The following is a 273,112-nucleotide window of genomic DNA, read 5'->3' as shown; positions in this document are numbered from 1 at the left end:
GAACACAATTCTAGTATATACCTATATAATGGTTACTAATGTGTATACACCATGTATGAACACAATTCTAGTATATACCTATATAATGGTAACTGATGTGTATACACCATGTATGAACACAATTCTAGTATATACCTATATAATGGTAACTGATGTGTATACACCATGTATGAACACAATTCTAGTATATAACTATATAATGGTTACTAATGTGTATACACCATGTATGAACACAATTCTAGTATATACCTATATAATGGTTACTGATGTGTATACACCATGTATGAACACAATTCTAGTATATACCTATATAATGGTAACTGATGTGTATACACCATGTATGAACACAATTCTAGTATATACCTATATAATGGTTACTAATGTGTATACACCATGTATGAACACAATTCTAGTATATACCTATAAAATGGTTACTGATGTATATACACCATGTATGAACTACAGCTAGAAATTACTTGATAAATATGAAACCAATCTAGTTTATAGTTTTCAAAAAGTAAAAGAAAATATTAGTTTTACCAAATTTAGGGACACAGGACACAGTGCTAATATCAAGGTGAAAAATAGTATCACCAGTCAATGTCATTTTGTCAGCCATTTGGAATCAAATAGCGAATTAAATGATATGCATCTACCCATTCCCACTGTAAATATTATTAGTATCACGCTTGAATTTTTAAGTAAAGTACAGTATCTGTGGTAGAGGGAAATTAAAATTTTCACTACAAATGCACCCAACAGTGTTCCACCACATCAAATGGATTTCTTGGAGTTACAAGAGTTGTAAAGTAAGAAGTTGTGCAAGCTTTGTAATATAGGTCAGTTTGCAACATGCCTTCCCTGATGTATAGTTCATAGTGTAAATAAAATGTACTTTTTCTGAACCAATTTGATTGATGCTTGGAGTTTAGATAATTTAAAAATGTGAGGTTGTGCTTGTAAGTCCGTAAGTGGATGAAACATTCCCAACAAATTTGGTGGGTTCCTTGGTATTTCGGAGCTTCTCCCTTATCTGCTCATAAATAGATTGGCATCTAATAGGTCAGTTTTGGTATCCATTGGCAACACCATGTCTGAATGTAGTTCTTGTTGTTGAAAGTAAAGTCTTTGCAATGGTAAAACATATTTAATAGGTCTGCAATTCACTTTGTAGAGATATTATGCCCACATCGCTGGGGATCTTGAGTATATAATAATACTTTGATCATGGATGTTAAATATATGATACTTTGGTCATGGATGTTAAATATATGATACTTTGATCATGGATGTTAAATATATGATACTTTGGTCATGGATGTTAAATATATGATACTTTGGTAATGGATGTTAAATATATGATACTTTGGTCATGGATGTTAAATATATGATACTTTGGTCATGGATGTTAAATATATGATACTTTGGTCATGGATGTTAAATATATGATACTTTGGTCATGGATGTTAAATATATGATACTTTGGTCATGGATGTTAAATATACGATACTTTGGTCATGGATGTTAAATATATGATACTTTGGTCATGGATGTTAAATATATGATACTTTGGTAATGAATGTTAAATATATGATACTTTGGTAATGGATGTTAAATATATGATACTTTGGTCATGCATGTTAAATATATGATACTTTGGTCATGGATGTTAAATATATGATACTTAGGTCATGGATGTTAAATATATGATACTTTGGTCATGGATGTTAAATATATGATACTTTGGTCATGGATGTTAAATATATGATACTTTGGTCATGGATGTTAAATATATGATACTTTGGTCATGGATGTTAAATATATGATACTTTGGTCATGGATGTTAAATATATGATACTTTGGTCATGGATGTTAAATATATGATATTTTGGTCATGGATGTTAAATATATGATACTTTGGTAATGGATGTTAAATATATGATACTTTCGTCATGGATGTTAAATATATGATACTTTGGTCATGGATGTTAAATATATGATACTTTGGTCATGGATGTTAAATATATGATACTTTGGTAATGGATGTTAAATATATGATACTTTGGTCATGGATGTTAAATATGATACTTTGGTCATGGATGTTAAATATATGATACTTTGGTCATGGATGTTAAATATATGATACTTTGGTCATGGATGTTAAATATATGATACTTTGGTCATGGATGTTAAATATACGATACTTTGGTCATGGATGTTAAATATATGATACTTTGGTCATGGATGTTAAATATATGATACTTTGGTAATGAATGTTAAATATATGATACTTTGGTAATGGATGTTAAATATATGATACTTTGGTCATGCATGTTAAATATATGATACTTTGGTCATGGATGTTAAATATATGATACTTAGGTCATGGATGTTAAATATATGATACTTTGGTCATGGATGTTAAATATATGATACTTTGGTCATGGATGTTAAATATATGATACTTTGGTCATGGATGTTAAATATATGATACTTTGGTCATGGATGTTAAATATATGATACTTTGGTCATGGATGTTAAATATATGATACTTTGGTCATGGATGTTAAATATATGATACTTTGGTCATGGATGTTAAATATATGATACTTTGGTAATGGATGTTAAATATATGATACTTTCGTCATGGATGTTAAATATATGATACTTTGGTCATGGATGTTAAATATATGATACTTTGGTCATGGATGTTAAATATATGATACTTTGGTAATGGATGTTAAATATATGATACTTTGGTCATGGATGTTAAATATGATACTTTGGTCATGGATGTTAAATATATGATACTTTGGTCATGGATGTTAAATATATGATACTTTGGTCATGGATGTTAAATATATGATACTTTGGTCATGGATGTTAAATATATGATACTTTGGTCATGGATGTTAAATATATGATACTTTGGTAATGGGTGTTAAATATATGATACTTTGGTCATGGATGTTAAATATATGATACTTTGGTCATGGATGTTAAATATTTGATACTTAGGTCATGGATGTTAAATATATGATACTTTGGTCATGGATGTTAAATAAATGGTACTTTGATCATGGATGTTAAATATATGGTACTCTGGTCATCGATTTGTTTGTTATTTATTCACTTAAATTCAATGTTTCATTTCAGTCGGATATTTTTAAATGAAGCCTTCTGAAAGCCTCCAGCCACTGTCTGTGGCATCTGATCAATGACCATGAATCTTAAATGAGAAAGTCCAAATAAAGTAATAATATTCGCATAGATTATGTAATCTTATGCAGGCAGATATACATGAAAGAGGAAACAGATTTAGGTTTGGTTTGCATTATTCTCTAAAAACAAACATACTAAGCTACAATGATTGAGTAATAAATAAATATAAAATTTTAGAATAAATTACGAATCTGGAAATATACATAATATGAATCTGAAAATATACACAATAGAATCTGAATAGATACACAATATGAATCTGAAATTATACATAACAGAATCTGAATAAACAATATGAATCTGAAATGATACACAAAAGAATCTGAATAGTTACACAATATGAATTTGAAATAATACACAATAGAAACTGAATAGATACACAACAGAATCTGAATAGATACACAATATGAATCTGAATAAATACACAGTATGAATCTTAAATTACACACAATAGAATCTGAAATTACACACAATATGAATCAGACTAGATACACAATATGAATCAGACTAGATACACAATATGAATCTGGATACACAATATGAATCTGAATAGATAGACAATATGAATCTGAATAGATACACAATATGAATCTGAATAGATACACAATATGAATCTGAATAGATAGACAATATGAATCTGAATAGATACACAATATGAATCTGAATAGATACACAATATGAATCTGAATAGATACACAATATGAATCTGAATAGATACGCAATATGAATCTGAATAGATAGGCAATATGAATCTGAATAGATACGCAATATGAATCTGAATAGATACACAATATGAATCTGAATAGATAGACAATATGAATCAGAATAGATACACAATATGAATCTGAATAGATACACAATATGAATCTGGATACACAATATGAATCTGAATAGATACACAATATGAATCTGGATACACAATATGAATCTGAATAGATACACAATATGAATAACTAGATAACATCATATTAAGATATGATTTATTGCTGAGAAAAGTTTCAACAACAGAAATGAACAGTATAAATCACAAACATATTTATTTGTTTTAAATCAAGAATATATACAAAACTGAAATAAATTACAGTGGATCAGAATATTAAAATGGGTACAACACAATTTCACCTCAATTAGAAGCAGCGAATAAACAAATGTGTTAGCGTAAACAACTGGATGTAAATGCAACATGCTATTTAATTTTAAGAATATTTACATAAAACTGATACTGAACCACTACAAAGCTAGTAATTCCCATTGACCCATTCGACATAAGCATGCGATGGTTGATTGAAAGATGAGTTTCTAAACAATACAGTGGATTTGTAAGTGTACTCTATTTACAAGTCATTGTCAATGACATATTCCCTGTTTATATTTAGCTGATTTCATAGATGAAGGATGTCCATGAAGTTTCATTGCAACAAACAAATTGGATGAATATGTAACGATATATTCGCATTTGGATCAACAAAATGAGTGAAAGGTTACACAATGAATAGTAATGTGATGTTCAATGTTGGAAAAATTGACCGGGGCATGCACAACCTGCCATCAAAAGTTTTTTGATATTTTCTTATTAATCAACATTTTAGGTGTCAAAATAGCAACAACAAAAAACATTTTTTGTCATTCAGTGTTCACATGAAATATAGAAAATACTGAAAAAAGAAAGAAATATGCTTTAACATTTTAAGGGAACTTTTCACCAATTGTCAGATGTAGATTACACCAATTACGATAATGATGAAAGTATTGCAATTTATTATTAAGAAATTCATTTCATAAAATTAAGGTTTTTCCACATATTTTTCAACTTTGTGGATAAAAATTAAAAAATAAATGAGAGTTCAACATATATACACATATAAAAAACATAATTTGTACAATACACAACTAGATAAAAAAAAAACTCAGATATGATCTATTTTTATCCAGATATCTGGAGTATCTGGACACGTATTTGGTAAAACAGCTGGTTCATTGATAGAACTACTTGTCTGCAATAAACTGTCATCTGCGTTCTGTACAGGTCTATTGGACGTAGTCTTTACTGTGTTGTCTATCCCCACTATTTGATCGGCATGACAACCTGACTCCACAACCAATGCTGGAAGTTCATGAGTCTCTAACGACCGAGAAGACTGTTTTTTACCACACCAATGGCAAGGCAGGGGAATCTGTCCCCACTCACCCTGGGGTCCTAACATTCGACACAAAGATTGAAAATAAAAAGTTGAATAGAACCAACTGACTGAAATAATTAACATAAGAAAAGTGCCAAGCTGTGAATAAATGAGTACACTTGATGACATCATCAGAGCTCCAGTGACGAATGTAGTAAATGATGCCATCGTTATGGCAGAACCCATTTGTGAGATTGAAAACACTACACGCGATTCTCTGTCATTATTAGAAGCAAGTTTATAGGCAACACTGTAATGAACAGTGAAATCTATGGAAAGACCTACAGCAATGGAAACACTAATAGACTCAAAGATATTTAACTCCCAGCCTAGCAACACTAGTGATGCTACAGTTACAACTATAATTCCTAATATACTTAACAGAGAATACATACTTAATAATATATTACGTGTTGTTAATAACATTACAATAAATACAATTGCTAAGGACGTTAACAGTGCTACTATTGTACCACTTGATAAACTCTCTTGCAATGCAAAAAAATCAAATACATTGCTCACAAACCATCCATGTCGCAAGCCTGCAGGAGCCATTTTTATTTGTTTGGAAATCCAGCTGTCCGCGGAGTCCCAAAACGTTTTGATAATATCATACGAATAAGTCCATGAATAAATACTTTCAAATTCTAAAATAATAGCTTTGATGGTGTCATTCTCACCAAAGCGAACACCAGGAGAATTTGAAAACAAACTAAAATAAGGATTTGAATCTAATTCTAAAATAGCTACTTTTAGACAGTGTGTGAACGTTTCTGGATCATACGGAAAGCTAGATTGTTGACAGCAAGGTGACATATTAATCAGATCACCTTGTACATTTCGACGCTCACATGACCGACTATCCATCCACCATTTAAACGTTTCAATCAAACAATTTTCAATTTGTACACCCTGTGATGTGAGAATAAATGATTGATTTCTCAACTGTGCACAGAAATTAAGTAACCATTCTTGTGACGCAGCAGTTGAAACATCAAATGTTGACGTAAATGTTACATTTCCAAAGTTATCTGGATCCAAATAGTCGCCATTATCATTGGCTTCAATACCAAAGACAACGCGTACTGGTGCTTGGCCATATATCTCCTTATTTTGCACATTTTCAAAGTGAAATCTGTCTTTGTACTTGAGTTGATATGTTTCTAAAAGGTGAGATGATGTAAACAATTGGAGATCATTCACTGTTGGTAGAGAAAGTTTCGGAGTTACAAAGACCACTATAAAACCCCCAATAGTGAACAGTGATAGCATGATTAGCCACAAGTACCGGAATTTGATCACTAACCATGGAAGAAGTTTATCAAAAAAAATCCTTCCAGTTTCTGTGAAAAAGAAGGATATTTTCCGAACACCTGTACAGCATGTACTAACAAGTAAATTTTTCATAATGGGGGAATGTTCTTTGCAGCATAGGAATGCAGAGCATATATCATGCAATGACACTGCAGCCGGTAACCATGTCACTGTCAGAATAAAATTACATAAAATAGCTATGCCTGTATAGATGGAAAAACAGCGAATAGATGTAATTGGATTGACAATGTTAGCAAATAGTGCTGCAGCAGTAGTAAAACTAGTGACAAACATTGTAAGAAAACCATGCCGTAATGCTTTGCCAATTATAGACTCTTTAGTGCTCTGTGCATTGGCCTGTTTAGTGTGCTTCCATATATCACAGTAAACAAAGGCATCATCAGCACCAATGGCAATCAACAAAACAAAGGCAAGCATATTCATAAAAGGAAAGAAAAAGATCTGTAATACAACCGTGTAAATAAAGTATGCAAAAATTAGAGAAAAAAACATGGAAAGTACAGCCATTAGAACGATAAAAATTGATCCAATGTATAACCACATGAAAAGTAATATGGTACAGGCAGCAATTACCCCATATTTAGAATCTTCTAATAAATAGTCGGAAAATATGTCAGATTTAATTTCAAAATCAAGGGAAGTGACAGTACTTATACCATCACTGACAGGTTTCCCGTCTGGAAAACTTTTCTGAAATATTTCAATTAGATCATCATTATACCTATATACAGGCAACACTGTAATAGCGGTTTTTACTGTCCCTTCTGATGGCTTAAAATTGATACTGGTCAGAAAATGAAAAATATTGTACACAATATTATACTTGGCACAATAGGTAGGAACACTGCATTGAGATGTCTGCCAACAGTCATCATGCAATGTACCATCGTTATAATATCCTTCACAATTCAGTAAAGTCTCTAACATCTTATCCACATCCTCATCAGTAATATTTAAGCATGATGATTTCCCATTAAACACAGCAACAGAGTTTCCTAACGACCAAGAAAGACAAGGAGAATCTAACGCTATCAGCTCCTCTTCTAATGAACACATGGACTTCATTGCACTTACAGTGAATAGATTAACATTAGCAGTTGGTCCAAACACCATCTTTGCCATATCTACAAAATAAAAGTACACCATGTCAAAAGAGTGTCTTGGTCAAATTTGTGATTGTTTGTTTCATGCTACATGACCTTTGTTAAACAGATTTTGTGACCCCTAACTTATTAGTAAACAAGTCATTGTCGATGACATAGTCCCTGTTCAATTTTTAGTGACTTTGTAAATGTTGGGGGAGTATTTAGCATGTTAAAAATTTGGTGTTACTTTAAATAGCTTTCTCCAGGAATAAGATCATTTTCTCATATCACACAAAATTGTATAATCCACAAATAAACCAGTCGGACTTTTTGAATCAAATAACAAAACAAAACATGTGTATTGTTCATACCAAAATCAGTTGTCTGAGAAATAATTAAGGACAAATACCACTAGTCAACCAGTTTGAACCAAATCACACAACAAATGGGAATCATAGGAATCAGTAATCTAAGTTTTGTTTGAATGAAATTGGCCAAGGCAGTCAAAGGTCATCAAGAAAGCTTTTAAAGAACTTCTGTATGTTGATGAAATTGGATGAAGGCATATTATTAAGTGAAACAAGTAATGAGAATGTACAGTGAGTCCCTGTTCTGTATTAAATACAAAGTCCATCACTAGTAGCAATTATGGGGATTATTTGTGGCTATAGTTATGTATTCTGTTGTTGCAGAAAATATTTGGTTCACTGGGTGAATGCCAGCATTATACTGAATTTAAACAAATAATGTGAGCTTTATTAGAGCATTAGGCAATTCAACAAACCATGAACTGTAATTTATAGAGCACCCCCCCCCCCACACACCAATGGTGTACAAAACATCTATATCTTTAATGTAAAGTCACATTTAATCCTGAAATGACATCCTGAATGTAGTTTAACACTGAACTAATTTGTATCTTGTTGCTGCAAGCGTGTATGCAGTGAGCTGCCTTGTAAAGAATCAAAGTTGTATACGTGTACATGCAGTCAGTAGACTGTGCAAGCACAATCATAGATTAATTCCAACATGTCTGAGACAGATTTTAAGCAGTTAAATTTCAAACTTTCTGTTGACAGGTGTATACATTTTTTAGAAACTCGCATTTGTCAAAAACAAATTGACGTGCAACTGTAAACCAGTATGCATGATCATGATACAAAGTTTGAATAAAATCCATCTCTCAGAACCTTTTGCGGACAGAATTCAGCAAATTTTAGCTCCAAAATGGTCACCAGTCGGCCATATTTGATCAAATTGCATATATTCATCAATATACATTATTTTTATGTTCAGTTTGAACAAGCTTGGTCAAAGCTAGTCTGAGAAATGGCTTAAGACGCACAGACGGGCCGAAATTAATAGTCCCAGATTTCAGACTACACGTACGTCCGAAATGGGGACTAAATACGAAATATTTAAAATTAGTTTATGTATTCACACCCTATTGAGTCAGCAGTCGATATCTGTTCCCTATATAAATCAGTTCAGTATAGAAAGCTAGCTGTTTTCAAGAAGTAGTTGAAAATGACATTTTCACAGATGACAGAAATGAGCACTAAAATTAGAGATTTGAAGTTATTATTGCGAAATAAACAAGTCTGATAGCGGTTCATTCAAGGTACCTACATATACAACCTACATATACAATATTAAGGCAATCAGGTGTTTTTCAGTATTCACTAAAGTTTGAGTTCCTGTCATGAAATAAACAAATTTCAACGCAAACTATACAAAGCATCAAAGTAGTTGCACAAACAACTTTCAAAAAAAAGTTGAAAATAACAAAAATATTCACTAAAATTAAACCAAGTTATCATCATGATATGAACATATCTCAAAGTGTCTTCCTGCAAAGTTATGAGAAAATGACAATGATGACAACAACCAATCAGTAACATGAATAGCTCTGATCGACTACATCAATGGGGAAGCTAATGAACTCCCTATTATCATAAAACTTACCAGAAAGTGAATGAGAGGAAAAGCAAAAACTCTTGTTAGTTGTAGCATATTCAACATTGCTTTCATAGCTGCTGTTAAATGCTCTTTCATATTCCTCATTTATTTCCGAATAATCAGAGAAGGAAGAATCATCAAGTTCATTTTCGTAATTTTCATTTATTTCCTGAGCATACTTGGTAGGATATAGTGAGAGTTCCTCGCCATCTCTAGTACTTTTCACAAGGTTATCCCAAGATATATAACGATTACTGACTGCTGTGCCCCGAGGTTCAAATCCCTAAGAAACAAAATCAAAATCAATGAGTTTATTAGCCTTTTTACCACCAGACTTTCTTGCCCACATTTTTCTGCACTTTTTTTTCTTATATTCTTCAATAATTTTAGAAATAAATTCTAATTTTGGAGCCAACAGACAAAACTTAATTCAATTTTCAGTTATTATTTTGCGAATTTGTGATGAAAAGAAGGAACTGGTGCTGAAAATGTTAGGAAGCGGTCACTAAACAGAAAGTCGATATATCATGAGTCAAATATGAGTATTGTACAATTCATTGACATGACACAGTCACCATCTATTGTGAAATAAACAAAACAGAAATGCTACATGTGTGTATTAAAAGTTACAATGTCAAAGCAATGTACATTGTAATCCATAATATTGAAATTGACAAGCAGAAAACCCTACCCATCCTCTCTGTATATGTGTGTGTGCATAATCCCAGATAACCAATACATATACAAGCTACCGTACTCGAACGTGTTAGCGCTCATGCCCAGGCAAGTGCCCATCCCCCACTTTTGCGCAATTTTTATATTTGGGGTCACATTTGGCAAAGCGCCCACCCCTTCAAAATGCAACTAATTTAAAACTTGGTCTTGCGTAATGAATCTTGGTAATCGTTTTTATACGATACAGTATGGATATCGACCGCTGTGAATACGTACACCACGGTAACCGTGCGTAAACTACGCTTTGACTATGACCTATTAATACAAGTAAAATGCGGTAAATATTTCATGCCATATTCAGTTTACCTCTCAAAAATGGCTAGTTACTTGTGGAAAAACCATGTCGTTTATTCGCTGAAATCAATTCCAACGGATCGTACTTCGACATCGATTATTCACTCCTGCATTGCGTTACCGGAAAGAATTGCGTTGGTACAACACAGCACTTTAATTTACCTGGAATTAATTTTCGCTGAAATGACTTTTTATTTTTATATTTATTTTCACTGATTTTTGACAAATTGAATGTAAAATATAGGAAAAAAGGTATATAGATTTTATTTTCACTGAATCATTCCTTCAGCGAAATAGCAAAAATTAATTCCAAGTGAAATTGAAGTATTTTTAAGTAATTAATAAAAATGACAATAGCTATTGTTGTCACCAAATCAACTGAATACCCGCTGATAAAAGTAGGCCGTAAATAACATACCACGTGCAAATACATAATGTATTGTTGGATCTATTTCTGATTTATAATTTCTCATCATACCACTGACCTAATGATCTGAATAAACTGGATACCATGTTAAAAAAATTATTTTTATTACATTTCACATGAAAAATTATTCAATTATATAAAACATTCACAAATGTAAACCAAAAAGTAATCTGATCTGGATTATATCCCAATGCATGCATATCATGTTACAATGAAATCTGAGATATTACTAGACGAAGAATAACCAATTATAATTATCTTACAAATTAGCTAATTAATATGCACAGACTTGCATGAAAAGTACATTTTCATTAGAAATGCAAGATGTTTACTTACCTTTTGAGGATCAGAGAAGTCCGGTAAGTCATAAAAAATAGTGCTGATAACGGCAGAGATTGTTACTAAGATTACAGTTAATATAATAACTATCCATGGATAACGCGCCAATATTATCGTATAACTGAAATAAAAACAAAATTAGTTGATAAACTTGAAATACCGGTATGAATTGATTTTACTGCATTATAAATAATCCTACAATATTTTTTCTTAGCATGACATCAGTAGCCACAAGTGATTATTATATGTGTAATGTATGTTTGTACAGTCTCAGAACAATGGACTACATGGAAATATGACTGATATCCCACTGAAAAACAACCATTTTATAATGCACAAATTCCATTGTGTATTTAACGTTAAGACCATGCGCATATAGAATTATGTTGTTATTACATACAATAGTAATATACAAGTGACCTGAAAATATAGCAGCTGTTTCAGCAGAGCAAGGTCTTACAATAATAAGTGTATGCACAGTTACATAAACATTATATTGGAGATAACCTTATATCTTATTTATTAGTGTTTCAATTCCATGTTATTACTGATTCCGATAAATTTAATGGTATGCAAGGTTTGGATTCATCAGTTCCAGCTATAGGATATGTGTGTGAATTAGTAGGCTTACAAGTTAAATGCTCAAGTGCTGCTGAATAGGTGATTTTCCGTACAACGCATGAAAGACGCACGTCGAACGTCCGCCGCAAAAATAGAACGATTTGATTTTGAACTCGAATTTCTTAATTTCGTAGCTCACATCGACCGGCCGATCTTCGACAGAGCAATATTGCTTTCGAATAGTCTTACTTAATCAAAATTGCCTATCATCAAATGTGGACAGCACAATATTAAGCATGGAAATGTTCCCAGAAATACTTTCGCGTTTGTCGAATCCCACGCGATGTTTGACGCCACTACGACGCTATGACCTTTGTTTGTCCTGTTTTTACGTTTGATTTCACGCATAACGCGTGATTCTCGCAGTGAACGGAAAATGGTCAATTCAGTACGGACAATAAATGACAACAGTCAGTACTGAAAGATCATCTGGCAGGTGTACTGGCTTTGCTACCAGGATTAGGTAGGTTGTCTTTCACTAGTACTAGTATACCATGATACTCATATATTAATAGCCTAACTAGTACCACAGTACTGATATATTAATAGTAGACACTAGTACCATAGTACTGATATATTAATAGTAGACACTAGTACCACAGTACTGATATATTAATAGTAGACACTAGTACCATAGTACTGATATATTAATAGTAGACACTAGTACCATAGTATTGATATATTAATAGTAGACACTAGTACCATAGTATTGATATATTAATAGTAGACACTAGTACCATAGTACTGATATATTAATAGTAGACACTAGTACCATAGTACTGATATATTAATAGTAGACACTAGTACCACAGTACCAATATATTAATAGTAGACACTAGTACCACAGTACTGATATATTAATAGTAGACACTAGTACCATAGTACTCATATATTAATAGTAGACACTAGTACCATAGTACTGATATATTAATAGTAGACACTAGTACCATAGTACTGATATATTAATAGTAGACACTAGTACCACAGTACTGATATATTAATAGTAGACACTAGTACCACAGTACTGATATATTAATAGTAGACACTAGTACCACAGTACTGATATATTAATAGTAGACACTAGTACCACAGTACTGATATATTAATAGTAGACACTAGTACCACAGTACTGATATATTAATAGTAGACACTAGTACCACAGTACTGATATATTAATAGTAGACACTAGTACCATAGTACTGATATATTAATAGTAGACACTAGTACCACAGTACTGATATATTAATAGTAGACACTAGTACCACAGTACTGATATATTAATAGTAGACACTAGTACCACAGTACTGATATGTTAATAGTAGACACTAGTACCACAGTACTGATATATTAATAGTAGACACTAGTACCACAGTACTGATATATTAATAGTAGACACTAGTACCATAGTACTGATATATTAATAGTAGACACTAGTACCATAGTACTGATATATTAATAGTAGACACTAGTACCACAGAACTGATATATTAATAGTAGACACTAGTACCATAGTACTGATATATTAATAGTAGACACTAGTACCATAGTACTGATATATTAATAGTAGACACTAGTACCATAGTACTGATATATTAATAGTAGACACTAGTACCACAGTACTGATATATTAATAGTAGACACTAGTACCACAGTACTGATATATTAATAGTAGACACTAGTACCATAGTACTGATATATTAATAGTAGACACTAGTACCACAGTACTGATATATTAATAGTAGACACTAGTACCACAGTACTGATATATTAATAGTAGACACTAGTACCACAGTACTGATATATTAATAGTAGACACTAGTACCACAGTACTGATATATTAATAGTAGACACTAGTACCACAGTACTGATATATTAATAGTAGACACTAGTACCACAGTACTGATATATTAATAGTAGACACTAGTACCACAGTACTGATATATTAATAGTAGACACTAGTACCACAGTACTGATATATTAATAGTAGACACTAGTACCACAGTACTGATATATTAATAGTAGACACTAGTACCACAGTACTGATATATTAATAGTAGACACTAGTACCACAGTACTGATATATTAATAGTAGACACTAGTACCACAGTACTGATATATTAATAGTAGACACTAGTACCACAGTACTGATATATTAATAGTAGACACTAGTACCACAGTACTGATATATTAATAGTAGACACTAGTACCACAGTACTGATATATTAATAGTAGACACTAGTACCATAGTACTGATATATTAATAGTAGACACTAGTACCACAGAACTGATATATTAATAGTAGACACTAGTACCATAGTACTGATATATTAATAGTAGACACTAGTACCATAGTACTGATATATTAATAGTTGACACTAGTACCACAGTACCGATATATTAATAGTAGACACTAGAACCACAGTACTGATATATTAATAGTAGACACTAGTACCATAGTACTGATATATTAATAGTAGACACTAGTACCATAGTACTGATATATTAATAGTAGACACTAGTACCACAGTACTGATATATTAATAGTAGACACTAGTACCACAGTACTGATATATTAATAGTAGACACTAGTACCACAGTACTGATATATTAATAGTAGACACTAGTACCATAGTACTGATATATTAATAGTAGACACTAGTACCATAGTACTGATATATTAATAGTAGACACTAGTACCACAGAACTGATATATTAATAGTAGACACTAGTACCATAGTACTGATATATTAATAGTAGACACTAGTACCATAGTACTGATATATTAATAGTAGACACTAGTACCACAGTACCAATATATTAATAGTAGACACTAGTACCACAGTACTGATATATTAATAGTAGACACTAGTACCATAGTACTCATATATTAATAGTAGACACTAGTACCATAGTACTGATATATTAATAGTAGACACTAGTACCATAGTACTGATATATTAATAGTAGACACTAGTACCACAGTACTGATATATTAATAGTAGACACTAGTACCACAGTACTGATATATTAATAGTAGACACTAGTACCACAGTACTGATATATTAATAGTAGACACTAGTACCACAGTACTGATATATTAATAGTAGACACTAGTACCACAGTACTGATATATTAATAGTAGACACTAGTACCACAGTACTGATATATTAATAGTAGACACTAGTACCATAGTACTGATATATTAATAGTAGACACTAGTACCACAGTACTGATATATTAATAGTAGACACTAGTACCACAGTACTGATATATTAATAGTAGACACTAGTACCACAGTACTGATATGTTAATAGTAGACACTAGTACCACAGTACTGATATATTAATAGTAGACACTAGTACCACAGTACTGATATATTAATAGTAGACACTAGTACCATAGTACTGATATATTAATAGTAGACACTAGTACCATAGTACTGATATATTAATAGTAGACACTAGTACCACAGAACTGATATATTAATAGTAGACACTAGTACCATAGTACTGATATATTAATAGTAGACACTAGTACCATAGTACTGATATATTAATAGTAGACACTAGTACCATAGTACTGATATATTAATAGTAGACACTAGTACCACAGTACTGATATATTAATAGTAGACACTAGTACCACAGTACTGATATATTAATAGTAGACACTAGTACCATAGTACTGATATATTAATAGTAGACACTAGTACCACAGTACTGATATATTAATAGTAGACACTAGTACCACAGTACTGATATATTAATAGTAGACACTAGTACCACAGTACTGATATATTAATAGTAGACACTAGTACCACAGTACTGATATATTAATAGTAGACACTAGTACCATAGTACTGATATATTAATAGTAGACACTAGTACCACAGTACTGATATATTAATAGTAGACACTAGTACCACAGTACTGATATATTAATAGTAGACACTAGTACCACAGTACTGATATATTAATAGTAGACACTAGTACCACAGTACTGATATATTAATAGTAGACACTAGTACCACAGTACTGATATATTAATAGTAGACACTAGTACCACAGTACTGATATATTAATAGTAGACACTAGTACCACAGTACTGATATATTAATAGTAGACACTAGTACCACAGTACTGATATATTAATAGTAGACACTAGTACCACAGTACTGATATATTAATAGTAGACACTAGTACCACAGTACTGATATATTAATAGTAGACACTAGTACCACAGTACTGATATATTAATAGTAGACACTAGTACCACAGTACTGATATATTAATAGTAGACACTAGTACCACAGTACTGATATATTAATAGTAGACACTAGTACCACAGTACTGATATATTAATAGTAGACACTAGTACCATAGTACTGATATATTAATAGTAGACACTAGTACCACAGAACTGATATATTAATAGTAGACACTAGTACCATAGTACTGATATATTAATAGTAGACACTAGTACCATAGTACTGATATATTAATAGTTGACACTAGTACCACAGTACCGATATATTAATAGTAGACACTAGAACCACAGTACTGATATATTAATAGTAGACACTAGTACCATAGTACTGATATATTAATAGTAGACACTAGTACCATAGTACTGATATATTAATAGTAGACACTAGTACCACAGTACTGATATATTAATAGTAGACACTAGTACCACAGTACTGATATATTAATAGTAGACACTAGTACCACAGTACTGATATATTAATAGTAGACACTAGTACCATAGTACTGATATATTAATAGTAGACACTAGTACCACAGTACTGATATATTAATAGTAGACACTAGTACCACAGTACTGATATATTAATAGTAGACACTAGTACCACAGTACTGATATATTAATAGTAGACACTAGTACCACAGTACTGATATATTAATAGTAGACACTAGTACCACAGTACTGATATATTAATAGTAGACACTAGTACCATAGTACTGATATATTAATAGTAGACACTAGTACCACAGTACTGATATATTAAGAGTAGACACTAGTACCACAGTACTGATATATTAATAGTAGACACTAGTACCACAGTACTGATATATTAATAGTAGACACTAGTACCACAGTACTGATATATTAATAGTAGACACTAGTACCACAGTACTGATATAATAATAGTAGACACTAGTACCACAGTACTGATATATTAATAGTAGACACTAGTACCACAGTACTGATATATTAATAGTAGACACTAGTACCATAGTACTGATATATTAATAGTAGACACTAGTACCATAGTACTGATATATTAATAGTAGACACTAGTACCACAGAACTGATATATTAATAGTAGACACTAGTACCACAGTACTGATATATTAATAGTAGACACTAGTACCACAGTACTGGTATATTAATAGTAGACACTAGTACCACACTACTGATATATTAATAGTAGACACTAGTACCACAGTACTGATATATTAATAGTAGACACTAGTACCATAGTACTGATATATTAATAGTAGACACTAGTAACACAGTACTGATATACTAATAGTAGACACTAGTACCACAGTACCGATATATTAATAGTAGGCACTAGTACCACAGTACTGATATATTAATAGTAGACACTAGTACCACAGTACCAATATATTAATAGTAGACACTAGTACCACAGTACTGATATATTAATAGTAGACACTAGTACCACAGTACTGATATATTAATAGTAGACACTAGTACCACAGTACCGATATATTAATAGTAGACACTAGAACCACAGTACCAATATATTAATAGTAGACACTAGTACCACAGTACTGATATATTAATAGTAGACACTAGTACCACAGTACTGATATATTAATAGTAGACACTAGTACCACAGTACTGATATATTAATAGTAGACACTAGTACCACAATACTGATATATTAATAGTAGACACTAGTACCACAGTACCGATATATTAATAGTAGACACTAGTACCACAGTACTGATATATTAATAGTAGACACTAGTACCACAGTACTGATATATTAATTGTAGACACTAGTACCACAGTACTGATATATTAATAGTAGACACTAGTACCACAGTACTGATATATTAATAGTAGACACTAGTACCACAGTACTGATATATTAATAGTAGACACTAGTACCATAGTACTGATATATTAATAACAGACACTAGTACCACAGTACCGATATATTAATAGTAGACACTAGTACCATAGTACTGATATATTAATAGTAGACACTAGTACCATAGTACTGATATATTAATAGTAGACACTAGTACCACAGTACTGATATATTAATAGTAGACACTAGTACCATAGTACTGATATATTAATAGTAGACACTAGTACCACAGTACTGATATATTAATAGTAGACACTAGTACCACAGTACTGATATATTAATAGTAGACACTAGTACCATAGTACTGATATATTAATAGTAGACACTAGTAACACAGTACTGATATATTAATAGTAGACACTAGTACCACAGTACCGATATATTAATAGTAGACACTAGTACCACAGTACCAATATATTAATAGTAGACACTAGTACCACAGTACTGATATATTAATAGTAGACACTAGTACCACAGTACTGATATATTAATAGTAGACACTAGTACCACAGTACCGATATATTAATAGTAGACACTAGAACCACAGTACCAATATATTAATAGTAGACACTAGTACCACAGTACTGATATATTAATAGTAGACACTAGTACCACAGTACTGATATATTAATAATAGACACTAGTACCACAGTACCAATATATTAATAGTAGACACTAGTACCACAGTACTGATATATTAATAGTAGACACTAGTACCACAGTACCAATATATTAATAGTAGACACTAGTACCACAGTACCGATATATTAATAGTAGACACTAGTACCACAGTACCGATATATTAATAGTAGACACTAGTACCACAGTACTGATATATTAATAGTAGACACTAGTACCACAGTACTGATATATTAATAGGAGACACTAGTACCACAGTACTGATATATTAATAGTAGACACTAGTACCACAGTACTGATATATTAATAGTAGACACTAGTACCACAGTACTGATATATTAATAGTAGACACTAGTACCACAGTACTGATATATTAATAGTAGACACTAGTACCACAGTACTGATATATTAATAGTAGACACTAGTACCACAGTACTGATATATTAATAGTAGACACTAGTACCACAGTACTGATATATTAATAGTAGACACTAGTACCATAGTACTGATATATTAATAGTAGACACTAGTACCACAGTACTGATATATTAATAGTAGACACTAGTACCATAGTACTGATATATTAATAGTAGACACTAGTACCACAGTACCGATATATTAATAGTAGACACTAGTACCATAGTACTGATATATTAATAGTAGACACTAGTACCACAGTACTGATATATTAATAGTAGACACTAGTACCACAGTACTGATATATTAATAGTAGACACTAGTACCATAGTACTGATATATTAATAGTAGACACTAGTAACACAGTACTGATATATTAATAGTAGACACTAGTACCACAGTACCAATATATTAATAGTAGACACTAGTACCACAGTACTGATATATTAATAGTAGACACTAGTACCACAGTACTGATATATTAATAGCAGACACTAGTACCACAGTACCGATATATTAATAGTAGACACTAGTACCATAGTACTGATATATTAATAGTAGACACTAGTACCATAGTACTGATATATTAATAGTAGACACTAGTACCATAGTACTAATATATTAATAGTAGACACTAGTACCACAGTACCGATATATTAATAGTAGACACTAGTACCATAGTACTGATATATTAATAGTAGACACTAGTACCATAGTACTGATATATTAATAGTAGACACTAGTACCATAGTACTGATATATTAATAGTAGACACTAGTACCACAGTACTGATATATTAATAGTAGACACTAGTACCATAGAACTGATATATTAATAGTAGACACTAGTAACACAGTACTGATATATTAATAGTAGACACTAGTACCACAGTACCGATATATTAATAGTAGACACTAGTACCACAGTAATGATATATTAATAGTAGACACTAGTACCACAGTACCGATATATTAATAGTAGACACTAGTACCACAGTACCAATATATTAATAGTAGACACTAGTACCACAGTACCGATATATTAATAGTAGACACTAGTACCACAGTACTGATATATTAATAGTAGACACTAGTACCATAGTACTGATATATTAATAGTAGACACTAGTACCATAGTACTGATATATTAATAGTAGACACTAGTACCACAGTACTGATATATTAATAGTAGACACTAGTACCACAGTACTGATATATTAATAGTAGACACTAGTACCACAGTACTGATATATTAATAGTAGACACTAGTACCACAGTACTGATATATTAATAGTAGACACTAGTACCATAGTACTGATATATTAATAGTAGACACTAGTAACACAGTACTGATATATTAATAGTAGACACTAGTACCACAGTACCAATATATTAATAGTAGACACTAGTACCACAGTACTGATATATTAATAGCCTAACTAGTACCACAGTACTGATATATTAATAGTAGACACTAGTACCACAGTACCGATATATTATTAGTTGACACTAGTACCACAGTACTGATATATTAATAGGAGACACTAGTACCACAGTACCGATATATTATTAGTTGACACTAGTACCACAGTACTGATATATTAATAGGAGACACTAGTACCACAGTACTGATATATTAATAGTAGACACTAGTACCACAGTACTGATATATTAATAGTAGACACTAGTACCACAGTACTGATATATTAATAGTAGACACTAATACCATAGTACTGATATATTAATAGTAGACACTAGTACCACAGTACCGATATATTAATAGTAGACACTAGTACCATAGTACTGATATATTAATAGTAGACACTAGTACCATAGTACTGATATATTAATAGTAGACACTAGTACCACAGTACTGATATATTAATAGTAGACACTAGTACCACAGTACTGATATATTAATAGTAGACACTAGTACCACAGTACCGATATATTATTAGTTGACACTAGTACCACAGTACTGATATATTAATAGTAGACACTAGTACCACAGTACTGATATATTAATAGTAGACACTAGTACCACAGTACTGTTATATTAATAGTAGACACTAGTACCACAGTACTGATATATTAATAGTAGACACTAGTACCACAGTACTGATATATTAATAGTAGACACTAGTACCACAGTACTGATATATTAATAGTAGACACTAGTACCACAGTACCGATATATTAATAGTAGACACTAGTACCATAGTACTGATATATTAATAGTAGACACTAGTACCATAGTACTGATATATTAATAGTAGACACTAGTACCATAGTACCGATATATTAATAGTAGACACTAGTACCACAGTACCGATATATTATTAGTTGACACTAGTACCACAGTACTGATATATTAATAGTAGACACTAGTACCACAGTACTGATATATTAATAGTAGACACTAGTACCACAGTACTGATATATTAATAGTAGACACTAGTACCACAGTACTGATATATTAATAGTAGACACTAGTACCACAGTACTGATATATTAATAGTAGACACTAGTACCACAGTACTGATATATTAATAGTAGACACTAGTACCACAGTACCGATATATTAATAGTAGACACTAGTACCACAGTACCGATATATTAATAGTAGACACTAGTACCATAGTACTGATATATTAATAGTAGACACTAGCACCATAGTACTGATATATTAATAGTAGACACTAGTACCATAGTACTGATATATTAATAGTAGACACTAGTAACACAGTACTGATATACTAATAGTAGACACTAGTACCACAGTACCGATATATTAATAGTAGGCACTAGTACCACAGTACCGATATATTAATAGTAGACACTAGTACCACAGTACCAATATATTAATAGTAGACACTAGTACCACAGTACCGATATATTAATAGTAGACACTAGTACCACAGTACTGATATATTAATAGTAGACACTAGTACCACAGTACTGATATATTAATAGTAGACACTAGTACCACAGTACCAATATATTAATAGTAGACACTAGTACCACAGTACCGATATATTAATAGTAGACACTAGTACCACAGTACTGATATATTAATAGTAGACACTAGTACCACAGTACTGATATATTAATAGTAGACACTAGTACCACAGTACTGATATATTAATAGTAGACACTAGTACCACAGTACCGATATATTAATAGTAGACACTAGTACCACAGTACAGATATATTAATAGTAGACACTAGTACCACAGTACTGATATATTAATAGTAGACACTAGTACCACAGTACTGATATATTAATAGTAGACACTAGTACCACAGTACTGATATATTAATAGTAGACACTAGTACCACAGTACTGATATATTAATAGTAGACACTAGTACCACAGTACTGATATATTAATAGTAGACACTAGTACCATAGTACTGATATATTAATAGCAGACACTAGTACCACAGTACCGATATATTAATAGTAGACACTAGTACCATAGTACTGATATATTAATAGTAGACACTAGTACCATAGTACTGATATATTAATAGTAGACACTAGTACCACAGTACTGATATATTAATAGTAGACACTAGTACCACAGTACTGATATATTAATAGTAGACACTAGTACCACAGTACTGATATATTAATAGTAGACACTAGTACCACAGTACTGATATATTAATAGTAGACACTAGTAACACAGTACTGATATATTAATAGTAGACACTAGTACCACAGTACCGATATATTAATAGTAGACACTAGTACCACAGTACCAATATATTAATAGTAGACACTAGTACCACAGTACCGATATATTAATAGTAGACACTAGTACCACAGTACTGATATATTAATAGTAGACACTAGTACCACAGTACCGATATATTAATAGTAGACACTAGAACCACAGTACCAATATATTAATAGTAGACACTAGTACCACAGTACTGATATATTAATAGTAGACACTAGTACCACAGTACTGATATATTAATAGTAGACACTAGTACCACAGTACTGATATATTAATAATAGACACTAGTACCACAGTACCAATATATTAATAGTAGACACTAGTACCACAGTACTGATATATTAATAGTAGACACTAGTACCACAGTACCGATATATTAATAGTAGACACTAGTACCACAGTACCAATATATTAATAGTAGACACTAGTACCACAGTACCGATATATTAATAGTAGACACTAGTACCACAGTACTGATATATTAATAGTAGACACTAGTACCACAGTACTGATATATTAATAGTAGACACTAGTACCACAGTACTGATATATTAATAATAGACACTAGTACCACAGTACCAATATATTAATAGTAGACACTAGTACCACAGTACTGATATATTAATAGTAGACAGTAGTACCACAGTACTGATATATTAATAGTAGACACTAGTACCACAGTACTGATATATTAATAGTAGACACTAGTACCACAGTACTGATATATTAATAGTAGACACTAGTACCACAGTACTGATATATTAATAGTAGACACTAGTACCATAGTACTGATATATTAATAGTAGACACTAGTACCACAGTACCGATATATTAATAGTAGACACTAGTACCATAGTACTGATATATTAATAGTAGACACTAGTACCATAGTACTGATATATTAATAGTAGACACTAGTACCATAGTACTGATATATTAATAGTAGACACTAGTACCACAGTACTGATATATTAATAGTAGACACTAGTACCACAGTACTGATATATTAATAGTAGACACTAGTACCATAGTACTGATATATTAATAGTAGACACTAGTAACACAGTACTGATATATTAATAGTAGACACTAGTACCACAGTACCAATATATTAATAGTAGACACTAGTACCACAGTACTGATATATTAATAGTAGACACTAGTACCACAGTACTGATATATTAATAGCAGACACTAGTACCACAGTACCGATATATTAATAGTAGACACTAGTACCATAGTACTGATATATTAATAGTAGACACTAGTACCATAGTACTGATATATTAATAGTAGACACTAGTACCATAGTACTATTATATTAATAGTAGACACTAGTACCACAGTACCGATATATTAATAGTAGACACTAGTACCATAGTACTGATATATTAATAGTAGACACTAGTACCATAGTACTGATATATTAATAGTAGACACTAGTACCATAGTACTGATATATTAATAGTAGACACTAGTACCACAGTACTGATATATTAATAGTAGACACTAGTACCATAGTACTGATATATTAATAGTAGACACTAGTAACACAGTACTGATATATTAATAGTAGACACTAGTACCACAGTACCAATATATTAATAGAAGACACTAGTACCACAGTAATGATATATTAATAGTAGACACTAGTACCACAGTACCGATATATTAATAGTAGACACTAGTACCACAGTACCAATATATTAATAGTAGACACTAGTACCACAGTACCGATATATTAATAGTAGACACTAGTACCACAGTACTGATATATTAATAGTAGACACTAGTACCATAGTACTGATATATTAATAGTAGACACTAGTACCATAGTACTGATATATTAATAGTAGACACTAGTACCACAGTACTGATATATTAATAGTAGACACTAGTACCACAGTACTGATATATTAATAGTAGACACTAGTACCATAGTACTGATATATTAATAGTAGACACTAGTAACACAGTACTTATATATTAATAGTAGACACTAGTACCACAGTACCAATATATTAATAGTAGACACTAGTACCACAGTACTGATATATTAATAGTAGACACTAGTACCACAGTACCAATATATTAATAGTAGACACTAGTACCACAGTACTGATATATTAATAGTAGACACTAGTACCACAGTACTGATATATTAATAGTAGACACTAGTACCACAGTACTCATATATTAATAGCCTAACTAGTACCACAGTACTGATATATTAATAGTAGACACTAGTACCACAGTACCGATATATTATTAGTTGACACTAGTACCACAGTACTGATATATTAATAGTAGACACTAGTACCACAGTACTGATATATTAATAGTAGACACTAGTACCACAGTACCAATATATTAATAGTAGACACTAGTACCACAGTACTGATATATTAATAGTAGACACTAGTACCACAGTACTGATATATTAATAGTAGACACTAGTACCACAGTACCGATATATTAATAGTAGACACTAGAACCACAGTACCAATATATTAATAGTAGACACTAGTACCACAGTACTGATATATTAATAGTAGACACGAGTACCACAGTACTGATATATTAATAGTAGACACTAGTACCACAGTACTGATATATTAATAGTAGACACTAGTACCACAGTACCAATATATTAATAGTAGACACTAGTACCACAGTACTGATATATTAATAGTAGACACTAGTACCACAGTACCGATATATTAATAGTAGACACTAGTACCACAGTACCAATATATTAATAGTAGACACTAGTACCACAGTACTGATATATTAATAGTAGACACTAGTACCACAGTACTGATATATTAATAGTAGACACTAGTACCACAGTACTGATATATTAATAGTAGACACTAGTACCACAGTACTGATATATTAATAGTAGACACTAGTACCACAGTACTGATATATTAATAGTAGACACTAGTACCACAGTACTGATATATTAATAGTAGACACTAGTACCACAGTACTGATATATTAATAGTAGACACTAGTACCACAGTACTGATATATTAATAGTAGACACTAGTACCACAGTACTGATATATTAATAGTAGACACTAGTACCACAGTACTGATATATTAATAGTAGACACTAGTACCACAGTACTGATATATTAATAGTAGACACTAGTACCACAGTACTGATATATTAATAGTAGACACTAGTACCACAGTACTGATATATTAATAGTAGACACTAGTACCATAGTACTGATATATTAATAGTAGACACTAGTACCACAGTACCGATATATTAAGAGTAGACACTAGTACCATAGTACTGATATATTAATAGTAGACACTAGTACCATAGTACTGATATATTAATAGTAGACACTAGTACCATAGTACTGATATATTAATAGTAGACACTAGTACCACAGTACTGATATATTAATAGTAGACACTAGTACCACAGTACTGATATATTAATAGTAGACACTAGTACCATAGTACTGATATATTAATAGTAGACACTAGTAACACAGTACTGATATATTAATAGTAGACACTAGTACCACAGTACCAATATATTAATAGTAGACACTAGTACCACAGTACTGATATATTAATAGTAGACACTAGTACCACAGTACTGATATATTAATAGTAGACACTAGTACCACAGTACCGATATATTAATAGTAGACACTAGTACCATAGTACTGATATATTAATAGTAGACACTAGTACCATAGTACTGATATATTAATAGTAGACACTAGTACCATAGTACTGATATATTAATAGTAGACACTAGTACCACAGTACCGATATATTAATAGTAGACACTAGTACCATAGTACTGATATATTAATAGTAGACACTAGTACCATAGTACTGATATATTAATAGTAGACACTAGTAACACAGTACTGATATATTAATAGTAGACACTAGTACCACAGTACCAATATATTAATAGTAGACACTAGTACCACAGTACTGATATATTAATAGTAGACACTAGTACCACAGTACTGATATATTAATAGCAGACACTAGTACCACAGTACCGATATATTAATAGTAGACACTAGTACCATAGTACTGATATATTAATAGTAGACACTAGTACCATAGTACTGATATATTAATAGTAGACACTAGTACCATAGTACTAATATATTAATAGTAGACACTAGTACCACAGTACCGATATATTAATAGTAGACACTAGTACCATAGTACTGATATATTAATAGTAGACACTAGTACCATAGTACTGATATATTAATAGTAGACACTAGTACCATAGTACTGATATATTAATAGTAGACACTAGTACCACAGTACTGATATATTAATAGTAGACACTAGTACCATAGTACTGATATATTAATAGTAGACACTAGTAACACAGTACTGATATATTAATAGTAGACACTAGTACCACAGTACCAATATATTAATAGAAGACACTAGTACCACAGTAATGATATATTAATAGTAGACACTAGTACCACAGTACCGATATATTAATAGTAGACACTAGTACCACAGTACCAATATATTAATAGTAGACACTAGTACCACAGTACCGATATATTAATAGTAGACACTAGTACCACAGTACTGATATATTAATAGTAGACACTAGTACCATAGTACTGATATATTAATAGTAGACACTAGTACCATAGTACTGATATATTAATAGTAGACACTAGTACCACAGTACTGATATATTAATAGTAGACACTAGTACCACAGTACTGATATATTAATAGTAGACACTAGTACCATAGTACTGATATATTAATAGTAGACACTAGTAACACAGTACTGATATATTAATAGTAGACACTAGTACCACAGTACCAATATATTAATAGTAGACACTAGTACCACAGTACTGATATATTAATAGTAGACACTAGTACCACAGTACTGATATATTAATAGTAGACACTAGTACCACAGTACTGATATATTAATAGTAGACACTAGTACCACAGTACTGATATATTAATAGTAGACACTAGTACCATAGTACTGATATATTAATAGTAGACACTAGTAACACAGTACTGATATATTAATAGTAGACACTAGTACCACAGTACCAATATATTAATAGTAGACACTAGTACCACAGTACTGATATATTAATAGTAGACACTAGTACCACAGTACCAATATATTAATAGTAGACACTAGTACCACAGTACTGATATATTAATAGTAGACACTAGTACCACAGTACTGATATATTAATAGTAGACACTAGTACCACAGTACTCATATATTAATAGCCTAACTAGTACCACAGTACTGATATATTAATAGTAGACACTAGTACCACAGTACCGATATATTATTAGTTGACACTAGTACCACAGTACTGATATATTAATAGTAGACACTAGTACCACAGTACTGATATATTAATAGTAGACACTAGTACCACAGTACCAATATATTAATAGTAGACACTAGTACCACAGTACTGATATATTAATAGTAGACACTAGTACCACAGTACTGATATATTAATAGTAGACACTAGTACCACAGTACCGATATATTAATAGTAGACACTAGAACCACAGTACCAATATATTAATAGTAGACACTAGTACCACAGTACTGATATATTAATAGTAGACACGAGTACCACAGTACTGATATATTAATAGTAGACACTAGTACCACAGTACTGATATATTAATAGTAGACACTAGTACCACAGTACCAATATATTAATAGTAGACACTAGTACCACAGTACTGATATATTAATAGTAGACACTAGTACCACAGTACCGATATATTAATAGTAGACACTAGTACCACAGTACCAATATATTAATAGTAGACACTAGTACCACAGTACTGATATATTAATAGTAGACACTAGTACCACAGTACTGATATATTAATAGTAGACACTAGTACCACAGTACTGATATATTAATAGTATACACTAGTACCACAGTACTGATATATTAATAGGAGACACTAGTACCACAGTACTGATATATTAATAGTAGACACTAGTACCACAGTACTGATATATTAATAGTAGACACTAGTACCACAGTACTGATATATTAATAGTAGACACTAGTACCACAGTACTGATATATTAATAGTAGACACTAGTACCACAGTACTGATATATTAATAGTAGACACTAGTACCACAGTACTGATATATTAATAGTAGACACTAGTACCACAGTACTGATATATTAATAGTAGACACTAGTACCACAGTACTGATATATTAATAGTAGACACTAGTACCACAGTACTGATATATTAATAGTAGACACTAGTACCATAGTACTGATATATTAATAGTAGACACTAGTACCACAGTACCGATATATTAAGAGTAGACACTAGTACCATAGTACTGATATATTAATAGTAGACACTAGTACCATAGTACTGATATATTAATAGTAGACACTAGTACCATAGTACTGATATATTAATAGTAGACACTAGTACCACAGTACTGATATATTAATAGTAGACACTAGTACCACAGTACTGATATATTAATAGTAGACACTAGTACCATAGTACTGATATATTAATAGTAGACACTAGTAACACAGTACTGATATATTAATAGTAGACACTAGTACCACAGTACCAATATATTAATAGTAGACACTAGTACCACAGTACTGATATATTAATAGTAGACACTAGTACCACAGTACTGATATATTAATAGTAGACACTAGTACCACAGTACCGATATATTAATAGTAGACACTAGTACCATAGTACTGATATATTAATAGTAGACACTAGTACCATAGTACTGATATATTAATAGTAGACACTAGTACCATAGTACTGATATATTAATAGTAGACACTAGTACCACAGTACCGATATATTAATAGTAGACACTAGTACCATAGTACTGATATATTAATAGTAGACACTAGTACCATAGTACTGATATATTAATAGTAGACACTAGTAACACAGTACTGATATATTAATAGTAGACACTAGTACCACAGTACCAATATATTAATAGTAGACACTAGTACCACAGTAATGATATATTAATAGTAGACACTAGTACCATAGTACTGATATATTAATAGTAGACACTAGTAACACAGTACTGATATATTAATAGTAGACACTAATACCACATTACCAATATATTAATAGTAGACACTAGTACCACAGTACTGATATATTAATAGTAGACACTAGTACCACAGTACCAATATATTAATAGTAGACACTAGTACCACAGTACTGATATATTAATAGTAGACACTAGTACCACAGTACTGATATATTAATAGTAGACACTAGTACCACAGTACCGATATATTAATAGTAGACACTAGAACCACAGTACCAATATATTAATAGTAGACACTAGTACCACAGTACTGATATATTAATAGTAGACACTAGTACCACAGTACTGATATATTAATAGTAGACACTAGTACCACAGTACTGATATATTAATAGTAGACACTAGTACCACAGTACCGATATATTAATAGTAGACACTAGTACCACAGTACTGATATATTAATAGTAGACACTAGTACCACGGTACTGATATATTAATAGTAGACACTAGTACCACGGTACTGATATATTAATAGTAGACACTAGTACCACAGTACTGATATATTAATAGTAGACACTAGTACCACAGTACTGATATATTAATAGTAGGCACTAGTACCACAGTACTGATATATTAATAGTAGACACTAGTACCATAGTACTGATATATTTTAATAGCAGACACTAGTACCACAGTACTGATATATTAATAGTAGACACTAGTACCAGAGTACCAATATATTAATAGTAGACACTAGTACCACAGTACCGATATATTAATAGTAGACACTAGTACCACAGTACCGATATATTAATAGTAGACACTAGTACCATAGTACCGATATATTAATAGTAGACACTAGTACCACAGTACCGATATATTAATAGTAGACACTAGAACCATAGTACTGATATATTAATAGTAGACACTAGTACCACAGTAATGATATATTAATAGTAGACACTAGTACCACAGTACCGATATATTAATAGTAGACACTAGTACCACAGTACCAATATATTAATAGTAGACACTAGTACCACAGTACCGATATATTAATAGTAGACACTAGTACCACAGTACCGATATATTAATAGTAGACACTAGTACCATAGTACCGATATATTAATAGTAGACACTAGTACCATAGTACCGATATATTAATAGTAGACACTAGTACCACAGTACCGATATATTAATAGTAGACACTAATACCACAGTACTGATATATTAATAGTAGACACTAGTACCACAGTATTGATATATTAATAGTAGACACTAGTACCACAGTACCGATATATTAATAGTAGACACTCGTACCACAGTACCAATATATTAATAGTAGACACTAGTACCACAGTACCGATATATTAATAGTAGACACTAGTACCACAGTACCGATATATTAATAGTAGACACTAGTACCATAGTACTGATATATTAATAGTAGACACTAGTACCATAGTACTGATATATTAATAGTAGACACTAGTACCACAGTACTGATATATTAATAGTAGACACTAGAACCATAGTACTGATATATTAATAGTAGACACTAGTACCATAGTACTGATATATTAATAATAGACACTAGTACCACAGTACCGATATATTAATAGTAGACACTAGTACCACAGTACCAATATATTAATAGTAGACACTAGTACATTGTACCACAGTACCGATATATTAATAGTAGACACTAGTAACACAGTACTGATATATTAATAGTAGACACTAATACCACAGTACCAATATATTAATAGTAGACACTAGTACCACAGTACTGATATATTAATAGTAGACACTAGTACCACAGTACCAATATATTAATAGTAGACACTAGTACCACAGTACTGATATATTAATAGTAGACACTAGTACCACAGTACTGATATATTAATAGTAGACACTAGTACCACAGTACCGATATATTAATAGTAGACACTAGAACCACAGTACCAATATATTAATAGTAGACACTAGTACCACAGTACTGATATATTAATAGTAGACACTAGTACCACAGTACTGATATATTAATAGTAGACACTAGTACCACAGTACTGATATATTAATAGTAGACACTAGTACCACAGTACCGATATATTAATAGTAGACACTAGTACCACAGTACTGATATATTAATAGTAGACACTAGTACCACGGTACTGATATATTAATAGTAGACACTAGTACCACGGTACTGATATATTAATAGTAGACACTAGTACCACAGTACTGATATATTAATAGTAGACACTAGTACCACAGTACTGATATATTAATAGTAGACACTAGTACCACAGTACTGATATATTAATAGTAGACACTAGTACCATAGTACTGATATATTTTAATAGCAGACACTAGTACCACAGTACTGATATATTAATAGTAGACACTAGTACCAGAGTACCAATATATTAATAGTAGACACTAGTACCACAGTACCGATATATTAATAGTAGACACTAGTACCACAGTACCGATATATTAATAGTAGACACTAGTACCATAGTACCGATATATTAATAGTAGACACTAGTACCACAGTACCGATATATTAATAGTAGACACTAGAACCATAGCACTGATATATTAATAGTAGACACTAGTACCACAGTAATGATATATTAATAGTAGACACTAGTACCACAGTACCGATATATTAATAGTAGACACTAGTACCACAGTACCAATATATTAATAGTAGACACTAGTACCACAGTACCGATATATTAATAGTAGACACTAGTACCACAGTACCGATATATTATTAATAGTAGACACTAGTACCATAGTACCGATATATTAATAGTAGACACTAGTACCATAGTACCGATATATTAATAGTAGACACTAGTACCACAGTACCGATTTATTAATAGTAGACACTAATACCACAGTACTGATATATTAATAGTAGACACTAGTACCACAGTATTGATATATTAATAGTAGACACTAGTACCACAGTACCGATATATTAATAGTAGACACTCGTACCACAGTACCAATATATTAATAGTAGACACTAGTACCACAGTACCGATATATTAATAGTAGACACTAGTACCACAGTACCGATATATTAATAGTAGACACTAGTACCATAGTACTGATATATTAATAGTAGACACTAGTACCATAGTACTGATATATTAATAGTAGACACTAGTACCACAGTACTGATATATTAATAGTAGACACTAGAACCATAGTACCGATATATTAATAGTAGACACTAGTACCATAGTACTGATATATTAATAATAGACACTAGTACCACAGTACCGATATATTAATAGTAGACACTAGTACCACAGTACCAATATATTAATAGTAGACACTAGTACATTGTACCACAGTACCGATATATTAATAGTAGACACTAGAACCATAGTATTGATATATTAATAGTAGACACTAGTACCACAGTACTGATATATTAATAGTAGACACTAGTACCACAGTATTGATATATTAATAGTAGACACTAGTACCATAGTACTGATATATTAATAGTAGACACTAGTACCACAGTATTGATATATTAATAGTAGACACTAGTACCACGGTACTGATATATTAATAGTAGACACTAGTACCACAGTACTGATATATTAATAATAGACACTAGTACCACAGTACTCGTATATTAATAGTAGGCACAACATGAGATTAAAAAATTCTGGTGGTAGCATCTGCTTTTCTATAGATTTCATTTATAAAAGGTTGCATTGTGCTTCCATATACAATGTGAGAGACAGTGTCTGCATAACTAATAAGTAAACATTGTTGGCTGCCAACATTTACAAAAAACGAACAACAAATGACTTCTAATAAATTGTAACAAGACAAAACAATAAATAGTGTCAACAACTCAGAGGACAGAATTAAACAACATTACCTGCGAGTTGGCTTTGAGTTGATGGGAATTTTTAAAGCTGGCTTGTATCCAATATACCGTGGATTAGAAATTAACCTGAGTAATTTATCCCAGTCTTGTTCCATTGCCAACTACTGTGGTACCACAGAGTAAATGTAAGTCGTAATTGTATCAAAGGAATGACATATCTTTACTAAATACATGTACACTACTGCTACATGTTATCAGAGTCTGGCACACCAACTAAACCAACACAACGATTGTATTGAGAAAGTCATGGTAATTTAAATAACAATAGAATCTAACCCTTCATTCATCTCAGCTATTGTACATAACTGTGGTGAATAGTTAAAACAACTGACAGGATCCAAACCAAGTCAGACAAATTTATTACACTGAATATACACAGTATAACAAAACTAAATTTTATATATTGATACTGGATTTGTTATTGCACTATTAGGTCAAACAGGTTTTCACAGGTCATGGTCACCAGCAAACATACATGCATGTCACTATCTATCCACAAATTAAAACTTACCATTGCTATAGCCTATATGGTAGGAGCTTCAAAAAAAGTAATATTTCAGGAACGTAACTTTAGAATTTAAAAACTGCACATACAGTTTCAATGTTGTTAATGTTTTATATTGAATGGCAGCCAGTATGCATGTATAGACATGTATAAACTGATTCAAGGACAAGTATAAACAATACATAGGCACAGAATACATAGGAATCCTGAATTGTATTACAGAATACATAGGAATCCTGAATTGTATTACAGAATACATAGGAATCCTGAATAGTATTACAGAATACATAGGAATCCTGAATACTAGTAGTATTACAGAATACATAGGAATCCTGAATTGTATTACAGAATACATAGGAATCCTGAATAGTATTACAGAATACATAGGAATCCTGAATACTAGTAGTATTACAGAATACATAGGAATCCTGAATTGTATTACAGAATACATAGGAATCCAGAATTGTATTCCAGAATACATAGGAATCCTGAATAGTATTACAGAATACATAGGAATCCTGAATTGTATTCCAGAATACATAGGAATCTTGAATTGTATTCTAGAATACATAGGAATCCTGAATTGTATTACAGAATACATAGGAATCCTGAATTGTATTACAGAATACATAGGAATCCTGAATAGTATTACAGAATACATAGGAATCCTGAATTGTATTACAGAATACATGGGAATCCTGAATTGTATTACAGAATACACAGGAATCCTGAATTGTATTACAAAATACATAAGAATCCTGAATTGTATTACAAAATACATAGGAATCCGGAATTGTATTACAGAATACATAGGAATTCTGAATTGTATTACAGAATACATAGGAATCCTGAATTGTATTACAGAATACATGGGAATCCTGAATTGTATTACAGAATACATAGGAATCCTGAATTGTATTCCAGAATACATAGGAATCCTGAATTGTATTTCAGAATACATAGGAATCCTGAATTGTATTCCAGAATGCATAGGAATCCTGAATTGTATTACAGAATACATAAGAATCCTGAATTGTATTACAGAATACATAGGAATTCTGAATAGTATTACAGAATACATAGGAATCCTGAATTGTATTACAGTATACATATGAATTCTAAATAAATTAGTTTGTCTCTACTGAGTCAACCGGGAGTGGTGCTCTTGTCACTTTGTCAATCTGCTAGTTCTGCTAAACATGGTGCAGTGGCAGGCAGTGGTCTCCACGGTGCTTTGTCTGTAGCAGCTAATACTTTGTGACAATTTCCATTAAAAAACATTCATCAAAACAGTCACAGGTAGACTTTCAAAAAAATGTTTGTCATAGCAATCGCTAATACCAACTGACTGGATGGAATGTGTATTTACATGAAAGACATGTCTGGGTTTAATCTGAGCAAGTAAATAAACATTAAATAATATTTCTAGTTATAAATAAAATAAGCCATATTTCCCAGCAGATATTTCATGACCCTATAAATAAAAATAAACCTATTGGTACATGGAACCACATTTATTTATGTGACAGACATAACATAGCCTGTAGGCTGATATAGCTCTACTGTTTGCAAGTTGGTTTGAAAATATGGTCATGAAATGAACTAATCTGAAAGAAATCTACCTGGGGCACCTGCATACAGTATCATAGCAATTGGAATAGTCAATATTCTCTAACATCATGATAGCGGTTTATTTTATGGATGTTTTTTATGGAGTTTATTTTCACTGATTTTTTAAGTTCAATGTAACATTCAGAAAAAAGCTATATTCACTAGATTTTATTTTTACTGAATCATCAAGTAGCGAAAATAATGTATTTTAAATGATTTAAAAAAAAAAAGGTCAGGAATGTAAACTCGACATATACTTAAAAAAGGTATGAGAAAAGGAGACTATAATATAATGTATCACTTGCATGCTGACTTACAGGTCAGGCCTGTCAGGAAGCCAGCAGTGGTTTATAAAATCAAAACAAAGGCATATCAACTTTTCATCGTTGGGGGCACTGTTCACATTATCATTAGTCTCAATAACATTATTGTACGTGGGTGATAGTGATAACATCAAGAAGAAAGATCTGGGGTATCATATAGATGGCACTCGTAGAATGTAACTATAAACATTAACTAATAAAAACACTGCTCACAAGGTAACCATTGACGATTAACCCCAGAACATGTGTGTGGTGACTAGGACTACATTGCAAGACTAAACCCCCCCCCCCCCCCCCCATCTTACCATGATAAATTAAGCTTTTGAATATTTAAGACAGGATGGTCATCAGCCCACATATGCATGAGATAGGGGTCACATATCAACAAAGATGGCCATTTTGAGTATTGTGCGGATCAATGTTACCAAGATATAACTAAGTAATTGATGGGATGACTACAATGCAATCCTGACTGCAGGATCTATGGTGCTGTTTGAGTGGGTGGACAATGACTAAATATAACTTCAAAAATACACTAACTTATAACAGTTATATTGTGTATATTAGTAGTTGCTAAATTTATGGCATTTATGCACTTAGTTCTATGTATAAAAATGTTTTATTTCAGTCAAATTATACTTCATATCTTGAAAATTTGGTTGTCAACTTGGTTGACATTTCATAGCCATTGATAAGATAATCAAATTTGAAAACGGTCAGATAAAAATTGTTTTAATTATTGTAACCACAAGAAGAAGACAATTTTATGTGAAATTTAATGAATATCTTGAAAAATATACATAGAACATGTATCATAATTAAATTGGTTAAAATAATATCAAAGTTTGAAAGAAATAGGATAAAAACTGTTTGAGTTATTTGTAACCACAAAAAAAATGTTTTATGACAGGGACAAAAATAACGACAACGACGACAACAACAATGATGAGGACAGACATTTTCCTCTCATATACTTTCTCCTTCATCTATGATGATACAAACAAAGTAAAAATGGTTCTGGGTGGATGGGTGGAGCCCAAATTAATATTCCCAGATTGCAGACTTTGTTCAAAATGGAGACTAGTTATCGCAAATACAGTATGTGACCTTCACACAAAGAATCTGAACATGTGTGAATAATATTGCTTGAAAAATTAAAATGAGAACATACCATGTCATCCTGTTACCACAACTCTGGCAGCCCGAGAGGCTGGCAATGGCATGACACTATTCACCTGTAAATAATATATCATAATGAGTTTTTTAATGAATTTTTGTATCTTGCATATATGATTGAAACTACTGACTGTTGAAATTTATGTTTAGTACAAGTAACACATGCATATACATGTCTACTAATGGGTAATGTCTGTATTCCCCAAAGACTAGCATGAATACCATAATGAAAGCAAATGGCCACCAAGTGGTCATTTTTGTTTGAAAAAAATATGATGTGCACCTCTGTATGCATGTCCTAACTGCTTATTGAGTAAAGAATATTCCTGTTTTGGGTATGTTAATACTTGAACGGAAAGCGTTGTTGTTTTTGTGCCAGGTTTGTGTAAGTTTTGTATCTGGAACAAGTAGTCAAGAAAGCATTTGTTTATGGCTAAAAAACAGACAGACAGCAGACATCTGTTTTGTGTCCAAAATAGCATCTAGTTTGTGTGTGTTTAACGAAAAGTCTGAACAGTGGTTGATTATTTTCAAATAGGTAGATAATGCACATCTCAGGAACCAACCAGGTTGTGCCAGGGCAGCAGCATATCTAGATTTGTCAGTTTATGTTTGAATTAAATGAGTGAAAAAAATAATATTGCCAGAGACTGATTTTGAGATGTTTTATTTTATTTAAAAAACACATAGTTACATTCATTCTCCAAATCATTATTGAGATATGTAAATTATAGTGCAAAGTTAAAAAAAACCATGTGGTTATGGGAATAATGTTGTAAACTGTAATGAGAACAATTTCCAATAGATAAATGCTGTATTCTTCAAGTTTAAATAATACTAGTAGTCATTAAAAGCTCAACAGATTGGAAGAAGTGATAACAAAAATACGAAATTAATAAATCATATCCACAGAATCTATGTGCTTTCCAAAACTGTCATTAGAAATAAAACATGAGATGAATGGTTAGCTAATGATTGCAAATAATAGTGGCATTCACGTTAGAGATTTCGGCACTGAAAAAAATTGATCTGGGTCCCATCAATTTGTTGCCTGAACGCTCGGCCCAAGCCGAAATCACGCCCTCGGTGGTAAAGTTATGAGAAGATAAGCTGATTCATACTAGTATGAAATGTAGATATATATGGTCGGATGCTGTAGTAATGAATAAAAAGAATGCGAACCATGGCCAGTGACCGCTATTTTCTTGCAATGCTACATTGACGTGAAAAAATAATTGTTTTTTGAATCTTCGAATCACAAAGGATTTTTGGCACGTGTCAAGATCCCGATAGTAGTTGTCAACTGAAGCAGTTTCAATCATTTGAAAATCATTAGATATCAGCCAACATTGATCATTGAAACCATATTGCCCAAAACATCTGGTTATATCGACTATATTGACTAAAGGGCTATGATTACCTGCTACCTTTTCCTGTATATTACATTTATCATTCAGCTTTCTCTATTTTTTTTTATTGGGTCAAAATTGTGTTGTTTACAGTTCCAGCCCATTAAAACTGACTAATTAACAGAGTAATGACTGCTCATAGTCCGTGACATTTGAATATATTTGCATGACTAATGAACTAATTCAACCATCATAACTACATGGAGGTTGATGTCATGGAGACCTCAGAGACGTCAAAAAGTGCATAGATTGTAGACTAGTTTTGTATTGGGTGAAAATGCAATAAAAACATACATACAATGTAACTACCCAAAACATAAAACTAACTACTAGTTTGCATAACTATTGTTTTCTGTCTACCATGTTTTCTTTCTAGTATCCTGTGAAAAAAAACATAAATTTAATCAATACATATGCATTTAAATTTGTTTTTTAAGTTACAATTATTAAAAAAAACATAGTGTAACTAATACAACCTTGCCTAATTTCTAGATTAAATAACAAATGTATACTGTGGAATATTTTATTTTCGCGGTATTTTATTTTCGCGATTTCAAGATACCATTTAATTTTCGCGGAGTTGATTAGAAAATTCGCGGGATTAACTTCCAGGATCAACACTTGCCCAGTTGGGCAGGAAATGCTCCAGATTTTGATTAGTGAAAGCAGAAGCTACTTAATGTTTGAATGAAAAATAATCACACCTTCCTAGGTCTAGACATCGATACAAAAGTCAGTACCTGTTTTAATAATAGAACACATTAACGCCAAAGAACAAATGTTTTTACCTTTAAAAAACAGTGATTTTCATCAAGTTTGTCAGTTTAATTTACGTTCGAGTACTGTATACACCATGTCTCTGTTAACGAACTGGTTAAAGCAAGTTAATCCACCGTCATCCCCGGGTCTCGGTCTTCCTGACCCACGTGAAGAAGTATCCCTAAAGCCATCGAAGCTGCTAACACCACTGTTGAACAAAGTGTTTCTGTGTCCCGCAAACGAAAACGTGGTGACTACAATTTTTATTCTGATGAAGTTCGGGCAAAAATTGGACGATCGGCTCTCGAAAATGGTGTCATGAAGACTGTTCGAAAGTTTAGCAAAGATCTTGGAAAAAAAATGTCTGAGAGTAGCGTCAGAAGCATGAGAGATTCTTATGTAAGGAAACAAAAACAAGATTCGAGTTCAATTGTCACAGCTTTACCGAAGGGTCAACGGGGTCAACCACTTCTCATCGGCCGTGAGCTCGATATCAAGGCGCAGCAGTGGATTCGTAAAGTGCGTGTAAGTGGTGGGGTAATAAATACAAGAATTAGTGCAAAAAGTCGATAGAATAAAACTTCAACAGTACGGGGGAACAGTAAACATTAGTAAATCCTGGGCGAAGTCACTTCTGAAGCGGATGAATTTTGTAAAGAGAAACGACATGAAAGGGGTAAAGAAACTTCCAAGTGATTTTGACGATATCAAATTTGCGTTCCTCCAACGATTTAAAAATGTGGTGTCTGAACATGATATTCCGAATGAGTTGATTGTTAATTGGGATCAGATCGGTGTTAGTTTGGTTCCTGGCGGAGAATGGACTTTGGAAGAATGAGGAAGTCAGCAAGTTACAGTGAATGGCATTGACGACAAGCGGCAAATCACCGTACTGTTGGCAATCAGTAAAGCAGGACATTTACTGCCACCTCAACTCATCTATGCTGGGAAAACTGAACGTTGTCACCCAAAAGTAAATTTTCCCGAGTCTTGGGATATCACACAAACCACTTCTCACTGGAGTAATGAAGATTCCATGATTCGGTATGCAGAGAAAGTAATTGTGCCGTAATCAACGCACTCTACTTGCCCTCCAAGAAAATCAATGAGCTCTGTGTTTGTTCGATGTTTACAGAGCCTACCGATCTAAAGAAATGCATGAAATACTGCAAAGAAATCATATACATGTGGTATATATTCCAGTGTGTTGCACCGATCGACTACAGCCATTAGATTTGGCAGTCAACAAAGAATTCAAAGACGAATTAAAGAACTGTTTCCAGTCTTGGTATGCAGACAAAGTTACCGAGTCACTCAACAACAGTGTAGACGTTACAGGTATTGACGTTAACCACGTAGATCTCAGTACATCGCTGATGAAACCATTGCATGCTAAATGGTTGATTAAATGTCATGAAATTTTATCCAGTCGTCATGACATTGTCGTCAGTGGATTTACACAGGCAGGACTTGTTTAAGAAAATCGTGTAAAATACTAGTATTGGCTATGAATAATTGCCCTACATCAGAACTGAACGAACTTTTGAAATTGTGAATTAATATTGCCATTTTTTTACTGTACTAGTATTTGTATGTATAAATATTTATGTAACGAAAATAAAACTTAATTTTGTCATTTAATAACTTGTGTACTGTTTTAGAGTGTGTGTAGAAAGGTAGCGTGTTATTCACTACGATCCAATATGGCGGCAAGCTGGCCTCATTAATTATTCATGAGATGCTAAAACAACACTTCGCGGTGTTTTTATTTTCGCGCTAATTTCCCTACCGCGAAATAAGCGAAAATAAAATCCCCGCGAAAATAAAGTATTCCACAGTACATGGATACAAACTAATGACAGACATTTTTCCTTAATATATCTTTGATGATATGGTCAAAATTATAATGAGCTACATATGCAACAAAATTGCCCTTGAATGCATTGAATGGGATGTGATCAACAGATAGAGTTGATGTTCCCAGCCATAACTGTGAGTTATATAGCATCTTCATTTTTTAGAAAGTGTTTATTTTTCTAGTTGGACACTCAAGTTACGGTAATCATTATAGTGAAACAATAAATCAGTAGATTTGCATTCAACCATAAATGTTTTCATTCATGTGAATAGATATGTAAATTTACTTTTTGATGATGTGGTTAGTTTTTTTTCTCAGATGTTCTTATTTTGATAAATCACATGTTATGTTCTGTTTGCAGTTTATGATTACAGTTTAAGCACAGTCCCTCTATCCCCGGTCTGGAAATGACTAGCGTTCTTTTGTCTCGAACCGCGGTGCGGGTAAACAAACCGTTCACAACCGGGCCGAGGGAGTCAGGAAGTTAGACAGATTACAATACCGTCAAAATATTCATTAAAATCGGAAAATTTACCGTCATGCAAAGCGATACCTCATTGTATGACTTCACTTTGACTTCAAATTCGGGCAACCACAACGAAAACAAACATGTAAACAAAATTATCACTATAAAATTTTTTTTTTTAACGGTGATGCGCATCAAAACCAGCCTACCAACTCATAAACATCCAGTTCCTACAATGTAAAGATTAATATCGGGAATTATGTTCATTTTCTAGTTTTAATAGGAAAAAACTTCGCGTACCAACATGCTGACACCGCTAAACAAATTTTGTTAAAATGGCGTCGTTCATGTTAACGTAGTCGATCGAAAAACCTGTGATATTTCTGATTCTTGAGGGTTCATAACAGTTCGAGTCAACTATACAACAACTAATGACTTTATTCTATGCAAAAGTATATAACAATGCTTCAATGTTTGTATATAAATGATTTTTTAGCACAGAATTGAGTACATTGTCATTTCAAAACGTCGCCATTTGCATTTACGATCTAAAAAGCATCCATAAAAGTCGCTCAATTTAACATTAATAAAATGCGGTGTGACAAATAACAAATCAGCCCACCAATTTTTAAAGATATGTTTCGATCATAAAATGTCAAAATCGAAGACAATTATTGGTTTCGCGCCGAGAAGTATGGTAAATAAAATAGAGTTCATTTCAATCACCCCAAAATCAAAAACGACAAATATCTGGGTAAAGGTATAAAAAATTTTTGCGAAAATGTGTCGCTGCTGGTAAAATAGATGAATTAGAGAACTACTCGCCGGCTAAAATATGACCTTATGCAAATATCCTGATTAAAAAGTTATGTGAAAAAGCACGAATTCTGGAATAAACAACTTAGTTGTAAAAAAAGATACATAACACTGACGATGTCAAATCATGTACTGATCATGTGACAATGCTTTGCCCACACCCGCAATGCACCTTTGCCAGGGAAGGAGGCCAATTCACACCTAATACAATGACCGTTTCCAGACAGGGGATAGAGGGACTGTGGTTTAAGTTTGTATATGCTCAGCTTCATGGCTAATTGTCCAAGGTGTGAACAGTTTATTTACCTGCAACCAGCCCTGGGACAATAGACTACCAAGCGCTTTCAGATGAATGTATGACTTTAGTATTCTCAACATATTTTTTGTCTTTTGTAGGACATTTTTCATGATTTAGCACTATGTTTGACACAATGCAGCATTCATTCAAAGCCACCTTTGTACTAAACTGTATCTCCCCTAGAGGTTGATTGACACCTGTGCACATGAACATGTAGTCTGAATGTTTGTTGCAATGTGTTTCCATGGTGACAATCTAGCAATTTATGTGGACAGGTAGTCTGTTCATTTCCCATTTTCACTGATAGGTTAAAATTCATGTCTTTTATTTACCAGGACCGAAACGTCTAGAAATCAAATAACCCCAGAGATATTTTCACTATTACATATTTTCTCAATTTTGAAAGACTCACACATTTGTCTCGTGAAATTAGAGCAGGTCACAGTGAACACAATTATGCATGATCTGACAGACCATCATTTAATTGTAAAACGAGCAGCTAGTGGTCACAACATTGGAAGATAAAATGATGTCAACACGAAAACAGGCATCTTCCGAAAGGGGGGTACAAACCCGACACAAACTAGGCCATGATCGTGGCACACGAAATTTGAATAAAATCGTCCTGTCCATCTTCCCCAGGAAGGTTTCCGGGGAAATAGTACATGTGATCGTAGTGACAGAGAGTCAAGACCACACAGAGTATTATTGATCACACTGTCAGTCATGACCACACTGACTGGGTAGGTGATCACCTTGACTCCATGTTTACAAATAATGACCTGTACGTCTCACAAATGTCTTAAAAAATTGTAAGTAAGTCCCTCACCTGAAACGCACAGCATCACTTCCATCGACGTTGACGCATGCCTCATCTAGTTTATCTGCAATGTTTTGTTATCGCGTTTGAGATTGAGGACTTTTCCCCTCATTCCTTATAGTGCCGCAACAGAGTGCATCCGGTGTCGTAAAATGACGTGACTAAAGGAGAATATCACATTTAAACTATTAAGTACTTAGAATTGGTTAGTAATTATGCTTCTGACTTTATGTTGTGATAATTATTATATTACTAGTATGCTAAAACAGCTTTGTTCTAGAATTGTTTTGTTTAACAACAACAATGTTGAGTTTGATATCTAATACAATAGCAATGTCGGGTTTTCTCGACTAGACGAGGTGGCCGAGTGGTTAAGGCGATGGACTGCTAATCCATTGTGCTCTGCACGCGTGGGTTCGAATCCCATCCTCGTCGCCATATTTTTCTCGCAATATAATTTTTTATTTTTTTTTTTCATTTTTTCTGATACAAAATACGTCAGACTACTAATATTGCTTCTGTCGTTTTTTTATAAAAGTTTTTTTCACGAATGTTGCGTGCACAACTATACTATAAAGTATAACCACCCCAATAATTTCAAATCAATAGTAATTATTAACAAATACTTCGGAATTTCCAAGTAAATACCGTATTCCGCGTAATTATCCTATTCGTACTGACACTGAATAGACTGTACAGTATTAGTATGTATAGTATTTAGTGGCATATTTCTTAACAACAACCTCCAAGAGATATCTTCCAAGCCATAATATGTGCATTTCGTGACACGTGACAGGAAACGACAACTGTTTATATATACAACTGTTTACATCCTCACTTAGGGATGTTATCAAAATTCCATCTTCCAAACGTCACTACCGTACAAAATAATGAGCCTAATAAGTCTAAACCCAAACTGGTTACTAGAATGTTTTTTTTTTTCTTGATATCTAATAATGACCCAATTTTAGTATTTCGGTGCGTATTTATTATTTAGCTTACTCGATTTACTAATTTAAGAGATTGTTTAGAGGGTCTATGGTTAAACCGTTAATTGTAAGATTGGGGTTGGCCTGGCTTCTTTGTTATGCAGATCATCATCAATGTTTGCGTCCATCGATCCGTAGTACTGTATTTGTTTAGCAAGTTCATGAAATAATTCATTTATTAAGTTTAGTACTACAGTTATAATTAAGTTAGCAGAAAGTTATTGCCTAAATAAGTAAACTACTGGACTTTTTGTTATCTGGAGGTGGTTTAGTAGTAACCGTGACCAACATATACCGATTATATACCGTTGTTTGAATAGTTCATTTGAGTCACAGTAGAGATTTCTGGTTATCACTAACTTCATGCATTATCAAGATGCGTACGGTTTTACCGGTTTACGAATTGCCAACCAAATAACTAAGTTAGTGTTTTTATATTTCTATATCACTTGTAAATTAAATATAACAAATAAAATATTATTGAATGCGTGTTACTTGTGGCAGAGTTCCAGAATGATTAATAGTGTCGAGTCATCACACGCCTTTCCAAAACAAAAACTACCCCAATTGCAGTTGTAATAATCAAAGGTACTTAATTTTAATACTCTTCTTACTGGTTACAAAATAAAAATGAGAAAAAGAGTGAAGCCCAAACTAGGATGCTAGTTTACATTGGCGTTTACATTGGCGATGACGTCATGAAGTTCTCGCATGCGCAACTCGACAAAGATGGAGAAATGCTTTATTCTCAGTTACTATTCTCATGGTTTATGATGGTGAACAGCATGTACAGTCGACGTGTGGGTAGCGGTACAGAAGGACAGTGGAGAGTATCGATAACCCATACCCTTCGCATCTTAGCAGCGTTCCCCTTGACAGCCTTTATTATCTGCATCGTACTCTCATTGCTCACCGATTTCGAGAAGTCGGTCAGCACACATTGCAGGGTAGGTCCACAGTCACTTGAGGACTGGGAATTAGATTCAATTATTCAATTTTTTTTGTCTCCCCGGTTGTTCACCGCTAGACTAGTCTAACAAGTACATCCTTCCTTTACATATTTTTTCATTCATGCTTTAAAGTGGTGGCGCTCTACTTGACAACCGTCAATTTCTCAGGAACCTGACGATCTCCCGAAGATACGGGTTGGTGCCGCCCGACTGGGGTATTCTTTTCACAGCAGTTGGTATAGAAATAGGTATCAATATTTACACGTTTATGGTCTAGAAGAAATTCTTAGGAAAACGCCTGAAAACTGCTTTCCGAGCCGTCATTGCACTTCGTTTGTTTCCCAACTGATAGTGCCATATGTATTTTGACCTTTGAGATACTTTATTCTTGACGGAATTAATTTTCGCCGAAAAGAATTTTTGGGTGTTTTGTATGGAGTTTATTTTCAGTCGAATGCAAAAAAGGTATATTAACTAGTGGGTTTTTTTTTCTCTGAATCATCCCTTCAGCAAAAGTAGTGAAAAAAAAACTATTGAATTCCAAGCATAAATTTAGTATTTTACGGTATATGACATTTTGTGGCACAGTGCATGCGTTTTGCAATACTGAATACAGAAGTGGGTTTGTACTAAAAACAGTGATTAGTTGCTGAAGACAATACTTGTACATGGACGTCTATGGTGCGGAATGAATATGTCCTGAAACAGGGCCTTATCCTCGCTCAAAAAGTTTCATTAAATTTATTCAACCACACTCTGAACCCCAACAAAATATTGTTTCTGCCCAATTAGCCTGCACTATACTAAAAATTGGGTTTCTTGTGCTATTTTGTGATCATATCGCAATTTGCATGACTTACATGTGATCTTCGCGTAATTAATTCACATAATTAAGCCTTGCATACCCTACCTAATTTTATAAATCCTTGTCTGTACCTTAATTGTGTGTACATGTTTCAAGCTGCAACCACCACTCTATGAAGTGTTCGCTGATTAGATGATATAATGATCAAACTCATTAATATTTTTGAATTGGTCATTTGGAATTTAAACAGCCATTTTGATTTACAAAATATTCTATTCATAAAATGCTTATAACATATTCCTAGGTTTCTGTTGTTTACTTGCAGTACTGTCAAATGTTTAGAATGTAGATTCAAATTCAAACAAAAATTAACTTGTGATTCTCTCTACACCTAGTGACGAAACACTTTTATGACTTAAATTGGTGACATGTAAGCCATCAATAAAGTTTGAGAGATTTTACTTATATATATACACTATATTATGACAATGACTAAACAAATTATTTTTATTTGTACTTCATTGCTTTCAATGATATGTAATTTTGACATCACAGAAGAGTTCTATCCCTAGAGGGCGCTATTTTATAGGAATGATAAAGTCATTACAACTTACAACAGTGAATCTCAAAATCACTGCTGTGATTGGTTAAATGGTTAAAACAGCATGAATCATTTTTTTTACAATACAACCTAAATTTTATTCTATTTCTTTCTTGGGTGTGTTTACATGAAATAATGGTAATTGTGATAGACAACAAAAATTTGCATTTAAATTTAAAATCCATAAATTCTCCTTTAAAAACCAAAACTTTGTGAAAAAAAGATTTCTTGGAATCAGTTTTTGCCTGAGACAATTGCATCCTGAACAGATTAGCACAAAGTGAAATGAATTTTCAATTTCTTTCTCGTCAAATAATTGGCAGACTCAAAGTGAGCAATCATTTCTTGTCTGACCACAATGTCAATTTCTAACAATTGACTGGCACGTCGTAACGTTTTGTTTTGTCCAGTAAATAGTTCTCTGTAGTTAACAATGTTTTATAAATACACACTGTAAGCTGTCAAGAGGTGCACAATTTGAATTTAAACCTTTCCCAAAACCTGGACTAGGCAGTAAAACACTGAATATATAAATAGTACTGTTTTGGTGGTTATACATATAATAATATAATGAATATTTCATTGGAAACATATTTTTATGTTGGCATGAATGCATTATTGCTGATCATTTTGATTTTAAGATTACTTCATTATTTCAACATTATTCCAGGATGATGTAAACCATCTACCTAGTATCAGTGCAGCTATATCATTATCACCACAAAAGTATATATGGAGATCAGCCATTGCTATACATACGACTCCACGACTGCTTGTACTTTATATAACACATGTCTATTATAAACAGTTATCACAACACATCTTATTCAATGGTTATGGTCTTATAACATCCATCACTTTCATCTTTGGTATAGTGGAAATTCTTTCTCTGCTTGGATTAACAGTAATGTCTTCTGATGAGAACTTTGGTAAGTGACTTCATATGGGGTGGAGAAAACAGTATACACAACTGATGCAGTTATTGGAGGGGACCAGTATACACAACTGATGCAATTACATGTACATGTATTAGAGGGGACCAATATACACAACTCATACAATTATTGGAGGGGACCAATATACACAACTGATACAATTATTGGAGGGGACCAATATACACAACTGATACAATTATTGGAGGAGACCAATATACACAACTGATACAATTATTGAAGGAGACCAATATACACAACTGATACAATTATTGGAGGAGACCAATATACACAACTGATGCAATTATTAGAGGGGACCAATATACACAACTGATACAATTATTGGAGGGGACCAATATACACAACTGATACAATTATTGGAGGAGACCAATATACACAACTGATACAATTATTGGAGGAGACCAATATACACAACTGATACAATTATTGGAGGGGACCAATATACACAACTGATACAATTATTGGAGGAGACCAATATACACAACTGATACAATTATTGGAGGGGACCAATATACACAACTGATACAATTATTGGAGGGGGCCAATATACACAACTGATGCAATTATTGGAGGGGGCCAATATACACAACTGATGCAATTATTGGAGGGGACCAATATACACAACTGATACAATTATTGGAGGGGACCAATATACACAACTGATACAATTATTGGAGGGGACCAATATACACAACTGATACAATTATTGGAGGGGACCGATATACACAACTGATACAATTATTGGAGGGGACCAATATACACAACTGATACAATTATTGGAGGGGGCCAATATACACAACTGATGCAATTATTGGAGGGGGCCAATATACACAACTGATGCAATTATTGGAGGGGACCAATATACACAACTGATACAATTATTGGAGGGGACCAATATACACAACTGATACAATTATTGGAGAGGACCAATATACACAACTGATACAATTATTGGAGGAGACCAATATACACAACTGATGCAATTATTGGAGGGGACCAATATACACAACTGATACAATTATTGGAGGGGGCCAATATACACAACTGATGCAATTATTGGAGGGGACCAATATACACAACTGATACAATTATTGGAGGGGGCCAATATACACAACTGATACATTTATTGGAGGTTACCACTCAAATTTAATGTTCCCTGCATGTGGTCCATTATTTAAGCAATCACCCACTGTCTGAGGCGGGTATACCACTAGATATTGCACTATTCACGACATATGGAGTGAATTGTGCAATATCGAGTGGTATACCCGACTCCGGCGGTGGTTTATTAGTCCCCGTTCGGACGGAGTCCGAAAACGGGGACTTATGTTTTGCCCTGTGTGCGTCCGTGCGTCCGTGCGTCCGTGCGTCCGTGCGTCCGTGCGTCCGTGATCACCTGTATCTCGAACATGCATGGACCGATTATGTTCAAACTTCACTCATACATCACACATTATATGGGACATATGCACATGCATTTTTTTCATGATCCGATTAACGATAGCCGAATAGCGGCCATTTTAAGGCCGAAAATGCATCAAAATGGCACATTTTCACCATTCCGGACCCGGATCTCAGTTATGCATGGACGGATTTCGTTCAAATTTGGTACATACATTAAACATAATAGGACCTTGATGCACGTCATTTTTTTTTTCGGATCAAGTTCGAAATGGCCGACTGGCGGCCATTTTGTTTTAAAGAATTCAGTTCTGGATCCGTATCAGAGACATGTCTGGATTGATCAAGTTCAAACTTCACACACACAAGGTACATCATGTCACAAATATGTATGTGCATTTGTTTCATGATCCCATTAACGATAGCCAAATGGCGGCCGCTTTAAGGCCGAAAATGCATTGAAATCGCACATTTTCACCATTCCGGACCCAGATCTCAGTTATGCATGAACGGATTTCATTCAAATTTGGTACATACATTAAACATAATAGGACCTTGATGCACGTCATTTTTTTTTTCAGATCAAGTTCGAAATGGCCGACTGGCGGCCATTTTGTTTTAAAGAATTCAGTTCTGGATCCGTATCCGAGACATGTCTGGATTGATCAAGTTCAAACTTCACACACACAAGGTACATCATGTCACAAATATGTATGTGCATTTGTTTCATGATCCCATTAACGATAGCCAAATGGCGGCCGCTTTAAGGCCGAAAATGCATTGAAATCGCACATTTTCACCATTCTGGACCCAGATCTCAGTTATGCATGGACGGATTTCATTCAAATTTGGTACATACATTAAACATAATAGGACCTTGATGCACGTCATTTTTTTTTTTCAGATCAAGTTCGAAATGGCCGACTGGCGGCCATTTTGTTTTAAAGAATTCAGTTCTGGATTCGTATCCGAGACATGTCTGGATTGATCAAGTTCAAACTTCACACACACAAGGTACATCATGTCACAAATATGTATGTGCATTTGTTTCATGATCCCATTAACGATAGCCAAATGGGGGCCGCTTTAAGGCCGAAAATGCATTGAAATCGCACATTTTCACCATTCCGAACCCGGATCTCAGTTATGCATGGACGGATTTTGTTCAAATTCGGTACTTACATTAAACATAATAGGACCTTGATGCACGTCATTTTTTTTTTCGGATCAAGTTCGAAATGGCCGACTGGCGGCCATTTTCTTAAAGAATTCAGTTCTGGATCCGTATCCAAGACATGTCTGGATTGATCAAGTTCAAACTTCACACACACAAGGTACATCATGTCACAAATATGTATGTGCATTTGTTTCATGATCCGCTTAGCAATAGCTGAATGATGGCCATTTTAAGGCCGAAAATGCATTAAAATCACGTATTTTCACAATTCCAGAACCGGATCTCAGTCATGCATGCATGGATTTTGTTCAGATTTAGTACAATGTGTTGTACATATGCAGGTGCATTTCGGTCATGATCTGCTTTGAATGTATATGTCACTCAAATATGAACGGAACGGGGACGTGTCATTGACAATGACTTGTTGCTATTATATTGTACCAACTTCATTTCTGTAGCATTTTCTACACTCTCGCCTTTTTATAAAATAGGAAAGAGACGTTTTCGAACAACGTGTAATGTGCATCGGCTGGTCGACACGATGATTAGATGAAATGGGCCCTGGAACCAGTATTTAATCTTTTATCACACACTCGCACTCAGTACACAGAAACGCACAGAACAGCAAGCTTAGATATCATCACAATCAAAGGAAGTTTATTTCTACAACGCAAGAAACTAGCAAATAACTAGAAATTTAATAAGCTGAACAAGCTGAATGCTAAATTTACATATGAATAGCTGTGAATAAATTATCATCAGCAGAAATTACAGGCAACGCGCACTGTGCGCCATTTTTGAAAACATGTGCTGTGGACTTAATATCGTTGTCGAATTTTCTATTTTGTGTTTGTTATGCTGACATTAATTGGTCCACTAAAGGCGCAGTTATGGAACAAAGCAGATGCTGCATGTGTACTTTGATTGTGGGTATTAGAAATAGAAGCGGTGCCAGATTCTGCGGGAGGTGGTCCAGACGCTACTATGCCGGTGTTTTCTGGGGTACGGATGATGTTGTCGGAAACACCCGCTTCGATCGCTACGGTCACTTCTCTATCAGAGGATTTGTTTTTATACTAAAACTGCGAGACAGGATACTGGATATTCCTTGACTCTGATTATTGGTGACTTTGTTAGTGTAGGACCGAACACTAGCTTCGTTTTTATGTGCCGTGAAATACATAAATGTGTCTGATTTCAACTCCTGCTGAACGCAGTGCACGCAGTTGATGTGTATGAATTGTCAACAAATTTGCTGCTATCGAAATCTCTTTCATCATAGATTCCAATTTATTTTCACGAATACCAGACTGTGTCAGTGGGTGTTACATTTACACGGGGCCCCTGAAACAACGCATTTTGCAATATGGACAAATACATTTTGAAATGCTTCAACAGGACAATTTTCGCCGCCCGTAACATACATTTTAGCCTGTGTTTCCAGCTCCCGAACATGATACTCAGCCATGTCTATGTTGCAGACAACGAAAACATGTCGCAAAGAATAGCCTGCAAAAATTGTAGGTTGTACTATTTTTTTTTTATTTAACCACTGCCAAAATAAAATATGTATATATTATCTTCAAATCATGCTATCAATATTACCCCAAAATTTCCCTAAAATTTAAATGCCTTTCCCTTTATTTGTTTACAAATTGAACTTGTATTCATACTCTGGGGCCTTATTTGGAACACCATAACTGTACATTATGCTCTATTTAACCATGGCTTGCATAAATTAAAACAGTCTCCCAACCAATCACAATGATGCATTGATGGCAGTGATACACTGCTATAATATAATAACACATAGATTTTCACAATATAGTTATCTACCTAGTCAATTTATGCATATATATATTTTTTTTCAGATGCTCACGTGTTTATGTTTGTATCATTTATTATATGCTCAATGTGTTACATGTTGACAAAGATTGTACAAAGTATTGTAATAAAGAATAAATCATATACAGCCTGTCTGGTAAGTATGTTTTACTTACTGCTAGCAAGATATCAAACTTACATAATACATAAACTTGTGTTGGCCATATAGAATATTTATAACTTGTAGTACATACTTATTTGTTATCTCTCACAGACACACTATACTACAGAGAAGATGGTTATTTTATTTTTGTCTAACATAGCATGTTTCTTCATTAGCATCTATTATTACTTCAGACACAACTGGTACTGTGAACATGGAGGTATGTGTCATATAATCTACACATCAAACAATTTCATTGCCCGTACCATCAAAGATGGAAGGGAAAGGTATATTAAGGGAAATATTTCTGTCCGGTGTTGTCATTGTCGTCAAATTAGGCACCAATTAGGTATTTGTAAGATATTTACATCTATCAAGGACATTTGGTAGACTGTTGTTTCAACCCCAAAACTTGTTTGTATTCAAAATTAATTATGACAATGCATATTCATATTGAATGCAAAAATATGCTTTGACACAATACAATTATATTTGTTTAGTGAGTGGACTAATATGCTGCTATTGTCTCTTTCAGTGTACACATTGTTTGCAGCCTGGGAATATCTTGTTGTAATTACTAACATTGCATTTCACTGCATTGAAGGAGACATCCTGCATGGTGTAACTCTTTTAACCTTTGGATATTGCAAGGACAGGACATAAAGCCGCCAGCATGGTATTACTTGAGGTGATATCTGATTCATCAAGTAACCATTTGCCTATGAGAGCCACAATTACCGGGGTAGATAGCTTGTCCACACCATTATATTGGGCAGCCAGCAGACAAGCTTTATCGGATGAAATAGTAACTGCTGATAGTGACTCGTTTACCAGAAACAGCAGGGAACTTGTTAATTGCATTTAAAAGCAATGGTTACAAAAGGCTCTGTTGTTGTGTATTCTAGTCTTCTACTGGACAGATGTGAGACAATATTAACTTTATCAGTGGAACAAATAACAAATTTGGGCTATCTTGATAAAATTGTCACAATATCATTTGTAATTATGGATTACAAATTTAACGAGTGTCCTTTTTATAACTACAGTAATAATTTGAATGGACATATAAATTATTACTTCAACTTAGAATGAACTGTCATTATGATGTAATAAATTATGATGTAATATTATTATTATAGAACTTTTACTGGAGCATCGTATTTATTCAAAGTCCATAAATATTTGAGAAAAACTTGTATTGACCAATTGCCAGCCATGCTTTTTAGGAAACAATGTTGTGGTTTACACATCCCATAATAGAAGATGCTATGCCAATTTAGTTTAGGAATTTCTTTGGACTGTAGAGACCATGCTTGTTCTGGCAAAGCTCAATACAATTATATCTTAGTCTGTGAAGTATTACTGTTATTCGCATTTCCAACATGGAATTCATCCTTTCTTGAAGCCCTGGTTAGAAGACTTCTACTGGTAACAGACACCCTATATGGTGGCAAATATTAAATATGCAGTTTACTTTGAGTTTAGACAGAAGCTTCAGCAATGTTGCAGTGAGAGCGTTTATAAAGAGGTTGGGTCTCTTTAGTGTCCACCATAAAAACATAAATAGGCAGTGCTAAGTTTACTTACCTTGGACTCGGGTACACAATATAGTTTGACATAGTGACAATTTGAAAGATTCGATTGCACATAGCTAATAATGGAGCTTAACCGCATCAGTGTACTCGCACTTTCAGAATTGGTGAAAATGATGCAACTCCATCAACATTCGACAGTCCATCTGTCTTCCGTATATCAAATCACAACTCGCTCGGCTCAAAATGTCCCGCAATCATTTTTAATCAGTCAATTTCATACAATAACTTTGAATCATTCAAAATATATACTAACATGAACCAAAATGTATGATAGCAGCCCAGTAATAAAAAATGAATGTAAAATACAACTTTTTAGCTTTAACTTTGTCGAGCGGAGCTTATCATATGAGTGATTGTTCGTCGTCGTTTGTGTCAATGTTTTACTTTTTCAACTTCTTCTTGAAAACTACAAGCCTGAATGCTTTGATACTTGGTGTACATGTACCTTGGGTAGACCTCTCTCAGATTTGTTCATTTCATGATGATATCTTCAATTCTCTAATTTTGGTGAATATTTTTGGTAAAAAGTGATATTTTTGACTTCTTGTTAAAAACCGCAAGTCCAATTGCTTTGATATTACTTATATAGGTACTACATGTGGACCTCTCTCAGATTTGTTCATTTTGTAATGATATCTTCAATTCTCTAATTTTGGTGACTATTTTTGTAATTTTCGGTAAAAAGTGATATTTTTGACTTCTTGTTGAAAACCACAAGTCCAATTGCTTTGATATTACTTATATAGGTACGACATGTGAACCTCTCTCAGATTTGTTCATTTTGTAATGATATCTTTAATTCTCTAATTTTGGTGGTGACTATTTTTGTAATTTTCGGTAAAAAGTGATATTTTCGACTTCTTGTTGAAAAACGCAAGTCCGATTGCTTTTATACTACATACATAGGTACTACATGTGGACCTCTTTCAGATTGTTAATTTCGTGGTGATATCTTTAATTATCTAATTTTGATTGTTTTTGTCATTTTTGGTGAAAAGTGATATTTTTGAATTTTTGTTGAAAACAGGAAGTCCCATTGCTTGATACTATACATATTGTTTATTTTCTAAAGATATCTTCTGTTCTTTAATTGAAATGTGGATTGCTAACAGTGGAGCTATCTCAGCCGAAAGGCTGCTTGTTTAGATGTACAACTCTCATCACACCATCTACTACCAATGTCACAATTCCTCAATTAAGTCCACAAAATCACATATCAAAACATAGTTGGTTAAATAAGGGTTACAGCTAGTACTTCACACCAAGAAATGCACGATCTGAAAGGTAGACATCGGTACATCTATAATTATTTAAAATAGAATGACACTTTTTGTGGTCTACAGGTTGGTTATATTTCTGTATAAGCTATTCTCATCAATAAATTGTATAAAATATACAAATCATTGAACATTTGGTCGAAAAATGAATATTGTCAGATGTGTTGCCATGACAACAATTATATATACGTACAGTATGCTACCATGTTCTAAACTTTCAATCAATTTAAAGTCATACTTTAGAAGTTGTAGATAATAGTTTGATCAAAATAATGACTGATGTCACACTTCAATCATAGTCCTTTGCTGGAGAATCAAGACTACATATCCAAATAAAAAGCAACTCCCCAAGTAATCGTACCATGTGCTCAAACAATTTTGCCATCTGTAAACCAACACTAAACCAATACCAATCTAAATAGGGGAGTGTCTTGTAGCCAGCAATACCACACCAACACATACAAATACTGTTTTGTGATTTGATTTTTTTTATTTGTCATTTATCGGATATGCCATGACCAAATTTGTTTGAAGTTGTGTATAAAAACTAGACATAATGCACATGCACTGCAATTTGTATTTTCACTTGATTGATTTTTAATTGACTTGTCATCAACTCTTTTTAGGGCATGCTTGTGAAGGTTGTGTAGAAAAAAATGATGAGTGTATTTAATCACCAGTTAAGTGAAAACTTACATTAATTTTTATGGACTGGATACGGCTTTTGTGGTCAAAGGTCAAAGTGTGACACATAAGCCATACGACGAAAGGCAACAAAAGCCGTATCCAGTCCATAAAGTTTTATCATATACCTTATTGGTGTAATCACAATTTTACCACAGTGTGACCTCAAACATGCGACGTAATTTAGAATGACAGGTTATGTTTTGATGGAAAACAAATGGGATGTGCCAGGCATGATATGGGATATTATTGCCCTGATGCAAAGGCACATTTCCCATAACATTAGTTGGCCAGGCAAAACAAGGTATGTGATAGAATTTATACTGGTATATCATCAATGGATCAAAAATGAATGTTTTTCACATAGTCATGACAACTCTTTCTTAAATTAAATCAACAGTATAAATTCATGTTCTCAAGCATACAAAAAGTTGTTTACTAAAATACAAATGGGATGAAAGCCTTTCTTGACTTTGGATAATCATCAAACTTCTCAATATAAAACCTGTAAATAACAAAAAATAAGCTTCAGTATGACATGACTACTAGATTCCACTGTAATTTAGTACATACCATTTAGATATAACAAACAATATGACATCTTACAATTCTAACAGTATTTGACAATATTTGATGTTGTTCTTTATAACTTACAACAGTCCCGTCACTGATTGATTGACTATCAGTATTATTAGCAAATATTGCTCTTGTGTTGTCTTGTTGCTATGGTAGATCACACTGCGTTTATCAGTATTACTGCCATGCTATGCTTGGAGAGTAACTGTGTTTACCTGTAGTCCTGTCATATGCTAGCTATGCTTGGAGAGTAACTGTGTTTACCTGTAGTCCTGTCATATGCTAGCTATGCTTGGAGAGTAACTGTGTTTACCTGTAGTCCTGCCATATGTTAGCTATGCTTGGAGAGTAACTGTGCTTACCTGTAGTCCTGCCATATGCTAGCTATGCTTGGAGAGTAACTGTGTTTACCTGTAGTCCTGTCATATGCTAGCTATGCTTGGAGAGTAACTGTGCTTACCTGTAGTCCTGCCATATGCTAGCTATGCTAGGAGAGTAACTGTGTTTACCTGTAGTCCTGTCATATGCTAGCTATGCTAGGAGAGTAACTGTGTTTACCTGTAGTCCTGCCATATGCTAGCTATGCTAGGAGAGTAACTGTGTTTACCTGTAGTCCTGTCATATGCTAGCTATGCTAGGAGAGTAACTGTGCTTACATGTAGTCCTGTCATATGCTAGCTATGCATGGAGAGTAACTGTGCTTATCCATGTTACTGCCATATATGCTGTGTATACTTGAAGAATAACTATGCTTTGTGAGTAACTATATTTACCTGTATATTTACCATATGGTAGGTATGCTTGGCATATTATCAACTTTGCTTACCTGTGGTGCTGCCATGCTCTCAATCCAACATTGCATGCTGTGAAAAATGCAAAAGCCACTGCCTGCAATGTACAGCATGCCAATGCCCAACCACACCATTCCAATGTCTCACCAAAGAAATTAGGAGCTGAAACAAACTGGAACATTCCACCTAGAAGAAAATGAACAAATCTATGTGAAATATGTATCAGTAAACAAAGAACTATATAGCCCCAAATCAGACAATCTGCCACAGAACTCAACTTGTACATGTGAAGTTCATACAAACTTTTCGAAAGATGCAATAAAGTTATAATTATCATTATTGCCAAGATTATTTACAGCTTTCCAATGTCAGCTGTTAACATATACAGTGGAGGAAAATGTGCCACAATCATGACATAAAAAATCTAAACATGGACAGGAACTAATCTGTGGGCTCATTTGCTACTATGGAAAAACAGTAAGTGAAATAGATTTGTGACAAACCAGCAATGGGATTATTTACTATAGATTAACCAGGAAGACTACAAGAATATACCTTTGGGAAGTTTATATCCAGTTTCACCAGGTTTCCGCAGATTTCTTAAGATGTGGTCTGAATGGATATTGATTGCCATCCCAACAAAGAAAAGTAGACAACCTGAAAAAAAAGACTCATCGGTGAATAATATTTAAATCATGTATTGTTAATGTACCAGTTTAAACAATATCTGTAAAAGTACATCTGAACAATGAGAAGACTTGTAAAACTGTACATGCCTGTTGATTTGGCCACCAGTCAAAAGTTTAAGCTTTTTGTACCAACTGTAAACAAAACTGGCCCTGGATGTTGACATGAACACATGGATGAGCGAGACAATGACAATACAGTCAATAACATAGCAATGAATTGATAGTGACACTGGTACTTATCTAAACATCTACAGTCAATGACTTAGCAATGAATTGATAGTGGCACTGGTACTGATCTAAACATCTACAGTCAATGACTTAGCAATGAATTGATAGTGACACTGGTACTTATATAAACATCTACAGCCAATGACTTAGCAATGAATTGATAGTGGCACTGGTACTGATCTAAACATCTACAGTCAATGACTTAGCAATGAATTGATAGTGACACTGGTACTGATCTAAACATCTACAGTCAATGACTTAGCAATGAATTGATAGTGACACTGGTACTGATCTAAACATCTACAGTCAATGACTTAGCAATGAATTGATAGTGACACTGGTACTGATCTAAACATCTACAGCCAATGACTTAGCAATGAATTGATAGTGGCACTGGTACTGATCTAAACATCTACAGTCAATGACTTAGCAATGAATTGATAGTGACACTGGTACTGATCTAAACATCTACAGTCAATGACTTAGCAATGAATTGATAGTGACACTGGTACTGATATAAACATCTACAGTCAATTACTTAGCAATGAATTGATAGTGGCACTGGTACTGATCTAAACATCTACAGTCAATGACTTAGCAATGAATTGATAGTGACACAGGTACTGATCTAAACATCTACAGTCAATGACTTAGCAATGAATTGATAGTGGCACTGGTACTGATCTAAACATCTACAGTCAATTACTTAGCAATGAATTGATAGTGACACTGGTACTGGTACTAAACATCTACAGTCAATGACTTGATCGTGACACTGGTACTGATCTAAACATCTACAGTCAATGACTTAGCAATGAATTGATAGTGGCACTGGTACTGATCTAAACATCTACAGTCAATGACTTAGCAATGAATTGATAGTGACACTGGTACTGATATAAACATCTACAGTCAATGACTTAGCAATGAATTGATAGTGGCACTGGTACTGATCTAAACATCTACAGTCAATAACTTAGCAATGAATTGATAGTGACACTGGTACTGGTACTAAACATCTACAGTCAATGACTTAGCAATGAATTGATAGTGACACTGGTACTGATCTAAACATCTACAGTCAATGACTTAGCAATGAATTGATAGTGGTACTGGTACTAAACATCTACAGTCAATGACTTAGCAATGAATTGATAGTGACACTGGTACTGATCTAAACATCTACAGTCAATGACTTAGCAATGAATTGATAGTGGCACTGGTACTGATCTAAACATCTACAGTCACTGACTTAGCAATGAATTGACAGTTGCACTGGTACTGATCTAAACATCTACAGTCAATGACTTAGCAATGAATTGATAGTTGCACTGGTACTGATCTAAACATCTACACAGTCAATGACTTAGCAATGAATTGATTGTGGCACTGGTACTGGTCTAAACATCTACAGTCAATAACATAGCAATGAATTGATAGTACACTGGTACTGATATAAACATCTACAGTCAATGACTTAGCAATGAATTGATAGTGGCACTGGCACTGGTACTGATCTAAACATCTACAGTCAATGACTTAGCAATGAATTGATAGTGACACTGGTACTGATCTAAACATCTACAGTCACTGACTTAGCAATGAATTGACAGTTGCACTGGTACTGATCTAAACATCTACAGTCAATGACTTAGCAATGAATTGATAGTACACTGGTACTGATATAAACATCTACAGTCAATGACTTAGCAATGAATTGATAGTGGCACTGGTACTGATCTAAACATCTACAGTCAATGACTTAGCAATGAATTGATAGTGACACTGGTACTTATCTAAACATCTACAGCCAATGACTTAGCAATGAATTGATAGTGGCACTGGTACTGATCTAAACATCTACAGTCAATGACTTAGCAATGAATTGATAGTGACACTGGTACTGGTACTGATCTAAACATCTACAGTCAATGACTTAGCAATGAATTGATAGTGGCACTGGTACTGATCTAAACATCTACAGTCAATGACTTAGCAATGAATTGATAGTGACACTGGTACTGATCTAAACATCTACAGTCAATGACTTAGCAATGAATTGATAGTTGCACTGGTACTGATCTAAACATCTACAGTCAATGACTTAGCAATGAATTGATAGTTGCACTGGTACTGATCTAAACATCTACAGTCAATGACTTAGCAATTTGAATTTGAAATGCAATGATGTTCCTTACTAAATACAACTGTATTAAATAATCCTGTCATATCAGTTACTTTACAAGATTTACAGGTATTGATACATCAAAGCAGTCACGTAGGTCTACTTTAATAATGGTTTGTAGATACTTACCAATAATGAAAGCTGGATTAGATGTCCAATTCCTACCATAAACAGCATATTGTGTCAAAGTTCTACTTTGCATAAAACCATTATATGAACAGAAAAAAAGTGCCAGTAGGAATGGAAAAGTTGGTGTGGGTTTGCCACCTCGCATGATGAATGGAAAAATTAATGTTCTAGGGGAAAACAAAATAAGGAACAACAGGGTTCCATGATTTGTACTTTTAGGTAAAAGTAGTTAAATAATGTACACAGTACATATGATCATTAGAAATGACGAACATAAAAAAAAAACATATGGACATTGAAGAGACACGTTAGTCAAAGAAAGAAACAATTGAAGTTTGACTGGCATATCTGTGGGTGACATTTTCTAAATTGAACACTCAATGCTATAAACTGAAAATCATATTTGAAGTAACTTTTGTATATGGTTTAAATTTAGCTTTTGCGACCAGTTAATCAGTGCAGATTTTCTGTACAATTCTATAGATTCCTATGGATTTTCTACAGAATTTCTAAAGAATTTTATAGATCTTCAATAGTTTATTAATGGAGTGTGTTGTACAGATTTTCTGTAGAATTACTTATAAAAGAATTTGTGAGAAATTGTATTAAAAATTTGTACTTGTTACAGTCTGACTATTTGCAAATATCAGTAAAAAAAAAAATTATGATGTAACATTCATCAATTCTAAAGTGTCGTATATATAAAATTAGAACAAGGTGTCAAAACTTCATTAAACTCTATATAAATCCCATAGAAATTCTACAGAACATTTTCATAAGGGTGGGTTTGGACTGGCTATGGTCTAACTCAAAAACTATTTGCTCATATTAAAGGTCCACCCAGTATCAAAGCAATTGAGATGGTTGTTTTCAAGAGAAATTTGAAAATAGCATTTTTTACCAAAATGACAAAAATATTCCCTGAAAATAGAGAATGGAAGATATTGTCACGAAATGAACAAATCTGACTGAGGTCTACCCAAGGTACCTACATACCAAGTATCAAAACAATTGAGCTGGTGTTTTCAAGAAGAAGTGAAAATGCAATCGTTGATGAACAACGGGCAATCACCTATATGAACAACTCTGCTCTGTCATTTAAGATAACAACAGCGCTAAAAAAATAGTTGCTAAGTGAAATGTAAATTGCGTAACCAGTGCTTGAGATGAAAAATGGAATTCTGGATAATTAAAAACAATATTTTGATAGGCTAAATGATCTCAATTTTATTGGTAGACAGAAACTGATATCAAATTCACACATTAAGACACTCATCTCATTATTAACTTTAATTTATCTAATTTATTATAAATCTATTAAATGCATTACATAGTCAATGTGCATTCACTAAAACAAAATGTCCACCAGTCGGCCATCTTAAGTCCAATCTGACAAACAAAGTGATGTGCATTGAAGACCCATAAAGTTTATTAAACATGTATGACTGAGATGCAAATCTGGAATTTCAGAAATGCTTGATTTTGATGAAATTTAACATTAAAACAAATGCAATTCAGCCATCTTGAATCAGATAACCAAATAAATAAATATGCACATGTGTGACGTTAGGTATGATGTATATGTGAAGCTTGAATGAAACATCCATACATAAACAAAATCTGATTTCCGAATGATTGATTTTGATAAATTTTTAACATTAAAATTGCGTCAATTCAGCTCTCTTGAATTGGATCATGAAATGGATTATATAAAGGCTTTGTGAAGTTTGAGATGCAGGTGGTGATGCATGCACACAAGCCCTTGTTTTCGGACTGTGTCTGAATAGGGACTAATAAATAAATATAAATTAATATGAGGTTATTACGAGGATACCTCAAAGTATGTACGAAGACAGTACAGCGTGTGTATCGACCGACATGCAGCGGAGGTTGCTGCGAGGGCGTACTGTCTGAGTGCATACTTTGAGGTATCCTCGTAATAACCTTATTATTATACATCTACATACATCACAGGAATGCCGAAATCCAGAAAGTTTAGAACAGAGTCAGCGACCTTCTTTGTGTGGAGTCTGGTCAAACCCTGGGGGCTGCCATGTTTGTTTTTATTATTGAAGGACGCTTACGCACGTAATCATTCCATATTTGGAATTTGCATTTCCTAATATGGTAGGATAAAAATACCCTGTAAATACTGATAAATTACGGCACGCTGTAACTTATGGCGTTACGGTGACAGATGTATAATAATGTTAATTAACACAATGCCTATTGGAGCTTTTTTAGACAATAGAAATTAACAATTCATGACTAACCATAGGGGCTTTCAGCATACAAGGTTTTAAAATATAAAATAACATTACATTAAGTGTACTTACCTGTGAAAATAATGAATAATAAATAATCCTAATAACATATTGTTAACATTACTGGATACAGAATCGTATAGAGTCATTACAACTGGTGTGAACAAACATGGTAACTCTTGTATAAACCAAGCCATCTTTGGGTTCAGACCAGGACCCCATACACTGCTACTATAACGTCCATATGGACTTGGGATGAATATTAATGCCACTGCAGACATGGCTCCACAGAGAATCATTATTATTGCCATGTAGTATAAAAGATCTTGCTCAGCATGTGAATTATTTGGAAAGTGAACAAGTGTTTCTTTAGCGGCATTGAATATTGTCTTCAACATAGTGACTACAGCTGTCGGACTTCTTGTACCATACTGTAATAAATAAGTGAATTTTACCTATAGGTATAACCATTAACGATAAATTTATGTATCTGAAGGATTTACAATTCAAGCTAATGCGAAGGTTTCTGTCTACCTTTCATCTAATTCCACCTAAGAGTACACCATTCTTTACTCACTTGTTTCACATTGAAGACACCGAATGGAAGAAAATATTTCTTTTACCATTTGCTGTCACCATGGAAACAAAACTTCAAGAATTTCAATGGAAGATAACACATAATATCCTATACAAAAACTCCATACTACATCACAATGAGACCTACTCTTACAGCCTCTGGTATTTGTACATTTTGTCACTCCTACACATGTTTGTCAATTGTGAATATGTTAAAAGCCTTTGGACTACATTGTGTGATCAATATGGAACAGATTTAAGAATCCCAGGTGCTCTCACATGTAAACAAATATTATGATACTCTGTTTTCTAAGCTATTGAATCATCTAATTATCATTACCAAAATGGACAATTTACAAGTAAGTTAAAAAACTGTTTACCCTCCTTTAACATGGTTAAAATGAACATACATAAAACAACAAATTGAACACTATATTTTAATTAAGTAAAATAAAACAAACCTCTATTTTGAAAAATGGGGAAATTTTAAAATTAGGTAATGTTTTTTTTTTCTACATGGTATTATTGTCACTCTTGTTAACTGTTTTTGAAGGAAGTCTGGCAAAACATGGCACCACCACATCCAGCTACTTTATTTTATTATTTTACATGTATATTTATATACTCAAAAAAATCGCACATATAACGAGTCTTTAAGAACCATAGTCAGGAAGAAATTTGGTTTGTCAAAAACGCATATTTTGAGAACAGAATTTCTTTGTGATATGTAATTTTAACTCTTTGTTATGATTTGAAATGTAACAACTTCTGACAATATATATAGAATAAACTGCGATATATTTATAAAAAAAAAAAACTGTAGATCAATAACATTAATAAAGACTTTTCATATATGCATACTTTGTACTATTTTTCAATGAAACATGTCTTTTGTTTGTTTTAAGTGATGTTGGATTATGTATTACTGTAGAATGCTTTATTTTCGCTATTTTCACTGAAGGAGTGGTTCAGTGAAAATAAAATCCAGCGAATATATCTGTTTTCCTATATTTTACATTCAACTCGTCAAAAATCAGTGAAATAAAATTCCATGAAAAACAAAATGTCTTTTTAGCGAAATTTAAATCCAGCTAAAATAAAGTATTTTACAGTATATGATACCGGTATATGTGTATATGTAAATATATGTGTGGTTGGGGGGGGGGGGGGGGGGCTGCATTTATGAAAATTATGTCTCCTATACTGATGAAAATCCTACATGTTTCTATTTATAGTTCCTGCAAAGCATATGCAAGTAGTTTACAAGGGTACATGAACCATGTACAAGTCTGATCTACTAAATTATATTCCTAAATTGTTTGTTTTTTTCAAATAGTTTAATATAAAAATAAATCATCCTGTCATTAGTAGTTCCCTAAATATAAAGTGATGAAACACAAATAATGGATTAAACTCCTATTCTATCAATATTTTTTAGATGATTCATAGTATTTTGTATCCATTTTCAAAAGCTTTCACAATATATATACCACATTTTGTGACTAAGTATACCTATAAAAAATGTGCAGGCATACATAAAAATAATATTATTCTTTATTTATCAGAATTTAAAAATTCTGATAAATAAATGCAGTAAACTAATCCTCACATAGTGTGTTATATTAGTATGTTAAATGGTTCATTGGTCTTAGGTTTCTGTCCCAAAAATATGTTCATTTTGGTGAAAACAACAATTAGAAGTAATATTTATCTCTAGATTTGAGAAGTTACTTGTAGCTTATATGTGTTTGATTTTAATTTGAGAGGTGTTTAAACAAAATAAAATAGGGGGCACAGCTGGATCTAGGTCATATTGTTTCGAAGTTTCGAAATAGGGCAGGAGTCCAAATTATGAACACAGACTAGTACTCTACACATTTGAAATCTGGGGAGTTGGGGCTTTGTTTTGATTTCAATATTGTGACGTAAATTGTAACTGGAAAGTACTTGGAAAAGGGAACAGAGCCCTGGATGTGTGTGTGGAAAGCACACATGTTTGGATACTTTGCCACCACTCATTGCACATGTTTATTTTTAGACTGCTGATACAGTAGCTGGATTGGGGTGTCAGCAAAATTTGATATACATACGTCCTGTTTCCCCTTTGGGATAATGGTATGTCCCAGATAGTGGTGTGGTGATTGTGAAATACTTTGGAATGTGCTGAGCCCAGTGTTGTTGGCAATGAAAATAGATATGACATCATTGACCCGAGTCTCCTACTTTAAATTGGTAGAGCTTGGATTAAAAGTGGTTTATTCCACTACCAAAATTGGCATCCTCTGTACACTGATTTGTCGACTATTTCGAGATAACCAATCATTTCGTTATATACATTTTATTATTTGCATGGCCATAAATTAACTAGGGTATTTAAAGTTGAGACATAAGGGAAAATCTCTAGTCAGGAAGGTAACCTGACTTGGTCCCACAACATCCTGAGACGCTGATTCCTGACTCCAGTGAGCTGTACCCTATACTGTGGTACACATGCAGACGTGCTGTGCAGTAACCCCTGCTGATCAACAGGAACCACTGAAGCTCACTGCCTGAACTACTCCCGTTGTACCGGTGCTACCAGTAGCAGCAGATAGCAGTGAAGTTGCCGATACTCCCTGGACACAGAGCACGAGTTTAAATTGTAGTGCAGCTGCTGAGACAGTGTGCCAGATACGAAGGAACGCAACCAGGTACATTGCTGTTAACCGGAGAGTGGAGTGTTCCTTGCAGCCTCGATCAAGTCTTTTTAATTCTATTTATGTACTGTATACCCCCACCCCCTGCTGTTATTTGTTCATTAAAGTACAGGAAACCGTATATATTGTGTTGTGTTAATTTGTTATAATCGTTACTGGTATATTTCTTTCTCTGCACAGTCTCAGTTGTGGTGATATACATTCACCAAACGATCCCCACCCCGTGACAGCGGACGAGCTGAGAGGGAGGAGAGTTATTAGATAAGCACGCTACCAAAGACAAAGACTATTAGACCGGTATTAAAAACAAGCTCCCCGATCCTGAATACGGTGTAGCCCCATAAAGGCCCCCCCCGCATTTAACGTCACATTGGTGGCAGCGGTGGGATACAACTGGTGCAGAGGAGGTGAACCAGAGAAAGCAGATCATGGCGACTCCAGATACCGATCCAGATATGGCAGAGCAGATTCCAGTAGAGAGTATCCAGATTGAACCAGTAGCTGATACAGAGCCGGGAGATGATCAGCAAATTTTTGTTGATACATTAGGAGAAATAGAGTTTGCACAAGCAGCAGCTGGTGATATTGCAGAGTTTAAAGAGCCAGAGGAGACTGAAAAGGAGGGGGTTGTGCAGCCAGAGGGTAAAGCGGATGAGCTGCCGCCACAGGTGACACCAACCTCTGGCTATGGGACCCAAGAAATTAGTAAAGCTGAACTGTTGACTGGCAGTAGAGTTACAGTGGAAAAGCGGAGTAAGCCAGCAGTAGCCGAGAAAACAGATATACCATGGAGGCTGGATACAGCCACACCACGGTACCGATCAGCACTGAGAGGGAGACCAGCTGACAGAGCAGATGACCTCTGGCTTGGGTACCCCCGGGCACAATCAACTGGCAGACGGCTGACAAACCCCCCCTCAGATTTATTTGGGGGAATAAAAGAGGATCCAGAGCCAGTTGTTAGACCAAAGCTGCGCAAAGAAAAAGCACTGAAAGGAGAGGAGGCTTTCCGGCAGAGGGGCATGTATCCTGTGACGAAGCCTAATATAATTCCAGAAAAATTTAATGGGAAAACACCATGGAGAGATTACAAGGCCTATTTTGAGCAATGTGCACTTGTAAATAATTGGGATATGGCACATAAGTCCAGGTATTTGGCAGTGAGTCTGTCCGGTCTGGCGCAAAAAGTGCTGACCCAGGAAGCAGATGGTGGAGAAATACCGTACCAGGAGTTAGTCACCAGACTGGACAGGAGATTTGGTCCCGGTGGGCAAGCAGATACATATGCGGCAGAATTGCGGATTAGACAGCGCAAGAAAGATGAAAGTTTGCAAGAATTGGGTGAAGCTATACGGGAGTTAACAGAGATGGCCTACCCCGGTATGGATCCTGCTTCCCAAGAAAGGCTAGGCAGGCAGTATTTTAAGAATGCCATCCCTGAAAAGGAAATAAGAGACGGTATATTCAGAGCAAATCCAAAAACATTTGACCAGGCGATACAGGCTGCATTGGAGACTGAATCACACGTGATGTCAGAGAAAAGGAGATTGGCTGAGCGGTGCCCCAAATTTGGCAGGGTGCTGAATGCTGAAGGTGACTCGGAGATGGTAGAACTAAATGAAGGAATAAAAGAAATGGGGGTGGGAAAATTCCAACCAACCCAGATAGGAGAGCAGTCATTCGGTGGAGGGAAAGATAAAAGACCAAGAAGGTGGGGCCAGATGGGAATTGAGTGTTACAGATGCGGAGGACGAGGGCATATTAAGAGAAACTGCGCAACTCCACCAAACGGGTATGCGGGAAACGAATCACGACCAACCCCAGGGGCCAGGGCTGGGTCGGGAATGCAGACAGGCCCAGGCAACCCCAACAAGCAGTAAAAATGGTGCAGGGACGGAGGGGACAGGGTACGCAGGCAGGGGAGACAAAACTAGAGGAATCAGACACAGTGACCCCCCCAGCAACTGAAAGTAGACCCCTGCCTACCGTACATGACTATACAAGGGCAACAAGTGGTATATTTGTGGCAGGCAGAATAGGAGGATTACAGGGATATTTTTTAATAGATACAGGGGCATCAGGAACCCTGTTGTCAAGAAAACATTATGAGCGTATACCTGAGATGCAGAGACCTGCATTGGAAGCCATGACGACTCGGATCCGGCAAGCAGACGGTACCTTGATGAAACAGCATGGTGGAGCTAATATGGAGGTACGCATAAGTAAATACAAAACCACAGCCGATGTGATTGTAGTGGATATGGAGACTGATGCAATATTGGGGATGGAATTGCTGATTACCTTAGGCTGTGTAGTGGACATAAAGAATCTACAGCTGAAATTTCTTGATGAAATAGTCCCATGTTATGACTGGAAGGCCCGTACTCTTTGTGCCAGAGTGGTGCTGAGAAAAGCAGTTGATATTCCTCCTGGCAGTGAAATGTTAGTACGATGTGATGCTAACAGAAAGATCCCAGGCTCTCGGCAGGGAATGGTGATACCAACAGATAGAAACCCGATTGCGGAAAGAGGAATAATGGTGGCAAGAGCGTTAGTATCAGATTGTAATGGGGTAATACCAGTACGGTTGTTGAATGTAACCCCACACCCGATACATGTAAAACAAGGCACTGCGGTGGGGATGTTGGAGCCGCTATCAGAGGGGGAAGGTGTGGTTACAGCAGAGAGGGATAAAGAAAATGAGGTACCACTGAAAGAAAAGCAACTGCCAGAATATTTGCATGATATATGGAGGCGGAGTACAACAGAGCTGGATGACGGTGAAGCAGAAAAGGTAGCGGCATTGCTGATGAAGTATGCAGATGTATTTTCCAGGGGTGATGATGATATGGGGTGTACCAATCTGGTTAAACACTCCATTAATACAGGTGAGGCAGCTCCTATTAGGCAACCCTCAAGAAGACTACCAATTTGGCAGAGAGAGGAAGCGGGGAAGCAGGTGGAAAAGATGCTGAAAGCCGGTATTATTGAACCAAGTTGTAGTCCCTGGGCTTCACCAATTGTGTTAGTAAAGAAAAAAGATGGTGGGACAAGGTTTTGTGTTGACTACAGGAAGCTGAATGATGTAACAATTAAAGATGCGTATCCAATTCCCAGAATAGATGACTCTCTGGACAGTCTGTCAGGCGCTTGCTGGTTTTCTACCTTAGATTTAGCTAGCGGTTATTGGCAAGTCCAGTTAGATGAAGAGGCACAACAGAAAGCTGCTTTTGTGACCCGTAGTGGTCTGTATAGTTGGAAAGTGATGCCCTTCGGCCTTTGCAATGCGCCCTCTACGTTTGAGCGGCTTATGGAGCGAATAATGGCTGGATTGCAGTGGGAAATACTCCTGTTATATTTAGACGATATTATTGTATATGGCAGAGATATTGATGAGGAGTTGGAGCGTCTAGAAATAGTGTTAGGCAGATTGCGGGCAGCCGGACTAAAACTCAAGCCAAAGAAATGTGACCTATTCAGAACCAGTGTAATGTATTTGGGTCATATAGTGTCGAAAGATGGGGTAGCCACGGATCCAGACAAAGTTAGGGCCATAAAAGAGTGGCCAACGCCAACAAGTGTGAAGGATGTAAGAAGTTTCTTGGGGACAGCGTCCTATTATCGCCGATATGTAAAAGGATTTGCCAGGATAGCAGTACCTTTGCATAGATTAACGGAGAAGGATAGAGTGTTTAACTGGGATACCGAATGTGAGATTGCTTTCCAGGTGTTAAAGGAGTGTCTGATGTCTGCCCCAGTACTAGCGTATCCACAGGAAACAGGAGAATATGTGCTGGATACAGACGCAAGTGAAACAGGTATTGGTGCTGTCTTATCACAGGTCCAGGATGAAAAGGAAAGGGTGATAGCGTATGGCAGCAGGTCGCTTAGTAAAGCGGAAAAGAATTATTGTGTCACAAGGAAAGAATTGCTGGCATTGGTGAATTTCGTGAGATACTACAGGCAGTACTTGTATGGCAGGAAGTTCATCATAAGGACTGATCATGCAGCTCTAAGGTGGTTGTTGAATTTTAAGTGTCCAGAAGGGCAACTCGCCAGGTGGATCGAAGTCCTTGGGGAATATGAGTATAAGGTAGTACACAGGCCAGGGAAAATCCACGGGAATGCTGACGGGTTATCAAGGAGACCATGCAGGCAATGTGGTTGGCAGGGGGAACATAGCGCTGTGATTTCCAGGGCCGGAGAGTATAGCAATGAATTGCAGGATACTCCCACTTGCATGAGGGACACAGAAAAGGTGAATATGGGAACAGGAGTAAAGGAAAAAGGAATAGTGGACACCAGGATGGTGGACACAGAAATGGAGACCCAGATACGGTCTGTCAGAATTCAACCAGAGGTGAGCGGTGATCAGATAAGGGAAGCCCAGGAGGCTGATGCGGATATAGGGCCAGTAAAAAGGGCGAAAGAGGGCGGAGTCAGACCAGGTTGGGAAGAGATTTCACGGTTGGCGCCCGCCGTGAAGGCATACTGGGGAAGCTGGAAGCAATTGAGAATAAAAGAGGGCATTTTATATAAGTATAGAGAATCAGAAGATGGGAAATCGGGTTGTTACCGATTAGTCCTACCGAAGAAATACAGGAAAATGGTTCTGCAGGCTTTACATAATGATGTGACAGCAGGACACCTGGGTATTACAAAGACTGCGGAGAGAATAAAGCAGAGATATTATTGGTATGATTTGGGGACTGATGTGCAGTTATGGTGTCAACAGTGCACCGTTTGTGCAAAACGTAGTGTTTTACCCCGAAGGCATAGGGCACCACTGCAGCAGTATGGGGTAGGAGCCCCAATGGAAAGAATTGCCCTAGACATAATGGGACCATTGCCAGAGACCCCCAGGGGGAATAAAGTTATCCTGGTGGTTGGTGATTATTTTACTAAATGGATAGAGGCATATGGGCTCCCAAATCAAGAAGCAGAGACAGTGGCGCATACATTGGTAACACAGTTTATTTCACGGTTTGGTGTTCCTAGAGAAATACACTCTGACCAAGGGCGGAACTTTGAATCCAGGTTATTTGCAGAAATGTGTCAACTATTGGGTATGAAAAAGACACGCACAACAGCCGGGAATCCGAAATCTGATGGTTATATTGAGCGGTATAATAAGACATTGATAGATATAATTGCCAAGTATATTAAGGTGGATCAGTCCGATTGGGATTTGTATATTCCCATGGCAACAATGTCCTATAGGAATGCGATACAGGAATCTACCTCATTTACACCAAATTTGCTGATGCTGGGAAGAGAGATTACACTCCCTATCGACTTGACGATGGAAACGGATGTACCTGAGGGAGAAGAGACAATAACAGATTATGTGGAAAAGCTGAGGAATAATTTGCAGTGGATACATGAGAAAGCTAGAGTTAGGTTGCAAGGTAGTGCAAAACGCCAGAAACGACAGTATGACCAAAGACTTGCTGGGAAGCAGTTGCAAAGAGGCGATTTTGTGTGGTTATTTGACGCCACGAAAAGAAAAGGGCGCTCCCCAAAGTTACAGCAGAGATGGCAAGGGCCCTTCATAATAGTGGAAAAACTGTCAGATGTTGTTTATAAAATACAGAAAGGAAAAGGTGGTAAAACGAAGATAGTGCATTTCGATCATATGAAACCATATCAGGGGGAGGAAATAGCAAGCTGGCTGACGGACAGTGAACCCGGGAAGGTGGCAGAAGCTGAAATTAATTTATCCGAGTACCCTGAATTGGTGACACCGGAAGCGGTATTTACTGACTCGAGCAAGGCAGGCCTAAATATAACTCAGTTAAATGCTGAACCGGAAATACGACGCGAGGCCCAGGGAGGTGGTAACGGGAAAAATGACATGATAAAAGATGAAGAAAAACTCACCCCAAAAGACACGACGAAAGATGCAGGTAGTTCAAAGCAGCCAGGAGAAGCAGAGACGCGAAGGAATCCCCCCAGAACGAGAAAAATACCTCGTCGGTTTCTGTATTAGTAAATAGGAAAACCAAGATGGCACCCGATGACGTAGCACATCGAGGGCGCCCTCGGAGGTGAGTTAAAAATAGCCCAATTGCTACGTCATTCATGCATACTTAATTTATAGAATCCGCTGACGGAGGAAAAAGTTTTTAACTTTCAAAGTTGCACGCTTGATACATCCTGGTGACCACTGCTGAAAATTGGAGACCCGCTTGCATTGCTAACGTGGAGAAAGACGTGAAAGGAAAGAACAAAAGAAAGAAAGAATGTCCGGCGGCAGGAAAAGAGATTGGGATGGCGAAAGGAAGCGTTGGGAGAAAGAAATGAACTTGAGGAGGTGGGACAGTCAACAGCCTGATCCGGACACCGTAACCTGTGAGAGATGTGATGCAGTTTTTAAGTCTAGGAGGCGAATGAGAGACCACATGGAGCGGCATCATGGGAATGCAACCGGCGGGGAGGCGAGCCGTAAAGCTAGGAAAGAGAAGACGGATGGTGAAAGGGATGCAGAAAAGCCGTCTACATCGTCACTCGGGGTAGCAGTTGTTGGTGTGGGAAAGCTGCACAGTTATACTATACCCCGAATCCGAAAGTCCCAGGAATGGATGCAGGGTGGGCCCCAATGTCGGAGGGTAAGGAGAGAAGAAGAGAAAGGAAAGTCTGGAAGGACGCCGCCAGAAAGACGTCCGACAGTCAGATCAGGGGGAAAGGATATAGAGGCAATGAAACAAGCGTACGTGAATGCCTGTGAGCGAGGGGAGGTGGAACAGGAATCTGACGGGGTGTTGGTATCGTCGGACTCGGAGTCGAACCCAGAGGCGACGCAGGGTGAGGAGTATGCAGCGGGAGTTAAATATCGAGACGTGAGCACACAGACCCCGGAATTACAGAGATGCTGTGCTGGAGGTTGTGGGGGTGGAAAATTGAGAGTAAAGATTAGAAACCGGTCCGAGTGCGTTTTTGTTGATTTGGAAGAAAGCACGGACTCAAACTGAACTGTGATAAACTGTGAAGTGCACTGCCCTGTAAAAGTATTTTTAACTATATTTATAATCTGTTTTTAACTATATTAACAATCTATTTTAACTATATTTATATGACATATATATTTCTATTTTGATATGACTAAAAGTTTACAAGTAGATAAATCGCACTTGTGCGTGAGTAGAAAACAAAGTTATTATTTATTGTTCTATACTTGTTGTTATTCGATATTTGTTTATTTTATTCTTTTGTTATACCCATGAAGTACAGTCTTTAGTTTGTTTTGTAACCAGAAACCAAAGAGATCTCAAACCGAACTCGTACTGCTGGGCTGCAGACCAGCATTGGGAGTTTGGGGAGAGTGGACAAATTTATCAATAAAGTGGAAGCCGAAGTTAACTGGACTGTGACTTTTTGTCCTTGATTTTATGTACTACTTCAATGCCACACCAATGTATAACCCCTTTGAATTTCCCACAACAGTTTACGTCTGTTTAAAATGCTATGAAATCAACCCCGGTGTGTTGAACTCAGGGGGGGATAATGTGACGTAAATTGTAACTGGAAAGTACTTGGAAAAGGGAACAGAGCCCTGGATGTGTGTGTGGAAAGCACACATGTTTGGATACTTTGCCACCACTCATTGCACATGTTTATTTTTAGACTGCTGATACAGTAGCTGGATTGGGGTGTCAGCAAAATTTGATATACATACGTCCTGTTTCCCCTTTGGGATAATGGTATGTCCCAGATAGTGGTGTGGTGATTGTGAAATACTTTGGAATGTGCTGAGCCCAGTGTTGTTGGCAATGAAAATAGATATGACATCATTGACCCGAGTCTCCTACTTTAAATTGGTAGAGCTTGGATTAAAAGTGGTTTATTCCACTACCAAAATTGGCATCCTCTGTACACTGATTTGTCGACTATTTCGAGATAACCAATCATTTCGTTATATACATTTTATTATTTGCATGGCCATAAATTAACTAGGGTATTTAAAGTTGAGACATAAGGGAAAATCTCTAGTCAGGAAGGTAACCTGACTTGGTCCCACAACATCCTGAGACGCTGATTCCTGACTCCAGTGAGCTGTACCCTATACTGTGGTACACATGCAGACGTGCTGTGCAGTAACCCCTGCTGATCAACAGGAACCACTGAAGCTCACTGCCTGAACTACTCCCGTTGTACCGGTGCTACCAGTAGCAGCAGATAGCAGTGAAGTTGCCGATACTCCCTGGACACAGAGCACGAGTTTAAATTGTAGTGCAGCTGCTGAGACAGTGTGCCAGATACGAAGGAACGCAACCAGGTACATTGCTGTTAACCGGAGAGTGGAGTGTTCCTTGCAGCCTCGATCAAGTCTTTTTAATTCTATTTATGTACTGTATACCCCCACCCCCTGCTGTTATTTGTTCATTAAAGTACAGGAAACCGTATATATTGTGTTGTGTTAATTTGTTATAATCGTTACTGGTATATTTCTTTCTCTGCACAGTCTCAGTTGTGGTGATATACATTCACCAAACGATCCCCACCCCGTGACAGCGGACGAGCTGAGAGGGAGGAGAGTTATTAGATAAGCACGCTACCAAAGACAAAGACTATTAGACCGGTATTAAAAACAAGCTCCCCGATCCTGAATACGGTGTAGCCCCATAAAGGCCCCCCCCGCATTTAACGTCACAATATTTTATTTACAAATGTCTATTGATCGATAATTTTTATATTGAATTTGTTTCTAATTGGTTATATTGTACAGTCTCCGTTGAAATGTTTTTATATATGCTATAGAGATAGTATCTCTAAAGCCACGACCTCCTCCCTAGTTAGGAGAAACCCTTGTATACAGTCTACTATAATGTGATACATACAATGATACAGGTCAACACGCCGCGCCCGGAATACCATAAACGCCTAAACGTTGAATACGTACCGATATTTCTGATATAAGTTACACAAATGACGCATTCCTCGGTAAGTTACGGCTATCACGTCTACATTGCGATCATGGTGTCATACGACAAGGCATCCGATAACAATTCATCCGATCATCTTCACCGTCCCAGTCCCGGAAAATAAAGAGCGCCACAGACGGCCTAGATGGGAGAAAATTCTCGTTGCGTGACCGCATACACGAGATTTTAGCCATGGTGATTAAGTTCGCTATTTTCACTTGTTTGGGGTTTTCACTAAATTTAAAAAAATCAGACGAGCAGGATAGAGTTATTATTATTAACATTTAATAAATCCCTCAAATTATAACATAGCCGAATTTGAGTCTGTGCGAAAAGAAAGACAGCGTTAGATGTACATAAAATAGAAAGTGATGGTTATCATGGACGTTATGACCACTTATATGTATTGGGCTTACAATTAAAATTGGATAGCAAAGAGGTTGAAACAAATTATTTCAAATATAGCAAATGGGCCAGCCTGTTTTAAAGAACGAACCACGGTTGGCGAATGGACTATGAAATATTAGTATACAACTTAGGTACATGGATTCTCTGTCTAGTATTTTGGTATACTAGCTGTGGACTTTTGATAGTTTTGAATCAGATTTTATGTTTGAATCAATTAAAGCTTACACTTTTAGTGCATAATTTTGGGATAGGATACAATGCTTTTATTAACACCTTTCAAGCAGTTTTATGAATAAGAACTGGATATGATGTTGAGCGAGGTAGCGCCGTTCGTTTGATTAGCCATCATGGTAAATAACTAAAGTAAGCAAATAACACCGAATAAATAACTATTAGGAATACTATTTGACAGTGTCCAGATGATCCGGCCTGTTTCAGAATGATGAGAAGTTAGTGAAAGCCCTATTTCTCTTTCTGGGTTATATATTTCATCTGGGTTTTGGATTTGAAAATGGAACAATCGAACCATTGTTTGGAATGAAATGGCCAAAAACTGCATATGAGATTAATTACACGTTTTTCGGGACTGATTGTGATTTAATTTGAAATTGGGACGCCCACATTGATAAATTATATATACATATATAAACTAGCCTTATGGATGTGTATCTTACAAAGAATTCTGCGCCTGACTACTGACTTTAAATAAAGTAAATAAAAATAGATGACATATTAAGAAAATGCAATATCACCAGTATAACAAATGAATGCTCTCCATACTTTGTGTACCAATATATGGCTCTTTCTTTTTTAAGTGATCTAATATATGTAACTAATATTATTCATACATTTTTGGAAGGGACTTGTCTATTGAAATATTTGCACTACGTAAAGCGCAAGATAGCATAGATTATGATGTATATTTTAAGTTCTTAAACTTTCCCTGTAAATGTTTATTTAATCATTTTTGTACAAGACAGGTGGGAATAGGTCTGTCTTTCAGAACGGTCGAGGTACAATACATGTAACTTTTAATTGTACGGGCAGTGAAATAATAACAATTCACTGTAATTCATTGCATTTAAATGTAATATAGAGAATAAATTACGCCGCTCAGACGTGATCGTGACAGTGACCTACCGCAAATGTGTTGTTTATTTATAATTATATACATATCTGGTGTAGACCTCATTCGGCCAGACACATACCAATTACGGTATAGAGGTACTGAGACCAACCCAAAGGAATACAAACCAGCTTCGCATAGATAGTTGAGCGTTTTTCCTAAAAAGCAACAGCAATGGCGCAGGTTGTCGGAGTGTCCACCAATACACCGTCTCCGGTCGGGTTGTCAGCACAAATAAATTATGTTGCATTTCTATCAAGAATACAATTACTATGGCGGCACGGCAATACGTCACCGGCCAGTGACTGCAAGCCACTAGCATGAGAAAGCTTTACAATGTCGTGATACATAATATAAATCATGATATAATACGATAAAATATGTGTTTACCATATATTTGAAATTTATGATTATAATACGGTATAATATACGCCCAAAACACGCAGGTTATCATAAATGATTTTATTACATCGTTTGAAAACAAAACGCGTACATGCTATAGCTATAGTAACATATGTCCTCCGAACGAAATTGAGCTTCCCCTAGCCTAGGTGGATACATTTATATTAAGTTCTAAAAAGTGATTATAAAATGTCACATATAATTGTATCAAACACTGTCAAATGTTTGCGATTATTGAGTAATACGTACGTGGTTGCGCCTCTACTATTTCATAATGATGTTTAAATGTTATAAAAGTGTCTCTCAAATAAATATAACTCTTTAAAATGTGCGGGTAATTTCATTCCCATCATACCCGTACACGTATACTTGTTTTATTAATAAAAACATCGTTTATAGAGAAATGTTTAAATTTATCATGATGAAATACCTCACTAATTTATTTATTTATTAACACACAACATCCCCCGGAGGGGATGAAACGGGTTACAAATCAGATATTAGTAAAAGAAAAATAACTACATAAAAAGTAACAAAAAAGCATAAAAAAGAAGATAAAAATTAAAAGCATATTCTTCCAGACGTCCGTCTTTATTTTGAATCCAAGCAAACCAAAACATGAATACAGGTATAACAATCAAACCTACTGAATATTCATTTATTAACGCATGACATGGGGGTATGTTACGTAACACCGAGAATCACGAAAATCTGAGCATCGACAATGAATCATTGCCATCCTAAATCTAGTAAGTGATTAGATGATGATGTCACTTCCGGGAATAAAAAAAAACAACGCAGCTGAGATCTATAGATACTTGCATTTATCGGATGGCGTATTCCGCTGATTTTCAGTGATTTCCTGTTAATAAGTAACTAGCACTACTAACAAGCACCTTATCTCTGGAGTGGCATTTTAAAATAACGTTTGAGCATGGTAAAAGAAAACAATGTACCCGATAGCATCCATAATTCGCAGAACAAAACACCGAACGTCAACTACTCGTCGGGTACGGCTGGCGGCGCTGACAAAAGAGTGAACAACATGGCGACGAACATGAAAAACAACAAGAAATGGGTGCGGTTAGCGACAGTTTTCGCTTATGTGCTCTCAGTTTCGTTAGCTGCAATAATACTAGCAATATACTACAGTTTCTTCTGGAAAGGTGAGATGACATATAATGCAACAGGAGGCACCGACACCGGAGATGAAACTGCAAGTTTAACAACTCCGTCAGGAATACCCGCAAGCAAGGATTTATAGGAATGAGTGTATGCAAGTCTGTAATATGCAGTAGAAATTTTACGAGAATTGTAGTCACGCAAATTGCGAGAAGATGAACACATCGCACAAAGTGTCAATATGGAAAGTCTTCCACCTTTAACCGCCGTGATCGTGGTCTCAGACTACTAATGAACAGAGTCGAGCAACACCTATTGTTAAATCTGGATTACCAGAGGTCCTATATATCGCGTGCATTTCATTAGCGGAAGATGTGGAACGTACTCGTTACTTGTGTATGTGGTCCAACTAAAGACACTGTAATACATATACAGGCAACTGCGGTCTTTTCTTTAATGCAACCATATACCTTAATATGTTTTAAGATCTATAATGCAACGTTCTCTGAGATACGAATGTGATTCGAAACGTACGACGATCACGATCACGTTCAAATATTCCAAAAGTTACAAAAATATTCAAAATCCAAGAAAACAGTAATTATGGTGGACGAATGTCCAAACAAAATATTGCTAAACACGCTTTATAGTTCAAATGCCCAAATAGTGAAGATGTTCGTTTAAGGTTTTCATCCCGGTGAGAAATTTTGTTATAAAAAAATATTGTGTGGCACTGGGCGAGGTATAAGTACAGTTATACGACAACCACTTCCCATTACTTTTATTTTGGTATTTTCAGATGAACAAAATACAGAAAATATTATCAAGTTGTGGATAGCAAACAACTCTTAATGTATATATATACCATGAAAGGACGTTTTCGTTTTAGTAGTTTGATATCCAGGAATTATAATTTTATCCTAAAAAAACATATGACATATCAAATAAAAGTTTTTATATGGAATAATAGTATTCAACAGTATTGTCCTTTTCAATCTTTCACTTCGCGATTTTTAGGAATTACAACTTGAAACTTTAAGTAATCCATTCTCGCAATGCATTATACTCAAGGTATTGGATGTGCAAATTATGCTCTGTCATAACGAGTAGAAACAAAAATAACATTTTTAATTAAAAAACTGTAGTTGTGGCAATTGTCATTATTACTCGTTCTAATCCATTCATTAAATCTCTTTTATCTCCACGATTAAATCTACCAGTTTGCCTTAGCAGACCTGGTCTCGGACATTGCTTAACAAGGGTTTTCGATTTGAAACCGTAGACCACGACGTTTTTATTCATAAGCAATACTTATTTCCTAATACAATTCTGTATCGGCAATGAGTTTGAGAATGGTGAATTGCTGAAAAACACACGTATCGTCGAAACACTCAAACGTGTGACCAAAACTGATGGCAGTTTTCACGTGTACGAGTCACCAATAGAGGACGTTCAATCAACAAAATGTCCTGGTATAACCATGAACCACGCCACGATGTTAATTGGAAGTTCCACATAACACAATTTTGAAAACTAGTTGCCACTAAAGTTGGGGAAATATCCGAAATCAGACATTATATTCTCAGTTAATTTCTGTGCACATACTATTCCTCTCAATATCTTGACATATCTTTATTTATTTATTTATTTATTTATTTATTTATTTATTTATTTATTTATTTATTTATTTATTTATTTATTTATTTATTTATTTATTTATTTATTTATTTATTTATTTATTTATTTATTTATTTATTTATTTATTTATTTATTTATTTATTTATTTATTTATTTATTTATTTATTTATTTATTTATTTATTTATTTATTTATTTATTTATTTATTTATTTATTTATTTATTTATTTATTTATTTATTTATTTATTTATTTATTTATTTATTTATTTATTTATTTATTGTTCCTTGACCCAAGTTAAAATGCAATGAAATTGGAATTCCCTACGAAATATACCACGAACAGATCACTCTTTCAATTTATTTATTCATTGCTTGTTTATTTATCCAAATCAAAATAAAATGTCTTGATTGGTATGAATACTGGAAATAGATAAGACCCAAATCAGATTGGTAATCAGAATGTTAGTTCTCAACAAGAAAGCAACAAAGTAATCAGATTAGTCTCTCAGGTGTTAGGATTGGAAAATGATATTATATCAACTCACTCGTAGCATTATAACTTATTGAAGTAATTCGAATCCACCGAATCCCCAAGTATGTTCCTAAATTTGCGTATTATGTTTTTGAATCTTGGAATTTATAAATATTTATAAATAAGAAGGAAACGTGTGGTATCATAACTCAGTATAGCAGAAAGAGGGAAGTCGGGAACCTAACGACATACTTGGTAGACCCAGATATCAAGACGAGGGAATTCATTCATTCTGGAATGGGAATCACGATGTTCACGTTACAAGACTCTGAACCTATATGTCTGCCTGCCCGTCACATTATTACAACCCTAACATAATTACCATACACTTCACACTGATGACGTCGTGTAAAGGAGTTAGCCAATCAGTGGAGGTCAGTTGATGACAACACCAGGGCACTGTTGTCGCACATAACATCTTCTAATATCTTTGTATAAACAATATATTTTATGTACATACTGTATATGTGATAATTCGTTTAATGATCAAAGATTGTGATAGGCATGTATGTACTTGTTTCAAGAATAAAATTACACCCATATTTGAAACGAAAAAGAGAGTTGTACAGGATTGTGACTTGAATACTCCCTCTAGATAATGAATTACTAAATCCTATAAAATAAGTTCACTGTTAATCTCAGAAACAAAAAGATGGCCTACAAAATGCACTAGTTTAAATAGTTTTAATAGTTTAGAGGTTCATTGTCATAAATGTAAACTCCAGGTAAATGAACACTGACAAAAACAAACAAATTCTATTATGATGAATTAATATTACCTGTGTAGAAATGCACAATTACCTGGGTATAAATATAAAGTCAAATGGATGCTACACTGAAGCCAAGCAAAATTTAGCAGATAAAGCAGCCCGAGCAATGTATTCATTAAAACAGTTTCTACCATCAGAAACAAATTGTAGAACTTTCTTCCATCTTTTTAAAAGGTGTATTCAGCCAATATTATTGTACGGGTCTGGAATCTAGGGAAATGATAAATTTCAAGACAAGTCGTTAACAGAAAAGACGCAATTGACATTTTTACAAACAACTACTATGATTGAGACAAATTTTGGCAAATATTGCATGCAGAGCCTACGTGAAATGTATAGCGTCACGGTGATGTGTGTTTTGTTGAGTAGTTGAATAAAGATGGAGATGTTGACTGATGTTGGCGGAGCTTAGACTCTGCCCGGGAGGCATTGAACTGAATATATTGCGTTAATAGTTATTGAAATGAACGAGTTGCTATTCTCGAGATTCATTGCCAGGATTTGACAAACGGAGAACAATTCCGAGTAACCAAGAGATGACGACGAGAAGGACGAATTCTCCGTCGCATATACGTGCATGAGACTCATGTCCAACAAGACGCAGTTACCACGGTTGTGGTGCTGGTTATTTGTACTTTTGTGATAGTCTACTTACAAATTAACATTCAATAACTTTGGTGTAAATACAATTAGCATATTACTTTTCCAGAAATTAGATCATTTTCAGCTAATACATCAAATTTATTTTCTTTTGTTATTACATATAGTTTTTTGTTAGTATTTGTATTACCAACTTCAATAATGTGCATCTCAAAAATCAGCGCTACCAGTGTGTATGAATGTTTGGAATTAATTTTTAATTGATTTAATTAATATTTTCTATCTATTTCATGTTTCAAATTTCTCAACACCGTCCGTCTCAAGTTTTCTTTGATATTAAGGTTCAATCCTTTTAAAACTAAAGTCCACTTTTGTCATCTTTCGTAAAAGACAACTATGGGAAATCATAGATGCAATATATTGCACCACATATTTGGCGGGTTCATGCTAGATCTTGAAACCGTAAAAAAAAAAACTTGGTGTGAAAAAATAACTCTGATATTTATCCAGCTTCAAAAAAATATATGCAAAGTTGATCAATGGGAAAAACATAATAATAATAATCAATAACAAAAACCAAGTCCTCAAATATAGTGGTCTGTCCCTAAATGATAGTGTGAATGCATTAATTATTCAATGGGTTTTAATTTTGCTATTTTCGTTGATTAGGAATTGGTCATTTAATTCGGCGGGGGTCGGCAGATTCCTTTTTGCCAGCTGTAAATCTCAGTTGACCCTCCCCCTATCAAATAAAAAAAAGTATTTTAAAACATGCTGACCCCCCTGAAAAAACAAAGAAACATTAACAGTTTTGGCTCTGACATGATTACAAAATGTATTAAAATATCATGGTTTGCCATAATTTTGACATAATTTTTAGTGTTTGCATTTAATAGACCTTAGGAGGGGAGGGGAAGCATAAAGCCAAAAAACAACTACAGAAACTTTAGAAAGGCTGCAGGAAGGAGGGGGGTATCTATTCTGCTAAAAATAGTAAATAATTGCGAAGCTGTGGAGTACTCACTTGATAAACGTCCTTATAAGATAGGAAAAGAAGATTTGAATCTAGGCGGTTTGAATTTAAAATATCTTTCATATCTTATAGACCAGGAATGCTTTACATCTGTGCTTATGAAAACAAAGGGAACTTTGATTTTTGCTTAAATTTGTGTTGGGTTTTGGTATTTTACAGAGCTAAACATGCATATTTACAAGTTGAAAAAACTATTTATTTATTTTTCATCATTTATTTTAATTTATATAACAACATTTTCACAAATTTAACTTTTTTGATTTGCTGAACAAAAACTGTCACAGCTCTTTGTACTAATTGCTGTGTTGTCTTTCCGTCTCCTGTTATAATTGGATAAATCCAGTAAATATCTTATACAATGGTGACTTCAGACTTTAAATAAAATAATCTGATATCAGCAGCCCATGGGATCATGTGTTTACAACTTAACAGTATAATTGGGGTTCAAGCCGCATTGCATAATCTGTTAGTTATTTGGCAACTTCAACCCTAAAATATTTAGCCTATAACTTTTTTTCATCAAAAAATGTATAGGCAATATAGGTGATAGTTATTATTGAGAACACATTTGTACGATTAACTTTTTTATCTTTTGTTCTGAAATAAATTTTAAAAAAATATACGCATAAGCGCGTTTGTGAATTCCTAAAAACATGGTGACCCCCTATTCACGATATTAAAAACAGGGTGACTCCCCCTATTTGCAAAATCAAAAACAGGGTTAACCCCCCTACTGATCGACCGACCCACCCCAGGCCGAAGTAACTGTCCGAACCCTTAGTGAAATAAGCTAAATGGAATTCACATGTTATCATGTTAAACAGTAGAGCTCATTGTTTCACCAGCAAAACTCCATAAATATGCTCAAAACAGTGAAATCAAATACCAGAGAAAACAGGGTGTTCTGTGCAGTAATTTAAGCGCATTTTTACATTTGTCCCACTCAACATAATAATGAATTTCAGAGCCCATAAAGCAAAATATGTAGGTTCAACAATGAATCCTCGGTGTCCTCATAATTAATGAGAACGAGGACGAATCCGATGATGTCACTTCCGCGAGTAAAAAATACACACACAAACGCAGCTGAGATCCTGTATAGATCATAGATGCTTGCAGTTATCGCACAGCGTATTTCGTTGTTTATCAGCGAGAGATTTCATGTTAATAAGTAACTAACACTTATTGACAAGCACCTTATCACTGGAGTGGCGATTTTAAATAACGTTTGAGCATGGTAAAAGAAAACAATATGCCCGATAGCATCCATAATTCGCAGAACAAAACACCGAACGTCAACTACTCGTCGGGTACGGCTGGCGGCGCTGACAAAAGAGTGAACAACATGGCGACGAACATGAAAACCAACAAGAAATGGGTGCGGTTAGCGACAGTTTTCGCTTATGTGCTCTCAGTTTCGTTAGCTGCAATAATACTAGCAATATACTACAGTTTCTTCTGGAAAGGTGAGATGACATATAATACAACAGAAGGCACGGACACCGGAGAGGAAACTGCAAGTTTAACAACTCCGTCAGGAATACCCGCAACGCAGGTAAGCGTAATTTAATATAGTCTCGTACAAAAAACATAGCAGTTTTGTATTCCGTTGTCAACAATGTCATATGACAGCCGCATTCAAAGTGAAAATCGTAGACAATTTGATTTTTGAAGCAGATGTTGAAACGATAGCATGAGATTTTTTTTGTAATTGCCTGTTAGAATTTTTTTACTAGTTTCTGTATGCGAAGCACAGAGGGGTCGATTGTCGTTGTTCTACTGATATCTCAAAGCGTGTTCATGTTTATTCAAATGAAATTTGATTTATTTGATTATTAATTTTGGTTTTGTTAAATTTTTGAAAATAAATACAAAAAAAAGGTACATGGATTGGCCAACATGTACACATTAGATATAAAGTCAACAGACACAGTCATCAAGATTTTGCAGTTTTGTAAATCGAATACTCTGATCATTAATGTTGGCATGTACACTTGAATACTGTACATAAGAGCCACCCCCACCCCCCACATCCAGTCTGAAAAAAAAAACATTTAGCCAAACTGGTAATTTCCAATCACTGTTTTGTTGTGAATTTCAGCTTTAGTATACAAGTACTGTTAATATGTGTTATATCATTGCGAATAGATAATTCATTCAAAACTTCAAAGTTTAGGTTTTGTTTGTAATGACATTAGGGAAAGTTCAAACTGAAATTTTGCTTTGTACTGTACAAGAAAACACGATTTTGAAATCTGAATATCCTGTGCTGCCAACTCATCTTGAAATGCCTTTTCTTGATGTCATTTGTCATGTATATGTCATTACGACTATACTGTGAACTCGAGAGGGCGTCCTCCATATGACACTTGGCCCCATATATGTACATATAGGTCACGTTTTCATAAAGCAACATGACTGACACTAGTCGATCTTTTCATTTTGACAAAATAAGAGCAATAGCATGCTTCTTGATGGATTCCCATTAAAGTGAATGTCAACTGACTAACTGACTAACACATTACCTAGTGAACGCCTCCATAAATAGCAGATATGAATGAAATAAGACTGTCAGCAGACTATGCACTAAGCTAGTTGCTTAAATAAAAAATTTTAATACATTTTAGCATGAATGCCTCATGACATTGCTAGTGCTGCCAATCGCTTTTCAATCGAATGAGTTCTGTGGTCTGTCCTGAGCTGTATATTTGATGTACATACTGTTGATGATAACATTTGTAGTTAATGGAATGACATTAATTATTTTAATAATAAAACAGGCCATTTAGCCAATTTTTTTTAGCCACTTATTAGTTTAGATTTTTGGTGAATGAGTAACAAGAGCCTTGAAAAATAAAACTTTATGCGAGACTGTTTGTCAACTGTTTGTTCAATTCCAAAATATTTGCTTCATAATCTCTAAAGTTGTGTGTTTAACTTTTCTCAAAATAATCAATTCAGATTTGTTAACCAAAGTTTTTCTGGTGTGGCACATGCGCATGGAATAGCAGTTTTGCAAGATAGCTATCAAATTTGCTACCTAAATTACAAAAGGGCTAACTGACACCCTAGCAACATTCTGCTCACCGAAAATATATCGCTTTAAAGTTTGTTTATCAAACAAAAGTAAATGTACAATTATTTCATCTAAGTCAACAGTTATTAATTACTTTGGCAATAAGTCCAAACAAAGGTAATTCTCATATTCATATGCAATTGCATCTTCCAACCCTACTAGTATGCTATAAATGGTATGCCCAGTCTAGACTCTCTGTACAGCGCGAAATATAAACTCGTTTTAGGAATGCAAGTGTTTCGCAACATTTTCTAGACAAGTTAAAGGATTTAAGCATTTAAGAAATTATAAGCTATGATTTGGTTTATAGTGAAATATCAAAAAAGGAAGGCATGCTACAATAGGTATAGCCGTGGTTTTGTGGCACTGTGGTCCGGGTAGGGCTTCGTCTGACCGTAAAACTGTTGCGTCGGTGTACAGGACGGACCCTAACAATGCGGTGCCACTCTTTATTCGCATAGTGGTAAACATAAAGAGAGTATATATTTCTGTACACCGTCCCGTGAAACTGGCTTGAAGAACAAAATTGATTTTTCGATTTCAACCAAACAAAATTCTGTCAAGGGAGGATTACATTCTACTGATTCGGCAACAACTTGGATTTGTTATGTCTTTATTTTAAAATTTATTTTAAACCCTTTTTGATAAAAAAAAAATATTTGATGCTGTGCAATTTCTGCCAGACTTTGTCTACTTAAGAACAATGAAATAACACTGTCTTGTGTTTTCTGGGATGCATTTTTACAGCAACTACTGAGTAGAACTACTGAATACAAGTTTATCTTTTGAGTTCCGGGGTTTCCCCAACCAACCTGCCTTGGGAGAGTGGTCTTTCCACAGGGAGCACAGGTTTATGAAAATCGATATTATGTATTTTAACAACAATTTGGCGTACAAATTCTTTTCATTTCAAATAAATAGTTTAATATGTGAATTACTACATTGATTGTGTACATTAATAAGGCACATTATGCATTTATCAAGTTTATTTATGCGTGTTCTCATCCAACCTTTCAGATAACGATACGGTCGAAATCCCACACAATCCCAAACCGTTCTTCCAAGTGTACGTGCCAAGGTTTTTGCAAATCAGTTAGCTAGTTTGCTAATTAGGTAGCAAATTTGATAGCCATCTTGCAAAACTGTAGTTCTATGCGCATGTGCGCCACCAGTAAGTGACTTGTGAGATTCAACAGGCTGTGTTTGATTGCACAAATATTGACATGTTTACATGTAATGATAACTTACAAATCCTAAAACTTGCTGTGAAATTGAATCTCATTCATTGGAATTCCTGACCGTAGATATTGAATTATCAAAGATTTTGCCTCTCTAAAATTATCATTATGGCAATAAAAATATTACAAGATGGATATAACTATTACATGATGAATATGTATGTTTTCCCCTCTAATTTTGATCAAGGATGGTGGCTAATTTACATACTGTTAGTGTGGAATACTTTATTTTAGCTGGAATTAATTTTCACTGAAAAGGCGTTTTGTATGGAATTTATTTTCACTGATTTCCGATGAGTTTAATGTGAAATATAGCAAAAAAAAGTATATTTGCTGGATTTTATTTTCACGAAATCATCCCTTCAGCGAAAATAAATTCCAAGCGAAAAAAAAGTATTCTACAGTAAAAATTAACACATAATTTACATAATTTATTCATATTTTTTTCATTTTTCGTATTATGTTTAGTTTTATTATTTAGAGCGAAAACACAAATCATGGCCTAAATAATTTAAACAAGAAAATCAATATTATTAAAAAGTAGACAACTGCTGTCTGTTGTACAAAAATAGTGGCAAAATATGTAAGGCCAAAAAAAAAATTGTTTTGTTGCCTCCAGTGACCGACCAAATATTATGAAATATCGGGTCGCGTTTTTTTTTTTCCATATACCCCTGGCTATTTCTGATACCCTTAGTTTTCACGAGTTTAAAAAAAAAAAAAAAGTCTGACCGACCGACCCCAATTTTTCAATTTTCCGACTAATGAAGGATTCTCGGTTATTTAACAACAATTACAACTGCACTGTTTAAAATATCCCTGGCTATAGTGGAAACTGAACATTGTGACGATCATGGAAGTCTTTAATCAAATCGAAAAGGATCTACCCACAATTTCAGTTGTCTTGACGTAGCGTTATGATTAGAGTGCCCCCAATGGCAGATAGGCTACAGTCTGTGAATAAGGTAGATCAAAAGGGCACCCGCCATGATGGAAAGCAACCTGAACCTTCTGATACATTTTTGTTATTGGAATATTGTTTTCAACATCAGCTATGGCATGATCAGTGAATTACAAAGACTTGCAACTTACAACAAGTACATGCCATCCAAATAAACTTAGCACCTTCTGACTTCTATTGGTTATGACTTAAAAGAATAGAGAGGACGCATCTCATAGAACAATAACTGCAGAAATCATAGACAATTTAGTAAAGGTGTGGAAATCAAGCATGTCAGGCAAGCATGGTGGTCTCTCCGAGCAGCACGGCAATACCACGTTTTTGTGACCTGGGGAGAACACTGGTAATTTTACAGCACATAGGAAAAAGCATTGTTGATGGGAGAATTACAAAGGCAATCACTGAAATTACAATTCCAGGGATAGACATTAATTAGGAAAGATGCTCATTGCAAAGTATTTAATTAAAAAATATTTTTTTTTTCAATTTTCTTTTCACATATACCTTATGTTTTAGGCATTTGAAATCGGGGTGGAGTGGAATATCAAGAAATTTAGTGAATATTTTTTTTAATCACATTTTTTTGCAATTCTATCGCATTATGCAATTATTGTTGGATATTTATTTTATTTTCATTCTAAAAATCTTGGAGCCTATCCTAGCTTAAGATCTGTGCCAATTTATTTAGTACCTACATTTGTACTACTGCGGTGGTGCAATATCTTCTGATTCTAGATGACAGGTTATTAATCACAAAACAGGGTGATTGTAACATTGCAGACAATCTACATGCTTCTATTTAATAATTTATGCAAATCATATTCAAGTAATTAACAAAGATGCCTAATATTAAAATAGAAGAAATCATCCTCTCATTGGTAGTTCCCTAAATATAAAGTGTCAAACTCAAACAATGGATTGAACTCCTTTTCTATAATATTTATTAGTTTGCAGAATATATATACCGGTACCACATTTTGTGACTAAGCTTACAAATACTCAGGCATAGATAAAAAATAAGTTTGATAAATAAACTGTAAACTAATCCTCACATAGTGTGTTATATTAGTATGTTAAATGGTTCATTGGTCTTAGGTTACTTCACAAAAATATGTTCATTTTGGTGACTTGTTTATTGTTTTTAATAACAAAACTTAGTAATATTTATCTCTAAATTTGGGAAGTTACTTGTTTACATACTGATAAAGGAATGCAATTGAAATTCTGAGAAACATAAATATCCTGCATGTTTTAAGGAAAGGAGTGTCTAGACAGAACACACAGAGAGACTACTAGTATGTAGCCATGAATTCCAATACATTTGGTTGATGTTAATTACTTTAAATGCAAGAAATCACACTAGTTGTTGGTATGTGCCACCAGCTTGATGAAAGATTCCCACTGATAAAATATTATACTAGCTGTACCTTTGATAAGATCCCAATCATTGTTTTTGTAAATTATCAAACTAAACAAACTGTTGAACTGAATACATTTCCCCATTGATTTCAGCAAGATTGTAATTTTTGGAAGATAAACTGATTATTGAAGAAGAATTTAAGCTCATTGGCGAAATAGTTTACCCATTCATGCTACATCTTGTCTCAAATGTATTAGCTACATACGGTAACTGTACATGACTTGGCCAAGTGTGGGGTACCCATAACATCAACAACAGAAGGTGAAGCTATACTTTTCAGATCCTGATGGAGATTCATGGCATGCATGGGTTAAAGCATTGGTATAATTTTTATCTGTATTTGTCAGGCAATAGTATGTCAATGACAACACAGCATGTTTGAATCTCATTGCTTTCACCCATATATATCATTTTGATATCAGAAGATGCAACTTGCTGTAGGATAGATTTATTCATGCTACAAGTCACAAATTCAAACACAATGAAACATTGGCAGTGGAATTATGAATTGTATTGTTATCCATAACGATCCTAATTCAGACTGTTGTCTCCTCTTCATTGTTATGCTAAATAAGTGAGCTCTACTGTTTATCCTGAAGCTATAAAGTAGAAGGCCCCTGGGAAAACGGCAAATTGACGAAAAATTGGGGGGGGGTTTTCGATACTAGTGTTTTCATCGACTAGCATCGTCCAAATTAACTTGAAAATTGGCCGTTATGCCCGGGGTCACTGATCACTCTTGGGTGCGTTTAGTAAGTGGAACAGCATTCGGCCCTGCGTTTCACATGAATATTGGTCAGTACATTTTGGGGTAACGAAAGTACTAGTATATTCTAAACTAAGTTTCAAGTAAAAACTAAAACAACTGCATTGCGTACCAGCAAATAATCATGGTCGCACAATCCGGTCATGCTGCGTTTCACAATTGTTGATTATTACTATTATGAGTGATTATAATAACGTACAAAAAAAGAAATTCGTTGAATTGTTATGAAATTCAAATAAAATTCAAAACCGTGAGTCAATGAATTCAGTCGCATATAAACGCTCAATGCTGTCGGGTACCCGCCATATCTTTATCTTGAACGAGTTGACCTAATAGGTCAAATCGCTAATTAACCAATCAAAATGCTGGATGATGCCAACGTGTTAAAAATTACCTTAGCTCATTTAAATATGTTAATGTTTTTGAACATAATGCAAAAGAGATTTGCTGATGTTGTAATACAATCTTTTGGCTTGGATTTTGATGGGGAAGCGGCATGATTTTTTTTTTTCAAATAAAAAAATAGTTGTTTTCAAAAGATAAACTGAGCTTTAGAAGAATGCTTTATCATTGTTTACAGTGATAACAGCTCATTGTCGAAACAAAGCTTACCCATTCACGCTAGTAACAATAAACACGCTCTTCAATAAAAACTTAAATGGACCATTTTAGGCATCAGGAAAGATTGAAATGTCCGAAAAATCACGCCAAAATAAACTACGGAACTCATTTCAAAGTGGAGGTACATTAACGTTTGCGACCCTTTTCAGGGCCACTACATCCTTCAGAAAGGGAACTACCGTTATTCACATACCAAACAATTTTGACAGACAACTACGGTAATGGTTGGAGAAGGCTGCTGCTCTATAATGCTATGGGGGGAAATGTCCAATAAATAAGGTGGCCCTGCTCTATAATGCTATGGGGGGAAATGTCCAATAAATTAGGGGGCCCTGCTCTATAATGTTATGGGGGGGGGGGGGGTTCCTGCAATAAATTAGGGGGCCTGCTCTATAGTGCTATGGGGGGAACTGTCCAATAAATTAGGGGGGCTCACTATAATGCTATGGGGGAACTGTGCAATAAATTAGGGGGCCCTGCTCTATAATGCTATGGGGGGAACTGTGCAATAAATTAGGGGGCCCTGCTCTATAATTCTATGGGAAGAACTCTGCAATAAATTCAGGGCGTCCACTCTATAATGCTATGGGGGGAACTGTGCAATAAATCAGAGGGCCTGCTCTATAATGCTATGGGGGGAACTGTGCAATAAATTAGGGGGCCCTGCTCTATAATGCTATGGGGGGAACTGTGCAATAAATTAGGGGGCCCTGCTCTATAATGCTGTAGGGGAACTGTGCAATAAATTAGGGGGCCCTGCTCTATAATGCTATGGGAAGAACTCTGCAGTAAATTAGGGGGCCCACTCTATAGTACTATGGGGGAACTGTGCAATAAATATGGGGGCCCTGCTCTATAATGCTATGGGAAGAACTGTGCAATAAATTCAGGGCGTCCACTCTATAATGCTATGGGGGGAACTGTGCAATAAATCAGAGGGCCTGCTCTATAATGCTATGGGGGGAACTGTGCAATAAATTAGGGGGCCCTGCTCTATAATGCTATGGGGGGAACTGTGCAATAAATTAGGGGGCCCTGCTCTATAATGCTGTAGGGGAACTGTGCAATAAATTAGGGGGCCCTGCTCTATAATGCTATGGGAAGAACTCTGCAGTAAATTAGGGGGCCCACTCTATAGTACTATGGGGGAACTGTGCAATAAATATGGGGGCCCTGCTCTATAATGCTATGGGAAGAACTGTGCAATAAATTAGGTGCCCTGCTCTATAATGCTATGGGGGGAACTGTGCAATAAATTTGGTGGCCCTGCTCTATAATGCTATGGGGGAACTGTGCAATAAATTAGGTGGCCCTGCTCTATAATGCTATGGGGGGAACTGTGCAATAAATTTGGTGGCCTGCTCTATAATGCTATGGGAAGAACTGTGCAATAAATTAGGGGGCCCTGCTTCATAATGCTATGGGGGGGGGGTGTGAACTGTGCAATAAATTTGGGGGCCCTGCTCTATAATGTTATGGGGAGAACTGTGCAATAAATTAGGTGGCCTGCTCTATAATACTATGGGGGGGGGAACTGTGCAATAAATTAGGTGGCCTGCTCTATAATGCTATGGGGGGAACTGTCCAATAAATTAGGGGGCCCTGCTCTATAATGCTATGGGAAGAACTGTGCAATAAATTAGGTGGCCTGCTCTATAATGCTATGGGGGGAACTGTGCAATAAATTAGGTGGCCTGCTCTATAATGCTATGGGGGAACTGTGCAATAAATTTGGTGGCCTGCTCTATAATGCTATGGGAAGAACTGTGCAATAAATTAGGGGGCCCTGCTCTATAATGCTATGGGGGAACTGTGCAATAAATTAGGGGGCCCTGCTCTATAATGCTATGGGGAGAACTGTGCAATAAATTAGGGGGCCCTGCTCTATAGTGCTATGGGGGAACTGTGCAATAAATTAGGGGGCCCTGCTCTATACTGCTATGGGGGGAACTGTGCAATAAATTAGGGGGCCCTGCTCTATAATGCTATGGGGAGAACTGTGCAATAAATTAGGGGGCCCTGCTCTATAATGCTATGGGGGAACTGTGCAATAAATTAGGTGGCCTGCTCTATAATGCTATGGGGAACTGTGCAATAAATTAGGGGGCCCTGCTCTATAATGCTATGGAGAGAACTGTGCAATAAATTTGGTGGCCCTGCTCTATAATGCTATGGGGGGAACTGTGCAATAAATTTGGTGGCCTGCTCTATAATGCTATGGGAAGAACTGTGCAATAAATTAGGGGGCCCTGCTCTATAATGCTATGGGGGGAACTGTGCAATAAATTAGGTGGCCCTGCTCTATAATGCTATGGGGGGAACTGTGCAATAAATTTGGTGGCCTGCTCTATAATGCTATGGGAAGAACTGTGCAATAAATTAGGGGGCCCTGCTTCATAATGCTATGGGGGGGGGGGGGTGAACTGTGCAATAAATTAGGTGGCCTGCTCTATAATGCTATGGGGGGAACTGTGCAATAAATTAGGTGGCCTGCTCTATAATGCTATGGGGGGAACTGTGCAATAAATTTGCTGGCCTGCTCTATAATGCCATGGGGAGAACTGTGCAATAAATTAGGTGGCCTGCTCTATAATGCTATGGGGGGAAATGTGCAATAAATTAGGGGGCCCTGCTCTATAATGCTATGGGGAGAACTGTGCAATAAATTAGGTGGCCTGCTCTATAATGCTATGGGGGAACTGTGCAATAAATTTGGTGGCCTGCTCTATAATGCTATGGGGAGAACTGTGCAATAAATTAGGGGGCCCTGCTCTATAATGCTATGGGGAGAACTGTGCAATAAATTAGGGGGTCCTGCTCTATAATGCTATGGGGAGAACTGTGCAATAAATTAGGGGGCCCTGCTCTATAATGCTATGGGAAGAACTGTGCAATAAATTTGGTGGCCTGCTCTATAATGTTATGGGGGAACTGTGCAATAAATTAGGGGGCCCTGCTCTATAATGCTATGGGAAGAACTGTGCAATAAATTAGGTGGCCTGCTCTATAATGCTATGGGGGAACTGTGCAATAAATTTGGTGGCCTGCTCTATAATGCTATGGGGGAACTGTGCAATAAATTAGGTGGCCCTGCTCTATAATGCTATGGGGAGATCTATGCAATAAATTAGGGGGCCCTGCTCTATAATGCTATTGGGGGGGGGGGAACTGTGCAATAAATAAGGTGGCCCTGCTCTATAATGCTATGGGGGAACTGTGCAATAAATTAGGCGGCCCTGCCTATAATTACACTAATTATACTTCAAAATTGAGATTATGCGTGTATGGTGGTTTTGTATGTTGAGTTACAATTCAGACTGCACCAAGATGATTTTTTAGAGTCTTGTCTGCCAACATGCCTGGACTGATGGCATTGACAAATTTGACTTGTTTCTGATGGACATAATGTTACCAAATTGAGTTTCTACACACATGTACACAAGTGGTAGCTAAAATTAGAGTGCCTTTACACAATTCACTTGTTTAGATGCATGTACATTTATTTATCTTCATAAATTGAGGACAGAGGTGAACCATTGCAATTTTCTACCAGCATTTATGAACCAGTGTTTTACTACTGCTGCTTACATGCAATGCTAACATACAGTTGAATACATATCATATCTTTAGCAAACATTATGCAACCTGTAGGCCTGGTTATTCACTAGCCATCTCTCAAGTTCTTGTGTTGTCAATATAGTTGCCACAGTGCTTTTTCCAAATCAAAGATCACATTCACTGAATTCCCCACTTATCATGATTTTTTTAGTAATTTTAAATGTACCCCATTACTGTTTTATGTACCTACAACATTATTAGCACATGGTAGTTTTTTCTAAGCTCTACTTCTTTTTGCTTTATTTACAGGCTTCTTGAACGTAACTTGCTGACAAGTCTAGAGGAAAAAGGAACATTTGAGATTGCTGAAAGACTAAATAAGAATATATTGCTTACTGGATGTAAATATTGAGAAGACGTGTCTTTAACTTTACATGGAATAATGACTAATATTTATACATATAGAAGACTTTACTAAATCTACTTTTTGTTAAAGAATGAAGAATGTATCAAATAGATCATTAAAAAAAAGTAACCAAAAACTTCAATACATTCGTACCTTGATGTGCCCTGGTGTTTACTGAATACCCAAACACCCACAACTATGTAAGTTACACCAGTGAAAGTTACAATATAGTAAAACAAGGTTTTTTTTGTAATCTGTAAATATGTGATAATTTTTTTACTCAGGAAACTGCCAAAGCTTGTATGTGTACTACAACTGTTAGGTCTGTTGACATTGTGGCAGGTGTGCAAGTATGTGTTACAGTCTAAGGCTAGTAACACACAAACCATGTCTTTTATATTTGTATTTATTCATTTCTAACATGTCTGAAAATTTAAAAAAAATTATAATATCTAATTATGTTTCTTTTTTTCTAAAACTGCCATCAGAAATATTTGTAATCCATTTGTTCAGGCATTCAGGCATTCCTACAAATCTTACTCAAAAATACTTCTTTAAGGTAGTTCTGGGGTATTAGAATGGATATTCAGATTTCCCTGATTTTTACATTATAGTTTAATTTTATGCTGTTCACAAAACTCGCATAAAATATATGGTCACAGAACTACTTTTCACGCAAGAAATTGCTTAACCTTTTCACCACCAGACTTTCTTGCCCAAATTTTTTCTGCACTTTTTGTTTGTTCACAATTTTTCTGGAAATGAACCCTAATTTTTGAGCCAACAGACAAAATTTGAGTCAGTATTTAGTTTTTACACAACAAATTTGGCTATTTTGTCCCAATCTTCTGGAGAAAAGTGTATACTATAAATTGTAATTGTGAGTTTGTGATGAAAAGAGGGAACTGGTGGTGAAAAGGTTAAAAACCATGAAAAGGGTGATATTTGAGCCATTTAACGTTTGTTCTGATGGAGAAAAGATCTTATCATATCTGAAGATATCGCTTGACATACAGTGAAAAAATGGATAATTCTGATTGTCATGAATTATTAGAGGATTCTGGGAATGCTATTTATTTTCTATGAAATAATGCCATATGGATTCCTTTGGAAATTGTTTCAAGGATGCTATTTTTTGGCATTTTGTCGCACGATTTACTCTGAAACCATGATTTTTACGGGTAAAAATACAAAAAAAAAAAGCTATGGTACATGTCCAAATCTATAAGTAGCACTTTTGAAATATTATGATACAATTCTCACCCTATTATGATAGAAATACCCATGAATATCAATTTGTTTCTGTTTTTGCCATCATAGTGCCATTAAAGAGAAAATACAACATATACTTTGTAATCCTAGTTAATCATTTTGTACAAAACTAAGATATTAGTATCACTATTTACATGCAAGAAAGCAATCAATCTATTGGAATACATGTAGTATATGGCATTTGTATCACCATGGAGATACCTGCATGGTATGTCTGGCAATGTTGCATGCTATCCACTTTCATAAACAGTGTGTTCAAAAGTCTTTTTAATTCCATTGTAATGTTAATTAATCTGTAAATTTGTTTGTCATTGATTATAGATATGAGATGGTGAAAAAGATGATGTACCAATAATATTGGTATATGATGAGGGTTGTGGTGATATCGTATTTGTATGAATACAGTAAATGTATCATGAATGTTTATTCCAATGATATATTCAACCCAGCTATTTATAGACTACTGTACAATATCTTTTTACTTGGAATAAATCTGTGAAAATGTACATTTTCCAAAATTTTTACATTAATGTCCTGATTTGCACACAAGCTATCAAAATGTATTATAGTAAACCATTCACCTGGTTTTGTTACCATGGGTTACCGGTATATTGTTTGTTTTTCGGCAAGTATAACACATGAAAATTGGTAAATTTAAAATTTTCAAAATCAATGTGTGTGTGTGCATTGTATCTTTCTGTATGACGAAGGAAAATTTCTTGTGGTTGTAATAACTTAAAACAGTTTTTATCGGATCTTTTCAAACTTAGATATTTTATAAAAGTTTGGAATCTGATGTTTGTCTTGGTAATAATTACGAATTGTATTTGATCATCTGCAAACTTGGAACTTTTATCTAACACTATGAAATGTCAAGCTGGTTTTGGTTTAATCCGATTAAAATAAGATCTTTTTTTTTTATTCTTTTAATTATTCATTCTATTTTAATTTTCTGACTGCGAACATCCAAGTATCCTAACAACCGCTATAGAAGATCTCATTTGTGCGATCTCAAATACCCACATTAGTCAACTAATCAGAGAAGGTCTGTGTTTACTGTATTTGTGATTGGCTATTGAAGTTTGCAAAGGTTGAACAAGATCTCTTTTACAGGTTGTTCAGACTTTTGGGATTTCGTGATCAGACAATTATGATAAATGTTGGGGAAGAAATTGAAGAAAAATAATAAAATCAAACAATGGACTAATTGAATTAGGAAAAAATGCAAGAAAAAACCATTTAAATTTTAATCAGATTGATTTTGGTGTACAATGTAAAGCCTTCAGGTTATCAGTTAAAATAAAACATTTGTTACACGTAGAAATCATCTCCTGCTTGGTGAGTTAATCTATAAACTGCCTGATGGGAGTTTGCCCACCTTTTGTTTTAATCTATAAACTGCCTGATGGGAGTTTGCCCACCTTTTGTTTTAATCTATAAACTGCCTGATGGGAGTTTGCCCACCTTTTGTTTTAATCTATAAACTGCCTGATGGGAGTTTGCCCACCTTTTGTTTTAATCTATAAACTGCCTGATGGGAGTTTGCCCACCTTTTGTTTTAATCTATAAACTGCCTGATGGGAGTTTGCCCACCTTTTGTTTTAATCTATAAACTGCCTGATGGGAGTTTGCCCACCTTTTGTTTTAATCTATAAACTGCCTGATGGGAGTTTGCCCACCTTTTGTTTTAATCTATAAACTGCCTGATGGGAGTTTGCCCACCTTTTGTTTTAATCTATAAACTGCCTGATGGGAGTTTGCCCACCTTTTGTTTTAATCTATAAACTGCCTGATGGGAGTTTGCCCACCTTTTGTTTTAATCTATAAACTGCCTGATGGGAGTTTGCCCACCTTTTGTTTTAATCTATAAACTGCCTGATGGGAGTTTGCCCACCTTTTGTTTTAATCTATAAACTGCCTGATGGGAGTTTGCCCACCTTTTGTTTTAATCTATAAACTGCCTGATGGGAGTTTGCCCACCTTTTGTTTTAATCTATAAACTGCCTGATGGGAGTTTGCCCACCTTTTGTTTTAATCTATAAACTGCCTGATGGGAGTTTGCCCACCTTTTGTTTTAATCTATAAACTGCCTGATGGGAGTTTGCCCACCTTTTGTTTTAATCTATAAACTGCCTGATGGGAGTTTGCCCACCTTTTGTTTTAATCTATAAACTGCCTGATGGGAGTTTGCCCACCTTTTGTTTTAATCTATAAACTGCCTGATGGGAGTTTGCCCACCTTTTGTTTTAATCTATAAACTGCCTGATGGGAGTTTGCCCACCTTTTGTTTTAATCTATAAACTGCCTGATGGGAGTTTGCCCACCTTTTGTTTTAATCTATAAACTGCCTGATGGGAGTTTGCCCACCTTTTGTTTTAATCTATAAACTGCCTGATGGGAGTTTGCCCACCTTTTGTTTTAATCTATAAACTGCCTGATGGGAGTTTGCCCACCTTTTGTTTTAATCTATAAACTGCCTGATGGGAGTTTGCCCACCTTTTGTTTTAATCTATAAACTGCCTGATGGGAGTTTGCCCACCTTTTGTTTTAATCTATAAACTGCCTGATGGGAGTTTGCCCACCTTTTGTTTTAATCTATAAACTGCCTGATGGGAGTTTGCCCACCTTTTGTTTTAATCTATAAACTGCCTGATGGGAGTTTGCCCACCTTTTGTTTTAATCTATAAACTGCCTGATGGGAGTTTGCCCACCTTTTGTTTTAATCTATAAACTGCCTGATGGGAGTTTGCCCACCTTTTGTTTTAATCTATAAACTGCCTGATGGGAGTTTGCCCACCTTTTGTTTTAATCTATAAACTGCCTGATGGGAGTTTGCCCACCTTTTGTTTTAATCTATAAACTGCCTGATGGGAGTTTGCCCACCTTTTGTTTTAATCCCATTGAATTTGTTCGGGATTATAACTTAGCCAGTGCTATATTACAGAAAAATATGAGGTGATTTTTTGAAATAATACGATGCGTTTTGTACAGCTACATGACAGTGCCTGCATGGAATTGTGGAATTTGAGAACAAATACAAGCCAGTGGCAAAATACAAAAAGCGAGCACATTCTCAAGACAAATCTCAAAGAAAATAATAGTGAAAATGTAGAGCAATGTCTTGTGGAGTCAGACTACATGATGTATTTTTAATTATGTACCATATTCGGAACATAATCCCAGAATGCACCATTCCTCTGTGCAACTCTAAACTTGATAACTGCTTGGAGATTTCCAATGATCATAGTTCAATAAAGGGTTGGCTAACTAATCTTGTCAGAGCATAGGAAGAACATTGCAAACTGTTTTACATACCATTGCATAAACCATGGCAACCACTTGGCAGGTAGACTCAGGCTTGTGTGATGGCTTGTGGGTTGGTATGAATAGTCAGTGGCTGTAAAACTTGATGGAACACTGGTATAATTTTTCCTGCCAAAAATTCTAGACTGTATTTTACAAAGTTGGGAACTTTTATGCAATTCATGTCATGTCAAGGAACCTTGAGATTAATATAGTACATGTTTAATTAAATGTACAAAATCTTCCCAAGCATTTACTCAATCAGATAATCACCAGTGTGATAAATGGATAACCAGTCTAATCCTTCATGACTAGATTCTCATTAGACAATGCACTATGTTTTTAGTTTCATCTAAAAATTATAAACATGCTTTTATTTTTTTTTCTTCTATTTTTTTGGGTGCAAGAAATAATTCATTGTTTTTATGTTTACATTAGATACACTTTCATTTACATACATGAACACTTTTCTTTGCTTATTGTGGACAGATTTTATAACACTTTCTCTCAAGTTATAGGTATATATAGTCCAATATTAGTTTTCCAATATGTAATGATTGATTTGTGTTGATTAATATGCATTATTAATCTTGTATTAAGGTATCAGCACATACACTCTCCTGGGGGGGGGGGGTCTATAGCAAGTATTTCCCGCCAGTAGAGCTCTTTCGACTGATGGGTAATTTTGAATGACAGAAAATGAAGAATTGATTCAGCACTCTTAGTCTCTGGAACTGCTTTCAGATTATCTGCTTCAAACTTTTCGTTTTAGGATGACATTCATCTTTGATACATGAAGAGAGTACTGGATGACAATGTGGTCAATTATATGCCAGAATATACAAGCTAACAGTGCATGGAATTGTCATGCTAAATTAGACTTTCAGATATTGGCTTCACAATTTTAGTATTGTTTTGAAATGGCCTCATTTTGAAGGGTCAGCTCATGTACAGCAAGGTGAGATAGGTTGTGTGAATATCTGCAGACTGTCTGCTCTCCTATGGAGTGGAGATAGGTTGTGTGAATATCTGCAGACTGTCTGCTCTCCTATGGAGTGGAGATAGGTTGTGTGAATATCTGCAGACTGTCTGCTCTCCTATGGAGTGGAGATAGGTTGTGTGGATATCTGCAGACTGTCTGCTCTCCTATGGAGTGGAGATAGGTTGTGTGGATATCTGCAGACTGTCTGCTCTCCTATGGAGTGGAGATAGGTTGTGTGAATATCTGCAGACTGTCTGCTCTCCTATGGAGTGGAGATAGGTTGTGTGAATATCTGCAGACTGTCTGCTCTCCTATGGAGTGGAGATAGGTTGTGTGAATATCTGCAGACCGTCTGCTCTCCTATGGAGTGGAGATAGGTTGTGTGAATATCTGCAGACTGTCTGCTCTCCTATGGAGTGGAGATAGGTTGCGTGAATATCTGCAGACTGTCTGCTCTCCTATGGAGTGGAGATAGGTTGTGTGAATATCTGCAGACTGTCTGCTCTCCTATGGAGTGGAGGTAGGTTGTGTGAATATCTGCAGACTGTCTGCTCTCCTATGGAGTGGAGATAGGTTGTGTGAATATCTGCAGACTGTCTGCTCTCCTATGGAGTGGAGATAGGTTGTGTGAATATCTGCAGACTGCCTGCCTTCCTATGGAGTGGAGATAGGTTGTGTGAATATCTGCAGACTGTCTGCTCTCCTATGGAGTGGAGATAGGTTGTGTGAATATCTGCAGACTGTCTGCTCTCTTATGGAGTGGAGATAGGTTGTGTGAATATCTGCAGACTGCCTGCCTTCCTATGGAGTGGAGATAGGTTGTGTGAATATCTGCAGACTGTCTGCTCTCCTATGGAGTGGAGATAGGTTGTGTGAATATCTGCAGACTGTCTGCTCTCCTATGGAGTGGAGATAGGTTGTGTGAATATCTGCAGACTGTCTGCTCTCCCATGGAGTGGAGATAGGTTGTGTGGATATCTGCAGACTGTCTGCTCTCCTATGGAGTGGAGATAGGTTGTGTGAATATCTGCAGACTGTCTGCTCTCCTATGGAGTGGAGATAGGTTGTGTGGATATCTGCAGACTGTCTGCTCTACTATGGAGTGGAGATAGGTTGTGTGAATATCTGCAGACTGTCTGCTCTCCTATGGAGTGGAGATAGGTTGTGTGGATATCTGCAGACTGTCTGCTCTACTATGGAGTGGAGATAGGTTGTGTGGATATCTGCAGACTGTCTGCTCTCCTATGGAGTGGAGATAGATTGTGTGGATATCTGCAGACTGTCTGCTCTACTATGGAGTGGAGATAGGTTGTGTGGATATCTGCAGACTGTCTGCTCTCCTATGGAGTGGAGATAGGTTGTGTGGATATCTGCAGACTGTCTGCTCTCCTATGGAGTGGAGATAGGTTGTGTGGATATCTGCAGACTGTCTGCTCTCCTATGGAGTGGAGATAGGTTGTGTGGATATCTGCAGACTGTCTGCTCTCCTATGGAGTGGAGATAGGTTGTGTGGATATCTGCAGACTGTCTGCTCTCCTATGGAGTGGAGATAGGTTGTGTGGATATCTGCAGACTGTCTGCTCTCCTATGGAGTGGAGATAGGTTGTGTGGATATCTGCAGACTGTCTGCTCTCCTATGGAGTGGAGATAGGTTGTGTGAATATCTGCAGACTGTCTGCTCTCCTATGGAGTGGAGATAGGTTGTGTGAATATCTGCATTGGTCTTTTGAACAGAATGTAAGTTCCAGTCGTGTGTTCTCTGCCAAACATTGTATTACAAATTATACAATACAAATATACATTATGACCCTGTAATCATAATCTTTGATTCATGTAAGCATACAGTTAATGATGTGTAACCAGTGTATATTTCTAATTAAAGCTATGTTAATTAGGTCAGGTGTGATTGACAGATTATTGACAATTAAGGAAATAAGCCCTATTATACCGGTACATCTGTTTCATCTGTTAGCACCGTAAGTTAGTGTGCCCATGGAGGTACCTCCATGGTGTGCCATATTTTTTTTTTTGCCATATTTTCATCCTACCATATTAGGAAATAAGGAATGATTATGCACACAAGTGTCCTCTGATAATGAAAACGAACATGGCTGCCACCAGAGTTTGACCGGACTTCACACAAAGAAGTTTGCTGATTCTGTTCTAAACATTTTGGATTTCAGCATTCCCACGATGTATCCTTGGAAGGAAAAGATGTATAATAATGGTTATTACGAGAATACCTCAAAGTATGCATTCACAGTAAACTGCGCATCGATCTCTGCTTCACTCAATCCTCCAGCTGTACTGTCTTCGTGCATACTTGTGTGGTGTTAAAATAATTTTAGTCATTATGTTTTATTGTTTACATTTGATTGATCAAGGCGTGTATGAAATATGGCTTTGTGGAACTGCATTCGTTTAAACTAGACCAGTCAGCCATTTTGGATTAGATGGTGACATAAATGATGTATTTATGTGTATATTTTGATCAGTCCAGGGATGTTGAATAATGTACTAAGTTTGAACAGAATCCGTTTATGCATAACTGAGATTGTGTTCCGAATAGTGAAATGTGTGATTTTGATGAATATTTGGCTTTAAAAAGACTGCCATTTGGCCATCTTGAATCGGATCATGAATCAAATAAATGTGCACATGTCAAATATAACATATGTATGAAGTTTCAACTTGATCAGTCCAGGCATGTTGGATATATGAATCTGGAACTACATTTTTAAAAACAATATGGCTGTCAGTTAGCAATTTTGAAACTAATCCTAAAATATAATTACCTGCATCAAGGTTCTATTATGTTCAATGTATGTACCAAGTTCATGACTGAGATGAAACACACAGGTCAATCCACAAGGCCATGTTTTCAGACTTCTTCTGAAGTGCAAATCATTTTATTCATTCAGATACACAAACAGTAGTAGTTTCCAACATTTTAATTGTTAATCAAAGTTAAGGAAGTACAAAATTAAGTTTGCTTGTAAAAAAATTAATGCATAATTTAGTAAAACATGATTTCAAATACCTTCTCCTAGTAAAGATAAAGTTCATATGAATAAGCTATAAACTGACTAATGGCTGAATATAACAAAACTAATCTATCAAGATAAAATACATAAAAATATTGCTTTTTTGGCTTAAAAAATGAATATCTGGTTGCAATAAACAACAAGTATTAATATGGTCATTTGTTGGAATACATCAAATTTAGGATATGCACTTCCAACAATTATGTTGACCTGGTAACCTCATTAAAACCATAGACAACAATGTAAATAAATAAAGAAAAAGACTTTATTAGCATGCTATTTTCTACCTTGCTGCTCCAGGGTCATAATTTGATATTACAAGGACTTTTACAGAGTGAATCCACAGAATGGTAAAAACTGGTAACAACTGAGCTGTCAACATTTTAATATTTCCAAGAATTCTTTTGTCTTTACATAGATCTGCAGCATGACAGCTTGATGAAGGATGAAATGTTTTTGAAAAGTGGAACAAAACTACAAATGAAATATCAAGTCAGAACATCATTTGAGTGATAATAGAATAAATTGTCATATGCATTCATTGCCAGTTTTTATTATTTTCCAACATGATCAGAACTTCTGTGAAAAAGTCTATGTTAAATTTCCATTGTAAAAATATAACCCTGTAACTGTGAAACCACTGCTTGCTAATTCATCATAAAACATATCTTTTATAGAGTACTTGGATTCTACAAATTCACTGAAATAAAACATGGTTGAAGGCAGATAACTGCATATACAGGAATTAGGTTCCTAATAGAGCAACTTATGGTTAAGTGACTAAGATCTGTGTTCTAAGAAGAATCTATCATTTAAGAAGACTCAAATGGGTGTCCCTTCAGTAGTTTCCGCTGATCTTTCTAACTGGTTAATGAAAAATAAATAAAGATTTTTATTAAAAAGTACAGACTTTTATTATCCAAAATTATAATTTCCTTTAATTAAGGAGGTACATAACACAAAAGTTAAAATTATGTTATTTTCTTTAATATAAGATTCTAAAAGTTGTGTCTTTGTTTGAATTTGTGTAATAGAACAAATGTAGCATAGAGTGTTACTAGAAAAGAGAAAAATACGCATGAACCATAAATTATTTGACTTCAGTTTTATTTTATCAGTTTACTTAACTTCATACAACTAAAATATTATTATTCCCATGGTAACACACACCCCCACCTAAATAGTTGACAATGGAATACTCCAATACACCCTCTACCAAATAGTTAACAATCTGGCATTCCAATAGTGACACACATGCCCAACCAAATGGTTACAACCCCCACCTTAATAGTTGACAATGAACTACTGTAAAATACTTTATTTTCGCTATTTTCATTTTAGGAATGATTCAGTGAAAATAAAAGCCAGTGAATATACTATTTTTCCTATATTTTACATTAAACTGACCAGAAATCAAAGAAAATAAATTCCATACAGAACACCCAAAAAACCTTTTCAGCGAAAATTAATTCCAGTGAAAATAAATTATTTAACAGTATTCCAATAGTAACACACATCCCTACAGAAATAGTTCATAATGGACTATTACAGTAATGACACAGCATTACCCAGTTTATAATGGAATCTTCCAATGATGACACACCTTCTCTACCCAAATAGTTCATAATGGAATCTTCCAATTGGGACACACCCTTACCCAAATAGTTCATAATGGACTATCCCCATAGTGACACACAACTGTCATTACATTGCATCAGATTTTGTGCTATCACTAGAGGGCGCTGTTGGATCAAGCTCTTCTCCACACTCAGTGACATCACTCTTAGTTTCTGCCTGTTTTACAAATGAACATTCATCTTTTCCTTCTTTCTCTCCATTTTCATTTTGCTCAACTACATTGGCTTTTGATATTTCAGCTAAGTTTTCTGGTTCATCTGTTTTTTCTTCTTTTTCTCCATTTTCATTTTGTTCAACTACATTGGCGTTAGGTATTTCAGCTAAGTCGTCTAGCTTATCTGATTTTTCTCCATTTTCATTTTGCTCAACTACACTGGCGTTAGGTATTTCAGCTAAGTCTTCTGGCTTATCTGATTTTTCTCCATTTTCATTTTTCTCAACTACAATTGTACTAGATATTTCAGCTAAGTCTTCTGGCTTATCTGATTTTTCTTCTTTTTCTCCATTTTCATTTTGTTCAACTACATTGGCGTTAGGTATTTCAGCTAAGTCGTCTAGCTTATCTGATTTTTCTCCATTTTCAATTTGCTCAACTACAATGGTATTAGATATTTCAGCTAAGTCGTCTGGCTTATCTGATTTTTCTCCATATTCATTTTGCTCAACTACAATGGTACTAGATATTTCAGCTGAGTTGTCTGGCTTATCTGATTTTTCTTCTTTTTCTTCAAGTTCAATTTGCTCAACTACATTTGCTTTAGGTATTTCAGCTAAGTTCTCTGATTTTATATCTGGTTCAATCTCAGAATGAGAAGCTGTTTCTGCAGATCTGTCTGTTCCTATGGTATTTGTTGCTAAGCTATGAGTTGGAGACTCATCCTTGCCGACAGACCCTCCATTATTACCATTTTTTGCATGTTTATCATTAATAGACTCTTCTGTTTCTGTGGAGTCAGATTTATTTTCTGTAAGAGATAGATTAGGCACAACATGGTCTACTGCACAGTCATCTTTTTTTGTTGTTGTATCACCACATTCAGATCTTCCTTCAGGTCTTTCAACATTATTTTCAGTATTTTGGTGTAATTCCTCACTTTCTTTATCAATGGTGTTATTTTCTCCAACATCATGGTTTCCATCCACTATTTCTTGTTGGGCAGAGCCTAGATCGGGTTCTACTTTACTATCACACCCAGCCTTGACTAGATCGGGTTCTACTTTACTATCACACCCAGCCTTGACTAGATCTTGTGCCAAAGCAGCTTCTCCTGGTTGATCAGAGTCAGCACTTTTGAATGATTCAAAAGAATCACCGGTTTCACTCACATCTTGTGAATGTTCAGCAGCCAAATCAACTGCTTTCATATCTTCAATAATATCACTTACATCTACATCTTCAGAAACATTTTTTGTGCAATCATTTTTCTGCTCGTTTTTATTTTTCGTCTTTTCAATAAAATGTTTGTCAATGATAACCATATGATGTGACACTTGTTCATCATCCCACTCCAACTCCAACTCTTGAGCATCTGCATCAAGTGAAGCTTCACTTCCCGATTCCACCTCAGCTGCCCAGTCTTCTACATGTACATGGTCAGTTGGTGTTTTCAGAATACCTGGAGACACAGGTTCATCTCCGGATATTTTCCCTCTTGGAGAGATGCTTGGCAACGAAGAGTCAGAATCTGTGACCCAATCTTTGCTGGAACTAGAACTATTTCTTTTATTCTGATTAGTTGCAACAATTGTCAGCTTTGGAACCCTCTTGCGAGTGACATTCTGTTTCTTCTCTCTTTGTGCCTGTGGTGAATCAGACCATTCTGCAGATGGTACAGCTGTCCACTTTTGATCTGTTGACAAACCAAAGACAATAAGATGAAACATGTCTACAAAATCATATAGATGGAGAAATCAAAGATGCATAGCAAATGCAATGAGGTACAGCAAATACGAATGCATTACTAGATATGGATTGAGAAAGCAAGGAGGAACAGCAAAGATGAATGCATCACTAGATATGGATTGAGAAAGCAAGGAGGCACAGCAAAGATGAATGCATCACTAAATATGGACGGAGAAAGCAAGGAGGCACAGCAAAGATGAATGCATCACTAAATATGGATTGAGAAAGCAAGGAGGAACAGCAAAGATGAATGCATCACTAGATATGGATTGAGGAAGCAAGGAGGAACAGCAAAGGTGAATGCATCACTAGATATGGATTGAGGAAGCAAGGAGACATAGCAAAGATGAATGCATCACTAGATATGGATTGAGAAAGCAAGGAGGCACAGCAAAGATGAATGCATCACTAGATATGGATTGAGGAAGCAAGGAGGCACAGCAAAGATGAATGCATCACTAGATATGGATTGAGGAAGCAAGGAGGAACAGCAAAGGTGAATGCATCACTAGATATGGATTGAGGAAGCAAGGAGGCACAGCAAAGATGAATGCATCACTAAATATGGATTGAGAAAGCAAGGAGGAACAGCAAAGATGAATGCATCACTAGATATGGATTGAGAAAGCAAGGAGGCATAGCAAAGATGAATGCATCACTATATATGGATTGAGAAAGCAAGGAGGCACAGCAAAGATGAATGCATCACTAGATATGGATTGAGGAAGCAAGGAGGCACAGCAAAGATGAATGCATCACTATATATGGATTGAGAAAGCAAGGAGGCACAGCAAAGATGAATGCATCACTAGATATGGATTGAGAAAGCAAGGAGGCACAGCAAAGATGAATGCATCACTAAATATGGATTGAGGAAGCAATGAGGTACAGCAAATACGAATGCATTACTAGATATGGATTGAGAAAGCAAGGAGGAACAGCAAAGATGAATGCATCACTAGATATGGATTGAGAAAGCAAGGAGGAACAGCAGAGATGAATGCATCACTAGATATGGATTGAGAAAGCAAGGAGGCACAGCAAAGATGAATGCATCACTAAATATGGATCGAGAAAGCAAGGAGGCACAGCAAAGATGAATGCATCACTAAATATGGATTGAGAAAGCAAGGAGGAACAGCAAAGATGAATGCATCACTAGATATGGATTGAGGAAGCAAGGAGGAACAGCAAAGGTGAATGCATCACTAGATATGGATTGAGGAAGCAAGGAGACATAGCAAAGATGAATGCATCACTAGATATGGATTGAGAAAGCAAGGAGGCACAGCAAAGATGAATGCATCACTAGATATGGATTGAGGAAGCAAGGAGGCACAGCAAAGATGAATGCATCACTAGATATGGATTGAGGAAGCAAGGAGGAACAGCAAAGGTGAATGCATCACTAGATATGGATTGAGGAAGCAAGGAGACATAGCAAAGATGAATGCATCACTAGATATGAATTGAGAAAGCAAGGAGGCACAGCAAAGATGAATGCATCACTAAATATGGATTGAGAAAGCAAGGAGGCACAGCAAAGATGAATGCATCACTAGATATGGATTGAGAAAGCAAGGAGGCACAGCAAAGATGAATGCATCACTAGATATGGATTGAGAAAGCAAGGAGGCATAGCAAAGATGAATGCATCACTATATATGGATTGAGAAAGCAAGGAGGCACAGCAAAGATGAATGCATCACTAGATATGGATTGAGGAAGCAAGGAGGCACAGCAAAGATGAATGCATCACTATATATGGATTGAGAAAGCAAGGAGGCACAGCAAAGATGCATGCATCACTAGATATGGATTGAGAAAGCAAGGAGGCACAGCAAAGATGAATGCATCACTAAATATGGATTGAGGAAGCAAGGAGGCACAGCAAAGATGAATGCATCACTAAATATGGATTGAGGAAGCAAGGAGACATAGCAAAGATGAATGCATCACTAGATATAGATTGAGAAAGCAAGGAGGTACAGCAAAGATGAATGCATCACTAAATATGGATTGAGAAAGCAAGGAGGAACAGCAAAGATGAATGCATCACTAGATATGGATTGAGAAAGCAAGGAGGCATAGCAAAGATGAATGCATCACTATATATGGATTGAGAAAGCAAGGAGGCACAGCAAAGATGAATGCATCACTAGATATGGATTGAGGAAGCAAGGAGGCACAGCAAAGATGAATGCATCACTATATATGGATTGAGAAAGCAAGGAGGCACAGCAAAGATGAATGCATCACTAGATATGGATTGAGAAAGCAAGGAGGCACAGCAAAGATGAATGCATCACTAAATATGGATTGAGGAAGCAAGGAGGCACAGCAAAGATGAATGCATCACTAAATATGGATTGAGAAAGCAAGGAGGAATAGCAAAGATGAATGCATCACTAGATATGGATTGAGGAAGCAAGGAGGCACCAGCAAATATGAATGCATCACTAGATATGGATTGAGGAAGCAAGGAGGCATAGCAAAGATGAATGCATCACTAGATATGGATTGAGAAAGCAAGGAGGAACAGCAAAGATGAATGCATCACTAGATATGGATTGAGGAAGCAAGGAGGCACCAGCAAATATGATTGCATCACTAGATATGGATTGAGAAAGTAACGATAAATACATCATTAGAAGTTGTAATTAATACAGGCAATCTAGGCATCAACTAACAAAACGTAATTGACCATGCTAGTTATTGTCGCAGGTGAAAATTATGCAATTTTTGGGGGAAAGCTAGTTAGAAATCATTCAGGTCTGGTAGTCAGTAGTACCCACCCACCTGATTTTGGTGGTTTGCCTTTAAGAGTAGCAGCAGGGGAAATTCTAGGTCCACGGTTATCAAATCTACCGCTACCTATTCTGTCACCTGCACCAGGAAAGAAGGTAGAGCAATGCAAGAAAAGACGACAAGAGAAAAGACTGAATAGAGTTCAAAGAAAAGAGAAACTAACATGAAAAGAGTGTACATACAATCTGTTGAAAATAATGGTTTGCAAGACAAGATTACAAGACACTTTGGTCTGAATATAATATGGATTGCAAGACAACACACACTATGGTCTGAATATGAATATTTTATATTTTATGAATATTTTATGAAATACTCGTTTTCATGAATATTTCCAAAAATAGATATGCCAGTCACACTAAAATTGTACTGCATTGAATTTTCCTGTATTAATAATATAACCTAGTTTGAATTACTTGTAATGAGTTATCTTGTCAAAATAAAGTGTTGACATACATTATAACCCCTATAGTGCCACTTCATAATCATTGTGGGCAAGGTAATAAAATAAACAAATAAATAACAGTTGAAAATTAATATATAATCTCACCCCTTGTATTTGGACGTGTTTCTGACTTGGTATTGTCACTGTGGAGAAAAAAAGAAGAAAATATTCTGAATATAACATGCTTGGAAAGACATTTCCACACTACTATTGCTACAACATGTACTATAAGAAGATGTGAAACAGCACAACAGATTGTCCATACCCATATGTCCAAACTTAGACAGTGCAATCAAATGACCTCCTATGACCACAGCAAGCACAAGACAACCAACCACCAGGATAATTTTTAAACCTAATAATGGCTAACTTGACCAAGACCTTGGTGCAAGAGGGATGATATTATCATATGTGGTGGATATTTGTAAAGGGATGTAGTTTAGAGATAATACAATTCTACATACTTATTATGCTTGGGTTTTTATTTTTAAAATGTTGTTTGTGACAACTCCTGAAAAAGTCATGTCTTTGTAAACTCATCAAAATAATGGTACAATTTTTTTAAATATTATAATATTTAAAATATCCTCTCAACATAATTTGAATACAAGTTAGGTATGTCACAATAGCTATTGACATGACACATGAGTTGAATACAAGTTAGGTATGTCACAATAGCTATTGACATGACACATAATTTGAATACAAGTTAGGTATGTCACAATAGCTATTGACATGACACATGAGTTGAATACAAGTTAGGTATGTTACAATAGCTATTGACATGACACATGAGTTGAATACAAGTTAGGTATGTCACAATAGCTATTGACATGACACATGAGTTGAATACAAGTTAGGTATGTCACAATAGCTATTGACATGACACATGAGTTGAATACAAGTTAGGTATGTCACAATAGCTATTGACATGACACATGAGTTGAATACAAGTTAGGTATGTTACAATAGCTATTGACATGACACATGAGTTGAATACAAGTTAGGTATGTTACAATAGCTATTGACATGACACATGAGTTGAATACAAGTTAGGTATGTCACAATAGCTATTGACATGACACAGGAGTTGAATACAAGTTAGGTATGTCACAATAGCTATTGACATGACACAGGAGTTGAATACAAGTTAGGTATGTTACAATAGCTATTGACATGACACATGAGTTGAATACAAGTTAGGTATGTTACAATAGCTATTGACATGACACATGAGTTGAATACAAGTTAGGTATGTCACAATAGCTATTGACATGACACATGAGTTGAATACAAGTTAGGTATGTCACAATAGCTATTGACATGACACATGAGTTGAATACAAGTTAGGTATGTTACAATAGCTATTGACATGACACATGAGTTGAATACAAGTTAGGTATGTTACAATAGCTATTGACATGACACATGAGTTGAATACAAGTTAGGTATGTCACAATAGCTATTGACATGACACATGAGTTGAATACAAGTTAGGTATGTCACAATAGCTATTGACATGACACATGAGTTGAATACAAGTTAGGTATGTCACAATAGCTATTGACATGACACATGAGTTGAATACAAGTTAGGTATGTCACAATAGCTATTGACATGACACATGAGTTGAATACAAGTTAGGTATGTTACAATAGCTATTGACATGACACAGGAGTTGAATACAAGTTAGGTATGTCACAATAGCTATTGACATGACACATGAGTTGAATACAAGTTAGGTATGTCACAATAGCTATTGACATGACACATGAGTTGAATACAAGTTAGGTATGTTACAATAGCTATTGACATGACACATGAGTTGAATACAAGTTAGGTATGTTACAATAGCTATTGACATGACACATGAGTTGAATACAAGTTAGGTATGTCACAATAGCTATTGACATGACACAGGAGTTGAATACAAGTTAGGTATGTCACAATAGCTATTGACATGACACAGGAGTTGAATACAAGTTAGGTATGTTACAATAGCTATTGACATGACACATGAGTTGAATACAAGTTAGGTATGTTACAATAGCTATTGACATGACACATGAGTTGAATACAAGTTAGGTATGTCACAATAGCTATTGACATGACACATGAGTTGAATACAAGTTAGGTATGTCACAATAGCTATTGACATGACACATGAGTTGAATACAAGTTAGGTATGTTACAATAGCTATTGACATGACACATGAGTTGAATACAAGTTAGGTATGTTACAATAGCTATTGACATGACACATGAGTTGAATACAAGTTAGGTATGTCACAATAGCTATTGACATGACACATGAGTTGAATACAAGTTAGGTATGTCACAATAGCTATTGACATGACACATGAGTTGAATACAAGTTAGGTATGTTACAATAGCTATTGACATGACACATGAGTTGAATACAAGTTAGGTATGTCACAATAGCTATTGACATGACACAGGAGTTGAATACAAGTTAGGTATGTTACAATAGCTATTGACATGACACATGAGTTGAATACAAGTTAGGTATGTCACAATAGCTATTGACATGACACATGAGTTGAATACAAGTTAGGTATGTCACAATAGCTATTGACATGACACAGGAGTTGAATACAAGTTAGGTATGTTACAATAGCTATTGACATGACACATGAGTTGAATACAAGTTAGGTATGTCACAATAGCTATTGACATGACACATGAGTTGAATACAAGTTAGGTATGTCACAATAGCTATTGAGATGACACATGAGTTGAATACAAGTTAGGTATGTCACAATAGCTATTGACATGACACATGAGTTGAATACAAGTTAGGTATGTTACAATAGCTATTGACATGACACATGAGTTGAATACAAGTTAGGTATGTCACAATAGCTATTGACATGACACATGAGTTGAATACAAGTTAGGTATGTCACAATAGCTATTGACATGACACATGAGTTGAATACAAGTTAGGTATGTCACAATAGCTATTGACATGACTCATGAGTTGAATACAAGTTAGGTATGTCACAATAGCTATTGACATGACACATGAGTTGAATACAAGTTAGGTATGTCACAATAGCTATTGACATGACACATGAGTTGAATACAAGTTAGGTATGTCACAATAGCTATTGACATGACACATGAGTTGAATACAAGTTAGGTATGTCACAATAGCTATTGACATGACACAGGAGTTGAATACAAGTTAGGTATGTCACAATAGCTATTGACATGACACAGGAGTTGAATACAAGTTAGGTATGTCACAATAGCTATTGACATGACACATGAGTTGAATACAAGTTAGGTATGTCACAATAGCTATTGACATGACACATGAGTTGAATACAAGTTAGGTATGTCACAATAGCTATTGACATGACACAGGAGTTGAATACAAGTTAGGTATGTCACAATAGCTATTGACATGACACAGGAGTTGAATACAAGTTAGGTATGTCACAATAGCTATTGACATGACACATGAGTTGAATACAAGTTAGGTATGTCACAATAGCTATTGACATGACACATGAGTTGAATACAAGTTAGGTATGTCACAATAGCTATTGACATGACACATGAGTTGAATACAAGTTAGGTATGTTACAATAGCCATTGACATGACACATGAGTTGAATACAAGTTAGGTATGTCACAATAGCTATTGACATGACACATGAGTTGAATACAAGTTAGGTATGTCACAATAGCTATTGACATGACACATGAGTTGAATACAAGTTAGGTATGTCACAATAGCTATTGACATGACACATGAGTTGAATACAAGTTAGGTATGTCACAATAGCTATTGACATGACACATGAGTTGAATACAAGTTAGGTATGTCACAATAGCTATTGACATGACACATGAGTTGAATACAAGTTAGGTATGTTACAATAGCTATTGACATGACACATGAGTTGAATACAAGTTAGGTATGTTACAATAGCCATTGACATGACACATGAGTTGAATACAAGTTAGGTATGTCACAATAGCTATTGACATGACACATGAGTTGAATACAAGTTAGGTATGTCACAATAGCTATTGACATGACACATGAGTTGAATACAAGTTAGGTATGTCACAATAGCTATTGACATGACACATGAGTTGAATACAAGTTAGGTATGTTACAATAGCTATTGACATGACACAGGAGTTGAATACAAGTTAGGTATGTCACAATAGCTATTGACATGACACAGGAGTTGAATACAAGTTAGGTATGTCACAATAGCTATTGACATGACACATGAGTTGAATACAAGTTAGGTATGTCACAATAGCTATTGACATGACACATGAGTTGAATACAAGTTAGGTATGTCACAATAGCTATTGACATGACACATGAGTTGAATACAAGTTAGGTATGTTACAATAGCCATTGACATGACACATGAGTTGAATACAAGTTAGGTATGTCACAATAGCTATTGACATGACACATGAGTTGAATACAAGTTAGGTATGTCACAATAGCTATTGACATGACACATGAGTTGAATACAAGTTAGGTATGTCACAATAGCTATTGACATGACACATGAGTTGAATACAAGTTAGGTATGTTACAATAGCTATTGACATGACACAGGAGTTGAATACAAGTTAGGTATGTCACAATAGCTATTGACATGACACAGGAGTTGAATACAAGTTAGGTATGTCACAATAGCTATTGACATGACACATGAGTTGAATACAAGTTAGGTATGTCACAATAGCTATTGACATGACACATGAGTTGAATACAAGTTAGGTATGTCACAATAGCAATGGATATGTCATGTTACAACCTTTGAGAATTAGTACACCTCATATCAAATAATCAAGAACTTACTCATTTTTCTCCCTATCCCATTCTCTCTTCCATTCACCAGACTGTCTTTTATGTCTGAGTATTCTTTCATTATCTATCTGTTCACGTTCTGCTTTCCAGTTACTGTACTCTTTTCTTTCTCTGCCTGTCATGCTCATTGTCATATCCATTTGTGATTTAGCACCAGGATAAAAATAATTCTGCAATAAAAAAAAAATGAGATGTAATTACAACCCCGATGCAATGACGAAGAATTCAACACTGAATTGGTTTTTATTTATTTATAAACTACTATTTTGGTTTTTATGAGAACAGTTGCTGAGAGAAACACCCATCAAACACTCCTTACCAATGTTGTTGTCATCTACTTCATAGTCTCAATGCTTAGAATTACATTTATGTATACAGTCATTAAATAGGTCATCTTCCAAAAGAGGTTAGATTATTTTGGTCTGCAAAAAGGTGAATTTTATGACATGGAACTGCCTAAAAGTGGTCACTATTGGCAGATGGTCTACATATACAAAGGTGGTCACTATAGGCAGGTGGTCTTTGTATAGAGATGTTCACTATAGGCAGGTGATATTCATATAGGGATGTTCACTATAGACAGTTGGTATTCATATACATGTAGAGGTGGTCACTATAGGCAGGTGGTATTCATATAGAGGTGGTCACTATAGGCAGGTGGTATTCATATAGAGGTGGTCATTATATGCAGGTGGTATTCATATAGAGGTGGTCACTATAGGCAGGTGGTATTCATATAGAGGTGGTCACTATAGGCAGGTGGTATTCATATAGAGATGGTCACTATTGGCAGGAGGTATTCATATAGAGATGTTCACCATAGGCAGGTGATATTCATATAGGGATGTTCACTATAGGCAGGTGGTATTCATATAGAGGTGGTCACTATAGGTAGGTGGTATTCATATATGGATGTTCACTATAGGCAGGTGGTATTTTTTATATAGAGGTAGTTACTATAGGCAGGTGGTCTTTGTACAGGGGTGGTCACTATAGGCAGGTAGTATTCATATAGAGATGGTCACTATAGGCAGGTGGTATTCATATAGAGATGTTCACCATAGGCAGGTGATATTCATATAGGGATGTTCACTATAGGCAGGTGGTATTCATATAGGGATGTTCACTATAGGCAGGTGATATTTTTTATATAGAGGTAGTTACTATAGGCAGGTGGTCTTTATATAGAGGTCGTCTTTGTACAGAGGTGGTCACTATAGGCAGGTAGTATTCATATAGAGGTGGTCACTATAGGCAGGTAGTATTCATATAGAGGTGGTCACTATAGGCAGGTGGTATTCATATAAAGATGTTCACCATAGACAGGTGGTATTCATATAGAGGTGGTCACTATATGCAGGTGGTATTCATATAGAGATGGTCACTATAGGCAGGTGGTATTCATATAAAGATGTTCACCATAGACAGGTGGTATTCATATAGAGGTGGTCACTATATGCAGGTGGTGTTCATATATGGATGTTCACTATAGGCAGGTGGTATATTTTATATAGAGGTAGTTACTATAGACAGGTGGTCTTTATATAGAGGTGGTCACTATAGGCAGGTGGTCTTTGTACAGAGGTGGTCACTATATGCAGGTGGTATTGATACTCATACCAAACAAAACAATGTTCCACAGTAACTTACTACATGTGATACTTATGCAAAACAAAACAAAACAATGACAAGATAGAATTCTTCAATGCTATTTTGTGAGATAGCTAATGGTATTAAAACACTTCAATAATAAACCGCAACCCCTAATAAAATCAAGCACACATAATACTAATACTGTTAAAGTATGAGGGTCTTTGCTTACCTTTCTATCTGTATGTTGCCTAGCAACCTGCACTTTAGCATTATCAAAACTGGCTCCTCCCCAGTTTCGTATGTGTCTACGACTTTCTCCAGAATCACTGCGTCTTTTGTCTTCTAAAAAGCTATAGCCTTTTGAATGTTGACTTCCCTGTTATATATTGAAGAGATATATTGAAGAATGACATTCAGCTTTCCCCAGTATACTATTATACAAATTGTTCATAGGTATAACAACAAGCAGCCTGTCGGCTGAGATAGCTCCGCTGTTAGCGATGCACATTTCAATTAAAGAACAGAAGATATCATTAGAAAATGAACAATATGCATAGTATCAATGCAATGGGACTTGCTGTTTTCAACAAGAATTCAAAAATATCATTTTTCACCATAAATGATTGTGGTTTTTAACAAGAAGAAAATATCACTTTTTACCAAAAATTACGAAAATATTGACCAAAATTAGAGAATTAAAGATATCATTACAAAATGAACAAATCTGAGAGAGGTCCACATGTAGTACCTATATATGTAATATCAAAGCAATTGGACATGCAATTTTTTAACAAGAAGTTGAAAATATCACTTTTTACCAAAAATGACAAAAATATTCACCAAAATTAGAGAATTGACGATATCATAAAAAAAACAAATCTGAGAGAGGTCCACATGTAGTACCTATATATGTATCGAAGCAATTGGACTTTTAACAATTTTAACAAGAAGTCGAAAAAGTAAAACATTGACACGGACGACGGACGCCGAACGACGGACAATCACTCATATGATAAGCTCCGCTCGACAAAGTCGACAGCGAAGCTAATAAAAGTGAGTGTTTGATGTAAGGTGATCATTTGGGCATAGCAGAAACAAAAACTACTGAGCACAGTGCAGTTTGCCAATAGTACTATCATGAATGGGGAGTCTAGTTCATTAGTAGTACTAGGATGACTAGGGAGTCTAGTTTGCCAATAATACTGTGATGAGTAGGGAGTCCAGTTCATTAATAGTACTAGGATGACTAGGGAGTCTAGTTTTCCAATAGTACTATGACGACTAGGAAGTCTAGTTTGCCAATAGTACTAGGATGACTAGGTAGTCTAGTTTGCCAATAGTACTAGGATGACTAGGGAGTCTAGTTTTTCAATAGTACTAGAATGACTAGGGAATCCAGTTTGCCAATAGTACTAGGATGACTAGGGAATCTAGTTTGTCAATAGTACTATGACGACTAGAAAGTCTAGTTCATCAATAGTACTATGACGACTAGGAAGTCTAGTTTGCCAATAGTACTAGGATGACTAGGAAGTCTAGTTTGCCAATAGTACTAGGATGACTAGGGAGTCTAGTTTGCCAATAGTACTATGACGACTAGAAAGTCTAGTTCATCAATAGTACTATGACGACTAGGAAGTCTAGTTTGCCAATAGTACTAGGATGACTAGAGAGTCTAGTTTGCCAATAGTACTAGGATGACTAGGAAGTCTAGTTTGCCAATAGTACTAGGATGACTAGGGAGTCTAGTTTGCCAATAGTACTAGGATGACTAGGGAATCCAGTTTGCCAATAGTACTAGGATGACTAGGGAGTCTAGTTCATCAATAGTACTATCATGACTAGGAAGTCTAGTTTGCCAATAGTACTAGGATGACTAGGAAGTCTAGTTTGCCAATAGTACTAGGATGACTAGGGAGTCTAGTTTGCCAATAGTACTATGACGACTAGAAAGTCTAGTTCATCAATAGTACTATGACAACTAGGAAGTCTAGTTTGCCAATAGTACTAAGATGACTAGGGAATCCAGTTTGCCAATAGTACTATGACGACTAGAAAGTCTAGTTCATCAATAGTACTATCATGACTAGGAAGTCTAGTTTGCCAATAGTACTAGGATGACTAGGGAGTCTAGTTTGCCAATAGTACTAGGATGACTAGGGAGTCTAGTTTTTCAATAGTACTAGGATGACTAGGGAATCCAGTTTGCCAATAGTACTATGACGACTAGAAAGTCTAGTTCATCAATAGTACTATCATGACTAGGAAGTCTAGTTTGCCAATAGTACTAGGATGACTAGGGAGTCTAGTTTGCCAATAGTACTAGGATGGCTAGGGAATCCAGTTTGCCAATAGTACTATGACGACTAGAAAGTCTAGTTCATCAATAGTACTATCATGACTAGGAAGTCTAGTTTGCCAATAGTACTAGGATGACTAGGGAGTCTAGTTTGCCAATAGTACTAGGATGACTAGGGAGTCTAGTTTGCCAATAGTACTATGACGACTAGAAAGTCTAGTTCATCAATAGTACTATGACAACTAGGAAGTCTAGTTTGCCAATAGTACTAAGATGACTAGGGAATCCAGTTTGCCAATAGTACTATGACGACTAGAAAGTCTAGTTCATCAATAGTACTATCATGACTAGGAAGTCTAGTTTGCCAATAGTACTAGGATGACTAGGGAGTCTAGTTTGCCAATAGTACTAGGATGACTAGGGAGTCTAGTTTTTCAATAGTACTAGGATGACTAGGGAATCCAGTTTGCCAATAGTACTATGACGACTAGAAAGTCTAGTTCATCAATAGTACTATCATGACTAGGAAGTCTAGTTTGCCAATAGTACTAGGATGACTAGGGAGTCTAGTTTGCCAATAGTACTAGGATGACTAGGGAATCCAGTTTGCCAATAGTACTATGACGACTAGAAAGTCTAGTTCATCAATAGTACTATCATGACTAGGAAGTCTAGTTTGCCAATAGTACTAGGATGACTAGGGAGTCTAGTTTGCCAATAGTACTAGGATGACTAGGGAGTCTAGTTTTTCAATAGTACTAGGATAACTAGGGAATCCAGTTTGCCAATAGTACTAGGATGACTAGGGAGTCTAGTTTGCCAATAGTACTAGGATGACTAGGGAATCCAGTTTGCCAATAGTACTATGACGACTAGAAAGTCTAGTTCATCAATAGTACTATCATGACTAGGAAGTCTAGTTTGCCAATAGTACTAGGATGACTAGGGAGTCTAGTTTGCCAATAGTACTAGGATGACTAGGGAGTCTAGTTTGCCAATAGTACTATGACGACTAGAAAGTCTAGTTCATCAATAGTACTATGACAACTAGGAAGTCTAGTTTGCCAATAGTACTAAGATGACTAGGGAATCCAGTTTGCCAATAGTACTATGACGACTAGAAAGTCTAGTTCATCAATAGTACTATCATGACTAGGAAGTCTAGTTTGCCAATAGTACTAGGATGACTAGGGAGTCTAGTTTGCCAATAGTACTAGGATGACTAGGGAGTCTAGTTTTTCAATAGTACTAGGATGACTAGGGAATCCAGTTTGCCAATAGTACTATGACGACTAGAAAGTCTAGTTCATCAATAGTACTATCATGACTAGGAAGTCTAGTTTGCCAATAGTACTAGGATGACTAGGGAGTCTAGTTTGCCAATAGTACTAGGATGACTAGGGAGTCTAGTTTTTCAATAGTACTAGGATGACTAGGGAATCCAGTTTGCCAATAGTACTATGACGACTAGAAAGTCTAGTTCATCAATAGTACTATCATGACTAGGAAGTCTAGTTTGCCAATAGTACTAGGATGACTAGGGAGTCTAGTTTACCAATAGTACTAGGATGACTAGAAAGTCTAGTTTGCCAATAGTACTAGGATGACTAGAAAGTCTAGTTTGCCAATAGTACTAGGATGACTAGGAAGTCTAGTTTGCCAATAGTACTAGGATGACTAGGGAGTCTAGTTTGCCAATAGTACTAGGATGACTAGGGAGTCTAGTTTGCCAATAGTACTAGGATGACTAGGGAGTCTAGTTTGCCAATAGTAGTAGGATGACCAGGGAGTCTAGTTTGCCAATAGTACTAGGATGACTAGGAAGTCTTGTTCATCAATAGTACTATGGTGACTAGGAAGTCTAGTTTGCCAATAGTACTAAGATGACTAGGGAATCCAGTTTGCCAATAGTACTAGGATGACTAGGGAGTCTAGTTTGCCAATAGTACTAGGATGACTAGAAAGTCTTGTTCATCAATAGTACTATGATGACTAGGGAGTCTAGTTTTCCAATAGTACTAGGATGACTAGGGAATCCAGTTTGCCAATAGTACTAGGATGACTAGACTGTTCATATTCTTACCTCATTCATTGACTGTTCATATCCTTACCTCATTCATTGACTGTTTATATCCTTACCTCATTCATTAACTGTATATATCCTTACCTCATTCATTGACTGTTCATATCCTTACCTCATTCATTGACTGTTCATATCCTTACCTCATTCATTGACTGTTCATATTCTTACCTCATTCATTGATTTTAATTCTTCATCCATCATTTGTATATTCTGTTTCCTCCTCTCTTCTCTCTCCTGTAAAATAAGTCACAGTAAATGACATAGTCCCTGTCTGTGTCATTAGACATATGCTCAAATAATAACAAATTTGACCCAAATAATTAGTGTCAGTATTCAATAATAAAAGTTGAAATGCTATTGAATTATAGAAAAAAATAACTTCTATTAATATATACACAACTAGCAGCTTTACACAATGTATATTTTTTGGTTTTATGGCAACAAAAGCTGCAAAATGAATAACTAGATAAATAACTGTTGTAGTAATTTATATATGATCCTTGCCAATGCTCAGAACATGCTACATGTATTACACACACTTTATAAATCTTATATCACACTGTCACTCATTAGAGATATCAAATTATCAAATTTAAGATATATAGTTTTGTTTAGGGACGACATCAAAAGATCGATGTCGGATAAAAAACTTAATTCTTTTAGTTTTTTCCCAAAACCCCCCACCCCCACTGAAACTTAATTGATAAATATTGGTCATGGCATCAGACTACATTCACCATTAAATACAAATTGATAATCGGACAGCAGTATGGCATAGCAGTTGGTTGTTGGCGGAATATACACATGCGAAAAACGAACTACAAATACTCCAAGGTTTTTTTTACTTCATTAAAAAATAAAATCATTTTTGTAGGATGGAAACTTTTTGAGGTCAAAACCCCCCACCCCAAAACTAAGGCAAATAAGTTTTTTATCCAACATCGATCTTTTGACGTCGTCCCTTATAGTAATATAGAAACATAAACATGTCAGAGCTATAGATTCAGAAGTTAATTATGATTTTTTTAACATTAACGTGACTGACTTTCAGTCATCTTGTATCTGATTGTCAAACGAGTACATTTCCATATTGAGAGATATGGCACTAGAATCACATTCACTAAAACAAAATGGCCACCAGTTGGTACTATTTGAATCTCCATCAGTAAAAATCCAAGATCCTGTTCCGGAATGCCAGAAATGCTTGATTTTGATGATTTTTCAGCACAAAAATGGCCGTCATTTGGCCATTTTGAATCAGATCGTGAAACAAATTGATGTGCATATGTATTATATTATGTATGTGTGAAGTTTGATTGTAATCAGCGCAGGCATCTCTAAGACAAATGGACGCATGCACAGATGCACACACATAAATAAGTCCTCGTTTTCAGACTGCGTCTGATCGTGGACTACAAAAGATGTGCACCTGTAAAACCAAATATGTATGATCATCATACAACTTTGATCCAAACGGGCTCAGTAAAAAATAAATATATAGACAAGGGGTGTTTTCCATTTACATGTACGGAAAATTCTGATGGAGAAATAACCATGTACTCATTAACCATCAGAAATCATTAAAACACTTGTAGTCTGACGTTTATAAAACATTCAAATTTGGGTTGCACAACCATGAGAAATTTCATGTATGTATGGGGGTCTAAAAACTCTGCAACGCGATTGTGCGACTCGCCGAATGTCGATTATTGCACTCTGCGACAGGATCGCAGTGTCACTCTGCGAAGAGCATGATTCCTATTGGTTGGTTGGTCGAACAGCGCGAATCCCAATGGTCGATGTCCACCGCAGGCCTTATAAAAAATTAAGTTTTAAATTGTAAAAAAAGGTATGGTAAAAAAAGTGTGTAAACACTATGTACCGGCGACATGCCGCACTGTTCGGTGATCGGCAAGCACATGGAAGACAAATTGTGGGACCAAACAAATGACACATGGTTTACGGTTTTTAGACACATCACACCGCTGGCTAGAAAAATTAAATAGTGTAACGTGCACGTTGGTTTTGACTGCCTATTTAATACGGTGTTACGTTATCGCCATCTTGGAGTTGTAAGGCTTCGTCCCGATGACTATGCTCATTAGCATAGGCGGCAGCTTCAAAGCGAGTGGAACGCAGAGTACTTTCCACGCGTTCTGCAATGAATGTTGTACGTCTTCTTTGACTTTGTTGAGAGCATCAAGGAAAATAATTTGCATGCAGTGAAAACAAAAATCATTCACGACGTGCAACGTTTGCCATGACAGCAGTTGATAGCAATCGTCTGCCTTCGTTTAGATCATAAACGGACTCAAGACTTGTGGTCTACGATCGATCAGCTGGTATTTTAACCACCAGAAATGAAATACTTTGTAACAGTTTCTTTAAATCAAAGCCAAATTTCGTTGGTTCATATTGATCTTAATTTTCCAATAATTGATAAAACGGTTACTTTGTACCTTGATTCATCATCCCAGCTTTTCGAAATTTCGGAAAGACCAGTGCTCAAACGCTAACACAACTACCGTTTCGTTAATATTTGCACAATGTTTATACCATGTGTATGTATATGTATACTACCGGTAATACTCTGTTGTTGACGATTCTGATAGAACGGGTGACAAGCTTCCTGTCACAAACAATGCATATTTATCTAACGTCCATTGTCAGCATTGTTACAGTCAAGACTTCGTCTGAGAAATCTTTTCATTTTCTAAGTTTATATTCTATTTTAATAACACCAACTTACTAACGCAATGGCGATAAAAAAAGAAAGCAAGGACAGCAATGACAGACGATGCAAAGACAAATCTGCAACTCAGGGTCATATTTACTAATTTAGACTTGCCTGCAGCCTGTTGTGATTACGATGCAAAATTACAGGACTTTTGCGTTCACCCTTCGTTTATGCAATTTATATTTATTTTTTAAGAATTTTTCATCGGAATCGCAACAGATAGCAAGCACGTCTAGGTTCGAAAGGGACGATTAGGCTGAAATATTCGCATCAACGCGAGAGTTTCAACTACTTAATCGATGACAACACCGATACGTGAGGCCGGTGATCAGACGAGGAAGTGAGTACAGGAAATCTGTTGCTCTTCGATATCGGCCAAATAAGCAAAGCCATCGTTTCCGTGTATGCAGAGAGCGTGCACTCATCTAATTTTCCGTTGACACTGCCATTTAACTAGTAGTTTTCCATCTTCAGCAGTAGTTTCAATTCATTCACACAGCCTTACGTTTTTTCTCTCTTAATATTCTTAATAAAACGATATTGATTGCCTAGAAACAGTTTGACCCGCTACACACTTTATTTGGGAATTCAAAGTGATGAATATAGTCATAACAAATTATACTTGCTAATGACAAAAAAAGAAAGTAACATCGTGTGCCCCGGACTGTGCGAAACGTACTTCACGCTCTACTCGCTTTGAAGCTGCCGCCTATGCTAATGAGCATAGTTGCGGACGAAGCCTTACAACTTCAAGATGGCGTTAATGTTACCAGCTCCCTGATGTTACACCGTAACAAGGCACCCAACACCAACGTGCATGTGTTTTGTAACCCCTCTCATCCCCTCCGAGGGATGTTATACATGTTAATAAATCAATGTTAAATACTTGCTGATTACCGAACCGTGCGGCATGTCGTCGGTAAATACTGTTTCATATGCTGCTTGCATGAATGAATACTAGTAACTCAAGACCTTACGTGTAACTCACTGGGTTTATTCTGTATAGTAGGTAAACAAATACAGACCATGCTGCGTCCGTCACTGACTCACAAGAGAGTACATGCACAGTACTCTAGCTACTTAATATTCATAAGAGCGGGTCACAGTTCAACATAACATCTTGTTACAAATACTTGTTTACCATAGTTCGCGAGCAGTCGGCGAAATAACCATTTAAAACTGAACATTTCTATAAGGCATGCTGTATACCCTTACATCGATCGACCATTGAGATTAACGCTTTTCGACCAACCAACCAACCAATGGGAATCGTGCTCTTCGCAGAGTGACACTGCGATCCTGTCGCAGAGTGCAATAATCGACCTTCGGCGAGTCGCACATTCGCGCCGCAGAGTTAGTTTTTAGACCCCCATACATACCTTGAAATTCATTGCAATTATCATAATCAGCTCAAAAAACCAAACATGTTTAGACAAACTTATGTTAACAATCATATAGAAGGCAGGATGTTGTTTGAAAGTTTTATATAATGTTGACCATTATGGTGGGATATATGGTAAAACTTTAGTGTCGGTGTAATCCCATCTCACACAAATCATGAAATGCTGGTTCAAAATATTCACTGCCACGCTAATCATAGAGATAAACCTTCATGTGCTAATCAAAAGTTCAAGTTTTGCTGCATTGTTTACTGACGGATATATACATCTCATGACAATCATACCATTCTTTCTTTTTCTTCTTTGGTCATTTGAACAGTTCGCCTTGCCGTACCACCTTCACTTTTCGAATCATCAGTATTCAAAGATACTCTCAAATTCTGAAAATGAGATTAATTTTGAAATACAATCATATTTCTCATATTAGTGAGTACTGAATTAATATTCCATACTATCAAGGATTTACAATGGTGAAATAAAGATTTGTATCGCCAATTGTGTCACGGAAATGCGTAAACAGAAAAAGTGAGATTATCATTGCATCAGTTGCATACACTCATCTTTTAAATCCTTGATATTATAAAAACGTATTTGTTACATAGTAAGTGTGTGAGTTCACATCATGTTATGTTTATTACACGTACATATATCCGTTGTCAGGTTGAGATAAGATTTGATTGTTACTGTACATCTAAGGAGCAAACATTCTAATTACAAATCTCATTAGTATACAGAATGCATGTTACAACTATTACATAAAAAAAATTGCTAAAATGACATATTACTAACATCCCCTGGCATTTTATATCGTACCCATGGCACTGAAAATGACCTACACATGCTTGTGTTAATGACATGCATGGTAACATTGCCATGGTTACCTTATGATGCATGCCATCAGACATGATGAGCCTCTTGCGTTTATTACCAACTAAGGAGCTGTTGGTCACAGTTATAGTCAACCCCTATTGGATGAGAACAATTAACAAATAACTAATAGTGACACAAAATGATATAGTCCCCATTTATAATTCTAAAAAACAACAACGAGGGCAGGCATTTTCCCCTCATGTAATGCAGAAATGTGTTTCCACCATATTGGATTTTGCAAAAGATGGGATGGAAATTGAACTATAAAGGGTGTTTGGGGAGGAAACTCATATCTATTCCGTCCAGCCCTGTGCTAACATCAACTGTAAACATCTCCTGTTTTCAATTGTATGGTTATATTGTTTGACTTTCAATTAATTTTATTGGGAAGATTGTTTTAGAGATTTTTACTGTTTTTAGCTCCAAGCTGTCTATCTGTAGAAATCTTAGATTAAGGTAAGTTCATCCAATATCCAGAAAATATAGATACATGTTTTTTTTCCCACTGCGATATGGAAAATAACGTAACTTAGAATGGCATCTATAAACATGATAAGTAGCTAAAAATTGCCTACTTTATGCAAATTAGGTAATTAAAATAATAAGGTCAGTGGATAACCCCAAAGCACCCTTGTACTAAGTGTTATTTGAATAATATCTTAGGTACTGAAGATATTTGCATAACACGCCTATAAATTGGCTTACTTACTCGAACTAAGTAATTAATAAATTATTATTAGTAAAAATATTCGCTAAACTAAATAGAGAATTGAACAAATCTGACATTATTTCTCCATCCAAGGTACCAACACACCAAGTATCAACACATTTGGTCTGGTAGCTTTCAAAAAGAAGTCAAAAATTGAATTATTGATGGACGACAGACAGACAGATGACAGAAAATCACCTCATATATGAAAGCTGTGCTCTGTCATCTTTGATGACAACATAACTAAAAAGATATTATTGCATTCATATTATTGTTATTTCAATCATTTTCCAGTCATCTCTGAGAAATAGAAGGATAAATACATCATAATGATGAAAGAGAAGAGACTGATTAACCTACCACCATTGGATTTTCCTCATCTACGTACGATAATTCAGGTGATGTGGGTGATTCTGGAGGCCTGGAAACCCTTGAAGGACCCCTCCTGCCAACATTATCACGTTTTCCACGATATCCACCTCTTCTATTAGCAGAATGTTCAGTTCTGCCTGATCCAACTCTCCTTGGAGGAGTTTCACCTTTTGATTGGGACATAATGTCATGTACTGATCTTCGTGGGGCTTCATTGCTTCGGTTCTGTCCTGTGATGTCATTAACTGATCTTCGTGAGGCTTCATTGCTTCGGCTCTGTCCTGTGATGTCATTAACTGATCTTCGTGGGGCTTCATTGCTTTGGTTCTGTCCTGTGTTGTCATTACCTGATCTCCGAGGGGTTTCATTGCTTTGGTTCTGACCTGTGATGTCTTTAACTGATCTTCGTGGGACTTCCTCAGCCTGCTTCTGACCTGTTATATCAGAAATGGTACGTCTTGGTGCTTCCTTGTTCTCATTCATCACATCAAATCTGTTATATCGTGTTGTATCTGATTCAGATCTTTGCATAGGAGATGAGTAAAACTGTTTGTAAAAAAATATAAGATCAATGAAAGCTAGAAGCTGAGCTTTGAGGTACAAATACAAGGCATGACGTGGACAGCTGAAATGAGATACCAAGCTTAACAAACACAAGTTTGAACATAAAGTAAACAGTCATGCCAATCAGAGATAAGGCTCTGAAACTGCATTCATTAAAACAAAATCTTACCAGTCAGCCATTTTGAACTCAATCTGAAAACAAAAAGACATGCATCAAGGTCCTAATTTTCATCACAATTTTGGACCAAACAGTTATTATTTTTTGTTTTTGATCAAGAGGTTTGCCATTTTTTATCTACATTACATGTGGATTAATTAAGCTTAAAAATAAAGATTTGACCAAGTACAAGTGAGAAAACAGACAACCAAGGCAAACAACAAAGGGGAAGAAATTATGTTCCATGCAACATCTTGTGTTCTATTACAAAAGTTTTAATTAAATGCCTCTGGACGTAATTTTAATAAAGTAAGGTTATTTTCATTAGGTTAGTGCTTAATTTGTTATACAAGACTGGTAGATGTAGTTGCCTGGATACAGTGATGGGAATAAATGTTTGAAAAAGTCAGCAACAATGCTTATATCTGTCATTATAAATAATATTTGTTTCTCACTGAGGGGGGGTGGGTCGCAATACCACTCATCACAGCATTTTGTTTCATCTGTGAACAATACTAATAAATGGTAAAATAGTTTAGTGTGATTTTTCAACTAGTACAGTACTGGTACAGAATGTGCTGTTGAGGTATAATAAAATTGAGGAAAACACAATGTAAAAAACCTAATTTTAAAATCAAATCAAGCATCAGTAAACTATGCTACTAGTAATGTCAATTCCAAGTTTGAATGAAATCTGTCAAGGCATGCATGCAACATGGCACGCAACAATGTTGAATTCAAGTATTTTTTGGAACAAACATAGCAGCAAATTGGTCCAAAGTCAACAAAGTGTAAAACAAATTGACATGCATATGTATACTATAGACCAACGAAATCCAATCAAATTTAAAAATAACAATGACACTCATCAACACTTTTCCATAAGATATCTGAAAAATTAACAAATCGTTGGACGTATCACAAAATGTGGGTAATAAGTTGACATGCCTGTTTAGGTGATCCTCTGCCTCTTCCTCTACCTCTTCCTCTTCTAGTGTTTCTGGATCCTCCTCTATAGCTACTTCTACCTCCTTCACTACTCCTGCCCCCTCGGTTACCAGGTGGTGGTGATCTCACATAATCCTCATCTCCTCGGTTACCAGAAGGGGATGATCTCACATAATCCTCATCTCCTCGGTTACCAGAAGCGGATGATCTCACATATTCTTCATCACCAGGATGGTGAGGTACAGCAGCACCACTCTCTATAGCATATTTTTTATCATCTTCAATTTCCTGAAAAAAATACAGATTCCAACTAAAAGAGAATTCAAATCTCAATGAACACATAAAGGCATAAAAATTTGTTCAACATGCCAGGGAAAAAAAGTTGGATAGACAGATTGATGGATGAATGTAACATTAAATCATAATTTTGGTTTCAGACTATATTCAATAGAAACTAACAACAAAGTATGTCCAAAACTTGAAAACATAAATAACATGGCCGATAGTCTGCCATTTTGAATTAAATCATACAAAAAATAAGCATTTTACAATACACAGTCCCTGTTGGGTATTTAAGACCATGAACACATAAAATTTAAAACATAAAAGTTACTTGCTACAGTAATATATATAAAATAATCCAAACAACTATCAGTTTTTTCAACTTTACACATGCTTTGTCACGAATAAGTCTAATTTTGACATCTACTGTGCATATAGAACATGGCTGATGAGAAAGAATCCCAATTGTATATAATGAAGAAATATCATCTTATATAAAACACAGGGAATGATCAATATTTTTTTCAAAACAACAATATGTCCTAAGTCTGAGACCTGTCAAATTATCTGATTTTTTGAAAATATTTTTGTGCCAGGCGACAGTTCCAGACATTGAATGTACCTGTTGTCTCTCCTGACTTTTTATATGTAAATAGCAAGTGCCAGTGCAGACATATAGTGCATTTTGTCACATAAACCATATTACAGTTTGGGATTTCATGACAGGGCTGTCTGGCCATCTCTCAAAATATGTTTTTTTTTTATCATGCTATCCTGGCATCAATCAGGGCTATTCAACACAAACACCTGTCATCTTGCGTTCCCCTCAAAATTGCATTATGCACCTGTGTAGTAACACTGGGATATACTGATCTGTATACACCTGTGTAGTAACACTGGGATATACTGATCACATAGCTGTCTGTATGCACCTGTGTAGTAACACTGGGATATACTGATCACATAGCTGTCTGTATGCACCTGTGTAGTAACACTGGGATATACTGATCACATAGCTGTCTGTATGCACCTGTGTAGTAACACTGGGATATACTGATCACATAGCTGTCTGTATGCACCTGTGTAGTAACACTGGGATACACTGACCACATAGCTGTCTGTATGCACCTGTGTAGTAACACTGGGATATACTGATCACATAGCTGTCTGTATGCACCTGTGTAGTAACACTGGGATATACTGATCACATAGCTGTCTGTATGCACATGTGTAGTAACACTGGGATATACTGATCACATAGCTGTCTGTATGCACCTGTGTAGTAACACTGGGATATACTGATCACATAGCTGTCTGTATGCACCTGTGTAGTAACACTGGGATATACTGACCACATAGCTGTCTGTATGCACCTGTGTAGTAACACTGGGATATACTGATCACATAGCTGTCTGTATGCACCTGTATAGTAACACTGGGATATACTGATCACATAGCTGTATGTATGCACCTGTGTAGTAACACTGGGATATACTGACCACATAGCTGTCTGTATGCACCTGTATAGTAACACTGGGATATACTGATCACATAGCTGTCTGTATGCACCTGTGTAGTAACACTGGGATATACTGATCACATAGCTGTCTGTATGCACCTGTGTAGTAACACTGGGATATACTGACCACATAGCTGTCTGTATGCACCTGTGTAGTAACACTGGGATATACTGATCACATAGCTGTCTGTATGCACCTGTGCAGTAACACTGGGACATACTGACCACACGTGCACAATTCCCAGACCAAACACTTGAAAGATTGGACCTTTCCATTGCACAAATACTATACCTGGTGTCTTTTCATAAGGCGTTCATTTTTCTTCTTCATATCTTCAATTTTTTTATTTAGCAACACTTCTTTCTCTTCTTTGTTCAATATGTCCAGGAATGTGAAGTCATCCATGGCATCCAATCCTTCGATTTTCTAATCAAATTAAAGAAAAGTTTGGATGAAAATAGACAATAGTCACAATGAAATGAAAACGATCAACAATTCTGTTGATTGTTACGGTAAACAATGAGCATAGAGTAACTTACCAAGAGTTGAGACAATATTCAATTATTACATATATCCCGTACTACAGATAATGGTATTGTCTACAACTGTTTAATGTTCTTGGCAATATTTGCATAAAACAAACTTGCCAAGTACTATTATGGAATCCCACAAATATTTTTTGTGTAATTTAAATAACAACGCCTAAAGTTACATTCTTGCACACCGGAATATCAATAACCAAGAAATAACTATGCAAATTAGTGTCATTCCCATTCAGAAACCAGATGTGTCCGTTGTCTGAGGCAGCACAGTACAGTTTTGAAAGGCACCAAAACCCACATTGAAAGCAAATGAGAATGTTTGATGTCAAGTCTGGGTTAGCATTTTGGTGTAATTTTAACTCACATTTATTCTCATATCAAATTCAAAAATACAGACAAAGAGGCCTTGTGTCACAAACGCCTATAAAATACACTGAATTGTTTTTTTTAGTAAAAACTTTTGTTCTATTCCTGAAAAACTTCTGAACAATTAATTTTAATTATTTTAAATCAGTTCAACTATCTAGAACCAAGAACAAATCATTAAATTCTATACATGTAGTTTATGTATGGAGCCAAGATACTAATTAGAATGGCTTAGTTGATTACCAAATTTATTTTAAAAATCTATAAATTGACTAATTATTATGGAAAATAAATAATTATATTGCAAGGATTTGAATTAAAATCTAATTATAATTAATAAGGCCTGCAGATAACGTTAAAAAACCCATATACTAAATATCATTCTGCATGAACATAATAATTCATAACTTTGAAACTTACACCTGACGCCATGCTGGAGATAAAACTCCTTTCCATTTCTTCTAACAACTCTTTCAAATCCTCTTCTGTTTCAGCTGCAAATAAAGAAACAATTCTAAATCATACAAAAACCTATGAATTTGTTATTCCATCATACGTACATGTACAATTGATAAAAAACAAAACAAGGTATATACTAATTCATTTTCTCCACACAAAAAAACCAATTATGCAGCATACATGTATCTAGATTGATGGGAATCAATATATACGCTCCGAAGAAATAAACTAACCCTCCACAAGTTTCCTGACTTTAAACAAATATTGCTGGATGAGGAAGAGTACCCCTGTTGAGTACTTTTATTTAATTTTGATAGCAAAGGAATATGTATATCAATGCAGGTACAGAGAACAAAAGATAAATTTTATTGCATGAACCGGACAGTAAATGATATGTCAATACATCCAAAAGATAGAATAGTATAGCCACAAGAAGAAACAAGTTTAACTCTCATACCAAAAAAATTAAATTTCTAAAATGTCAGCATGGGTAAGGCATATACTAATCATCTTCAGCAATTGTTGAACCCAGAACAGCCTATGTGAACTTTCACCCCTTCACAATGTCTAATATCTCATCATTTTCAACAACATTTGTAACCAGGTGATTTATACGCCATCTCTTTTGTTTACGGTTCACGCATGTTTACAACATGGAGGTATAAACAGATGCCTCTATGTTTGCAGTGACTAGTTGGCAAAAACCAGTCGATCACACCCAGAGGTAAACTGACGACGTTGTTCGATGACATTTTCACTAAATATGTCCCTGTTAATTAAACAACTTACGGACAATGTTGTTACAGGATATCGCAAACTAGTGCCAATCAGCAAGTGACATTTGTTATCAGACAGTGATGTCACAGTACAATAGCCAATACAAACTATATTGACTTTGAAAGTATGCTACAAATAACAAATTTGAAATACAAACAAGCAGCCTATTGGCTGAGATAGCTCCGCTGTTAGCAATGCACATTTCAATTATAGAACTGAAGACATCATTAGAAAATGAACAATATGTCTAGTATCAAAGCAATCAGACTTTAATACAGTTTTTAACAAGAAGTCAGAAATATCACTTTTACCAAAAATGACAAAAATATTCACCAAAATTAAAGAATCGAAGATATCATCACGAAATGAACAAATCTGAGAAAGGTCTACATGTAGTATCTATATATGTAATATCAAAGCAATTGAACTATTGGTTTTTAACAAGAAGTCGAAAATATCACTTTTTACCAAAAATTACAAAAATATTCACCAAAATTAGAGAATTGAAGACATCATCACAAAATGAACAAATCTGAGAGAGGTCCACATATAGTACCTATATATGTAGTATCATGGCAATTTGACTTGCGGTTTTTAACAAGAAGTCGAAAATATCACTTTTTACCAAAAATGACAAAAATGTTCACCAAAATTAGAGAATTAAAGATATCATTACAAATTGAACAAATCTGAGAGAGGTCCACGTGTAGTACCAATATATGTAATATCAAAGCATTCAGACTTACAGTTTTTAACAAGAAGTCGAAAATATCACTTTTTACCAAAAATGACAAAAATATTCACCAAAATTAAAGAATCGAAGATATCATCACGAAATGAACAAATCGGAGAAAGGTCTACATGTAGTATTTATAAGCAATTGAACTATTGGTTTTTAACAAGAAGTCGAAAATATCACTTTTTACCAAAAATTACAAAAATATTCACCAAAATTAGAGAATTGAAAATATCATCACAAAATGAACAAATCTGAGAGAGGTCCACATGTAGTACCTATATATGTAATATCAAAGCAATCGGACTTGCGGTTTTTAACAAGAAGTCGAAAATATCACTTTTTACCAAAAATGACAAAAATATTCACCAAAATTAGAGAATTAAAGATATCATTACAAAATGAACAAATCTGAGAGAGGTCCACATGTAGTACCTATATATGTAATATCAAAGCAATTGGACTTGCGGTTTTTAACAAGAAGTCGAAAATATCACTTGTTACCAAAAATGACAAAAATATTCACCAAAATTAGAGAATTGAAGATCAACATGAAATGAACAAACCTAAGAGAGGTCTACCCAAGGTACATATACACCAAGTATCAAAGCATTCAGGCTTGTACATGTAGTTTTCAAGAAGAAGTCGAAAAAGTAAAACATTGACACGGACGACAACGAACAATTACTCATATGATAAGCTCCGCTCGACAAAGTCGACAGCGGAGCTAAAAAAAAAGCTGTGTTCTTCTACATTTATACATGACAATTGAAATGTCAGCATTTATATTCTTCTTTTCACTCTAGTGCAAGTACACATGTACCAGTTCTACACTGGACTAATGACTTGGACTGCCAAACAATTTAACATGTGTGAGTTTCTAATGTCTATGTTGGCAAAATGTAAAACATATATCGCAATAACAAATTATAGTGCATTGTGGGATAGTTATGACAGATTGTGGGAGCAGACATAATTTATGATTGGCATAGTTGAGTTTCATTCGGTCATAACTATTCCACAATATATTTTGATTTGAAATTGTAAATATGGCTGCCAGTCAACCATCTTAGCATTGTATTGTAACTAATCAACTATTGTTGATATGCTAGCACACAATTGTCTGTGAACCAATTTTGGACTTAATTAGACTACATGAATTTGAGATACATATGTAAGCCAAAATGTGAGAAAAAGGATGAAAAATGCCAGTTTTCATCAAACAAAGTGGCTACTAGGCGACCATCTGGGGCGTATGTATCAACCTTGCACCAGGATTATTGTATGCCTGGAAATTCACAAATATATCCAGAGTGACACTCAACGAATGCAGTTGAGTACTACTTGATGCAACATAACACAACCTAATGTAAACAGACTTCATTTGAATAGGAAACTAACTCACTAATAGACACAGTTCATTGGTGTAAAAAAAGAAAGAAATTTAAGTATAGACACAAGAGAGAATTATTATCCTACAAAGGTTCTTTTTTTATCTCAAAAGAACATAATTAGGCCAGGTATATTGTACCCACAGTTAGCATGTAAGTTTGTATATGCATGCTAATGTTTTAGGTGCATTGTACTCACAGTTGGCATGTAAGTTTGTGTGTGCATGCTAATGTTTGAGGTACATTGTACCCACAGTTGGCATGTAAGTTTGTGTGTGCATGCAAATGTTTGAGGTACATTGTACCCACAGTTGACATGTAAGTTTGTGTGTGCATGCTAATGTTTTAGGTGCATTGTACTCACAGTTGGCATGTAAGTTTGTGTGTGCATGCTAATGTTTGAGGTACATTGTACCCACAGTTGGCATGTAAGTTTGTGTGTGCATGCAAATGTTTGAGGTACATTGTACTCACAGTTGGCATGTAAGTTTGTGTGTGCATGCTAATGTTTGAGGTACATTGTACTCACAGTTGGCATGTACGTTTGTGTGTGCATGCTAATGTTTGAGGTGCATTGTACCCACAGTTGGTATATAAGTTTGTGTGTGCATGCTAATGTTCGAGGTACATTGTACCCACACTTGGCATGTAAGTTTGTGTGTGCATGCAAATGTTTGAGGTTCATTATACCCACGTCAGTTGGCATGTAAGTTTGTGTGTGCATGCTAATGTTTGAGGTACATTGTACCCACACTTGGCATGTAAGTTTGTGTGTGCATGCAAATGTTTGAGGTTCATTATACCCATGTCAGTTGGCATGTAAGTTTGTGTGTGCATGCTAATGTTTGAGGTACATTGTACCCACAGCTGGCATGTAAGTTTGTGTGTGCATGCTAATGTTTGAGGTACATTGTACCCACAGCTGGCATGTAAGTTTGTGTGTGCATGCAAATGTTTGAGATTCATTGTACCCACAGTTAGCATGTAAGTTTGTGTGTGCATGCTAATGTTTGAGGTTCATTGTACCCACAGTTGGCATGTACGTTTGTGTGTGCATGCTAATGTTTGAGGTTCATTGTACTCACAGTTGGCATGTAAGTTTGTGCGTGCATGCTAATGTTTGAGGTGTATTGTACCCACAATTGGCATGTAAGTTTGTGTGTGCATGCTAATGTTTGAGGTACATTGTACCCACAGTTGGCATGTAAGTTTGTGTGTGCATGCTAATGTTTTAGGTGCATTGTACTCACAGTTGGCATGTAAGTTTGTGTGTGCATCCTAATGTTTGAGGTACATTGTACCCACAGTTGGCATGTAAGTTTGTGTGTGCATGCTAATGTTTGAGGTACATTGTACCCACAGTTGGCATGTAAGTTTGTGTGTGCATGCTAATGTTTTAGGTGCATTGTACTCACAGTTGGCATGTAAGTTTGTGTGTGCATCCTAATGTTTGAGGTACATTGTACCCACAGTTGGCATGTAAGTTTGTGTGCGCATGCTAATGTTTGAGGTGCATTGTACTTACAGTTGTCATGTAAGTTTGTGTGTGCATGCAAATGTTTGAGGTACATTGTACCCACAGTTGGCATGTAAGTTTGTGTGTGCATGCTAATGTTTTAGGTGCATTGTACTCACAGTTGGCATGTAAGTTTGTGTGTGCATGCTAATGTTTGAGGTACATTGTACCCACAGCTGGCATGTAAGTTTGTGTGTGCATGCAAATGTTTGAGGTGTATTGTACCCACAGTTGGCATGTAAGTTTGTGTGTGCATGCAAATGTTTGAGGTACATTGTACTCACAGTTGGCATGTACGTTTGTGTGTGCATGATAATGTTTGAGGTGCATTGTACCCACAGTTGGTATATAAGTTTGTGTGTGCATGCTAATGTTCGAGGTACATTATACCCACGTCAGTTGGCATGTACGTTTGTGTGTGCATGCTAATGTTTGAGGTACATTGTACCCACACTTGGCATGTAAGTTTGTGTGTGCATGCAAATGTTTGAGGTTCATTATACCCACGTCAGTTGGCATGTAAGTTTGTGTGTGCATGCTAATGTTTGAGGTACATTGTACCCACAGCTGGCATGTAAGTTTGTGTGTGCATGCAAATGTTTGAGGTACATTGTACCCACAGCTGGCATGTAAGTTTGTGTGTGCATGCAAATGTTTGAGGTGTATTGTACCCACAGTTGGCATGTAAGTTTGTGTGTGCATGCAAATGTTTGAGGTACATTGTACCCACAGTTGGCATGTACGTTTGTGTGTGCATGCTAATGTTTGAGGTGCATTGTACCCACAGTTGGTATATAAGTTTGTGTGTGCATGCTAATGTTTGAGGTTCATTATACCCACGTCAGTTGGCATGTAAGTTTGTGTGTGCATGTTAATGTTTAAGGTACATTGTACCCACACTTGGCATGTAAGTTTGTGTGTGCATGCAAATGTTTGAGGTTCATTATACCCACGTCAGTTGGCATGTAAGTTTGTGTGTGCATGCTAATGTTTGAGGTACATTGTACCCACGTCAGTTGGCATGTAAGTTTGTGTGTGCATGCTAATGTTTGAGGTACATTGTACCCACAGCTGGCATGTAAGTTTGTGTGTGCATGCTAATGTTTGAGGTTCATTATACCCACGTCAGTTGGCATGTAAGTTTGTGTGTGCATGCTAATGTTTGAAGTTCATTGTACTCACAGTTGGCATGTAAGTTTGTGTGTGCATGCTAATGTTTGAAGTTCATTGTACTCACAGTTGGCATGTAAGTTTGTGTGTGCATGCTAATGTTTTAGGTTCATTATACCCACGTCAGTTGGCATGTAAGTTTGTGTGTGCATGCTAATGTTTGAAGTTCATTGTACTCACAGTTGACATGTAAATATGTGTGCGCAAGCTTAGTGTTTGAGGCGCATTGTACTCACAGTTGGCATGTAAGTTTGTATGCGCATACATGTACTAATGTTTAAGGTTCATTGTACTCACAGTTAGCATGTAGGTTTGTGTGCGCATGTATCCACAGTTAGCGTTTAGTTTGTGTGTGAATGTCTTGTGTTTGAAGTATATAGTACCCACAATCAGCATGTAAGTTTGTCATGTACATGTACAATAACTGCTTTAAATGGAGAACTTACCCTTGTATTTCTTTTCTAAGGGTTTGATTGGTTTATGGTGAGACATCAATAAATGGAATGCCCTTGAAGGGTAGTAACATCACAAGCTGGGCTATAACAACAATATGTAACAAAAACATAAATGAAAAATAATATAAGCAAGTAAGACCCTTTCCCCCAGAATTAGAAATCCACCTAACCTGTCTCAATTGACCTCATTTTTATGTCAGATTGCATTGTTCCAAATACTTGTAGCAATGTCTCAATGTCAGATTTCATTGTACCACATAGCAAAGTGTGTCAATGTCAGATGTCATTGTAGCACATACCAATGTGTATCAATGTCAGATATCATTGTACCACATACCAATGTATGTCAATGTCAGATTTCATTGTTCCACATACCAATGTGTGTCAATGTCAGATTTCATTGCACCACATAATAATGTATGTCAATGTCAGATCTCATTGTACCACATACCAATGTGTATCAATGTCAGATTTCATTGTACCACATACCAATGTATGTCAATGTCAGATTACATTGTTCCACATACCAATGTATGTCAATGTCAGATTACATTGTACCATATACCAATGTGTGTCAATGTCAGATTTCATTGTACCACATACCAATGTGTATCAATGTCAGATTTCATTGTACCACATACCAATGTATGTCAATGTCAGATTTCATTGTACCTCATACCAATGCATATCAATGTCAGATTTCATTGTTCCACATACCAATGTGTGTCAATGTAAGATGTCATTGTACTCAATAGCAATGTATGTCAATGTCAGATGTCATTGTACCACATACCGATGTGTATCAACGTCAGATTTTATTCTACCATATACCAATGTATGTCAATGTCAGATTTCATTGCACCACATACCAATGTGTGTCAATGTCAGATGTCATTCTACCACATACCAATGTATGTCAATGTCAGATTTCATTGTACAACATACCAATGTATGTCAATGTCAGATTTCATTGTACCACATACCAATGAATGCCAATGTCAGATTTCATTGTACCACATAACAATGTGTATCAATTTCAGATTTCATTGTACCACATACCAATGTATGCCAATGTCAGATTTCATTGTACCACATACCAATGTATGTCAATGTCAGATTTCATTGTACCTCATACCAATGCATGTCAATGTCAGATTTCATTGTTCCACATACCAATGTGTGTCAATGTAAGATGTCATTGTACTCAATAGCAATGTATGTTAATGTCAGATGTCATTGTACCACATACCGATGTGTATCAACGTCAGATTTTATTCTACCATATACCAATGTATGTCAATGTCAGATTTCATTGCACCACATACCAATGTGTGTCAATGTCAGATGTCATTCTACCACATACCAATGTATGTCAATGTCAGATTTCATTGTACCACATACCAATGTATGTCAATGTCAGATTTCATTGTACCACATACCAATGAATGCCAATGTCAGATTTCATTGTACCACATAATAATGTGTATCAATTTCAGATTTCATTGTACCACATACCAATGCATGTCAATGTCAGATTTCATTCTCCCACATACCAATGTATGTCAATGTCAGATTTTATTGTACCACATACCAATGTATGCCAATGTCAGATTTCATTGTACCACATACCAATGTATGTCAATGTCAGATTTCATTGTACCTCATACCAATGCATGTCAATGTCAGATTTCATTGTTCCACATACCAATGTGTGTCAATGTAAGATGTCATTGTACTCAATAGCAATGTATGTTAATGTCAGATGTCATTGTACCACATACCGATGTGTATCAACGTCAGATTTTATTCTACCATATACCTATATATGTCAATGTCAGATTTCATTGCACCACATACCAATGTGTGTCAATGTCAGATGTCATTCTACCACATACCAATGTATGTCAATGTCAGATTTCATTGTTCCACATACCAATGTGTATCAATTTCAGATTTCATTGTACCACATTCCAATGTATGTCAATGTCAGATGCCATTGTACCACATACCAATGTGTATCAATGTCAGATTTCATTGTACCACATTCCAATGTATGTCAATGTCAGATGTCATTGTACCACATACCAATGTGTATCAATGTCAGATTTCATTGTACCACATTCCAATGTATGTCAATGTCAGATGTCATTGTACCACATACCGATGTGTATCAATGTCAGATGTTATTCTACCATATACCAATGTATGTCAATGTCAGATTTAATTGCACCACATACCAATGTGTGTCAATGTCAGATTTCATTGTACCACATACTAGTACCAATGTATGTCAATCATTGTATCCATTCTACATATCCCTACACATACACATCTACCAAGTCCTGCACATTGTACATGGTGCATACTAATTTTTAGAGGGTAACAATGACAGACTACTATTCCCACATAAAAAGAGAATACAAGTCCATGAATAAGTTATAAAGCCCCACTCAACATTATATTCTGTAGTAAATCCAAAACATCACAGGTTACAGTAGATACAATTTTTATGATGTACATGTACACACACATCAGGTCTGAGAAGCAAGGGTGAGCAATGGAACACATTCAATCCAAAATAGAGACAACATCATGTGACCAAACATTAATTCACATAGCCCATAGATAAATACTACTAACCAAATTTATAATATTTTCTGTTGAATATGTTGATCAAACCATGTGACCAATCACAATGAGCTTGTCACATACATGAATGAATCAAATTTTGAATCAATGAGGTGAGCGACTCCTAATATTTTTTATCAATGACCTTGATATATGGTAGCCTATATGGTAGCCCATATGATTGCCCTAAAACTAAAACACAATAGTAAAAAAAAATGGAAGAATACTGGTATAAATGATAACAATAAGGCTCTGAGCTCTAATGTTTGAAATCACATTCTGGTCCAAAGGATGTTGCATCCCAAAAAATAAAACAGTTTCATGATGAGTTTATTAAGTTTTTTTAAAGAAACTTACAAGAACCCTATAACATTTTATGAGGGAATTTATGTTGTGATCGGTGTATTGCCTACATTACCCAGGGTTACTAACCTTGTGATAATTTTTGCTAAATTGAGTCATGATTTTATGGATTGGAATTATATAACTTCATGACAGAGATGAATTATTCATATGGTAAACCAAGGATTAGAGTGAAATTGCTTGATGTACTGTAAACACAAAAAGACAATTTTAAGTGAAACTTACAGCTCTGTCTGAAAAATATTCATACAATCAAAGATTTCTAAGATACATATGTATATGGGTATATAATTTCCATAACCATGTACAGTGATATGCGATAAAGTGTTAGTGAATTCTCTTGATTTGCGAACATTGAAAGTGATCCCATTCCATGCATGTTTTTTGAATCTCTGAGATGAACACTAATGAGTTTTTTCAAAAACTCACTTATTTGCACCAGTTCTAGAAATTGTTTGTACCAATTCATGTAAAATCAAACATTTTCATACCTTCATCTAATACATGTAGATCCTTGAACTTAACCAAGAGCCCAAACAATGACAATAACAAAGACAGACATTTCCATTGGAGTTTCAAGGTGAAAATATTTGTTTATAAAAAAGTTTTTGTCATGTCTACATGAAAGTCAGGTCAGATAAGACATCTAAAAATTTATAACCCATTCATGCAACTGTTTTCATTCAAAACCACACAAAGTAAAAAAAAGTGCATATACATACAGTGAACAGCAGAAAGCTGGACCTTAGTTAACAAATGCATTTATAAAAAAATTTAAGTATTTAAGTCAAATATTTAATTGGTTTTAGAGCTTAACATTGTCTGCACCTACACGAAAAGTGTGCGTACATGATTCAAATGACATAGCAGCTGCGATCGTTCACTTATTCAAAATGAAGTGCTTTCTGATTGAATGATGTTCAACTAATTCATTAATATTAATTACTTCCACACAGAAGCAAAGAGCGCAACAACATCATTTGAAAACATTCCAATATTATTCAATGAGCCAAAAGAAATCTTGTTTCAGTTTGAATGGCAAAATTCATAAATATTTATGAAGGAAATGCCTTTGTTGTGATGAGAGTACTATTTCTGTTTGGTCTAACAGGCATTTTGAATTATAAAATGTAAATAACCACTTATAACAACCAGGTTTCTGCTCTTCACTGTAAATCAGAACACACATACAATGTGTAACTGCCATTTAATCTGTCATAACATACACGCCTTACCTGACTTTTGTGTAATATTCTACTGAATATTTCTGCACTATTTGTTTAAAACTCTGATTTCCATACACATAAACACTTGAATCAACTGAAATATCGCACAGTTGGCAACAAAACTATTCTAAGTTAACATGACACGACTAGTGATGAAGCGACCATGCAATGTACTACACTGTCATATGTTAATCGTAACAGCTGGGCATCGTACATGTACATGCGTAACAATTTCTCCAGATTCCATCCTCATATACAAGTTACATTGTATACACCCTCAAAATAATATTAATGAAAGATAATTAATTTGTTCTTTCGAAAAACAGCAGCGAGTTGTGTGTTATGTGTTATACAGAATGTAACACTGCTCGCTTTCAGTCCAAGCTGCAAATACTAAATGTCTGGTCGAGTCCAACGACCCTGGTCAACGACTGTGCATGCCAGAATGTAATCGCAATAATATTGTTGATAAATAATGCAGTTCTTGTCAATTGCCGAGCGGTTATAGTGAATGTAAGCGAATATATATAGCAAGCGAGATCGATTCAATATATGTTACTATTATAAACATACCAGGCTTGATATTCCAGGTTTTCTTGTTTCGTATTTAATCACAAGTTGTCTAAGTATGAAATACCACTCACGCCATAGTTTTAACCATATTATGTAAAATAGGGTGCCCTTTTTTCCGGTGAATGGGACTCTGGGATATTTAACCCCTTAACCAAGTACTAAATCATGTGTCATTTCCCTTGAATTTGGAACTTGTCCGTCGCCGGCATTTGCAATGCAGTATATTTAAAAACCTTTCCTGCTCCGTGATCGTTGTCACACTGACGAATCATTACTATTTTGGCAATAATTTTTGTAAGTATTGACTGTTAACGCGATGACGTTTTCAGACATATTTAGTTTGCTATCTGTGGGTGCGTTGTGAATCTTCTGTGTACAATGTATGATGTCATTATCAATTGGAAATTGTTGAACTACATGTGAACTGACCCCGGACTGACCGTACCAAAAAAAACTTTATTTGCCGGTCATTGTTTCTGTTATAATTTCTGACAGGTAATCGGAATACAAAGACTGCGTTCACAATGTCAATATCAACCAATTTAATTTGTTTGGAGGGGCATGTCGAGCTTATAATCAGCTGATGACTATTTTTCACGTGACTATGGTACATATCGTTCACAGAGCGTCACAACGTGACGTATCACTAACTGATAACTCACTCTAAAACTCTATGCATAATCATTATTTTAGCTCCATGGCATAATAAACGTCAACAGTCTGTGTATGCTTGAGAAATTCAGACAGGATAACAATTACTCGCGGTAATGACAATAACACGGAACTCGTAAATAAATGACTGAATGTTTATTTTGATAACAAATTGCTGAGATTAAGAACAGTAACATTTCTGCTGATTTCAAAAACCATCATCGACTGCTACTGCAAATGCATATTCATCATCGTCTACGCTGTTCCTAATTAGCATAAATTAGCATATGATTAGTATATTTTTTGAAGAAGAAAAAAATAAAAGAGTTATCTGTTGTTTTGACACTCAGTACTGGTCATGTGATAAAAATGATATCATCTGATATCAATAGTTGGTAGGGCTTTTTTATTCTTGTGGCGCCATGGGTTGTATTATCTTCTTCGATTTGTAGAACATAATGTCATTTGTATCAACCTGCTCCGCAACAAGTGATATCAGGTGATAAACTTACTGCATCTGTTTGATTTGCTGACATAAATTATATATTTGGCATAATAGTTATGTGCTCTGAACTAACATACCTGGATATTTGGTGGTGGTGTGCATGGATATGTGCGATAGCATAGTGGTGCTGCCAATCCATGCAATTACATCAGGCTTTTGAAAATTATGCATTTTGCTACCTTTTATATATTTTCTTGAGTTGCACTCCAGCGCCATCTTGTTTGTTTGCTTTGAACAACGAGGTCAAATCCAATGCTTGCCATATCATTTATCATTTGTCATATTGTTTATTTGATTGATTTTTGATTAGACGAATGACACCTGTCAGTTTGTTACAAAATATCAAAACAGGACTGGTTGAGATGTATGAATTGGGTCAAAGGTAACATCATGACAATTCAGCACCTCAATGAGTTTTCTACATCTCTTGTATTGAATTCAATACGACTTGATACAGCTTGAATAAAAGGGAAACCTCTCGCGCTAACAAGTATATATCATGACATAATTATTTGTTTTCCTCAGCACTTAGGTCTTTTGATTAGTTATTTGCTTGATGTCAATAGTAAGTAATCAGTGATAATGCATCAATCTATGGTGAATGTGATGACATGAAATGTAAATCTCTAGTTCTTTTGTAATTATTACATTATATGGCCAGATTAGTAAAAAATTTGAAAATCTTCATGAAATGATAAACAACTTGCATTGTGTTTTGGCAGACTTAATTGTCTAGAATTCATTGACAAAAATAAATCATTTCACTGATATGTATACCTGCATAATTATTAAGCATTCTAGTCAAACACCTCACACAAACATGCATCAAAACACCCCCCCCCCCCTCAATTTATTTAATGTTATTGCTTGAATGTCATCCTTGCCCTTGGGTTTTATTTTGTCTGCTGTCATCCAAACAGTTTTCCAACAGGAAAATAGTATATCTGTGAACTCTTCATCTAAACATATTAGATGTGGCGCCCCACAAGGATTCATTATTGGTCCCCTTCTTTTTATTTTATATATTAATGATATACACTATGCATTATACTAATTTATTTTATTCTTACAAAAACATTAAAATATTAGAAACCATTGTAAATAAGGAAATGGCTCATGTTAATTAACAAGTGGTTCAAATTGAACAAACTTTCTGTAAATGTAAAAAAAAATGATTACTAAGGGTAACACCTAAGCAGAGTAAAATAACTACTGTAAAATCTGTATTTGAAGCCATGGCTTCTATTCAAATGGAACCATGCAACAGAGGGCATGCGGTTTCTATTAGAGCATCTACACATATGTGAAATGGTGATTTTTTGGGGTTCTCAATTGTTCAAAAAGAATGGGTAAGACTTTTATTAGGGATTTTGCTTCTGATACGGATTCTACAGGGCATACTCGCAAATGGTGACCAAAGTGAGTGTAAAGTAATAATATTATGATTAATTCCTTGGTAAGCATTGTGCATTGTTTACAATAGTGCAACAGTGTTTGCATTTTCATTTCAAAGCTGTTGCTATGTGTCAGCTAACAGGGGACCAGACATGTTCGGTCTAAGGTTGTTTATGCATTTACAGTTTTGTTTCAAAGAAAAGACAATATGATTTTACACATAAACCTTAACTTAGTCATGAACATGCATATAAAGTACAGAATATATACATGTACAAGCTGGAACAAGTATTTATGTATAAATATGCGAATATTCTTGTCCCCACTGTATTCAATGGTATATTTACAAAACATTCTCAGTGTCATGCATAGAATACTAAAAGTAAAAAATAATTTAAACTACCAAAAATCTATATCCCAAAAATGTACTAAGTTCTGGCCCAAAACTATGGAATGAAATTAGTGAATCAATCAAAGTGCCTATACATTTAGGTCGGCTTACAAAGCCTTCTTATAAAATCAGTATATTTAAATACATGTACAATGCAAATTATGTTCATTTATTTATCTTCTTTTTTTGTTAGCTTATATTTTGTTATTTTCAACTTTTTTTTTGAAAAATCTACATGTAGATTACAGCCCCTTTACATGTACATTGTATGTCTTTTTCGATTTCCCCACTCTACAGTTTGTATGATAATCACTGGAACCAGTTAAAAACATACGATTTAATATTCCTGTATTAATTTGATATCAAACCATTAAAAAAATTAACAAATCAACAACTGTTTATTTCGCTCTCTACTTTTTGAGTCACATCTTGTAAAATTTATTTGAAAGAATCCTAACTTTTTTTTTGCTCAAGATTCATAAATTTATGTTCATTGCTACATCTATAAACAGTTGCTAAGATTAATTCAATGATTGATAAAAGTATAATTTTTGTTACTCCGTACTGTATTAAATTAATTATCATTTTGAAAGGGAAATTATATTGTACCATGAATACTTTTTGTAACACAGTTTTGAAAATTTGTTTTTCTCGTCATGGATTTTAATAAAACATATCCACTTTCATTTAGATATTTTTGATATTAATATTTTTCTTGTTAAGAGACAGGACTGTGACATTTATGTGTTGTTCACCTTAGTGATAGAAAAGTGCCATTTGAGATGTTGTATCAAATTATATGCAGCATATTGTATCCAGTGCTTTTCAATTATTGCAGTTATTATAATGTATTTCAAAAACATTCATGCATGTGTGGTCAAACTCTGATAAAAGAAACAATTCAATCATAATGATCAGCATGCTTGAAAGTCAAGTCTAACTGCTCCTTCTCTGATTCTGATTTTAAAAAACATGGAAGCCGAATTTACAAATTTATAATTTCGCACAGATTTGAATAAAAACATGAACTCAGTCCAGCAGTTAGATTGTGGATGTACTGGTAGTTTAATTCACAATAAAAAAGTTGTCTTATCAATAAAGGTGGAATATGGAGTGCTGTAAACATTTATAGATTTCTGAAATATAGTGCAAGTTGAGTTGTGTTGATAAATACATTTGAATGAATGAATGAATAAATAAATAAATAAATAATGATACAAATTTTTCTTTAATTTTTTTTTAGTTTCTACAATGGCAGCTTTATCTATATAGTTGATCACAAAGCTATTTTTCGCGATGTCTGATGATGCAGGAACACTGTCTCCATCATCTTCTCTGGACTCTATTGCTGTAACTCAATCAGATACAGAAATCATACCAACCAGTCCAACAGGATCTTCACAGTCTAGGTTTGTAAAGAAAATCAATACATTGATGACACTGTTCAACCATCAGTACATTGATGGCACTGTTCAACCATCAATACATTGATGGCACTGTACAACCATCAGTACATTCATGGCACTGTTCAACCATCAGTACAGTGATGGCACTGTTCAACCATCAGTACATTGATAGCACTGTTCAACCATCAGTACATTGATGGCCCGTTCAACCATCAGTACATTGATGGCACTGTTCAACCATAAGTACATTGATAGCACTGTTCAACCATCAGTACATTGATGACACTGTTCAACCATCAGTACATTGATGACACTGTTCAACCATCAGCACATTGATAGCACTGTTCAACCATCAATACATTGATAGCACTGTTCAACCATAAGTACATTGATAGCACTGTTTAACCATCAGTACATTGATGGCACTGTTCAACCATCAGTACATTGATAGCACTGTTCAACCATCAATACATTGATGACACTGTTCAACCATCAGTACATTGATAGCACTGTTCAACCATCAGTACATTGATAGCACTGTTTAACCATCAGTACATTGATAGCACTGTTCAACCATCAATACATTGATGACACTTTTCAACCATCAGTACAGTGATGCCACTGTTCAACCATCAGTACAGTGATGCCACTGTTCAACCATCAGTATAGTGATGCTACTGTTCAACCATCAGGACAGTGATATGGCACTGTTCAATCATCAGTACAGTGATGCCACTGTTCAACCATCAGTACAGTGATGGCACTGTTCAACCATCAGTACATTGATAGCACTGTTCAACCATCAGTACAGTGATAGCAATGTTCAACCCTCAGTACATTGATAGCACTGTTCAACCCTTAGTACAGTGATAGCAATGTTCAACCATCAGTACAGTGATGGCACTGTTCAACCATCATTACATTGATAGCACTGTTCAACCATCAGTACATTGATGGCACTGTTAAACCATCAATACAGTGATGGCACTGTTCAACCATCAGTACAGTGATAGCACTGTTCAACCTTCAGTACATTGATAGCACTGTTCAACCATCAGTACAGTGATGACACTGTTCAACCATCAGTACAGTGATGACACTGTTCAACCATCAGTACATTGATAGCACTGTTCAACCATCAGTACAGTGATAGCACTGTTCAACCATCAGTACAGTGATGACACTGTTCAACCATCAGTACATTGATAGCACTGTTCAACCATCAGTACAGTGATGACACTGTTCAACCATCAGTACATTGATAGCACTGTTCAACCATCAGTACAGTGATAGCACTGTTCAACCATCAGTACAGTGATGACACTGTTCAACCATCAGTACAGTGATGACACTGTTCAACCACCAGTACATTGATGGCACTGTTCAACCACCAGTACATTGATGGCACTGTTCAACCATCAGTACATTGATAGCACTGTTCAACCATCAGTACAGTGATAGCACTGTTCAACCATCAGTACAGTGATGACACTGTTCAACCATCAGTACAGTGATGACACTGTTCAACCATCAGTACAGTGATAGCACTGTTCAACCATCAGTACAGTGATAGCACTGTTCAACCATCAGTACAGTGATAGCACTGTTCAACCATCAGTACAGTGATAGCACTGTTCAACCATCAGTACAGTGATGACACTGTTCAACCATCAGTACAGTGATGACACTGTTCAACCATCAGTACATTGATGGCACTGTTCAACCATCAATACATTGATGGCACTGTTCAACCATCAGTACAGTGATGACACTGTTCAACCATCAGTACAGTGATGACACTGTTCAACCATCAGTACAGTGATGACACTGTTCAACCATCAGTACATTGATAGCACTGTTCAACCATCAGTACATTGATAGCACTGTTCAACCATCAGTACATTGATGGCACTGTTCAACCATCAGTACATTGATGGCACTGTTCAACCATCAGTACATTGATGGCACTGTTCAACCATGAGCACATTGATGACACTGTTCAACCATCAGCACATTGATAGCACTGTTCAACCATCAGCACATTGATAGCACTGTTCAACCATCAGCACATTGATAGCACTGTTCAATGTGCATGCCCATATTCAATGATCCCTTCTGTTTTTCAACTGTTAAAGAAATGTTGTTCACCATTTACAACCAAAATTTCTTGTTTTTTGAGCGAAATTCTACTGACTTCCAAAAATTTTTCTCGTCGTTTATCCAAATTCCTGTTCAGCTATGACAGTACAATGATGACACTGTTCTACCTCTAGTACATTGATGGCAACTAATCTGTAGTGTGAATCCTGACAGTTATGCACACTGTTCATACATTAGCCTTTGCACTAGTAGTCATACTGAATACACAAGTCAGTTTAATGAGTTACTATTTATCTTTGACTATGAGGTGATATTAAGGTCTGATCAAAGTTCACTTATTAATGAGTTGCAAAGCTAGTGACAAATTCAATCGACCACTTGTCAGTTTGTGTTCAAAGCATGAGGTAAAGTAAAGATAGTTGTATTTATAGTTTATGAAAATAGTACTGCCTATATAGTTCTCATTGCTTTCATTGCAATCCCATCCAGGTATAAATTTTACATTTATATTCTGCACATTACATGTATCTCTATGCAAATCTAGTTCTGCTGTCAGTGGATAGAGTTTGGATTATGATTGATTTACCCATCATTGCTTTCTGAACTATGGTGTATCATCAGCTGATATGCAATGGAAATTTATTGTTGAAATCCATGTGTACATAGATGGTCTGGGATACTCTACATACATGATGAGTTTATTGTTGAAATCCATGCGTACATAGATGGTCTGGGATACTCTACATACATGATGAGTTTATTGTTGAAATCCATGTGTACATAGATGGTCTGGGATACTCTACATACATGATGAGTTTATTGTTGAAATCCATGTGTACATAGATGATCTGGGATACTCTACATACATGATGAGTTTATTGTTGAAATCCATGTGTACATAGATGGTCTGGGATACTCTACATACATGATGAGTTTATTGTTGAAATCCATGCGTACATAGATGGTCTGGGATACTCTACATACATGATGAGTTTATTGTTGAAATCCATGTGTACATAGATGGTCTGGGATACTCTACATACATGATGAGTTTATTGTTGAAATCCATGCGTACATAGATGGTCTGGGATACTCTACATACATGATGAGTTTATTGTTGAAATCCATGTGTACATAGATGGTCTGGGATACTCTACATACATGAGTTTATTGTTGAAATCCATGTGTACATAGATGGTCTGGGATACTCTACATACATGAGTTTATTGTTGAAATCCATGTGTACATAGATGGTCTGGGATACTCTACATACATGATGAGTTTATTGTTGAAATCCATGTGTACATAGATGGTCTGGGATACTCTACATACATGAGTTTATTGTTGAAATCCATGTGTACATAGATGGTCTGGGATACTCTACATACATGATGAGATTATTGTTGAAATCCATGTGTACATAGATGGTCTGGGATACTCTACATACATGATGAGTTTATTGTTGAAATCCATGTGTACATAGATGGTCTGGGATACTCTACATACATGAGTTTATTGTTGAAATCCATGTGTACATAGATGGTCTGGGATACTCTACATACATGATGAGATTATTGTTGAAATCCATGTGTACATAGATGGTCTGGGATACTCTACATACATGATGAGTTTATTGTTGAAATCCATGTGTACATAGATGGTCTGGGATACTCTACATACATGATGAGTTTATTGTTGAAATTCATGTGTACATAGATGGTCTGGGATACTCTACATACATGATGAGTTTATTGTTGAAATCCATGTGTACATAGATGGTCTGGGATACTCTACATACATGATGAGATTATTGTTGAAATCCATGTGTACATAGATGGTCTGGGATACTCTACATACATGATGAGTTTATTGTTGAAATCCATGTGTACATAGATGGTCTGGGATACTCTACATACATGATGAGTTTATTGTTGAAATCCATGTGTACATAGATGGTCTGGGATACTCTACATACATGAGTTTATTGTTGAAATCCATGTGTACATAGATGGTCTGGGATACTCTACATACATGATGAGATTATTGTTGAAATCCATGTGTACATAGATGGTCTGGGATACTCTACATACATGATGAGTTTATTGTTGAAATCCATGTGTACATAGATGGTCTGGGATACTCTACATACATGAGTTTATTGTTGAAATCCATGTGTACATAGATGGTCTGGGATACTCTACATACATGATGAGATTATTGTTGAAATCCATGTGTACATAGATGGTCTGGGATACTCTACATACATGATGAGTTTATTGTTGAAATCCATGTGTACATAGATGGTCTGGGATACTCTACATACATGATGAGTTTATTGTTGAAATTCATGTGTACATAGATGGTCTGGGATACTCTACATACATGATGAGTTTATTGTTGAAATCCATGTGTACATAGATGGTCTGGGATACTCTACATACATGATGAGATTATTGTTGAAATCCATGTGTACATAGATGGTCTGGGATACTCTACATACATGATGAGTTTATTGTTGAAATCCATGTGTACATAGATGGTCTGGGATACTCTACATACATGATGAGTTTATTGTTGAAATCCATGTGTACATAGATGGGCTGGGATACTCTACATACATGATGAGATTATTGTTGAAATCCATGCGTACATAGATGGTCTGGGATACTCTACATACATGGTGAGTTTATTGTTGAAATCCATGTGTACATAGATGGTCTGGGATACTCTACATACATGATGAGTTTATTGTTGAAATCCATGCGTACATAGATGGTCTGGGATACTCTACATACATGATGAGTTTATTGTTGAAATCCATGTGTACATAGATGGTCTGGGATACTCTACATACATGATGAGTTTATTGTTGAAATCCATGTGTACATAGATGGTCTGGGATACTCTACATACATGATGAGTTTATTGTTGAAATCCATGTGTACATAGATGGTCTGGGATACTCTACATACATGATGAGTTTATTGTTGAAATCCATGCGTACATAGATGGTCTGGGATACTCTACATACATGATGAGTTTATTGTTGAAATCCATGCGTACATAGATGGTCTGGGATACTCTACATACATGATGATTTTATTGTTGAAATCCATGCGTACATAGATGGTCTGGGATACTCTACATACATGATGAGTTTATTGTTGAAATCCATGTGTACATAGATGGTCTGGGATACTCTACATACATGATGAGTTTATTGTTGAAATCCATGTGTACATAGATGGTCTGGGATACTCTACATACATGATGAGTTTATTGTTGAAATCCATGTGTACATAGATGGTCTGGGATACTCTACATACATGATGATTTTATTGTTGAAATCCATGTGTACATACATGGTCTGGGATACTCTACATACATGTTGAGTTTATTGTTGAAATCCATGTGTACATAGATGGTCTGGGATACTCTACATACATGATGAGTTTATTGTTGAAATCCATGTGTACATAGATGGTCTGGGATACTCTACATACATGATGAGTTTATTGTTGAAATCCATGTGTACATAGATGGTCTGGGATACTCTACATACATGATGAGTTTATTGTTGAAATCCATGTGTACATAGATGGTCTGGGATACTCTACATACATGATGAGTTTATTGTTGAAATCCATGCGTACATAGATGGTCTGGGATACTCTACATACATGATGAGTTTATTGTTGAAATCCATGTGTACATAGATGGTCTGGGATACTCTACATACATGATGAGTTTATTGTTGAAATCCATGTGTACATACATGGTCTGGGATACTGTTCAACCATACATGATGAGTTTATTGTTGAAATCCATGTGTACATAGATGGTCTGGAATACTCTACATACATGATGAGTTTATTGTTGAAATCCATGTGTACATAGATGGTCTGGGATACTCTACATACATGATGAGTTTATTGTTGAAATCCATGTGTACATAGATGGTCTGGGATACTCTACATACATGATGAGTTTATTGTTGAAATCCATGTGTACATAGATGGTCTGGGATACTCTACATACATGATGATTTTATTGTTGAAATCCATGTGTACATAGATGGTCTGGGATACTCTACATACATGATGAGTTTATTGTTGAAATCCATGTGTACATAGATGGTCTGGGATACTCTACATACATGATGAGTTTATTGTTGAAATCCATGTGTACATAGATGGTCTGGGATACTCTACATACATGATGAGTTTATTGTTGAAATCCATGTGTACATAGATGGTCTGGGATACTCTACATACATGATGAGTTTATTGTTGAAATCCATGTGTACATAGATGGTCTGGGATACTCTACATACATGATGATTTTATTGTTGAAATCCATGTGTACATACATGGTCTGGGATACTCTACATACATGTTGAGTTTATTGTTGAAATCCATGTGTACATAGATGGTCTGGGATACTCTACATACATGATGAGTTTATTGTTGAAATCCATGTGTACATAGATGGTCTGGGATACTCTACATACATGATGAGTTTATTGTTGAAATCCATGTGTACATAGATGGTCTGGGATACTCTACATACATGATGAGTTTATTGTTGAAATCCATGTGTACATACATGGTCTGGGATACTCTACATACATGTTGAGTTTATTGTTGAAATCCATGTGTACATAGATGGTCTGGGATACTCTACATACATGATGAGTTTATTGTTGAAATCCATGTGTACATAGATGGTCTGGGATACTCTACATACATGATGAGTTTATTGTTGAAATCCATGTGTACATAGATGGTCTGGGATACTCTACATACATGATGAGTTTATTGTTGAAATCCATGTGTACATAGATGGTCTGGGATACTCTACATACATGATGAGTTTATTGTTGAAATCCATGCGTACATAGATGGTCTGGGATACTCTACATACATGATGAGTTTATTGTTGAAATCCATGTGTACATAGATGGTCTGGGATACTCTACATACATGATGAGTTTATTGTTGAAATCCATGTGTACATACATGGTCTGGGATACTGTTCAACCATACATGATGAGTTTATTGTTGAAATCCATGTGTACATAGATGGTCTGGAATACTCTACATACATGATGAGTTTATTGTTGAAATCCATGTGTACATAGATGGTCTGGGATACTCTACATACATGATGAGTTTATTGTTGAAATCCATGTGTACATAGATGGTCTGGAATACTCTACATACATGATGAGTTTATTGTTGAAATCCATGTGTACATAGATGGTCTGGGATACTCTACATACATGAGTTTATTGTTGAAATCCATGTGTACATAGATGGTCTGGGATACTCTACATACATGATGAGTTTATTGTTGAAATCCATGCGTACATAGATGGTCTGGGATACTCTACATACATGATGAGTTTATTGTTGAAATTCATGTGTACATAGATGGTCTGGGATACTCTACATACATGATGAGTTTATTGTTGAAATCCATGTATACATAGATAGTCTGGGATACTCTACATACATGATGATTTTATTGTTGAAATCCATGTGTACATACATGGTCTGGGATACTGTTCAACCATACATGATGAGTTTATTGTTGAAATCCATGTGTACATAGATGGTCTGGAATACTCTACATACATGATGAGTTTATTGTTGAAATCCATGTGTACATAGATGGTCTGGGATACTCTACATACATGATGAGTTTATTGTTGAAATCCATGTGTACATAGATGGTCTGGAATACTCTACATACATGATGAGTTTATTGTTGAAATCCATGTGTACATAGATGGTCTGGGATACTCTACATACATGAGTTTATTGTTGAAATCCATGTGTACATAGATGGTCTGGGATACTCTACATACATGATGAGTTTATTGTTGAAATCCATGCGTACATAGATGGTCTGGGATACTCTACATACATGATGAGTTTATTGTTGAAATTCATGTGTACATAGATGGTCTGGGATACTCTACATACATGATGAGTTTATTGTTGAAATCCATGCGTACATAGATGGTCTGGGATACTCTACATACATGATGAGTTTATTGTTGAAATCCATGTGTACATAGATGGTCTGGGATACTCTACATACATGATGAGTTTATTGTTGAAATCCATGTGTACATAGATGGTCTGGAATACTCTACATACATGATGAGTTTATTGTTGAAATCCATGTGTACATAGATGGTCTGGGATACTCTACATACATGATGAGTTTATTGTTGAAATCCATGTGTACATAGATGGTCTGGAATACTCTACATACATGATGAGTTTATTGTTGAAATCCATGTGTACATAGATGGTCTGGGATACTTTACATACATGATGAGTTTATTGTTGAAATCCATGTGTACATAGATGGTCTGGAATACTCTACATACATGATGAGTTTATTGTTGAAATCCATGTGTACATGGATGGTCTGGGATACTCTACATACATGATGAGTTTATTGTTGAAATCCATGCGTAAATAGATGGTCTGGGATCCCAATTCAGGATGTAGCTAATTATTAATTTTCCACCATGAAAACATTGTTAGAAAGAGTGTCACTGGGTAACAAACAAGTTGACACATGCTCTGCAATACAGAAATTATGTACTTGACTTGCGTTTGGATACAAACATTTCTTAAATAAATGTAATAGTAATATAGTAATAGTAATATTTTATTGCATCTTTAGAAAAAGATCATTTCTATCAGTTGTTTGCAATAAATATATGGGTAACAAAAACTGATAAGTAGTACATGTACAAATATGAGAAAAAACAATATAAAGTTTCTAGCTATATATTAGATTGCAAATTTATAAGTCATGTAAACCTGATTTGTGCTGATACCAGATTAGTCTATTACTGTAAATGCATTAATTATTCACCAGGTTTTAATTCTATATTTTCACTGATAAGTAAAATCTTCTAATTTGAATATATGCGAACATGTAATATAACAATAAAACTCATTGTTTCCTTGATAAATTTATGAAATTAAAACACTGAGTATGCTCAAAACATCAAAATAGTGAAATTAAATGTCAGGGAAAATAAACTACTGACCATAACTACAAATTTATTTGAAACCAAGTTACCTGGTCATACATGTATGACCAGTGATTTTCATATCCAATTTGATTGCATGTATTATGCATGTAGCAATACATGTCCATTGTGATTAGATATGACAACAGAATTGCAGCCATCCAACTTTTTTGACCATATTTATCTTAGACATGAGTAATATTTCCCCTAATTGCACTGGGAACTGTGTCATTAACTATGACTTGTTTAGAATAATTAAAGTATATTCTCACAATGAGAATGTTGGCACTTTAGCTAAATTAAAATTGTGTTTTGTATTGAGTCCAATTCATTATAATGGCAGGCTGCTATTTCATAGTATTTTACAGTAAGCACTCAGCAGCTGAAATTTAGTACATAGGAGCTTTAGTATTATTCCTAGATATGATTAGTTTTTAGTTGAAACCAATAAAAATAGGAAATCTAAGGATTCTGTCTGCATGTTTTGGGTGAATGTTGATAAAAGTTTTAAACTATAGGTTCTTTAGAATCCTCACCTATGTCTGATTATTCTATCAACATTTTAATTAATGTAAAACAAATTAGTGTGTATCTCTTTTTCTGACATCAAAAAATGATCTCAGACTACACATGTTCATTTGATGTATAATTTCAAGCAATTAATGCTACCATGTTTCCTACAATACATCAGGATTTCTGTCAGTAATTGTTTATTCTCGAAATATTCAATATGTAATGTAAAAATGTATTTTTAATAATTAACCAACTTTTAGCTATTCTCGGATAATCCAGACCAAATGCATATTAATTACCCTTATTGCATAGTAATTAACAGATTTTTAGTGTTCCATTGATAACAAAACAATCATGTAAGGTGGTAAGAAATGCTCTGAGATAATCCACTGTATTAACCTTTTCACCACCAGTTCCCTCTTTTCATCATAAATTCACAAAATAGTCCCATTGATAGTGTGCACTTTCCTTCAGAAGATTGGGACAATAATATTCAAATTTTTTGAGTAAAATCTGAACATTAACTAAAATTTTATCTATTGGCTCCAAAATTAGGGTTCATTTTCAGAAATATTGAAGAATATAAGAAAAAAAGTGCTGAAAAATTATTAATGTAACTTCTGAACTCTGTAGTTTGCATATGTCAGCTGTTTCACTGATTATTCTCTGTCATCAAGTAAGGCCAATTAGCAAGACATTATTGGTTAAAAATATTTTAATTGATATGTATGGAATAATATCTTCATAGCATATCACCTTACATAGATATGTAAGCCACAAAAAAAATGTCTCATCCTTGAAAAAATTATGCACTGATGTGATTTTAATTTTTTATATTATTAATTTTGAAATGAGATTATTTAATATCACAACAACAAGATATATGTTCAATGTTTAACAATTATTAAATACATATTAAATAAAAATTTAGATCAACAAGCATTTACCTGTTTATCATGCGTGACACACACTATCTGTTCACAAACAAATGTGTGAGGTACATGTTTCCAACTGACACACAATGACGAAATCTATTTTATTTATGGCTTTATCTTATTAATTCTTGCTGTAAACAAAACACTCATCTGTTGTTGATGTTTACTATTTCAGAAGTGGTCAGCAATCGAGTGAGAAGGGATTGTGTTTGATTTGTGGTGACAATGCCAATGGCGTACACTATAATGTATTGTCCTGTGAAGGATGCAAGTCATTCTTCTTACGAAGTGTTAAAAGTAAAGCTTCCTTTGTTTGCTCTGAAAGTAACAACTGTGAGATGGATTTGTACACTAGAAGACATTGTCCTGCTTGCAGAATGAAAAAATGTATGCAGCTTGGTATGACAGCAGAAAGTAAGTTTATGTGTGTATATCTGTCCAAATACTGTCGCCTGACACCATTTTGTAAACACTATAAATCAATTTACATATAAATGAAAGTCATCAAGGATTACCAGTAGATATGTGTTTGTTTGCTTTAGAAATGCCAATGTTTATTCTTGGGAAAGATACAAAACAAAGTTGGGGGTATAGGAATAAATTTGCATCTCAATAAATGTGTTAAATTATAGTTGCGTAATTGTTATTCAAGGAAGCTTGGACAGTGTTTATCCCACATAGCTGGATGCTGCATTTGTTACAAGAAGAAACGCATGCACTGATTAAAACTGTGTTAGTATCTCAAAGTCATCACAGGGGAAAGTCTCCTATTTCCCAGAATACATTGCAGCATAATAACATGAAGGAATGCAACTCTGCTTGCACATTACATGGTGATGTGTCAAGGAAAACAGATTGTCACTTTATATGAACGATGAGCTCTGAATTCAGAGAATGATCTCTAAATATCATTCCACACTGAACATGGGTTCTGTAATCTCTACCACCTCAATAAGCTGTTTTTTCCATGCATTGTGAAATTGTTATTTGACAGTCTCTGTTACTTCTTTCAAATAAGTGGCATCTGGTATAGAATAAGAGGCATGTGGCCTAGAATAAGTGGCATGTGGTCTAGAATAAGTGGCATCTGATCTAGAATAAGTGGCATGTGGTCTAGAATTAGTGGCATGTGGTCTAGAATTAGTGGCATCTGGTCTAGAATAAGTGGCATCTGGTCTAGAATAAGTGGCATCTGGTCTAGAATAAGTGGCATCTGGTCTAGAATTAGTGGCATGTGGTCTAGAATTAGTGGCATCTGGTCTAGAATAAGTGGCATGTGGTCTAGAATAAGTGGCATCTGGTTTAGAATAGTGGCATCTGGTCTAGAATAAGTGGCATCTGGTCTAGAATAAGTGGCATCTGGTCTAGAATTAGTGGCATCTGGTCTAGAATTAGTGGCATCTGGTCTAGAATAAGTGGCATCTGGTCTAGAATAAGTGGCATCTGGTCTAGAATAAGTGGCATCTGGTCTCGAATAAGTGGCATGTGGTCTAGAATTAGTGGCATGTGGTCTAGAATAAGTGGCATCTGGTCTAGAATAGTGGCATCTGGTCTAGAATAAGTGGCATCTCGTCTAGAATAAGTGGCATCTGGTCTAGAATAAGTGGCATCTGGTCTAGAATAAGTGGCATCTGGTCTAGAATAAGTGGCATCTGGTCTAGAATAAGTGGCATCTGGTCTAGAATAAGTGGCATCTGGTCTAGAATAAGTGGCATCTGGTCTAGAATAAGTGGCATCTGGTCTAGTATAAGTGGCATCTGGTCTAGTATAAGTGGCATCTGGTCAAGTATAAGTGGCATCTGGTCTAGTATAAGTGGCATCTGGTCTAGAATAAGTGGCATCTGGTCTAGAATAAGTGGCATCTGGTCTAGAATAAGTGGCATCTGGTCTAGAATAAGTGGCATCTGGTCTAGAATAAGTGGCATCTGGTCTAGAATAAGTGGCATCTGGTCTAGAATTAGTGGCATCTGGTCTAGAATAAGTGGCATCTGGTCTAGAATAAGTGGCATCTGGTCTAGAATAAGTGGCATCTGGTCTAGAATAAATGGCATCTGGTCTGGTTGGAATCCTAACAAATGCAGTCTTACAATCACTTTCAATGGCCGTGGGAGAGGTTACACCTGGATACAGGATGATAATTTGCCAATCACTGCATGGAAAGACTGTAAAATTTTGCAATTCATGATGACACCAGTAGATGCTTAACACAACACACTAGGCCAGGACTTGGTATAAGTGGTTGTACTAAATACTTTACCAATTGTCTTCATATGGTTGCAATAAGTCGCACAAGTTTTATCCCATCAAATTTGGGTATCTTATTTATCACTATGGAATGTCAACCAAGTGTAATTTTTAGGATATGGGGTAAAATTTGGCTGAAATAATACATTTGTTAGACATAGAAATATGTGGACCAAATTAAGACGTTTATACTGCTGATAATGATTATCAATCAATACAAGTATAAACAAGTAACCTGTAGAATGCTGTGTGGGTAATATTTTTATAATGATTTTTGTTGCATTTGCAGCAAATAGTTACCAAACAATGAGAAATCTATAAGATTGAATATACCTCTCAGCTGGCTTCACAAGCATAGTTCAAGCCTGCCTAACCGGTGCTTATACCAGAATTTAATTACAGCACCTTGACGGTCTGTGGTTACAACTTCATGTTCAGAGTAATGGCAAAATTGATATTACAATAGAAAATCATAAAAGACTGGCATTCCCATGCAATTAATAGCAAGTGAAATTCCTGGGATTGAAACATGTATTTTGAAGTCACTGATGTAGGCAATGAATGATAACTTCAAGTTGGCATAAAGACGAGGTAGTTTATTTAATCAGTGCTGAACTAGAGGCTGAAATTATAATTAAGTTCGTTGTCATATAATTTGTTTATTTCAATTTCTTCTGAAGTCAAATAGAATACACTGGTGAAACACGGTAGTAACTGTGAGAGAAAGGATGTTTTGGGGATATAGTTTACATTGTGTATGGAGTGGTAGGGTTGGGTGTCATATAATTTGTTCATTTCCAACTCTTAAGAAGACACATAGAATTTCACTTAATTTATTTTCGCTGAAACGTTTTCAAGCATTACACGAGAATCCGATTTTCCCTGTGCTGTGTCTCAATAGAATATGAGGTAAATGGCATTTTTACTGGAATTTATTTCAGGGGAAAAATGTTTTCAGTAAAAATTAAGTATACCACTTTACTACATATGTACTGCAGTTTATTTTGATTCGTCTATGAAATCGATATATCCACACCCCATATGCAAACAAAGTAGTCCTTTCAAGAGTAGCGTTTTCGAAACATAGCAGAATAAACAATATTTAGAAGTGCGATATTTTACCCTTGGGGTACATGAATATACTTGCCGAGTGAAATGAAATTTGAACAACAGTAATGGTACTTCTGGCAGTCACTTATTTTGACTAAAACTAATTTGCATATCACCCATGCAATAATCTTTTCGGTATTTTCACGGTCAATATGCAAATGAACATGGTATTGGCGATCCGCTCCCCTAGGATTGCCCCTCAAATTATTTGTGTGTGTGATTAGCCTTCGCAGACGAAGTCTTATAGATTGGGTTCCGTCCATCCATCCGTCCGTCCGTCCGTCCGTCCGTTCGTCTGTCTTTTACCTCTTATAACTTTGATATGCTCTGTCCAATTTTTTTTCCAAGTTGGTGCAAATGTAATTCTCAATGCCATACATATGCACGCCAAGTATTTTTTTGATTCGCCAAAGTTTCATTGTGTTTTTCTGTGATTTTCAACATTTTACTCGAACAAGTGCCGAAATTTGCCGGAAAAATCCGAGTTTTAACTACATCTCGCAAGAGAACTGGCATACCGTATTGCGCATGCGCCAGTGTAACCGCTGAGGAAATCGCCGTCAATTTCGTCTGAGGATACTGTATTCCGGGACTGTATCTTTCTTTGCACAAGGCTTACATAGATTAAATTCTACCTCAAAGGTAAGAAACTGTGCTTATGGTATTTATTATGAACTTTGATTTATTCTTTTGTGTCCTGACTTTAGTGAGAAACTAGCGATCGCACAGTGTCACACTTTGCCAGAAAAACAGTCCTGCTATTAGTTCAAGAACTGGTTATGAAACGTGTAAATCGAGAGTTTATCTCGTCATTTAGGAGGCTTGGGAATAACGTTTGGCATATAAAATACTGGAATAATAAAAACGTAAAAGTTTAGAACACGCTGATCGTGATTCTGTTATGTACGATTGCTATTTCCGGTGTTCATTGGCAACTGCTAGCAGATTGAAACTTGGTTTCGTGACGACATATTAGACTAGAATTATCGAAAAAACACAAGTCAAGTTCGGTCAACCGTGACTGCTTGAAAGCAACGATGAAATTGAAAAGTACTGTAATTTAATATCAATGAATCTATCATCACTTTTAAATTACCTTTGAAGTAAATATGATACCAGAGTGCGTTACTGCACTTGTGACCGGGACCTCTACGCTCCATGCGGTGTTGAAGTTTATCAGTAAATCGGGGGGGGGGGTGTATCGGCTGGTATCTAGTATAAGAAAAACGGTTTGCCCGGACGCACGGCACAGTTGGAGGCGTGGCCTGTTCAGCATTTGTCAACAACCAATCACAAGACTGGTTACGAACCACATTGAGGTCACGACTCAGTTAGCCTTGCTTGTGATTGGTTGTTGACAAATGCTGAACAGGCCACGCCTCCAACGGTGTCGTGCGTTCGGACTAACCATTAGGAATTCCTAAATGGAGGCAAATTTTGTAGTTTTCTTGATTTATTCTGCAGATATCGGTAAAATGTAGGTAAAGCTTTGGCGAAATTCGAAGGAGCAACTAATATTCTTCAACCTTCATCCTCAATTTTAATGATGTTGACTTAATGGTCATAATTTTTTGTTTCAAAACTCCGGATATTATTTTAATACAACTACAATATGTTAATTAATATGCAAATTAATATGCAAATTAGCAGTCAGTCTGAGACAATGCAATCCAGTTCAAAGGAAATTTGATATACACTTAGGTTACATGATCACTACCTCTGCTGATTAGTTTTTTATGCACTTCTATCTGCTTTTATATTTAATGTATTTTTCTTGTATTTTCTCAAGAGTTTTCTTTTTATTTCTATTGATTTCTATTTCCATGCTTGGCATCCATTTGGTTCAGCTCAAGTGAAATTTTCGGCATATCCCTGGTCTGATTTTAATGACATTGAAAACACAAGTACTCTGACTTTTTGCACATTCTTAAATTAATATTTTATTTTTGCAGAATCCCGTTAATATTAATTTGACAACTTTGTAGAGTGGAAACTGGTGGACCTGTTGAAGTAGTTCATCCTAGACTTTGGTAGAACATGTTTAAAATAGTACAGTGTGAACTGCAATTTCTTTCTGGCTGGTATAAATTTATTAAGTGATATTTTTTCGTACTAAAAAGACTCAAATATCTTTTTTAATTAAATCTAACAGTCAATGGGAGCACATATGCTACAACCTCTGCTTACTTTGGACTAAATGTTCTTTTTTTTTTCAGGTGCAGAGCCAGATTTTTTTTCTCAGAAAGCAAAGCCACTGGAACTGCATGTATTACAAAAACATACCGGTACTATTCACTGCGTGTCTGACAATTGTATAAAGTTTCGCAGGTCTTCTTTTTTTTTTTACTTTGAGAAGTTCTGTCAACCAAAGCATAAATATGTGTTTCTCTGTACATAAAATTTCACATGATTTGTTAATATTAATGTATGATAATAATAACTTGATAATATATTTCTGTATTTTTGCACTTTATTTGTATCATTGTCGTATGAGAAGTAATCTTGTCCTTATTAGAGATATTGAAACTAATCAAGGGCCACAAACTAGTTTATCCAAAAAGACACAACACTGACTCTACATATTTGCAGATCTGATTTGTATACTTCCTTGTCATTTTACCTGTTGTACTGGTTTGGTGCTATCTGGTTTCCTTGCTGAGAATAATGCTGACCTGGATGGAGAGTGCTATAAACTTGAAAATGCCATAGAAATCACGTTTGCCAATTTATGTCCATGCAACTTTAGAATGACAACTAGCGAAGGCAGTGTCATTTATGACTTGTTTCCAGTGTTTTCACGTATTATTTCTTCTGTGATTTTTTTGGCTTGGCCGATTTCGCTCAAACATGGTCACACCTTCACCCTAGTTATTAGGAAAAATCTGCAGAAAAATGTTGGTCCAGGGTTGCCATATCAAAAGTCAAAAAAATGATTTTTGGATAGCTTCGAGCTAAATGTATCTCCTACAAATTTAGGATACAACACCTCAGACATAGCTCATTGTATTCGGCTTGAATGTGGGCACAAAGTTACTATTTGAATTTTTGATATCTTTTTTCGGCAATGAGAAAGTTGACCCCAAATTTAGAGTAACTGTTCATGTTCACTAGGTATGGCTTTTTAACAACGAAGTAACTTTCTGTGTTTTTATTTTGGCTTGGCTGATTTTGTTCATACTTGACAGGTAGGTCGTTCCATCACTAGTTGGAAAAACAATCCTTACCCACCGCTCCAAATGTATTACCTCCTACCAATCTTGTAATAGCAGTGTTCAAATGATCATGCCTTTCATTTTGGCTACGTTGCACACTGGTAAGATATCACCGGCGCCGACATTGTTACACTGAATCAACGTAATCCCAACGCAACTTTGAATGAAAAGTAAATGCTGCCTCCAATCTAGAAAATACTATCGCAAAACGATTGGAAATAATACATTTAACAGCAGAATACGTCCAAGCAATAAAATAAAGTGACTGAATGTTATTTTGCGAACTTCGTATAAGGTGCCCCGTTTTAGTTATAAATCGACGTTAGCTTCACGTTCATGTCCTGCCATGGTAATAGCCAAGAACATGTTGCTTGTTTTTTAGCAGAGCGGACCGCCAACCAGCCTACCGGCTTGTTTTCATTGGCAACCGAACAAATTTTCATCTGCTATTTTTATCCAGTTCAAATCGTTCAGCAACATTTTTGGCATATTAGATGTACACCACATGGAATACTACGATTGAGAGAACTTGATGTACCGGTATGTTGACTGAGCTTTATCGTAGACCATCAACATCAAAGTACCAGGAGGTTTCTGCTGTCGGCGTTGCCCAGTTCCAAATAAAGATTACCAACGCCAAATGAGCGACATTTTTACCGGAAATCAAGATTCGTTCAATCCACAAGCGAAGTTGTAGCTAGCGTGCAGCTCATCAATGACCGCTGTCGACGAAAGTCATTCCGTCAGTGGAGTACCGCAGTTGTGACGGCATGTTTGCCAATGTACAATTCTGTGGAGGAACTTTTAACTTAATTTAAACTACGTATGACTGATTCGAAACATTCCATTGAGATCGGACGGTGCCCTATCGTACCAATCCTTCACCATTGTATTCAAACGAACCACGTGGTGTGCTGTTATATTCTTCTTCAAACCCGGGATTCAACCATTAGGGGGGTTTTAATAAAAAAAAAATCGCAAATCATGCAAATTTAGCATTTTTAAACCAGTATACTAAAAAAGAAATGCCCAGCGATGCAAAAAAAAATAGATATTACTTTTCAGTATACACATCTCTGTTTATACAATCCTTCACATATTCTACTCCCAATTATTCCTGCGTAAAATGGAATAGCCTCTTTCCATGTTGACATTCTGAGTAAAATCACATGATAGGCTGTTACAATTGGCTGTTACATGCTATTTCGCCGTGTTTAATGTGTTTAATTAGCTCTCATTCAAGCGACAATGCACATTTCCCAGTGGGAGTGAACCTAGCTCGAATCTGCCATTAAAAAATAGGGGTGTTTTCAGCAAAAAACAAATAACCCTTGAGTGCACACAAAACACTGAATTTCAATCTTGCATTAGTTACAGCAGCAGAATACCACAGAAATATCAGACGAAACATGAATACACTATATATTGTATTTTGGCCTGAACCCTCTCTATTGCAATTCCAAGGATTACCCCCATATATGCAACCATTTTCCACCTTGGTATCACCCAACCCTGAAAACAAATTCTTAATACCATGCTGAAGCGTTTGGTAATAAAAAAAATCTGCCCAGTATTTTATTTTCCCTATAAATAACTATTAATCAGGAACGTTTATACAGTCCATGTTACAGTATTTTAATACATTGAAATTAATACAGTGCATGTAGTATTATTTGGTGGAGAATGTAGTTTGTGAAATATATACAAGTTTTTTTTACCACTTGAAAATTGTAGAAATATGTCAACAACTAGCATCATACTTTATTTATCAATTATCAATGTACGCCTTGTTTTGTGGTTTGATTCAAAATAGCAATTTATTTTGTGTCATTATATACATATATATTTTTAGCTTCTGTGTACAAAGTACAAATAGTAGGTATTGTTGTACTGATGTCTATCTATTTGAATGTGTCTGTAATCAGAAATCTGAAATATAGCTTGATCAATCAATTCAGCAAGTACTGGGCTAAATAAGCTGCTCATTACATAATTTAATACACCTGCTATCAACATAAGGATATTGCACATGGTATTGTGATAATTAAGTAGGTAATTTGCATAATATGAGCTTTGAGTAGTAAGACCAGAATGCAAATCTAGTTAGCTAATTGAGGAGCTTAATTGACTAATTTTCTGTTTTTGACTCCTGTGTGCAAAGCACACAATGGCATTGAGTCTTTGCATTTACTGTGTTTATATGCATGTGGCGTTATGTTTGTGTATGTGTGTGCATCAGTCTGTTCCACTGAAATCTCAAGAACCATATGTTGGTTTTTAGTGAAACTTTGTACATACATGTAAATGCTCTGTGACAAAGTTTTGGGTAAACATCCATGCATATTAATTACTTAATTTGCATAATATTAATCAAATTTTGGCTTTTCCATTTATATCTCAAGTACAAATCATCACATTACAATGAATTAAACTTGGTACATAGATGTAATAGGACAATGCACAGACAGTTAAATTTACATTAAAATCTATGCATATTGGTTACCTGATTTGCATACCCAGTAATTAGTAAATGTTTGGCTTTTCAGCTGATATTTCAAGTACTAATATTTCAATGAAACTTGGTACATAGATGCACAGACCTAATTAGTATTTGATTGAAATCTGTGCATTTTAATCAACTAATTTGCATAATAGTTTTCAGCTTTTTCATTAGTATCTCAAGTACTTTAAATGAATCTTGGTACATAAATGCTCTAAGATCTAATGTAATCTAATGTTTTGGGTTAATATACATTCATAATAATTAGCCAAATGTAAGCATTTTCACTTGTTTCTCATATACTATTCAACATATTTCAATGAAACTTGGTACATAAATGCCCTGGGATATTGCGCAGACCAGATAATTTTTGATTGAAATCCTGTGCATATTAATGACCTAATCTGCATATTAATTCATCAATTTTAAGCGTTTGTTTTTGAAGTACCATTCAACAGGTTTTAATGAGACGTCAAATCAGCATTGGCATTATTTCATTAAATATTTTTCTATAATTGTTAAACCATAGCCCTCTGTTGCATTGTCCCATTTTAATAGAAGCCATGGCTTCTAATACAGATTTTACAAAACATTAAATGAATTGTCATATCAAATTCTCTAATATATTATTGTTTTATACATTACAGAGGTGTGGGACGGAGAGCGGTTGAGGAAAAGAAAACCTTTGGTTCGAACAAAAAAGAAGCGAATGCAATATGTGATTCAGCCTGTTACACCACCTAAACCATCAAGCATTACTCCACCATTACCATCTACCACAGAATTATCCAAGGAGCAATCAAATCTTGTGCGTTTGTTGGAAAAAAGTTTTGTACAGTCAAAACAAGTTTACAAAGAACTAGCAGTAAGTAAATATATTTTTACACTGTAATGGCACTGTGTTTGTAGTGAGCAACACATCACAATATTTTATTTCTTGGCTGGTCTTCTGTCAGATTTGTTGATTTCATGGTGATATAACTTTCCTTCTCTAAATTGTAGGTTTGACCACTGTCAGATTCCAGTTCTGATTCAAACTTACTGACTTTTTTAGTTTTGTTTACTGTACAAGAAGAATCTGTCATGACATGGCTGATCCTGTGTCTTAACGAATGCTGTTCTAGGTCCATTCCATTGATCAGTTTTTAGTAACCGTGCTTCAAGAACATGCATCAACAGATTTTATTAAATCTGTTTTGTTTGTGAATGATTCAAAAACATAACTGGCAGCCATTAAATGTTCTGTAGTCTGACATATACATGTACTGATTTACTTATACATACAAGATCAGTGATTCATAATAACTGACAAGCTCAAATTGTTAATATCACAGTTCTGCCATAATATGTTGGTTTCAATGCATCATGCAATCAGCCGCATAACTAGAATCCTTGCATCATGCAATCAGCCACATAACTAGAATCCTTGCATCATGCAATCAACCACATAACTAGAATCCTTGCATCATGCAATCAGCCGCATAACTAGAATCCTTGCATCATGCAATCAGCCACATAACTAGAATCCTTGCATCATGCAATCAGCCGCATAACTAGAATCCTTGCATCATGCAATCAGCCGCATAACTAGAATCCTTGCATCATGCAATCAACCAAATAACTAGAATCCTTAATCATACAATCAACCGCATAACTAGAATCCTTGCATCATACAATCAACCACATAACTAGAATCTTTGCATTATGCAATCAGCCACATAACTAGAATCCTTGCATCATGCAATCAGCCACATAATTAGAATCCTTGCATCATCCAATCAGCCACATAACTAGAATCCTTGCATCATGCAATCAACCACATAACTAGAATCCTTGCATCACGCAGTCAGCCACATAACTAGAATCCTTGCATCATGCAATCAGCCACATAACTAGAATCCTTGCATCATGCAATCAGCCGCATAACTAGAATCCTTGCATCATACAATCAACCGCATAACTAGAATCCTTGCATCATGCAATCAACCGCATAACTAGAATCCTTGCATCATGCAATCAACCGCATAACTAGAATCCTTGCATCATGCAATCAGCCGCATAACTAGAATCCTTGCATCATACAATCAACGGCATAACTAGAATCCTTGCATCATGCAATCATCCACATAACTAGAATCTTTGCATCATGCAATCAGCCGCATAACTAGAATGCTTGCATCATACAATCAACCGCATAACTAGAATCCTTGCATCATGCAATCAGCCGCATAACTAGAATCCTTGCATTATGCAATCAGCCACATAACTAGAATCCTTGCATTATGCAATCAGCCGCATAACTAGAATCCTTGCATTATGCAATCAGCCACATAACTAGAATCCTTGCATCATATAATCAGCCACATAACTAGAATCCTTGCATCATATAATCAGCCACATAACTAGAATCCTTGCATTATGCAATCAGCCACATAACTAGAATCCTTGCATCATGCAATCAGCCACATAACTAGAATGCTTGCATTATGCAATCAGCCGCATAGCTAGAATCCTTGCATTATGCAATCAGCCACATAACTAGAATCCTTGCATCATATAATCAGCCACATAACTAGAATCCTTGCATCATATAATCAGCCATATAACTAGAATCCTTGCATCATATAATCAGCCGCATAACTAGAATCCTTGCATTATGCAATCAGCCACATAACTAGAATCCTTGCATCATATAATCAGCCACATAACTAGAATCCTTGCATCATATAATCAGCCACATAACTAGAATCCTTGCATCATATAATCAGCCACATAACTAGAATTGTTGCATCATATAATCAGCCACATAACTAGAATTGTTGCATCATATAATCAGCCACATAACTAGAATCCTTGCATTATATAATCAGCCATATAACTAGAATTGTTGCATCATATAATCAGCCACATAACTAATATCCTTGCATCATATAATCAGCCATATAACTAGAATTGTTGCATCATATAATCAGCCACATAACTAGAATTGTTGCATCATATAATTAGCCACATAACTAGAATTGTTGCATCATATAATCAGCCACATAACTAGAATCCTTGCATTATATAATCAGCCATATAACTAGAATTGTTGCATCATATAATCAGCCACATAACTAGAATCCTTGCATCATATAATCAGCCACATAACTAGAATTGTTGCATCATATAATCAGCCACATAACTAGAATTGTTGCATCATATAATCAGCCACATAACTAGAATTGTTGCATCATATAATCAGCCACATAACTAGAATCCTTGCATTATATAATCAGCCATATAACTAGAATTGTTGCATCATACAATCAGCCACATAACTAGAATCCTTGCATCATATAATCAGCCACATAACTAGAATTGTTGCATCATATAATCAGCCACATAACTAGAATTGTTGCATCATATAATCAGCCACATAACTAGAATTGTTGCATCATATAATCAGCCACATAACTAGAATCCTTGCATCATATAATCAGCCACATAACTAGAATCCTTGCATCATATAATCAGCCACATAACTAGAATTGTTGCATCATATAATCAGCCACATAACTAGAATTGTGGCATCATATAATCAGCCACATAACTAGAATTGTTGCATCATATAATCAGCCACATAACTAGAATCCTTGCATCATATAATCAGCCATATAACTAGAATTGTTGCATCATATAATCAGCCACATAACTAGAATCCTTGCATCATACAATCAGCCACATAACTAGAATCCTTGCATCACGCAATCAGCCGCATAACTAGAATTGTTGCATCATATAATCAGCCATATAACTAGAATCCTTGCATCATACAATCAGCCACATAACTAGAATCCTTGCATCATATAATCAGCCATATAACTAGAATTGTTGCATCATATAATCAGCCACATAACTAGAATTGTTGCATCATATAATCAGCCACATAACTAGAATCCTTGCATCACGCAATCAGCCACATAACTAGAATCCTTGCATTATGCAATCAGCCACATAACTAGAATCCTTGCATCATACAGTCAGCCACATAACTAGAATCCTTGCATCATATAATCAGCCACATAACTAGAACTGTTGCATCATATAATCAGCCACATAACTAGAATTGTTGCATCATATAATCAGCCATATAACTAGAATTGTTGCATCATACAATCAGCCACATAACTAGAATCCTTGCATCATATAATCAGCCATATAACTAGAATTGTTGCATCATACAATCAGCCACATAACTAGAATCCTTGCATCATACAATCAGCCACATAACTAGAATCCTTGCATCATATAATCAGTCACATAACTAGAATCCTTGCATCATACAATCAGCCACATAACTAGAATCCTTGCATCATATAATCAGCCATATAACTAGAATTGTTGCATCATACAATCAGCCACATAACTAGAATCCTTGCATCATACAATCAGCCACATAACTAGAATTGTGGCATCATATAATCAGCCACATAACTATAATTGTTGCATCATATAATCAGCCACATAACTAGAATTGTTGCATCATATAATCAGCCACATAACTAGAATCCTTGCATCATATAATCAGCCATATAACTAGAATTGTTGCATCATACAATCAGCCACATAACTAGAATCCTTGCATCATACAATCAGCCACATAACTAGAATCCTTGCATCATATAATCAGCCACATAACTAGAATCCTTGCATCATACAATCAGCCACATAACTAGAATCCTTGCATCATATAATCAGCCATATAACTAGAATTGTTGCATCATACAATCAGCCACATAACTAGAATCCTTGCATCATACAATCAGCCACATAACTAGAATCCTTGCATCATATAATCAGCCACATAACTAGAATCCTTGCATCATATAATCAGCCACATAACTAGAATCCTTGCATCATATAATCAGCCACATAACTAGAATCCTTGCATCATACAATCAGCCACATAACTAGAATCCTTGCATCACGCAATCAGCCGCATAACTAGAATTGTTGCATCATATGATCAGCCACATAACTAGAATTGTTGCATCACGCAATCAGCCACATAACTAGAATCCTTGCATCATGCAATCAGCCGCATAACTAGAATCCTTGCATCATATAATCAGCCATATAACTAGAATCCTTGCATCATACAATCAGCCACATAACTAGAATCCTTGCATCACGCAATCAGCCGCATAACTAGAATTGTTGCATCATATGATCAGCCACATAACTAGAATTGTTGCGTCACGCAATCAGCCACATAACTAGAATCCTTGCATCATACAATCAGCCGCATAACTAGAATCCTTGCATCACGCAATCAGCCGCATAACTAGAATTTTTGCATCATATAATCAGCCATATAACTAGAATCCTTGCACTATATAATCAGCCATATAACTAGAATTGTTGCATCATATAATCAGCCACATAACTAGAATCCTTGCATCACGCAATCAGCCACATAACTAGAATTGTTGCATCATGCAATCAGCCACATAACTAGAATCCTTGCATTATATAATCAGCCATATAACTAGAATTGTTGCATCATACAATCAGCCACATAACTAGAATCCTTGCATCATATAATCAGCCACATAACTAGAATTGTTGCATCATATAATCAGCCACATAACTAGAATTGTTGCATCATATAATCAGCCACATAACTAGAATTGTTGCATCATATAATCAGCCACATAACTAGAATCCTTGCATCATATAATCAGCCACATAACTAGAATCCTTGCATCATATAATCAGCCACATAACTAGAATTGTTGCATCATATAATCAGCCACATAACTAGAATTGTGGCATCATATAATCAGCCACATAACTAGAATTGTTGCATCATATAATCAGCCACATAACTAGAATCCTTGCATCATATAATCAGCCATATAACTAGAATTGTTGCATCATATAATCAGCCACATAACTAGAATCCTTGCATCATACAATCAGCCACATAACTAGAATCCTTGCATCACGCAATCAGCCGCATAACTAGAATTGTTGCATCATATAATCAGCCATATAACTAGAATCCTTGCATCATACAATCAGCCACATAACTAGAATCCTTGCATCATATAATCAGCCATATAACTAGAATTGTTGCATCATATAATCAGCCACATAACTAGAATTGTTGCATCATATAATCAGCCACATAACTAGAATCCTTGCATCACGCAATCAGCCACATAACTAGAATCCTTGCATTATGCAATCAGCCACATAACTAGAATCCTTGCATCATACAGTCAGCCACATAACTAGAATCCTTGCATCATATAATCAGCCACATAACTAGAACTGTTGCATCATATAATCAGCCACATAACTAGAATTGTTGCATCATATAATCAGCCATATAACTAGAATTGTTGCATCATACAATCAGCCACATAACTAGAATCCTTGCATCATATAATCAGCCATATAACTAGAATTGTTGCATCATACAATCAGCCACATAACTAGAATCCTTGCATCATACAATCAGCCACATAACTAGAATCCTTGCATCATATAATCAGCCACATAACTAGAATCCTTGCATCATACAATCAGCCACATAACTAGAATCCTTGCATCATATAATCAGCCATATAACTAGAATTGTTGCATCATACAATCAGCCACATAACTAGAATCCTTGCATCATACAATCAGCCACATAACTAGAATTGTGGCATCATATAATCAGCCACATAACTATAATTGTTGCATCATATAATCAGCCACATAACTAGAATTGTTGCATCATATAATCAGCCACATAACTAGAATCCTTGCATCATATAATCAGCCATATAACTAGAATTGTTGCATCATACAATCAGCCACATAACTAGAATCCTTGCATCATACAATCAGCCACATAACTAGAATCCTTGCATCATATAATCAGCCACATAACTAGAATCCTTGCATCATACAATCAGCCACATAACTAGAATCCTTGCATCATATAATCAGCCATATAACTAGAATTGTTGCATCATACAATCAGCCACATAACTAGAATCCTTGCATCATACAATCAGCCACATAACTAGAATCCTTGCATCATATAATCAGCCACATAACTAGAATCCTTGCATCATATAATCAGCCACATAACTAGAATCCTTGCATCATATAATCAGCCACATAACTAGAATCCTTGCATCATACAATCAGCCACATAACTAGAATCCTTGCATCACGCAATCAGCCGCATAACTAGAATTGTTGCATCATATGATCAGCCACATAACTAGAATTGTTGCATCACGCAATCAGCCACATAACTAGAATCCTTGCATCATGCAATCAGCCGCATAACTAGAATCCTTGCATCATATAATCAGCCATATAACTAGAATCCTTGCATCATACAATCAGCCACATAACTAGAATCCTTGCATCACGCAATCAGCCGCATAACTAGAATTGTTGCATCATATGATCAGCCACATAACTAGAATTGTTGCGTCACGCAATCAGCCACATAACTAGAATCCTTGCATCATACAATCAGCCGCATAACTAGAATCCTTGCATCACGCAATCAGCCGCATAACTAGAATTTTTGCATCATATAATCAGCCATATAACTAGAATCCTTGCACTATATAATCAGCCATATAACTAGAATTGTTGCATCATATAATCAGCCACATAACTAGAATCCTTGCATCACGCAATCAGCCACATAACTAGAATTGTTGCATCATGCAATCAGCCACATAACTAGAATCCTTGCATCACGCAATCAGCCGCATAACTAGAATCCTTGCATCATATAATCAGCCGCATAACTAGAATTTTTGCATCATATAATCAGCCATATAACTAGAATCCTTGCACTATATAATCAGCCATATAACTAGAATTGTTGCATCATATAATCAGCCACATAACTAGAATCCTTGCATCACGCAATCAGCCGCATAACTAGAATCCTTGCATCATATAATCAGCCGCATAACTAGAATCCTTGCATCATAATCAGCCACATAACTAGAATCCTTGCATCATATAATCAGCCGCATAACTAGAATTTTTGCATCATATAATCAGCCGCATAACTAGAATTTTTGCATCATATAATCAGCCATATAACTAGAATCCTTGCACTATATAATCAGCCATATAACTAGAATTGTTGCATCATATAATCAGCCACATAACTAGAATCCTTGCATCACGCAATCAGCCGCATAACTAGAATCCTTGCATCATATAATCAGCCGCATAACTAGAATCCTTGCATCATATAATCAGCCACATAACTAGAATCCTTGCATCATATAATCAGCCGCATAACTAGAATTTTTGCATCATATAATCAGCCGCATAACTAGAATCCTTGCATCATATAATCAGCCGCATAACTAGAATCCTTGCATCATATAATCAGCCGCATAACTAGAATCCTTGCATCATATAATCAGCCACATAACTAGAATCCTTGCATCATATAATCAGCCGCATAACTAGAATCCTTGCATCACGCAATCAGCCGCATAACTAGAATCCTTGCATCATATAATCAGCCGCATAACTAGAATTTTTGCATCATATAATCAGCCATATAACTAGAATCCTTGCACTATATAATCAGCCATATAACTAGAATTGTTGCATCATATAATCAGCCACATAACTAGAATCCTTGCATCACGCAATCAGCCACATAACTAGAATTGTTGCATCATGCAATCAGCCACATAACTAGAATCCTTGCATCACGCAATCAGCCGCATAACTAGAATCCTTGCATCATATAATCAGCCGCATAACTAGAATTTTTGCATCATATAATCAGCCATATAACTAGAATCCTTGCACTATATAATCAGCCATATAACTAGAATTGTTGCATCATATAATCAGCCACATAACTAGAATCCTTGCATCACGCAATCAGCCGCATAACTAGAATCCTTGCATCATATAATCAGCCGCATAACTAGAATCCTTGCATCATATAATCAGCCACATAACTAGAATCCTTGCATCATATAATCAGCCGCATAACTAGAATTTTTGCATCATATAATCAGCCGCATAACTAGAATTTTTGCATCATATAATCAGCCATATAACTAGAATCCTTGCACTATATAATCAGCCATATAACTAGAATTGTTGCATCATATAATCAGCCACATAACTAGAATCCTTGCATCACGCAATCAGCCGCATAACTAGAATCCTTGCATCATATAATCAGCCGCATAACTAGAATCCTTGCATCATATAATCAGCCACATAACTAGAATTTTTGCATCATATAATCAGCCGCATAACTAGAATTTTTGCATCATATAATCAGCCGCATAACTAGAATCCTTGCATCATATAATCAGCCATATAACTAGAATCCTTGCACTATATAATCAGCCATATAACTAGAATTGTTGCATCATATAATCAGCCACATAACTAGAATCCTTGCATCACGCAATCAGCCGCATAACTAGAATCCTTGCATCATATAATCAGCCGCATAACTAGAATCCTTGCATCATATAATCAGCCACATAACTAGAATTTTTGCATCATATAATCAGCCGCATAACTAGAATTTTTGCATCATATAATCAGCCGCATAACTAGAATCCTTGCATCATATAATCAGCCGCATAACTAGAATCCTTGCATCATATAATCAGCCGCATAACTAGAATCCTTGCATCATATAATCAGCCACATAACTAGAATCCTTGCATCATATAATCAGCCGCATAACTAGAATCCTTGCATCATATAATCAGCCGCATAACTAGAATCCTTGCATCATATAATCAGCCGCATAACTAGAATTTTTGCATCATATAATCAGCCATATAACTAGAATCCTTGCACTATATAATCAGCCATATAACTAGAATTGTTGCATCATATAATCAGCCACATAACTATAATCCTTGCATCACGCAATCAGCCGCATAACTAGAATCCTTGCATCATATAATCAGCCGCATAACTAGAATTTTTGCATCATATAATCAGCCGCATAACTAGAATCCTTGCATCATATAATCAGCCGCATAACTAGAATTTTTGCATCATATAATCAGCCATATAACTAGAATTGTTGCATTCATGTTGTGTAAATATACATTATGTGACATGTATATACAAATGTGTAAGGTATATTTGATTTTTCTAAAGTTATGGTTGTAAGAGTTGATTTCACTGTTACTTATTGTGATTGAATAATTCTTCTTGTAGCCACAATTGAGTCCACCTTTGCAACAGACTATGGAAGCTGCCACTATTGCAGGAAACTCACCTAGAATGGAGTTATGGAGTCAGCTTGCTACATCATCATCATCATCATCATCCACGTTGTCATCAACAACATCATCATTGAAAAGACCAAACAGCAATCAGGAACATGTTGGCAAAGGGAAAAAATCCAAGCGTCAACACAAAGATAAAAACGCAGGAGATTTGGAAAAAGTGGTGGATAGTACCAATGAGACTAGTGCTACAGAGAATACCACTTTACAAGAAGTGCAAGAAAGGGAGATCCATAATGAGATGCAAAAGTCTTTAGAGAATGCTGGGATTGATGCTACAACAGCATTTATACTGTCTAGAAGTGAAGGATCTCAGCCTAAGATGCAGATATGTAAAGAACTTGTAAATCATGCAATGGATTTATTTGCAGTCACTGTTAAACAGATTATTTTCTTTGCTAAAAGCATCCCAGGATTTTCACAGCTATCATGTGATGACCAGGCTGCTCTAATTCGAGCAGCCATAATGGAAACTATCATTATTCGATGCACAGAGAGGTTTGACCCAGACCAGAATTTGTTAATTAGTGACATTAATGAAGGAGAATACGGACTTAACTTGATTTTCCAGTTGGGATATAAAACGTTTACGGAACCATTTTTCCAGTTTATGAGAGAAATGAAACATTTGAACCTTGCTATGGAAGAGTATGCTCTTTTACAAGCTGCTATCATATTACAGTCAGGTAAGTATCGGTTGTAACTACGTAATTTGGTAACTTGAAGCGAGTCCTTTCGTACTTGGTAACTAAATACAATGATGCCCTTTATATACTTTATATAGTTACTAGAGCCTAACTTGGCAATAAATTATTTTGGTAACTTGAACTTGGAGCTGGTCTCTTTGTACAAGGTAACTAAATATGATGGTAAAATGCCCTCTCCATAAAATGGACTTCACTGTTGCTAACTAAGATGCATTTATTATTGCAGATCGACCTGACTTGAAAGATGCTAATCTGGTTGAAAAAATTCAGTTTCCAATAATCCTTGCCCTACAGATGTGTACAAAGAAAAACCACCCAGAAGAGCCAGCCTTGTTTGCTAAGCTGATGTTGAAAATGGTGACTTTGCGCGACATAGATGCTGTTCATTCAAAAGATTTAATGGACATGAAACTACAAGAACAGGAATTCACTCCACTTGTACAAGAGCTATTTGGGCTTTCTGATTAATTAGGTGCCATGGAAATATTATGTTAACAAACTGTTGCAATGATGTAGCATCATAAACTGTGTATCAAATACAATAAGTACTGGTTTAAATCACCTACTATGACTTATGAAATATATGCTATAAGACATTCATAGATCACTTTTGTTTTGAATAATTTGATTGATGGATGGTGATTAGATCTCAATTTTAAAGCAGCTTAATTTTTAAAGATATTGAGAATTTATGAAGACATAAAATGTCATATATATATATATATATACATGTATATATAGCGTCATTCATATTTCAGAAGCTCTATGTATAATGTTGCTGCAATCGTGACATGTACTGTGCATAGACAATGTCTAAAATTTGGATGGACATTGTGAAAGAATTGCAGTCCCTTCTGTATGCAGTCACACATGTATCAACAAGTTTTTACATGATTATTAATTAAAGTTAAATATCTGGATAACTGATATTGTGAATAGTTAATTGACTCCAATGAATGGTTATGTGCCTAATGATTGATTTATATTTTGACCTCGCACGTTCTTTCCTTCCATGATTTGATACAAGACGACCAAAATGGTAAAAATGATAAAAATTACTCAATATCAAGCATTTCTGTCTCTTCGGAACCTGGTTTTTGTTGTATATGAATGGATTTCATTCAAACTTGGTACCAGCATCAGGCATTATAGGATGCACATTGTTTTGTTTCTCAGATCTTTCTTGGCCATTTTGTTTTAACAAAAGCTGTTCCAAGAGCCATATGTTTAACATGTCGCTATGAGTCCGCTATCAGTCAATATAGGACAATGGTTGTTGAACATTTGTATCTGTTTCCAGGGATAAGTTCCATGGTGATTCAACATGTTACATGTCAAAGTTTTAGCATAATTTAAACAATACTCAAGGTTGGTTTCTGCCATTAGAGGGCGCTTATCAATCCACACTATCGAGAAATGATGAGTTAGCTGATAAAATAGAGGATGATATCTGCCACTAGAGGGCACTATATCACTAAATGTTCAGCTACCCTATGATATACCACGCTAAATTTCATGTCTCTACTAAAAAGGGAATAACAGTGACTATGTTTGTGCTGCTGTACTGTTTGTCGTGATCACTGCTTAATAAGTACGTTATGATTGGTGATTTCGACTGATGCACACTCTCACCATGAAAGTGAAAATCAATTTTTAAAGCCTTATTTTCTAGTTTTATAATGGAAGGCCATTTTTAAGATTAGACATGGTGTCACTAATTGAGCTAAGCCCGTCATTATTAGGTGTTCCTTGCAATGCCCATATATTAAACTGACTTAATGATTTGTTATTGGACTCAATGAATGGTTATTTAGCTCAAATGAATGGCCATGCGACTAATGACTTGTCACCCGATTAATGATTATGATGCTACAGTGAATAAATATGTGAATCTGAATGAATCGTATTCAAACAATGAACGAGGACGCTGGTGGATGTAACGTCACGGTACGTACCCTTGGTGGACCTGTGAGTTTGTTCATTTCGTGATGATATTTAAATTTTTACTGAATATTTTTGTCATATTTGTCATAGCTTTGGCTTGTTCTTGTAAATTGTCAGCTTAATTGCTTTGATACCATGCACAATTGAAATTTCCATGGCAACAACCATACATGTAATCTATCATGGTTGTGATATGGGAAGAATCTTGCGAGATCACTAACCATGGCACATAGCTAATATCTCATAATCAACTTGTTTTACGAAAAATGCTGTATATCAAGCCATGCATGCACAGTCCCTGTTAGTTATCAAATTTAAGATATATAGTTTTGTTTATAGTAATATAGCTGGGATGTAAACATGTCAGGAATATGATTATGATGATTGTTTAACATTAAAATGATTGACATTTGTATCTGATCGTCAAATGAGTACTTGTCCACATTGAGAGATATTGCTTTGGAACAGCATTAATTAAAACAAAATCAGCCATTTTGAATACATGTATATATTTATGACATTTATGTCCAATGAATATATAAAATTTGAACATAATCAGTCAAAGCATGTCAGAGATATGGCTCTAAAAGCCCATTCATTAAAACAAAATGGCCACCAGTCAGCCATTTTGACTCCAATCTGAAAAATAAAATGATGTGCATCAGGAACCCGTAATGTGTAACGTATGTACCAAGTTTGAACGAAATCCATCCAAAAATATATCTATGACATGATGTAATCAGTCAAAGCAAGTCGGAGATATGGCACTAGAACCACATTCATTAAAACAAAATGGCCACCAGTCGGCCATTTTGAATCTTATCTGAAAAACAAAATGATGTGCATCAAGGTCCTATAATGTCCAATGTATATACCAAGTTTGAACAAAATTCATCTGTAAACAGCCGAGAAATGCTTAATTTTGATGATTTTCAGTACAAAAATGGCTGTTATTCGGCCATCTTGAATCAGATCGTGAAACAAATTGATATGCATATGTATAATGTGATGTATGTGTGAAGTTTGATTGTGATTGGTCCAGGCATTTCTAAGATACAGGTACGCACGCACGCACGCATGGAGGTCAAAACATAAGTCCTTGCGTCTGAGCGGGGACTAAAAAAACAGTGTCGCTATTAAGATTTTGAGATCACTTGTTTGAGTTCCCAGATATATTTTAACTTCTACAATTCATGACTTTTCATCCAGGTTTTTTACTTTGCAGGCATTATTGTTGACATGTTCTACTTTGTTCCTACCTTTTTTGATTGTCCACAACATTTTTTAATTGAAATTTGCGACCTATTCACGAAACAAAATATTTCTAAACTTTTTTCCAACCCAACGATTTCTATTTTCCACTCAACGATTGTTTTCTCTCAACCCAACAATAGTTACTTTCCACCTATCTTTTACAGCTTGTCCAGGGAGTTTTACAACTTTCTACGTAGCATTTTGAAATTCTTGTCAATTTGTTATTACTCTTATCCCAACTACCATGACTTTCATGCTTGTAGTTAGGGAGTATGAGATATTGCACAATCCACAATTTATATAAACAAGCCCAAGGCAATGCATATTTGGAGTTATTCGTGCAATATCAAGTGGTATACCACAGTTCACCAGTGTTATTGTTATTATATAGGCATTATTTTTCGTATTTTTGGCGACAACACAACGTCCCTGCAAACATTGGTATTATATCATACATATTAGAACACTACATAACAGTGTCGGTTTGCAGATATAAACCTAATGTTGATCAGAGTTGAGTAAATTGCATGAGGGCGCTAAGCTGTAAATGTTGTATTTTCTATGTATGCAAAGAGTTTGCTTTCTGAGCCGCAGACGAACACAGTAATTTGATTGGGAACAGTTTCAGCAAATATGCCAAGCTCCTTAACACACTTTGCAGAATAAAATTGGAGTTTGCTATCCATGAAGTTTATAATCTGCATAACAATGTATGTGTTTGGTTTACAATTAGCATAAATACAATGGGTTTACAAAAATAAAAGAGTTGAACAATGTGTCACATGACCAAAAGTGGTATAGGTACTTCAACGTAACGACCAATCATGTTTTGACATATGAGACAACTTTATTGCACAGTACAACACAACTTATCACAATATATATATATATTATTTGTTGTTCGCTATACAAGTCACACTTTTTGGAAATCTAAAATAGTGAACACTTGACTGCTTGCTTGCAAAGGATTTATCAGGGCAAACAAAAATCATCGATAAAAGTATCCACATAACAGGTTTTTTTCTTCTTTGGCTTTGTTTCTGTTGGTGTATGTTTACCTGTAAAATAGATAATCAAAACAGGGTAAATACACCATTGTACTCTCTGATTATTAAAGATCACCCCTTCCCCCAAGGCAAAAGTGGAGTCGCGTATTTGTATCACTTTGTAGGAGGGTTGCTGGGAATACTAGTTGTTTCAATTAGTGGCACATCGTCTAGTTAATATCAAGTATAGAGATTTGCCAATTATTTTAAATATTGCTCATTTATCACATACTTTCCTTTGATGTAACTTTTCAGTGTTTGAAGATACAGTAGAAACATTTACATATGAGAATTGTATTTTGACTTTTGCAAATAGCATTGGATAATTGAGCATCTCTCAGGTCAGGTGCGTGGACGTTTTTTATTCAATCACATTTATCATGTTAAGAACTATGGGAGAATCTAATACAGAATATACAACAATATAACCTGTTAACATAAATACTATTCCTTAATCTCTGTAGCCGTAAATTTCTGTAGTCAAAAGGATGGATTGACCTCAGTGTAATTAGTGTACCATAACATTTATGTCACATGTTCGTTGTTGGCATATCACAATGAACCACAATTGAATCATTAACGAGATATTGTAAGATACTTGGAGTTGATTTATTGGGTTTTTTATTTCTTCTTCTGACGTTTGTTCACTTGTTTTAGAGAACTGGTGAATTGTGACACGTGGAATGCAAGCTGAAAGATCCCCAAAACTGTATAGTATTTTACACTTGAATGTTTTGATCTTATACATAGGCAAATGCATTGACAAAACCAATGCTGCATGATTACATGGTTTGTCGGCCAATCTCAAATGCACCCAGAAATAAGGTTGCAATCCAGCTATTGCATTTCTCATCAAAATAGCATGTTGTAGAGAACAACAATAGCATGACAGATTTTTCAGGTACCACTCAATCAAATAATCGGTAAGCAGTTGTACTAAATGTAGTCCTGGGTAATATTACTTTTTGACTTCAAATGCCTAAGTGTTAGTTACTGATACTTACATGCTGTATGTTTTACCAGACTAGGTAAATATGAGTTCCAAAACTGACACTGTGGAGCTTTTAGTGCTCGTCTGGTTTCCAAGCCAACCGACAAATCTTTGTACTGTAGATCTGGGACAGTAAATGGGGGCCATTCAGGAATATCTGGTGTTCTTTGACCTTCCATGTAAGTTGTGGGATTACTGTAATACAATAAAATAATTTACTAATCATTGTGTTAGTGGATGTAATACATTCCACCACGTATGACTACCGGTAGATACAGTTGACAATTTGGGCAAAAACACATAGTTTAAATAAAATATAGGAGATCAAGATGTTAATTAAAATATCAAAGACTCGACAATATTTATTATTTAGATAATGCAGTAACCCAATGTCTTATTTTGATTATTATATGCATATAATATTATTTTGTTGCAAATGAAAAGAAATAACGGTGTTGTTCGCTGTTGTTGTTATTATATATGTGTCTTTGTTAACAAAACAACTTATGGACTACGTTGTCACAGCAGATGAGTGCTGATCTGTGAGCGACATTTGTTATCACACATTGGCATGCTGCTCAGGAAAAATGTATGACGTGACAGTGCGATGGTCTGTAAAGGCAATGACCATTACTGTATCATTTCTATTATTCTCAGCAAATGCTTATAATGTGATCACGTCACACCAATAGCATAGTCCTATTCTTTTCTTAAAATAATTGTTGATTCAAAGCTACACTCTGCCCGTTTTTCATCTCACAATTTGCACTAAAAACTTACGAGAAAATAATGTAAGAATAATACTTAAATCATTGTATACCCAGTTTTAATAAAGCTGGTCCAATAACTCAGGATATATAAGGATAAATAGAATTCCTCCGGTTTGTACACCATATCCATGTGTCTGTGAAAGTGCCATCCAAACACAAAGGGTATCTCTTCAGCGTGACTTGCGCCTAACCAACTTGTATTATAAATAGAGGTACTTGGATGATGAGAGAAATGATACATATATACAGTGTTGCCACGCTCAAAATACTGCTTTGCAAACAAATCTGCAGGACAAGTGAAACTTTCATCTCCAGACATCTGAGACAGTGATTGGAAATAATTGGTGTGTTCAGAGTCAGCAGTGTTCCAGTCCGTATACATGAACTTAATACTCTCCAATATCAATGAGTTGTGGTTGTTGTAGATAATTTGTGGCGTGACGTGGTCGAAAATTGTATGATTGATGACAGGATTAGTGATGTTAGAGAGGTGTGGAAACATAAAAAGCAATGACATTGTTCCTTCATCCGCATTTGATCCTATCAGAATGTCAGCCTGGTTGACAGGGTTCTTTTGCTCAAACAAATTTGTTGGAGTATCGGCTAAAAATACGCCATCTACGATAGGTGTAAATGCGATAGCATTTTTCGCTTCGCCTGTTTTATTGGTTACCTGCAACAACAAATGAAAATCTCAATAAACGAAGCGTAAGTTGGATGCTATTCTTGTTTATGAACTATATAATTACTACTAGTCTCCATTCAGGCATGGTCTGAATAGCAGATATTAATATAAACAGATCCGTCCGTTAATTTAACCTTTTTTGAGTGTGCAATAGATATCAGTGAAAGTTTATGTTGACGAAGAATAATAACGACTCGATAACTTTTTTTTTCAATCATCTCTCCTAAAATCCATTATCAACCAGAACTTTTTGACCCCGTCAATTGTCAGATTTCTGATAATGATCATATATATGTGCTGTATGTATTGCATTAGGACTGATTTTAAACCAGTGAAATTGATACTTTGTGTCAAAAATGTCAGTTATTTGTTTATTTTTCAATACTGTAAAATGCATGATTTTTCAAAAAAAAAAATGAATTCTAACCAATGCGCCTGCTGACTATATTTATACACAATGTACTAATGTGTGAGACGTATATCATACCAGAAGCTGTGCTTGTACTAGAGAATCTGCTGGCACTTGACGTAGACACTGAATCAGCTGACTGGTTGTTGTGTGGCTACATCCAACTAGCTCACCAAGCGCAAAAGATCTCTTTCTCGCCACTTCAGATGAAGGCACAATAGCCCATGGTGAGTGTCCAGAACCACTCTGAAAAAGTGATGAATATATTTGTTTTCAGCTTTGAAATAACATGAATCGCAAATACATGACCTAAGGAGGGCTCACCTGGTGAGGTGAAATTCTATTTCAACTGTATACAGAATTTTAATTAATTCATTAATTTTAAATAATCCATTAATTACCAGATCACCGCATTAACTAGAGTGTAATAATTGTGTCATACATAACTATAACAATGGGAAGAGTTTCACGTATGGAACCTATGAGATGTGGCATAAACATAGGCAAGCGTAAGTACAAAAACACAACAAAGAGTTGAATGCTATTACACGACAGGATACAAGGTCCAAAAAACCACAGGCATGCGTTTTTTGATTCAGTGTTTTATTACATAGTTTTGATTTAAAGTCAAACAACACGATGAGAGGCTACAGCAGAATGGGAATGTGGTTACAACCTACCTGCATTATAGCTCTTTTAAACAATCCTCGGCTGCCATGTGAAAGTAAATGAAGTCCAATACTGGCAGCTCCAGCTGACTCACCCATCACTGTGATCCTATCAATGTCGCCACCAAATGCTATATAACACAGAAAATCAATCATATGATGAAAATATGATGAAAAATATACATAGAAAAATCTATTACAAATGTTTGCATAAAGGTCTGTTCCAGAATAAATATATTCTATGTATTATTCCATCGTAACACTCATTTTACCCTCACAGACATGTGAAATAACTGTTTATGATAGTCTTACCTTCTATGTTCTCCCTGACCCATATGATAGCTTGACGCTGATCTAGTAAGCCATAGTTACCAGTGGCAACTTCATCACCTGTTGATTTGAACAGAAAAATATGCGATAGTTCCTTGCATGCCCATTTAACATACAAGATTGCACATGAAACATGGTGTAATACATTACGTCACATTACCTATATTATTATAGAATTGAATAAATTCCCACGAATTGTTAAAAATATTAAATTGCGTTTTAAACAGATTGATAATTTCTGAGTTTCTTTGATGTGCATCAAAAATGTTGTATGTTTTTGTACTTTTTTAATTGGTCGTGTATATTAATGTCTTAGATTTATATAGTTTTTGTAATGTTGTTTATTTTGTTTTTTCAGTGGGTGTGATCTTAGAACCCTACTGGAAATAAGTTACTCCCTGCAATTTTGTAGGTTATTCTAGGTGTAGACTTCAATATGGGATTCTTGGTGGTCTCTATCTGCTTTGTTTTGTCTTTCTCGTCGATGTTTTTCATATCGAATAAACTAAACTGAACATTAAATGCAATATCCTTTTGCATAGCATACAAAGAGGATATCTCATTAGTGACCTTACAATATCAGATTTATTGAACGAGTGTATAGTAATTATTTATTTCAGCTTTTTTGTACGCCTGGTTGTGAATGTGAACAATTGGTTGTTGTGAATAAGTTTGGAAGACGTTGACTAATGAATGAATTAACTAGCAATTAGTACATACTATTCTTTGATCACAGTATTCTATGCATGTCACATGAAATCGGGCATCTGCTGCTGGATTACTTCCCAGCAGATTTTGCCACCCACTAAATAATATAGCGACATAACTTGGGGTAACTGCATGACTCGTTGAACTGTATCAATGAAGCTATGTATGCACATACATACCTGTACTCAGAAAACCAAGTGGACCTAGCCTGTAGTTGATGGTTACTACTATGATGTTACCGAGTGCTGACATAACCGTCCCATCATGCTCTGGTGCAGATCCAGATGATATGTAAAATGCCCCTCCATGCATCCATATCACCACCGCTTTCTTAGAAGCCTGGTAATCACAAAGTATAGGAAATTACTAGGGTGATCCTATGCGGAATTTAGATGCCGAGTCTTAAAACAGTGTTTCCTGTTTAACCAGTAAGCATTTCTTAGTTAAAATTAACATTGAATTGCTTTACATACAACAAGAAGAGGGAATTTTCCAAAGTTTATTGGGACATTATTGGGGTTTTATATATTCGAGTCCAGACCAGTGATTAATAATTCCTAGATCCTAAATGCAATTATTTTCACAAATTAGTAGTAAAGCCACTCTCACCCCCGTAAAGTACTTTTCCCATGATCCACTGAAAATATCAGGACTCTACAAGCCTTTGTATGGATAACATGACCTTACAGTTAATCTAATAACACAATCATTTTATTTTAAAAGAAGTCTTATTCCAAATGAGGAAATGTATTTAGTTATTTGAAGAGTCAACTGACTAAAGTCCCAATAACAGATTCTAATGAAATAAATATAGGAACGGACAAACACAATACTATGAACCACAATTAACATACAGAAACAATAGATGGCAACATATCAAAGAAATAACTATTTAAAACATTAACTTCAAAATGTTCAGAAACCATAGACACTTGGGACAACAATTGTGTCAGCATATGGTTGCATAAAGTGAGCACACTGGGAAAGACGGAAAACCTCCTGTATTTATTTTATTTTGACCTTGGTTAAAAAACAATGGGGCGCCCTCAACTGTCTAACTGGTGCATACATGGCAATAAGAAGGTATGGAGACAAAACTCTTCGTGAATAGACACCGTGTAAAAAGGTCAGGTCCGGTTCCATCGAAGCGAAAATAGTGAAAGAGTTAAATGTGTAATTATTGTAATCCATATCATCTTTAAATCCAGGAATATTATAAGTTACTTAAAAAAACTCATATGGAGACCAAACCAACAGTATGGTTCGGCCAATCCCTGGGAGTGTCAATGTTCAATAACTTTTTCAAGTCGGTTGAAGAAAGCGCAAATATGATTCATATGGATAATTTACAACTTGTATAATCAATATTGAAATGTGCAAACATACAAAAACAAATCTGTACTTTTTTGTACCAGTGATTTGGAGTTATCAGCATCTACTGTTGATGCAATTGGACTTCATGCTTGGACTACTCCCATTGTAACGTAAGTTTAGTAATGCGGGCATCATTATTAAAGTTGCATGGCTCAAGACAATCTGGTTGGGCAATTATGTTCTGCATTTACTTGTCTTCGCGATTCCTGTTTCACCACTTCGCCCTATTTGAGCATAGACACGCATGGTATCCATGTTTCTAGTATCACGTGATACACTTGCATGTTTGTCAATGTTTGCATCAGGGATACTAAAACCATTTGTATATCATTCATTCATCCTGCACCTAAAGCATCTCCTGTGTGCGATTGTCTTCTATCCAATTTTCGATTATTATTTGCTAGGTGTTCATAGGCCACTGCTATTCGTTGCCATGATACAACATAGCACATTTCTGATTTAACTGCCAATATTCTTGTACATCCGTTCACTCAAAATTCCAAACGTGATAAGTGGGTCAATATGTCTGATTTATTTCCTCAGTTATTTGAACATTTGAACAGGCTGGAGTTAAGGGGTCGATTTTGTGTTGTACTTTGTTATAATTACAATTGTATTTGTATAAAAAGTCGTCACATGTTTACAACTGCTCTATTTCTTACATGTGTTCACAATGTCTTGGGGTGTAAAATGTCCGCGTGAAAATAAGTGTCTATAACCTTGTGATTTCTGACTGAGATTAATAATACATACCACTGCTTCAGATGATTGTGGTACAAATATATTCAGATACAGACAGTTTTCGTCAGTCGCTTGAGACTCAAACACAGGTAGACTAAGTTGTGGACACACTTCACGGAAATATGTTGCATCCCAGTCACCGACTGGGACCTTGGCCTTAGGTGGTTGAAACCTTAACTCTCCAATAGGTGGCTCAGCGTACGGTATCCCCATGTATACGTGCACTAGCCAATCACCTTCAAGGTCATCATGAGAAAACAATCTAGCTACACCAGTAAATTGTCCCTGCGGTGACTTCACGATAGGCTCTGTATCTAACCATGTCCATTCTGACTCCTCTGTATCATCTTGACGGTAGCCACATCGCACAGTGCTTAACAGGCACAACAAAACAAACCCACTGGTAAACATGACTGGGTATATACTCATCAATGGCAATGGGATGAGTCTGTTAAATTATTAACATTACACGTTATCTTATCAATGTCTGTCTGATCATCAGTCAGTCAGGGCCTGCGTGCTAACCCTGTGTAATTTGATTGTATTAAACTACTATCCACCAATACACGGCATTTGCAAAGCTACTCTACCTCAATGAAATCTTATTGTCTGAAAATGTATATTTTTGAAAACCAATACAATATATTTATATCAATGTACAACACAAAACATTCAGCCTGATTTTCATGTTGCCATGTCTTTATGGATTTCACATTGAAAATATAGCTTCAAGGAGAAATGTAGGGGTACCAATTTATAGGACATGGTTGCTATATGTGGTGTTGCGTTGCTATATGCCAATATATATATATTCACTATGAACACATGTTATAGAGGTTGGAGAAGCATTACGAGGCAGCACCCAGTACTAGTTGGAAGTGGAGAAGCAATACTAGAAGTGGAAATAGACGGCAGGTATTCTTGTAACCAACATGGTGGTGGATTGTAAGAGAGATACAATCCTAGTAGTATCTTATGGATATAAAGTTCTCCATAAAATGGAATGTGTTAGTAAATAAATATTGCTTGTCAGATGGTGAAGTCGTGCATGAATGGATGTAGCGCATCTTGCAATAATCAATTACGCAATAGACTGTTTTGTTTACATGTGTAGAAACAAGTTCATACCATGTGAATTTTGAAGGGAGTCTGTTAACCCACGAGTCTTTCGATTGAAGTCTTCAGGGTTCAATTTTCCAATTTTCATCTGACCAGATGATTATGACTTGTAAGTAATTGTTGGACTATGAAATTATTTCATGGAGGGTGAAAGTTATTGAAAATGACACAATTCATGTTGGTAACCAATGGTGAAAATAGGTATCAGGGAATGCAATGGGAATGGTGAAGTCTAAATGCGTATCAGGTAATATGATGGGAATGGTTCAGTGGAAATGATGCGATGTAATGGCAAAGGTGAAATGCAAATGGGCATCAGGTAATGCAACACCAATGGCAATTGTGAAGTGGAAATGGGCATCAGGTAATGCAATACCAATGGCAATTGTGAAGTGGAAATGGGCATCAGGTAATGCAATACCAATGGCAATTGTGAAGTGGAAATGGGCATCAGGTAATGCAATACCAATGGCAATTGTGAAGTGGAAATGGGCATCAGGTAATGCAATACCAATGGCAATTGTGAAGTGGAAATGGGCATCAGGTAATGCAACACCAATGGCAATTGTGAAGTGGAAATGGGCATCAGGTAATGCAATACCAATGGCAATTGTGAAGTGGAAATGGGCATCAGGTAATGCAATACCAATGGCAATTGTGAAGTGGAAATGGGCATCAGGTAATGCAATACCAATGGCAATTGTGAAGTGCATATGGGCATCAGGTAATGCAATACCAATGGCAATTGTGAAGTGCATATGGGCATCAGGTAATGCAATATCAATGGCAATTGTGAAGTGGAAATGGGCATCAGGTAATGCAATACCAATGACAATGGTGAAGTGGAAATGGGCATCAGGTAATGCAATACCAATGGCAATTGTGAAGTGGAAATGGGCATCAGGTAATGCAATACCAATGACAATTGTGAAGTGGAAATGGGCATCAGGTAATGCAATACCAATAGCAATTGTGAAGTGCAAATGGGCATCAGGTAATGCAATACCAATGGCAATGGTGAAGTGGAAATGGGCATCAGGTAATGCAATACTAATGACAATGGTGAAGTGGAAATGGGCATCAGGTAATGCAATACCAATGGCAATGGTGAAGTGGAAATGGGCATCAGGTAATGCAATACCAATGGCCATTGTGAAGTGAAAATGGGCATCAGGTAATGCAATACCAATGACAATTGTGAAGTGGAAATGGGCATCAGGTAATGCAATACCAATGGCAATTGTGAAGTGCAAATGGGCATCAGGTAATGCAATACCAATGGCAATTGTGAAGTGCAAATGGGCATCAGGTAATGCAATACCAATGGCAATGGTGAAGTGGAAATGGGCATCAGGTAATGCAATACCAATGGCAATTGTGAAGTGGAAATGGGCATCAGGTAATGCAATACCAATGGCAATTGTGAAGTGGAAATGGGCATCAGGTAATGCAATACCAATGGCAATTGTGAAGTGGAAATGGGCATCAGGTAATGCAATACCAATGGCAATTGTGAAGTGCAAATGGGCATCAGGTAATGCAATACCAATGGCAATTGTGAAGTGGAAATGGGCATCAGGTAATGCAATACCAATGGCAATTGTGAAGTGGAAATGGGCATCAGGTAATGCAATACCAATGGCAATTGTGAAGTGGAAATGGGCATCAGGTAATGCAATACCAATGGCAATGGTGAAGTGGAAATGGGCATCAGGTAATGCAATACCAATGGCAATGGTGAAGTGGAAATGGGCATCAGGTAATGCAATACCAATGGCAATTGTGAAGTGGAAATGGGCATCAGGTAATGCAATACCAATGGCAATGGTGAAGTGGAAATGGGCATCAGGTAATGCAATACCAATGACAATGGTGAAGTGTAAATGGGCATCAGGTAATGCAATACCAATGGCAATGGTGAAGTGGAAATGGGCATCAGGTAATGCAATACCAATGGCCATTGTGAAGTGGAAATGGGCATCAGGTAATGCAATACCAATGACAATTGTGAAGTGGAAATGGGCATCAGGTAATGCAATACCAATGGCAATTGTGAAGTGCAAATGGGCATCAGGTAATGCAATACCAATGGCAATGGTGAAGTGGAAATGGGCATCAGGTAATGCAATACCAATGGCAATGGTGAAGTGGAAATGGGCATCAGGTAATGCAATACCAATGGCCATTGTGAAGTTGAAATGGGCATCAGGTAATGCAATACCAATGGCAATGGTGAAGTTGAAATGGGCATCAGGTAATGCAATACCAATGGCCATTGTGAAGTGGAAATGGGCATCAGGTAATGCAATACCAATGGCAATTGTGAAGTGGAAATGGGCATCAGGTAATTCAATGCCAATGGCAATGGTGAAGTGGAAATGGGCATCAGGTAATGCAATGTCAATGACAATGGTGAAGTGGAAATAGGCATCAGGTAATGCAATACCAATGACAATGGTGAAGTGGAAATAGGCATCAGGTAATGCATTACCAATGACAATGGTGAAGTGGAAATAGGCATCAGGTAATGCAATACCAATGACAATGGTGAAGTGGAAATAGGCATCAGGTAATGCATTACCAATGGCAATGGTGAAGTGGAAATGGGCATCAGGTAATGCAATACCAATGACAATGGTGAAGTGGAAATAGGCATCAGGTAATGCAATACCAATGACAATGGTGAAGTGGAAATAGGCATCAGGTAATGCATTACCAATGGCAATGGTGAAGTGGAAATGGGCATCAGGTAATGCAATACCAATGGCAATAGTGAAGTGGAAAACGGCATCAGGTAATGCAATACCAATGGCAATGGTGAAGTGGAAATGGGCATCAGGTAATGCAATACCAATGGCAATTGTGAAGTGGAAATGGGCATCAGGTAATGCAATGTCAATGGCAATTGTGAAGTGGAATTGGGCATCAGGTAATGCAATACCAATGGCAATTGTGAAGTGGAAATGGGCATCAGGTAATGCAATGTCAATGACAATAGTGAAGTGGAAATGGGCATCAGGTAATGCAATACCAATGGCAATGGTGGAATGGAAATGGGCATCAGGTAATGCAATACCAATGGCAATGGTGAAGTGGAAATGGGCATCAGGTAATGCAATACCAATGGCAATGGTGGAATGGAAATGGGCATAAGGTAATGCAATACCAATGGCAATGGTGAAGTGGAAATGGGCATCAGGTAATGCAATACCAATGGCAATGGTGGAATGGAAATGGGCATCAGGTAATGCAATGTCAATGGCAATTGTGAAGTGGAAATGGGCATCAGGTAATGCAATACCAATGACAATGGTGAAGTGTAAAGAGGCATGATACACTGCTATGGCAATGGTGAAGTGGATATGGGGATCAGGTAATGCAATCGCAATGGTGAAGTGGAAATAGGTATCTGGTTATGCAATGGTGAAGTGGAAATGGGTATGTGGTAATGCAATGGTGAAGTGGAAATGGGTATCGGGTAATGCAATGTCAATGTTAAAGTGGAAATGGGTATCAGATAATGCAATGGTGAAGTGGAAATAGGCATGATGCAATGCAATGGCAATGGTGAAGTGGAAATGGGTATCTGGTAGTGCAATGGTGAAGTGGAAATAGGCATGATACAATGCAATGGCAATGATGAAGTGGAAATGGGTATCTGGTAATGCAATGGTACTGGTGAAGTGGAAATAGGCATGACACAATGCAATGGCAATGGTGGAGTTAAAATGGGTATCAGGTAGATAATGGCAATGGTGAAGTGGAAATAGGTTTCTGGTAATGCAATGGTGAAGTGGATATAGGCATGATACAATGCAATTGCAATGGTGAAGTGGAAATGGGCATCAGGTAATGCAATGGTAGTGGTGAAGTGGAAATAGGCATCAGGTAATGCAATAGTGAATGGAAATAGGCATGATACAATGCAATGGCAATGGTGAAGTGGAAATGGGTATCTGGTAGATAATGTCAATGTTGAAGTGAAAATGGGTATCTGGTAATGCAATGGTGAAGTGGAAATAGGCATGATGCAATGCAATGGCAATGGTGAAGTGGAAATGGGCATCAGGTAATGCAATGTCAATGGGAATTGTGAAATGGAAATGGGCATCAGGTAATCCAATACCAATGACAATGGTGAAGTGGAAATAGGCATCAGGTAATGCAATACCAATGGCAATTGTGAAGTGCAAATGGGCATCAGGTAATGCAATACCAATGGCAATGTTGCAGTGGGAATGAGCATCAGGTAATGCAATACCAATGGAAATGGTGAAGGGGAAATGGTCATCAGGTAATGCAATACCAATGGCAATGGTGAAGTGGAAATGAGCACCAGGTAATGCAATACCAATGGCAATGGTGAAATGGAAATGGGCATCAGGTAATGCAATTCCAATGGCAATTGTGAAGTGGAAATGGGCATCAGGTAATGCAATACCAATGGCAATGGTGAAATGGAAATGGGCATCAGGTAATGCAATACCAATGGCAATTGTGAAGTGGAAATGGGCATCAGGTAATGCAATGTCAATGTTGAAGTGAAATGGATATCTAGTAATGCAATGGTGAAGTGGAAATGATGCAATGCAATGGCAATGGTGAAGTGGAAATGGGTGTATGGTAATGCAATGGTACTGGTGAAGTGGAAATGGACATCATACAATGCAATGGCAATGGTGAAGTGGAAATGGGTATCTTGTAATGCAATGGTGAAGTGGAAATAAGCATGACACAATGCAATGGCAATGGTGAAGTGGAAATGGGTATCGGGTAATGCAATGGTGAAGTGGAAATAGGCATGATACAATGCAATGGCAATGGTGAAGTACAAATGGCTATCTGGTAATGCAATGGTGAAGTGGAGATATTAATGATGCAATGGAATGCAATGGCAATGGTGAAGTCGAATTTGGAATCTGGTAGTGCAATGGTGGAGTGGAAATAGGTATCGGGTAATACAATGTTGATGTTCAAGTGGAAATCGGTATCTGGAAATGCAATGGTGAAGTGGAAATAGGTATCTGGAAATGTAATGGTGAAGTGGAAATAGGCATGATACAATGCAATGGCAATGGTGAAGTGGAAAAGGGTATCGGGTATTGCAATGTTGAAGTGGAAATAGGTATCGGGTAATACAATGTTGATGTTGAAGTGGAAATCAGTATCTGGTAATGCAATGTTGAAGTGGAAATAGGTATCTGGTAATGTAATGGTACTGGTGAAGTGGAAATAGGCATGACACAATGCAATGGCAATGGTGGAGTTAAAATGGGTATCAGGTAGATAATGGCAATGGTGAAGTGGAAATAGGTTTCTGGTAATGCAATGGTGAAGTGGATATAGGCATGATACAATGCAATTGCAATGGTGAAGTGGAAATGGGCATCAGGTAATGCAATGGTAGTGGTGAAGTGGAAATAGGCATCAGGTAATGCAATAGTGAATGGAAATAGGCATGATACAATGCAATGGCAATGGTGAAGTGGAAATGGGTATCTGGTAGATAATGTCAATGTTGAAGTGAAAATGGGTATCTGGTAATGCAATGGTGAAGTGGAAATAGGCATGATGCAATGCAATGGCAATGGTGAAGTGGAAATGGGCATCAGGTAATGCAATGTCAATGGGAATTGTGAAATGGAAATGGGCATCAGGTAATCCAATACCAATGACAATGGTGAAGTGGAAATAGGCATCAGGTAATGCAATACCAATGGCAATTGTGAAGTGCAAATGGGCATCAGGTAATGCAATACCAATGGCAATGTTGCAGTGGGAATGAGCATCAGGTAATGCAATACCAATGGAAATGGTGAAGGGGAAATGGTCATCAGGTAATGCAATACCAATGGCAATGGTGAAGTGGAAATGAGCACCAGGTAATGCAATACCAATGGCAATGGTGAAATGGAAATGGGCATCAGGTAATGCAATTCCAATGGCAATTGTGAAGTGGAAATGGGCATCAGGTAATGCAATACCAATGGCAATGGTGAAATGGAAATGGGCATCAGGTAATGCAATACCAATGGCAATTGTGAAGTGGAAATGGGCATCAGGTAATGCAATGTCAATGTTGAAGTGAAATGGATATCTAGTAATGCAATGGTGAAGTGGAAATGATGCAATGCAATGGCAATGGTGAAGTGGAAATGGGTGTATGGTAATGCAATGGTACTGGTGAAGTGGAAATGGACATCATACAATGCAATGGCAATGGTGAAGTGGAAATGGGTATCTTGTAATGCAATGGTGAAGTGGAAATAAGCATGACACAATGCAATGGCAATGGTGAAGTGGAAATGGGTATCGGGTAATGCAATGGTGAAGTGGAAATAGGCATGATACAATGCAATGGCAATGGTGAAGTACAAATGACTATCTGGTAATGCAATGGTGAAGTGGAGATATTAATGATGCAATGGAATGCAATGGCAATGGTGAAGTCGAATTTGGAATCTGGTAGTGCAATGGTGGAGTGGAAATAGGTATCGGGTAATACAATGTTGATGTTCAAGTGGAAATCGGTATCTGGAAATGCAATGGTGAAGTGGAAATAGGTATCTGGAAATGTAATGGTGAAGTGGAAATAGGCATGATACAATGCAATGGCAATGGTGAAGTGGAAAAGGGTATCGGGTATTGCAATGTTGAAGTGGAAATAGGTATCGGGTAATACAATGTTGATGTTGAAGTGGAAATCAGTATCTGGTAATGCAATGTTGAAGTGGAAATAGGTATCTGGTAATGTAATGGTGAAGAGGAAATAGGCATGACACAATGCAATGGCAATGGTGAAGTGGAAATGGGTATCTGGTAATGCAATGGTGAAGTGGAAATAGGCATGATACAATGCAATGGCAATGGTGAAGTGGAAATGGGTATCTGGTAATGCAATGGTGAAGTGGAAATAGGCATGATACAATGCAATGACAATGGTGAAGTGGAAATGGGTATCAGGTAATGCAATGTTGATGTTGAAGTGGAAATCAGTATCTGGTAGTGCAATGGTGAAGTGGAAATGGGTATCAGGTAATGCAATGTTGATGTTGAAGTGGAAATCAGTATCTGGTAATGCAATGTTGAAGTGGAAATAGGTGTCAGGTAATGCAATGGTACTGGTGAAGTGGAAATAGGCATGATGCAATGCAATGTCAATGTTGAAGTGGAAATGGGTATCTGGTAGTGCAATGGTGAAGTGGAAATAGGCATGATACAATGTAATGGCAATGGTGAAGTGGAAATGGGTATCTGGTAATGCAATGGTACTGGTGAAGTGGAAATAGGCATGACACAATGCAATGGCAATGGTAGAGTTGAAATGGGTATCAGGTAGACAATGGCAATGGTGAAGTGGAAATAGGTTTCCGGTAATGCAATGGTGAAGTGGATATAGGCATGATACAATGCAATGGCAATGGTGAAGTGGAAATGGGCATCAGGTAATGCAATGGTAGTGGTGAAGTGGAAATAGGCATCAGGTAATGCAATGGTGAATGGAAATAGGCATGATACAATGCAATGGCAATGGTGAAGTGGAAATGGGTATCTGGTAGATAATGTCAATGTTGAAGTGAAAATGGGTATCTGGTAATGCAATGGTGAAGTGGATATAGGCATGATACAATGCAAATGCAATGGTGAAGTGGAAATGGGCATCAGGTAATGCAATGGTAGTGGTGAAGTGGAAATAGGCATCAGGTAATGCAATGGTGAATGGAATTAGGCATGATACAATGCAATGGCAATGGTGAAGTGGAAATGGGTATCTGGTAGATAATGTCAATGTTGAAGTGAAAATGGGTATCAGGTAATGCATCGGTGAAGTGGAAATAGGCATGATACAATGCAATGGCAATGGTGAAGTGGAAATAGGTATGATACAATGCAATGGCAATGGTGAAGTGGAAATGGGTATCTGGTAATGCAATGGTGAAGTGGAAATAGGCATGATACAATGCAATGGCAATGGTGAAATGGAAATAGGTATCTGGTAATGCAATGGTGAAGTGGAAATAAGCATGATACAATACAATGGCAATGGTGAAGTGGAAATGGGTATCGGGTAATACAATGTCGATGTGGAAGTGGAAATCGGTATCTGGTAATGCAATGGTACTGATGAAGTGGAAATAGGCATGATGCAATACAATGGCAATGGCATAGTGGAAATAAGGATCAGGTAATGCAATGGCAATGGTGAACTGGAAATAGATATCAGGTAATGCAATAGCAATGGTGTAGTGGAAACAGGTAGCAGATTATGTGATGGTTATCTGGTAATGCAACGGTGAAGTTAAAATGGGTATCAGGTAGAAAATGGCAATGGTGAAGCTGAATTATGTTTTTGGTAATGCAATGGTGAAGTGGAAATGGGTGTCTGGTAATGCAATGGCAATGGTGAAGTGAAAATGGGCATCTGGTAATGCAATGGTGAAGTGGAAATATGCATAATGCAATGCAATGGCAATGTTGCAGTTGAAATGAGGATCAGGTAATGCAATGGCAATAGTGAAGTGGAAATAGATATCAGGTAATGCAATGGTGACGTGGAAATAAGCATGATGCAATGCAATGGCAATGGTGAAGTTGAAATGGATATCAGGTTGACAATGGCAATGGTGAACTGAAGATAGATATCAGGTAATGCAATGGCAATGGTGTAGTGGAAACAGGTATCAGATTATGCGATGGCAATGGAGAAGTGGAAATGGGCATCAGGTAATGCAGTGGTACTGATGAAGTGGAAATAGGCATGATGCAATACAATGGCAATGATGAAGTGGAAATGGACATCTGGTAATGCAATGGTGAAGTGGAAATGGATATCAGGTAATGAAATGTCAATATTGAAGTGGAAATGGGTATCTGATAACGCAATGGTGAAGGGGAAATAGGCATGATGCAATGCAATGGCAAAGTTGAATAATGTGATGGCAATGGTGAAGTTGAAATGAGCATCAGGTAATGCAATGGTACTGATGAAGTGGAAATAGGTATGATGCAATACAATTGCAATGGTGACGTGGAAATGGGCATTTGGTGATGTAATGACAATGGTGAAGTGGATATGAGTATCTGGTAACGCAATGGTGAAGTGGAAATAGGCGTGATGCAATGCAATGGCAATGGTGAAGTGGAAATGGGTATCGGGTAATACAATGTCGATGTGGAAGTGGAAATCGGTATCTGATAATGCAATGGTACTGATGAAGTGGAAATAGGCATGATGCAATACAATGGCAACGACATAGTAGAAATTGGCACCAGGTAATGCAATGATACTGATGAAGTGGAACTAGGCATGATGCAATACAATGGCAATGGCATAGTGGAAATTGACATCTGGTAATGCAATGGCAATGGTGAAGTGAAAATGGGCATCAGGTAATGCAATGGTACTGATGTAGTGGAAATAGGCATGATGCAATACAATGGCAATGGCATAGTGGAAATAAAGATCAGGTAATGCAATGGCAATGGTGAACTGGAAATAGATATCAGGTAATGCAATGTTGAAGTGGTAATAAGCATGATGCAATGCAATGGCAATGGTGAAGTTGAAATGTGTATCAGGTAGACAATGGCAATGGTGAAATGGAAATAGATATCAGGTAATGCAATGGCAATGGTGTAGTGGAAATAGGTATCAGATAATGTGATGGCAATGGAGAAGTGAAAATGGGCATAAGGTAATGCAATGGTACTGACGAAGTGGAAATAGGCATGATGTAATACAATGGCAATGATGAAGTGGAAATGGACATCTGGTAATGCAATGGTGAAGTGGAAATAGGTTTCTGGTAATGCAATGGTGAAGTGGAAATAGGCATGATACAATGTAATGGCGAAGTGGAAATGGGTATCAGGTAATGCAATGGTGAAGTGGAAATAGCCATGATACAATGCAATGGCAAAGTTGAATAATGTGATGGCAATGGTGAAGTTGAAATGAGCATCAGGTAATGCAATGATACTGATGAAGTGGAAATAGGCATGATGCAATACAGTGGCAATGGTGACGTGGAAATGGGCATCTGGTAATGCAATGACAATGGTGAAGTGAAAATGGGCATCAGGTAATGCAATGGTACTGATGAAGTGGAAATAAGCATGAGTCAATACAACAGTGAAGTGAACATGGGTATCGGGTAATGCAATGTCAATGTTGAAGTGGAAATGGGTATCTGGTAATGCAATGGTGAAGTGGAAATAGGTATCTGGTAATGCAATGGTGAAGTGGAAATAGGTATCTGGTAATGCAATAGTGAAGTGGAAATAGGCATGATACAATACAATGGCGACAGTGAAGTGGAGACGGGTATCTGGTAATGCAATGGTACTGGTGAAATGGAAATGGGCATCACGTAATGCAATGGTACTGGTGAAGTGGAAATAGGCATGATGCAATACAATGGCAATGGTGAAGTTGAAATTGGCATCTGGTAATGCAATGGTACTGATGAAGTGGAAATAGGCATGATGCAATACAATGGCAATGGTAAAGTGAAAATCGGTATCTGGTAATGCAATGGTGAAGTTAAAATGGGTATCAGGTAGACAATGGCAATGGTGAAGTTGAAATATGTTTCTGGTAATGCAATGGTGAAGTGGAAATAGGCATGATACAATACAATGGCGGCAGTGAAGTGGAGATGGGTATCTGGTAATGCAATGGTACTGATGAAGTGGAAATGGGCATGATGCAATACAATGGCAATGGTGAAGTTGAAATTGGCATCTGGTAATGCAATGGTACTGATGAAGTGGAAATAGGCATGATGCAATACAATGGCAATGGTGAAGTGGAAATGGACATCTGGTATCGAAATGGTGAAGTTAAAATGGGTATCAGGTAGACAATCACAATGGTGAAGTGAAAATAGGTTTCTGGTAATGCAATGGTGAAGTGGAAATAGGCATGGTACAAAGCAATGGCGAAGTGGAAATGGGTATCAGGTAATGCAATGTCAATGTTGAAGTGGAAATGGGTATCTGGTAATGCAATGTTACTGGTGAAGTGGAAATGGGCATGATGCAATGCAATGGCAATTGTGAAGTGGCAATGGGTATCTGGTAATGCAATGGTACTGGTGAAGTGGAAATGGGCATAATGTAATGCAATGTTACTGGTGAAGTGGAAATGGGCATTATGCAATGCAATGGCAATGGTGAAGTGGAAATGGACTTCTGGTAATGCAATGGTGAAGTTAAAATGGGTATCAGGTAGACAATCGCAATGGTGAAGTGAAAATAGGTTTCTGGTAATGCAATGGTGAAGTGGAAACAGGCATGGTACAATGCAATGGCGAAGTGGAAATGGGTATCAGGTAATGCAATGTCAATGTTGAAGTGGAAATGGGTATCTGGTAATGCAATGTTACTGGTGAAGTGGAAATGGGCATGATGCAATGCAATGGCAATGGTGAAGTGGCAATGGGTATCTGGTAATGCATTGGTACTGGTGAAGTGGAAATGGGCATAATGTAATGCAATGTTACTGGTGAAGTGGAAATGGGCATTATGCAATGCAATGTGGAAGTGGAAATGAAGATCAGGTAAAGCAATGGCAATGGTGAAGTGGAAATAGATATCAAGTAATGCAATGGTGAAGTGGAAATAAGCATGATGCAATGATATGGCAATGGTGAAGTTGTAATGGGTATCAGGTAGACAATAGCAATGGCGAAGTGGAAATAGATATCACGTAATGCAATGGCAATGGGCAGTGGGAATAGGTATCTGGTAATGCAATAGTGAAGTGGAAATAGGCATGATGCAATGCGATGGCTATGGTGAAGTTAAAATGGGTATCAGGTAGATAATGGTGAAGTGGAAATAGGTTTCTAGTAATGCAATGGTGAAGTGGAAATGAGTATCAGGTAATGCAATGGTACTGATGAAGTGGAAATAGGCATGATGCAATGCAATGGCAAAGTTGAATAATGTGATGGCAATGATGAAGTGGAAAGAAGTGGAAATTGGCATCTGGTAATGCAATGGTACTGATGAAGTGGAAATAGGCATGATGCAATACAATGGCAATGGTGAAGTGGAAATTTGCATCTGGTAATGCAATGGTACTGATGAAGTGGAAATAGGCATGATGCAATGCAATGGCAATGTTGAAGTTGAAATGAGGATCAGGTAATGCAATGTCAATATTGAAGTGGAAATGGGTATCTGATAACGCAATGGTGAAGTGGAAATAGGCATGATGCAATGCAATGGCGAAGTTGTATAATGTGATGGCAATGGTGAAGTTGAAATGAGCATCAGGTAATGCAATGGTATTGATGAAGTGGAAATAGGTATGATGCAATACAATGGCAATGACATAGTAGAAATTGGCACCAGGTAATGCAATGGTACTGATGAAGTGGAAATAGGCATGGTGCAATACAATGGCAATGGCATAGTGGAAATTGGTATCTGGTAATGCAATGGCAATGGTGAAGTGAAAATGGGCATCAGGTAATGCAATAGTACTGATGAAGTGGAAATAGGCATGATGCAATACAATGGCAATAGCATAGTGGAAATAAGGATCAGGTAATGCAATGGCAATGGTGAACTGGAAATAGATATCACGTAATGCAATGTTGAAGTGGTAATAAGCATGATGCAATGCAATGGCAATGGTGAAGTTGAAATGTGTATCAGGTAGACAATGGCAATGGTGAAATGGAAATAGATATCAGGTAATGGAATGGCAATGGTGTAGTGGAAATAGGTATCAGATAATGTGATGGCAATGGAGAAGTGAAAATGGGCATAAGGTAATGCAATGGTACTGATGAAGTGGAAATAGGCATGATGCAATACAATGGCAATGATGCAGTAGAAATGGACATCTGGTAATGCAATGGTGAAGTGGAAATAGGTTTCTGGTAATTGTCGCATACGACTTGTTTACCACTTCCGTGTGACTGAGAATGTTCTAGAACCGTACTGTGTCTGGGTGGAATTTTTAGATGTTGATTGAATAGGTAATAGGACACTGTAGAAGGCAATAGGAGGTAATGGAACATTCTAGAAATTTGTAGTATGTTCCAGGCTCATTGTGTATGCTGATGTAATGGTCTATTTATAGACAGTGTGGGTATATATAGGGGAGTTGTTCGGCGCTGAGATCAGATCGGAGATCTCGTTGAATTGTATTGGAGTTTAAGTTTCTAGTTATTGGAGTAGTGGAGTTTTACCGCGTTATTGTACTTGATGTTTGCAGAGTATAATAATACCAGTACCAGTTGAAACTTCATCTGTTGGCTCCGTGTTCGTATTTTATCATCGCCGCCAGGGAAGTCTTTTTGTTACTGTTGCCATTTTGGTATTTGAACCATCACACCTGTACTATACCAATTACGGTAATATTACGTTGCGTGTGACATCTGGGGGCTCGTCCGGGAACAGTGGAGACATAGAAGACAACATAGCCAGTGGGATAATAGATATGTCGAAACAAGAGTTGATGGAGTGGGCGGATGAACTGGGAATGACTGGAGAAGACAAAAGGAAATTTATTTTGGAGCAACTGAGTTCTCAGCGATCTGAGAGACAAGCGGCGAGGGAAGAGAGAAAGGCAAAAATGGAAATAGAAGCAGAGGTGAGGAAAATGGAGATTGAAGAAAGAAAGGAAAAGTTACGGCTGGAAGCGGAAAGGGAGATTGAGAAAAGAAAGGAAAAGTTACGGCTGGAAGCGGAAGCAGGCGAAAGAGAGAGATTGCGAATGGAAGCAGAACAGCGAGAAAAGGAAAGGGAAGCAGAGGTAAGGAAAATGGAGATTGAGGAAAGAAAGGAAAAGTTACGACTGGAAGCGGAAGAAAAGGAAAGAGAATTTGAGTTGAGGAGATTAGAGCTTCAAGCAACAATGCCGGGGTTCCAACAGGCTGATTTTGGCGGTCAACGAAATGTGGTCAGTGATGCACAGCCACCAAAGTTGCCTGCATTTGTTGATGGTAAGGACGAACTTGATAGTTATTTATTGCGGTTTGAGAGGTTTGCAACGAATGCGAGTTGGCATAGAGATGGATGGGCCATAAAATTGAGTGCGCTGTTGACTGGTAGAGCACTGGAAGTATATTCCAGGATGTCCGACACTGATGCAGTTGACTATGATCGTGTGAAGGTGGCGCTGTTGACAAGATACGATTTCACAGAGGATGGGTACAGGAAGCGATTCCGTGAAATTAAACCTGAAAGTTCTGAGAGTCCTGACCAGTTAATTGTGCGGCTTAAGAATTATTTTGCTAAATGGGTTGAGTTGTCAGGCACTGCAGCAACATATGATGGTGTTACCGACTTGATGGTGAAGGAGCAGTTTATTGGTGCCTGTACAAAAGATCTTGCAGTTCATCTTAAAGAAAGAGCACCCAAAGATTTAGATGAGTTGGCGGTAATAGCAAAGCAGTACCTAGTGGCACATGATCGACAGTTATCCACGAAGAACAAGGTGAGGCGTAACGATAATGACACTGCCATTGATAATACTGATGTGGGACAGGGCAGTAGTATCCGGTGTTTTGTATGTCAGGGTGTTGGTCATCGAGCAGCACAATGTCCATCCCGCGTTACTGATGTCGACCATGGATAAAGCCAAGTTTGCAAAGGACCGAGTGATGAGATGGGCGATGACTCTGCAAGGATATAATCATCGTGTTGAGGATATTCCTGGACTGAAGAACTTTTGAACAGTATAGTAGAATGTTATTCGTTTATGACTGTATTTTATATTTTATTATATTCTACTGTATGTGATTTTCGAATTTTTGCACTCAGAGCTTTATTCAGTTCGATTTGATATATTGTATTGTTGTTTTGTTTGAAATTGTTATCGTATTCGTATCATTGACGTCGTTGCTAGTCATGTAATATTATATGTTATAATATTCTTGAGAGGGGAGGCATGTCGCATACGACTTGTTTACCACTTCCGTGTGACTGAGAATGTTCTAGAATCGTACTGTGTCTGGGTGGAATTTTTAGATGTTGATTGAATAGGTAATAGGACAATGTAGAAGGCAATAGGAGGTAATGGAACATTCTAGAAATTTGTAGTATGTTCCAGGCTCATTATGTATGCTGATGTAATGGTCTATTTATAGACAGTGTGGGTATATATAGGGGAGTTGTTCGGCGCTGAGATCAGATCGGAGATCTCGTTGAATTGTATTGGAGTTTAAGTTTCTAGTTATTGGAGTAGTGGAGTTTTACCGCGTTATTGTACTTGATGTTTGCAGAGTATAATAATACCAGTACCAGTTGAAACCTCATCTGTTGGCTCCGTGTTCGTATTTTATCATCGCCGCCAGGGAAGTCTTTTTGTTACTGTTGCCATTTTGGTATTTGAACCATCACACCTGTACTATACCAATTACGGTAATATTACGTTGCGTGTGACAGTAATGCAATGGTAAAGTGGAGATAGGCATGATACAATGCAATGGCGAAGTCGGAATGGGTATCAGGTAATGCAATGTCAATGTTGAAGTGGAAATGGGTATCTGGTAATACAATGTTATTGATGAAGTGGAAATGGGCATGATGCAATGCAATGGCAATGGCGAAGTTGAAATGAGGATCAGGTAATGCAATGGCAATAGTGAAGTGGAAATAGATATCAGGTAATGCAATGGTGACGTGGAAATAAGCATGATGCAATGCAATGGCAATGGTGAAGTTGAAATGGATATCAGGTAGACAATGGCAATGGTGAAGTGAAAATAGATATCAGGTAATGCAATGGCAATGGTGTAGTGGAAACAGGTATCAGGTAATGCAATGGTACTGATGAAGTGGAAATAGGCATGATGCAATACAATGGCAATGATGAAGTGGAAATAGACATCTGGTAATGCAATGGTGAAGTGGAAATGGGTATTGGGTAATGCAATGCCAATGGCAATGGTGAAGTGGAAATGGGTATCAGGTAATGCAATGTCAATATTGAAGTGGAAATGGGTATCTGATAACGCAATGGTGAAGTGGAAATAGGCATGATGCAATGCAATGGCAAAGTTGAATAATGTGATGGCAATGGTGAAGTTGAAATGAGCATCAGGTAATGCAATGATACTGATGAAGTGGAATTAGGCATGATGCAATACAATGGCAATGGTGACGTGGAAATGGGCATTTGGTGATGCAATGACAATGGTGAAGTGGATTTGAGTATCTGGTAACGCAATGGTGAAGTGGAAATAGGCGTGATGCAATGCAATGACAAAGTTGAATAATGTGATGGCAATGGTGAAGTGGAAATGGGCATCTGGTAATGCAATGGTACTGATGAAGTGGAAATAGGCATGATGGAATGCAATGGCAATGGTGAAGTGGAAATGGGCATCTGGTAATGCAATGGCAATGGTGAAGTGAAAATGGGCATCACGTAATGCAATGGTACTGATGAAGTGGAAATAAACATGATGCAATACAATAATGAAGTGGAAATGGGTATCGGGTAATGCAATGTCAATGTTGAAGTGGAAATGGGTATCTGGTAATGCAATGGTGAAGTGGAAATAGGCATGACGCAATGCAATGTCAATGGTGAAGTGGAAATAGGTATCTGGTAATGCAATGGTGAAGTGGAAATAAGCATGATACAATACAATGGCAATGGTGAAGTGGAAAAGGGTATCGGGTAATACAATGTCGATGTGGAAGTGGAAATCGGTATCTGGTAATGCAATGGTACTGATGAAGTGGAAATAGGCATTATGCATTACAATGGCAATGGCATAGTGGAAATTGGCATCGGCTAATGCAATGGCAATGGTGAAGTGAAATGGGCATCAGGTAATGCAATGGTACTGATGAAGTGGAAATAAGGATCAGGTAATGCAATGGCAAAGGTGAACTGGAAATAGATATCAGGTAATGCAATGTTGAAGTGGTAATAAGCATGATGCAATGCAATGGCAATGGTGAAGTTGAAATGTGTATCAGGTAGACAATGGCAATGGTGAAATGGAAATAGATATCAGGTAATGCAATGGCAATGGTGTAGTGGAAATAGGTATCAGATAATGTGATGGCAATGGAGAAGTGAAAATGGGCATCAGGTAATGCATTGGTACTGATGAAGTGGAAATAGGCATGATGCAATATAATGGCAATGATGAAGTGGAAATGGACATCTGGTAATGCAATGGTGAAGTGGAAATAGGTTTCTGGTAATGCAATGGTGAAGTGGAAATAGGCATGATACAATGCAATGGCGAAATGGAAATGGGTATCAGGTAATGCAATGTCAATGTTGAAGTGGAAATGGGTATCTGGTAATACAATGTTATTGATGAAGTGGAAATGGGCATGATGCAATGCAATGGCAATGGTGAAGTGGAAATCGGTATCTGGTAATGCAATGGTACTGGTGAAGTGGAAATAGGCATAATGCAATGCAATGGCAATGTTGAAGTTGAAATTAGGATCAGGTAATGCAATGGCAATAGTGAAATGGAAATAGATATCAGGTAATGCAATGGTGACGTGAAAATAAGCATGATGCAATGCAATGGCAATGGTGAAGTTGAAATGGATATCAGGTAGACAATGGCAATGGTGAAGTGAAAATAGATATCAGGTAATGCAATGGCAATGGTGTAGTGGAAACAGGTATCAGATTATGTGATGGCAATGGAGAAGTGGAAATGGGCATCAGGTAATGCAATGGTACTGATGAAGTGGAAATAGGCATGATGCAATACAATGGCAATGATGAAGTGGAAATGGACATCTGGTAATGCAATAGTGAAGTGGAAATGGGTATCGGGTAATGCAATGTCAATATTGAAGTGGAAATGGGTATCTGATAACGCAATGGTGAAGTGGAAATAGGCATGATGCAATGCAATGACAAAGTTGAATAATGTGATGGCAATGGTGAAGTGAAAATGGGCATCAGGAAATGCAATGGCACTGATGAAATGGAAATGGGTATCGGGTAATGTGATGGAAATTGTGAAATGGAAATGGGTATCTGGTAATGCAATGGCAATGGTGAAGTGGATATGGGAATCATGCTATGCAATGGCAATGGTGAAGTGAAAATAGGCATCAGGTAATGCAATGGCACTGATGAAATGGAAATGGGTATCAGGTAATGTGATGGAAATTGTGAAATGGGAATGGGTATCTGGTAATGCAATGGCAATGGTGAAGTGGAAATGGGCATGAGGTAATGTGATGGGAATGGTGAAGTGGATATGGGCATCATGTTATGCAATGGCAATGTGAAAATGGGCATCTGGTAATGCAATGGCAATGGTGAAGTGCATATGGGAATCATGCTATGCAATGGCAATGGTGAAGTGAAAATGGGCATCAGGTAATGCAATGGCACTGATGAAATGGAAATGGGTATCGGGTAATGTGATGGAAATTGTGAAATGGAAATGGGTATCTGGTAATGCAATGACAATGGTGAAGTGGAAATGGGCATGAGGTAATGTAATGGCAATGGTGAAGTGCATATGGGCATCTGGTAATGCAATGGCACTGATGAAATGGAAATGGGTATCGGGTAATGTGATGGAAATTGTGAAATGGAAATGGGTATCTGGTAATGCAATGGCAATGGTAAAGTGGAAATGGGCATGAGGTAATGTGATGGGAATGGTGAAGTGGATATGGGCATCATGTTATGCAATGGCAATGTGAAAATGGGCATCTGGTAATGCAATGGCACTGATTAAATGGAAATGGGTATCGGGTAATGTGATGGAAATTGTGAAATGGAAATGGGTATCTGGTAATGCAATGACAATGGTGAAGTGGAAATGGGCATGAGGTAATGTGATGGCAATGGTGAAGTGCATATGGGCATCTGGTAATGCAATGGCACTGATGAAATGGAAATGGGTATCGGGTAATGTGATGGAAATTGTGAAATGGAAATGGGTATCTGGTAATGCAATGGCAATGGTAAAGTGGAAATGGGCATGAGGTAATGTGATGGGAATGGTGAAGTGGATATGGGCATCATGTTATGCAATGGCAATGTGAAAATGGGCATCTGGTAATGCAATGGCACTGATTAAATGGAAATGGGTATCGGGTAATGTGATGGAAATTGTGAAATGGAAATGGGTATCTGGTAATGCAATGACAATGGTGAAGTGGAAATGGGCATGAGGTAATGTGATGGCAATGGTGAAGTGCATATGGGCATCTGGTAATGCAATGGCACTGATGAAATGGAAATGGGTATCGGGTAATGTTGTGAAATTGTGAAGTCGAAATGGGTATCTGCTAATGCAATGGCAAAGTGGAAATGGGCATCAGGTAATGTGATGGCAATGGTGAAGTGGAAATGGGCATCAGGTAATGTGATGGCAATGGTGAAGTGGAAATGGGCATCAGGTAAGGTGATGGCAATGGTGGAGTGGAAATGGGCATCAGGTAATGTGATGGAAATTGTGAAGTGGAAGTGGGTATCTGGTAATGCAATGGTGAAGTGGAAATGGGCATGATGCAACGCAATGGCAATGGCGAAGTGGAAATGGACATGAGGTAATGTGATGGGAATGGTGAAGTGGATATGGGCATCATGTTATGCAATGGCAATGTGAAAATGGGCATCTGGTAATGCAATGGCACTGATGAAATGGAAATGGGTATCGGGTAATGTGATGGAAATTGTGAAATGGAAATGGGTATCTGGTAATGCAATGGCAATGGTGAAGTGGAAATGGGCACGAGGTAATGTGATGGCAATGGTGAAGTGCATATGGGAATCATGTTATGCAATGACAATGGTGAAGTGAAAATGGGCATCAGGTAATGCGATGGGAATGGTGAAGTGGAAATGGGCATCTGGTAATGCAATGGCACTGATGAAATGGAAATGGGTATCGGGTAATGTTATGAAATTGTGAAGTCGAAATGGGTATCTGCTAATGCAATGGCAAAGTGGAAATGGGCATGAGGTAAAGTGATGGCAATGGTGAAGTGCATATGGGAATCATGTTATGCAATGACAATGGTGAAGTGGAAATGGGCATCAGGTAAGGTGATGGCAATGGTGGAGTGGAAATGGGCATCAGGTAATGTGATGGAAATTGTGAAGTGGGTATCTGGTAATGCAATGGTGAAGTGGAAATGGGTATGATGCAACGCAATGGCAATGGCGAAATGGAAATGGACATCAGGTAATGTGATGGGAATGGTGAAGAGGATATGGGCATCAGGTAATGCAATGGCAATGGTGAAATGGAAATTGGCATCAGGTAATGCAATGGTACTGATGAAATGGAAATGGGTATCGGGTAATGTGATGGAAATTGTGAAATGGAAATGGGTATCTGGTAATGCAATGGCAATGGTGAAGTGGAAATGGGCATGAGGTAATGTGATGGCAATGGTGAAGTGCATATGGGAATCATGTTATGCAATGACAATGGTGAAGTGGAAATGGGCATCAGGTAATGTGATGGCAATGGCGAAGTGGAAATGGGCATCAGGTAATGTGATGGCAATGGTGAAATGGAAATGGGCATCTGGTAATGCAATGATACTGATGAAGTGGAAATAGGCATGATGCAATGCAATGGCAATGGTGAAGTGAAAATGGGCATCAGGTAATGCAATGGTACTGATGAAGTGGAAATAAGCATGATTCAATACAACAGTGAAGTGAACATGGGTATCGGGTAATGCAATGTCAATGTTGAAGTGGAAATGGGTATCTGGTAATGCAATAGTGAAGTGAAAATAGGCATGATGCAATGCAATGACAAAGTTGAATAATGTGATGGCAATGGTGAAGTGAAAATGGGCATCAGGAAATGCAATGGCACTGATGAAATGGAAATGGGGATCGGGTAATGTGATGGAAATTGTGAAATGGAAATGGGTATCTGGTAATGCAATGGCAATGGTGAAGTGGATATGGGAATCATGCTATGCAATGGCAATGGTGAAGTGAAAATAGGCATCAGGTAATGCAATGGCACTGATGAAATGGAAATGGGTATCAGGTAATGTGATGGAAATTGTGAAATGGGAATGGGTATCTGGTAATGCAATGGCAATGGTGAAGTGGAAATGGGCATGAGGTAATGTGATGGGAATGGTGAAGTGGATATGGGCATCATGTTATGCAATGGCAATGTGAAAATGGGCATCTGGTAATGCAATGGCAATGGTGAAGTGCATATGGGAATCATGCTATGCAATGGCAATGGTGAAGTGAAAATGGGCATCAGGTAATGCAATGGCACTGATGAAATGGAAATGGGTATCGGGTAATGTGATGGAAATTGTGAAATGGAAATGGGTATCTGGTAATGCAATGACAATGGTGAAGTGGAAATGGGCATGAGGTAATGTGATGGCAATGGTGAAGTGCATATGGGCATCTGGTAATGCAATGGCACTGATGAAATGGAAATGGGTATCGGGTAATGTGATGGAAATTGTGAAATGGAAATGGGTATCTGGTAATGCAATGGCAATGGTAAAGTGGAAATGGGCATGAGGTAATGTGATGGGAATGGTGAAGTGGATATGGGCATCATGTTATGCAATGGCAATGTGAAAATGGGCATCTGGTAATGCAATGGCACTGATTAAATGGAAATGGGTATCGGGTAATGTGATGGAAATTGTGAAATGGAAATGGGTATCTGGTAATGCAATGACAATGGTGAAGTGGAAATGGGCATGAGGTAATGTGATGGCAATGGTGAAGTGCATATGGGCATCTGGTAATGCAATGGCACTGATGAAATGGAAATGGGTATCGGGTAATGTGATGGAAATTGTGAAATGGAAATGGGTATCTGGTAATGCAATGGCAATGGTAAAGTGGAAATGGGCATGAGGTAATGTGATGGGAATGGTGAAGTGGATATGGGCATCATGTTATGCAATGGCAATGTGAAAATGGGCATCTGGTAATGCAATGGCACTGATTAAATGGAAATGGGTATCGGGTAATGTGATGGAAATTGTGAAATGGAAATGGGTATCTGGTAATGCAATGACAATGGTGAAGTGGAAATGGGCATGAGGTAATGTGATGGCAATGGTGAAGTGCATATGGGCATCTGGTAATGCAATGGCACTGATGAAATGGAAATGGGTATCGGGTAATGTTGTGAAATTGTGAAGTCGAAATGGGTATCTGCTAATGCAATGGCAAAGTGGAAATGGGCATCAGGTAATGTGATGGCAATGGTGAAGTGGAAATGGGCATCAGGTAATGTGATGGCAATGGTGAAGTGGAAATGGGCATCAGGTAAGGTGATGGCAATGGTGGAGTGGAAATGGGCATCAGGTAATGTGATGGAAATTGTGAAGTGGAAGTGGGTATCTGGTAATGCAATGGTGAAGTGGAAATGGGCATGATGCAACGCAATGGCAATGGCGAAGTGGAAATGGACATGAGGTAATGTGATGGGAATGGTGAAGTGGATATGGGCATCATGTTATGCAATGGCAATGTGAAAATGGGCATCTGGTAATGCAATGGCACTGATGAAATGGAAATGGGTATCGGGTAATGTGATGGAAATTGTGAAATGGAAATGGGTATCTGGTAATGCAATGGCAATGGTGAAGTGGAAATGGGCACGAGGTAATGTGATGGCAATGGTGAAGTGCATATGGGAATCATGTTATGCAATGACAATGGTGAAGTGAAAATGGGCATCAGGTAATGCGATGGGAATGGTGAAGTGGAAATGGGCATCTGGTAATGCAATGGCACTGATGAAATGGAAATGGGTATCGGGTAATGTTATGAAATTGTGAAGTCGAAATGGGTATCTGCTAATGCAATGGCAAAGTGGAAATGGGCATGAGGTAAAGTGATGGCAATGGTGAAGTGCATATGGGAATCATGTTATGCAATGACAATGGTGAAGTGGAAATGGGCATCATGTAAGGTGATGGCAATGGTGGAGTGGAAATGGGCATCAGGTAATGTGATGGAAATTGTGAAGTGGGTATCTGGTAATGCAATGGTGAAGTGGAAATGGGTATGATGCAACGCAATGGCAATGGCGAAATGGAAATGGACATCAGGTAATGTGATGGGAATGGTGAAGAGGATATGGGCATCAGGTAATGCAATGGCAATGGTGAAATGGAAATTGGCATCAGGTAATGCAATGGTACTGATGAAATGGAAATGGGTATCGGGTAATGTGATGGAAATTGTGAAATGGAAATGGGTATCTGGTAATGCAATGGCAATGGTGAAGTGGAAATGGGCATGAGGTAATGTGATGGCAATGGTGAAGTGCATATGGGAATCATGTTATGCAATGACAATGGTGAAGTGGAAATGGGCATCAGGTAATGTGATGGCAATGGCGAAGTTGAAATGGGCATCAGGTAATGTGATGGCAATGGTGAAATGGAAATGGGCATCTGGTAACGCAATGATACTGATGAGGTGGAAATAGGCATGATGCAATGCAATGGCAATGGTGAAGTGAAAATGGGCATCAGGTAATGCAATGGTACTGATGAAGTGGAAATAAGCATGATTCAATACAACAGTGAAGTGAACATGGGTATCGGGTAATGCAATGTCAATGTTGAAGTGGAAATGGGTATCTGGTAATGCAATAGTGAAGTGAAAATTGGCATGATGCAATGCAATGACAAAGTTGAATAATGTGATGGCAATGGTGAAGTGAAAATGGGCATCAGGAAATGCAATGGCACTGATGAAATGGAAATGGGTATCGGGTAATGTGATGGAAATTGTGAAATGGAAATGGGTATCTGGTAATGCAATGGCAATGGTGAAGTGGATATGGGAATCATGCTATGCAATGGCAATGGTGAAGTGAAAATAGGCATCAGGTAATGCAATGGCACTGATGAAATGGAAATGGGTATCAGGTAATGTGATGGAAATTGTGAAATGGGAATGGGTATCTGGTAATGCAATGGCAATGGTGAAGTGGAAATGGGCATGAGGTAATGTGATGGGAATGGTGAAGTGGATATGGGCATCATGTTATGCAATGGCAATGTGAAAATGGGCATCTGGTAATGCAATGGCAATGGTGAAGTGCATATGGGAATCATGCTATGCAATGGCAATGGTGAAGTGAAAATGGGCATCAGGTAATGCAATGGCACTGATGAAATGGAAATGGGTATCGGGTAATGTGATGGAAATTGTGAAATGGAAATGGGTATCTGGTAATGCAATGACAATGGTGAAGTGGAAATGGGCATGAGGTAATGTGATGGCAATGGTGAAGTGCATATGGGCATCTGGTAATGCAATGGCACTGATGAAATGGAAATGGGTATCGGGTAATGTGATGGAAATTGTGAAATGGAAATGGGTATCTGGTAATGCAATGGCAATGGTAAAGTGGAAATGGGCATGAGGTAATGTGATGGGAATGGTGAAGTGGATATGGGCATCATGTTATGCAATGGCAATGTGAAAATGGGCATCTGGTAATGCAATGGCACTGATTAAATGGAAATGGGTATCGGGTAATGTGATGGAAATTGTGAAATGGAAATGGGTATCTGGTAATGCAATGACAATGGTGAAGTGGAAATGGGCATGAGGTAATGTGATGGCAATGGTGAAGTGCATATGAGCATCTGGTAATGCAATGGCACTGATGAAATGGAAATGGGTATCGGGTAATGTGATGGAAATTGTGAAATGGAAATGGGTATCTGGTAATGCAATGGCAATGGTAAAGTGGAAATGGGCATGAGGTAATGTGATGGGAATGGTGAAGTGGATATGGGCATCATGTTATGCAATGGCAATGTGAAAATGGGCATCTGGTAATGCAATGGCACTGATTAAATGGAAATGGGTATCGGGTAATGTGATGGAAATTGTGAAATGGAAATGGGTATCTGGTAATGCAATGACAATGGTGAAGTGGAAATGGGCATGAGGTAATGTGATGGCAATGGTGAAGTGCATATGGGCATCTGGTAATGCAATGGCACTGATGAAATGGAAATGGGTATCGGGTAATGTGATGGAAATTGTGAAATGGAAATGGGTATCTGGTAATGCAATGGCAATGGTAAAGTGGAAATGGGCATGAGGTAATGTGATGGGAATGGTGAAGTGGATATGGGCATCATGTTATGCAATGGCAATGTGAAAATGGGCATCTGGTAATGCAATGGCACTGATTAAATGGAAATGGGTATCGGGTAATGTGATGGAAATTGTGAAATGGAAATGGGTATCTGGTAATGCAATGACAATGGTGAAGTGGAAATGGGCATGAGGTAATGTGATGGCAATGGTGAAGTGCATATGGGCATCTGGTAATGCAATGGCACTGATGAAATGGAAATGGGTATCGGGTAATGTTGTGAAATTGTGAAGTCGAAATGGGTATCTGCTAATGCAATGGCAAAGTGGAAATGGGCATCAGGTAATGTGATGGCAATGGTGAAGTGGAAATGGGCATCAGGTAATGTGATGGCAATGGTGAAGTGGAAATGGGCATCAGGTAAGGTGATGGCAATGGTGGAGTGGAAATGGGCATCAGGTAATGTGATGGAAATTGTGAAGTGGAAGTGGGTATCTGGTAATGCAATGGTGAAGTGGAAATGGGCATGATGCAACGCAATGGCAATGGCGAAGTGGAAATGGACATGAGGTAATGTGATGGGAATGGTGAAGTGGATATGGGCATCATGTTATGCAATGGCAATGTGAAAATGGGCATCTGGTAATGCAATGGCACTGATGAAATGGAAATGGGTATCGGGTAATGTGATGGAAATTGTGAAATGGAAATGGGTATCTGGTAATGCAATGGCAATGGTGAAGTGGAAATGGGCACGAGGTAATGTGATGGCAATGGTGAAGTGCATATGGGAATCATGTTATGCAATGACAATGGTGAAGTGAAAATGGGCATCAGGTAATGCGATGGGAATGGTGAAGTGGAAATGGGCATCTGGTAATGCAATGGCACTGATGAAATGGAAATGGGTATCGGGTAATGTTATGAAATTGTGAAGTCGAAATGGGTATCTGCTAATGCAATGGCAAAGTGGAAATGGGCATGAGGTAAAGTGATGGCAATGGTGAAGTGCATATGGGAATCATGTTATGCAATGACAATGGTGAAGTGGAAATGGGCATCAGGTAAGGTGATGGCAATGGTGGAGTGGAAATGGGCATCAGGTAATGTGATGGAAATTGTGAAGTGGGTATCTGGTAATGCAATGGTGAAGTGGAAATGGGTATGATGCAACGCAATGGCAATGGCGAAATGGAAATGGACATCAGGTAATGTGATGGGAATGGTGAAGAGGATATGGGCATCAGGTAATGCAATGGCAATGGTGAAATGGAAATTGGCATCAGGTAATGCAATGGTACTGATGAAATGGAAATGGGTATCGGGTAATGTGATGGAAATTGTGAAATGGAAATGGGTATCTGGTAATGCAATGGCAATGGTGAAGTGGAAATGGGCATGAGGTAATGTGATGGCAATGGTGAAGTGCATATGGGAATCATGTTATGCAATGACAATGGTGAAGTGGAAATGGGCATCAGGTAATGTGATGGCAATGGCGAAGTGGAAATGGGCATCAGGTAATGTGATGGCAATGGTGAAATGGAAATGGGCATCTGGTAATGCAATGATACTGATGAAGTGGAAATAGGCATGATGCAATGCAATGGCAATGGTGAAGTGAAAATGGGCATCAGGTAATGCAATGGTACTGATGAAGTGGAAATAAGCATGATTCAATACAACAGTGAAGTGAACATGGGTATCGGGTAATGCAATGTCAATGTTGAAGTGGAAATGGGTATCTGGTAATGCAATAGTGAAGTGAAAATAGGCATGATGCAATGCAATGACAAAGTTGAATAATGTGATGGCAATGGTGAAGTGAAAATGGGCATCAGGAAATGCAATGGCACTGATGAAATGGAAATGGGTATCGGGTAATGTGATGGAAATTGTGAAATGGAAATGGGTATCTGGTAATGCAATGGCAATGGTGAAGTGGATATGGGAATCATGCTATGCAATGGCAATGGTGAAGTGAAAATAGGCATCAGGTAATGCAATGGCACTGATGAAATGGAAATGGGTATCAGGTAATGTGATGGAAATTGTGAAATGGGAATGGGTATCTGGTAATGCAATGGCAATGGTGAAGTGGAAATGGGCATGAGGTAATGTGATGGGAATGGTGAAGTGGATATGGGCATCATGTTATGCAATGGCAATGTGAAAATGGGCATCTGGTAATGCAATGGCAATGGTGAAGTGCATATGGGAATCATGCTATGCAATGGCAATGGTGAAGTGAAAATGGGCATCAGGTAATGCAATGGCACTGATGAAATGGAAATGGGTATCGGGTAATGTGATGGAAATTGTGAAATGGAAATGGGTATCTGGTAATGCAATGACAATGGTGAAGTGGAAATGGGCATGAGGTAATGTGATGGCAATGGTGAAGTGCATATGGGCATCTGGTAATGCAATGGCACTGATGAAATGGAAATGGGTATCGGGTAATGTGATGGAAATTGTGAAATGGAAATGGGTATCTGGTAATGCAATGGCAATGGTAAAGTGGAAATGGGCATGAGGTAATGTGATGGGAATGGTGAAGTGGATATGGGTATCATGTTATGCAATGGCAATGTGAAAATGGGCATCTGGTAATGCAATGGCACTGATTAAATGGAAATGGGTATCGGGTAATGTGATGGAAATTGTGAAATGGAAATGGGTATCTGGTAATGCAATGACAATGGTGAAGTGGAAATGGGCATGAGGTAATGTGATGGCAATGGTGAAGTGCATATGGGCATCTGGTAATGCAATGGCACTGATGAAATGGAAATGGGTATCGGGTAATGTGATGGAAATTGTGAAATGGAAATGGGTATCTGGTAATGCAATGGCAATGGTAAAGTGGAAATGGGCATGAGGTAATGTGATGGGAATGGTGAAGTGGATATGGGCATCATGTTATGCAATGGCAATGTGAAAATGGGCATCTGGTAATGCAATGGCACTGATTAAATGGAAATGGGTATCGGGTAATGTGATGGAAATTGTGAAATGGAAATGGGTATCTGGTAATGCAATGACAATGGTGAAGTGGAAATGGGCATGAGGTAATGTGATGGCAATGGTGAAGTGCATATGGGCATCTGGTAATGCAATGGCACTGATGAAATGGAAATGGGTATCGGGTAATGTTGTGAAATTGTGAAGTCGAAATGGGTATCTGCTAATGCAATGGCAAAGTGGAAATGGGCATGAGGTAATGTGATGGCAATGGTGAAGTGGAAATGGGCATCAGGTAATGTGATGGCAATGGTGAAGTGGAAATGGGCATCAGGTAAGGTGATGGCAATGGTGGAGTGGAAATGGGCATCAGGTAATGTGATGGAAATTGTGAAGTGGAAGTGGGTATCTGGTAATGCAATGGTGAAGTGGAAATGGGCATGATGCAACGCAATGGCAATGGCGAAGTGGAAATGGACATGAGGTAATGTGATGGGAATGGTGAAGTGGATATGGGCATCATGTTATGCAATGGCAATGTGAAAATGGGCATCTGGTAATGCAATGGCACTGATGAAATGGAAATGGGTATCGGGTAATGTGATGGAAATTGTGAAATGGAAATGGGTATCTGGTAATGCAATGGCAATGGTGAAGTGGAAATGGGCACGAGGTAATGTGATGGCAATGGTGAAGTGCATATGGGAATCATGTTATGCAATGACAATGGTGAAGTGAAAATGGGCATCAGGTAATGCGATGGGAATGGTGAAGTGGAAATGGGCATCTGGTAATGCAATGGCACTGATGAAATGGAAATGGGTATCGGGTAATGTTATGAAATTGTGAAGTCGAAATGGGTATCTGCTAATGCAATGGCAAAGTGGAAATGGGCATGAGGTAAAGTGATGGCAATGGTGAAGTGCATATGGGAATCATGTTATGCAATGACAATGGTGAAGTGGAAATGGGCATCAGGTAAGGTGATGGCAATGGTGGAGTGGAAATGGGCATCAGGTAATGTGATGGAAATTGTGAAGTGGGTATCTGGTAATGCAATGGTGAAGTGGAAATGGGTATGATGCAACGCAATGGCAATGGCGAAATGGAAATGGACATCAGGTAATGTGATGGGAATGGTGAAGAGGATATGGGCATCAGGTAATGCAATGGCAATGGTGAAATGGAAATTGGCATCAGGTAATGCAATGGTACTGATGAAATGGAAATGGGTATCGGGTAATGTGATGGAAATTGTGAAATGGAAATGGGTATCTGGTAATGCAATGGCAATGGTAAAGTGGAAATGGGCATGAGGTAATGTGATGGGAATGGTGAAGTGGATATGGGCATCATGTTATGCAATGGCAATGTGAAAATGGGCATCTGGTAATGCAATGGCACTGATTAAATGGAAATGGGTATCGGGTAATGTGATGGAAATTGTGAAATGGAAATGGGTATCTGGTAATGCAATGACAATGGTGAAGTGGAAATGGGCATCAGGTAATGCAATGGCAATGGTGAAATGGAAATTGGCATCAGGTAATGCAATGGTACTGATGAAATGGAAATGGGTATCGGGTAATGTGATGGAAATTGTGAAATGGAAATGGGTATCTGGTAATGCAATGGCAATGGTGAAGTGGAAATGGGCATGAGGTAATGTGATGGGAATGGTGAAGAGGATATGGGCATCAGGTAATGCAATGGCAATGGTGAAATGGAAATTGGCATCAGGTAATGCAATGGTACTGATGAAATGGAAATGGGTATCGGGTAATGTGATGGAAATTGTGAAATGGAAATGGGTATCTGGTAATGCAATGGCAATGGTGAAGTGGAAATGGGCATGAGGTAATGTGATGGCAATGGTGAAGTGCATATGGGAATCATGTTATGCAATGACAATGGTGAAGTGGAAATGGGCATCAGGTAATGTGATGGCAATGGCGAAGTGGAAATGGGCATCAGGTAATGTGATGGCAATGGCGAAGTGGATATGGGCATCAGGCAATGCAATGGCAAAGTGGAAATGGGCATCAGGTAATGTGATGGAAATGGTGAAGAGGATATGGGCATCATGTTATGCAATGGCAATGGTGAAGTGGAAATGGGCATCAGGTAATGCAATGGCAATGGTGAAATGGAAATTGGCATCAGGTAATGCAATGGTACTGATGAAGTGGAAATAGGAATGATGCAATGCAATGGCAAAGTTGAATAATGTGATGGCAATGGTGAAGTGGAAATGGGCATCAGGTAATGCAATGGCAATGGCGAAGTGGAAATGGACATCAGGTAATGTGATGGGAATGGTGAAATGGAAATGGGCATCAGGTAATGCAATGGTACTGATGAAGTGGAAATAGGCATGATGCAATGCAATGGCAAAGTTGAATAATGTGATGGCAATGGGGAAGTGGAAATGGGCATCAGGTAATGCAATGGCAATAGTGAAGTGGAAATGGGCATCAGATAACACAGGGACAACTAATGACAGTTCTTGGCAATAAATGTATACCATACTTTATTTGCAAAGGCCAAACATATTAGTTTTTGTTGTCTTGTGATGCTAAATGCACACTGAAAAAACTGTTTTGTTTTTTCTCACCTTTACGGAAATACTTGTACAGAGAGCGAGGAAATGAAGACACCAAACAATAACAATGTGGTCTGCAGGTAACTTGTTAACAGTCAGTAGTTGACTTCAGTTATCATGGAAGGCAACATATTGGTTGCTGATCCAAAGTAAATATAGACAAGTGTACAAGTATTTCACACAAATATTGATCCAATTTACAATTGCTTGACCAACATACATACTGTGAATTATTTGATTTCCACTGGATTTTATTTTCACTCAAATTGGTGTGATACATGTAATCTATTTCCAGTGAATTGGCATAAACCAAGTGCAAACCAGTGTAAAGTACTGTTTTGGGCCAAATTATAAATAGCGAAAATAAATTCCAAGGAGAATTATTATTCTACAGTAGCATCAATGTACAAAATATAACAGTTTAAACTGAGATGCTTTGAAAACATTTAGTTTTCAAGTTTGCAATCTTTCTTTGATACTTCAAGTAACTGAATTCCAATAAATTAAGGGTCTATGCATTACATGCAAGTATCAATGTATATCATAAATTGCAGACGTAACTTCATAACATAGCTAGTAGACAGACTCCTTGGATCAGGATTTATATACAAGGTGCATTTAACTGCATTCAGTTACAACAGTCTGATGTCAGCATAAAAACTAAATGTGAGATGACATTTTTTTAACAATCTTTGATTGTCTTTTATGTATATAATATAATCTCATTATTATTGGTGCAATGAATTATTTTTAGATCTTGACATTATTAGCACCAACAATGAACACTAAATCTGGGTAGGCCCAGCCTTAAATTAGAAATGAACAATTTTAAACTTGAAAAGGTTAGAGCTCGAAAATTGATTATACAAAATCAACTGGTAGCAGCAAAGGATAAGAAAAGAACCATTGTTAATTTTATGGGAGAATAGCCCATGTATCTACTGCATATTTTTTTTTTTGATTGACGTGTTTTAAATACCACAATTGACCACATTAGCGCCCATTGACTTACATCAGACAATCTTGATTTTTAAAGGATGGGTACTTATTAGAGCACCCTCTCAGAAAATAGTCAAAATGTAAATTTTTGCTCACTACGCAACATATTGTTTTAAAACAAGAGGAAAATAAAATATTGTTTTATGAAACAATTTGCATCATCATCGATTTTAACACGATTTTTACAACAAATACATATGTTCATTAAAAAAAGGTACATTACAATATTATTTACATATCAGAATTTATGATGCAAGAATTATTAGAATATGTGTAAAAAACAGTTGAAGTCAAGATAGCCATCATTATCTTCATTGTTGCATGTTTTCAATCAACGCAAATGCGATGCATTTCCCACTATGATGATTCAGTGCATAATTCGACAGGAAACATCTTATGACCTGAACGGTTTAGTTTGTTATTAAGAATGCTGGGTCATAGTGATACAATTCTTCATGAATTCCTGAATATTGATGATGGCATTTTTTATTGCAATGCAAAAGTGAATTACCAATGTTGAAGTGAGATCTATTGGCATTGAGCTTACAAAAACACTAAATTCTGTGCAACATGATCTGATGGACATTCATGTTCTTTAGGAAAATTTATTTTCCTTCAAAAATTCAACTATCGTACAAATATTCCTGTATTTTTTTTTTTTTATATACGATGGACATTGCTTATTCTGAACAGTAAAATAATAAAAAATGGTTACATGCCTAGTCAGACATATTTCGGCATTTTGGAGGTGTGGGCGCTTTAGGGAATTTAACTCTGAATATAACAAGTATGTGAAGGTGAAGAGTGTACATTTTATCTGGACACAGGCGTTAATAGAGTCAAGTGTGGTACATGTAATATCAGGAACAATCATCGATCTCAACATCATTGTTGAATAAATTATTGGGTTAAACTGTACAAAATGAAAAACTGAAATTTGCTGGCACCAGCACCCAACTATTTTAATAGATCCTAAGATGTAAACAACTGTTTCTTCAATTATATTGACATGTTGTACACAGTTGTTTGGTCAGACCGGGGGTAACTACACATCTTTATACAACTGTCCCACTAGCATTGTGTTGTGACATCCCCTGAAATAAACAAATAAGTAGAGTTACAATAATTAACAACTTGCTTGCAATTGCTAGTGAGTGATAAGAGAAAGCAAGTGAAGATGTATTAATGAAACAACCATCAAAATGAAGATGTAACCGAAATATAATCAGAGACAAAGACTTTAAATTTGAATTGCAGTTTACAAAGTGACCTTTATGTACATCAATGTTTAATGCACTAAAATTTAACAAAATACATGCATCCAGAATGGCAGAAATGCATCATTGGGATAAGTTTTACTCCTCTAAATTGGATTGTATAATGAATATATGTGTTGAAGTGGAACTTCACAACTTGGCATTCATTTTGGACAATTGCTCTGAACATCCATCACAAATACTACACGAATACTCTGCCAATACGAACGAATCACCACAAACCAAACAGAAAATATGCTGATTAAACAAAGGTAAACAAGGTTTATCATGACAACTAATGCATCAAGCATATTTTTGATCCAGCACAAATTCTGAACTCAGTGTCAAATGAGTGATGTCAGTACCATTAAAGTCCTAATATAAACTGCATACATAATAGTAACCGCACCCCCAATCCCGGCTTTGGGGTTAAAGAATTCTTAACAAAAATTGAAAACTTGAAAAGTATCTATTACTAACTGCACCCCCAATTCAACAAGACCGTGACTGACTTCATTGTTTCAACCAACTGGTCCAAACGGCATTGTTCCTAATCCTATTCATTTGTTTTGACAACGTGATGAGATGCAGACACGCAATGAAACTGCTTTTGTTCTGAGGGCAACCTCAACCTCAATACTCTTTCTGAATACGTCTGTGTTTCGTAGGTTTCGACAATGAGCTGTTATCATCATAAAAGTGTTAAATTCTACTTCAATGCTCAGTGTATCTTTCGAAAACAAATAATTTCTTGATTTAAAAAAAAAAATCAAGCTGTTTTCCCAAGGAAATCAAAGCCAAAAGATCCCACTACATTATCAGGAAAATATTTGCCAAAATTAGAGAACTGAAGATATCGCCAGAAAAAAAATGAACAAATCAGACAGAGGTTCACCCAAGGTGCTTATATACCAAGCACCAAAGCAAATGAGCTGATAGTTTTCAAGAACAAGCCGAATATGCAATTTTTGACAGACGAACAGATGACAAAATCCTCGAAAAACAAATTCTGCCATTTTGAATCAAACTACTTTGAACAAAATCTGTCCAGGAAATGACGATGACACACCCATGGACATGATTTTGACTGACAGGGACTAACAAGGTTATTACAAAGATAGCACAAAGTATGCACTCAGACAGTACAGTAGACAATCACATCAACCACTGCTACACGTCAATCGATATTATTTCTATGGACCCCTCAGAGTTATCATCCTTTGTTTTCACCATGATGGTTGCAAGGCGGTGAAAATGCCTGGATGACCAACCCAAAAATATGGTCTTTATACATACTAGCAACATCCTTGTAATAAACACACATTACCTCAACTATTACCGGTGCATTATGAACATATAAATTACTTACCACTTTCCCTGGTCTTGCCCAAGTACATACAAATCCTTCCTGACATGATGTGACAAGACAGTCTTCTCTAAACACTAAAGCAGTAAGTCTTTCATGAGCTATCTTTTTCACAACTAAAGGTTCTAACATTGGAACTTCATCTAATCTTGGGCACATAGGAGTTCCAATGGCCTTCATGGCATCTTCTATAATACACCGATGCATTTTACTTAGCGAATTCAGTTTATCTCCACTTCTGCTTGATACACTGTTCTTCTTATCTGATTTGTCAAGTTTATCTTTGTGTTTGTCAGAAAGATTAAGCCCAGAAATTTTACTGGTTAGATTTGCCATGGTACCAATACCATCTGTATGTGATGTTGCATTTGCATTTAGCCGACTTGTATTTGCTATACTATTGCACCTAGGTGGGGTTGGATTCACTGGGTTTGTATTAGTCCTTCCACGACTCAGAGGCTGGTGTGGATATAGCACATCTTCAGTGAGGTCCCACAGACACATTTGTGTATCTTGCCCAGCAGATCCAAACCTATAGGTACATGTAAGTGGTCTTGTTTCATCAGGGTGGATTGCTGAGGCTCTACTACCAGCTCTGTCTCTAGCATCACTGCTATTTACAAGCGAATTAAAATCATCATCACTACCAAAGAAGTCTGCATGGTTATTTTGAGTCTGTGTCAAATAAGAGTCAAATGCAACAACACTAACCCATGATTTGTGTCCACGTCCTCTGGCAATAACTTTGCGTTCAAGGAATGAGTAGACAGTCACTAAGTCATCTTCACCTCCAGTAACAATATATTTACTATCAGGACTCCAGCAAGCACACAACAAACCACCAAAATAACTTTTCATCTGAGCATGTAAATCCATTGAATCATAATGAAATATGCGTAGAAATCCATCTTGTGACACAGTTGCTAAATAGGTTGCATCTGGTGAGAAGGCAAAGTCATTCAAGGAGCCTTCCCCAACAACCCAACGGAACACCGGATTGCGTGTAGATTTACTTTTACATGTGTAAATTGCATATCCATCACCATGCTTATGAGTTTGATAATGAGGAGCAGCATTGCCAGCAGCAAGTTGCTCATTGTAAAGATACATATTGCCACTACTGTGGGCTACAAGGAATAAATGTTCTGATCCTGGAACCCACCTTAGGCATGTAACCCTGGTTTTATCAATAAGTCTCTGTGAAAATATAACACAAATATGGAAAGAAGGTTAAAGTTAGCAAACATTATTATAATCCATTCTTGTACTCAATTCTGCTGTAAATCCACCCTGGGCAATTGAATTGTACAGTGAAGTCTTCATTGTTGCATTCACATTGCATCACATCATGTTTGTATGGTCACATTGCATCAATGTTGCATTGTTGCCTCATTGACAACAATGTTACATCGCATCAAAGTCACTCACTGTAGCATCAAATAGGAGCTTACTAATTGCCTGAAAAATGTTGCATTGCAATAAATATTTACATAAAATAGCAAATGTGTAACAGTAAAGAGACTGATGCTCATTATTTATTAGAAAACACATGAAGATTTAGTAGAAATTAAGGCTGTGTTTATCAGAAATCGGAACTTTAAAGATTGTGAAATTGAGATACTTATCCACTAATTTAGTATGATGGGTGTTTGGGTTTCAACTGTTCAATTGTGAATGTATTTTGATGTAAACTATCAAAGAGGGCACATGGATTTCAACATTGAGACTCTGAGACTTACCAATTCCTAATGTACTGGAAACACATAACATATTGCTTGCTTTTATCAGTTTTAATGTTTGTCAGGAAAGTTTAAAGTTGAATAATCAAAATATTAAAATTATTTGAATGGAAAGCTATACAAATTGAACTCAGCATAGTAAAACAGACTGAATTCATTTGTCACTCTTTTTAAAGTCCAAGACTATTTTCTGTTCAATTACTAGGAGACATGTCGTAATAAGATTGCAAATGAATGAATGAATATTTCTGGGAATCATGGCTATATATAATTTACATATTAAGCATGAATTCAAAATGAAACTTGACAACAAAGGCACACAATCTTACCATGAAAACAATGTTTAGAAAATTCTCTGACAACTTTCCTTTCGAATCCATCTTAAAAAATTGGCACACTAACCAATGTTTTGAATAGACGCATAAACAAGCAGCCTGTTGGCTGATATAGCTCTGCTGTATAGTTACTAAAAATGACAACAATTTTCACTAAAATTAGAGAACTCAACATATCACTGTAGATACTTCCTCAAAATGAAGTTGATAATTAACTACCGGTATTTGCCATGGTTATTAGTGTTCTTGCCATGTCACTACTATGGTAGTAAATTTTGTAGATGTCAATGTAAATACAATTGTTATTAATCGTTACGAATCTTATGGAGGTCGTATATCCAACTGCAATTGCAGTTTTCAAGAAGTAGTTGAAAATAGCACTTTATATGTACATCTAAATCAATAAAAGAGCTAACAAGCCATGCATGGCACAGTCCTCGTTAGTTATCAAATTTAAGATATACAGTTTTGTTTATAGTAATATAGCTGGAATATAATCATGTCAGGAATATGATTATGATGATTGTTTAACATTAAAATGATTGACATTTGTATCTTATCGTCAAACAAGTACTTGTCCATATTGAGAGATATTGCTCTGGAACAGCAATAATTAAAACAAAATCAGCCATTTTGAATACATGTATATATGTATAACATGATGTATAACAAATGAATAAAATTTTAACATAATCAGTCAAAGCATGTCAGAGATATGGTTCTAGAAGCCCAATCATTAAAACAAAATGGCCACCAGTCAGCCATTTTGAATCCGATCTGAAAAATAAAATAACGTGCATCAGGAACCAGTAATGTCTAATGTATGTTATAAGTTTGAACGAAATCCATCCATAAATGCCAGAAATGCTTGATATTTGATGATTTTTCAACACAAAAAATGGCCACCATTCGGCCATTTTGATTAGGATCGTCAAACCAATATGTCTATCTATGACATGATGTATAATGAATATTTAAAATTTGAACATAATCAGTTAAGGAATTCATTAAAACAAAATGGCCACCAGTCGGCCATTTTGAATCTTTTCTGAAAAACAAAATTATTTGCATCAAGGTCCCATTAATGTCTAATGTATATACCAAGTTTGAACAAAATCCATCTGTAAACAGCCGAGAAATGCTTGATTTTGATGATTTTTTAGCACAAAATCACTGCCATTCGGCCATCTTGAATCAGATCGTGAAACAAATTGATGTGCATGTATAATATCATGTATGATGTATGTGTGAAGTTTGATTATGATTGGTCCAGGCATTTCTGAGATACACACACGCACAAGGGTCAAAACATAAGTCCCTGTTTTCGAACTGCGTCCAAATGAGGACTAAAAAATGAAAATAAACACAAGAACAATGGTTGCCATGATGACTCATTAGAAATATATTCATAATTCAAAATTTTTTTAGAAAGAGAAATTTCTCCTTTTTCAAATCTGAGATAATTTAGATGTCAAACCAGTATGAATTGGTATTTCAAGTTTTAATGGCTTTTACCATTGTTGACAAGCAATTTGATTTTTAAAATCAAACAAGCAAGTTAATTATATCATAGTAACTCACCTCTTCATTGAAAAGCTTAGTATTATCTTTCTTGATAGGGTCTATAAGTTGCACTTGTCCAGCTGAGAAACCAACTAATAATGACACACTTTGACTACAACATGTAAATTGGTTGAAATCATGACAAGTTGGTATTGTGCCTTTATAAGTTCTTTTTTCAATTGGCTTGGTCAGGTCAGCAGCCTAAAAGAATAACAAATCAAAACAGCTACTCTGCGGTTAAATGTTGTATGCTCACTTTTCAGAACACTTCTTCGTGCCAGAGACTGCAGGCTTAACATTAGAAGCAAACAGCTAGCTAATTTGTCAGCTGGGGAAGCTCTTCAATGGCAGTAAAAAATAACAGTTAAACTACACACGGCTGGCCCTGTATATGCAAGGACTGGCAGATGATAGCATAAGAAGAGAAGATGTACTATAAAGGAAAGAGTGGTATAAACAAAGATCAGTGATTACTTGAAATCGATACCAGGAAGGGGGGTAAAAGAAAAGTTATATAACATTTTATTATTTAATAATTTATTAAAATACATAAGTTTGTCCAACTCCCTGTGGTCCTACCTTTAAGTTTGTTAACCTCAGGTCACATACTATGAGAAGCACACAAACGATAACAATTCAGTAATCCTGAATTCTATGATGTTTTACTGGTTTGATTGACAATATATTGTGAAATTGTCATTTGCAACCCCCCCCCCCCTCCTCCAGGGCTGACTGTTACAAGGACATATTCAGAAACACTGTCAGGCATGGAGAATACAGACACACAGCAGAAAACAAGATCAGGGCATGTTCTTTGACAAACATTGGGACCATTTTAACAGCCATGAACTTGTTTTTCAGTCTCTGACGAGCAGGGATTGTATAAGAATTGTGTAGTATTTTTCTGTCCCGGCAAAATCCGAGGCTTGTTAGAACCAGAATAACACATAACACTAGCATAAGGGAAAATAGTGTCTATGATTACAGGTTAGGTGACGTAAATTGTGCATAAAATGCTAATTCTTAATCCAGTTTAGAAATTGGTAAGAGTTCCTTAGGGCCCCCTCCCCCATAATTTATAATCATAACTAGCTCTGCCCCTCCATTTCCATTATACATGTATACCCCTCTTCGGGTCACTTATAGTTATTTGAAGGGGGCATATGGAATTATTTTGGATACTGGAGTGTTAGGGTACAGGTTAGGGCGGTGAGAGTGCCTTAAGGAATTCATTCCTAAAAATTACATTCTGTGATTTGGCATATTATCACAACAGTATGCATGTATACCATTCCACATCCAAATACACAGGTGGTGTATCAACATTATACAGTGAGGAAAATCATCACATATAGAACATCAACTGCAAATGAATCCATAAACTAGTTTTTACAAGTATTTTTTTCTAAATAGTCAGGGTTTGCGCTAGTGTCTCGGCAAGATGAGTCCCATTTACAAAATTTTAAGAAATTGAAATTTGACCCTGGATAACTTTATCAGAGATTGGACCCCAGCTAGCCTGAAAAACTGGGTCCCTCTTCAATAATTGGAGTCCGGGAAGCAAAATATGGGGTTAACGCAATCCCTGAAATAGTTAAACAACACGCCCAATGTGGGGAGAGAGCATATAATTTTGAGAGGATAAAAGTGCTGAAATATCTTTTTAAAGCATGGTACTATGATGAATAAAACATTGGTATCAACAAACAATTTTCAAGCAAATGTTCATAATATTTTCTTAGGTAAGCGCTCTGTTTTGCTGGTTTGGGCTTAATTAATTGTATTCAAATGAAAACATTGGAGACATAGTGGTTTATTATAGGCCAACCTGATGCCAGCTAATTGTTTACACAACACAGGGTAGATTTGTAGACTCGTGGGGCGACAGACATTAACGACGACCGACTTGTTATATTTAATAACAAGGCCGAACAGGCGAAGGGACATGGTACGAGGATGAAAACAATATCATTAGGACACATAATTGTCATTTTGCTTACCTTTCGTATACCCTTGTAGATATAAAAATACAGTTCCTTGCCAACATTGAAACAAATTCTATCGCCGCCACTCGGATCCTTGACGTTAATGAAAGACACTTTCACAGGATTGCAACTTTGAGCACTATAGGGAACTCTATTTGGTCTTGAGTATTCTGAAAGAGTCATAAGTTTGTAGGTACCCTCTCGAGTAGTAAACTGAGTTTTCACTTCGTCTTTTCCTCCTCCCTCCGCCGCCATTTTGTATTCGACATTGGCGACACGGCGATACCCGGATGTAAATTGATAGCTCAGCCCTAGTATTTCGTTTTTATGAATCGTTGTTTTAAACGTCGTCGTCTGGTTAAGTTATCGTATTCTAAATCATTATGCAATATCATTTAGCAAAGTTTCGAAATACGCTGTGTAATCATCATCAGGAAACCGTTAAAAAATCCAGCGTGAAGCATATCTTGGGCGAGGCCGACTCGTTTCACCTTTGACCATATATACATAAGTCACCTGATTCATGTGATGAAGCGTGGACATCGGAGCCCACATAGTTCGAGCACAGTCCCTCTATCATAGTGATAGAGGGACTGTGATTCGAATAAGATTAGGTTGGTGCGAATTTGGTTTCGGTACGGGATATTATACGCGCGACCTTGTTTTGAAGTTGTAGAAATATCGTATTTTTTTGAGATTGCAAAATTTTCGACGAACAGACATCGAATGTAACATTTTGTTGCAGCTATGGTTAAAGTAACCGTGTTGTATTATTTTATTTATTTATTTAATTATTTATTTATTACTACCCTTTTACATCAGGGGCTCACTAAATAAGTAATTAGAAGCTGCAATAAAATTACTAGAAAAACACATACTTATATAAATGGAAAAAGAAACACATAATTTAAAAATATTAACGAAGATAAATAGACCGAAGCTATCGCGTGCGATTGGCCATAATGTTATTATTTGTATATTTAGACAACAAACTTACTAACTTACTTGCATATTTACAAGTAATCACATTTTAGCCATTGAAAAGGAAGACACGCCCATCCCAAAACACCATTAGAAAATAGGATTTGTAGACATTGTTCATAGCATGATATAGACGATGAAATACACTTCCTTTTGGTATGTCCAAAATACCAAACTCACCGAAAAGAAACTCTCACCAATAATATATTCCCAAAAGAAAAAAAATCACCAATCTGCAGAAATTCATTATTTTAATAAAAAGTAGTGACAAAAATACATGTAGATGATTGTTTCACAATTCTTTCATTTTAAGAAATGAGCATTTTCTTGATTTGCAATACTGACTTTACTATTACCGGGTACATTCATTTTGTATACATATTGCTATTAACCAATAGAAAATGTTATTTCTAAGGATCCAATAAAGATATTATTATTATTACTATTTACTAAAATGATGTTATATTTTGTTGTAGTGTTATAAGGATAAATAAAAACATTGCGACGAGTATTGCATTGGCCAAATTTATGAAAAAAAAAAATTATTATTTGACAGCAACACCTCTTGTCAGACTAGCTTAGCCACAGTATTTTTAAATATAGCATTAAAATAAGACTGCAGCACCCTATATTAGGAGTATAGTTTTTGTAAGTTTAATGGCAGTGAATCTTGTAATTTGTAAATCTAATTTTTTGATTGTCTTGTAGTTTTTTTAGCGACCTTATACTACTGTACTTTTCAAAGTCAGTGTTTTGTCAATAAATTTATTTATTGCTTAATTAATTTTTTCGAAATTATATGCTGTGGTCCGTAAAACAAATGATTCACTGATGATTCACATTTTACAGACTTTTAGATTACGTTTAATGTCATCCGAACCATCGTGCATAATTGTACATTCTTATTGTTAAATGTGAGCAGTTTAATTTTGACGTGGGTGTTTTATTATGTACAGTATATATTCCACCAAGTCTTATCAGTCTATGTATGTTAGGTCCATGGTCTATGATAGGCTTGATTCAACACTAATGCGAAGGAGCGAAGAGGATTAATCTAAGATACATGTATTCTAAATGCCAGAACAGAGGTGGCGCCACAAAATTTTGCTGGGGGGGGGTTCAACTTGATTTCGAGGGGACAATCTCCCCCTCTGCAGTTGGCTATATATGACATTATGAACGATGGAGTATGTACAAGACTCATTCATCGAACAATTCAACAAAACACAGACTGGTCTTTGACCCAAAAGCATTCACACAAGTGGAAACAAAAATACATTTAGTTATGTTATAAATATTGATTGTTTTTATTAATGTGTGCTACCAACTTTGATTCAATTACCATAATAATTATTAGACATTTTAGTTTCATAGCCAGAGATCACACAGAGATGTTATCAAAACGTGACATTATACAAATGTTCACCCCAACAGAGGTGGACATACAGTTTTAGCGACCTGAAGAGCTCATTATGCTCTGAGGGCCTCTAAAACTGTATGTCCACCACTGTTTGGGTGAACATTTGTATTATTATACCGAATAAATCTTGAAACATAAATTGTGGAACTCAATCATGGCAATCTTCCAGGTTACGCTTGTAAGTTGTAGAGCTGAATTCATGGATGAACACAAATATACAAGTTGAAAGATTTCAAGAGCAGTTATTGAATTTAATTGAGTTTTATGATGAATGCATTTTACTTTCATGGTTATATTGATAAACTTAATTTCAAAATCCTACTTTTTCCCGCTAATAAGAAAGTCAAATAGTGAACGCAAACCTGGCAAACTAATCAGTTCATGAACATTGCCACATATCGTGTTCCCTTCCCTTATTGGCGTAAATCAGGTAAATTTGGGAATAAGGTACCCGGATGGAGGTAGACATACGAATATAGCAGCTGGTCGACACAAAAATGTCTAACTGCAATATGCGAATACGTTTGGCTGTCAGTGGTCATGGGGTGTAATAATAAATATTTTACAAAAATGTAACTACACAAGACTGTGGTGAGAACAATAATGATTTAAAACAATTAGATTATCATATGATAAACATGTATAAAGCCATTCACTATTGGTTTATATAGTTGTAGTACATGTAGTAAATGCAGCATCAAGTTATTAAGAACACTATTCATGTATATGTTTATTGTCATCCTCCATTTGTTCAAGTAGTGTCATACTTTTTAATTTGTTCATTCTTTTAGCTGGTTGACAGAAACTGGACTGATAAGTTGCTTTGTCTCAAAAGAAGATTTTTAAATTTAGAATTTCTAGATTGTAAGGCTGGATATTTTCCTCAAATAATTTTCATTTTATGATTACAATGGTGTGCTTTAAAGAAATCCTGTATCATATCTAGTTCAGAAACACTAGCTCCCACCAGCAAACCATCAAATGAAATAAAACGTTTTCCCCAAGGTTTCCATAACTTTAGACACAAGGTTTCCGGCCAGCACAACTGCTTCCGATGACGTTTTCTTTTCCTCCAACAGCTGTTTTGAATGAAGATGTTTTCTTGAAGCATGCATTAGTGTGGTGCTGCATTTGACCTGATACGACCAGGGCTGTGTCAATTGATTAATTAGCAATGAAGCATGTGATGTTATTGTCAATGGAATCCTATATAAAATCTATCACATGAACACCTGCATGAAAATATCTCCACTTTCATTTCTTTTCTTACACCGTAGCTCAAGATTTATTTCAATTGGAAGTATTCCACTTATTATCACACAGAAAAAAATCAATATGTCTACAATGACTAGATTTCAAGCTGTCTAATTGACTATTGTTTGCCAGTACTACTGAAGTTCATCACCAGTAGTGATCTAGCAGAGTGGGTGTACTTTTGACGATATGGTTGCTGTAATAATAACTTTATTACTCAATTGAACTACCTGTAGGAAGAGTATAATAATGTAAATACAACACTGAACACACTTAAAGCAACATCAATCTATACATCAAGTTTACCCAATAATACCCAACCCTCCTATCATTTATTTGTAAATTCTCACTTCAATAAATTGTGAAATATATTCCTAATATAACCTCAAAATCAAAGAAAGCTTAGAAAGAACTCCCATGTGCTGAGAGTATTGGAGACACATTAAATATAATTTGAAATTACTTAGCAGAAAACTAATTATGCAAATCAGAAAATTAACATGAACAGATTTGATTGTAAAACTAATGAGGTCTGCGCAATGTAACAAAAACTCTATGTACCAAGTTTAATTGAAATGTGATTAGAACCAAAAAATTATGAATTATTATGCTAATTGGGGAAATAATATGAACAGAGTTTTACCCCAAACTAATTAGGTTTGTACATTGTCCTAGAGCATCTTTGTACTAAGTTTCATTAAAATGGAAATTAGTACTTTAGATATCAGTGTGAAAGCTTAAAATTGGTTAATTATGCAAATTGGGTAATTAATATGTACAGATTTTAACCCACAATTATCCAGGTCTGTCTATTGTCCTACAGCATCCATGTATAAACATTCATTGATATGTGATGATTACCGTAGTACCTGAGATATCAGTGTGAAAGTTGGAAATTGGTTAATTATGCAAATTAGGTGATTAATATGCACAAATATTTACCAAAAACTAATTGGGTCTCTGCATAATTTTAGATTCATTGAAATGTGATGATTAGTACTTTAGATATCAGTAGAAAAGCTGAAAATTAATTATGCAAATTAGGTAATTAATATGCACAATTATTTACCCTGAAACTAATCAGGTCTCTGCATAGTCCTAAAGGATCTATGTACCAAGTTTCATTGAAATGCGATGATTAGTACTTGAGATACCCATGGAAAAGCTGAAAATTAACTAATTATGCAAATTAGGTGATTAATATGCACAAACATTTATTCGAAACAATCAATCTCTGCATAGTCCTTGAGTATGTAAGTACCAAGTTTCATTGAAATGTAATGCTCACTACTTATATCAAAAGCTGAAAATTAATTAATTATGCAAATTAGTTAATTACATGTACTGATATTACCATAAAAACTATCAGGTCTGTGCAGTGTCATATGACATCTATGTACCAAGTTTCATTGAAATGTGATGATTAGTACTTGAGATATCAGTGGAAAAACCGAAAATTGACTAATCATTATGCAAATTAGGTAATTAGTATCCACGGATTATTACCAAAAACTAGTTAGTTCAGAAAATCTATGTACCAAGTTTCATCAAAATCCAATGAGTGGTTGTTTAGATATCAGTGGAACAGTCATGGAACCACTAAAAAATAGCTAATTATCATGCAAATTAGGTAATTAATATGCACGGATTTTTACCAAAAACTAATCAAATCTGCGCATATGTTCAGAGCATCTATGTACCAAGTTTCATCAAAATCCAATGAGTGGTTCTTTAGATATCAGTGGAACAGTCATAGAACAGCTAAAAATTAGCTAATTATCATGCAAATTAGGTAATTAACGAACATGGATTTTAACCCAAACCTAATCAAAACCTAGCATTAGTTCAGAGCATCTATGTACCAAGTTTCATCAAAATCCAATGAGTGGTTCTTTAGATATCAGTGGAACAGTCATAGAACAGCTAAAAAATAGCTAATTATCATGCAAATTAGGTAATTAATGAGCATGGATTTTTACCAAAACCTAATCAAATCTGCGCATTGGCCCAGAGCATCTATGCACCAAGTTTCATCAAAAACCGATGTATGGTTCTTGAGATAGCAGTGGAACAGTCAGACACACATACCACACACATACAGACACACTAACTGCAATGATTCCCATTTTGTGCTTCGCACATGGGAGTCAATTATGGTCACTCAAACCGAGCTTGTCTAAAGAACTGAATTTTTTTACAAGCATATTTCTTATAATTTAAATTCTTTCTTGAATAAATTATATGATTGACTAAAAATGAAGGCCATCATAATTACAAAAAAAAAAAATATGAATATAACATGTACTGTATTAACGTTATTGTCCCTTATATTATGTAACATAAAAAATACGGTAATAGTAGAGAAACATATCCAAGTAAAATATGGTAAGAAAAATACTAGCCAATGTATTTTACTATAGATTGATAAAACATGAACTGTTGAAAGTTCCCCCAAAATAATGCAGTAATATATATAAGCATCATAAAATACTAGCAAGATTTTTTTTATTCATACTACCGGTACATAATAAACACATGTTTACTACACTTATCTGATTGACATGTTGGAGAGCATATTACTAATGTCTGGTTCTCATTATCAGCAGTATAAATGTCTTCATTTATTTCTACCTCTAAAAATGTTTTATTGCAGCCAAATATTACTTGAAAATTGCACTTGGACTTAGTTGACATTTTACAGACCTTGATAAGATCACTAAAATTGAAGATAATTAGATAACTGAGTAATTGTAACCCGAAAAAACGTTTTATGACAAAGTCAACACCACCAAGAACAGACATTCCCCCTTATATACCTTGACCATCTACACTGATACAGACAAGTTAAAAATGATCACCAGTTATCAAAATTTTAAATTTGATCTAAAAAACAAAATGATGTATATCAAGGTCTCAATGTATTCCTGTTTCAGATATTGATGAATTTTTAGCAAAAAAATGGCCGATCTTGAATCAGTCTATGAAACGACTGGTCATGCACATTTCCCAAAATATGTGATGTACGAGTTGGAATATGATCAGTCCGCATATTCAAGATACAAGTCTGAATGCACACAAACAAAAAGTTCATAATTGTTTGAATAAAAAAAAATAGCATGTACCTGTAAAACCCCATAAACATGCAGTCACAGTACACTTGTCTGTGTTTCCATGTGTATTGGCATTAAAGTTTGATCAAAATTGCCTTAGTCGTCTCTTGGAATCTGGATGTGTGATGTTCAAATAAAGTTGGGGAACATCATGTATTACTAACATTTTGGAATACATTTCTAAAAATAAAACGGCAGAGAAACCAGATATTCAGGATGAACGCTAACAAGACTGGGTGTTTATCACACTGATAATTATCTAACTTTGTGAGGATATAAATGCAGAGGTATTTATTAATACTTGTATAATAACATTTTCTATGTTTAATAATACATGTACTATATTAATCTCAAGGTTCCTCACAGAATACAATAACATGAATTGCATAAAAGTTGACAAATAGTGCGAGAAAAACAAAATCCAAAAATTTGATAGAAAAAATACTTGACAATTTGTTGATTTATTGTAACCACAAGATGACAACAATTTTCAGTTACATTTTTATAAATATATTTGAAAAATAAACAAGCGAACAATACCATAATGAAAATTGGGCAAGATTTCGTACTGACTACTGGTTGGACAAAATTTGCTCGAGTTATTGTAATCATGAGAAACATTTTACAACAGACGCAATGAAAACAAGGATACATTTTCTTGCTCACATATCTACATCTAATGATACGGGCAAGGTAAGGCAATAAAACCAAAAAATCATCCTTAAATAGAGGATCAATTTATTTCAGTTAAATAGCAATGCTAACACAACAAATCATAGATTTGCGAGTCTATAGATCTGCTTATGTCCATATGCAATATTTATAGTGGTACTTTGGTAATTTCTGGTACATTTGGTATCATTAAAGTTAATTTTGGATACTTAGATTTTATCAACACAGAATATCTATGGTTCCTTCCATATAGTTGCACCCACAAAGCTACAAAATTGTCACTATTGTCTCCTATCACACGATAGCAATTAATATCAATCGATGTGATCTGTTTTGTTTTCCCTGTGTCAATGTCGCTAGACCACACATAACTAGTGGCAGCCATATTTCAGGTCCAACGAGGACGATGCTAGGTCATAGAATAGCATCACAGAAGTAGAATTTCTCTTGTAAAGTAATGTGCCTGCAAGTTAAGACATAAAACAGGGGAAAATTACCACAAACCAATCATTTTTGCAAAGTTTTTGCACTGGTGAGTGTTTAATAAACATTATGAATTGATGAAAATGTTGTGCATTAATTGATTTATATTTGTGATACAGATTTGTGGATGTCTAGTGAGAGAAACCTTCTTCTGTGTGAATAAAATCCTAATCCTAAAAGACAAAAAACACGTAAAAGCTAGATCTATGGATCCATACTACCGGTATTCATAGTTGTACAGAGATTTCTCAATCCATAGGTCTGATAATAATCTGTAACACAAGATTATCATTGACTAATAATGCTGAATCTCCCAACAATTCATCAATAGAAACCTTCTTGTCTATTTCTGAATCAGCCGAGTATCGAGTTTTGGAGAAGTTCTTTCTACCTGTCACAGTTTTCAAAATTGTGGAATTATCCACAATAGACAGCATAAATTCAATGGGCCTTACTTGATCCATAATAAGATTTGAATAGAGAACAGCACGGAAATCATCATTACTAGAGGAGAATCCCTTTGGATGTATTTTCAGCTCCCAATCCCAACTAGATGAGGGGAATGTAGATGAACGAGTGCTGAATCGTGGCATGATTTCAGAACAACGAGACAACTGAGAATAGTTTTGAATAACAAATCGTTTGTCCCAGCGCAATTCAGTATAATTTCGAAGAAGAAAACTAGAACTATTGAACTCTTTGGTGTTTGCTCTGTTTTCTAGAGAAAGAGAATGATATTTATAACTCATCATGAGGTGTGGAACAAACAGAGCTGGCAACTCTTTAGCAATTTTACTCTTTTCAACTGCACACAATTGATGAGGGAACATCATCGGAAACCGAACATACTGCAACAATTCACGCAATAATGCCTCTTTATTTTGCTGTCGTTCTGGGTATCTGCTACATTCTAACCATTTCTCAAGGGCAAGAAATATAGAAAATTCATCCCTAATTGTTAATTCAGAACTCTTCATAATCTCTATTAGTTGGTCTTTCTCCAATTGTAACCATTCAGGTTGCCATTCAGGCATCAGCATGATGTCATCAGCTTTGGCAGACAAGGCCATCACACAGCTACTAATCAGTTTCTTATGGTAACACTTTGTAGCATACTGGAACCATACATGAAACACATCTTTCAATTGTAACTTTGGTATAATAAAGGTAGCTGCATAGTCAATGCAGACATTGCGTAGGTCAGTGACATTGTATTTATCAGCCAGTATAAGCACAGGTAAAGTGTTATCAATGTTCAGCACGATGTGACAACTGTATAGAAACTTCAAAAAATGAGAAAATATGTGCACACACTCTGGATCTTCAACTAATTCTACTTCCTGAAAGTAAAAAAAACAAAACAAATACTTATTAAAAGAACATATTTTCTATACAAGACAGCCATGAAAACGTGTTCAAAATTCACCAAATACTTCAATCGGAGAATTCTTATCAGATATTGTATTATGCAAATAGCATACATGTATATATACCAAATTCCATTTGAAATATTTTATCACAATAAACATTTATGAAAGCAAAAGCTCATATTTGCACCCAAAATGTTTTTCAGATTATGCAATTGTGTACAAATTATAAAACTGATTTGAGTCATACAGACAACAAGATGACAGATCCATATGACAAGTTAAACTTAGCTTGGGTTTTTATTTTACTTACTCCCTTGTTTGGATCACTCCAATCAGAGCTGAACATTCTTTCAAAGACTTCACTTGATCGTACTAGTACCAGTTTATGTGAATGATAAATCTTAGTTCCAACTTTGAGTCTGATGTCACTCAGCAGAGTGTTGTTGAAGAACTTACATTGTTCTAAAAGTGCATTTCGTTCATTTCCATAGCAGTCAACCCCTTCTGATGTACAGCTACCAAAGGAACCTGTAACGTTACCAAATGAACCTGCACAGCTACCACTACTACAGGGTGTGGATGGCTGAATGCATTTACAGCTACCAGCTTGAGGATTGCTTTCATTAACAGCTACATCCTGGGCTGGTTCTTCCTGTACAGCACCATTTGCTACTGCACCAACTGCAGGATGAGGGACCTCCATCAAAGATATCAGCTGCATTTATTAAAAAAGAAAACACAAAGTACTTACAGTATGGGTGTTCATATATTTATGTGAGTAGTATTGACATGAAAAATTGGTTCAGGTATGTTCTAGAAATTTGTGAGGTACATTTTCAGTGCAGGCAGCACACAGCAAAAGTAGACAATATATTAGACACCAATATAGAAAGCTGGGTTTTTTTCCATATTGAGGTAAAAATAAAACACTTTGTATGACATTACATTAGGTTACCTATGGTTGTTTAAAAATGTACATTCAATTCAAATGAGACAAAAATTCACCAAAATTGTCCACTACCCTCTGTATGCGACACTGATTGGCTGACACAAATTATATTCATTGGTACTTAAGTGACAGTTGCTGTGATTGGTCGGATGCTAAGTGATAGTTGCTGTGATTGGTCGGATGCTTTACAATTGCAATTCTGAGTTCCTAGATATTCTTCAAACATTTTTTAAATTATTGGTAACCACATTAATTGGTACTTTGAAATGAGTGTGTGATATGAAAATAGAGGAAGAATTAATTTTGTTGTTGTAAATACGACCTTCCCTCAAAATGCATTAATCCACAATTAAAAATTAACTCCTCAAATGTTAGCCATCCAATATGTCTGCCATATTTACGTGTAGTATGACCCCTCAAAATTCAACCATACATATAAATTATTTCGTTTAAACACGACATAATATCCCCGTTTCCGAATAACAAAAACATGGCCTTGAATACATTGTATTATGAATAATTAAATAAAAGTATATATGTTGTTAGTGTACCAGGTTTTTTTTCTAGAAAAAATGAACAAGGGGGAGCACACACAAGCGAGGGAGCGGAACGTGTACCACTGGAATTAAAAATAATATAAATGATGTCGGACGTCGGAACCGTGACTCAAATATAGGTTTCAGTTTCGGACTTCGTCTGACGTGAATTAAAAACCAATTCTTTAATTGTTACCATACACAGACAGCGGAAGACGTTGGGGTCGTGTGTAGACTGGAACGACCCATTGTAGTACCGTACATGTTATTTTTAATTCATTTTATGATGAAGCACGTACATTTTGTAACAACAAATTTTTCCTTACCTTACAATGCCAGAAAATATCTCTTTGGACTTTTCAGCGCAGCCCGTTTATTTTTCTTTCTCTTCGGATTTCTATTCTGAATATCTAGTCGACATAACAGCAGTATCATCGACTAATAAATCTGCATATATCTTGGATATTTATGTTCTGTAATGAATCAGCTCCACCATTTTAATTTTCAAGAATCAAGTTGACCTGACTTGACCCAGCGAATTACATCCGGTAACAAGAACCACGAAGGGATCTCATGCGGTAGAAATAAATGTGAAATATATAAACTAATAACCATCATGTCCTTGTAATTATATATTTTAAAAAGTCAGGCAACAAAACTGTTCAAATTTAATTTAAAAGTAAACAGAACCACTTAACCTGGTTCCAGTTTCTAGAGACACTCTAGAGAATCCTCTAGAGGTCGCTATAGCTATTGCCGACAGCGACCTCTAGAGGCGGGAACCTCGAGAACCAGCTGAGCACTTGATACAAGATGGCAATGCGTGTATGTGTTTATCGGAATATGGGTCAACACGTGAGTGTGGCAGTTGGAAAAAATGACATATGTGCTGCAGGCAGCCGTTTCTGTGGACGGATAAGCAGGTGGAACCACACAAATCCGTGGAAGGATGGAATAGGTATGGGAGATATCGATATTCAAATCGGAGACAAGTAAGGCATTTCTACAATCATTTATTAAAATATATATAGCAGTTTATTTATTCGATTACTCTCAGTGCAATAAAGGGATTTTTTTCATCATTATAAATATTTATAAATTTCACAATTCAAACTGAACGAGAGGTTCCTATCGGTCTATTGAATATCATTGGTACGTTTTCAAATGACATCACTGCATGCTGTGGTCGTTGATTGCCTGGTTGCATTGAAATACTATTTAAATTTATAATTTTTTTTAAGATGATGGGAATGCATTTGATTCACTGAGAGTAACATAGAAGTGAAAGAACCAAAGAACGCCAAATCCCTGGCGGGACGGGGGGGGGTCCAACTCAGGAAATATTTGGTACTGATTACTGTATTATACTTTATTTTCACTTGGATTTTATTTTCACTGATGTGTTGATTCAGTGAAAATAAATCCAGTGAATATACCCTTTTTCTTATATTTAACATTTAGTGTATCAAAAATAATTAAAAATAAATTCCATACAAAACACCCACAAAATTAAATTGGTTTCAAGGAAAATTACTAACAGTACGACTACATGTATATGTGGGCCCAGATAACAATCATATAGTGTGAGAAAGAATGACGCAAAGTGTTACCCCATTACACGGTGTATTGGTCACATACATGTAGTACCCATACACAAATCAGGTGATACATGTACCAATGATCCATCAAATTACAGAGGGATAACAGTGTCTAGTATGGTGGGTAAAAGTGTACCTGTTACAGCTTTTTTTGATAATTAGGAAATCAAACCAAATTCCTAATGATTTTTGTATTTTACCCCAAAAAAAGTACTGTAAAATCTGTATTAGAAACTGCGGCTTCAATTAAAATGATACAATGCAACAGAAGGGATGCGGCTTCTATTAGAGCATCTACACATGTGAGAAATGATGAATTTTTGGTTCTCAATTATTCAAAAAGAATGGGTGCGACTTCTATTAGGGATGCGGCTTCTAATACAGATTTTACGGTAATTCTGAATGCCTAAATACATACATTATTTCACCAACCCAAAAATGATAAAAAAAAAAATTTCCATTCTTTTTTTGTACTTTTATTAGTTTGTCAGTTACTGTAAAATACTTTATTTTAGCTGGAATTAATTTTCGCTGAAAAGACTTTTTGGGTGTTTTGTGTGGATTTTATTTTCACTTGATCATTCCTTCAGCGAAAATAAATTCCAAGCGAAAATAAAGTATTCTACAGTACCATAACTAACATTTAGAACAAAGCAAGACATAATGGTGTCATATGCATGCTAGTTGGTTTTGTGTGTCCTCAAAACCAACAGCATTTAACAACAGACAAAGACTGTCATTGACACCCATTCATACATACGGTAGTACACTGAACTATGAGTGGGCAGGGAAAATATCAAGAGAACAATGTTGATAATATTCTTAATCTTCTTCCACAGACCTTTAAAACTATCCACTGGTAAGCTTGCAAGGTTTGCAGATGGTTGTGCCATAGCACAGGTAAGACTCTTATCCTGCAAGCTCCATGTACTTTTACATTGACATGATCAGATAAGGTTAACCTTGAACTTAACTTAGTCCTTGAAAACAGGGATTCACATGTATTGATTATGCATCACCCTGTTATATATGGTATACAAGCAGTGCTGTTTTTGGTCGCTTGAGTTTATCAGCAATGCATTCCTGGAAAACACAAGACATTCGCCTGTGAAGACTTTTTAAAACTTGCACTGTGTGTCAATCAAAGAATGGTTTACTAGTACTTCCAAATGCTACATTCCAATATTTGTAGGATAAGCACAATTTGAATTTCATCCAATTTTACAATTATCATCAATAGTGTTCTCTATTAGCTACTTTGTACCCTGGAAGTCTCTTTACTTGTACAATTTATTAAGTACAGACATAAACTCAGTTTTCTTTTGCATCATCTGTTGGATTTGTCCATTAGTGATGTTTAGTTCTTTTTCAAATTTCAGCCATCGATCACATGCATATTTTTACGATTATGCAAAAACTGCTTTTGAAGTGAATCATTTTCTAACTTTGTTGTATGTGCAATTTATTGCAGATGTTTTACTTTACAAAAATTAGCAATGCTTGAGGCCTTTTCGTTTTTAGACATTCGTTGCTAAACATATAGAATCAGGTTTTTCTGTATATGTTTCGGTTTCTTTTTTTGATTTCTTTAATTTCTTTTGGGCATTGGAGTATACAGCAGGAAATGTTTTCATTTAAACCATTTTCTTCATCATTCTCCAGTGAAAATTATGCCAGATTGATTACATTTTTCTTACTTCACTTGTTGTGATCGTCTAGGTTTGAACACTGTATAAGAGTTGGCTGCGTACACATGCTTCAAGTATTCCTGTTTGGGTGGATATCAGGAATCAAATCAGGAATCAAATCAAATAAGAGTAATGTGATCCAGCATTTGGGAATTGTTTCAGTATCTCGTGTTCACTGCAAGGTGAAACAAAATCCAGCTATATATTAAAAATGACAGGTGATTCAATACCGCCTTCCCTACAATCAGAAAAAACATTGAAGAGTCGTTTTGAACCTTTGAATGCTGCTGATGTTCCTGTATAGATTGCTTTCAGAATGGTGACCAGAATAGGGGATGCTGTGCATATTTCAAGAATTTTGAATAATATATCGTGGTATATCCATGTCATATACTTCTTTTTCACACATTAATTGAGATGCAAATTTATTTCCATACCCATAACTCATGTATTTTTCAAAGCAATTTTATCTCTCACAGGATTAAACAGTTGCATTTCTCAAAGTAACACATATTAACTGATGACTACTAGATAGCATGAGACGGCGATGTGAACGCTACCTAACATTACATATCTATTATACAGATAGGAGAAACATCAGTAATGGTCACAGCTATAAGTAAAACTACTCCATCAGCATCTTCATCTTTTCTTCCTCTCACTGTAAGTATATAAAGTTATATGTTTCTAATGTATAAAATAATGTACTGTATGTAGATTACTGTAATGTAGATTACCAAAACATTGGATTAATTATCCCACAGTATCAATTCTCCAGTCATTAAAATTAAATCAAGGAAAATGTCCCTTTAAATTTGAACCACATTTTTGCAGTTAAATCTGTGACAATTTGTCATGGGTGTCATTGTTCATTTCAAAATCAATCTTCTTCTTTGGGATGTATGGTGTTTAGTTCATAAGTGATCGCTTTGAAAAACTACCAACAAAGACTGTCTTTCAGCGATTGATCTGACCACCTAGTAGTCCACTGGTTTGATCACTTAGCAGTCTACATGTATTTGATGCAATGGCTTGAAAACATAATTTCCTATCTACAGAAGTTGTATAGCATTTAGTTTTCTGTTGCAGGTTGATTTCAGACAGAAAGCTGCAGCAGCTGGGCGAATCCCAATGAATCATTTAAGAAGAGAAAGAGGACCAACAGATTTTGAAATATTAACAAGTAGAGTGATTGGTAAGAATGTCTAATTGTTTTTGATCTTGCTTCCATGTATGCAGTGTCTACTAAAATGTGTATATATAAAGTCATTTTGAGAAGCTGTTTATTTTATTAAAACTGCTTCACAATTAATTAGACGCCTAAATTGTCAAGATTTTGTTTAAATTCTGTACGAAGACAACTCATACAATAGGTACCGGTATGTTTTCTTCAGTTGATTTTAAATATGGGTTCTATTTGGTGCATCCTCTCTGGATATGTTTTTTTTTCTGGATATGGGTTTTTTGTTGATTGCCATTGTTATTTTCTCAAACACAAGAAAACTACATTTATACATGTCATAAAATTTCCCAGACACGTTTGGTGTTAACCTGCAACTCAACTAAACCCACAGAGGGCACTCTATATTGTAGAATAAGAAAAGGAAATTTAGCACACACACATATATATCTTGTATGCAAATTTCCAATTAAAGACGATAATTTGACATGCTGAATTGTTCAAACAAGCGTTCCCATTTGCACAAGGATACTATATCAGATGGCTACAATATTTATACCTAGTCTGGAAAATGTACAGTCTGTGACTGATTGATTTACATTGTCAGAAGTTGTGTAAACAAACATGTACAGTGCCAAAAACTACATGCCTTATGCTGGCCATCTTGAAACAGACTAAAAATGAACGGACATGCATATATACATGCATCCAAAGATGTATGTAGAATGAGTAAAATTTTAATATTACATTCCTGGAATGTCTGAGATACATGCAAGGAAAATACACACACATGCACAGAGGTCAATCCATAAGTACCCATTAAACACTGATAAACACTTGTACTAGGGCATGTAATGATTTAGTGTGCATTGTGTGACTTATTTTTGTCTTCTTTGCAGATAGATCAATTCGTCCTTTGTTTCCACAGGGATATGTTTTTGATAGCCAGGTAAGATATAACAAACATATTGATATGGGTTCTATTTGATCCATCATCTCTGGATATGGGTTCTGTTTGGTCCATCATCTCTGGATATGGGTTCTATTTGGTCCATCATCTCTGGATATGGGTTCCATTTGGTCCATCATCTCTGGATATGGGTTCCATTTGGTCCACCATCTCTGGATATGGGTTCTATTTGGTCCATCATCTCTGGATATGGTTTCCATTTGGTACATCATCTCTGGATATGGGTTCTATTTAGTACATCATCTCTGGATATGGGTTCTATTTGTCCATCATCTCTGGATATGGGTTCTATTTGCTACATCATCTCTGGATATGGGTTCTATTTGTTACATCATCTCTGGATATGGGTTCTATTTGCTACATCATCTCTGGATATGGGTTCTATTTGATCCATCATCTCTGGATATGGGTTCTATTTGGTCCATCATCTCTGGATATGGGTTCTATTTGGCACATCATCTCTGGATATGAGTTCTATTTGGTACATCATCTCTGGATATGAGTTCTATTTAGTACATCATATCTGGATATGGGTTCTATTTGGTCCATCATCTCTGGATATGGTTTCCATTTGGTACATCATCTCTGGATATGGGTTCTATTTAGTACATCATCTCTGGATATGGGTTCTATTTGTTACATCATCTCTGGATATGGGTTCTATTTGATCCATCATCTCTGGATATGGGTTCTATTTGGTACATCATCTCTGGATATGGGTTCTATTTGATCCATCATCTCTGGATATGGGTTCTATTTGGTACATCATCTCTGGATATGGGTTCTATTTGGCACACCATCTCTGGATATGACTTCTATTTGGCACATCATCTCTGGATATGAGTTCTATTTAGTACATCATATCTGGATATGGGTTCTATTTGGTCCATCATATCTGGATATGGGTTCTATTTGGTCCATCATATCTGGATATGGGTTCTATTTGCTACATCATCTCTGGATATGGGTTCTATTTGTTACATCATCTCTGGATATGGGTTCTATTTGCTACATCATCTCTGGATATGGGTTCTATTTGATCCATCATCTCTGGATATGGGTTCTATTTGGTACATCATCTCTGGATATGGGTTCTATTTGATCCATCATCTCTGGATATGGGTTCTATTTGGTACATCATCTCTGGATATGGGTTCTATTTGGTCCATCATCTCTGGATATGGGTTCTATTTGGTACACCATTTTAGGATATGGGTTCTATTTGATCCATCATATCTGGATATGGGTTCTATTTGGTCCATCATCTCTGGATATGGGTTCTATTTGGTCCATCATCTCTGGATATGGGTTCTATTTGGTCCATCATCTCTGGATATGGGTTCTATTTGGTCCATCATCTCTGGATATGGATTTTATTTGATCCATCATATCTGGATATGGGTTCTATTTGATCCATCATCTCTGGATATGGGTTCTATTTGGTCCATCATATCTGGATATGTGTTCTATTTGATCCATCATATCTGGATATGGGTTCTATTTGGTCCATCATCTCTGGATATGGGTTCTATTTGGTACATCATCTCTGGATATGGGTTCTATTTGGTACATCATCTTAGGATATGGGTTCTATTTAGTCCATCATATCTGGATATGGGTTCTATTTGGTACATCATCTCTGGATATGGGTTCTATTTGGCACATCATCTCTGGATATGGGTTCTATTTGGCACATCATCTCTGGATACGAGTTCTATTTGATCCATCATATCTGGATATGGGTTCTATTTGGTCCATCATATCTGGATATGGGTTCTATTTGGTACATCATCTTAGGATATAGGTTCTATTTGATCCATCATATCTGGATATGGGTTCTATTTGGTCCATCATCTCTGGATATGGGTTTTATTTGATCCATCATATCTGGATCTTGGTTCTATTTGATCCATTATCTCTGGATATGGGTTCTATTTGGTACATCATCTCTGGATATGGGTTCTATTTGATCCATCATATCTGGATATGGGTTCTATTTGGTCCATCATCTCTGGATATGGGTTCTATTTGGTACATCATCTCTGGATATGGGTTCTATTTGGTACATCATCTTAGGATATGGGTTCTATTTGATCCATCATATCTGGATATGAGTTCTATTTGGTACGTCATCTCTGGATATGGGTTCTATTTGGCACATCATCTCTGGATATGAGTTCTATTTGATCCATCATATCTGGATATGGGTTCTATTTGGTCCATCATCTCTGGATATGGGTTCTATTTGATCCATCATCTCTTGATATGGGTTCTATTTGGTACATCATCTCTGGATATGGGTTCTATTTGATCCATCATCTCTGGATATGGGTTCTCTTTGGTACATCATCTCTGGATATGGGTTCTATTTGCTACATCATCTCTGGATATGGGTTCTATTTGATCCATCATCTCTGGATATGGGTTCTATTTGGTACATCATCTCTGGATATGGGTTCTATTTGATCCATCATCTCTGGATATGGGTTCTATTTGGTACATCATCTCTGGATATGGGTTCTATTTGGTCCATCATCTCTGGATATGGGTTCTATTTGGTACACCATTTTAGGATATGGGTTCTATTTGATCCATCATATCTGGATATGGGTTCTATTTGGTCCATCATCTCTGGATATGGGTTCTATTTGGTCCATCATCTCTGGATATGGGTTCTATTTGGTCCATCATCTCTGGATATGGGTTCTATTTGGTCCATCATCTCTGGATATGGATTTTATTTGATCCATCATATCTGGATATGGGTTCTATTTGATCCATCATCTCTGGATATGGGTTCTATTTGGTCCATCATATCTGGATATGTGTTCTATTTGATCCATCATATCTGGATATGGGTTCTATTTGGTCCATCATCTCTGGATATGGGTTCTATTTGGTACATCATCTCTGGATATGGGTTCTATTTGGTACATCATCTTAGGATATGGGTTCTATTTAGTCCATCATATCTGGATATGGGTTCTATTTGGTACATCATCTCTGGATATGGGTTCTATTTGGCACATCATCTCTGGATATGGGTTCTATTTGGCACATCATCTCTGGATACGAGTTCTATTTGATCCATCATATCTGGATATGGGTTCTATTTGGTCCATCATATCTGGATATGGGTTCTATTTGGTACATCATCTTAGGATATAGGTTCTATTTGATCCATCATATCTGGATATGGGTTCTATTTGGTCCATCATCTCTGGATATGGGTTTTATTTGATCCATCATATCTGGATCTTGGTTCTATTTGATCCATTATCTCTGGATATGGGTTCTATTTGGTACATCATCTCTGGATATGGGTTCTATTTGATCCATCATATCTGGATATGGGTTCTATTTGGTCCATCATCTCTGGATATGGGTTCTATTTAGTACATCATCTCTGGATATGGGTTCTATTTGGTACATCATCTTAGGATATGGGTTCTATTTGATCCATCATATCTGGATATGAGTTCTATTTGGTACGTCATCTCTGGATATGGGTTCTATTTGGCACATCATCTCTGGATATGAGTTCTATTTGATCCATCATATCTGGATATGGGTTCTATTTGGTCCATCATCTCTGGATATGGGTTCTATTTGATCCATCATCTCTTGATATGGGTTCTATTTGGTACATCATCTCTGGATATGGGTTCTATTTGGTACATCAACTCTGGATATGGGTTCTATTTGGTACATCATCTCTGGATATGGGTTCTATTTGATCCATCATCTCTGGATATGGGTTCTCTTTGGTACATCATCTCTGGATATGGGTTAGGTAATTTAATGGTCTCAAGGTAGAACAACACTGTCTATCTTGAATATATCTCACACATCGTTGTGGCAACAATTTTCGTTTGTTTGTTTAATAACTCAAGCATATATGTCATATAGAACTGTCATGATTATGGGGATGTCACATAATATAACTTGTAAAATGATGTCGTGGACCAATGTTATAAATACAATACTTTGCATCACCGCTATTAAAGAGTTTTACGTATAAATGCTATGCTAATTTATGCAAATTAAGCATGATGTTAGATGGTGGACATGCACTATGAATCGATGTGACTTAATTATTAGATAATGTATGTAAGTGTTATTGTTTATTTTCAGATAATTTGTAACTGTTTAGCAGTAGATGGTATTAATGATCCTGATATACTTAGTATTAATGCAGGTAAAGAACCTTTCCTATAAATCATGTTGTCTAGTGGCAAGGTAGTCTGGTGACATAAATGGGAGGCATGTAGAAATCTTTGATATCATTTTGATCTTTAGTTGTTCATTATTGAATCCAAGGTTGTATTCTTTGTGATCAACAACTACACAACCAAACACAGTTGTTGACTTTTGAGTGTAAAAAACTATAAATTATGCAAATTAATTATATTTGTTAACAAGAAAAACCTATAATGAATTATTTGGAATTTGTTCAAAAAGTGCCCAATATACATAATAAAATCTTGTTAATATATGCGTACAAACAGAGGTACATTACTTGGGGTTTGCAACTACGGTGACATGATACCAAGATCCCGTTACAATTTCGCTCTTGCATAAGCGTTCCAACTCAGAAAAATGCGAACGCGCATGCCCAAGGTAACTAGGATACTGGGATGTCCAGGTGGATCAAAATAGCTGCCCACGATATGACGGATTACGAGAACTATATTTTCTGTACATTTTCGATGTATTACATTTTTCACTATGATAGTGGCAAGAAAAGTTTTATTTTTTCATTACAAACCTTGAACATTGATATGTGTCATGTCAGAAGGTCGTAGCCTCAGTCTCGCTATCTACGAGAAGAGACTTGAATGGGATCTTGACATGATGTGGTTTTTGAGATATCAGTACCCTCGAAGTCCTTTAGATTAGTAAATTGTTATGCAAATTAGGTCATTAATATTTATTAGTATCAGCTAAAAACTAATCAGGTATGTTGATATTTGCGGCTTACCTATGTATCATGATTTGATCATTGTCATCTGTTGAGTCGTTATTGAGATATAAATTATTATGATATACAAACCATTAATGTTCAATGGTACATCGAGTCTGCAGATTATCCCAAAATATCTATGTTAAATTTCAGCAAAACCTTCTGCCAGTACCTCCATTCATCTCATAATTTTTTTTTTGAACTTTCTTTGATATGTTGCAGCCTCAGCAGCTTTATCCTTATCCGATATACCATGGAATGGTCCAGTTGGTGCTGTTAGAATGGGATTTATTGATGGCAAATTTATAGTGAACCCAACTAGATTAGAACTTATCAAAAGCAAACTTAATTTAATTGTTACTGGTTCCAAGAAAAGCAGTATTGGTATGTATGTGTGATTTACTACTGATAACTGATTTGTGCAAACATGCAGCAACTTCAGATGAAACCACATTTCAGATGGGACCACCCTTTAGATGGGACCACCCTTTAGATGGGACCACCCTTCAGATGGGACCACCCTTCAGATGAAACCACATTTTAGATGGGACCACCCTTCGAATTAGAGCACCCTTCAGGACCATCCTTCTAGTCCAAAAAATCATAAATATGAATCTGTGTGGTTGAAAATAAACCATAAATTGTTTGATTTCAAGTCTTTGATGAAAATACCAAAGTTAGCTGGAGGTTGGGTTAAATGAATACTATAGTATGATGTAGATGTTTTTATTTGTCAGACTAATTGGAGCACATCAAATTATTTACCCAGCAGGATAAACAATGATCTATGACAAAGGCAAAGCTTAACGTGTACCGATACTATTTCACAATATTTAATTTGTACTATTCCCAAATCTTATATTGCAGTTATGCTTGAAGGATCTGCTGAGAATATTTTACAACCTGAATTTTGTAAAGCAATAAAATTAGGAATTAAAGAAACTAATCAAATCATAAATGGTATTGAAAGTTTATGTAAAACACATGGCAAGAAAAAGAGGGTTGTAGAAAATATGCTGACAATACCAGAAGATATTTTAAAGGCTGCCACGAAGTAAGTCAATGACAAAATACATATTTGACATGGCTGATATTTTTAATCCCCATTCAGATGCAGTTTAAAAAGATTGACCACTGTGCGTGCACATCTCTATCTCAGACATGCCCAGGTCAACCACACTCAAACTTCACACATACATCATACATATTTAGATCTATGGTATATGCAAACTCATTTGTTTCATGATCTGTTTCATTTCATATTAGTGGCAATAAATTTTACAAATTATTATTTGTTTGTAGTATAGCAAAAGACAAGATATATGAAGTGTTTTCAGATTATTCACATCACAAGGTACGGTGTATGTTATATAAAACTATGTCTACATTATACCCATGTAGTTTAAAATAATTAAGATATATTGCTCTTTGTTTTATTTTCATGTATCATTTTACCAATTTAGTTTACCAAATTTGTAGAAATGATATATATACTTACAAGTATGTATGTTAATTACCTTTTTGTTTTTTTTTGTTTGACTGGTGGCCATGTTTACCTTGTGATGATAATGAAGTGGGGAGGTATACAATGTCTGTCTGTCATACGTTTCTTGCCACCAAAATAACTCTTGTAATATTAGTTCAATCTTTTCTAAACTTTATGATAATATCAACCAATGTATAACCTCACTGCAGGTTTAGTTTGGTATAACTAGCTCCTATATCTTAAGAGATATTGATATAAATGTGCCTCATTTGATTGAACAGGAGTTTTTTTGTAATAATGTAGCATAAGTCTCTGAATGGAAACATGAAATCAACACAAGGGTAATTAGATGCAATTAGATAATGATTAGCCTAGCTTGAAAGTTAAAATTAAGTAAAGAAAAAAGAAAACATATACTAATAATGTATTTTATTTTTATTATTAAACAAAAGAAAGGTTTATGAGGGGGGAGATTTTTCTCCACCTCTGTTTTGTTTTCTCCATCTCTGTTTTGTTTTCTCCACCTCTGTTTTGTTTTCTCCATCTCTGTTTTTTTTTGGCGACAAAGTTCGCCAATTATATTTTCCTATCCATATCATGGCGTGAATATTTTTCTCACCAAAATTTCGTTTAGATATATTACTATTATACTATTTGTTATTTCTACTCAAATTAGCACACAGAAGTTGTTTCTAAGATTCTTTTTCCTTCAAAATATACAGACTAGAAATCTCAGCTTAGAAATGGTAACCCCTAGGGACTAATATGCGATACCATTGTTTGTATATTTCAGTTTTCCAGAGATAATGCTATTTCTAATATCAGAACTGAATGTATAGACAGGTTAACAGGTAAGTGCACTTAGTTCTGACACAATGTAAACTATATGCAATATGTTAATTTTATGTTAGCTGAATATTCTTTATACAGTACAAAAAAATACTTTCTGTTGTCAACAATAGGTCTAACATTCACTTTTAAAGAATGGATGGCACCACTCGTTTGTTGCTCAAAACAATACTTCTGAATCATTGTTTCCACTCATAGTGCACTAAATTTACTGACATAATCATTTGATTTGCATTTGGGTTAGATGCTACTGTAATTCTCACATGGTTTTTATTCCCTGTTCAAACAAATTCTGAAAACAGACTTACGGATAGACAACTGTGTGTCCATGAGTGCATTGATCTGTATCCAGCCATATCTCACACATCTTTAGGTTAATCAGGTTAAAACTTTTATACACAGACATCATACATTATATCAGACATATGCACATGCCTTTTTTTTTCAATTCAGGATGTCTGAATGGCAAACAAACCAAACTTGGTACATGTTGTTTTATTTTTTGGTTTGGGTTAAATATTGCAGACTGGTGCCCATTTTGTTTCAAAGAATGCAGTTTTTGATCCATGAATCGTAATGACTTGTAAACCATTATCCTCACACTAATCTAAATCTTAGTGTGTTTTTTAGCCCCTACATTTTACTACATACTTTAAAACCTTTCAGCCAAAGAAAGTGAAGGCATAATGTGAATATGAAACCATTATCCTCACACTAATCTAAATCTTAGTGTTTTTTAGCCCCTACATTTTTCTACATACTTTCAAACCTTTCAGCCAAAGAAAGTGAAGGCATAATGTGATGGTATGGTATGATGTTCAGAATTTCAGAACAGCATGAATGCTAATAATTCTTTAGCTTGGTCGGGTAGGGTGTCTGTTTGGTAGTTGACTCGATTTGTGGCCATGTTACCATGGCATCCAACACCACTAGTTCATGAATAATGATATAAACCAGCCTGACCTTTAACTTTTTTAGGTACAGATTCTTCATTTAAACTTACTGTGTTATTTTTTCTTTCATGATTTTTCAGCAATGTTTCCCGAAAATGAGGTTTTTCTATTCAATGAAGCATTTAATTTTCTTGTCAAGGATGTGTTTCGTAATATAATCTTAGATGAGGACAGAAGGTATGTATTTTAACTGTTTTAACACACTTTTGTGTTTAGATTATCATATCAAACTGTTATGTCTTACAAAGTCTGAAACAAGAACATATGATTCCCAGAAACTATTCTGAATTATTTGTCAATGAAAGTTCCACCAATATCAATTGATTTGAGAGTTCCACCAATATCAATTGATTTGAAAGTTCCACCAATATCAATTGATTTGAAAGTTCCATCATTATCAATTGATTTGAAAGTTCCATCAATATCAATTGATTTGAAAGTTCTACCAATATCAATAGATCACCTACTCTGCCTAATCATACCAATTCCTCATCAACAGTTACTTGCCAATAATTTGGGAAAATTTGTCCATGACAGAATGAAATCTATTTGCGATGATGCTATCCCGGTGCCTCAGACTAAAGAAGAACTAACTAAACATTGTATTGCTTCAGCAATTGTGCACCTGTTTTAAATTTGTTAGACTATAGTGCAGCATTCAACACTATTGACCATGGCATCCTGTTCCAAATACTGCACAATCCTATCAGCAAAACTGCAAACAAGTTGTCATCAGTGAAAATATGCTTTCTGACTCATTCTCGCTTCTTTGGGATCAAGGATTTGTCAAAGGGTCATTAGATTTCATTTTATACACTGGGCCTCTGAGTGATGTCATTAATGCTCATCCCGATACATCTTGGCTCCGGTGAAAATACATAGCGACAAATTTGGTATTATAAAAAACAAATAGACAGAAAAATAATGTAAAAGAAGTGGATAAATAAATATTTTTATCATCGGTTTTGAACATTTGAAATTGGTAACTTAAGTAACAGAGAAAAAAATATAATTAGGCTGTTTTAAGCAAATGATTTTTTAAGAGAAAATTTGAGAGTGACTTTTGGTTTTTAGCTCCGCTGTCATCATAAATGTCAGAGCGGAGCTGTGCATATCGGTGATTGTCCATCTTCTGTCATCCATCAACAATTGCCATTTCGACTTTTTCTTGAAAACTACCAGCTTTGATTCTTGGTATGTACATGTAGGTACCTTGGGTGGGTGGTTGGATTTGTTCATTTAATGCCAATATCTGTATTTGGCAAATATTTTTGTAATTTTTTGTAAAAAATTATATTTTTTTAATTCTTCTTGAACACCACCAATCCGATTGCTTTTAAATTAATATTTGTGGTGTTCATTATTTTTGTGAATAATTAGCTTGATGAAGTTAAGTTGACAAGTTCTCAACAGAAAGAACCACTTTTTTGTGGGTTCACTGCATTTTGTCTTAACGGTATTTGTTGCTCCACTTGGCTACCACAATGTTCTTGTAGGACAGCAAAGCTATTTTGACCGTCAGGTTGCTTGTCAATAGAATAAGGCATGTTGTTTCAGATATGCGCTGAATAAAATAATAAGTACTGGGTTATTCATTGACTGTCTGGTCAGCTCAACTTGGAAATTACAAAAGTGTTAATTGTAGCCAAATCAAAGTGGTTTGCAGGATCGTATAGTAGTTAGTAAATTCTTATTATACAAAATATGTTAATTTGATATGTACAACTGACATTCAATGTAACTTTGCTCTTTATTCAGGTGTGATGGTCGGAGTCTTACAGCACTGAGAGATATCTCATGTGAGGTTGATATGTATAAACCATTGCATGGATCAGCTTTGTTTCAAAGAGGACAAACTCAGGTAAATAGACAAACTACTAGCTGCATTGCTTTGATATTTCACATGAGTGAGTCTTTGTTTTGATTTTATTACCGGTACACTTGAAAATTGTTGACTGTGTGTGAAGCACATATAATGGCTGCTACCCAACAATTGCCAATCTGTGTAGGTTATGTCAAACAGGTGGTGTGCTGTAGTGACTATTGCTGTCACCAGCTACTCTTTTATGCAAATGTTGACCTCATTAATATGCAGAATTTTAATATTCCAAGCACTACTGCACATTATATGCAATCAGTGCTATAATTGAGGTGTTAGACAAACATTTATTTTCACTGTCATTTAATTTCTCTATTTCTAATAATTAGTGCATTTACAGTATGACTAATATATCAGATCATCTTGTGTGGTCATGTGATCTCATTAATATGCATAACTGTAATATCTAAAGCACTGTTGCTAATGGGAATATGCAGCAAGTGCTATCTTGAAGGCATCACATAAGTAGCATGACTAATCCACAAACTTGATACATAGGTGATCTGGAATAAATCACAGACAAGCAAACAAAAGAGATTATACAATAATATTTAATTTTTTAATGAAGTTTTGTGAAAGTGATGTACTTCAGAATTCTTGTTTAAAAGGCTAATGACTTTTTTTTACAATGACAATTTCATGACATTATTCTCCCATTTCTGTTTTCAAGTCAAAATAATTCAACTATAGGTGGGAAATATGTCATAATTCATAGTGTTGATATTTTTGTTACATACTTTGTTCAACATTTAATTATTATGACAGGTTCTTTGTACAGTGACTTTTGACTCTATTGACTCAGCATTGAAAGGAGATGCACTATCGGAAATTATCAGGTAAATACATGTTAATTAAAACCTATAATTTTAACTCATTCTTATAAGTTAACATATGTTATGTTAACATACCTAGTCTTTGCACATAAACTGACACATATTTTTGAATTCATTTTTACTATATTTGAAATTTTGTTACATTTCATTACAGTGGAATTAAAGAAAAGAATTTTCTACTTCACTATGAGGTATGTGTCTTTTATAAACAACATAGAAGAGGTTAATACGGTTACTGTAAACATAGAAGTGGTTAACATGATTACTGTAAGCATAGAACAGGTTAACATGGTTACTGTAAACAACATAGAGCAGGTTAACATGGTTACTGTGAACATAGAGCAGGTTAACATGGTTACTGTAAACAACATAGAGCAAGTTATCATGGTTACTGTAAAAATAAAGCTGGTTGCCATGGTTACTGTGAACATATAGCAAGTTAACATGGTTACTGTAAACAACATAGAACAGGTTAAAATGGTTACTGTAAACAACATAGAACAGGTTAACATGGTTACTGTAAACCTCATAGAGCAGGCTAACTTAGTTTAAAAAAATAATGCAAGTCTATTTTGTGCCTTGCCTCCAATACCTTCCAACACATGCAATCACAGGTTTATTCTAAGATTTCTTTGATTTGATTTCAGTTTCCTCCCTTTGCTACTAATGAAGTAGGTAGAATGTTTGCATCTAGAAGAGAACTAGGACATGGTGAGTTTTAAAACTCTACGCCATTGGTTAGTCTATTAATTTGGGTTCTGTCCATCTGTGTTTCCGTCTGGAGCCATTTCTCATACATCATTTGACCGATCTCGTTCAAACCTTGGCATACAGACAATGTGTGATGACCTACATATGCACGCCAATTTTCTTTATGATTGGATTAAATATGGCTGACTAGCAGCCATTTTGCCTTTCAAATTTGCTAAATTTTTATATTTAAGCGTGTCCAGAACTGTTTCTCGGAGCTGAATAATGTGATTTCAATCAAACTTGGTGATCATGCATACTGGGTTATAGGTGCACGTCACTTTTTTTTTGAGATTCAGCCCAAGATGGCCGACAGGTGACCATTTTGTTTTTTCTGTCCTGTGTCTTCCATAAGATATGGCCTGATTCAGTTCAAAGTTTGTACATAGGTACTATACTGCAAGGTAACAAAACAACATGTTTTGTCTTGAGATTTGATCAAATTTGTCGAAATGGTGGCCATGTTGTCAAAAAAAAGTAAGATATCATTCTGTAACATGTCCGGTTCTGTTTCTTGGAGCTGAACAGGGCGATATGGCCTGATTCAGTTCAAAGTTGAAAAGGGCATTTTTGAATTAAACTTTGTATGATGACCTTACATATTAGGTTACGGTGCAAACCATATTTCTTTTGGAGATATCAACAACAATACCCTAATGGCTGCGTTTTTCTTTCATGCTATTTCCTCTGTAATAAATAGTCCAATTCAGTTCAAAGTTTCCAAGTAGGTACTATACTGACAGTAACACAATCTATAATCTGTGTTAGTGTTAAAAAAACATTGATATTTCATTTCTACATGTCACTTGTACTGAACATTTACATCGACTACAGCTAATACTTAACGGGGTCTATGCATTATCAATGCTTGTTCAGTCTGTTTGTTCTGACATACATTGACTGTTTGCAATAAAATTACATTATACAGCATATCAATTGCTTTTTATAGTTTTGCTTACTATTGAAATAACAGTAGATTATTGTCTCAATTATTAATTAATTATTAATTAGCATGAACTGTTGCCACCAACAATAGTGAGAATAAAATGAATTCCCACCATAGGTTTGAACATTTTTGGTCTATAATACTGTGTCTTTTTATTTACATGTTAGGTGCATTAGCTGAGAAAGCTCTTAAACCAGTTATACCAAAGAAATTTCCATTTACAATCCGCTTAACATCAGAGGTGTTAGAATCAAATGGTAAGTCTATACTACTTTTTAGGTCTAAAATATACTGCCCATAGATGACATGTTTATCAGCTGTCCATGTACCCAGACATTATGTCCACTCCCCATAGATGACATGTTTATCAGCTGTCCATCTACCCAGACATTATGTCCACTCCCCATAGATGACATGTTTATCAGCTGTCCATGTACCCAGACATTATGTCCACTCCCCATAGATGACATGTTTATCAGCTGTCCATCTACCCAGACATTATGTCCACTCCCCATAGATGACATGTTTATCAGCTGTCCATCTACCCAGACATTATGTCCACTCCCCCATAGATGACATGTTTATCAGCTGTCCATGTACCCAGACATTATGTCCACTCCCCATAGATGACATATTTATTAGCTGATCATGTACCAGTCCACATAGATTACATCATATCTGTTACTGCTTGATTTAACAAAACTTATTTTTGTTACCTAGGATCTTCTTCTATGGCATCTGCTTGTTGTGGAAGTCTAGCACTTATGGATGCAGGTGAGTAGTACCATGTTCGAAAGGCTCTAATCCAATCATAAGGAAATTTAAATCAAAAGTACAAGTTCTACTGAACTTGAATGTGACCACTCAAAAATATTTTTTGAAATGTGAAAGATGTGAAGATGTTTTTGATCATTTGTGGGTAAAATTCCGTGATAATAACTTTTTAGCAGTCTATTTATTTTCATTTCTTTGTTCTAGGTGTTCCCATTACAGCAGCAGTAGCCGGTGTAGCAATAGGACTTGTTGCAAAAACAGAAGATGATAATAGGAGTAATATTACAGATTATCGGCTTATGACAGATATATTGGTAAGATAGCCATCTCATGCAGGGTAAATGAGACATATATACTACATGTAATAATTTATAATATGACTCAATAAAGTTGGATAAAATAAAAAACAAAGCTAGCTCATAAATGTAGGCGATGAAAACAAAAATAAAGTTCAGATACTACTCACAAGATACAAACACTATTGATGAAGAAATGCTACACCCCCCCCCCCCCACACACACACACCCCACAACAACTCCCACCATGTGCACATGAGATGAGAGACGATAAAATAGGCACAGAAATAGGGAATGATGCAATAAGCACATGAATGGGAGAATATACAATCAGACACAAAGATGGAAGATGGTACAATATGATTTGATGAGCTCTTAATCTCTGCAGACAGTGAGCGGAATACTTGCAATCAAAATGAAGTGTATTTGTTTTTAGGGAATTGAAGATTATATGGGAGACATGGATTTCAAAATGGCCGGCACAAAGAAAGGAATCACAGCACTGCAGGTAACATGCATTGTCAAATTTAGAATAATTCCCTACAAATAATAATGCACACAATTTGAAATGTCAAAAGTATAAAGAGCTGAACTCTAAGGCACTTCTATTTATTCATTTGAGGCAAGAATATTTTGTCCTGAGGCAAGAATATTTTGTAAAATGAATTTGCACTTAAAAAAAATAGTTCCTCTGCAATGCAATATTTGGTGGTTAACAGTTTTGATTCTATCGCAGTTATTCTGGCATTGTGTGAATATGGACGCTCAATAAAAGTAAAGATTCCTTTGAAATCTTTGAGCTCTAAAATGACATATATTGTTTAGATGTCTTTCTTGTATATCCTTATAGTAGTATAAAAACTATAATATATAATCTTGGATTCATCCAATTTCTGGATTGCTTATTGGGACTGCAAGAGAGTGCTGTATGGGCCATCTAAATGCATCAAATCTTAACTGGGCCTTATCCAATTTCGTATGAAGGACATTACTGTAAAAAACATTTAATTTCACTATTTTGATGTTTTGAGCATATTCACTGTGTTTTAATTTCACGTATTTGTCAAGGAAACAATGAGTTTTATTGTGTTCGCATAGATATAATTTTTTAGCAGATTTTACTTATCAGCGAAAATATTGAAATTAAAACACAGTGAATAATTAATGCATTTACAGTATACAAAAGATATTTTGTCATGAAAACTATGTGCATTCTAAATCATCAAAAGACAAAAACTAAAGCTTAAAAATGGAATTAATAATGCAGTTGGCATTGATGCTAGTTAGTTTACATGCTGGATAAGTACGTTTTTTTTAAATTTTCAATGAGAGGGGAAAATGTGAAAATGAATCTCGGCCAGTGTGATTGGCCTACCCATTGAATCTGTAATTCATATGTACAGTTAGAGCTAGATACCATTTTTGGTGTTCAACCCCTAGTTAGGTTTTGAACTTGGAACCTACTGAATATGAATCCGATGTCAATACATTGCATAAAACAGCCGATGATCTTTATTGCTTAATCATATCATTATTTGGATATTGAAAAAAAAAGAAAATTACAATAAAGATGAAGAACTGAGAAAATAGCAAAACTGGAACCCCCATTTGTTTCTCGATTGTAACAAACAATTTTTGGCGAAACTCTTTTTTTTTTTAGGCTGATATCAAATTACCAGGAATTCCTGTGAGAGTGGTTATGGAGGCAATACAACAGGCAACCACAGCAAAGGCTGAAATCTTGAATATTATGAATAAAACTCAGAGTAAAGTGAGAAGTTGTAGAAAAGAAAATGGACCAGTCTGTGGTGAGTTGGTAAAATGGATGTCTGTGGTGAGTTGGTAAAATGGATGTCTGTGGTGAGTTGGTAAAATGGATGTCTGTGGTGAGTTGGTAAAATGGATGTCTGTGGTGAGTAGGTAAAATGGATGTCTGTGGTGAGTTGGTAAAATGGATGTCTGTGGTGAGTTGGTACGTAAAATGGATGTCTGTGGTGAGTTGGTAAAATGGATGTCTGTGGTGAGTTGGTACGTAAAATGGATGTCTGTGGTGAGTTGGTACGTAAAATGGATGTCTGTGGTGAGTTGGTACGTAAAATGGATGTCTGTGGTGAGTTGGCAAAATGGATGTCTGTGGTGAGTTGGTAAAATGGATGTCTGTGGTGAGTTGGTAAAATGGATGTCTGTGGTGAGTTGGTAAAATGGATGTCTGTGGTGAGTTGGTAAAATGGATGTCTGTGGTGAGTTGGCAAAATGGATGTCTGTGGTGAGTTGGTAAAATGGATGTCTGGTGAGTTGGTACGTAAAATGGATGTCTGTGGTGAGTTGGTACGTAAAATGGATGTCTGTGGTGAGTTGGTATGTAAAATGGATGTCTGTGGTGAGTTGGTAAAATAGATGTCTATGGTGAGTTGGTAAAATGGATGTCTGTGGTGAGTTGGTAAAATGGATGTCTGTGGTGAGTTGGTAAAATGGATGTCTGTGGTGAGTTGGTAAAATGGATGTCTGTGGTGAGTTGGTAAAATGGATGTCTGTGGTGAGTTGGTAAAATGGATGTCTGTGGTGAGTTGGTAAAATGGATGTCTGTGGTGAGTTGGCAAAATGGATGTCTGTGGTGAGTTGGCAAAATGGATGTCTGTGGTGAGTTGGTAAAATGGATGTCTGTGGTGAGTTGGTAAAATGGATGTCTGTGGTGAGTTGGTAAAATGGATGTCTGATGAGTTGGTAAAATGGATGTCTGATGAGTTGGTAAAATGGATGTCTGGTGAGTTGGTACGTAAAATAGATGTCTGTGGTGAGTTGGTACGTAAAATGGATGTCTGTGGTGAGTTGGTAAAATGGATGTCTGTGGTGAGTTGGTAAAATGGATGTCTGTGGTGAGTTGGTAAAATGGATGTCTGTGGTGAGTTGGCAAAATGGATGTCTGTGGTGAGTTGGCAAAATGGATGTCTGTGGTGAGTTGGTAAAATGGATGTCTGTGGTGAGTTGGTAAAATGGATGTCTGTGGTGAGTTGGTACGTAAAATGGATGTCTGTGGTGAGTTGGTACGTAAAATGGATGTCTGTGGTAAGTTGGTAAAATGGATGTCTGTGGTGAGTTGGTACGTAAAATGGATGTCTGTGGTGAGTTGGTAAAATGGATGTCTGTGATGAGTTGGTAAAATGGATGTCTGTGGTGAGTTGGTACGTAAAATGGATGTCTGTGGTGAGTTGGTACGTAAAATGGATGTCTGTGGTGAGTTGGTAAAATGGATGTCTGTGGTGAGTTGGTAAAATGGATGTCTGGTGAGTTGGTAAAATGGATGTCTGTGGTGAGTTGGTAAAATGAATGTCTGGTGAGTTGGTAAAATGGATGTCTGTGGTGAGTTGGTAAAATGGATGTCTGTGGTGAGTTGGTAAAATGGATGTCTGTGATGAGTTGGTAAAATGGATGTCTGGTGAGTTGGTAAAATGGATGTCTGTGGTGAGTTGGTAAAATGGATGTCTGTGGTGAGTTGGTAAAATGGATGTCTGTGGTGAGTTGGTACGTAAAATGGATGTCTGTGGTGAGTTGGTACGTAAAATGGATGTCTGTGGTGAGTTGGTAAAATGGATGTCTGTGATGAGTTGGTAAAATAGATGTCTGTGGTGAGTTGGTAAAATGGATGTCTGTGGTGAGTTGGTAAAATGGATGTCTGTGGTGAGTTGGTAAAATGGATGTCTGTGGTGAGTTGGTAAAATGGATGTCTGTGGTGAGTTGGTAAAATGGATGTCTGGTGAGTTGGTAAAATGGATGTCTGTGGTGAGTTGGTAAAATGGATGTCTGTGGTGAGTTGGTACGTAAAATGGATGTCTGTGGTGAGTTGGTAAAATGGATGTCTGGTGAGTTGGTAAAATGAATGTCTGTAGTGAGTTGGTAAAATGGATGTCTGGTGAGTTGGTAAAATGGATGTCTGTGGTGAGTTGGCAAAATGGATGTCTGTGGTGAGTTGGTAAAATAGATGTCTGTGGTGAGTTGGTAAAATAGATGTCTGTGGTGAGTTGGTAAAATGGATGTCTGTGGTGAGTTGGTAAAATGGATGTCTGTGGTGAGTTGGTAAAATGGATGTCTGTGGTCAGTTGGTAAAATGGATGTCTGTGGTGAGTTGGTAAAATGGATGTCTGTGGTGAGTTGGTAAAATGGATGTCTGTGGTGAGTTGGTAAAATGGATGTCTGGTGAGTTGGTACGTAAAATGGATGTCTGTGGTGAGTTGGTAAAATGGATGTCTGTGGTGAGTTGGTAAAATGGATGTCTGTGGTGAGTTGGTAAAATGGATGTCTGTGGTGAGTTGGTAAAATGGATGTCTGTGGTGAGTTGGTAAAATGGATGTCTGTGGTGAGTTGGTAAAATGGATGTCTGTGGTGAGTTGGTAAAATGGATGTCTGTGGTGAGTTGGTAAAATGGATGTCTGTGGTGAGTTGGTAAAATGGATGTCTGTGGTGAGTTGGTAAAATGGATGTCTGTGGTGAGTTGGTAAAATGGATGTCTGTGGTCAGTTGGTAAAATGGATGTCTGTGGTGAGTTGGTAAAATGGATGTCTGGTGAGTTGGTACGTAAAATGGATGTCTGTGGTGAGTTAGGAAAATGGATGTCTGTGGTGAGTTGGTAAAATGGATGTCTGTGGTGAGTTGGTAAAATGGATGTCTGTGGTGAGTTGGTAAAATGGATGTCTGTGGTGAGTTGGTAAAATGGATGTCTGTGGTGAGTTGGTAAAATGGATGTCTGTGGTCAGTTGGTAAAATGGATGTCTGTGGTGAGTTGGTAAAATGGATGTCTGGTGAGTTGGTACGTAAAATGGATGTCTGTGGTGAGTTAGGAAAATGGATGTCTGTGGTGAGTTGGTAAAATGGATGTCTGTGGTGAGTTGGTAAAATGGATGTCTGTGGTGAGTTGGTAAAATGGATGTCTGTGGTGAGTTGGTAAAATGGATGTCTGTGGTGAGTTGGTAAAATGGATGTCTGTGGTGAGTTAGCAAAATGGACAAGTAAGTAGTGAGTTATCAAATGGTATGCGCCCGTCTTAGAAAGCTTAACATTTCTTGTCTGTGGTAAGTTAATAATATGGGCCATTATCTTGTGAGATTACAGAAACCAACTGTGATATGAACTCATGCATACGTAATGCATATCTTCTTTTGATTCAGAAAATATTGAAGTTCCTGTTTTTAAAAGAGCGAAATTTGTTGGACCAGGAGGCTATAATATTAGGAAACTGATGGCTGGCACAGGTGAGATCATCTAGTGTATTGATACTACCATACTGGACTGCATTAGCACCCATGCCTGGTCAAATGCCAACTCCCACTTTTGCGCAATTTTTATATTCAGGGTCATATTCGGCAAAGAGTCCAACTCTTAAAAATGACACTAATTTAAAACTTGGTTTTTGATCATTAGTCTCCATTCGGACGTGATCACCTGTATCTCGAACATGCATGGACCGATTAAGTTCAAACTTCACTCATACATCACACATTATATGGGACATATGCACATGCATTTTTTTCATGATCCGATTAACGATAGCCGAAGAGCGGCCATTTTAAGGCCGAAAATGCATCAAAATCACATATTTTCACAATTCCGGAACCAGATCTCAGTCATGCATGGATGGATTTTGTTCAGATTTAGTATAATGTGTTGTACATATGCAGGTGCATTTCGATCATGATCTGCTTTAAATGTATATGTCACTCAAATATGAACGCAACGGGGACGTGTCATTGACAATGACTTGTTGCCTAACAAATAACCAGGCGTAAACTATGCTTCAACAATGATCTGTTCATAAAAGTAAAATGCGGTAAATATTTCATGCCATACTCAGTCCAATACAGTACATCTAGTGTCTGTACACTACATCTATCACTTCGTCAGGGGTAACAGTGACACAGGTTGATGAATCAAATTTTTCTTTTTGTCAGGGGTAACAGTGACACAGGTTGATGAATCAAATTTTTCTTTTTGTCAGGGGTAACAGTGACACAGGTTGATGAATCAAATTTTTCTTTTTGTCAGGGGTAACAGTGACACAGGTTGATGAATCAAATTTCTCAGTGTTTGCACCAACACCAAATGCAATGATAGAAGCTAAAGAACAAATAGAAGAATTACTTCAGGATGATGTAAGTCGATTACAAATACATTTATACCAGCATTTATGTAACACCTGTACATACAAATCTGGTCAAGGTTTAAATTAAATTAAATTGTGTTTGAGGATTTCAGTTTAGAATAAAGCCCTCGTACTCAGATTTTTCTTGGATATGAATTCTGACCTGAAATAAAAAGATTACCAGTACTGCTTTTATCTCTCGCCACTCCAACCATCTATATTAGGGGGAATTCATAAGGCATTTAATGATTTCTGTCAACAATTTGTAATTCACTATTGTTAAGTGGAATATGCTATAAAATTCCTAGCTCACATGTTAAGCCCTGTGTAGAGCAGAATATATGACAAGTATCAAATTTTAGATTAATTTCAGTCCTTATTTGGGAAAAGTCCTGAAACATGGACTTATAGATTGACTCCCATGCATTCATTAATGCATCTTGTGTGTCTTAGACATGACATGAAAAATTATATTAAAACTTCTCACAAACATAACACATATGCACATTCGTTTGTTTGACAATCCGATTCAAGATGGCCGAACAGCAGCATTTATTGTGATAAAAATTTTCCAGCATTTGTGCCTTTGTGCCTGAAACTTTTTGAGAGTGTCATTCCATCTTGTGGAGTCAAAAACATTTTTAGTTTGACTGCTATTTGTAAATGTACATGTGTTTCTGAAAAACTATTAGTAAACTTAAAATTATGTTTCTTATGTACAGTTTTGAGTCCAAATGTTTATTTGGTCAGCTTCATAACTGTCCTGAGTGTTTGCTTGTAAATTAGGGTTCATTTCATGATACTCTGTGTCCATAATGTTTTCATATTAATTGTTTTTTTATCATTTTTGTGTTGCAGCAAGAAATTGAGTTGGAATTTGGCGGTGTATACACAGCTACTATTACTGAAATAAGGTAAATGTTCATTTATATTCATTAACTATTATAAGCTGCCGTGGTCTATACGGTGAGTATGTCATTGTAATGAAATGTACCATTGTTAAATTCTTGTCAACATTTCAATCTAACTGTATTGCAGAATAGCTGCCATTGTGACAATAGTCTGGTTTAAGTTGCATTTCTGTGTTGTATTATATCAGAGGTACATTACTTGGGGTTTGAAACTACGGTGACATGATACCAAGATCCCGTTTCAATCTCGCTCTCGCATAAGCGTTCCAACTCAGAAAAATGCGAATGCGCATGCCCGAGGTAACGAGGATACTGGAATGTCCAGGTGGATCAAAATAGCTGCTCACGATATGACAGATTACGATAACTATATTTTCTGTACATTTTCGATTTATTAAATTTTTTCACTATGAATGTTTTATTGTTTATTGTTTTATTACAAACCGCTTATGTCATGTCAGAAGGTTGTAGCATCAGTCTTGCTATCTACGAGATGAGACTTGAATGGGATCTTTGCATGATGTCACCATCATACAGTACTATGAGTGTTGCAAACCCCAAGTAATGTACCTCTGATTATATACAGAATATCTTCCACTGATTTTTTTTCTGATCACTGTGAAAAATGATAAAATCATTTTCTATGTCAACAAATTCAAAAATATTGGAACACTAAAACTAGCCTGCACTAAAGATTGTGTTTAATTCAGACTATTTTGGAATTCTTTCAAATTTGATTTCAGGATTCTGAAATTTCTCATCAACTGTACAAAATCCAAAACCCATAATGTAGTGCTTCCATAGTTCAGTGATTGGTTTTCTGCAGATATACAAAGTAGGAATGCTTTCAGGGGTCAGAGAGATGTTTTCTGAAGACATTTTGCTACTAGATCACAATTTCAATTGCCAATTACCAAACTTATTTAGCAATGTAAATTTATTACCATCAACTAATGAATGTCCAGGTATAATGGCATTGTGTTTACCGGATCTTATTGTAGATTGGCCGTCTGGTGACCATTTTGTTTCTCAGAAGTTACTGCATCAAACCTTTACTTTCATTAATCGTAATCACAGGGGCTATGTCATTTACAATAACTTATTCATATAGAGACATTTTTAATTCATCATCAGTATTACTAGTAATGTGAGTTATCTGATGCATCATCTTTTAGAAAGAGTAGTTTAGTATATTCTAGAAAAAATGTCTTAAATGTTTTGTTTTATTACTTACAGGGATTCTGGTATAATGGTTAAATTGTATCCATCAATGACCCCCACGTTGTTGCATAATTCACAGTTAGATGTTAGAAAGGTGAGCATACAATATTGAGAAGACATGTCACATGCATTTGTTTCAAGTTATGATTCAAAATAGCTGACATGTTTCATTCTAATTCGCTATTGTGTGATGGAACTGTAAATGAAAGTGCCACTATCATTATGCCATAATATCAACTAAAACTATTTTGTTATTTCATTTTATAGATAAGTCACCCAAGTGTTCTTAAATTTGAAGTTGGTCAAGAAATCACCGTTAAATTCTTTGGGCGGGATCCTGTCAGTGGTAAAATACGTTTGTCACGAAAAGTTTTACTGGCACCAGCATCAGCAGTTGTACGACATCTTGGACCTAAGGATAATTCATTCAGTAATACTGGAGTCTGAAGTGTGTGTCATCTGCCATCAGAAGAGTATGACATTCACCATTTGGGGATTATGACATCCAACATCAGAAGAGTATGTCGCCAATCATATTAGGATTATGTCATCCACCATCAAAGGAGTATGTCATCCATCATAAGCGGAGTATGTCATCCTTCTTCACAAGTGTATATCATCCACCATCAGAGAACTATGTAATCCACCATCAGAAGAGCATGTCATCCATCGTCAGAGGAGTATCTCCTCCACCATCAGAAGAGTATGTCATTCACCATTAGAGGAGTATGTCGTGCACCATTAGAGGAGTATGTCATCCTCCATCAGAAGAGTATGTCATCCTCCATCAGAGGAGTATGTCATCCTCCATCAGAGGAGTATGTCATCCTCCATCAGAGGAGTATGTCATGCACCATTAGAGGAGTATGTCATGCACCATTAGAGGAGTATGTCATCCACCATCAGAAGAGTATGTCGCCAATTATATTAGGATTATGTCATCCACCATCTAAAGAATATGTCATTCACCATCAGAAGAGTATGTCATCCACATTGAGAGGAGTGTCATTCACTATCAGAGGAGTATGTCATCAATCATAAGCTGAGTATGTCATCCTTCTTCACAAGTGTATATCATCCACCATCAGAGAACTATGTAATCCACCATCAGAAGAGTATGCCGCCAATTATATTAGGATTATGTCATCCACCATCTAAAGAATATGTCATCCACCATCAAAAGAGTATGTCATCCACCTTCAAAGCTGAACCCTTGTAAATAAAAAGTGCTATTTAAATATTTTTTTAAATCTTATTAGTCTTAGACAAGCGCGACCTTAAGAAGTCTGTTTAAACTTCTTTTGTATTTTTAGACTTGAATAAAACAGCTGTCTGGTACTAATTTTTTAAATATAATTCGTATAAATGTACTTTCATTGTCTGACTAAGCACACAACAGATTCACAGGTGATTCACAATGTACAAATCAATGTGTGTAGAATATGTCCTCTGAATGCAGGTCATAAAGTCTATATTAGGTATAAAATACTTCTTGATAGTTGCAATAACTGCACTAATTTCATAGCTCTTGGGATACAGCAAGATTACTGGAGACACAGCAACAATGGTGTAAATGTTGGGGAACACTAGCAGCAATGGTGTGAATATAGAAACATGGCATCAATTGTGGGGACACAGCAGCATACAATACTGGGGACGCGGCAACAATGGTGTTAATGTTGGGACAGTAGCAGTTTGAAAGGTAACAAAGGGCTGCATTGACTATGTTTGTGAAATGGACGAAAAGGATGCGCATCGACTTTGTCAAACGGAGCTTATCATATGAGTGATTGGACATCGTCCGTCTTTGTTTTCGACTTCTTTTTGAAAACGATTCTTATTATTTATATATTATACATATGTTTATTCAAGTACTGCAGGCCACTGGCCCAAAATAAGTACAATTACATCATACAATAAATGCATGATGTACATGAAAAATTCTTATTGCTTTGATACTTGGTGATATGTACTTTGGACAGACCTCCCTTAGATTTGTTCATCTCGTGGTGATATCTTTAACTTTAATGTTAATTTTGATGAATATTTTTGGCAAAAAAGTGATATTTTTTACTTCTTGTTAAAAACCACAAGTCTAATTGCTTTGATACTATACATATAGGTACCTCTGGTAGACCTCTCAGATTTGTTCATTTTCTAATATCTTCAGTTCTTTAATTGGAATGTGCATTGCTGACAGCGGATCTATCTCGGTCTAGAGGCTGCTTGTTTAATTTGAATCTGGAGTCAAAATGTTTATAAAAAATACATTGAAATACTTCACTGCTTAAATCAACAATTTGATGTTTATAATGGAATGCAAACCAATTTGTATGGGGTGTTTATACAGTAAAATGCAGGTGTTGCAGTATAGTCACAATTACCCTTATGCAAATCTATTTTCTAAAATGTAAGAATTCACTAGATACAGTCAAAGATAATTAGTGTTGATTTCATATTGACCCAGAACAATACATCAGTCATTTATGTATTCTAAGTAGCCAATTAGATCTTGAATAGAACAAATTTGCAAATAATTCTATTCTCTGCCACCATCAAGTCACCTGTTCCAAATACCATGTAACGGTTGAGTATTAGAAACTCTGGAGGCGATGGCAAAATTGGGGACAAAATAATTTGCATAGAAAAAACTTCTGAAAAAAATATTCTACATAGCATATAAACAGAACAAATACAATAAAATCGCTCCTCCTAATGATCCACTCTTAATATAGGACAGTGAAATACCTGACACAATGGCGATATAGAATGGGAAACTTCGGGAGGGGGTTGAACAACAATGGCGGCCATTTGCAAAAAAAAATAGATCTTCTCTAAATGTTTTTATATATAGTCGGGCTTCTATCACACCTGTCTAATTATCACGTAAACTTGCAGGCAGTCTGCATTAAGATATTTTGAACTATCTGACATCAAGTCACCCAACTTTATCAAATGTTTAATTCTAAACATCATCTTAGTCCCAAAATCGTGTGTTATACGATGTACATGTTTAACATATTGCAGTCCATCTTCATATCCAATAACTGCTGCCACTATCTTGAAGGCATTCTCATTTCGTCCTTGGGGAGTGATTGCTAAAGTAACTTCGTCTGTCTGAATCATGTACGCATTTCCAAACTCTGTCAGAGCAGGTTTCTGGAGTCCTCTGGGCCAGAATTGCAACTCCCACTTGTACTTGTGACAGTTATCTGCATATGATCCAGTCTTGGCTGCATCAAAACTACACGAATACTCAAATGGTTTTCTTTGAGAGTATTGTGTTATTTTAATTGTGGCACAAATATTATATTCGGCATGAGTATAGTTTCTGTGTGTGTAAATTTCAACTTCATCAAAGTTCTCATTCTGTCGTAAACACTGTGGCACAGAATTAAATCTATAAGCATTGAGCATACACTCTTGATAGTGCTGCCAGTTTTCTTTTACAAATTCACGTTTCTCTATTGAGATGAGTTGTTTGGGCGTCATCATTGGAAATCTAACATGTTGCAGGGTGTCTTTCAAATTTTGTTGTAAATCATTTTCATTGATTGGTTGTGTCAGCCAGTCCTCCACGCCCAGATACAGCTTATGTTCATCAGTCAAAATAATATCGGAGCTCCTCAGAATCATAAGTAGTGTTTCTTTTTCCATGGAATGCCAGTCTGGAGACTCGAGTATAATATCCATGTTGTTCTGTATAAACATATAGCAGATTCGTTCTAGGTCTTTGTGTCCACATCGCTTACTGTATTGGTACCAGGAAAGTACGTGGTTCTCAGCAGCAATGGTAACGAAGTTTCGCTCCATGAAAGACTGACAGGCTTTCTTGAGATCAACCATGTTGTATTTGTCTGCCAGCATGAGCAGTGACACGGCCACATCTGTGTTGATGTAGATTTGTCCCGTGTATATGTACCTTAAAAACTCTCCAAAAACCGTGGCCGTGGCGTATGGCTCATCAAGGTAGATATCGGGCTTAGAGGAATCTTGCCAGTCTCTACTGGTAAGCATAACTTTGAATACGTCACTAGCATTGGCAAGGAACACCTTATGGGCATAGTACGTTGTGTCTTCCACATGAAGCATAACATCACTGATTTCCGGATTGTTGTACAGTCTTCCAAAACTATCTAATATCTGCCTGTCATTCGTGATCCATTCACCGGCAGGTGTGTGTGTTGCCAACATATCCATTTCCAGTTGTTTAAAATGACGTTCTTGGATGGACTAGTACCAGGACTTGAAACATACACCTGTCAAATCAGAAATGTACCCTATTAAGAACCACAGTTCAACTCCTATATACCCAGTATCAGAGATTTACGTTACAATTCGAAGTTGGTTCAATTCAAGAAAGAACGTGTAACAATACCTTGTATGTCGTTCATGAGCGTCTTGCAATGACAAAATTATGTGCTATTTATGGTGGTGACGAACCTTGGAACCAATGACACGCCTTGTGTGACACTAGATATTTGCAGGTCGAGTTAATTATTGAAATTGTCAATCATGAACATTGACTTATGGGTAATACTGGTATCCGTACGTGTTATGAAGTACAATAACAATTTACATCATTAAAAATATATCTATTTATTATTAACGAGATGTACAATGATTTATATTCTTT

The 273,112-nt window shown here is 35.9% G+C and overlaps 11 protein-coding genes and 1 non-coding gene across 20 annotated transcripts; 5 read left to right on the top strand and 7 right to left on the bottom strand.

Moving 5' to 3' along the window:
* Positions 1-3,109: 3,109 nt before the first annotated feature.
* LOC102809043 (protein dispatched homolog 1-like) lies at positions 3,110-34,373 on the bottom strand. The gene is made up of 4 exons (XM_085495024.1): positions 34,150-34,373; positions 11,574-11,697; positions 9,788-10,064; positions 3,110-7,861 (listed from the first exon to the last, which is right to left on the bottom strand). The coding sequence occupies exons 1-4, from the start codon at positions 34,251-34,253 to the stop codon at positions 5,130-5,132; spliced, it is 3,237 nt and encodes a 1,078-aa protein (XP_085351150.1). The 5' UTR covers positions 34,254-34,373; the 3' UTR covers positions 3,110-5,129.
* Positions 34,374-44,552: 10,179 nt separating this feature from the next.
* TRNAS-GCU (transfer RNA serine (anticodon GCU)) lies at positions 44,553-44,634 on the top strand. The gene has a single exon. It is a non-coding gene; the product is annotated as a tRNA-Ser (tRNA).
* A 1,213-nt stretch (positions 44,635-45,847) lies between these two features.
* Positions 45,848-54,203, top strand: LOC102809172 (acyltransferase PGAP2-like). Its single transcript, XM_085505801.1, has 5 exons — positions 45,848-46,135; positions 48,215-48,473; positions 52,947-53,056; positions 53,174-53,282; positions 53,598-54,203. The coding sequence occupies exons 1-5, from the start codon at positions 45,848-45,850 to the stop codon at positions 53,723-53,725; spliced, it is 894 nt and encodes a 297-aa protein (XP_085361927.1). The 3' UTR covers positions 53,726-54,203.
* A 2,304-nt stretch (positions 54,204-56,507) lies between these two features.
* LOC100378021 (3-oxo-5-alpha-steroid 4-dehydrogenase 1-like) lies at positions 56,508-75,809 on the bottom strand. Of its 4 annotated transcripts, XM_085495009.1 has the most exons (7): positions 72,633-72,767; positions 71,994-72,070; positions 63,553-63,911; positions 61,217-61,383; positions 58,541-58,642; positions 58,021-58,171; positions 56,508-57,123 (listed from the first exon to the last, which is right to left on the bottom strand). In XM_085495009.1, exons 3-7 carry the CDS (start codon positions 63,876-63,878, stop codon positions 57,057-57,059), a joined length of 813 nt encoding a protein of 270 aa, XP_085351135.1. In that variant the 5' UTR covers positions 63,879-63,911; positions 71,994-72,070; positions 72,633-72,767; the 3' UTR covers positions 56,508-57,056. The 4 variants fall into 4 exon arrangements, with proteins under 4 accessions (XP_085351135.1, XP_085351143.1, XP_085351137.1 ...); XM_085495017.1 differs by lacking the exons at positions 71,994-72,070; positions 72,633-72,767 and adding an exon at positions 75,652-75,809; XM_085495011.1 differs by lacking the exon at positions 71,994-72,070.
* Positions 75,810-84,361: 8,552 nt separating this feature from the next.
* On the top strand, positions 84,362-97,945 carry LOC102808181 (uncharacterized). Its single transcript, XM_006817650.3, has 2 exons — positions 84,362-84,858; positions 95,253-97,945. The coding sequence occupies exons 1-2, from the start codon at positions 84,538-84,540 to the stop codon at positions 95,259-95,261; spliced, it is 330 nt and encodes a 109-aa protein (XP_006817713.1). The 5' UTR covers positions 84,362-84,537; the 3' UTR covers positions 95,262-97,945.
* A 5,897-nt stretch (positions 97,946-103,842) lies between these two features.
* LOC100378168 (uncharacterized) lies at positions 103,843-143,496 on the bottom strand. 6 transcript variants are annotated; one of them, XM_085494968.1, is made up of 14 exons: positions 143,351-143,496; positions 138,552-138,642; positions 132,477-132,550; positions 131,440-131,574; positions 129,347-129,634; positions 127,666-128,223; positions 126,608-126,691; positions 126,011-126,106; positions 121,758-121,823; positions 117,437-117,583; positions 115,606-115,784; positions 110,850-110,887; positions 110,291-110,377; positions 103,843-107,438 (listed from the first exon to the last, which is right to left on the bottom strand). In XM_085494968.1, exons 2-14 carry the CDS (start codon positions 138,595-138,597, stop codon positions 105,655-105,657), a joined length of 3,582 nt encoding a protein of 1,193 aa, XP_085351094.1. In that variant the 5' UTR covers positions 138,598-138,642; positions 143,351-143,496; the 3' UTR covers positions 103,843-105,654. The 6 variants fall into 6 exon arrangements, with proteins under 6 accessions (XP_085351094.1, XP_002735710.2, XP_085351112.1 ...); XM_002735664.4 differs by lacking the exon at positions 110,291-110,377; XM_085494986.1 differs by lacking the exon at positions 126,011-126,106.
* Positions 143,497-143,515: 19 nt separating this feature from the next.
* LOC100368985 (vitamin D3 receptor B) lies at positions 143,516-179,304 on the top strand. The gene is made up of 6 exons (XM_085494996.1): positions 143,516-143,644; positions 147,536-147,701; positions 158,479-158,717; positions 168,017-168,234; positions 177,600-178,356; positions 178,604-179,304. The coding sequence occupies exons 2-6, from the start codon at positions 147,589-147,591 to the stop codon at positions 178,843-178,845; spliced, it is 1,569 nt and encodes a 522-aa protein (XP_085351122.1). The 5' UTR covers positions 143,516-143,644; positions 147,536-147,588; the 3' UTR covers positions 178,846-179,304.
* Positions 179,305-182,402: 3,098 nt separating this feature from the next.
* Positions 182,403-187,497, bottom strand: LOC100368838 (cholinesterase-like). Its single transcript, XM_006818530.3, has 7 exons — positions 187,362-187,497; positions 186,457-186,534; positions 186,157-186,275; positions 185,555-185,722; positions 184,433-185,055; positions 183,626-183,807; positions 182,403-182,633 (listed from the first exon to the last, which is right to left on the bottom strand). The coding sequence occupies exons 1-7, from the start codon at positions 187,492-187,494 to the stop codon at positions 182,548-182,550; spliced, it is 1,389 nt and encodes a 462-aa protein (XP_006818593.3). The 5' UTR covers positions 187,495-187,497; the 3' UTR covers positions 182,403-182,547.
* A 33,426-nt stretch (positions 187,498-220,923) lies between these two features.
* Positions 220,924-230,511, bottom strand: LOC100376374 (WD repeat-containing protein 20-like). The gene is made up of 4 exons (XM_002737113.3): positions 230,287-230,511; positions 228,305-228,487; positions 224,653-225,846; positions 220,924-223,121 (listed from the first exon to the last, which is right to left on the bottom strand). Exons 1-4 carry the CDS (start codon positions 230,452-230,454, stop codon positions 223,083-223,085), a joined length of 1,584 nt encoding a protein of 527 aa, XP_002737159.2. The 5' UTR covers positions 230,455-230,511; the 3' UTR covers positions 220,924-223,082.
* A 7,718-nt stretch (positions 230,512-238,229) lies between these two features.
* Positions 238,230-241,557, bottom strand: LOC100376222 (BTB/POZ domain-containing protein 17-like). The gene is made up of 3 exons (XM_002737112.4): positions 241,373-241,557; positions 239,872-240,276; positions 238,230-239,531 (listed from the first exon to the last, which is right to left on the bottom strand). The coding sequence occupies exons 2-3, from the start codon at positions 240,262-240,264 to the stop codon at positions 238,440-238,442; spliced, it is 1,485 nt and encodes a 494-aa protein (XP_002737158.1). The 5' UTR covers positions 240,265-240,276; positions 241,373-241,557; the 3' UTR covers positions 238,230-238,439.
* Positions 241,558-241,839: 282 nt separating this feature from the next.
* On the top strand, positions 241,840-269,832 carry LOC100376070 (polyribonucleotide nucleotidyltransferase 1, mitochondrial-like). Its single transcript, XM_085507444.1, has 25 exons — positions 241,840-242,038; positions 243,484-243,544; positions 244,918-244,995; positions 245,422-245,527; positions 246,412-246,461; positions 250,617-250,680; positions 251,668-251,829; positions 252,313-252,499; positions 252,748-252,799; positions 253,725-253,782; positions 254,814-254,910; positions 256,492-256,594; positions 257,378-257,448; positions 257,600-257,636; positions 258,093-258,156; positions 259,309-259,398; positions 259,862-259,915; positions 260,120-260,229; positions 260,648-260,719; positions 261,872-262,019; positions 265,374-265,457; positions 266,248-266,354; positions 267,203-267,258; positions 268,492-268,570; positions 268,744-269,832. The coding sequence occupies exons 1-25, from the start codon at positions 241,860-241,862 to the stop codon at positions 268,921-268,923; spliced, it is 2,349 nt and encodes a 782-aa protein (XP_085363570.1). The 5' UTR covers positions 241,840-241,859; the 3' UTR covers positions 268,924-269,832.
* Positions 269,833-271,331: 1,499 nt separating this feature from the next.
* On the bottom strand, positions 271,332-272,676 carry LOC100375923 (BTB/POZ domain-containing protein 17-like). The gene has a single exon (XM_002737110.3). It carries the CDS (start codon positions 272,674-272,676, stop codon positions 271,342-271,344), a length of 1,335 nt encoding a protein of 444 aa, XP_002737156.2. The 3' UTR covers positions 271,332-271,341.
* Positions 272,677-273,112: the final 436 nt, after the last annotated feature.

The sequence above is a fragment of the Saccoglossus kowalevskii genome, chromosome 2 (assembly GCF_978046115.1).
Source record: "Saccoglossus kowalevskii chromosome 2, keSacKowa6.1, whole genome shotgun sequence".
Classification (NCBI taxonomy): Eukaryota; Metazoa; Hemichordata; class Enteropneusta; family Harrimaniidae; genus Saccoglossus; species Saccoglossus kowalevskii.
Note: the sequence above shows the minus strand (reverse complement) of the source record. Positions and strands in the feature narration are given on the sequence as shown.

Excerpts from the sequence above, each read along its gene's own strand:
- LOC102809043 (XM_085495024.1), bottom strand. The coding sequence starts at position 34,253 with ATGGAACAAGACTGGGATAAATTACTCAGGTTAATTTCTAATCCACGG. Across the intron at positions 11,698-34,149 it reads AACTCAAAGCCAACTCGCAG|TTATACGATAATATTGGCGC; the intron begins GTAATGTTGTTT and ends TTTTTATTTCAG. Across the intron at positions 10,065-11,573 it reads ACTTCTCTGATCCTCAAAAG|GGATTTGAACCTCGGGGCAC; the intron begins GTAAGTAAACAT and ends TTTGTTTCTTAG.
- LOC102809172 (XM_085505801.1), top strand. The coding sequence starts at position 45,848 with ATGCTAGTTTACATTGGCGTTTACATTGGCGATGACGTCATGAAGTTC. Across the intron at positions 48,474-52,946 it reads GTCTTCTGATGAGAACTTTG|ATGCTCACGTGTTTATGTTT; the intron begins GTAAGTGACTTC and ends ATTTTTTTTCAG. Across the intron at positions 53,057-53,173 it reads AATCATATACAGCCTGTCTG|ACACACTATACTACAGAGAA; the intron begins GTAAGTATGTTT and ends TATCTCTCACAG.
- LOC100378021 (XM_085495007.1), bottom strand. The coding sequence starts at position 68,890 with ATGCAGGTCTCTGCATCTCAG. Across the intron at positions 58,172-58,540 it reads TGGATATAAACTTCCCAAAG|GTGGAATGTTCCAGTTTGTT; the intron begins GTATATTCTTGT and ends ATTTTCTTCTAG. Across the intron at positions 57,124-58,020 it reads AGAGCATGGCAGCACCACAG|GTTTTATATTGAGAAGTTTG; the intron begins GTAAGCAAAGTT and ends TGTTATTTACAG.
- LOC102808181 (XM_006817650.3), top strand. The coding sequence starts at position 84,538 with ATGGTAAAAGAAAACAATATGCCCGATAGCATCCATAATTCGCAGAAC.
- LOC100378168 (XM_085494968.1), bottom strand. The coding sequence starts at position 138,597 with ATGTCTCACCATAAACCAATCAAACCCTTAGAAAAGAAATACAAGG. Across the intron at positions 117,584-121,757 it reads AATTAAAATCAATGAATGAG|GGAAGTCAACATTCAAAAGG; the intron begins GTAAGAATATGA and ends AATATATAACAG. Across the intron at positions 110,378-110,849 it reads AACACGTCCAAATACAAGGG|GTGACAGAATAGGTAGCGGT; the intron begins GTGAGATTATAT and ends TTCCTGGTGCAG.
- LOC100368985 (XM_085494996.1), top strand. The coding sequence starts at position 147,589 with ATGTCTGATGATGCAGGAACACTGTCTCCATCATCTTCTCTGGACTCT. Across the intron at positions 147,702-158,478 it reads ACAGGATCTTCACAGTCTAG|AAGTGGTCAGCAATCGAGTG; the intron begins GTTTGTAAAGAA and ends TTACTATTTCAG. Across the intron at positions 178,357-178,603 it reads TGCTATCATATTACAGTCAG|ATCGACCTGACTTGAAAGAT; the intron begins GTAAGTATCGGT and ends TTATTATTGCAG.
- LOC100368838 (XM_006818530.3), bottom strand. The coding sequence starts at position 187,494 with ATGCATGGAGGGGCATTTTACATATCATCTGGATCTGCACCAGAGCAT. Across the intron at positions 185,056-185,554 it reads TAGTACAAGCACAGCTTCTG|GTAACCAATAAAACAGGCGA; the intron begins GTATGATATACG and ends TTGTTGTTGCAG. Across the intron at positions 182,634-183,625 it reads TCTGGTAAAACATACAGCAT|GTAAACATACACCAACAGAA; the intron begins GTAAGTATCAGT and ends TCTATTTTACAG.
- LOC100376374 (XM_002737113.3), bottom strand. The coding sequence starts at position 230,454 with ATGACTCTTTCAGAATACTCAAGACCAAATAGAGTTCCCTATAGTGCT. Across the intron at positions 228,488-230,286 it reads TCTACAAGGGTATACGAAAG|GCTGCTGACCTGACCAAGCC; the intron begins GTAAGCAAAATG and ends TTATTCTTTTAG. Across the intron at positions 225,847-228,304 it reads CTAAGCTTTTCAATGAAGAG|AGACTTATTGATAAAACCAG; the intron begins GTGAGTTACTAT and ends ATATTTTCACAG.
- LOC100376222 (XM_002737112.4), bottom strand. The coding sequence starts at position 240,264 with ATGGAGGTCCCTCATCCTGCAGTTGGTGCAGTAGCAAATGGTGCTGTA. Across the intron at positions 239,532-239,871 it reads GGAGTGATCCAAACAAGGGA|GAAGTAGAATTAGTTGAAGA; the intron begins GTAAGTAAAATA and ends TTTTACTTTCAG.
- LOC100376070 (XM_085507444.1), top strand. The coding sequence starts at position 241,860 with ATGGCAATGCGTGTATGTGTTTATCGGAATATGGGTCAACACGTGAGT. Across the intron at positions 246,462-250,616 it reads GATATGTTTTTGATAGCCAG|ATAATTTGTAACTGTTTAGC; the intron begins GTAAGATATAAC and ends GTTTATTTTCAG. Across the intron at positions 253,783-254,813 it reads ATGTATAGACAGGTTAACAG|CAATGTTTCCCGAAAATGAG; the intron begins GTAAGTGCACTT and ends ATGATTTTTCAG.
- LOC100375923 (XM_002737110.3), bottom strand. The coding sequence starts at position 272,676 with ATGGATATGTTGGCAACACACACACCTGCCGGTGAATGGATCACGAAT.